The sequence below is a fragment of the Arvicola amphibius genome, chromosome 12, assembly GCF_903992535.2.
Source record: "Arvicola amphibius chromosome 12, mArvAmp1.2, whole genome shotgun sequence".
NCBI lineage: Eukaryota > Metazoa > Chordata > Mammalia > Rodentia > Cricetidae > Arvicola > Arvicola amphibius.
The window spans coordinates 164,393,608-164,644,986 of NC_052058.2; the positions used below are offsets into that span (position 1 = coordinate 164,393,608).

The 251,379-nt window shown below is 49.9% G+C and overlaps 5 protein-coding genes across 10 annotated transcripts; 1 reads left to right on the forward strand and 4 right to left on the reverse strand.

Annotated features, from left to right (window-relative positions):
* The first annotated feature begins 17,816 nt into the window (after positions 1 to 17,816).
* Positions 17,817 to 67,429, forward strand: Gdpd4 (glycerophosphodiester phosphodiesterase domain containing 4). The gene is made up of 16 exons (XM_038313450.2): positions 17,817 to 18,005; positions 23,536 to 23,639; positions 28,628 to 28,721; positions 31,458 to 31,517; positions 36,402 to 36,500; positions 36,575 to 36,668; positions 37,499 to 37,576; positions 38,288 to 38,433; positions 38,758 to 38,840; positions 51,706 to 51,856; positions 53,269 to 53,490; positions 55,008 to 55,162; positions 58,789 to 58,936; positions 60,604 to 60,686; positions 61,571 to 61,728; positions 67,053 to 67,429. The coding sequence occupies exons 1-16, from the start codon at positions 17,817 to 17,819 to the stop codon at positions 67,427 to 67,429; spliced, it is 2,241 nt and encodes a 746-aa protein (XP_038169378.2).
* A 19,028-nt stretch (positions 67,430 to 86,457) lies between these two features.
* On the reverse strand, positions 86,458 to 140,279 carry Myo7a (myosin VIIA). Of its 6 annotated transcripts, XM_038313859.1 has the most exons (48): positions 140,169 to 140,267; positions 135,349 to 135,501; positions 132,323 to 132,340; positions 130,823 to 131,007; positions 130,266 to 130,387; positions 130,042 to 130,184; positions 129,747 to 129,860; positions 128,707 to 128,860; positions 127,933 to 128,009; positions 127,593 to 127,712; positions 126,805 to 126,947; positions 125,880 to 126,090; positions 125,224 to 125,359; positions 123,043 to 123,149; positions 117,379 to 117,516; positions 115,331 to 115,489; positions 114,927 to 115,019; positions 112,812 to 112,906; positions 111,724 to 111,808; positions 111,051 to 111,269; positions 110,648 to 110,755; positions 109,600 to 109,809; positions 109,273 to 109,476; positions 108,882 to 109,058; positions 108,341 to 108,424; positions 107,234 to 107,361; positions 105,724 to 105,850; positions 104,956 to 105,075; positions 104,392 to 104,565; positions 103,452 to 103,679; positions 102,037 to 102,207; positions 101,321 to 101,438; positions 100,612 to 100,738; positions 99,897 to 100,066; positions 99,059 to 99,249; positions 98,474 to 98,598; positions 97,958 to 98,115; positions 96,871 to 97,024; positions 92,983 to 93,138; positions 92,484 to 92,589; positions 91,775 to 91,888; positions 90,942 to 91,029; positions 90,658 to 90,764; positions 89,627 to 89,812; positions 89,145 to 89,261; positions 88,284 to 88,367; positions 87,427 to 87,546; positions 86,458 to 87,042 (listed from the first exon to the last, which is right to left on the reverse strand). In XM_038313859.1, the coding sequence occupies exons 1-48, from the start codon at positions 140,265 to 140,267 to the stop codon at positions 86,953 to 86,955; spliced, it is 6,513 nt and encodes a 2,170-aa protein (XP_038169787.1). In that variant the 3' UTR covers positions 86,458 to 86,952. The 6 variants fall into 6 exon arrangements, with proteins under 6 accessions (XP_038169787.1, XP_038169792.1, XP_038169791.1 ...); XM_038313864.1 differs by lacking the exon at positions 132,323 to 132,340 and having other exon boundaries at positions 89,151 to 89,261; positions 108,341 to 108,431; positions 108,883 to 109,058; positions 140,169 to 140,279; XM_038313863.1 differs by lacking the exon at positions 132,323 to 132,340 and having other exon boundaries at positions 108,341 to 108,431; positions 108,883 to 109,058; positions 140,169 to 140,279.
* A 14,570-nt stretch (positions 140,280 to 154,849) lies between these two features.
* Capn5 (calpain 5) lies at positions 154,850 to 205,196 on the reverse strand. The gene is made up of 13 exons (XM_038313826.1): positions 205,084 to 205,196; positions 191,901 to 192,095; positions 183,429 to 183,560; positions 167,784 to 167,992; positions 164,747 to 164,939; positions 163,712 to 163,905; positions 163,156 to 163,233; positions 162,246 to 162,441; positions 161,560 to 161,682; positions 159,571 to 159,767; positions 158,770 to 158,885; positions 158,164 to 158,300; positions 154,850 to 157,317 (listed from the first exon to the last, which is right to left on the reverse strand). The coding sequence occupies exons 2-13, from the start codon at positions 192,063 to 192,065 to the stop codon at positions 157,135 to 157,137; spliced, it is 1,923 nt and encodes a 640-aa protein (XP_038169754.1). The 5' UTR covers positions 192,066 to 192,095; positions 205,084 to 205,196; the 3' UTR covers positions 154,850 to 157,134.
* LOC119802735 (olfactory marker protein) lies at positions 176,344 to 176,835 on the reverse strand. The gene has a single exon (XM_038313827.1). The coding sequence runs from the start codon at positions 176,833 to 176,835 to the stop codon at positions 176,344 to 176,346; it is 492 nt and encodes a 163-aa protein (XP_038169755.1).
* A 13,845-nt stretch (positions 205,197 to 219,041) lies between the features above and the next one.
* B3gnt6 (UDP-GlcNAc:betaGal beta-1,3-N-acetylglucosaminyltransferase 6) lies at positions 219,042 to 220,205 on the reverse strand. Its single transcript, XM_038313451.1, has one exon. The coding sequence runs from the start codon at positions 220,203 to 220,205 to the stop codon at positions 219,042 to 219,044; it is 1,164 nt and encodes a 387-aa protein (XP_038169379.1).
* Positions 220,206 to 251,379: the final 31,174 nt, after the last annotated feature.

The following is a 251,379-nucleotide window of genomic DNA, read 5'->3' on the forward strand; positions in this document are numbered from 1 at the left end:
GACATGCTTTACTCTGGGTGTTGGGGATATTTGCTACCTCCCGCTTCCTTTGTGGATTTGGTTCTCCCACTGTGGTAGGATGCTTGGCCAGCATTGTGGCTTGTCGTGTCAGCCCCGCTGACGAGTTTGTCCTGCTCGGAGGTGCGCCTGCCTCAGCAGCACACGTTTCTGTTTCCTTCAATAAAAGGAAATGAAAATAAGATACGTGGAGTGTTTCTTTTTCCCCTTCTTATGTTTCTGCTTCCCCCCCCCCCCCACTTCTCATGAAATAATACTGATTCCTCACGAACCCTTTGGAAGTCAGTTGCAGATAGGATACCCCTTTGCGATCATAGACTTCCATTTGTCTTTTCTTTCCAAAAACATTTTAGTTTAGATATATACCAAAGAACTTGGCCAGAATGAAACAAACAGTCGCGACAAAATGTGCATTATTTAAAGAATTATTGTAAACACGCACGTCTTCGGTGCCCATGTAAGAAACAGCACACCTAGGACCCTAGGACTGTCTCCATCTTGCTGTTCCCTCATTCCAGCCTCCTCTCTGGGTGGTAGCCACGACATGCTTGGGTGAAATCATATGTTCCACAGCAGCTCATCCTGCCAGGTTGGTTTTCCTCCCTCCCGCTCAAGACTGTTTTTAAGAGCTTTGTAGTTATATATAGGTCTAGCCTAAGAACTGGGGGTGCTGAGTTCAATATTCCAGCTTAGTTAAGAAGATCACAGACTCAGCCTGAATTTGAAAGAGATAACCAGATACAGCAGCAGTTGGCCGGCTAAAGTCTAGGCATACCCTGGCTTGATTTTCCTGCTCCGGCTATCTGGCCTCAGGGCACAGTCAAGGTGTCTGGGGCTGTGTTTCACGCAATGCTTGGAGCCCTCTTACAGGCTCACTGGTAGTTGATAGAAATTCACTTCCACCCTAGTGAGCAAAATCTAGAGCAACGATTCTCAACTTCCCTAAGTTGCTATCCTTTAATGCAGTTCCTCATGGTGTGGTGACCCCCAGCCTTAAAACTGTTTTCATTGCTCCGCTAACTGTAATGTTGCTACTGTTAGGAGTTGTAACTTAGACTCAGGTTGAGAACCCCTGCTCTAGAGGAAACAAGTAGCATAATGTAACAAATTAATTGAGTATGTTTCATCCTGGCTCACCCACAATATATATGCCCTTGGATATACTACTTAAATCACCTAAACTTCAACTTCTGGATCTGTAAAGCAGGTATAATAACAGTATCTACCCCTGAGTTTCTGAAGAACTAAAAGAATTTTTGCATAGCATTGGGTACAATCCCTGGAACATGGCAATTGCAGTCCTATGTTGTAATGCTCGAAGTGACCTGGTTTGTCAGAAGACTGTGCTAATTCTGACTCACTGGCACTAAAATAGGAGCCTTACATAAGAATCTATATCTGGGAGTCTAAGTTATACTTTAACATTTTGGTCAATGCTGGTTTCTTATCATAAAATCAACAATCACTTAAACACTGGCCAAAACTTGTTTGACTAGGTGTGGCATTAAAGGCCTGTAATCCCAGCCCTTGAGAGACATGCAGGAGAACAGCTTGAGCTACGTTTTAATATTGTCTCAAAAATGAAACCGAAATAATAAATTGTGTCTAGTCACGGCTGCTCGACAAGACTGTTAAAGCAGAAGAAGAAAACGGAAACTCTTTTCCTGGCTAAGTTGCTAAGTGGTAACACCTAGCCTTTGTATCTCATGCCTCTTAGACTTGGAGTTCTAGTTTCTTTATTACAGTTGTGTTAAAAGCAAAGAATGGCAGGGTATTTGTGGTGCACACCCTTTTAATCCCAGCCGTCAGGAGGTAGAAGCAGGTGGATCTCTGTGACTTCAAGGCCAACTTAGTCTACAAAGCGAGTTCCAGGACACACAGCCAGGAGCAAAGCAAAATCAAAAGAATTGATTTTAATGTTCTTGCAGGTAAAAGGAAATTGTGGGAGCTGGGGAGATGGCTCAGCAGTTAAGAGTTCTTGCAGAGAACCTAACTTTGCTCCAGCAACAGAATCCGACTCTGTCTTTTGGCCTCCGTAGCCACACACACATGTGGCGTGCACACATACGTGGCGTACACTCACACAGACATACACATACACGTAAGAAAATAAAAGGAGACTCAGGTCAGTAATCTGCTCCCCGGGTAAAGACATTTATGCAGCCTACTGACATGCGTTCCAAATCACACACAATAAAGGAAATTAAGAAAGGAATAAAAGATTTTCTTTTCATAAAAGCAGGTGACTTGTCAAACAGGAACACTGTGCATACCTAACAAAAGCTTTGCCCAAGATTGGGGCTTGATGCATTGCTGCTGGATGGTTGGGTAGGGCCTGGCACCAGGTCTCGGCCGGCAGGCTGCCAAGAAAAAGAAATCAGAAGCTGGCACAAGACAGGTGGCATATGTACTCATAAGCATATCCTTTTCTTCATGCCACCTTTCTCGAGTTGATTTAGACAAATGCCACTTAAGACAGCCTTGACTGTTTATTTGTCCTTAGTCCAAGAGCTAAGGAGCGGAACGGCTCTTCGAACAATGAAGTTATGGCTGGTTTGGAGAATTACTGCACTCAGCTTCAAACCACAAGGAACTTGGGGAAGCGGCAGCAGTTTAAAAATGACCAACATATTTGGCTGAGGGGTCTCTAAGCCAAGGGGAGCATGTACCACTGCAGAAGTTTAAATGTGTGCTGCTGTTTTCATGTTTGTAACTGTGTCCCCCGACTGTTTGAAGTAGATAGACTTTAATGTCGACATGAAACTAAAAACTCTTGTATTTTCTTTAGCAGAATTTGTCAAAAGAGGATAGTGTGCAGGCTGGCACTAGGCTCGGCAGTAAATTCCTTTCTTCTCATGGGCAAGGCACCTTGAGTTAAAAGCCTCAGCTTTGTCAAAATAAAAATAAATAAATGAGCAAAAGATGAAAAGATAATGGAGCAACGATGAGCAGAAAAGGTTTCATCTGGGGTTTTGCTATAAGACCGTTGAATTAAGATGATAAAGAAGATGGAGTTTTAAGGGAACTGATGACAGACTTTCAATTTTTAATTTTTAGAGAATTAAACAGTTTCTCCATTGAGGTGGCCCAGTTAGTAGACATGCCTGTCCCCAAGCTTGAGAACTTGAGTTCAGTTCTTGAAATTCCAAACGTTGTCCTCTGACTTCCACATGTGCATGTGCACACACTAAATGTAAAAACAACCATATAAATAAAAGCAATACACACACACACACATTTTGTTCTTGTATATTCCAGATATCAGTGGGACCACACACACACACACACACACACACACACACACACAATTTTGTTCTTGTGTATTCCAGATATCAGTGGGACCATACACACACACACACACACACATTTTGTTCTTGTATATTCCAGATATCAGTGGGACCACACACACACACACTTTTTGTTCTTGTGTATTCCAGATATCAGTGGGACCATACACACACACACACACACACACACACTTTTTGTTCTTGTGTATTCAGGAGACCTCATGTCCTCCGACAGCTTTCATTGACTTTTAATAGCCCAATGTTAATCCACGGAAACTTGTTAAATCCAATCATTATTTGAAAACAAAATATTGTAACTTGATTAATTTGATCGGTTCTTTGATTTTCTTTTTAATCTGTTCTGAGTGTTTTAATTTTGCTTGTCTTGTTCAGCCATAGATCCTTAAGATCAGGACCAGTAGGATCAGGGTGTCCTTGTTCACCCGAGACACCAACAGCTATGGCCCAGTGTCTCCTGAAGAGAGAGGAGGGAAAGCCTCCCAAGAAGCAGTCAGAATGAAATCCTAAAAAGGTATGCACATCACAAAAGACCGTTTAACCCTTTGACAGCTACCTAGTGTTGGGGTGCCAACAACTTAGACCTGCTATGTCAAGGGTTAAATGGGGGGGGGGTTACAGAATCAAGTGGAAAAAAGGGTAAATATTTCAAGGCTTGAATTTCCTTGTCTACACAATCATCCCTCCATCCACCTGACACCTTATAACTAGGAGGTAAACTCAGCGGAGTTGGGGCAGTCAGAAAAGATGCTGCCCCTGCATGCAGTTTAAGGGTTGGAGGGTCTGTAGCTCCCAGGTATTTATTTAAATGATCGTTGACTGACACTAGCCAAGAATTTCAGTTGGCACTGGTAATAAAAAGATGACTAGATGTCTTAGTTAACTTCTATCACCATGACAAAACACTGTGACCAAAGCAATTTATAGAAGGAATGGGACTCTTCAGAGGGTGAGTCCCTGACTGTCACAGCATACTGGGGACGGTGGCAGCAGGCATGGCGCTGGAGCAATAGCTGAGAGCTTACAGTTTGTCTCAGAGATAGCTAACTCAGAGTGGGTGGACTTTTAAAACCTCAAAGCCTACTCCTAGTGACATGGCCTCTGCCAAGGCCACACCTCTTAATCCTTCCCAAACAGTTCTACCAACTGGGAACCAAGGAGTTAAACCTATGAGCCTTTAAGAGCCATTCTCATTCAAACTATCACAGTGGTCTAGCAGTAGCAAGTAGATTACAAAACCTCACCAGACAAAATAAGCAATTACCACCAATGTGGTAAATATAGTGATACAAGGTTTATCGGGAAGGAGATGGTATTTAAGATGAAGTGTATAACATAGCAATAAAGAAGGTTTTCCTGAGCTGAGCCTCACATTAAGACTTACCCAGAGGGGCTAGAGAGATGGTTCACTGGTTAAGAGCACTGGTTGCTCTTTAGAGCAACCAATTCAATTCCTAGCTCTCACATGGTAGCTCACAACCATCAGTAACTCCAGTCCCAGGCAAACTGACATCCTCTTCTGGTCTTCAGGGGCATTGCATGCACATGGTACAATTACATGCATGCAGGAATATACATATATACATACATATATACATATGTGGGTGTATATACCCACATGCGTGTGTGCATCTGTAGAAAATAAAAATAGGAAAAAATTAGAGCTGGATAAAAGTTAGGAGCTGGAAGAAAGTCTGTCCATAGGTACGCCATGAGTAAAGACACATGCCAGCAAAAGAGAAGAGGTCAGATCAAGACTTTGCAGATGCCACCGTCCCCTGTTGAAGCTTGCTACAGCCATGGTCAGTCCCATTGTGTTCTTCAATATCACTGCTGCTTTAAGTTGTTTGCAGAGAAAGTTCCAAAGGCAGCAGAAAACTTTTGTGCTCTGAGCACTGGACAGAAACTGGATATAAGGTTCCTCTTTGCACAGAATTATTCCAGAATTCATGTGCCAAGCTGGTGACTTCAAACACCGTAATGGCACTGGTGGCAGGTCCATCTACAGGGAGAATTTTGAGGCTGAGAACTTCATTGTGAAACACACAGGTCCTGGCAATAGCGAACACTGGACCAAACACAAATGGTTCCAGGTTTTCATCTGCACTGCAGGGACTTGGTGTAGGAAGTCCTTCTGTCTATGTGTTGCTTTTATTGGTTAATGAATAAATCTGTTTTGACCAGTGGCTTAGCAGAATAGGGCAAGGCAGGAGTTCCAAGCCAATAGAGGAGGAGAGAGTATGCGGAGTCAGAAGAAGCCTTGTAGCCTCCGCTAGAGACAGATGCCTGCACTGGAGCCCACCAAAATTTTGCCCGTAGGCCACGACCTCATGGTGATGCACAGATCAATGGAGATGGGTTAGTTTAGGATATAAGAGTTAGCCAGAAATACGCTTAAGTTATTGGCCAAACAGTATTGCAAATGATATAATTTCTGTGTATTTATTACGGGATCGGGTGGGACAGGAACCTCCACCAACAAGGACTAGAGGGCAAACGTGGACTTTGGGGAGGTGAACGAAGGCATAAATAATACAGAACTCATGGACATTTTGGGTCCTGGATCAAGACCAGCAGGAAGGTCACCATTGTCAACTGTGGACAACTCTAATTTCTGACTTGAAGGCATCTTATCCACCAGACTGTACTTTCTGTAGCTCATGACAATGCCCCCATTCCATCTGCTCGAAATGCTCTGCAATCTTTGCTTTCATCAAAGTTCTTCGGGTTCCACAGTTTCCTCATTCCCCTCCCAGTCTAGCTGGATTGTAGAGTTAAGTTCATGGTTATGAATATAAACTAAATGAGAAAGATAAAAAGGATCACTTCAAGACGCCTGGTGTTGCTGGGAGTCAGCGGAAGTGGAATGGAGGAAGAGGGAAAATAGGGATGGGGAAAGGGACAGAAACCACGTTAAGAAGTCTCAACTTTAACTTTAGGGGTGCGTTCTAAGCCTAGTCATTGCTGTTAGAAGATCGGCATGGCCTGCTCTTTGGGAGGCTTTAGGGAGTGTGAGTAATATGATCTCTTAACTGGTCAATGCACACTGAGAAATTCGGGGGACTAGTGGAGTTCGAAATACAAGAAATGGAAAGAGGCAGACTAAAGTATTACCGCAAGCTAAGCAAAATTTCCTCCCTGTGCCAGACTACGAAGGAAAGGGGGTACCAAGGATGTGACACTGGGTTCAGACCTCGTCTAGAGCCACGGGAGATGGAAGTAATCTGAAAGGAAAGAGAATGGATTTAATCTGCAGCTTACAGAGTTTGAAGTCTATACAGCAACACACCATTGAGGAGAGCCAAGTTCAGTCAGTGTTTCTAATGCAGTGAGAGACCTTATCTTAAAGGAATACAGCCAGAGTAACAGAGGAAAACACCAGAGATCCGTTTTTAGCCTCTGTATGTGCAAGTGTTTCTGAGCATTCCGGTGCATGTAAACACACACACACACACACACACACACACACACACACACATGCAAACAGGAACGCACACATGCACAACGTAATACTTAAATAAATAAGCCCAAAGGTAAAATGCCCATTGTCATGTACAGGTTTGCTTCTTTTCCTTTAAGGGGCCAATAAGAATTAAGGGGAGAGCTGAATAATTTCGCTACCATGAATTAAGCAATAAGAACTAAACTTATTATTATACACATCATAACATATCAGAGAGCTTTCCCTTAGAAAGCACAATTAAAACATCCTGCCCGGAGGAAATAAATTCTAACCCCAAGCATCACCCAACAACCACCAACCACCCACAGGGCCTGGTCCTAAGGTTTTCCCAGTCAGCAGCCCTGTGCGAGCATGACCACGCCCTCATGGCGAGTGTCCCCGCCCCCATGGCGGGAGGGGGGTGGCCGGGGGCAGGGGGAAGGCCGCGCCTGCGCCCTGAGGTCAGCCGCTCGCCCTGCAGGTCCTCCATCTTGAGAGCCACTTGCTTATCTTCCTAGGTGTGAAGTCCAGATTAGCGTGAGGGGCTGGAAAGTCACCGTAAGTAGCGTGCCCCTTTCTGTGGAGCTCCCAAACATCCCCGACACAGGAAGTTACCGTAGGTTTACAGCCCTCAGCCAAACCCACATGGCCCAGCAAGTGGGATCAGCCTACCGGCCACTTTCCAAGGGAGGAGTCAGGGGACAGGGCCGAGCTCTGCAGCCCAGGGCTGTCCAGGCAGCCAGGGCTGTCCAGGCAGCCAGGGCTGTCCAGGCAGCCAGGGCTGTCCAGGCAGCCAGGGCTGTCCAGGCAGCCAGGGCTGTCCAGGCAGCCAGGGCTGTCCAGGCAGCCAGGGCTGTCCAGGCAGCCAGGGCTGTCCAGGCAGCCAGGGCTGTCCAGGCAGCCAGGGCTGTCCAGGCTGACCACTCAGGATGCCACCTCGCCACTCAGGATGCCACCTCGAAGTCCTCGCAGGGTTGTGTCCCATCTGAGGCTCCCAGCCCGGAGCCGCCTGTCCACGCCTCCTTCATCCCTCCGGTTGTGGCAAGAGGCATGCCCACGCTCAGTGCAACTGTCCCTTAGACGGAGACCCGACCGGCTTCAGGAGGAACAGATTTGCGAGGGTGATTCACGGTTGAGCCTGACACAGGTTCATCTTGATGTACCTGTAAGGAATCTTTGTGGAGCGTTCTTCAGGCTGTTAGCATGAATGAGCAAAGAGGCCTAGAGGGGGAAACAGATTCACCGATCCCCTGCTTAGTATTGATGCTTGGTGTGAACTCAGCTACCCTGACTCGTGCATACACTCAAGGCTCCGTGGGCACGTTGAAATGCTAGGGGTCAGGATTCTGAGTAAAAAAGCTGTCTTATTCAGTGTTCAGTTTACCTTTCTGTCATCACAAAGCCATTGCGCACATCTGCCATTAGATTTTCCAGCATTTGCAACTAGCCACGCCGAGATATAAACACACACACACGATTTCCTCAACTTATTTTTTTCTCATTTCCATTGTGATTATTTTGTGTTGACTCGTGATTTTTTTTATAAGTGTCTTTAATTCCCAAATGTAAAATATACTAGTTGTCTGTTTCTTACAGATTCACGGATACATTTCTCTGTTGTTAAAAAACCAAAACCAAAAACATTTTAGTTTCTGAAAGCAATCTGGGGGCACAGGCCATTTGGAAATAAGATTTTTTAAAGATAAAATCTTTTCTTGATGCATGTGGTGAAGAGATGAGCAAAGAGTGGAGCTGCACAGACAAATCCAAGGACGAGGAGCATCAAATGGCTCGTCCATTGTGCACACCCTTTGCAAAGGCCTTGATAAAGGGATCCTTTTATCCACTGAAAGGCTCAGCCTTCACCTGCGGCCTCTGTATGTTCTCACTGACTCCTCCCTGGGGTTGTGTATAGCATTGGGGTTAGCATGGAGTGTTTGCCTTTGTTTTTTTATAGTTGCAAAATATACTAAATCTGGCCTCTAGAAAAAAATACGTTCTTAAGACATTAATTCCTTAAAGGTGTTTGAAGCCACTTACATGACTTAATAGATGATAACTTCATTTTTTTTTCTGTCCTGGGGACTGAACCCAGGACTTCACAAATATTATACAAATATTCTATTGCTGAGCTATCCTCACATCTAGTCCCTTTGCATGTGATCACTGAAATTGTTAAAAACAAAATTCTTATGAATTGTGTTCTTAGTTGAATGTATTGTTCTATAAATGTTATTAAGACTAGTTTGTCATAATCTTGTCTATACAAGTCTGGAGAAATTCTTCCTTCTGTGTATGTGTGTATACACGCATGATTGTGTGATTACAGGTGTGTATGTGCTATGGCTCACGTGTAGAGGTCAGAGGACAACTTTTGAGAGTTTCCCCCTTCCACCATGCGTTCTGAGGAGGGAACTCAGGTCATCCACTTGCATGGCAAGAACTTTTGCCCTCTGAACCATCTGGCTGGCCCACATACAATTTTGTTTTGCTTTGTTTTTGTCTGTTCATTTTGTCCTTTTTAGGTTTGTTAAGCCTCCTACACAGCGAAACTGTAGCTATGTTTATTTCTCCTTTGGAGACTATGTGATTAAGCGCATGTAAATTGAGAACGATTTTTGAAATTCTTTTTCATCATCATGTTCTTTTTTTGTATCCAATAATGCTTTTTTTTTTTGGTCTTATATTTATTGGGTCGGTCCTTTAGTAGAGTCGACTGCATCACTTGGCCCAAATTCCTCACCAGTCCAGTCCACCTCTTCTAAAGCTCTGTTTCTGTTTGTTCTGTGTCTGTGTGTTGCACATGCTGAGGAAGGGCTCTACCCCGAATCACGTTCCCAGCCCTTTTTTTTTTCCTTTCTGTTTCAACAAAGGAGACACCGGGGCTTGGCTGTCTTCTGTGTCTGTGTGTTGCACATGCTGAGGAAGGGCTCTACCCCGAATCACGTTCCCAGCCCCTTTTTTTTTTCCTTTCTGTTTCAACAAAGGAGACACCGGGGCTTGGCTGTCTTAATTGTACTTTTCCTCTTAGCAGTTTCAGAGTTTGGGTCTTACGCTAAGATTTAGAGTTCGTTTTTCTGCAGAGTGAGAGAATAGTTTTAGTTCTGTCCTTCTACACCTAGATACCCAGCTTTGCCGTCACCATTTATGAAGAGGCTCTTTTTCTTTCAGCGTACGTTTTTTGGCATCTTTGTCAGAAACCAGTTGGCTGGAGCTGTGTGGGCTTATCACTGGGTCCTTGTCCTATTCTGTAGATCAATGTGGCTGTTTCTGTGTCTGCACTATGCTATTTTTATTACTATGGCTGACCTGTACTCTGACTCGAAATCAGAGAGATCCCCGCAAGACAAGGATGTCCACTCCACTCTACTCTTATTCGGTATAGGACCCTACTAGAAGAATAAGTCAAGAGGAAGGTTCTTATTTCTCAAGGTTGCTTTATTTACACGGGGTCTTCTGTGCTCCCATGAGTCTGAAGATTGTTGTCTGAGTCTCTGTGAAGAAGCGTGTTGGAATTTCGAGGGGGTGTGGATTGCTTTCGGAAGGACGACAGTTTGCACGCTGTCAGTCCTCCCAGTGTAGGAGCATGGCAAGTCTTTCCATCTGCTAGTGTCTCCCACAGTTCCCTCCTCTCGTGTTTCAGAGCATTCACCGCAGCAGCCTCTCACTTACCAGCGTTTTCCAGGCCATTAGGACTAGAGTTGTTTCCTCTTCTCAGCAGGCTTCTCCCTGGCTTCCTTTGGTTTCCGGTTGCATCCTGCAGCCTTGCTGGCAGTGTCAGCTTTAGCATCTTCACAGTGTCCTGCATAGAGTCATCCTCTGAGAATAAGGATATTTGAACTCTTTTTCCTACTTGTATCCATTTATTCCTTTTCTTGTTTTATAACTGATCTTGGTAGAAATGTCTTGAGTTTTTCTCAATTTTCTATTATGTTGGCTGTGGGTTTGTTATAGAAAGCCTTTATGATGCTAATATATACCCTCTATTCCTAGTCAGGAAGGGATGTTAGACTTTGTCAAAGGCCGTTTCTTCATCTCTTGAGATAATCATGTGATTTCTGTCTGAGTCCATTTGTGTGTTCATTTGTGTGGTTAAACTATTCCTCCTTCCTTGAATGAAGCCAAGTCCGTCATAGTTAATAAACTGTCTCATGTATTCGTGAATTAGTCCATCATATTTAATAAACTGTCCGATGTATTTGTGAATTCAGTTTGCACGTAATTTGTTGATGATTATTTTCATCTTTCTTCATGAAGGAGATTGACCTATGATATTCTTTTTATGTTGTATACTTAATAAACAGTTTGTCAGTGCAGTGATCCTTTTCTTCTTTATGAATAGTTTGAGGACCATTGGTTTTTAGTTCTTTTTTAAAGACCTGATAGATTTCAGCAATGAATTCATCTGGGTGTGGAATATTTTTAGTTGGGAGAATTTTTATTTTATTGATGCTGCAATTTTGTTGACTTTTATAGATAGATTTTTGTCATGGTTTGAAAGAAAATGGCCTCCTATTAGGAGGTGTGGCCTTGTTGAAGTAGGTGTGGCTTTGTTGAAGTGGGTGTGGCTTTGTTGGAGGAAGTGCGGCACTGTGGGGGTGGGCTTTGAGGTCTCTTTTGCTCAAACTTGGGTCAATGTGGCAGCTGGTCCACTTTCTGTTGCCTGCATGACGTAGGACTCTTAGATCCTCTCCAACATTATGTCACCTGCATGCCTTCCTGCTTTCTGCCATGATGAAAATGGACTGAACCTCTGAACTGTAGGTGGGACATCAATCACAGTTAAATGTTTTTCTTTATAAGACTTGCCCTGGTCATGGTGTCTCTTTACAGCAATAAAAACCCTAACTAAGAGATTTAAATTTTTTATATTGTTTAATTTGTGTAGGCCATATGTGTTTGGAAATTGATCTATTTCTTCTAGATTTTCCAGTTTAATGGAATGTAAGTTTTTAAGGTATTACATACCTATATATGATTTTTGAATTATTTTGATATGTTATAATGTCTCCAGTTTTATCTCTCAAATTGTATTAAATTTGAGTTTTCTTTTTGTTAGTTTTGCTAAGGGTTTGTCAGTCTTGCTTTAAAAGCATAAGTGTTTTATTAATTTTGTATATTTAGTTTTTTTTTAATGTGCACTGATGTTTTGCCATGGGTGTCGGGCTCCCTGGAGCTGGAGTTGCAGACAGCTATGAGCTGTCCTGTGGCTGCTGTGAGTTGAACCTGGGCCCTCAGCAGAGTCAGTGCTTCTAACCCCTGAGCCGCCTCTCTACCCTGATCTTAATTAAGCCTTTCTGACTGCTAATTTTGAGCCTGACTTGTTTTTATTTGTTTAATGTCCTACTTAAGGTGCATCATTATTTATTTGAGATCTCCGAATTTTGTATTAGGCACTTTTCACTGAAATTCCCCACTTAGAGCTGCTTTCATCATGTCCTGGATTTTGGTGTGTTGTGCTCTAATTCCATTCAGTTCTGGGACTTTTACATTTTTCTTGACCTTTTTCAATGACCCATTCATTATTCAATAGTATATTTGTCAATCTCCATGACTTTGTATATGTTCTGTGGTTTTTCTTCATGTTGATTTCTAGTTTTGTTTCATAGAATTCTTCTATTACATAAACTATAATAAATCATTTCAGCTTTCCTATATTTGTTATGGTTTGATTTGTATCTATTATATTGCCTATTTTAGAGAATGGGCTGCTAAGAAGAATGTTCATCCTGAAGTGTTTGGATAGAACGGTCTGCAGTTTAGCTAGAGTGTTAGGTCCATGATGTTACTTAATTCAGATGTTTCTCTATTTTTTTGTCAGCATTATCTGTATCGGTAAGAGTAAGCTAATAAAGTCACTGTCTATTACTGAGTTTGAGAGATGAATGTGTCTTTTCAACTTGTAGTATGTGTTCTCTAAAATTGGGTGCACCTGTGTTTGGTGACCATCTGTTTAAAATTGCAATGCCCTCTTAATGGATTGTTCTATTAATAATTACACAGTGAAAATTTTAACCTCTTCTGAGTAATTTTCGTTTCAAATCTGTTTTGTCAAATATGAGGATGTGACAGCTGCTTGTTTCCCAGGAATGTGCTTTTCTGTTCTGTCACCCCATGAGTCCCTTGTTTTTAATGACAGGGTGTGTTTCTTGAGTTCAACGAATAGATGGATCCAACCCACTAGTCCATCTTCTGAGTAGGGAACTGAGACATAACACTCAGAGTTTACTGTTGGGATGTGTGTATTAATTGTTACTTTATTGACTGTAGTCTTGTAGTGTTTGATGTCTTCCTGTTCCTCATTTGCTTAACTATACTAATGTTATTTCTTGTGTCCTCGTGGGTGTTTCTTGTAGGTTTGAAGGGTTCCTCCAAGTATCTTTTTTTTTTTTTTTTTTTTTTTTTGGTTTTTCGAGACAGGGTTTCCCTGTAGTTTCTAGAGCCTGTCCTGGAGCTAGCTCTTGTAGACCAGGCTGGCCTCGAACTCAGAGATCTGCCTGCCTCTGCCTCCCGAGTGCTGGGATTAAAGGCGTGCGCCACCACCGCCCGGCTCCAAGTATCTTTTGCAGAGCTCACTTAATGGCCATGACTTGCTTTAGCTTGTTTTTTTTTTCCCCCCAATCATGAAAAGTTTTATTTTCCTTTCAGACCTTACAGTTTGGGTGCTATAGAGATCTGAATCGCAGTTGGTGTGTTCTGCCGGCATGTGTGTATGCCTACAGGCCAGGAGAGGGCGCCAGATAAAAGTCACTGATGACAAGTTTGCTGTTTTGGTGAATACACCTCAGATGCAGCTTTGTGTTTCTCTGTCACAGCTTCCAGATGCGATCTTTGTCCTGTTTATGTAGTATTTTAACTGTAATTTGAGGAGGTTGGTCTCTGGTCTTGTCTGTTTGGTATTCCAAATTCTTCTTGTACCCAGATGGATGTCTCTTCCCCTAGATTTGGGATATTTTCTGCCATGATTTTGATGAAAATGCTTCATCTGCTTTGAGCAGGAACGTGTCCTTCTTTATGTCCACGTTCACAGGTTTGATTTTCTCATAGTGTCCCATGAATGTTCTGTGCAGTGTCTCTGTCTTTGTCTCTGTCTGGACGTCCCAGTTGCGCTCCGTTGGCTTCAAGCTCTGATGTTCTACTTTCTGCTTTACTACTATGGGGGCGGGCAGCCTCCAGCAGCACAAGGCTTTGAAAGGAATCCATGGCTAAGGCTTTTTCTATTTGAGGGGTTAGGGAAAAAGGCAACCATCACACACTCTCTTGATGGATACCTTCTTTTTTCTTGTGTATTCTTTTAGGCCTGTATGAGAGCAAAAGGCCCAGCTTCTTCTGACAGACTAAACTGGACTGGCCTAGGCTTGCCAGAACAGCTGTACAAAAGTGTATTTATTGATTGTTACACAAAGCGTTTCCTCATTCCAAGATTCCTAACCTTAATTTACATGCCTTACTGAAGGGGACCATCACATGCCTCCATGACCCTGGTCCTTCATTATGTATTGTGTGCAATGCACAATCATAACAGTGCACACACATGGGCCAGAGTGAGACCCCAGATACCTTCTACCCCTTTACTGCTATAGAACAGGGTCTCTTACTGAGCTCGAAGCTCACTGTTTTTGGTACCCACCAATGCTGTCGTTACAAGCAGGCGCAGCCATGCCCAGCTTTTTACACGATGCTGAAGCTTCCCACTCGGGTTCCCAGGCCCTGCTTGCCGAGCCTGCTCTTCCTCACTGTGCCAAACCTTAGGCCCATATGGAGCTGTTGTTCAGCGTGTGGATTTCTCACTTGCATTATTGCAGCTTGTCTTCTCGTTCCTGTATCTCTGCTGGGTTCCATTTCTATGTCCTATGCTGAATCTCTCACTTCATTCACTTGTTCGTGTTCTTTAGGAATTCACTCAGAAATCTGTGTCTTCTTTGTTTTCTTTAGATATACTTACAACCATTCTTTTGAATTATCTGGATTTTGTCTAATTCACGCTCACTGGAGGCCATTGCTTTGTGAATTGTTCATTTTGGAGGAGTTGCACTTGTAGGGCGAAAAGTGCCCAGGAAAAACACCCTGCCCCGACTTGACCCCAGGAGCAGGGTTTGAAAATCCACCAATCCCCGAGTTTACTCCAGAGTCAGACCACAAAAGGCCATCCTAGAAAGCTCCACTCCCAAGAAACCCTGTATGGGCTCTGTACCCTGTTCAGTTTGCTGCTGCTCCTCACCCTCCTGGATTCTTCCTTCCCAAAAAATCCCTTGAGTAAGGTGTGTAGTGCAGTGTGATATTATTGCCAGAGAGGAGCCCCGCTGAACAGTTTCCCTGGAGCCCAGCCAAGCAGAACTGTAAAAGACTTTGGCTGGGGAAGTTTCCGCCAGCAGAGGGAGCTGTAACAACTTGTCTGGGAAACCCTCCCCGTCTGGACGGAGTTGTTACCTTGGGGAACCTTTCCCTGCTAAGCCTGCAGTGACTTTGTGGCATTCCTTGTCTCCCGACTGCCAGGATACCTTTGCATCTGAGCTGCAATGTTCACAGCATTGTTGTTGGGGTTTTGTATTTCTTTGTTTTTGCGTTGGGACTGATGCATCTAGGGTCAGGTGGTTGGTTGGGTTTCTTTTAATCATCCTCATTCTTTCAGGGAAGTTATCAGCTGTAGACTGGGGAGTTGAACACGTTCTTCTCCCTAAATGCTTTTTGTCTGCGTAATTTTGGAAGGCTACCTAAATTCTCTTTCTTGGTGCTTTGACCTCATAACTCTCTACATATTATAAAGGAGTTATTAATAATACTTCCTTTGTTTTCCCTCTCTTGGGTATTCTTTATTATCACTGAGTATTTCCAATGTTTGAAAACTGTTATTTTAATTTTCCTTAGCTTTTAGTCAGTTAAGCTGGAAGGATTACTGTAATTTTTGCTACTCCGTTTTGATCAAATTAAAAGCTCAGACTAGGGATTTTGCTTGTTTGTCTGTTTTGTTTATAAAGGTTTATTTGTGTGTGTGTGTTCCAGCACACATGCATGTGTGTAGGTACCCACAGAAACCGGAAGAGAATGTCAGGTCTCCTGGAGTTGTAGGCGTAGGTAGTTGTGAGCCTTCCCTGTGTGGGTTCTTCCTCTGGGAGAGCTGCAAGCAGCCTTAATCACCAAGACATTGCCAGACCCCTAGATATTCTTCAGTACAGGCACAGAGCGAGATTCATAAAAACAAATGGAACATGGCTGGAACTTTTCAGGAGTTGAGGGTGTTGCCTAGCAGCAGATATTTTATGACTTTATAACATTTCTAATATTATTATATCATATTGTTTGTTTTTCTCATGATTATTCTTGTTCATTTTTAAATATTTGTGTTGTTTTCCCCCACCCCACTTGAATTTGGTGTTTCTTGAAAGTTCTTAGGTATGAGAACAACATTCCTTAACTTTTTAAAATACGTTTTATTTGTATTGTGTGTGTATGCAGTGTGGAAGTTGGCGTTCTCCTACCATGTGGACACAGGGGGTCAAACTCAGGCCATTAGGCTTGGTGGCAGGTGCCTTTACCTGCTGAGCCACGATGCAGCCCAGGGACAGCATTCTAAATCTTACTACCCTGAGAAAATTTGGTAACTCTTTCCTCAGTATCTGCCTGCTCCCCTTTTTACTGTCTCTAAGAATCTTTAAAGGAAGGCTGCATTCTCTCCTTTGTTCTTCTGTTTTCTGCTAGTTGGAATTTGAGGTGGTAACTATAGCTTGAGTAGCCATTTTAGACAGAGAAGGCAGCTCTGTGCTGAGAAAGGTGGACAGCAAAGTGGAAGGAGCCTAGCTTCTCAGTGCCATTGTGAAGCCACAGTCCCTCCCTCCCTCCTTCCTCCTCCCTCCCTCCCTTCCTCCCCCCCTCCCTCCCTCCCTTCCTCCCTCCCTCCCTCCCTCCTTCCCTCCATCCTTCATTTCCTCATTCTCTCCCAATTTCTCTCTCTTCAAATTATTTTTGTGGCATGGTCTGAATATGCCGTCCACATCAACTTCAAACTTGCAACCAACCCTTCTTTCTCCTCAACCTAAAAGATGCTGGGTTATAGGTGTGCATCACCATGGTGTATAATCTGTTGTTGTTGGCAAAAAGGAAAAAAAATGTGTATTTTTCAGCTGGGTAGTGGTAGCATACGCCTTTAGTCCCAGCACTCGGGAGGCAGAGGCAGGTAAATCTCTGAGTTTGAGGCCAGCCTGGTGTACAGAATGAGTTCCAGAACAGCCACGGTTGCACAGAGAAACCGTGTCTCAATAAAACAAGACAGAAAACAAAGGTGCATTTTTCAACTGTTGCTGATTTTCTACCATGCATAGCTAACTGTGACTGATCCCAAGTAGAGAGTATGCTGTATAGTTTTATGTCAAGTTAACACAAGCTAAAGTCATCTGAGAGGAGAGAAACTCAATTAAGGAAATACCTCCATAAGATAGGGCTATAGGCAAACCTGTAGGGCATTTTCTTAATTAGTGATTGATGTGGGAGGGCTCAGCCCATTGTGAGTGGTGCCATCCCTGGGCTGGTGGTCCTGAGTTCTATAAGAAAGCAGACTGAGCAAGCCATGTAAGCAGAGCTTCTCCATGGCCTCTGCATCAGCTCCTGCCTCAGTCTCCTACCTCACTGCGGGAACTACCCCTTCCTCCCCGAGCTGCTTTTGGTTGTGGTGTCTGTCACAGCCCTAGTGACTCCACCTAAGACAGAGTAAGGAAAGAAGGGGGCAGGGGGCTGGGGCTGGATCACACATTGGTCGAGGATGGCATTTTTCATATATTCACCCATGCCTTTAGCATCTGGGTTATTTCGGAGAATATTGCACCTTTGAGAAGCGAGAGAACTGTGTCTAGGAAGGCACAATGGCGGGAAGCAGGCCAGTCAGAGAGCTTGGCTGCAGCTTCTGTTCCTCGGCCCCAACCCACACTCCCCTGGTTGTAAATGGATTCTCTTCTCTGTTGCTTACAGACTGTCTGTAGATGGCAGGCTAGAGTAAATGCGCCGGAGCTGCACTAGGTTCTGATTGTTTCATTTGTCCTTCCAGCAAAGGGTGAATCATGAGTAACGACACCCTAACTGAGTCTAGGAGCAAGACGACAGGAAAGTCAGATGAGCACCCCAATCTGTGGATAGAGCGCTTCTTCAGCCGGAGATGCTGCATCACCTTCCTGACTGGCTGCTACAGCTGCCACTGGCAATACAGAGAGTGGGAGAAAACTGAACTTGGATCCTGTTGCTGCTCCTGGGTATAGAGATGGAAAGGAGCTGGATTCACTCCCTTAGCTGTGGGTGTGGGGGGTCTCTAACCACTGGAGTGCTCACTGGGATTTCCAAGGTCTTCCTGTCAAAGTACTGTGGCAAGACTAGAGCCTGAGTTAAACATACATGCTGTCTTCCTTTTCCTCCCTTCCTCTTCCTCTTCCTCTTCCTCCTCCCTTTTCCTTCTTCCTTCAAACTTAGGATCTCCTGCATGCCAAGCAAGAGCTGTCCTGCTGAGCTTCACCCCAAAGCCCCTTCGTTTGTTTGTTTCTTGTTGCTTTCTTCCCTGCTCCCCAGTGTTTAAAGCAGGATCTCTTATCGCCCAGACTGACCTTGAACTCCTGATCCTTCTGTCTTGACCTCTGAGTTCTGGGATTACAGCCATGTGTCATTCATTCGTTCATTTTTCATCCACTTTTATATTTATTCATTGAATTTTGAAGACTTGGATGCAATTAGATGTTCATAGGAGATTACAAGAATGCTCAAATCTTTTTTTCATGTATGTATCATATATATGCTTTTTTTTAAACATACCAATCCCAGTTCCCCCTCCCTCCTCTCCTCTTGCTCCTCCTTCCCCCATCCCACCTCCCATTCGCTCCTCAGAAAGGGTAAGGCCTCCCTGGTAATTCAGCTAAGTCTGTCCCATCACCTTGTTGAGGCAGGACCAAGGCCTTCCCCACCCCCACCCCCACCCCCCAGTCCTGTGCCGAGGCCGAGCAAGGTATCTCTCCATAGAGAATGGGCTCCACAAAGTCGGTTCACGCATTAGAGTTAGATCCTGGTCCCACTGCCAGTGGCCCCATATACTGCCCAAGCCCACCATTGTCACCTGTACTCAGGGGGCCTAGTTTGGTCCTATGCAGGGTCCCCGGTATTTAGTCCAGAGTCAGTAATCCCTGACTAGTTTGGGTCAGCTGATCCTGTGGGTTTCCCCATTATGGTCATGACCCCTTCGTCATATTATTGCCCCTCCCTCACTTCGGTTGTACTCTGGGAGCCCGGACCAGCGTTTAGCTGTGGATCTCTGCATCTGCCTCCATCTGTTTCTGGGGGAGCGTTCTAGCCTCTCTAGGGTTGTGGGCTGTAGGCTGGTTATCTTTTGCTTTATGTCTGGTATCCACTTAGGAGTGAGTACACACTACATTTGTCTTTCTGGGTCTGGGTTACCTCACTCAGGATGGTTTTTTTCTAGTTCTGTCCATTTGCATGCAAATTTAAAGATGTCTTTTTTTTTTACTGCTGAGTAGTTTTCCATTGTGTAAATGTACACAGATTTTCTTTTTTTATATTTATTTATTTATTATGTATACAATATTCTGTCTGTGTGGATGCCTGCAGGCCAGAAGAGGGCACCAGACCTCATTATAGATGGTTGTGAGCCACCATGCAGTTGTTGGGAATTGAACTAGGACCTTTGGAAGAGCAGGCAATGCTCTTAACTGCTGAGCCATCTCTCCAGCCCCCACAGATTTTCTTTATCCATTTTTCTGTTGAGGGTCATCTAGGTTGTTTCCAGGTTCTGGCTATAACAAATAATGTTGCTTTGAACATAGTTGAGCAAATATCCTTGTGGTGTGAGTGTGCCTCCTTTGTGTATATGCCCAAGAGTGGTATTGCTGGGTCCTAAGGTAGACTGATTCCCAATTTTCTTAGGAATCTCCATACTGATTTCCACAGTGACTGTATAAGTTTGCACTCCCAGCAACAATGGAGGAGTGTTTCCCTTACTCCACATACTCTCTAGCATAAGTTGTCATTAGTGTTTTTGATCTTGGCTATTCTTACAGGTATAAGATGGTATCTCAGAGTTGTTTTGATTTGAATTTCCCTGATGACTGAGGATGTTGAGCATTTAAGTGTCTTTCGGCCATTCCTCTGTTGAGAGTTCTCTGTTTAAGTCTCTACCCCATTTTTTTATTGGGTTATGTGTTCTTTTGGTGACCAATTTCTTGAGTTATTTGTATATTTTGGAGATCAGTCCTCTGTCCAGTGTGGGGTTGGAGAAGATCTTTTCCCATTCTGTAGGCTGTCGTTTTGTCTTGTTGACCGTGTCCTTTGCTTTACAGAAGCTTTTCAGTTTCAGGAGGTCCCATTTATTAATTGTTTCTCACAGTGTCTGTGCTGCTGGGGTTATATTTAGAAATTATTCTCAAGGTATTTCCCACTTTCTCTTCTTAGGTCATCAGACACCCTTACCCACTAAGTCATCTCACCAGCTTCCTAAATCTTTATTTTTTTATTCTCTGTCAGTTTCCAAGGAGAAAGCATGTTCCGTGGTGGTGGCAGCGAGGAAGATAGGAAACCTGATAAGTAGAAAACACCATGTTCTTTACTCCTGGCTAAGCAAGTGCTTGATTTTCACTAACGTAGACCTCTAGTGAATCCGAGTGGCAGCATGAAGCATAACCTAACGAAGGCCTCTTTTTCTCTGAGCAGTCATAGGGAGCCCTCTGGTGCACTATGCAGTGTGATAGGACACATGATGAACACACGTCCATGGGAAGAGGAACGGATCGTGCACCCTCACTTGACTGAGGCCTATGCATCTCGCTAATTAGCTCTCTAACTTCCTGTTCTTGTATCTTATTTTATATGTCTGTATCTATCTGCCTAACTGTCTGTCTTTGGGATTTTGATGATTGTGAGTCTAAGGCCTTGCACACACTTGGCATTAGCCTACCTTCAAGCTCCATACATTTCCAGCCCTGGATCTCTCATTTCTTCTGTCTGGTTTGAGTAGCTATTCAGGAAAAAAAAAATATAGGTAACGAGTGGCTTCCCTGGAGCAATCAAGAATGCCCTTCTGTCCCTGTACTTTTCATGCCCAGACGTTTAGCTTTCCTGCAGTCGCAAATGTGCTGCTCTAAAAGAACTCTGTTGTGCTGGGGGAAAGCTGCACACCTCGCAGCCTAGCACAGCAGCAAGTGTGTGGTCCACACACGCACTGTTTAGGAGGGTGGGAGGCAGTTAGAACTACATGTGGTGTGAGAAATGGTATTAGAGGAGTCAGCGCACAGGGAGTGGGGGTTGCTGGGGTAGGTGGAGCAGAAGGGAATAGAGGAGTAGCTGAGAAGTGAAGGCGAGGGAAACGGGTCAGGGAGCGCGGTTTTAAGGCTTATCCGGTATACAGGAGGTAAAAAATACCTGAAGAGGGTTGGGCTCCGACTCAGTGGTGGAGCATACGCTTAGCACGTGTGCAGCCCTGGATTTGATCTCCTTCACCAGAGGGGGAATACTTCGATGCTATGACCTGGGCTGTGTTTTGGAATGGTTATTTGAGTGGTGGAAGACGTATCAGAAGGGCCAGTGCAGGAAACCCCTGCTTTCAAAGGGAAGACAGTGCCAGTGCTCCAAATAGGAGATGTGGGTAGCAGGGACTGGAGCAGTAAAGGCAGATATGGGGAGAGACGGGCAGGTTTGACAGATTCATTGCTGCTTGGGGATGAGATATGCATTACGTGAGATCTATGAAGGATCTGGAGTAAAATATAAAGAGAAGCTGTGTTGAAAAGGGTGGCGTTTAGGGCAGTCTAGTACAATGGTAAAAACACTGGACCAGAACTTCGGAGTATGTATGGGCTGAAATTATAGCTATAACTTGGTCTGGTTATGTGATATACCAGTGTCTCTCTGTAGATAGAGAATCGAGTTAGATAAAGGGCCTGGATAATTTTCACGTGTCCTTTCTACTCAGATGGAGTAAAGCATAAAGGGGAGACCACCAGATTCAGTTAACGGCTTTGCTACTGACCAGCCCTGAGTTAGTGACCCATTGTTGTAAGGGTTTAGGCAAGGCTCTTAGCATCTCTGTGAGTCAGCGTCCTTGTTAGAATAAGCAGACATTAACAACAGGAGCTGCTGTGGGAAAGAAGAGATCTCTGTAGGAAGCACTTTGCGCAGACCATAATAAAATTGATGTTATTACTGCAGGGCTCTTAGGGTCGCTGCTTTGGGAGGTGCTGAAGGGAAATGCATAGAGGAGGGTTCGGAGTGTGCGTGTGTGAGTGTGAGTGTGTGTGTGAGTGTGTGTGTGAGAGTGAGTGTATGTGTGTGTGAGTGTGTGTGTGAGAGTGAGTGTATGTGTGCGTGAGTGTGTGTGTGAGTGTGTGTGTGTATGAGTGTGAGTGTGTGTGTGAGTGTGTGAGTGTGTGTGTGTGTGAGTGTGAGTGTGTGTGTGAGTGTGTGTGTGAGAGTGAGTGTATGTGTGTGTGTGAGTGTGTGTGTGAGTGTGAGTGTATGTGTGCGTGAGTGTGTGAATGAGTGTGAGTGTGTGCGAGTGTGTGCATGTGTGTGTGTGTGTGTGTGTGTGTGAAATTAACAAAAAAAATCCAAAGATAGAAAAGTGCAATGCTGTGTTTAAGGAAAGTTTGAATTTAGGGACATTTGAATTTGAATTTGCCAAATTTAGGGACATTTGAAGGAATAAATAATAACTAGGCTTAGAAAACAAAGTTTAGATGAAATTATAACATCTTTATGTTAGGCTAAAAAAATTGAGCTTTATCCTATCAACAGAGAGGAACCCTTGAAAATTTCAAGCGATTAAGAAATAGAAACAATTTTTTTTTTTGGAGAAAGTTATTAAGCTTATCAGATATGTATGCCACAGTAGCCAAGACAGCGGAATCCTCCCTCTGCTCCCAGCAGTGTAAGTTCCAGTGGAAAAAGTTATGTAATAAATAATAAAAGGAAGAGTGCTTTCAAATAGTAATAAGATCTTTGAAGATTTGGGGAGGGGGAGGGGTTAGAGACCTGTGGAAACTCCTTTGGGCCATCTGCAAATGAAGAGATGGACTCAGCCTTGAGCTGGGGCAAATGCGTTCCAGACAAACGTACTGAGCACCTGGCTTCTGAGTAGGGATGGCATTTGATGTGTTACGGAAGTAGTTAGTGTGGCTAACCTCTGGAAAGGGAGTCAGTGGGGATGGGGGAGGCTAACCCTAGCCAACCGTGTGGGCTTGAAAGGCTCTTCCGATGGTGATGGTGTCGTAGCACAGGGAGCTCTGGGAGGGTTTGAGCGACATTATTTGGTAACATGCTTATTATTTGTTATTTTTTAAATTTTTATTTATATTTTATGAATGAGTGCTCTGCATGCACACCTGCTCGCCAGAAGAGGGCATCATTACAGATGCTTGTGAGCAACCACGTGGGTGCTGGGAATTGAACTGGGGACCTCTGGAAGAGTAGCCAGTGCTCTTAACCTGGTAATATGCTTTTTAAAGGTGTGTGTAAGACTGAGCCAGCGCCTGTGCCCATCACCCAGCTGGTAGTGATGGGCACACTACGCTGTAGTGTTTTGCTGGTAGTGGTTTGCTGCCCCAGTGCCCATTAGGTCTCCTCAGCTAGTCAGGATACCCTTTCTGTGTATGTCTGCAATCTTTTAAACCTCTGATTATTCTAACCTAGGGAGGGTCATGGCCAACACCAGAACGATCCTGACCTTTGTGCACAAGAATCACTGAACTAACATAGACAATGGCGCTAAGTTAGGCTTCTTTCTCCTTTCAGAGAGAACAGTTTTTTTATGTGTGCCTGGTGGTAGCATTCGTCCTGTCTGCAATTTTCCTGTTTGTGTGGGTTGAAACCTCTAACGAGTACAACGGCTTTGACTGGTGAGTTCATTTCTGTACTTTTCTTGGTATACGGGCTCCTTCGCTGGACAGCCACTTGGGTTCTCCCAGGCTGAAAGATCTGGTGGTTTAGCAAGTGGACAAACGTGGGTTTTGCACAGCTGGGGTAAGAGGCAAAACTGTAGGGCACTGAGCAAATGTTCAGCACCTGAATTTACACCTCCCTTCCACCTGTGCTTAGTCACACTGCAGACCAAACGGTGCTCCCAGCTTCCTCTGTTCTCCGACACCCCAGCCCTCAGGTGAGGACTCTGTCCTCATTACTCTGATGCCCACACTTCTTGTTCCTCACGGTTTATGTCCCACCGTCCTGCCTTCTCTGCTTCTCCTGCAGCCTTTGCATCCTTCCTTTGTCTTTAGGGTCCCTCGGAACTCTGGGCAGAGGGACACATGTTCCTTCTCAGCTCCCTTTCATGGCTAAGCGACTCCCTGACCACTCTCAGACATCTCAGCTTTTCTGGCCTGATGCCTCAAGCATCGCCTTAAACCTTAGTGTACGGGAGAAGGCGTGTGTAGGTGTGAGGCTTCTTTCTTCTCCTTAATGAAATGCAGTTTATTTTTCTCTGTATAAGAGTTAAATCTAGTTGGTTATCTTAAATGTAGAAAAAGCTGGAGCGATAGTGGGCAAAGGAGATGCTGGAGCCGTGCTCAGAGGGTAAAGGAGAAGCTGGAGCCATGCTCAGCTGGTAAAGGAGAAGCTGGAGCCATGCTCAGAGGGTAAAGGAGATGCCGGAGCCATGCTCAGCTGGTAAAGGAGATGCTGGAGCCATGCTCAGAGGTTAAAGGAGAAGCTGGAGCTGTGCTCAGAGGGTAAAGGAGATGCTGGAGCCGTGCTCAGAGGGTAAAGTAGATTCTGGAGCCATGCTCAGAGGGTAAAGGAGATGCCGGAGCCATGCTCAGAGGGTAAAGGAGATGCCGGAGCCATGCTCAGAGGGTAAAGGAGATGCCGGAGCCATGCTCAGAGGGTAAAGGAGATGCCGGAGCCATGCTCAGAGGGTAAAGGAGATGCCGGAGCCGCGCTCAGAGGGTAAAGGAGATGCCGGAGCCATGCTCAGAGGGTAAAGGAGATGCTGGAGCCGTGCCCAGAGGGTAAAGGAGATGCCGGAGCCATGCTCAGAGGGTAAAGGAGATGCTGGAGCCGTGCTCAGAGGGTAGAGGCATTTCTCACGGAGCCTGACGATCTGAGTGCAATCCCTGGGACTCACGTGATGGAGACAGAGGACTGACTCCAGCAAGCTGCCCCCTGACCTCACCCGTGGGTATGTATTTGCACAGTGCATAGACTGAAATTTTTATTTATTTATTTATTTATTTATTTATTCATTATGTATACAATATTCTGTCTGTGTGGATGCCTGCAGGCCAGAAGAGGACACCAGACCTCATTACAGATGGTTGTGAGCCACCATGTGGTTGCTGGGAATTGAACTCAGGACCTTTGGAAGAGCAGGCAATGCTCTTAACCACTGAGCCATCTCTCCAGCTCCCTGAAATAATTTTTTAAATGCAGAAAATTGGAAAATATCTGGTCACAAGAGATAGTCACAACCCAGCTTTCTGCTGTGCTTGTTTTATATTATTATGTTTATACTATTTTTATTTTTATTTTTTGGTTTTTCAAGACAGGGTTTCTCTATAGCTTTGGAGCCTGTCCTGGAACTAGCTCTGTAGACCAGACTGGCCTTGAACTCTCAGAGATCTGCCTGCCTCTGCTTCCCGAGCGCTGGGATTAAAGACGTGCGCCACCACTGCCCGGCTAAAATGGCTGTATTTCATCTTTATCCTTGAAGGGGATCTTAGACAGGCTTAGAACTCTAATTTGCAGTTTTTCTTTGAACCCCGTGATTCACTTGCTCTGCTGTCTCCTCACTTGGTTATGTTGAGAAGTGTGCCGACTGCCCATGACCTTCTGAACCTAATCTGCCCTTGAAAAATCTGCCTACTTTTAGGAGTTTCCTCTTTCTTTGGTTCCATAGTTTTCCGATGGCGTGCATGTGTGGGTTTTCCTGCTTTAAGCTTGTCTTGCTTCTTTCCTTTGCAGTTGGATATTGGTAGAGACTTTCTTTTGTCAACTTGCTTAAGCCGAACCTCAGTTTCTTCACTGTGCAGTTTCGGTTTCACGAGAAACTGATACACGGTTTGGAAGGCAGAGGTGAGGCAACACCTGTTTCTCTGCTTTGAAGGTTGGGGTCGCTAACATGCACTGACCTGCGTACCTTGTTGACGTGTGCAAGGCTGAGATCTGCAACTCCCTTACCTCTGCCCACACTTCTTTCTGCAGCTGGTCTGAGTAGTGTATGAGCTTTTCTACAACTGGTTTCTCATGCTATCGAAACTCGAGGTTATGAGTCAGCCATGGCTTTGAGTTTGTTCTTATGGGTTCCAGTACATCCGTGGAAGTTCTAGTTTGTTCCTGACTGCCCATCTGACTAACATTGACTTAAGTGAGGCCTGACACCAAACAGAGGGGCAAAGACCTCTCGTGCAGATCCTCCGTGTTCCCGGAAGTATGAAGTATGACCCTATGATAAAGTTTACTCAGACCACTGTTTCTTTAAAGGAACCTTTACACAGAACATATCCACAGCAGTTCTAGAAGATGCAATCTTTTACTTAAAAAAGATGTATTTTTTAAAACTATATTTATGCTTGTTTGTGTATGTATGTCGGGTGTGTGCTCTTGAGGACAAGGCTTTAGATGAAAGGCTGGCATTCAGTGAGGCTGCATATAAAATGCTGTTCAGGTTAATTAACAAGACTCGTACTGGGGCAGGCAAGATGGCTCAACAGGTAAAGGTACTTGTCACCAGGGCTGACAACATAGATTTGATTCCTGAATCCTATACAAAGTAAGGAGAGGACCGACTCACACGGTTACCTTCTGACTGCCACACGCATGCTGTGCCCCCAACTCTCACAAAATGAAGAAAGACAAAGAATATTTTAGAAAGACTAGGACCTCTGCGGGACCAGGACCGAGCCAACGACCTCCCCTGGAGCAGGTAGACTGAGCAACTTCTGAGAGAGCAGACCCAAGTGAGCAACCTCCTTGGGAGCATGCCCGAATGACCTCTGGGATTACAAGGCAACTTCCGGGAGCACCAAACTACCTCCAGGAATGCAGAGGATGCAGAGGATGCAGAGCGACCTCCTGGGTGATTGGAACCCTTGCCCTGACTCCACTAGGAGAACAACCATCTGAGCCTTGGATTCACTGGCACCAGAGACACGGCCCCAGCTGCACCAGTCAGAGGAAAAGGCAGGTGGACAACACATAAGAGCACACTCAGCACCATGAAGGGCAGCACATCACCACCAAAAACTAGTGGCTCTATGACAGCAACACTTGAACACCCTAATACAGACGAAGCAGAAGAAAATGATCTAAAAAATAACTTTAGGAGAATGTTTGAAGCCGTTAAAGAGGAAATGAAAAGTTCCCTCAAAGAAATGGAGGAAAAGACAAACAAAAAATTGGAAGAAATCAACAAATCCCTTAAAGAAAACCAAGAAAAAACAAACAGGTGAAAGAAACGGTTCAAGACTGAAAACTGAAATAGATACATTTAAAAAACTCTTTCCTGATTGTTCTACTAATTGTGTTTTGTTGGGCACAATTTCATCTATTTTGAAAGCTTCATTGGGTCCCCCCTTGACTTCCACCCAAGCTCTGAGGGCATCTATCAGACCTGGGCTCATATGCTAGAAGTGTTAGCACTGGGCTCCACCCCATCCCACCCTCCTCCAGGGCTCCCTTTCCCAGAGTCCCCTTCCCTCTCAGGCTCTTCACTGAGGACTGCCTGCCTGGTTCTTCGTGGTGTCATATAAACCCTACAAAAGTGGCATTTGCTTTATTATTTTTAAGTCCTCTTTTAAGATTTATGTATTTTATTCATCTTATCCCACTATAGATGGTTGCTTGGAGTTGAACTCGGGACCTATAGAAAGAACAATTAGTACTCTTAGCCCAATAAGCCATCTCTCCAGCCCCTCCTTTATTAATTTTAATGTGGTTATAGTCTCACTCTATGTATTTTATATCTTTAAAGTTTCTCATTGACATAGAAAACCTAGACAAATACAACATTGTCTCCCCTCACAAGTCTTTAGTAGTTTTCCCACAGATGGTACTTTCGGAGCCGAATGATTGGGACGTAGCTCTCATACAGGTGAGAGCAATTTATATGGTGGTTATGAGAGCAGTTATGTAAGAATGTATATGTAGTGGCATTTCATTCATATTTTAATAAATAGAGCTTGCCTGAAGATCAGAGAGTAAAACAGCCGCACTGGCCAGCCTCACAGGCCAGGCAGTGGTGGCACACACCAGCCTCACAGGCCAGGCAGTGGTGGCCCACACCTTTAAAACCCCATGCTAGTTTGCCTTAGACACCAGGTGGTGCGCGCCTTTCATCCCCGTCCTCGAGAGGAAGATAAAACGGGAGGAGACGGCTCTCAGGCAGCACCACCTTTTTCAGGCTGAGGCTGAGGTAAGAGCCAGTGGCTGGCTGCCTTGCTCTTCTGGTCTTCGGGTTGAGCCCCAGTGCCTGTCTCTTGCATTTCTATTACTCATGCTACGGTTACACGTGTGCCTGGACAGGGAGCTGGAAGGGAGAAATGGCTGGTCATGTCGATGTAATGAATTCAGGGATGATTCTCTTTCTTTAGATCGTGCAGAATTTCTACATCACGTTGTTTATTGAAGGTGATATAAATTTGGATATATGTTACATATAACTTTTAACATCTCTCCACTTATAGAGGCTACATTAACATTGCTGGTTGCCTATTATTGTAGAAAATTAAAACAAAAACCCTATCCCCAAAGCACTCATAAGATCTGCTCACAGAGTGCTCCTCTCGTCCCCTCCATTTTTAATGCCCCATTTAGTCTACTCTTGTCTCTACCCTTCATGTAGATGCTATTACTGATCCCTGCTATATTTTAAGGATTGAAACGTATTTTTCAGGGTTGTTTATCTAGGGGCAAAACGCTGGTTCTTGTGGTCCATTTTTATGTTGAGTACAGCCGGGATCCTGACTGCCTACACGTCCTTGCTTTTGGTGAGTGATGCTTTTCAATTTTCACTTTTGAGCAGCCTCGTAGGTTGCTCCTTCCTGTGCTAATGTATCTATCTGGAGTCTTTAATATTAGTAGAGCCGGGAGTTTACATCGGCTGCTTCAGTTTTATGCACAAGGAAGGATGGCTGAAAGATTTATGCTGTTTAGAGGATTTGTCTAATCAGTTGGTCCTTTGAGAGGGCGACAGAGCACCTCTTTTTGTTCCCCCATTCCGTACTCTATCCGTGAGCGCACTAAACACTATCATTTAAACACCTAGCGCATTCCTCCACAGTCTGGGCCTTATACTCTCAAATGCTAGTCCCCTAGCTCAGCTGCAGGTTATTTGCATATGGCCCTGTCGCTGTCGCGTGACATGCTGGAGTCACGGTGCCTGAGGACAGACACCACGCAGAGAAGGATCCATGGAAATGGAGACTAACAGACAGACAGCTCTAACTGGACACTGGCTGCTTACCTTGATTTCGTAACCCCATGTTCACACTGACCTCTCTGGCACACAAGAGTCCAACCCTTGAACATGTTGTCAATTGCAATATTTTTCTCATAAAAATGTGATCATTATTGTGAAAATATTGTAATGAGAGTACTGATTATGTAGAAAGCAATAAAATGAAAGCGTGTAGTTTCTGTCTTGGTGTAGAGCTCTCGGTGGAGATAACGTGCTCGTTCTGTTTCTCATCACTGGGACGGATGCAACCTGAGAGGATGCAGTCTTCTGTGGTAGAGGAGGAACGGGGGGGGGGGGGAGGTGGAGAGGTGGGTGTTCGAGCCTCTGGTCACATCCAATCACAGTCAGGAGCCCAAGAGAGATGGCTTACCCTCCGCTCATCTTGTCCTTTTTATTCAGTCTAGGGCCTCATGGGATGCTGTTGGCCACATTCAGAGAGTCTTCCCTCCTAAGTTAGACCTTTCTGTAGAAATTCTTATAGACACATGTAGAAGTGTTTCCATGGAGATCATAAATAAAATCAAAATGACCATGAAAAGTAGTCAGCGCAGACTGGTGTGAGGTAGAGCTGTGATGGTTTCTTCATCCAGTGTTTAGAATCACAGACAAAGTCACTGCTGTACATGGAACTTGGTAATTATCATTATAGATGCCCGAATGCAGCTTGCCAGGGCCTCTGAGAGGGAAGAGCTCCCTGCCAGCAAAGATCATCAAATAAAACTTCTTAGAAGGAGCAGCGCTGGAGGGCTTGGGGGACAGCTTAGTCAGGACAGTGTCTGCTGTGTAAGCATGAGTTCAGATCTCCAGAATCAGACCAGTGCTGCAGAGGTTCAGCACAGAGACGGGTACGCCCCTGAAGCTCCAGACCAGGTAGCTTAGCTGAAGCAGTAAGCTTCCGGTTCAGTGAGAGACCTTTTATCCCAAGATAAAAGTGGTCCATGAACATGTGTGTGTACTTGGTGCGGATGTGTGCACATGTGGTCATTTGTGCTCATGCGTATGCACATACCCACACCAGCAAGCACACACACACACACACACACACACACACACACACACACACCAGCAGCACTGGAGTGGGGTCTCGAATAGACAGTGGATTTGGACGTGGGGACTGAAGTGTGAGGCACATTGTGGGCTGAGAGAACCCACTGTGAGAGAGGAGTGAGAGAGAAGCATATTTGATACTTTGTTAGGAAGGGAGCAATGTAGCAATGGGAGGCTCACCCTGTGACAGCCTTTGAAAGTAAAGTAAGACAACGTGGTAAACATTAGTTTCCATTTTAGGAAAAATCACCCCAGAAGCTGTTATGTGAAGGTAGAGAGACCAGCTGAGAATCTTTCCTTTCAGTGAGGAGGATGCAGGCATAGTGTGTGCTCAGGGCTAAATTCTGGGCTACTGATTTGTACGGCATTTGTGCACAATCAGTGAGAAACGGGGTTGTTAGCTTCCAGTGTGAAGGTGTCAGTGTCCAGCGGAGTCATGGCTTTAGCAGACTTTCTAGCCTTCCTCTTTTGGACACCAGTGGAGACGGAGCGAGGCCTGGCATCAGTTTTGGAGTGCTTACACGGTAATCTTGGTCAAGTCACGTAGCTCTTCCAAGCCTTGGCTGCTTTTTAATTTCCAAATGATAATGATAGTATTTAATAAAATGTACTTTTATAAGGCTAAATAAAAATATACACAAAATTATTGTAGTAAAAGGTAAGTGCTTTGTACATTAATATGTTAGCAGTTGAGGACGTGAGCCTTCGGTGTCTGTGCTCATTCTGACTTGATGACTGTCTGGGTTTAGCCTTAGATTTGAAATGTGTTGAGCACATACAATGTTAATGACAATCACAACATCAGCACCAGTTCTGGAAAGAGCTTTTAAGTGACCCTTGGGAAAGTTGACTCTTAAACTCTGTTCTCTTATAAGTGACTCTAAGTAATGCCAGGCATGAAGTCTGTCACAGGGAAGGATATATGTGCCGGAGGAAGCATCAGTGGTAATGGCTGTGCGCTCTCAGGGGAGAGATAATGAGTCCCTCCTAGGGCGCTGGTGGACGCTACAGATCGGAAATGACATTTAAACTGCCTTCAGGGGTCAGTAGCATGGGGGAAAAAGCCTTAAAGAGATGAGAAATAGCATGGCAAGAGAAAATAAAAAGTAGCCTCAGCAGTGCAGGGGTGCCCATCGTGAAGGCCCTGAGCTACGCACTGCTGGGGTAGGACTTAGTCGGTTAAAGATAACATAACCGCCTTACCCTCTTTGCTTTGCAGTTACTCAGCTTTCTTTTACTCTGGGAAAGGATTGAACTATATCTGCATACGTGTCATAAGGTAAGCATTCAGTCCTCACGGGAGGCTGTACACAGAATGGCAGGGGTTCCCACTGCTCAGTGCTATACATGTAGCTGGCCTTCGTTCACTGCTCCCTGACAGACCTGCTTGTGCAGTTTTAACTGAGATAAGTAAATTCCTGCCTTCTCCCCTCCCCCGCCATTCTCCCTGTCCCCATGACATCATCTCCGTTCTCCCTGTCCCTATGACATCATCTCCGTTCTCCCTGTCCCTATGACATCTCCGTTCTCCCTGTCCCTATGACATCATCTCCATTCTCCCTGTCCCTATGACATCTCTGTTCTCCCTGTCCCTATGACATCTCTGTTCTCCCTGTCTCTATGACATCATCTCCGTTCTCCCCGTCCCTATGACATCATCTCTGTTCTCCCCGTCCCTATGACATCATCTCTGTTCTCCCCATCCCTATGACATCTCCGTTCTCCCTGTCCCTATGACATCTCCGTTCTCCCTGTCCCTATGACATCTCCGTTCTCCCTGTCCCTATGGCATCATCTCTGTTCTCCCTGTCCCTATGACATCTCCGTTCTCCCTGTCCCTATGGCATCATCTCTGTTCTCCCTGTCCCTATGGCATCATCTCCCTTCTCCCTGTCCCTATGACATCATCTCCCTTCTCCCTGTCCCTATGACAACATCTCCCTTCTCCCTGTCCCTATGACATCTCCGTTCTCCCTGTCCCTATGACATCTCCGGCAGATGTCTTCCTCCGCCTTCCCTTCTCATCACAGCAGCGTTCCGGTTCAGCCTTTAAGCTGTTGGTTTCCGCTCTTGTAACCCAGCCTCCAACCTCACAGATCCAAGCATTCTACTTCATCTGTTTGGGCCTCGCTTGCCTATGCCTGTCATGGTGGAGAGGGTAGTGACTCTTTCCTGATGACATTTTTCTTGGGTCAGTGCCTACTTTCTAATGATCCTGTGAAACTTGTCCTTTAAGATCTGATTGACCTTTCCTTGGTTTGAATCCATTTTCAAATGATACTACCATGGCTTCTCTCAGATCACTGGTTCCCTCATTCCACTCTGTGGACCAATAGCATCCTTGCACCACGGAGTCTCTGACTTTGTCCTGCCGTGGGCTGGACCAGCTCCAGTGGCACACTCCTCTTTATAGACTTCCTCGAGTACAGTGCCGACACCGTGCTAGTTTTCTCCAGGACTGGGACCATGTCAAGTCTTTCCAGTGGCCTCCTTAAGTCTCCTCTTACTCAAATGAGAAACTCAAATTGGAAGTGTAAACTTTAGTATTATTAAAATAAATGGGGAATTAAAAATCTTGAGCTCGTTCATGGAAAAAATGTATATAAAAAAGGGGGGAAAGGCCTGTTGCCAATGCCGTCCATTTTAGATGCTGGACACTCTTATAAATCAACAGAAGATGGAAATAACTTCTTATTCCATCAGCCCCTTCTCACTGAATCTTTGACAAAGAAATTGTTGGCACCCACTTTCATTAAGGACAGCTAAGATCTTTAGTCAGAAACAGAGGAGGCTCAAACTCTCGTCTAAATCCTGGCCACAGATTTACCCTAGCTGCCTTTCCATACGCAGTCAGCAGGATGTCATTTTGTCAGCCTCTAAGTAAGGCTGCTCATGTCCAGTTAAGTCTTAGGTTTCAGTGAGCTTTTTATTCTACCTACCTCTTTTGGATACATATAGTGACTGTTGAACCAGTTTCAGACAACAAAACTTTGTTAAATATTAGATTCTGGAATTCTGAAATGAAAATCTCTGATGTATGTTTCATATCACTGGAGTAAGACTGGGCTTTTTGTTTGTTTCTGCTTTTTGTTGTTGTTGTTGTTGTTGTTTTCGAGAGAGGTTTCTCTGTAGCTTTGGAGCCTGTCCTGGAACTCACTCTTATGGGGTTGAGGGGATGGGGAAGGTATTATATGGACTCAGGGGTGTTTATTGATTAAAAAAAAGGGGGGAATTAGATGGTTTGATGGGATAATTGGTATTTATGAGTTACTGTTTTAAAAAAATTGAATTGGTGTTGATTCTTGTATATTGATATATCATATATCATATATCATATATCATATATCATATATTATATATTATATGTGAGTATGCTTCTACCTCTGTTTAAAACATTTATTATATATATTTACCATATTGCAGTGTACATTTCTACCTCTTGTATTATTTATATAATGACATTGTTTACTTTTGGAGGTCATTGTCCTCATTTATTGCACAGTTGTTTATTCTCTTAGTCTTCAAGTTAGATAGGTATCGAGAATTATAAATCAATAGTCAAATATGTTTGTTATATTTATATTTAGGATAATCAGGTTCTTTAGATACATAGAGATTATATTTAGTATAGATAGTATAATCTTCGACCTCTTCGAAGAGCTGTAGAAAATGGCCTTTAATCTAACGTAGCGTTTTGTGCTAATGAGACACAATCACTCCTGGCAACACTGCTCTACTCCCGAGAGAATGTTGAGCACCAAAGACACTCCACTGGGAGCTTGTCTTCTTCTTGGCAGAAGTGGCCTTTGGGCAAAGAAAAAGCCCATACCTCGACCACTGACAGAGTTTCAGAGTATCCGTAAATGGATAAAAACAGGATTGTCTTATCTTGCCAAGACAGGGTAGGACAGTTCTACAAAAAGTTCCTTGCCTTTGAAAAATGGTATGTCAATTGTGTTAGGCCTTAGCCAAAGTTGGTTGCCTCAACATTGCAAAACGAGACTTCGGGTGATTGCCCAGATAGTTGTCTCTGTCATTTGTTGCACATTTTGGAAGTTTCTTGTTTGTACATCCTGATTGCTTAAATAATATTACTTCCCTTCTCAGATCTTTGATGGAGTTGAAGATTAGATAATTGTAGTTACCCTCTACATTATTTAGACTCCTTGAAATAGAATGTTTAGTAAAACTTTTGTTATATGTCTCTTGCTTAATATTTGTTGTTTGTAATTTTATATTTGGTATCTGTTCCTACTGTATGTAGTTGTATTGGGTTTAGTTCAATCTTGTTTAGAGAAAGGGGGAGATGATGGGGGAATTTAGCCAATCGCGTGCTGTATAAGGTATGTCACTCCCCCCCCCCCGGGGGGCCCCAAATAGCCTATAAAACACCCATGTGCCTTTGTTTCCTGTGCTCCTGAATCACTGGAACCCTGGTTTTGTAAGTTCCCCCTCTTCCCCTTTATTAAAGTTGAATATTCTTTATTAAAGCTAGTCTGGTTAATTTTAACTGCCGATCGATCTTGCCCCATCAGGCTGGCCTCAAACTCACAGAGATCTGCCTGCCTCTGCCTCTGCCTCCTGATGCTGGGGTTAGAGGCGTGCACCACCGCCGCCCTGCTAAATTAGATTGGTTTGAAATTATGCTTCCTTCTTGTCTAGCATCCTCCTTAGACTTAATTCTTAGACATCTTCAGTGGGACTTTTTTTGTTCATTCAAATAATAAACTCTTGCCATTTTCCTCAACTTTCTTGTCCTGGACTATTTTGGTATCTAATTGCAGTATGAATCTGTGAACAATGAGAAGAGATGAAGGGGATTATGACAGGAGGTGATCTTCCTAGTAGGTAGTTACTTTGGTTAGACCTTCAAATCAGCACAAACAAGGCTTATGGAGTCTGTTTCTATTGGCAAGGAAGATCCTTGGGGGCTTGGACGTTTACTCTTATCCTTTTTCAGAATAAGCCAGAAGGGGTAGGATTGGCCGCGGGTCTAGAATCTCTTAGTCACCCAGGGATACCCAGGGATCACTTTGGATTGCAGTGATCAGTTACAACTCCTTTGTAAATGCTTGTAACTTGACTTCCTTATTTAAAAAAACAAGCCCTAAGGTAACAGTAAGCTAGCACTAATGGGATGTCTCTGAAATTTTCTAGCAAGCTAGACAACGTACCTTGGGTGCTTTTACTTTAAATTGGCCTGGAACGCACAGGTCTCACGGCAACAGCAGGACTCACCGGAGTTGTGCAGTGGTGGAGTGACGGAGAAGGACACGCCACGCACAACAGGGCTCCTTCTGTGAGGTGGCACTTTTATACACTTGGTTCAGGACACGCCACGCACAACAGGGCTCCTTCTGTGAAGGGCACGTCTATACACTTGGCTTAAAACACACCTCCCAGCCTAAGCTCAAAATCAGAGTGCCTGGCTGATGCAGGAGAAGAAAGACCTTTCATGAGTAGCTGTGTTTACGTGACTAGATTTTCCCAAGGGAATTTTTTTTTTTTGTTTTTTGAGACAGGGTTTTTTTTGCAGCTTTAGAGCCTGTCCTGGAGCTAGCTCTTATAGACCAGGCTGGTCTCGAACTCACAGAGATCCGCCTGCCTCTGCCTCCCGAGTGCTGGGATTAAAGGCATGCGCCACCACCGCCCGGCTCAAGGGAAATAATTTATTTGTACCTTATGATTGCTTGTGCCCTTTTAAATCATTTGTAAAGTTTGGGTTTGGATAAGAGGTAAACTCAACAGTCCAATTGTTGCGAGGCATTTGGCTTTCTGATAGACCAGTAATTTTGCATTCATGTATTTGAGATCTTGGCTTGTACTTCCTTTTTTTTTTAAAAAAAAAAAAAAGTCAAAGAGGAGGTAAAGGTTCGTAATGACTGCTGCTGAAGATGGGTGGCCGGCTGAGGGTGGAATAACTGAAAAGGCAGAGGGTGGGGAGCCAGATTGGTGGCTGCGTCATCCACACAGTCGTGTGGTTCCTTCCAGCCATGCTACACGCAAATACCTGGGAACAATAAAGGCGACTTATTGGAGCCACCCTCGCTGAGGACTCACAGGGAGTCAGATAGACAAGACAGGGTCCATGTGGCCTAAATAATCTTGTATGCAATGCCCAGGACAGTTGTGATCCACATCTGGCGCCTTTCTGTTTTCCCAGGTCTTCATTTTCCTGGTGATCCTACTGTGCTCCTTCTTACTGTGTGTTCTGAACCGATACTGGAGGGACAAGTGGCTGATAGCTGGGCTGTCTCTGCAGGTAAGCACCAGCCTGGACTGCTTGCTCATCACGGTGTCCAGATGTGTCGAGTCTGACTCTTGGCTTTTCCCCAGATCTTTGCTCCCTTTCTGCACCTGAGCCTCATAACTGTGATGATTCTCCTTTCCTGGCCCCTAGCCATCGGTGTGGCCCACTTGGAATCAGAAGGTATGTCGTGTGAAGTGGAACCTTGCCTGATCTCCCCAGCTTGTATTCTCCAATCAGAGAGACAGAGCTGTGCCTCTTTGAAAGCTCTTTAGTGTGCTATGTAGGCAGGCTCTTCATGGTCTCACTTTCTGACTCCTGTGGCCTACCATAGTGTTTCTAGGACTAAGCCATCCTTCTTCTAAGAAAGATTCTCTTAGGAAAGCGTCATTTCCCCTTGGTTAGTGCACAGCATTTATCTGGGACAGAGGGAACAGCAGAGGGCATCTTGATTTTGCTTTGACCTGAGAGCTTCTGTAAGATTTAGCCTGTTCATACACAGACATCACGGATTTCAGTTAATACTATGCCCAGTGATCTTTGGTTACATCAGGTAACTTAGAGAAATCCCACATGACCCCTGCCACACCTAGGAATTTAAGGAAGAAGGAATGACTGCCTCTGAAGCTGGTTTGCTCTCTGTTCTTTTGCAGTGTTGTGGAAACAAGACAGTGAGCTCCATGTGCTGACATGCTTTATGAATGAAAGCTGTACAGTGAGCTCCATGTGCTGACGTGCTTTGTGAATGAAAGCTGTACAGTGAGCTCCGTATGCTGACGTGCTTTATGAATGAAAGCTGTAGGGTCTTCTCTCTACATCTCTCTTTCACCATTGGTCAAATGAAAGGCACTTGCTTCCTGGCTTGTATGCAGGCTAGTGAAGGGCTGGTTTAATAGTGGTGCTGGTGTGTGTGGCGTGTGTGTGTGCATGCATGTGTATGTAGTAAATTTTAGAATATATTCCTCAGATAGGAGCTTAAAGGGAACATTAATAAACTACTTTCTTTGTTTTAGTTAGAATAAGAAGATACAGAATGGCAGGTTACGAGCATGAAGTCCTGGAGACATGTAATATATTCACAAGGTTAAAAGGTTAGACCTGGAGGTCCCTATTTGAAAGTCTCTGAAGCACATAGGTAGTACAAGTGGGCGGGATCCCCAGGGGTCTAAAGCAGAAGGTGTTGGGAAGGAATCAAGGACGGGCTGTGGTGTGGGAGATGGTTGTGGGTGAGGTCTGTAGGTGAAGACGAGAAAGAAGGGGTAAAAACAAAGCTAGTGTTTGTCAGCGTGTATGAGTGAGCACTGTTGTAACAGCTCTGCGAGGTTAACTCGGCTGCCAGACAGACCCAATTTACAGAGAGAGGCTGAAGACTCGGGGAGATTACGCCGCATGTCCTCGGTTGCAGTCGGAAGTGGTGGAGCTCAGCCTTGAACTCACGAATCTGTCAGCACCTTTTCCCCTGCTGCTCAGCCCCGCGCTAGAGGGTCTCAGAGCCAGCCTTCCCTCCCTTCCTCCACCCACCTTCTGTTCAGTTTTTCCGTTTTTACTTCCAAGTTCCAGCAATATTGCCCTAATAATGTCTTTTTCTGAAATGTAGGTTAGTGGTAGAGCACTTGTACACACAGGGCCTGAGTTCAATACCCAGCACTGAAAAAAAGGCGTGTATCTGAACAATCCTGGGAATTTATATCTGAGCCCCGAAAGGGAGGGTGCGACAGACACAAAGAGCCCGCTGCTGTCTGGAACGGGGCTCCACCCTTCCTTCTGTTCTCACCCGTTCTTCTACCCCTCAACCTTTTCAGCTCTACAGGTAGCTGCTGGACTCCCCTTCCTTATCATTCTTTTGTGTCTGTACTTGATGCCGCTGGGGATTTACTCTCCCTGCATTCTGAAGAAGGAGAATTTAGGGCCTAAGCCTACCTTCTTTGGACACAGAGGCGCACCTATGGTAGGTCTGAGCAAAGTGAGCACGGGTAGATGCAGGTGTGGGGGGCATGGGATGGAGAAGGGAGCCTCGGAAGCATCAGAGACCCTGGGGAGGAAGGAGGGTCTTGACATGACGAGAACGCGGGGTTAACTGTGTCCATTTAGCTCCTGTCACCTTCCCTTCGCTGCGCCAAGTGTGTGACCAGGTATAGGGCAACGGTCAGCCTCTTTGAAGAGACAGCTCCAGGAACCAGTCTGCTTCCGTCCCCAAGCTCTATGTCTGCCATAGAGAAATGTTGGGAGGAGAGACTCTTAGAAAAAGGCTTGATGCTCCTTTCTTCCATAGCTGGCGCCAGAGAATACCATGATGTCCTTTGAGAAGGCCGTGGAACATGGTGCCTCCGGCCTGGAGACTGATGTATACTTAAGGTAGGAGAATAGGGACTAGTAAGGGGGGGGGGGGGAAGAAGGGGCCTGTCCAGTGTTCACGGGAAGGACCAGCTAGGCCCAAGGGGTAAAGAGAACAAGCCTTGAAGACTTTCTTCCATGTCTGCCACATACATGAGCCCCGTCTCCCTTTACATCCCTGTTCTTCACCACAGGCTCACAAAGCACATGCGTCACATCGGTCTCCATTGCAAACTGTGCTTGTCCCCTGACCCCGTGCACTAGCTTAGGAACTTGCTTACTAGTGATCCCCAGACATCTGCCTAGATACCTGGGATATTCTAGGCCACCTTCTGCGTATTCAGCAGATGCCACCAGGTGAGATACATTTGTGCTTCCTTCCCAGCCAGTATAGGAGATGTGGCACAGACACAGGTGACAGCATAGGGCCAGGAGACTCAGTGCAGGGGAAGGATGCCTCCTATTCTGTGACAGACATAATCTGTATGTACTCAACGTTATGTTTGGGCCAACCTTAAAGGAAACTATTTTGCTGACCAGAGATGGGGGCCCTCCAGACGAAGGCACGTTAATGAGCAAACATAAACCACAGAGCTCCCTGAACGTGTCATGGTGGCCAGGGTAGGCGTCAGAGGCTGGAGGGCTGTGGATTCGTCGTTGTTGATTTGTTTCTTTGCATTTGTTTTCTAATTTTATTATAGTATTGTTTGCTTGCTTGTACATGGGTGCCATACTGTGTGTATAGAGATCAGAGGATGGAGTTGGTTCTTTCCTCCCATCACGTGGGTCCCAGACAGCAGACTCAGGCTGTCACATTTGGTGACAGGTCCCACTGGCTACTGAGCCATCTCACCAGCTCAGTACTTGGTTTTTACTTTGTTTTGTTTGCTTTTGTTTTGAGAAGCCAGATCTTCTGTAGATGGCTTTGAACTCACTATGTAGCTGAGGATGATGTAAACTTCTGACCCTTCTGCCTCTACCTCCTTAGTGCTGCGACTACAGGTGTGTATCACTATGTCCGGCTTGGTTTGTAAAAAAGAAAAATAATTTATTCAACTTTATTTTATGTGTATTGGTATGGACGGTATCAGGTCCCTTGGAACTGAAGTAACAAAGTTGTGAGCTGGGAATTGAACCGGGCTTCTCTGGAAGAGCAGCCAGGGCTCTTAACTGCTGAGCCCTCTCTCCAGCCCCAGCTTGGTTTTTTTTTTTTTTTTTTTTTTTTTTTTATAATGATGGGGATCAAACTCAGGGCCTCATGCATGCCAGGAAAGCACTTTGCCACTGAGCCACATCCCAGTCCACTGTTGCTTTTTTTTTAAATATGCTTTGGAAAGAATTATTAAGGTGTTGGGTAGCAGGGTGTAGTGACGGTACAAAGAAAAACAAAGGGATGCTTGGAGCATCCTGCTTGGAGCAGGTCCAGGAACAGAGAGGTGGGGGGGCATCACTGTGGAATTTATGTATCTAGGCAACTTAGGAAGTAGAAAGGCTTCATTGTTACTGTGAATGTACTCAGTGAGGCAAACAGAAAATCGAGCATTCAATTTAACAGAGGAGTAGCCTGGGCTCAAAGAAGGGAAATGTAGCTCTGGTCGTGAGGCTTGGAATGTATGGTAAGGTAGATATTAACACTGGCTTGCAAGACCCCAAACTGGGATTTTTGTCATAATTCACTGAAACTGAATGTTGTAATGGAGCTCTCTGTGTCATCTCTGGAAGCAACCAATGGCCATGGGCTTCATGTCAAAGGCTGTGGTCCAGCGAACCCTTCAAATTCGGTCTTTATTCTCTGCTGTGATTTTAACTCTGATCTAGGTCATCCTTCCAGCCTCTTGCCTCTCTGCTTGCCGACATCTCTTCCCAAAGATCATCTCTTCCAAATGCCTCCCCCACGTTAGCGTCACACCAAGCTTCATTACTGCCCCAGACTGCACGTCATCTGGGACCCACGTAGGACTCGACCCCCAAAGCTTCATTACTGCCCCAGACTGCACGTCATCTGGGACCCACGTAGGACACGACCCCCAAAGCTTCATTACTGCCCTTGATTGCATGTGATCTGGGGCCTGTGTAGGACATGAACCTGTCAGGAATTTTAACAGGGAAAATGCAATGTAAAGAGCTGCTAGACACTAAAGAAGAGGATTCTGAGGAGCATAAGAACAGAATGCTTTACAGCATAATTTTAGGGTTTATATAAAAAAAGCATAAAAATAGGTTTTACAGAAAAACCTAATGTTTCCTTATTAATATCTAATTTGAATAATTGTGACTCCTCTTTCTTTTGGTTACTTTGTCTAAGGGTCTGTCAGTCACATATATTTTTATCCAGTCACATATATTTTATCACATATATTTTTACCCAGCTCTTAAATTAATTGTTTTTCTTCTACTTTATTCCTTTCTTCCCTGGTTTTTATTATTTCTTCCTGTCTACTGGATTTGGGTTTGGTTTACTCTTGCTTTGCCAAACTCTTGAATTGCATCAGTGAGTGGTTTGTTTGTGCTCCTTTTGATTTTTTTTTAAATGTAGGCCCAGGAAAGATAATTTTCCCTCATAGGAAATTTTGGTGTGTTGTGTTTTCATTTTCATTTGTTTCAAGAAAACTTATTTTCACCTTGAATTTTTTTACCCATTCATCATTCAGTAGTGTGTTAATTTCTATGAGTTATATAATTCTAGAGATTCTTTTGCTGTTGATTTCAAGCTTTATTACACTGTGGTCAGATAGGATACATGTAGTTATTTCAAGTTTTTTATATTTGCTGAGATTTTTTTGTGTTCCCGCATGTAGCCTGTTTTAGAGAAAGTTCTGTGGCTCCTGAGTAGATGGTCTGGTCTTCGGTGGACTGCACTGCAGACATCTGTGAGGCCCGTTTGCTGTGTGATGTCACTCGGTTCCTGTGCTTCTCTGTTTGTCTCTTGTCCTGACGGCCAGGATGCTGGAGGAAGCAGTGTACTGAAATCACCTACTGTTACTGACTTAGGGTTAATCTGTATCTTGAAGTCCAATAGTATGCTTTTAAAGAAATGGGGTGTGCGAGGGTTTGGCACATACGTGTTTAGGATTATAATATCTTCTTGGCTAATTGGTCCCCTGACCAGAATGAAGTATTCTTCTTTAGTTCTTTGAACTTGTTTTGACTAAAAGTCTATTTTGTCACATATTAGGCTAACGATGCTCATTCCCTGGGTCCCCCGACCCCAGCCTTTCACTCTAATGTGATACCTGTCCTTACAGGCAAAAGAGTCCTATAGACAACAGAGATGCGGATTTTGTTTCTCATTCCATTTATCTAACCTTTATCTTTTGATTAGAGGATTAAGCCATTAATATTCAAAAGTTATTATTGAAAAGTGTGTGCTGATAACTATTATTTTGTTGCCTTTTGCTGTTTGTGTTGTTTGTCTTGTTTCATATTTCAATAATTATAACTTCATTTGTTTTCTTTCTATAGTCTTTTGGTCCCACCCCTAGATGAAGCTCTACAGGAAATTAATGGTTACTGAGAGCAGGAGAATCAGTTTTCTCCAGGGACGAGCCTTTTGATAGGTTATCCTATCCCAAGTAGTCCTTAAACACATGTACATATGAGCAATACCACATAGACTCAGCATATTTATGTATCTAAATATCAATAATAATTATGAAAGACGATACCATGAGTCCAAGAAGAAGGGCGTATAAAGAGAGTTGGAGCAGGGAGAGAAGTAGTGGAACTTATGTGAACATGGCACTCGTGTGAAATCCTAAAGAAAATTAAATAAGAGTAAAAAGAAAAAACATTTCAAGAGTGCCAGGTATTATTAAAAAAAACAAAAGAACCAGGGGCTGGAGAGATGGCTCAGAGGTTAAGAGCATTGCCTGCTCTTCCAAAGGTCCTGAGTTCAATTCCCAGCAACCACATGGTGGCTCACAACCATCTGTAATGAGGTCTGGTGCCCTCTTCTGGCCTGCAGGAGTACACACAGACAGATTATTGTATACATAATAAATAAATATTTAAACAAATAAAAGAACCAGTTAGAAAATGAGCAAAAGGCATTCATAGGTATTTCATACAAGAAAATATACAGGTAAAAATTCATATGTGGAAAGATTTTCAACTTCATTAGACATTTGGAACACACAGATGGTACTAACATTGGTCCTCTATCTGAATGTCATAGGAGCTAGAGCAAGATGGCAGCTCAGTCAAATCCTCTAATGATGATATTACCATAGACACACCCCCTTCAAATAGCTATTCACTTACAGGAGCTAAGAAGGCCAGGTAAGAGACCATACTACCTGGCTTTAGTAGCATAATAAGGAAGGATGTAGTGAAGAAGCAGGAAGAAAAGAGTTGCCGTCCTTCAACTCCAAGGAGCATGGAGAGAGTAAGGACTTAGACTTCAAATCTATTACCAAGTCTGCCAGGGGGAATCCAATGCCAAGCAGAGTCCCATCAGCCCTGTCCCCAGGCCAGCATTCATGACTGAGCCACTGGAACTATGTTAACTGGCTGAAGGATTTCCTCTGCCATCGCTCTCCCAATGTTGGGTAGCAGAGAAGAAAGCAAGATTCTCCTGTCTGGGACAGAGCACAAAAGCTGCCACAGGGCGTTTGCTCCTCTGGAGAAGACCGTGTCAGGTAGAAACGAGCATCAGGAAGGAGACCCGAGAGTCGGTAGCACGGACTCAAGTTTCGGCTTAGACCATCAGCAGCCTGGGGTTGGGCTTGTCCCTGTGGCTCTGAGACCCAAGTACATCAGCCTTGGCAACCAAGAGATTTTCTGTAATACCTATTCCCAAACCTTGGGCAGCACAAGTGTACCTGGCTAGTGCTCGCAGATGGAGCCTTTAGAATTTCCCTACATCTGTACCCCAATGGGACAGATTTGTCTTTTAGCTCCATTCCCCAGCAGCTGTAATGCAGGCCTAGGATACACCCCTGAAGCTTTGCAGGTCCTTATGGAAGACTCAGCTGTGACTTAGATAGCATCGCTGGTGGCAGGGCGATGTAGAGGGTCCATCTGCGAGTACTGGGACAGAGATAGCTGTACTGCCAGAGTGAGCCACCAAGGCTGGGTCACAGCTGGGAATGAGTACATTAGCACTACCCCAGCCTTGGGTAGCAGGAGTATGCTGGGGAAGAGGATGGGGGATAAGCATAGGACTTTGCCTTGGAGGTCAGTCCTGGGTGTATGAACCTAACTCTGGGCAGAACCTAACAGCTCCTGTCCTCTGGCCTGCCTGAACAGCCCTGGTTTATGGTCTTCTGCCCAGTGTCACCTGGATGGCTGCAGCAGTCTCCAGCCGTGAGCTGGCAGTGACAGTCGACAACAATGTGGCCTCAGTTCTTGGCGTCTGCCAGAGGCCAAGTGTGACAGTGTCACAGCTTTGATGACTCTACATAGGGACAGCATAGAAGCTGGGGGCTGGCCCATCTACAGTGCTTCTAGCCAGAGTGGGCAGAGCCCTGCAGTGTCTAAATATCTGCTGGTGACCGTGGGTGAGGTCTGGGGACTGGTAGAGCTCGAGGCGAGGTTTGGGAGGACGGATGAGCCTTTATAGCTACTTCTCTAGTTCATGCTTTGAACAGAGGACCGTCTGGGGATTTGAGGTGAGTAAGCCTGGGAGTGGATCGCCCTCTAGTGCTGGAGTAGTGGCAGTACTCTAGCATGATCCCAGCATGCATGGTTGCAGGAATTAGTGTAGACTCAGATAAAATGCACAACCTCCTTAGAATTCCTAGAAGAGCAAGCACAAAGCCAACGGCAGAAACCGAGGCAAATATGTCACATGCTCGTAGGCATCAAGAACATTCAAGAACATTCACTGAACTGGACCCTCACCTGGAAGCTGAAACAAGGTACAGGAGATGAACACGTTAACTAGCGTGGTCTTTGATTTAAGACATTTTAAAGAAACTCAGTGAGCTTCAAAAGAAAACAGAATGATTTAGTACTCAGAGAAACTTGACAGAGATGAAAACATTTTTTTTTTAAATAAAATAAAGCTTAGTTGAGCTGGAAAAAAACCCAATGCAGTGAGTCATCATAGTAAAATAGAGAGGGCAGAGGAGACGCAATACAGGAGAGAAGTGGTGAACTCAGAAACAGTCTATTGAAAGTCTATAGTTAGGAGGCCAGGCTAGACCCCGGGGGGGAGCATGAGCAGCAGCCTGCGGACCGTGACAACAGTGGCCTCCAGAACTCCGGACCACCGGAGCCTCAGCCTCAGGTCCGCCAACACCAGGAAGAATGGCCATCTGAGCCTTGGGCCTGTAGGCACCAGGAGGAATGGTCATCGAAGGCTCTTCTCTGCCTACACATGAAGGAGCGATCAACAGAGCCACAGCCCCCATCTACACCAATTGGAGGAAAGGGCCCCCCCCCCGAAACGCAGGCTCCATCTGTTCAGATTGGAGGAAGAGCTGGGTAGACAACAGAGTAAGAATACACTCAACAACATAAAGAACAAGACAGCACCAACCAGGAACTAGTGGTTCTACAATACCAAAGCCTGAACATCCCAGCGCAGATGAAGCAGAAGAAAATGATCTTAAAATGACCTTTATGAAGATGATTGAGGTCCTTAAAGAGAAAATGAAAAATTTCCTTAAAGAAATGGAAAAAAAGACAATCAAAAAATTGGAAGGAATCAGCAAATCCCTTAAAGAAAATCAAGAAAAAGCCATCAAACAGGTGAAAGAAATGGTTCAAGTCTTGAAAAGGGAAATAGAGGCGATAAAAACCACAAACCAAGAGAAACCTGGAAACAGAACGTCTGGGTAACGGTCAGGAACTACAGGTGCAAGCATAAACAACACAAGAGACAGAAGAGAGAATCTGAGGCATTGAAGATACAATAGAGGGAATAGATTCATCAATCAAAGAAAATGTTAAATCCAACAAATTCTTGACACAAAATATCCAGGATATTTCCTGGTCAGGGACTATGAAGACACTAAGAGACCACGATGCCAGCCCGGACTACTATATCTAGCAAAGCTTTCAATCAACATAGACAGAGAAAACAAGATATTCCATGACAAAACCAGATTTAAACAATACCTATCCACAAAGCCATCCCTACAGAAAGTATTGGAAGGAAAACTCCAACCCAAGGAAGTCAGAGATACATCCACAAAAACACAGGCAATCCATAGTTTTCATACCAGAAAATCCCAAAGAAGAGAAATGCATAGACACAGCACCACCAACCACAACAAAAACAAAAATAACAGGAACTACCAAACACTGGTCATTAATATTCCTTAATATCAATGGCTTCAATTCGCCTATAAAAAGACAGAGACTAACAGATTGAATACAAAAACAGAATTCATCCTTCTGCTGCATACAAGAAATACAACTTGACTACAAAGACAGACATTACTTCAGAGTAAAGGGTTGGGAAAAGATTTTCCAATCAAATGGACTTAAGAAACAGCTGGTATAACTATCCTAATATCTAAAAAAAAATAGACTTCAAACTAAAATTAGTCAAAAGAGATGAAGAAGGTCATTTCATATTTATCACAGGAAAAATTCATCAAGATGAAGTCTCAATATTGAATATCATTGCCCCAAATACAAGGGCACCCTCGTTTGTAAAAGAAACATTATTAAAGCTTAGATCACCTATAAAGCCCCACTCTCAACTCTAGGCAGGTCTTGCAGACACACAAGAAATAACAGAGAAATAAAGGAACTAACAGATGTTATGACTCAAATGGACTTACAGACATCTACAGAACATTTCATCCAAACACAAAAGAATATACATTCTTATCAGCACCTCATGGTTCCTTCTTCAAAATCAAATACATACTCAATAACAAAGCAAATCTCCAAAGATGCAAAAGAATTGGAATAACTCCGTGTCTTTTCGGACCATCATGACTTAAAGTTAGAATTCAACAGCAGCACTAGTTGTAGAAAGCCCAAAAACTTATGGAAACTGAGCAATGCTCAACTGAATCACCACTGGATCAAGAAAGAAATAAAGAAATTAGTAACTTTCTAAAATTCAATGAAAATGACCGCACAACATACCCAAACTTATGGGACACAATGAAAGCAGTGCTAAGAGGAAAGAAGCTGGAAAAACTCCACACTAACAAATTAACAAAACACCTGAGAGCCATAGAACAAAAAGAAGCACACTCACCCGGAAGGACTAGATGACAAGAAATAATCAAACTGAGAGTTGAAATTAACAAAATAGAAACAAAGAAAACAATACAAAGAATCAGTGAGACAAATAGTTGTTTCTTTGAGAAAATTAACAAAATATACAAACCTTTATCCAAACTAACCAAAAGACAGAGAGAGAATAAGCAAATTAACAAAATCAGAAATGAAAAGAGGGGCATAACAAAACACATAGAGAAAATCCAGAGAATCATCAGGTCATAGGTCAAAAACCTGTTCTCCACAAAACTTGAAAACTTAAAGGACATAGACAATTTTCTGGATAAGTATCACAAACTAAAATCAAGACCAGATAAGCAAATTAAATAGACCTATAACCACCAAGGAAATAGAAACAGTCATCCAAAGTCTCCCAACCAACCAACCAACCAAACAAACAAACAAAACCCAGGACCAGACGGTTTCATCACAGAATTCTACCAGATTTGCAAAGAACTAATACCAACACTTCTCAGATTGTTCCACACGATAGAAACAGAAGGAACATTGCCAAACTCTTTTTACGAGGCTACAGTTGCCCTGACACCCAAACTTCACAAAGAGAATTACAGATCAATCTCCCTCATGAACATTGATGCAAAAATACTCAGTAAAATACTGACAAACCGAATCCAAGAACACATCAGAAAAATTATCCACCATGACCAAGTAAGCTTCATCCCAGAGATGCGGGGATGGTTCAACATACAAATATCTGTCAATGTGATCCACCATATACACAAGCTGAAAAAAATAACCACATGATCATCCCATTAGATGCCGAAAAAGCCTTTGACAAAATCCAACACCCCTTTATGATAAAGGTCTTGGAAATAGCAGGGATATAAGGAACATACCTAAACATAATAAAGGCAATATACAGCAAGCCAACAGCCAACATCAAATTAAATGGAGAGAAACTCAAAGTGATCCCACTGAAATCAGGAACAAGCTATGATTGTCCGTTCTCTCTGTATCTGTTCAGTATAGTACTTGGAGTTCAAGCTAGAGCAATAAGACACCAAAAGATCAAGGGGATACAAACCAGAAAAGAAGTCAAACTTCCAGTATTTGCTGATGATATAATAGTATATATAAGTAACCCCAAAAAATTCCATCAGGGAACTCCTATAACTCATAAACACCTTTAGTAATATAGCAGGATACAAGATTAACTCAAAAAATCAGTATCCCTCCTATACAGATGATAAGCAGATTGAAAAATAAATCAGAGAAATATCACCCTTACAATAGCCACAAATATCATAAACTATCTTGGGGTAACTCTAACCAAACAAGTGAAAGACCTGTATGACAAAAACTTTAAATCTTTGAAGAAAGAAATTGAAGAAGATGTCAGAAAATGGGAAGATCTTCCATGCTCTTGGATAGGTAGGATTAACATAGTAAAAATGGCAATCTTATCAAAAGCAGTCTTTTGGTACCGAGCAAAATTATTCACAGACCTTGAAAGAACAATACTCAACTTCATATGGAAAAATAAAAACCCCAAGATAGCCAAAACAATTCTGTACAATAAAGAAACTTCTGAAGACATCCTCATTCCCGACTTCAAACTCTACTATAAAACTACAGTAATGAAAACAGCTTGATACTGAGATACAGACAGACAGGAAGACCAGTGGAATTGAATCAAAGACCAAGATATCAACCCACATACCTATGAACACCTAATTCTTGACAAAGAAGCTAAAATTATAAAATGGAAAAAAGAAAGCACCTTCAACAAATGGTGCTGGCATAACAGGATTTCAACAACATGTAGAAGAATGAAAATAGATCTATATCTATCACCATGCACAAAACTCAAGTCCAAATGAATCAAAGACCTCAGCATAAAACCAACCACACTGAACCTCATAGAAGAGAGAGTGGTAAGTACCCTTGAACTTATTGGCACAGGAGACCACTTCCTAAATGTAACACCAGTAGCACAGACACTGAGAGCAACAAATAATAAATGGGACCTTCTGAAACTGAGAAGCAAAGGACATGGTCAAAAAGACAAAATGGGTACCTACAGAAAGGGAAAAGATCATCACCAACCTCACATCTGTTTTTGCAAACTTGACATAAACCTAGACATATCTGGGAAGATGGAATCTTAATTGAGAAAATGCTTCCATAGGGTTGGCCTGGAGGCAAGTCTGTAGGGCATTTTCTTAACTAATGATTGATGTGGGAGGGCCCAGCCCAGCCCATTGTGAGTGTTTCCTTTCCTGGCCAGGTGGTCCTCATTGCATAAAAACCCACACTGAACAAACTGCGAGAAGCAAATCAGTAGACATCGCTCCGCCATGGTCATAGATGTACGTGGATCAGCTGTCCAGCTAGAAGGCATAGAATAACTGTGCTAAAAGCACCCCCAACCCCAAGTTGCTTATATGAAGAGCTCACTTTGCCTCTGAGGACACACATAGACTGAAAATTCGGTGAAGAAATGGGATAAGATATTCTATGCAAAGAGAATCCAGAAGAAATCATAAGTACCCATACTTAGATCAAACACTATGGACCTTTAAATCAGAATCAGTAAAAAAGAGGCAAGAAGGTCACTATACAATTATAGAACAGTCAATTCAGCAAGGAGCAGTCATTTAAAATATATACGACCTGATATCTCAGTACTCTAGTGACAAGACAAATGTTAGTAGCCCTAAAGGTAGAGACAGACTCCACACCAGGACAGCAAGAGGTCCAGCTTGTATTATCAGCAGTGGACAATCACCCAGAGAGAATCGATAGAGAAATGGCAGAGTCAAGTTGTGCATAGTGCCAAATGTCACTAAGAGACATCTATAGAACATGCCACCAAACAGCTTCAGAACATAAATTCTTCTCAACAACACATTCTCTGGGATAAATCATATGATAAGCCATAAAATAAGTCTCAACACACTTTTTTTAAAATTGAAATTATATCAGGTACCTTCCTTCCTTCCCTCCTTTCTTCCACAAAAATTGCAAAATATAAAATAAGCATAGAGAGGTCTGTAAGACTGGGCTGGAAGCGGAGCGTGTGTTTTGCATGTGTGAGGTCCTAGGTTCGATTCACAACACCGCACCCAAGCAGTAGCTTTGTTTCCTCCGGTGGCTGGTTCGTTATAATGGATTCAAGAGGCAGGGCCCGGATGGGTGAAGTGTTTGTTGTGTAAACATGAAGACCAAAGTTCTAATCTCCAGCACCCACATAAAAACTAGACATGGTAGCTCACCCCTGTCACCCTAGTAATGCGAAGCAGAGATAGGAAGATCCCTAAGGGTAGTCAGGCTAGTCAATTGGTGAGCTCCAGGGTTTATGAGAGACCCTATTTCAAAGAGAAAGGTGGGAAGAGACAGAGGAAGATACCTGATGTCAACCTCTGCTGGGCATGGTAATACATACTTATTATAATCACAGCCTGAAAGGCAGAGATTCAAGCCCACCTTGCAGTACACAGTAAGACCCTCTCTCAAACAAACAGTATCAAGAAAACATTACCATTCATACCAGCTGCAAAACCATAAAACACTTGGGAAAAGTTTAAAGAGGTAAAAGATCTCCACCCCCAAATCTTATAAAACATAGATGAAAAATGGAGAAAGACCCACAAAACAAACACATCCTAGATTTGTGGAATGAGTGACTCAGTGTTTTTTAAAATGTCCATTGCACTCAAAGGATTCTAGGGATTTATGGAATCCTCAGTCCACCATGACATTTTCATAGACCTAGAAAAAGGAGTTTTAATATTTATATGGGACTATAAAAATACTTAACAGTTTTGAGCAAAGCAAAGAAAAAAACCAAAGTAGAAGGAATTATACTGTCTGAATTCAAAATCATTACTAAGCTATGGTAATTAAAATAACATGGCTAGCAAGTGGTACATGGATGTGGTGGTACATGTCTTTAATCCCAAAGCTCTTGTGGCAGAGGCAGAAGGATCTCTGAGTTTGAGACCTTCCTAGTCTACATAGCAAGCTCCAAGCCAGCAGAACTACAGAGAGAGACCTTGTCTCAAAAACAACAGAAAACAAACAAAAACCCTAACAAAACAAAAACACAATACCGGCCTAACGACATATATAGAACAATAGATATATCTATACCCATGTATCTATATATCTGGTTCTCAGCAAAGGTTCTAGGAACACAGAGTGAAGGAAGGAAACCTTTCTAATAAATAGTGCTGAGAAAATTCAATGGCTACCTGCAGAAGAATAAAATAATGCCTGTATCTCACCAGTAATGAAAACCAACTCAAAATACATTAAAGCCCTAACTGTATGTAGAGTGTCTAGAGAAGCAGGTGCCATCCTGGAAAAACGTCCAGAGAAACCCAGGAAGCCCATGTGGAGACGTGTTTCATGGCCCTGAGGACCCTGCCTTACCCCCACTCCCGTTCACCTTATTCTGAGGCTGTTACTGTACCTTCTGCTTTCCTGGTATCAGGGATCTTCTGAGTAAGGAAGCTGCTCATTCAGCACCATCAATATGAACACATACACATGACAGAGCCATTCGGGGCGGGGAAATGCCGACATCTGCATAGATGCTGGCACTTAGACACCTGCTGAGACCTGAGAGAGCATAGAAGGTCTCGAAAGGCTTGAAGCCCTGAAGGGCTTTAGGGAACCATTCGTGCCTTGGTGTAGGGTTATCTTCTGCACCTCCTCTCCTCTCCCCTTCTGTCCACAGCTATGACGACGTGCCTTTCCTCATGCACGACTATGACCTGAGCAGAACAACCAACATCAGAGAGGTCCTGCCCTCGGCCGCCTTCAACCACACTGCCACCTTCAACTGGACTTTCCTGTCGACTCTAAATGCTGGCAAGTGGTTTATAAAGGTAGGACTCGTATCCTCTGGCTCTGTGGACTTGTGTGCAAGCCTCCCCTGTTCAGGTTCATCTGCTGCTCTTGGAGCATCCACTTTCCCTGCTAGTCTAGGGGCAGGGCTCACATTCTCTGGGGATGCAGTGGGTCGGACCATGATGTCGGCCTTTACTAGGAAGGCTGATGATAAACTTGTAAACTCAACCTTTACTGTTTAATCTACCCGGGCATTTCATAGTCTTTGATAGTGTGTTTGCAATGCACATTTCCTAGCTATCTTGAATATTTAACAGTCTTCATGAAGCAGACTAGGAAATATTTACTCCTCAATTCTTGCTATTTAACAAATATGTGCTAAGTATCTACTGGGTACATCTCCACTTTATCCGAGACAAAGTTTCTAATGAGAAACCTGGAAGCCACAGGGAGCCTCCCCCCGCCCCCCCCCCTCCCCCCCCCCCCCCCCCCCCCCCGCCGTCAGCACCTCCCAGGCACTAGGATTAAAGGCATGCATTGCTGTTCCCAGCTTCTGCAGAGGTCTGGGATCGGAACTCCGATCCTCAGGCTTGTGCAGCAAGCTCTTCATTGGCAAAGCCGCCCCCCCCCCCCGGTTCCTGTGATGAAAACCTGCTAATGAACTAGGGGTAGAAGATAAAGAACTAAAGAAAACCTTCAGCCAACACCACTTCCCCATCGTGAGCATGAATGATGGCCTCCGAATGGGAACAAACAACAGTACCCTCCTCCCCACTCCCAGCACCCGCACCCTGGGAAGTCTGGGCAGTGCATTTGATAAATGAAGCAAACTGTCTATTTACTACAACCCCATTCCCTGTGTCGGGGTTCAAAATAATACATTCTAGAAAGTTCCCAGAACTAATCAGTTTACTAAGGCCATGGGATATCGCACAGTAACGGGCCATCGGAACTTCCTGCTCTCAACGTCCCCTTAGTTCGGGAATATTTTAGAACAGCTTCATGAAGGAGGGAGCTTTTGGACGGGCAGAGAGCAGGATTTTAGCAGGTTGACATGATAAACAAATGAGGGGCGTAGCTAGGATTAAACCGCATGAACTCTGAAACCATAGCACATGTTGTTTCCGTCACACACAGCTGTGACAGCGGGGTAAGGCGGTATGGTCAAAAGGAGTGGATACCGAGAGTTACGGAAGACTAGGAAGGAGAGCTAAGAACATGGAGAATATCGGTACCTGTGTAAGAAGTCTAGAGTATCAAAGAAATCATTCCAAACCCTACAATCGCCAATGAAGATGTCCTTCCATTTCCCTTATAGCTCAGAGTTTGTGTGTCAGAGGGCACAGTGGGTGAGGTGGTAGTGGAGCAATATGGGGCAGAACCACAGACCAGAAAACTTGGGGGTGTTTTTGACCAAAGTCAATGGGTTTTTTTGATATTTTACTTTTAGTATAAGCCATTTTTTGGCATGAAACCTTTATCAGAGGCTGATAAAAGAAGAGCAAGCAACCAATCAATTCCATCGTTGGCTGAGTTATTGGAACTTGCAAAAAATGAAAAAAAGTTTGTAATATTTGATCTTTTCGGCCCTCCACCGAAGCATCCTTTCAGAAACACGTTTGTTCGAAGAGTGGTCAAGGTCATCCTTGACTCCAACATCGAACAGCGTCTGGTACGTCTTTCTCCCCATCCGTGGTCGGGCTTGGGCGGTGGGCAGCCTGTCTAGGAGCATAGCAGTTGAATTTAACCTACCATGCATTTCTTCTCTGCGATCTACAAGGGATTTTGCATCCGTTGGAAATAGAGATAATTGTCCGTACAGCTACAGGTGGCAAGCGGAGAGTGGCCAGGTGGGGGAAACATCGAGGCGTAGTGCACTGTTAAAGAACAGTGCAGGAGTTAGGAGCTGGCTCAGTGCACGACAAGCGTGGAGGCGGAAGTTCGGGTCTTCAGGACCCAGGTAAAAGCTGTCCAGTCCTGGCAGCCACCAGTAATTCCAGCCCTCAGGAGGCAGAGACAGGGCAGGGAAAGCTTGTTATCTGGACCAGCTGGGACTGGTGAGCACCAGGTCCAGGGAGAGCCTGTCTTACAACATCAAGTGGAAAACAGTGGGAGAAGACACCTAGTGTCAACTCTTGGCCCCTACGTGTATGCACACATATGTGCATTGCACACATGGACATCCACATACTTGTGAACTTTTGCACATGCATGCTACACATGCATACATGTGCAGGAAAAAAGAATAATGTGTATAAACCAGGCCCAGTCATACATCACTATAATTACAGCTACTCAGAATACTGAGGCAGGAGGATTGCAAGTTTAAAGCTTGCATGGACTATAGAATAAATTCAAAACCAACCATACAACTTAGCAAGCCCTTGCCTCAAAACTGAAAATTTAAAAAGAGGGCTGGGATTATAACTTAGAGCCCTTGCCTGGCATGCTCGAGACCTTGTGCTCAGTCCCTCGCTCCACACAAACAATATCGTGTATATAGTAATTCTGATGTGACTGCCCCGTGGTCACGTCAGACCTATGAGGCTTCATGACAATACAACTCTGAGGACTTTGGCTTTAAAGAATGGTCTAGAAAGACCAGTGGTTCTTAGTTGAGTAGAGATTTGCTCCTTGTTTGTTTTTTTTTTTTCTTTTAGAATCAGTCTTTTTATTTGCAAAGTTATTTTTTTTTAATCCCTTAACTTCTCAGAATACAGCAGTGCTCCGAGTTTAACAACCATGTGTCTGCAGATGAGCCGCAGCTGCCCTGGTCCAGGAAACCTAAGGAGCTCCTCTCGAGGATGGCTTTGACATCAGCAGCTGGGGAGGGCTCTTCAGTGTTCATCTCTACCAACATTATTTCTCTGTAAAGGATCTAAGCCATGGTCTCACGCATGCTGTGAAGGCGCCCTACCACTGAGCTTCATTCCTAGCCCTCCATGTTTTTGTGTGAATCTCTCTGTATGCTTGGGGCCTTGACCTTCACTGGAGGATGGGAAGGTCCTGGGAAAACTCAACTCCACAGCAGCCTTTCCCCCTTTTAAGAGTTCATTAGACGATATAACTAATTCGATTGCTTTACCAAGGGCTAGAATCCTTCTCTGCTCCCCATGCTGGAGTGGAGCTTCGCCCATTCTCCCTGGGCCGTTTGTGCCGGGACAGTTGACTGGCTGTTTCTCCTTGCAGATACTTTGGTTGCCAGGTTACGACAGAGACTATGTCAGGGTCAAGGCTCCTGGTTTCCAGCACGTGGGCCGTTTAAGAACCCTTGAGGAGCTTGCTAAAGAGAATATGACGATAATAAATGTTGACTATAAGAGGCTGTTCTACCGGGGGATGAGGTAAGTGTTTGACCGCCCCTCCCTGGCGTGCATCGTTGCTGACATTTACAAAATATTGCTTCTACCCAAGTTACTTGTAGTAGTAATAGTAGATGTTTTTTCTATTTCAACTCTTTAGGGGAGCCCACCATCTAGCTCCCAAATGGATCACCCAGAGGCTTGCTTATTCTTACTTACAAATACCCAGCCTTAGCCTGGTTTGTTGCTTGCCAGCTTTTGCTTAACTTCAATTATCCCATCTACCCTTTGCCTCTGGGATTTTCCTGTTCTCTTACTTCTGCAAATCTTAGGCTTACTCCATGGATTGCTGTGTAGCTGGATGGCTGGCCCCTGATGTCCTCCTCCTTCTCGGGCTGCTTCTTTCTCCTCCCAGATTTCTCCTACTATATATTCTCTCTGCCTGCCATCCACACCTATCCTCTCTCCTGCTTTACTACTGGTCGTTCGATCTTCATTAGACCCTCTGGTGTTCTAGACAGGCAAATTATCAGAACCTCACAGAGTTAAACCAATGCAACATAAACAGAAACAACACACCTTAACACAATCATCCGAACAGTTACTTAAAGTCCTCTTTTTGCCGTAGGATTCCTTTCTTTGGTTATCATCTTTGGATCTTCTGCTCTCTCATTTTTGCTCTCCCTCCCTTCTTTTGCCAGCAAACATTTACCACACACTCCTTCTTTGTACTCTCATTTCTCAGCCCTTAATACATATTTTAAAGATCTGTTTTATTTTATGTGTGTGTCCCTGTGTATATGTATTTGTATCACATGTGTGTAGTACCCACAGAGGCCAGAAGAGGGCATTAGATCCTCTCAAACCAGGGTTGCAGGTGTTGTGATCCTCCATGTGGGTCCTGGGATTTGAACCAGGGTCCTGTGGAAGAGCAGGCAGTGTTCTTAACAGCTGAGCCATCTTTCCAGCCTCTCCACATGTATTCTTATACATTTCACTCTGCCCTTTTGTAAGGTTAAGATTCCATATTTAAGTGAGATCATACAATATTTGTCTTTCTACCCCTGGCAGTATAGTGTTTTCCAGGTTCATCTATATTGGGGCAGATAAAAGAATTTCTCTTTTTCAGAAGTTGAGTAGTATTCCATTGTAGGTCAGCACATTCACCTGTTGGTGGCCACGTTCCCTATTATGCTGGGGTGGAGACGGGAATGTCAGCACAAGGCTCCTCTGCTACTGTCCTCCAACAGCCACTCTCTGTCCTTCCACCCTTCCCTCCCTTCCCCAAAGTCCTAACCCAGCAAGCTGCCTGTAGTGCTGTTCCTTCAGGAATGAACAGACTCATATCGTATGTGACCTCGGGGATGGCTTTCATTTTCACCAATCATAATTCTCTTGTGTCTCATTTGTCCATGATTTGATTGTTGTTGTTGTTGCTGAATAGTGTTCATGGTGTGTGTGCCTAAGTTTGTCTAGTCAGTTACCACCAGAAGACACCTGGTTATCTCTGCCTGTTTGCATTTGGGCTTTTATGCAAATATACGTCTTTATTTCTCAGGGATAAGTACCCAAGATTTCAAATTCTGGGGTATAATGATTGAATGTTGTATTAAGAAGCAGCCACACTTTTGCAGGAAGACTGTGCCATTTTACATTTTTGCTAACGACACGACCCAGAGTGTCTACATCCTTTTTTAAATCTTATCTGCTCTGACGGGCATGTAGGCAAATGAGTCTGTTTAAAAGCATATTCTCTGAAGGCTAATAATACTGCGTTTATTTGCTTATGGGTCTCTTCATTTAAATTCTTGCTCTTTATTATTGAATCTTGAGGATTCTTCTCAGCCTTCGTTGCACAGGGTTGGTTTGAAAGCGTTTTCCTGGGACTGGAGAGAGGCTCGTGGGTGAGCATGGGTGTGCACTGCTGTCCTCCCAGAAGGCCCAGGGCTTCCGGCACCTATGCTGGGGGCTCAGAACCACCCAGAAGAGGAGCTCCCAGAGATTTGACACCCTTTCTAGGACTCCGTGAGCCCCTGCACACAAATATCAGGCACACACATACACAAACGATTAGATAAAAACAAGTCTTTATAGAAGGGAGCACATTCTCCTAGTCTGTGACTTATCTGTGGCGTCTTCTTAACAGGGCACAAGGTCTCCACAAGACAAGAACAGTGGCTTCTGAGTTTTCCCATTGAGGAAGTGAGCATTTAGCTCTGTTCCCACTCTTTGCTCAGCTCGAGACCTGACCGAATTTTTTTCTTCTATGTTTTCCATAAGGTTTATATTTTTACATTATATGCACAAGCTTGCAGATCATCCTGAGTTAACTTTTATACGTAGTCTGAGGTTTGGTTGAGAATTTAGTGTCCTCTGGGGCACTGGCTGGAAATCCACTCACTGTCTGACGGCTTTGGCACAGGTTATTTGAGCAAATTTCTGTAGGTCTGTTTCTGGGTTTCTGTTTAGGACACTGACTTACATGTCTGTTCTTACTCTGGCACATGCTGTCTTGACTGCATGGTCACGTAGCTTCGTTGTCGGGTGAAGCCTGTCCTTTTCCTTACTCCCTTCCAGACTGGAGTGTGTCTTCTTTAGCATATGGGAGCCTGAGAACTGGCAGGGCCCACCTGGACTACACAGTGAGTTCGAGACCATCCTTCACCGTAGCGTGAGACTGTCACACCTCCTACACCGCCCCAAAGACTTAACTTTCCTAGAGAGTTGTGTCTTTGCATACTCGTTAGGATCAGCTGACCTAATGGCGCAGACAAACCTTTGCTGGCCTGCTCCAGGCCTCAGGCTGACATTACAGATGAGCTGGGAACCGCTGGCGGCTCTGCTCCAGTGAGTCCTCACCTGTGTGTGTGACCGTCACCCTGTGCTCGTCCTCCTCACTTCCATCCGCGTTTCGTGGCTGTCAGGATTACACCCTTAGTGCTTCTTACATTCATCCCCAATAGCTCGTTTTCCTCGAAGTAATTGTTAAGGGTGTTATGTTTTAAACTATAGTTTCTACATCTCTTGTTCATATTTAGAAGCACTGAATTTCAAGTCTCAGTTTCAGATAGTACAGAGAAGTAACTTCCTACTGTTTCCTCCATTAGTTTCTTTCTAAAGTTCTAGGCGGCCTGTGGAACTTTCTCAGAGGCAGTTCTCATCTGCGTGTAGGAACCTGGCCGCACCTCCTGCTCCGAAGCACAAAGCTTGCCACACTAGTGTATGGCAGACTTGTACTTTCCAACGTGACTTCTGGATCAGGGCCTAAAAGGACCTGGGGATGCGCTTACACTTGATCTTAGTAGCACCAGGGAAGGCACGTGGTGTGTTTTCTGAGAACTCGAATCCTAAGGATACAGCTGGCCTTCCTTTGCTAATCTGTCGCTAATCTGTCCTTCACGCACTCGATTCCTTCTCCCTGGGTCAGGCAGAAGGTCCATCTGCAGCTCGGCTGTAGTGTGGTGTTTGCAGATTTGTAACGCTGAGAAGGGTTTCCTGTGCTACAGGAGCAGGAGGCCAGCCCACCCCTGAGCCATTCTGTCACAGTAAATTCTAGGGTATCCTTGGACCAGCTGTTGTCCGGTGATCTTCCACGAACATGGTTGTTCCCCTTTGGTTATTGAGAGCACAACTGAGCTGAAATCTTCTGTGTGATGTTTTCGTTCTAGACAGTATCAGGCAGCTAAAATCCACATCAATATGTACATTGTCAACGAGCCTTGGCTCTTCTCATTGGCCTGGTGCTACCGCATCAACTCTGTGACCACAGACAACATCCAGGTCCTGAACCAGCTCAGTCACCCTCTCTTCTTCATGGTGAGCTGCATGTCTGGATCCCTCTAAATCAGGTGTGACTGTGATGTGATTCCCTCACGCCTTGTAGCCTCGTGGGCAGTTCCCTGTGGAGCTACTTCAGAATACAGATGTCTCAGAAGGACGGAGATGTGCCTCTCCCTTCTTCACCCAAAGTCTCCTGGGTTCTTTGTTAATTGAATCTTCACAATGCACTTTGCATGCAATTTAAGCTCTTGAATTTAACACTATTATTATTAGACCCATGAGGGCACTGAAGCTCAAAGGTGTCTTGGCTCATGTTCTCATGATGTGAGAGTCCTGGTGAGGTGCAGGCACATTCACACACACACACACACACACACACACACACACGAGGCAAAAACAACAGTCACAGGGATATTATGAGAAGAAGGCAGGACCCCTTTGACTGCAAAGGGAAATCTGTTTCTCAAATACAACGTTAAATAGGTACGCCAGCCAGCATCCAGCTGCCCCACCCTGGCACCCTGGTGGCGCTTGGTGGCTCTGAAGACCTGGTTTGCAGCCACAGCTGAATCCAACCACTTAGTGCCTGTGTGGGGAGCTGTGGCTAGCCCATTACTGCAACAGAGTCTGGGTTTCTTGTCTTCATGGAATCATTTGACTGCATGGGACAGCAGCATGCGACAGAAAACAGGCTGTTGTAAGGGAGTCTCAGTGTGCCACTCATGCTATCCTCAAGCCAGTCTCCTGCCTCAGTTTCCCCAGTAACTGGGACTATGGAGACACTCTATCATTGTCCACTGGAAAACAGTCTAGGATCTGGAGAGATGGGTCAGCGTTAAGAGTGCTTGCTGCTCTTCTAAAGGACCTAAATTTAGTTCCCAGCACCAATGTCAGGCAGCTCACAACTGCCCTGAAGTCCAGTTCCAGGGGATTCAATGTCCCCTCTGGATTCTGCAAATTCCTGTATGTACACACATGCATGTGTATGAATAAAATAAATCTTTTTTAAAAAAAAGTTTGATTTTGCTCCTTTGAAAGTTAAGCCTTAGGTTTAAGAAAGGCTAAAAAGCACCAGCTTCTGTAGCATCAGGTACAGGAGCAATGAGGAGAGGAAGCACCATACCAGGGAGTAAGAAATTCGTGTGAATCAGTGTGGGAGACAGAGCCCCTAGAGTGCAGGGGCAAAGAGTCTGGAGAAGCAGGCATGTGCGTCAGAGGGAGCTACATATAATCAGCATTCTGTGAAGGATGCCGAGGCAGAACAGCAATGCCCAGATGCTGGCTCATAGACTAGTTGCTTACCTATCACCTGGGGTGCAGAACCTGGTGCTTCTGATCCCATAGGTCTGTTGGTAGCTTTAGAAAACTGCATTACTGAAGGCTTCCCAAACAATATGGATGTGAGCTAGATTCTGGAGACCATGTTACAGAAACCGAACCCAGGATGTCAGATAACATGGACCAGAGTCCTGGGTCCAGACCAGACTTGGTGTGTGACTTCTCTGTGACTCTGTGATGAGAGTCAGGGAAGATGAAGGGCATGGCACATCCTAGTCCCTGCATGTGTGCACCCGGGTGGCTGTTGGAATAGCTGGAGGTCGTCTCCTCTGTCCCCACTTGCCCTCCACCTGAGCAGATGAGCAAGGGACTTAAAACCTTTCAACCATCAAGTTCTTGAGCTTGGTTTTGTCCATGTTTTGCAGACTCCAGGATACTATACGTTCATATGGCTTTTCATGGTCATTGCCTCTGCAGTTATCATTGGTGTTGTATTTTATTATCACTGGTAAGTACATCTTTCATAATTCTAAATGAGAAATCCCTCTAAATAGAAGTAGCAAATGGGTTCTACAGAAAACTGAGAAAAGGTTATTTTCTTCTGACACCTTCCGTGGCAAGGAGGGTTTATAAGCCGAGCCTCTCCTTTCACCCTGCCTGCGGCCCCCTCCCTCCATCCCTGGGCCTCAGTCAGCTTTCACTATGAATTAAGTGTGATGTGTTGAGAAAGAACAGAGATTAAAACTGTCCAGAACAAGGACCTCCACCGCACACAGACCAGGAGCACTGGGCTGTAGCCCTGGCTTCACATCTTAGTTGTGGGAAGACCTTGAAAAAAATTGCTTTTTCTTTCTGGATCATTCTCCTTTTTATGTCTGTCCTGAAAATGACATTTAAGAATCCTTGCAGGACAAATAATACAGGGTTTGGTTTAGTTTGTTTTTAATAGTTTACTGTTTGTGTGGGGGAGGGGAGGTTGTTTGGGCTGCGTGTGTGCCTCATACCCACAGAAGCCAGAAGATGGCGTCAGGTTCCCTGGAACTGTAGTTACAGATGGGTTGCAAGCCACCAGGTAGGCGCTGATAATCAGACTGGGTCCTCTGGAAAAGCAGGCAGTGCTAAGAGCTGAGCATGGAGCCACCTCTGCAGCCCAGGGTTGTGGTTTTAAGATGGGTGAGAGAATTAACAGCCCCGAAGAAAGATGTAAGTTCCGGTAGACCATGGCTCTTTAGATCCATCATTCTGATTGGCAGCTCACCTTTTAAAGGGGAAGAAGCACAGGCACTGGATCAAGAGTGAGTCTAGAGGGGTAAAGTGTCTCTTCTGGGTACTGCCTCGATGATGCTCTCTGAAAGAGGCCTGTGAGCTGACGCGTGGTCTGCTTCCTTCTAGGGTGAAAGAGCTTAAGAAAGAGAGGTGGCTCAAAGACGCTACCAGCGCATCTGCAGGTAAAGTCAGAAGCCTTGTTCGCTCCTTCCTTTGTCCCCAACCGGCCTCAGCAAGACAGGTCCTGCTCTTCATCTCTGCCCTGATGAGAGCAGAGGGCGGGGGTGAGGGGGACTGAGGGTTGGGGACCAGGGAAAAGCAGGGAAATGTAGTCAGGCCCCTTGCCCTTGAGTTCCCGTCTGCAGACTCAGCCAAGCACCAGTGGGAACAAAGTGAAGTTGTTGCCGGTGTGAATGATGTCGTCGGCTGTAGGGTGTGCCGGTGTGAATGATGTCGTCGGCTGTAGGGTGTGCCGGTGTGAATGATGTCGTCGGCTGTAGGGTGTGCCGGTGTGAATGATGTCGTCGGCTGTAGGGTGTGCCGGTGTGAATGATGTCGTCGGCTGTAGGGTGTGCCGGTGTGAATGATGTCGTCGGCTGTAGGGTGTGCCGGTGTGAATGATGTCGTCGGCTGTAGGGTGTGATGAATGAAACAGCGTGATATTAAATAAATCACATGAAAATGATGTGGGTTGTCTAGAGACTTGACAACATGAGATTTAGCTGCCTGGTTTAAGTAGCATGTGAAAATCACAATAAAATATGTAAACATAACAATGCAGTCACATGTTATCATGGCCACAAATTTCCAACTGTACCTGCTATATAGCTGGCATCCCCATAAACGTGTGCTGGCTGCATGATGCTCTAACTCAAGACGGCATCAGCGTCACTAAACGAGAACCTTCAGTTCTGTTGTGACTTTGTGTGTTCACTTCATGGTGACTGAAACATCCTTATAGGGCATATGACTGCACCTCCTCAACACACAGCGTAGCTCTTCACACAGCATTTACCTCGTCTGGGCACTTGAGATGATCTAGAGATGACGTAAAGTATACGGGAAGGTGTGTGCGGGTTTATATGCGTCTTACGGAAGAGATGTGGGTATCTACAGACTTTGTTTCCCTAAGGAATCCGGTGCTAGTCCCCTATAGACCTCAGGGCAGCACCATATAGACCGGAATAGGTCCTGGAGGGCTCTTCACTACCCCGGGCATTTCATGTCTTTGTACATTCGTGAGTTACATTACCGGGTACATACTTTGTGCCAGGAAAACCACAAGCAGTTGAAGAGACCTTGATGGGTCATTGTTCTTGCCAATTGGACTGGATTTTAGGATCACTCAGGAAGCACACCTGGTGTCTGCTCATGAGAACATTTCCAGACAGGTTTAAGTGAGGAGGGGAAACCCACCCTAAGCATGGGCGAAGTGGCCAGCTGGAATAGGAGGAAGGAAAGGATCAGGAAGGTCAGGTGGCTGTCAGCAACCATCCTGCTCCTCTTCCTCCGTGTGGTCTTGGTGTGCCTCACTCTCTTCTCTCCTCCCAGCAATGATGGGCTGTCTCGCGCACACCATGAGCCAAAACAAGCCTTTCCTTCCTTGCCTTCCTCTGACCAGATATTTGTACTATTACAAACAACAACTATCTTAGATTTATTTTCCACTCACTTTATTTTCTTACCAGCTTTTCAATGTTAAACTTGGTAATTTTTCTAAGGCATTATTACAGCCTCTGCCATCCAGATCTACACAGTTCTTAGAATAGTTCATAGCTGCCTTATACAGAAACTAATTTTCCTGATCTAAATAGAAAGTAGATGGAATAAAAGGCCATTTTGGAACCCAAGACATATCCAGAGGATATAGGACCAAGTTTAAAGTCAGAGAAGGAACAAAGACTGAGCACAGTCAGGACTGAGTGTCACACTTAGACAGGGCTCACTCTGTAGCCCAGGATAGCCTCCAAGTCCTGATATTCCCGACTCCGCCTTCTGAACGCTGCAATCCCTAATGTGAGTCACCAGCCAGGGGGCCACACCTTATAGACAGATGCCCCCGCCCCGCCCTTAGAGAGCATCTGCTCCCTCTGTCTTCAATCCCATGACATCTCTTAAGAAGACTTAAGAATAGTTCATAGCTGCCTTATACAGAAACTAATTTTCTTGATCTAAATAGAAAGTAAATGGAATAAAAGGCCATTTTGGAACCCAAGACATATCCAGAGGATATAGGACCAAGTTTAAAGTCAGAGAAGGAACAAAGACTGAGGGTTTTGGTCCTCTGTGACATGCCTATTTTTTTTGTCTAACTGTTTTTTTTTGTTTTTTTTTTTTGGTTTTTCGAGACAGGGTTTCCCTGTAGTTTCTAGAGCCTGTCCTGGAACTAGCTCTTGTAGACCAGGCTGGCCTCGAACTCATAGAGATCCGCCTGCCTCTGCCTCCCGAGTGCTGGGATTAAAGGCGTGCGCCACCACCGCCCGGCTTAACTGGTTTTTTTTAATTGTTCTTCTTGTGATTAGTTTTGAAAATTAGACTATAGTTAATCTCTATGTGGAAGACACACATGCAAATACAGATTTGTATCCTGCTTAGGGTTTGCTGAAAATTTTATAACTATCAGTACAGTTTTTTTTTTTTTTTATCAAATTGGGCAGATTTTCAGTCTTTATATTTTCTTCAAAAACCTGTTTCCCTTCCTCTTCACAGGTTCTGATTCCAGTTACATAGATTTTTAGAGACTGTTAATTTTTATTTTTAACCTATTTAAATTTGTTTTATTCAGGATAAATTCTATGCTATATGCATTAATTTCTTTTTCTTTTATTTTTTTTCTCTTGATCTTTTGAGACAGGGTTTCTCTGTGTAGCCTTATTCTTGGTTGCCCTGGACCTTGCTCTGCAGACCAGGCTGGCCTCAAATTCCTCCTGCCTCTGCCTCCTGAGTGCTTGGATTAAAGGTGTGCGCCACCGCTGCCCCGGCACGTAAAAAAGTTACCTCAAATCTTAAAACAGTGTACATATTTAGTTCCTCGCAGTTACAGGACTCCAGTCATCTTGTGTCTGATCTCCTGGAGGCCACACTCAGGTTCTGGCTACATGACCCATGAGCTCACTTCCTTACAGATGAGAGAATTCTCCTCAGTCTGTGTGAGTCTCACACATTGTAAAGTTGTAAGAGAAATCCCCTACGTCCTTCACACACACAGAATCAGGGGTGTCCTGTGGTGCGGTTACAGGCCTCGTGACCCTGAATGTTCACACACACAGAATCAGGGGTGTCCTGTGGTGCGGTTACAGGCCTCGTGACCCTGAATGTTGGGATCTCAAGCCACACCGGAGCTCTGCCCTGACACTCTTGTTACTTGTAATCTCTTACTAGGGAATCTTAACCACTGGAGCTTCCAAATGTGTGTTTGATATCTACACGTTCTATTTTGGTGGTGGCATGCCATGGCACATAGGAGACGCTCACTAGACTCGCGTTTCTCCTTCCCCATGTGTGTCCCTAGACTCACACTGAGGTCATCAGGATTGACAGCAGATGGCTTTGCCTCCTGAGCCCTCTTGGTGGCATGTGTGTGTATGCATATGCATGCATATGTGTATATGTGCATGTATTCCCCTTTCCTCCCTTCTTCATGTAGTTTCATTTATATCTGAACACAGCCATCAGTGGTGGTGAACACCTGCAATCCCAGCACTTGGGAGGAGGAGGCAGAATCGGGCCTTTAAGGTCACCCTCAGCTACCTAGTGAACCCAGGGTCAGCTTGGGTGTGTGAGACACCGTCTCAAAACAACAACAACAACGAAATATGAGCACAATTTATTCTCTTTTTTGCTGGCTTTCTCACTTGTGAACTCTGCATCCTTTTCTATTACCCGATGCTTCCGGAATCCAATCATGTTTTCCCGTTTCCTAGTGTATCTACTGTTACTTACCATATTGTAAATGTAAAGTGTTTACAGATTCATTTCAAAATAATTTGGAAGGTTTTTGTAGTGTATCAGCTTTTGAAAAAAACGTGTGGAGAGGAATGTAGCGGTCTTCTACATTTCTAAAATCTCAGCATCTAGAAAATGACAAAAATTCTCACGTCTGTTTCCAAATTCTCTGTCTCTTGCCTCCCCTGTGGGTGTGGCCTCTGGACGCGAGGCAGACGTAGAAAGATGACAGACAGCAGTGGTGTTATTATGAAAGATGGTTTAAGAGCCCCTCCCCCCTTATAAAAGTCCCCAGGGCTTCCAAAATCCCCTAGATGACAATTTGAGAACTGCTGGCCAAATGTCTCACACTTCCTGGCCTTCCTTATTCTGGGTTAGTGCGGGGTCTCTTCTCCCTAGTATTTTCACATTGCGCTTCCACTGGTAAACTCTTGGTGAGTTTCTCTTTTAAAGTATAATGTTATTAGCATTTTCTGAAATTCGTGAATGTAAATATCTCAGAGGCTCAAAAGCAGCACCCACATGTGCCGCTGTTCTCTCCAGACTGAATATGGGCAGGCGGAAATCCCGTCCAAGCCCTGGGCTTCCTGTCTTGCAAACTCATCACTCCCACAGGGTAAACGCCTTGATCGGGACGCGGTCTCCTGCTCTCACAGATGGTCTGGACTCCCTGTTTCTCCTCGGTGGCCTTAGTCTCTGTCTCCTCGCTCCTTTATTATAAGTCTCTACTGCCTGGGTTATTTTTCTGGCACTTTACACTTTGGTGACATACACTTTGGTGACGCACACTTTGGTGACGTACACTTTGGTGACATACACTTTGAAGCACGGCACAGGTAATGGCAAGCCAGACCTCTGTTGTTGAAAAGCTTCTCTTATATGTGTGTCCTCAGAATTTTTTGGATTTATGTATATGTTTTCCATGCATGTATTTTCAATACAGCATGTGGGTCAGAAGAGGGTGTTGAATCTCCGGGAACTACAGTCATGGACAGTTGTGATCTGCTCTGTGGGGGATAGCAATCCAACCCAGGTCCTCTATAAGCAAAACTAGTGCTCATAAACGCCAAACCGTGTCTCCAGCTCTTACTGTTTATGTTTTTAATACTATGTCACATACAATACAGAAAATTGTATCATGAGATAAATTTTCACATAATATGCCAAATTTTAGCCAAAAAAGAATCACCAAATAATTTTTTAAAAAAGCTTCTCTTATAGCCAGCATGATGGCTCACACCTGTAACCCCCGTACTTGAGCAGTGAGGAGGAGGATTGCTGTCAATTCAAGACCAGCCTAGGCTACATAAAGAATTTCAAGCCTGCCTGAGTAGTGAGACTTGGTCTTAAAAACAAACAAACGAGTTGTGATTCTAATGGAGGATGTATTTATTTTTAATTTAAATAGATTTATAACTAAAGGTTATGAGACACAAACCCTGAGCAAAAGCTGGTCCTCCCGTTCTGTGGCCTTCCATGGTAAGCTAGAGACTTACAAAGCCCTGCTGCCCCACACTAAGCTGTAGGATCATAACGAACTCCGTACAGTCCAGAGGGAGAGGAGCTAGCACCGAGCCATGGCTCGGATGCCATATAGTTGTGGTAGGGATTTGAGAGAAGTGACCTTTGAGGAATCTGTATTTGTGTCTTTTCTATCCCACAGATGTTGAGAGCAAAAACCTCCCAAAAGGAGAATCTGAGATTCAAGGAGCTTCACAGTTACCTAAAAAGCCTCCTGCCCGAGCAGTGAGAAGCCCGTGGACCTCAGAAGTCCACTATGAAAGCTCCGCCAGCCGTGGGAAGAACCCCCCAGGCACTTCCCATTTTGCCCAAGCCCCCAACGAGAGACCAGTGCCATTCAAGAACACAGTTAAACCACTAATGCTCACTGGGAGCTTTCAACACACCCAAACACCCACCAGGGAGCCTTCCTCAGAAACCACACTGTCTATCCTGAAGGAGGACGAACTGGGAGGAGCCTTCCTAGAGGACTCCCATGCCAAAACTGACCGAAAGACTCCTGTGTCAAGACTCCTCTGAGGGAGCTATGAAACACTAGATGCCACCATCTCCACTATCTCTGATAAGATGTCTTTAAAGCAGCAATAGCTGTGCCCTCTTCCCCCCCTTCCTGTCTGTGTCCGAGTGTGGGGATGGTAGGGTGTGGTCAAGAAGGCTCACACAGGGACACAGAGGTTCTCAGGAGCTGCACTCTGGCCCAGACTCTGCAGGGAGTGCACCTCAGGAGACAGGCCAGGGCAGACAGTCATGCGTGGTCACAGGCCCCGGCGCTGCTCTCTGGGTTCGCAGGACTGTCTCGTCTTATATTTCTGTTGCGTTACCTGCGAGGAGTGCCTGACTGCTCACGTCAGCTTGTAATAAAGGCACCTCTCCTGAAGCCAGTGTGTTGTGTGCCCCCCTGTGTGGTCACCCAGGCTAGTGAAGACTGTGGATCAGGTGCAGAAGTGACATTTTCCTCAGTCGGGGACGGAGAGGTGGCGTGGATATGAGCCAGGGGCAAAGCCCTCATCCCACCCCCATTTTCTGTTGTGTGCGCAAGGGGTGCTTCCTAACGCCTGAGGCTCACTAATTCTCCAGTGGGCATAAGCAGTGGCCCTCGGTCTTGAATGAAATCCAGAACTGGAGCCCGGTCAACATAGAGAGAGGCTGAAACAAGGCAGGCCCAGGATCCGGGAAGCACAAAGATATAAAAACAAACAACTGAAAGATACGTTAATCAGACCTGGGCTTGAGCCCTAGAGCCTGTTCCTCAAAACAGGGTGTGGCGGTCCTCAGATGAGAATCAGTCTATAACAAGACTCCAAATAAATGAGATGCCGGCAGATTCTAGTTGTTTCTCCCACTACTCTCTCCCTCCATCCTCTCCCTACCTCATCCCTCCTGTTCCCATTCCAACCCCATATCCAGACCCTCCCACCCCACCCCCACCCAATGGCGATGTCTGTTCTATTTTCCCTTCACAATGAGATTCATGCACTCCCTGCTTGAGCCCTCCTTATTACTTAGCGTCTCTGGGTCTGGGGACTGTAGCATGGTTATCCTTTGGTTTACCACTAACACCCACTTACGGGTGAGTACAAACCATGTTTTGTCTTTCTGGGTCTAGGTCACCTCACTCAGGATGATCTTTTCTAGTTCCTTCTATTTGTCAGCAAATTTCATGATGTCATTGTTTTCAACAGCTGAGTAATACTTCAGTGTGTAACTGTACCGCTTTCTCTTACCTATTCTTCAGTTGAGAGGCATCTAGGTTGTTTCCAGGTTCTGGCTATGACAAACAAAGCTGCTATGAACAAGGTTGAGTACATGGCCTTGTGGTATGATTGAGCATCTTTGGGTATATGCCCAGGAGTGGTTTAGCTGGATTTTGAGGTACATCAATTCCCAGTTTTCTGAGGAACCACCATATTGATTTCCAAAGTGGCTGTCTTAGTTAGGGTTTTTGTTGCTGTGAAGAGACAACATGACCGTGGCATGTTTTTTTAAAATTGATTTTATTGAGCTATATATATTTTTCCTCTCCTCTCCCTTCCTCTCCCCTCTCCTTCAGCCCTCTCCCCTGGTCCCTACCTTCCCAGTTTACTCCGGAGATCTTGTCTTTTTCTACTTCCCATGTAGATCAGATGCATGTATGTCTCTCTTAGGGTCCTCATTGTTTAGGTTCTCTGGCATTGTGAATTGTAGATTGGTTTTCTTTGTTTTATGTTTTAAAACCACCTATGAGTGAGTACATGTGATAATTGCCTTTCTGTGTCTGGGTTACCTGACTCAATATGATGTTTTCTAGATCCATCCATTTGCCTGCAAATTTGAATTTTTTTTCTGCTTTGTAGTACTCCATTGTGTAAATGTACCACATTTTCCTTATCCATTCTTCTGTCGAGGGGCATTTAGGTTGTTTCCAGGTTCTGGCTATGACAAACAAAGCTGCTATGAACACAGTTGAACACATGTCCTTGTGGCACGATTGGGCATCCTTTGTGTATATACCCAAAAGTGTTATTACTGGGTCTTAAGGAAGGTTGTTTCCTAATTTTCTGAGAAATCCACACTGACATCCAAAGGGGTTGTACCAGCTTGCACTCCCACCAGCAGTGCAGGAGTGTTCCCTTTACCCCACAACCTCTCCAGCATAAATTTTCATCAGTGTTTTTGATGTTGACCATTCTTACAGGTATAAGATGGAATCCCAGAGTCATTTTGATGTTGAACATTTCTTTAAGTGATTCTTAGCTCTTAGCTGCTGAGTGATCTTCCCGCTCCCTGCACCCTCCGTGTGGTCCATGCTCTTCCTCTCTCCTTCTCCTTCTTCTTCATCCTCTTATTCAAATTTTATGTGTCTGGGTGTTTTGAATACATGTGTCTGTGTATGTACCACTTACATGTCCGGTGCCCACAGGAACCAGAAAAAGACATCAGATCCCCTAGAACTAGAGTTACAGATGGCGTGCATTCTGGGAATCGAATCCCGGTCCTCAGGATGAGTAGCCAGTGCTCTTAACCAATGAGCTATTTCTCCAGCCCCCTAGTTCTTAAAACTAAAACATACTGCTGTTGCCTTTAGCCTGGACTTAAGTCTTAAGTCAAGCGTTCTTTGTTTGGCGAGTTTGTAAGAATAGGCTTTATTATTCAGCATTGACTGACACTGAGAAAGGAATTTCAGCTATGCCTGCCTAAAAAGAAAAAGAGAGCCACGTGCTGGTGCGCGCCTTTAATCCCAGCACTAGGGAGGCAGAGGCACGTGGACCTCCTGGGTCTTCCCCCACCAGGTTTTATTGCTATCACCTGTGTCTTTACCGTCCCCCTTACACCCTGGCGCCTCCCTTCCCTCCGCCCACCAAGCTCATTCTCGGCACAGCAGCCACAGGGATCCGACCCAGTTAAAAGTCCAGCTGGGATCACAGCTTCCAGCCTTCCAGGTTGCACGTGATCCTTGCTCCTCCTTTGGCTCCAGCCACTTTCCCTCGTTTCCCCCAGGATCTCCGGCACTCCTTCCCCAGTCGGTCTTCGCTTGCTGTCCTGAGACTGGACTCCTCCGCTCCCTTAAGTTGTTACCTTGGCTTGGATAACATCGGAAAAAGGTCTATTCTGTGAGTCTTAAAACCTCCGCACGCTGAGTTTTACTGTCCTGATCAATCATTTTCGGCAGCCCTTAGCTCACCCTGACCTTCTGTTGCCAGTCTTCTTTATTTTAATTTTTTATTATTGTGTGTTGTGCATGACGAGGGCAAAAGGGAGCATGCACACACCGTGGCGTCTAACTAGAAGTCAGGTAACAGCTTTGTAGAGCCCCTTCTCTCCTTCCCCCTTCACAGGTGTGCTGGTTTGAATGCAAATGGCCCCCATAGTCTCGTATGTTTGAGTACGTGAGCCCCAGTGTGTGGAACTGTTTGGGAATGATTGGGTGGTGCGGCCTCATGGTAGGTCACTGAGGGTGGACTTGAGATTTCAAAAGATTTGTACCATTCCCAGTGTGCCTCTCTGTCTCCGGCTTGCAGTTTGAGATCTGAGATCTGAGCTGTACCTGCCACCATGCCTTTGCTCCACCATCATGGTCACTAGCTAACTTTATTGCTTCCTTCTATAAGTTACCTTGGCTGTGGCGTTTTAAAATTGCAATAGAAACCCGACTAAGACATAAGGGATCTGAGGATCCGACTTGGTGGCAAGTTCCTTACCCGCAGAGCCATCTGGTCAACCCACTGTTGCTAGTCTCCTCCTCCTCCATGACAGAAGAGGTTTTTACTGTTGTTTCCTAGTGTTTCCAGCACCTACAACAATGCCTCGCACATAGATAAAACTAAAAAGGATTTTTGAAATGGTCTTTGTTAGGAACATTTCCTAACACGAGCTCTCTGACGACGCAAAAATTCCCAATCAAGCCAAATCAAAACAAGCCAATATCCAGGTTTAATGGGAGATCTGTGCTCTCATGTGGCCCTGATGGGGAAACCGGGGAGCCACAGGAATGCGACCCCCGGGAGGGAGAAAGAGAGACCACTTGTTTTTCTTTTGAGGGATCACTTAAGTACCCTGGGGAGTGGTCCTGACCTCACCCCCAGGAAGGGGTCAGGACCTGGCCTGCTGGGATTTGAAGTCCAGACCAGGCCAGGGGAGCTGGGATAGATGCGAGGGACTGCTCCCAACCTAACATTCCAGACTCTTTGGCTATAGGGGTGACAGAAAATTGGAATGATAATTATGACAAACACTTAGGCTCTCTTTGGGAACAAAGGGCGTAGACTCAAATCAGGCTACCTCCTGTGGGCACGGGGCGGCGTGGGGAAGGGGAGAGCCAGGTGTTCACATTTAGCGAGGTGTGGCTGGAAAGGCATCCCATGTACTGTCTTCCCGGAGAAGGCAGGCATCTGTTCCTTGGGGGAGATAAGGCAGGTGTCTAGGAAAAAAATTGTTATCGCTAAATATGAGTGTGCCAGGATGAGGGGCAGGTAGGCCCCTTCATTGCGGCATCCTGGAAAACCAGAGGGTGGAAGGTCCTGTCTGCTGGACAGACCAAGTGTCTTGAGTAGGTGCCCGCTTGAGCCTGGAGAGATGGTACCAGCATGGGTGTCCCAAGAGCTTGGCAGCCGAGGGGGTGGTGAGGATTACCGTGTGAGGTCCTGTCTACTGAGGCTCGAGGGACCTAGGAGCTAACTGTTTAAGGAGTACTCTGTCCCCTGGGGAGAGCAGGGCAGGTTTAGGGGCATTAGGGTCCACTGGTGTGGGGGCAGGGAGACAACTGTCAGCGTGTGAATGGAGAAGGGACCTTAAAACAGGAAGGTACCCTGCCAGTGGAGGAGTTTGAACTGGGAGGTGATGGTTAAGGAGAAAGGGCCTGCCATAAAGCAGCTCAAAGGGGCTCAGGCCCATAGGAGAATGCGGGGTGGCCCTGAGGCGAGGGCCAAGATAACCCGAGTTCAGTGGAGAGCTTGGCTAGTTGTTGTTTGATGAGTCCCATTGTCCAGGAGATGTTGAGAGCTTCTGACATGAGTTCCATGACCCTGAGCCACCACATCTGCTGTTTCCCTGGAGACCGGAAACGCTTCTATCCATCCTGTAAAAGTGTCCACAAGTGTTAGGAGATAAAGAAGTTTTTTATGAGTAGGCATATGGGTGAAATTAACCTGTCAATCTTTGTCCGGTTGGTGTCCACGAAGCTGGTGTATGTGGAGAGCTCCTTGTGGGTTGGCCTGGGCACACATGTGGCAGGAAGAGTGAACCTGTAAAATAAAACCCGCCACTGTAGCCTGACCCTAGCCTAGGAGAGGATTATAGGCAGCGTCAATCTTCTGCAAGGCTGGCACAGTTTCACTTGCCGATGGTGATGAGGCCGGACCTCCGTGGCTTGGCATAGAGGACAAGCCCGCACAGGGCCATTGTGATTTCCAGTGTCCAGGTTGCTGGCAGATAGGGCACAACCTCGGAGCAGGTGTAGTGCAATATCGTGCCATATGACCATTTAGGCCACACTTGATAGAGACCTGTGGTTGACTTCCCTTGTCCCCTTTCCTGTGACCTTAGGGCAGCTGGTAAGGCCTGGGCCTGTAGATTGTTGTAACTTTGTCTGTCGGGAAGACTCAGCTGATGTTTTCGGGCGTTAAAAACTTTAAAGGCTATTTTCACCAATTCCTGTATAGGAGTTTGGGGACAATCCTCAACTTTTTTTAAATTATTTATTTATTATGTATACAATATTCTGTCTGTGTGTATGCCTGCAGGCCAGGAGAGGGCACCAGATCTCATTACAGATGGTTGCGAGCCACCATGTGGTTGCTGGGAATTGAACTCAGGACCTTTGGAAGAGCAGGCAATGCTCTTAACCTCTGAGCCATCTCTCCAGCCCCAACTTTTTTTTTAAACTCTTTTCTAATATCTGGTGCTGGCTGAGGTGGCAGAGTGATTAGTAGAAAAGGAAGCTAGGCGCCTTTTTTGTTTTTTAACCTGAGAGAGATTTGGAAGAGAAAAGGGGGCAGGAGAGGGACTAGCCCAGTGCGCAGAGGGAGTCCAGGAGTGGAGCAGTGAGGTGGGGGGGGTGGAAGTTGACCTTGAACCTCCGAATTGGGGAAAGGGAGGGGAAAGAACTTTGCTCCACGGGAGGGGTTGGGAATGTGGGCTTGAGGGAGTGGGGGAGGGGCCAGTGCCTCGGGCAGCGTGGTGCTGTGAGAGGCTGGCTAAGGGGGAAGGGGGCGAGGGCGCAGAGGCCAAAAAACCATGGATATGTGTAAGTTTTCTTTATCTGTATCAGGCGGGCTCAATTTAAAAGATTTTTGTAAGAGGCTTATAGGGGCAACAGTGTACCTGGCTTTTAACTGGAAGTGCCCATTTTAGAGTCTATGCCCATCTATATGACCTAAGACCACCTTAGTGTGTCCACCAAGATGGCTCTTAGGTCCAAAGGGGCGTGGAGATTGAATGCCCAGCGTCCCGGAACACACGTCTCCACCTCAGCCATCCCCAATCCCTTAGGATTGACCGCAACCTGATTCGAATTCCCAGCATGAGCTCACGACTTCAATGGAAATCCGAAAACAACAAAAATAAGTACGAATGGGTCCCCCAAAACCCTATAGCATAGACAAGAATAGGGACTCACCAAGACGCAGCCATTGTGGCACAGAAGCCGGTTTTATGCGTGGCGTAGGGAGCTCGAACTGTAGACTAGGGGCCTTTCAACACGAGGCCTGCTACGTGGAAAGGGCCTTCCCTAGCTCGGTGGGAACCTCCAAATGTTAGGAATATTTCCTAACATGAGCTCTCTGAGGACGCAAAAATTCCCAATCAAGCCAAATCAAAACAAGCCAAATTAAGAAATATCCAGGTTTAATGGGAGATCTGTGCTCTCGGGTGGCCCCAAGGGGGAAACAGGGAAGCAGCGGGAATGCAACCCCAGGGAGGGAGAAAGAGAGATCATCTGTTTTTCTTTTGGGGGGGGGGGATCACTTAACTACCCTGGGGAGTGGTCCTGACCCCACCCCCAGGGAGGGGTCAGGACCTGGCCTGCTGGGATTTGAAGTCCAGACCAGGTCTGGGGGGCTGGGATAGATGTGAGGGACTGCTCCCAACCTAACAGTCTTAATACATGCCACAGGCTGGCCTTGAACTTGCTGTGCAGTCCACGTTGTCGAACTCACTTTTCTCCTGCCTTAGCCTCAGGAGTGCTCAGACTGTAGGGGTATTCTTATTTAGGTGGAAGTTCTGCTCCGGCCCCACCTCTAGCTCTCTCTCCCCAGACCCTACCCCTGAGAAAGACTACCAAGTGATGGCTCCTCCCGCTGAGAGGCACAAGATCATGCTTAGAGGGTATTTAAGACCTGGACCAAAGACTTGCACACGATTTCTTCTCCCCTCCCCCACCCTGCTGAGATCACCTGGGAGTTGCTTTGCTCTGATTAGACCTGGTATCATTAATTCAGCCTGATCTGATTTATTGCATTGGTGGAGAGACTTAATATTGGGATACAGAAACCTTTCAATACCACTATATCCAGGTTCAATAAATATTTTAAACAAATTGTAAGGTATTTGAAAACAAAACAAAAACCCCACTTTCTTGGAGAAGAATAGCCATACAGTAAACTGTAGCTATTTGAGATGTAGCAATGAGTTTTGAGCTAGGTGTACACTTATGAAACCTCTACCACAGCCAGGAAAATTAGTCTGTTGCCGTCATTGTCTTCCTGTGTCTGACGCCTGTCAGTCTAGCATTGGAGCCGAGGTGAGAGAATCGCTGCACATTTGAGGCCAAACTCTCAAAAAACAAACCAGACGAGGTGGCCGTCTCTGTAATCCTGGCCATGGGAAGAAGGGGTGTGGGGACTGGCCACCTTCAGCTGCAAGGCGAGTTCAGCACCAGCCGGAGCTACACTGAGACCCTGTCCCCCCCAAACCAAGAGCAGTCTCCTCATGTGTCTCTGTGATGACCTCTTCCTGCCTTCTGAGCAAGCGTCGCTGGCGCCCAGCACTGGCCCGCTTCCGTCTCACAGCTTACGTTTTTCCAGAAATCCGTAAATAGAGCCCATGTCCCACGGTCGTTCTCATCCAGCTCCTTCCATTCGGCCCGAGCGGTTCAGACTTTCCCTGTTGTCCCTGTTGACCGTGTCAGTGGCTTCTCCTTTCCTGTACCGTGCTGTGGTTTGGATGTAGTTACCATAGTGATTCTCATTCTGTTGGGGTTAGGAGACAGTGGAGCCTTTAAGAAAGGAGCCTGGGAGCAGATGGTTGAATCATTGGGGTGTTCTTTGTTTGTTTGTTTAAATGCAGTACCAGTCGTGTGTGTTATGTTATAACAGCAGAAACCAAAATTTAGTTATCTGGCCACACATTAACAGACATTTGAGTTATTTACAATTTGGGGCTATAAACAAAATGGCCATGAATGTGTATATACAGTGTTTATCATTGCCAGACATAAGCCCGTCTGAAAAGGTCAGAGAACTTACAGGAATAGATTCTTTCTTTCCACCATGTGAGTCTTGGGATTGAATTTTAAGTTGTCAGACTTGGCAGCAAGTAGCTTTACTAAAACACTTTGCCTTCTTGTTGGCCTATCAACTTCTATTATTATTATTATTGTACATGCACACACATATACACAATAATATACATGTATGTATATAAATGTATGTGTGTGTGTTGTTTTGTTTTTGAGACAGAGTTTCTCTGTAGCTTTGGAGCCTGTCCTGGAACTCACTCTGTAGACCAGGCTGGCCTCAAACTCACAGAGATTCTCCTGCCTCTGCCTCCCGAGTGCTGGGATTAAAGGAGCGCACTACCACCACCCAGCTAATAAATATATTTTTAAAGGCATTCTTGGATTTTATCTGTAATTGTGTCAAGATCTACATCAATCTAGAGAAACCTGGTAACTTGATTCTGTTTATTCTCACAGTGCATGAATATAGTACAGTTGTGGTATCTGTAGGTAAATGAAAAAAATACTAAAATCCATGGGCGCTCCAGTCTCATGGACAATGTCTCAGTGTCTCCAGTAGCCGCCTACACCTCTCATGCTCCTTATATCATCTCTGCTTACCTGTAACACCAAAGGGAAGGGTGCAGGCAGGATAAATAGCTGATGTGCTGTGTTGTTTACGCACAAAGGGAGAGAAACCTGTATGTGTTCAGTACAGGCACAATGTTTCTAATGCAGGTGTCTAGTCTTGTGGATGTCGCCACGTGGGTGCAGGTTCATGTGAGTCCTTGAAAGAAGGCTCAGAGACACTTTAAGAATGGACTTAGGCTTTTGTGGCTGCAGGAGCTCCGTCTCAACGGACTGAAACACTTTCTCTTCACCCAGGGCATCTCTATTTTTTTTCATATTTACAATTAAGCCATTTGATTCCCATTTGCTCAAAATAACCTAAATGAAGCTTCTAAAAAAGTGCAATGCCAAGTGCAAATTCTCCACTCATCGGGCAACCACAGTTTGCCAGGTTTTAGGCTTTGTGTCCTTGGGAACTCAGACAAGATTCACACTGCTAAACAAAAGATGGATAGGAGCTGGGTGCTCACTTCAGAGCAAAACCAGGTGGGAATGCAGCCACAGTCTGGTAGTCTAGCGAGTGCAGTTGTCGAGTTGAAATTGCAACTGTCCAGTGTAAAGATGATGAAGCTGAACATGCATCTCTTCCTGTGCTTAGACTTTTGGAAATCCTTTCAGCAAGACTTTGTGATGTACCTTCTTACATAACTATAGGATTTAGCTCTAAAAGATTACATTTTATGCTACTAAAGATGGTATTTTAAAATTGTAATTGCCAATTTATTGTTGAATATCTAGAAGTGCATTTGATTCGCATATATTGGCCTCATCCTGAAATCTTATGACGTTAACTTACAAGTTCTAGTGAGTTTATTTTAGGGTCCAGTTTCCAACACATGTGGCCATGCCTTCTGTAAAATTTTCCTTGATGGAGGACTCCCATTGGCTAATGAAGAAACTGCCTGGCCCATTTGATTGGCGAGCCCTTAGGTGGGCAGAGTAGACAGAACAGGAAGAAGGAAGTGAGGTAGATGGCTCAGTCAGATGCCACGCCTCTCTTAAGTTAGGCAGACCGCTGTGCCTCTCCCAAGAGAGAGATGCCAGACGCGATGAAGCTCCAGCCCAAGATGGACGTACGCTAGAATCTTTCCGGTAGGACACCACTTCATGGTGCTACACAGATTATTCAATATGGGTTAAAGCAAGAGATGTGAGAATTAGAAAATAAGAGGCTGAAAATAATGGGCCAGGCAGTGTTTAAAAGAATAGTTTGTGTGTTGTTATTTCGTGTAAAGCTAGTCGGGTGCCATGGGAGCAGGGCAGGAATGCAGCCCGCTGCTCCCATCACTACATTTCCTTCTTCCTCTCTGGGCACCTTTGATTTCTTTTTCTTGTCTTATCACATTGGCTAGCCTTGCAAGTAATGTGTGAGTGGCGAGACTGGATGTCCATGCCAGCAGAAAGACATTTGTCATGATATTACCTGAAGTTCTCCCGTAAATACCCCTTATTGGGCTGCAAAAACTTCTTTCCTGTGACTGATGTCTTGAAAAAACATTTAAGAACATACTTTGTATTCTTCACTGCTTCTTTTGAAGCTACTGCTACGATTGTGAGGGTTTCCTTTTTAGATGCTTTCTCTTTTAGTGGCTTGCATTGATTTTCCAATGTTGAAATGGCCTGTGTCTTTGGAACAGACTTCACCTGGTGTCTGTGGATTCATTTGATAGAATTTCTCTAAGGTTTTGTGTCTGTTTTCATGAGCAGTATCCTTTTGTGTGTTTCCTGTAGTTTCCTGCAGTGTCAGCTGCTTAGAATGTCCTCTCCTCTCCTGTGAAGTCGTCCATACCTAGTGTTTCCTTCATAGGAAGTAGTGGGATTATCTCTTTCAAGGACATTTTAAAAATTTACTCCAAAAACTCAGATTTATTAGCATAGTATGTTTTAGTCTCCTTTTTTATGTTTACATTTTCTGAGTTTTTATTTTTAAATTTAGTTTAATTTTTGACACAGGGCCTCACTATGTAGCCCAAGATGGGCTCAAACTCACTGTCCTCCTGCCTTTGCTTCCTGAGTGCTGGGGTTACAGGAATTTGCCACTGTCCTCAGTTCTTATTTGTTGAAATAACCAGGCTAGCTAAGGATAAAACAATTATATTTTATTTATTATAAGGGGAAAACTCACAAAACAGTAAATGAGAAATCCAAGAACAGCAATGTCCCACGGGAAAAGGCAGGGGTGAGAGAGAGAGAGAGAGAGAGAGAGAGAGAGAGAGAGAGAGAGAGAGAGGGAGGAGGTGCACAGGTTTTACCCTGGGCCCCACCTCTTAAAGGTGATTGGCTAACAAGGTCCCCATCACTTACTCTCTTTTAATATCTGTCCTATTTATTCTGATTTCCACCAACTTATTCCCAATATGGTATGTTATGCCTTTTTGTTTTTGTTTTTGTTTTTGTTTATTCTTATCAGCCTAGTTAGTGTTTTTTGGGTCCTGTCAAAGGCTCAGCTTTGGGTTTTGGGTTTTGGTTTTTCTCTTATCCTCACAATTTCCTTTCTCCTGCTTTCAGTTTGATTGGCTCTTCCTTTTCTAACTTTGTAAGGTGGTGGCTGGGTTGTCGACTGGAGACTTCTTTTCCTACAGTCTTTTAAATACTGCTTCCATGGTTCCCACAGCCCTGTCCTGTGGCTGCTAGAGTTTGAGTGTGAACAGCCCTGTAAAACTGGTTTTGAGTGTGAGCAACCCTGTGAAACTGGTGTGTCGGGACCTACACCCGCGTCAGAGTGAGCGCTTGGGGAAGAGGTTAAGCGTGAGCCCTTCACCTTCATGGGAGGCTTTGATGCTCTTAGAAAGGAAGCCGAATGCCCTCATGCTTTTTTTTTTTTTTTGTTCTTTCTGTTCCCCCCACCCCTGAAAATACAGATTTATTTCATCTGGAGGACGTAACAGAAGGTACCAGCTTTGAAACACAGGTCTCTCGCAAGAAGCCAGATGTGCCGCTCACTCCTGCCAGTGTAGCCCCTGAAGCTAAGAAAGGTAAGGCTTGGTTGTGTGTGAACTTCCCAGCTAGCAATGTTCTTTCATAAGAGACGGAGACCATTGAGGGTTCATTTTCATCCATTGCGATATCTTTTCTAATTTTCCTTTCTTAAAAAAAGTCTAAAAATACATTGCATTTTACCTTATTTATTATATGTGTTGGCTGTGAGCATGTATGCCCCCAAAACATGCAAAAGACAGCCCACAGGAGTGGTTCTTGTTTTCCATCATGTGTGTACTAGTGCTGAAATAAGGCCGTTGAGTTGGCTAATGTAATCAGGTGGCCCATACAAGCTCTCATTCATGCTCCAGACACCGAAAGTACTCAGTTCTGGAGAACCCTGCAGCCTCATCAGGTCTTGTGCCCACTTTGAGGAGCTACAAGGGGTTCACAGACAAAGAGCCGAGACTGCACCATGCTTTCCTCCCACTCCAGTTGTTGCTGCACAGGACCCACCCTGAGACCTTGACCCTGCAGACCCATGCAGCACCCACGCAGCTGCAGCACAGCTCCACCGGCTCCACCCGCAGCCACAGCAGGCGTTTCCCTCCCCCCATAAAAACCCTCCGCAGATAGTCACCTGGTACCCTCTGCTGTCCTGAAAGCAACCAGACAACCCAGGCTGGGAAGGGTTTGTCCTCCAAGACCTGAAAGCACCCAAATGGCCCTTTTCACCAGAGACCCCAGAAGATAACCAAGAAGACCTTCCTGAATGGCATGTCTAACACCCCATCCCTTGCAGTTTTTAAGAAGCAGTTGAACATCCAGTTCTCAATTTAGCCTCCTTTTGCCTGAGCAGGTTAGCACGGAAGAACCTTTAAGTCAACTTGTGTAGCCCTTGGATTCCAGTATTCCTGCCTAAAGGAGCCGCATCTAGCTCGGGTTCCAATCCCAGGCAGAGATGGCAGATGTCTTTGCAAATGTAGATTACAGGCAATGAAGCTACAAGGCACTCCGCCAAGGCATCCACAGTGGGTCAGTCAACAAAGCTGCCCTTCTGAAGCAAGACTACTAAAACCCACAGGCGTTCATCCTTACTAGACTAGCCTTACAAGAAATGCTAAAGGGGCTTACAGCAGAAGCAAAAGAATAGCAACCATCACAGGTGAGTACAGAAGTCAGCAGTGGGAGTAAATGCACACGAGTGAAGGGAATCCAAACCCCACGAATACAGGATCCTACTGGAGCACAAAGATAGACAAGAAAGGAACAACAGATATACAAAAAAAACAAAAAAACAACAACAACAAAAAAACAAAACCCAGAAAATACCAGAGCAGCAGAACTGTGTTTGTCAGTGACGGCCTTGAGTGAAAATGGATCAATATCCCCAATTAAAAATGACAGACTGGCTAAATAGATTGTTTTTAATTTTTATTTTTTGAGTACAGATGCTTTGCTTGCATGTAGGTAGGTGTACCACATGCGTGCCTGTTGCCTGTGGGAGCCAGAGAGGACCTGAGATCCCTGGAACTGGAGTTAGCGATGGTTGTGAATCCATGGTGTGAACCACACCATTGGGGTGCTGGGACTCAAACAAGGCGCTCTGGAAAACCAGCTGGTACTCTTAGCCACAGAGCAGTCTCTCCAGCCCCTGGAAAAACAGATTTTTTTAAACCATACCAACACTGCCTATGAGAATTCTCTTTACTGAAGAGATACATAGGCTGAAGGTGAAGGGATGGAAAAAGACTTACCATGAAAATGGAACCAAAAGGCCAGCGAGCGATTATGTTACATAACACAGACTACTTTAACTAACTGACTGAAAAGAAAATCACTATTTAACAACAAATGAATCATCTTAAGAAAAGGGGGTGTAATCATAAATGTATATGTACCCAGTGCTGGAGCAATGGATTACGAAAAGCAGACCTTAGTTGTAAAAGAGGACAGACAGCAATACAACACTCACGTTCATCTGTGAGCAGGCAGACCATCCAGACACACAGTCCACAGACGCCACAATAAACCCTGTAATAATAGACATCACACCCGACAGCTACTGACTGTACCTTCACATCCACACAGGACATTTACATATATGCATATACATATACGTATACATACACATCCACACACAGAGCATTTATATACATATGCATATACATAGATGCATTCATATACATATACATCCACACATAGAACATTTACATATATGCATATACATCCATACACAGGATATTCACACACACACACACACACATATACGTATGCGTCCACACACAGAACATTTTCCAGGATGGCTGGCTCATAAAAGTTAGGTCAAAACAAGTCTTAACAAAATTTTAAAATTGAATCCATAATACACATATTCCTTGACATCAATAGACTAAGGCCAGTAATTAGCAAGAGGAATTTTAGAAAGTGTACAAATACAAATCATGGAAACTAAGCAGCATTGCCACTGAATGATGAGTCATTGAAGAAACCAGAGGAGGAAAGTTAAGAAGTAAAAATAAAAACAAAACCCACAAGTGTAGCAAAAGCAGTACTAAGAGAGAATTTAATAGAAAGAATAAAAAAAAAAATAAAAACCTACTAGTTGAAACTTAACACATTAGAAAAGCATTAGCAAAGCAAACATAAAATTAGTAGAAGAAATAAAAAGATCAGCAGAACTGAGACTAAAATACACAAATAATCAGTAAGCTCAAATTAGCTTCTTGAAAAGATAAAAGACCCAATTTCAGCAATGAACATTGAGACATCTAAGAATGGCCAAGATCAAAAACACTGATGACCACTTATGCTGGAGAGGTTGTGGGGAAAAGGGAACACTCCTGCACTGCTGGTGGAAGTGCAAGCTGGTACAACCCCTTTGGATGTCAGTGTGGATTTCTCAGAAAATTAGGAAACAACCTTCCTCAAGACCCAGCAATACCACTTTTGGGTATATATCCAAAAGATGCTCAATCGTGCCACAAGGACATGTGCTCAAATATGTTCATAGCAGCTTTGTTTGTCATAGCCAGAACCTGGAAACAACCTAAATGCCCCTTGACTGAAGAGTGGATAAGGAAAATGTGGTACATTTATACAATGGAGTACTTCACAGCAGAAAAAAAAAAAAAAAAACATCTTGAATTTTGCAGACAAATGGATAGAACTAGAAAACATTTTGAGTGAGGTAACCCAGACTCAGAAAGACAGTTATCACATGTACTCATAAGTGGTTTTTAAACATAAAGCAAAAAAAACCCACAAATCACAGTCCCAGAGAACCTAGACAACAATGAGGACCCTGAGAGAGACTTACATCGATGTAATCTACATGGTAGTAGAAAAAGAGAAGATCTCCTGAGTAAATTGGGAGCATGGGGACCTTGGGAGAGGGTTGAAGGGGAGGGGAGAGGCAGGAAGGGGGGAGCAGAGAAAAATGTAGAACTCAACAAAAATCAATTTAAAAAAAGAAAATTGAGGCATCATAACTTAGCACCACAGAGTGAAAGGGATCACTGGGGCAATAATGAGCAATTTTAGGCTACAAATTGGAGAGCCTAGAAGAAATGGCTGGACTTCTGGACACAGGCAGCCACCAAAACTGAACCACAAAGACATGGAAACTCTAAACCAAGAGTGAGTAATGGGACTGAATTTGAAATGTAAGTCTCTCGTGTTAATTCTCTAGCTGCTGTGACCAAGCAAAAACATCTGATGCAGGAAGGGCTTGTTTTGCTTTTGGCTCAGGTGACACGGTCCACGTGCGCAGGGAAGGTATGGCGGAATTTACGGCAGCTGATACCATTGCCTTCCCAATCAGGAAGCAGATAGTGATGAATTCCAGTGTTCAGCTGGCTTTCTCTTGGATGCAGTCTGAGCCCTCAGCCTGGGGCAGAGAAGTTCCTGTATCCGGAGGGCAACAGTTGATGCAAAGAAGCAGAACTGGCCGAAATGCTGACGGTGGTGGCCATTGGGTGATCGTCCCTAAAGAGGACATTTATCTCCACCCCTCAAGACCCAGAAACATGAGCAAAGAGGATGAGAAGGGGAGGGAGGAGCACCGTGAAGTGCTGTCTGCTGGACCACTGTAGTCAAGAACTCACAGTAGCCATGGTTACCTTGTACAAGACCTACCAAGATCAGGCCAGTCAGTAGACATTCCAGTATAACAGAGGAGGGACTTATGGGGCCCCATCACAGCTGGGGAGCTGTTGACAGCTGATGGCTAATAGGGAAGGATGCCATGCTCTAGGGAATGCCCCACACCCTGGCACATCCAGGCGAGACTAGTTGGACTCAATGGGCTATTTAAAGAAGAAAAGGACATTAAGTTGAGAGTAAGTAGTATTGGGGAGGGTCTGGGAGAGTCTCAGGGGGAATTTGGGTTGCATATGATTAAGATACTTTATATATGTGAATGAAATTGTCAAAGAATAGATAAAAATATCTTCATAAAGAGGATATCTGAGGTACTGGATAGGTAGTTCCTATGACCTGGTCATTACACACTACATACATGTATTGAAATGCTACTCTATACCCCATATATACTATTTTGATGTGTTCCAAACATTAGGGGTCTTTCCAGCTGTATTTGGGGGAGTTCTTGGTGGAGGCTGGGGCTGGAGCTCATGTTGTTTTCCTGCTAAGCCCACATTCTAGCCCTGAGCTATACCCTCAGCTCCAACTTCTCCAGACATGTTGCTATTGTTTTCTAATTTAATTTTATATTTCCAGAGAATATACTTGGGATGATTTTAGTCCCTTTCTATTTATTATGACATTTTTAAACCCCGAATATAGCCTATCTTGTTAGATTTTTTTCTGCCTACATGAAAGTAATGCATTCTGTTAATTGAACAGGTACTTTGAACACTGATTAGGTCAATAATAAAACAGCCTTCATTATTTTGGATAACAGTATTATTCTGAAATCTACTTGGTATGATATTAATAGAAACCCCGAGTTTTCATTAGTGTCAGTATGACCTATCTTTTAGACACATTTGTCTTTGTTTTTAATATCTAGAATGAGTGTCTTTCAGGACACATGCAGTCAGAAATAAGCTTCCCTCTTTGAGTTATTACGTTCTTCTTTACTTAGGTTCCACAATTCCTCACTTTATTGTTAACTATTAAATAACTTTAACAAGTATTTTTATATTTACCCCACTTTTAATGCTTATTTTCTGCATAAAGGTAGATCTGAATTTTAGGTCCCCACCACTAGTTTTTCCATCAACAAAGTTGTAGAATATATTTAGCCTCTAGTATATGACATTTTTCTGGGTATAGGGAACATGATGGCAAGCAAGTCAGAGTTCCTCCAAGAAACTCCCATTCTGGTGGGGGGAGCGTGTTCATAGGCTGAAACAGGGCTTTACTCTGTAGCCCAGGCTGGCCTCAAACTTGTAATCCTCCTATGTTAGCCTCTTCAGTGCTGGGAGTTTAGGGGTGTGACATCACAGCTGGCCACAGGAAGCCAATGTCAGCCCTGCCTTCTGAGCACTTCCTCCAATCCCACAATCACTTTTCTGTGTCTGGATGAACCACAGGGAGGGTGCAGGCACTGGCAGTTTAGGATGAGTCCGCGTAGGCTGGGAGCGGTTCTAGCACACAAGTAATGGTGCACTCACATATAGCAAACCGAACCTGGAGCATGACAGTTGAGAAGTCTCTTTGCCTTTGCTCTTGCCCACAGGCCATAAGGAAGCAAGGCAAGCACCAGTGAAGTCTTAGGAAAACTCTGGCTCCTTCCAACCATCATGGACCAAAACACAAAGCTGAGATGTTCGAACAACCTACTTCACAGCAGTCTGCAAAGACCAGACCTCTTCCTCCAACGTGAGCACTGACCCCTTAGGACTTGCCAAGAAGATGTTAGGGTCACACCACCAGTAACCCCTAAGGGAATACCGTACTTCTAGGGCCCCCCAAAGAGGACACTGCTCTATCAGGGCTCCCCAAAAGAACCTTGAACCACAAAGTCCCCTAAAAGGGATGTGAAATCACTAATGCTCCCCCCAAAAGGACTGAGGAGAATATCAAACAACCAGTGTCCGTAGAGGGCTTTAAAACCCCCAAGCTCCCATTGGGGGGATCACTACAGACTGCACTGAACCACACGGTGGCCTCTGTCTAGCTAATGCCTCTCTCAGGAGTCTGTTTATATGGTGTTTTCTCCTCTGTCATGTCTTCTTTCTCCACCGAGCCTTCTTCTTCCCCCCTTCCTGTCTGTGTCCGAGTGTGGGGATGGTAGGGTGTGGTCAAGAAGGCTCACACAGGGGCACTGAGGTTCTCAGGAGCCGCACTCTGGCCCAGACTCTGCAGGGAGTGCACCTCAGGAGACAGGTCAGGGCAGACAGTCATGCGTGGTCACAGGCCCCGGCGCTGCTCTCTGGGTTCGCAGGACTGTCTCGTCTTATATTTCTGTTGCGTTACCTGCGAGGAGTGCCTGACTGCTCATGTCAGCTTGTAATAAAGGCACCTCTCCTGAAGCCAGTGTGTTGTGTGCCCCCGTGTGGTCACCCAGGCTAGTGAAGACTGTGGATCAGGTGCAGAAGTGACATTTTCCTCAGTCGGGGACGGAGAGGTGGCGTGGACATGAGCCAGGGGCAAAGCCCTCATCCCACCCCCATTTTCTGTTGTGTGCGCAAGGGGTGCTTCCTAACGCCTGAGGCTCACAATTGATGGCCCCATGCTCACTCAATAAACACCTTTGGCCTTATCAGGAAAATAGCTCAGTACAATCATCTGAAGTCCCTTCTGCCTAGGAGCCCAGGGGTAGCAATAATGAGATGTGACCTTCACCAGGGGTAGCAATAGTGAGCTGAGTTCCGTGATGCAACCTTCACCAGGGTTAGCAATAGTGAGATGTGACCTTCACCAGGGGTAGCAACACACACACACACACTGCCTTCTACACATACACAAGCACACATACACGCATGCGTGTGCGTGCACACACACAGCAGCAGCTTGGCCATGCAGGTGGGAGAAGTAGCTCTTGCGGTCTCTCCCCTACAGGTCTGTATCCTGACCCCACATTTACTCCCACAGCAAAGACCAACACAAGACCAGAGGCTAAGACACATATGCTTTATGCCCTGAGGTGGTCAGGGAGATTTTCGCAGGGACCCAGCATACAGCTGTCACACAGAGAAGTGACCCCAGTAGAACCAGGAGCCTTTGTCCAGACCCAGGAGGTAGTCTAGGAGGGCTTCCTGGAGCAGGTAACACTGAAGGAGTCTTCCAGGCAGGCCCCAGTGGTAGTGCTCACGGCAGGGGCCAGGGTCTCAAAGCATCAGTTCAGTGCACACAGGGTTAGGTTGTTCCCAGCACCAAGAGAGCTGAGTTATCCTTGGTTCCTCTGTCCCATCAGTACATAGAAAGTCAGAGGCCGCCTGGTGGAGCGGTGTCCAGGGAACAGAGGGTCGTACACCAGGAGGCACAGCAGAGCAGGGTGAAGCGAGCCCAGGCACCAGAGGCGGGAGGGTGCGGGGAGGTTCTGACCTCATGGCAGAGGGGCCAGAGCCCAGCAGATGCGGTCAGACGGCCAGGCTGGCGCCTCCAGTGCTGTTCACCTTCCGCTCCTGGAGCTCCTCTGTTTGCTCATGGCTGTGAGCATCTGGCTGATGTAGGAAGTCAGAAGATCGTCCATTTTGTAGCCCTGGAACCAGGGGTGAGAAAGTGAGTGGGGCCCACAGAGGAACACGCCAGCCCCTCACACGCGCGACTCTCAGGACTCTCTGCAGTGGATACGGGGCAGAAACAAAGCAAGTCCCGACCCCATCTACATGCTCGAGGGCCTGGGTTCATCTTTCCATCTTGAGCCCCAGACCTGTGGTCCCTGCAGTTCTGGATGCCTCCCTCCGGGGTGGCTGCGGACACCCCCAGCCAATCAGCATCTTGGAAACCTGGGCTCATCGAGGCCGGTCTCATCGCTAATGGCTCTTCTGTTTATACCTGGGCTGAAGGCCCACAGCCACCAGCTGAAGGAGGGATCTGTACCTCTACCCCAAACTGTGAACACTTTCTCCCCAAGTGCTCTCACCAGAGACGTCTCACAGAGCAGTTTGCTCCCACGGACCAGGTTCCCAATGGTGATGTGGAAGTAGGTGTTGCCGCTGCTCCAGTTGGAGATCTTGGTGAAGGGGTGAGTAGTCAGAATGTCCTGGGAGAGAGGGAGACACGCAGATGCACAATCAGTGACCCCAGCTCCAGCCGGCACATCCCTCCTCGCAGAAGCCCTGAGCCCTCATAGGAAAGGAACAAGAGGGAGGAGCCAGCTCTGTGTGGGGCTGCCGGGGAGCTTCCTCTCCCTGCCTTGCCTTGAACACCCAAGGAATCCCTGGAGGCTGTTGGGTGCTTAGAGCCAAATATAGAAACTTAAGTAGCCTGGGAGCATTGGCAGCTGTTGGTTTGAATGAGGTAGCATGGGTGAATTTAGGGGGAAAGCAGAAAAGAGTCTGGGAAGGACACAGTGTACTTGGGCTGTGTAGAGCAGAGGCCCAAGAATGTCCGCAAAGGAATGATGAAGACAGAGCGCCCCTGCAGCAAGGGGAAGGTGACGGTCATTAGTGATTTCACCAACTATTCAGGAGCACAGCGTCTGGGGACGTAGTGGGACTGGCCTTCCTGGTGCACAAGTGTAGGGTGCTACCAGTTACCAACCTGACCAGATGGGCAGAGAGCATTTTGGAAAGGGGCGGCAAGTCTGTGGCATGCAGTGACATTGGGAAGCTGAGCATTAAACAGACTTTGCGGGATTGGGCAGCAAGGGTCTGACGGTAAAGTCAAAGGTTACAGTTCTGGTGGTGCAAATGAGTAAGCCAACAGAGCAGACACAGGCAGCCGTTCAAGATGGACGCACAGGGGCTCTGCTGTGGGGACCACGCTGGCCCTGCTCACCTTGGTTCTGGGATCGATGAGGCTGACCCCGTACTTGTTGATGGCAATTAAGAGAATCTCAGGGAAGTTTGGTTCTGTAGTTTGCTGGCAGAGAAAACAGAGACACCATCAGATGGGGGTTCAGAGCAAGACCGGGGTTCGGAGACAGGTGTGAAGCCAGCCTAGCCAGGACAAAATCAACCTGATCTGCTGCCTGCATGGAGCCAGAGATACAGAAGCCCAGCCGTGGCCTCCTGGTTTCCCCCTCTGCCCACAGCCTCGTGAGTCCCCAGCAGAGGTTCCATCCTTTTCCTCTTGTTTCCCTAGGTGGTTTGCTATGTCTTCTCTCAATCCAAAGGTTTCCCAGTGGCCAGAGCTGACAGAAGCCCCTCCAGGGCTTCATTATCCCCTGAGGAGACCCTGATGCTCACCTGTTTGCCATCCTGCTTCTCACTATCAGTCACACCTGACTTTTACTTCCCACCCAGACCCGAGCTCTCAGGCTTGTGGGCTCTGTCAACACAGAATCCTTGACAGAGGATTTCCTGGAAAGCCCAACATCACCTGCTTCCAGGAAGCCACCCTAGACTACCTCCTCACCTCGGGCACGGCCTCCTCCTCACCCCGGCCAAGGCCTCCTGATCTGCTGCCTCACGAGGGCCCACTATTACAGGACAAGCCTCCCTCCCTCTGGCCTACGTGTGTCACCATCTCCCTCAGCAGGCCAAGCTTCTGGTCCCTCCAGTGTGTCGAAGTTAAGGCAGCTCCTCCTTTGTCTCCAGCCTATGTTCAAGGCCATCACTGCCACCTTCATGCCCGTCTCTGCCGTCTCACCCCACCCTGTGCCCCTGCCTGCCCTCTGAAGATCTCCTGAAGGCACACCTTCACCTCGAAGAAGGCCGAGCCAAAGGTGGGCCACTTGAAGATGAGCTTCAGGAAAGCCAGCTTGGCCTCCTCCTTGGACTTCCCTGCGTGCTTGTTGAAGTAGGCGACGATGGACTGTGGGGACAGAGGTCAGGACGAGAATCACCACTCTCCGCTCTACTCCTGCCTGTCCACACTGACAGACCCACAGTCCCCACTTACCCCAGCCAACTGCCTTCCGACCACCCCAACCCATGCAGATAAGCCGGAGGTATCAAGTAAATTCAGGTCATCCTAGACAACCAGGATGGGACAAACTAATGTCATAGGGTCACTAAATCCTTTGGGTGGGGATTAGAGAGTGAAGCAGATAGAGGTAGAATAACGGGTGGCCCTCGCCACACAGGAGAGGCATTCCCCTTAGCTGCTGGCCAGTATCTGCTGCCCCAACTCCTGGGACAGAGGCCCCATTCCCACCGCGCCTCCGCCTCCGTGTTTACCCGCTTCCAGTCATCTGGTGAGACCTGCCGGATGAGGTCCTGGGGCACCAGCTCCCTTAGCAACTTGGGGATACTAGGGAAGTAGGACTTGTCCTCCTCAAACTTGACCCTGTAGATGAGGGCACCCAGCTGCAGCACCTCCTCCCGAGTGCACTTGTGGTAGCCTCGGAGATACTTGGGCAACTCCTGCCAGAAACAGCAGATGGTAGGCACAAGCGGCTCCCGTAGTCCCCCTACATTTGGGCCCAGCACTTCCTCAGCCGGTCCTGCTTCCTCAGTGGAGATGATGCACGGGACCGGAAAGGCGCAGTACGGTCCTAGGACCTGGTAGAGCCAGACTGGAGCATCGTCCACTGCCCTTCTGCAGCCTGTGAGGTGGTCCTAGTGGATGAACCCGAGGCAATTCCACATCCCTCCTCTCCTGAACTAGGTTCCCCAGGCTTGAATGAGGGCAGGCCCTGCTCCCAGGCACCAAAGCAGCCACCATCCCCTTCTCTGCCTCCCGGGAATCCTGGTTTGTTCCTCACTCAAGGCTAAGCAGGCTGCAGCCCAGGGTAGAGCACAGAGCAGCAGTCAGGAAGCCTGGGAGCCCAGTCCCCCCATCTGTGTGACCTGAATCACTTGAACTCTCTGCGTCTGTTTGCCCCTCCAACATAGGAAGATGCCGAATGCAAGGGGTTAAATGGAGGGTCAGAGGGAATCAAAAGCAGACACGGCAGGCTCTGCCTGTGAGCTTCCCCAGGTTTCCTGTCTAACAGTGCCTACAGAACCAGAGGGCTTGGATGGACTCAGCCACACCAGCGAACACCTGTGTCCAGAGAACTCGGAGCAGCCTGAGCTAGCAAGGACAAGGACCTCAGAAGAATCAGTCCAGCCTCCAGGACCAGGAGGTGGCGAGACAAGGGTCTGAGTTGCTACAACTGTCTGGAGACTCAGCGGTCTCCACAGGAGGTCACCAGCCGTGTTGGGTGTTGGTCACGGGCGGCACTCTCTGGCCTCGCCGCCCGCGAAGGGGCCGCGGCGCAGCTCACCTGGTAATAATGGAAGATGGAGTCGGCCATGGGGTCTTTGCCCGGCACTGTGGTGGTCCACAGCTTCTTCATGAAGAACACCTGGTAGGTGAGCGAGGGCACCATTCCTGTGGCATGGGACAGCTGGTCACGCGGAGTCTCCGCAGAGACGGTTCCCTGACTGCCAGCCTGGACCAGCCCCGGAGGAGCCCCTCGCTTGGCTAGCCAGTGGGCTTTGCAGCCTGGCCCGGAGCCAGCGTGTCCCTGTCTTCATGCCTCTAGCAAGCCAGAGCCTGGCCCCTTACCATCCTTGATGGGTCGTGCTTTCTTTATCCAGTCTGTCAGGTGTCGGACGAAGTCAAAGAAGAAGTCGTTGTCAGGGACACTGATGACCTGGGGAGGTAACCATGGCAGCCCGTGTGCCTCAGTTCTGATTGGCCCATCATTCCTGTCACCTGCTTCTATGGAAAGACTCCACCCCCGGCCAGAGGGGTTCCCTGTGCCAGCCCCGCCCACACCACCTGGATGCCTCCTGCTTGGAATGGCATCATCCCACCCAGTGCCTGGCACTGTGCAGGCCCAAGGCAACATGACCGAGAACGAGATCTAGTCTCAGCCTCAAGTGTGTCTGCCATCTGTGTCCAGCTCCTCCCACAGGCTCTGACCATCACAAAGTGAGACAGTGTACACAGCTGTCAGTGGTCAGTAGGAGGGACCATCCAGTTCTCCCCTAGGATGCTCCAGGAAGCCTTCCTTTGAGCGGGCATGACAGCTGAACTGGGAGACCTTTAGGGAGGGCACACCAGAATGTGGGTCCTGCTGTGCAGTCTTCGATAAGTTACCTAACCTCTCTGATGAAGCAGTAATAAGCATTCTACCCTCTGAGGGTTATTTCAAGGGTGAATTTGCTGAGGGTATCAAGTCAGCCCTGTGAATCCAGAGCATAGGGCCCCTGGGCACATGACTCTCAGAAGAGTTTTGCAGCCATGTGCAGTGCCTCAGAGGGCGGGGCCTGAGGGGCAGCTGGGCCAGAAGGAGGTGGGCAGCCGGCTACTCCACGCAGGTGTCTCCCTTTTCTCCTCCATGCCCTGTAGGTTCCCAGGGCCCCTGCAAGTCTCCCGAAGTCGGGCGGACCCACCTTGTCTGCGATCTTGACAAACAGGCTGAATCCCTCGGAAGACTTGAGGAGCAGCCGGCTGGCGATGTTCTGGCAAAAGTCCTTGGCCTTGGTGCTGGACTCCACCTCAAAAGCCTAGGGGTAGCACTCACTTGACTTCTGCAGGGCCCTCCCCATCTCTGGTCTCCTCCTACCCAAGTTCCTCCAAGACCCCTGCCCTATCCTGCTGTCCTGTTGGATCCAGAGCTGCCTTTGGAGACAGTAAAAAAAAAAAAAAACACTCCCACCTGGGCCTTCCCAAATCTCTGGCCAGACCAGACCAGGCCTGGATAGTGAGAACAGAGGCGGGGTCTCACAGGCAATTTTTGGCGGGGGGCGGGAGGGGAGCAACCAAGGGAGTGGACAGGGAAAAGCACCCAGACTGAGCGGGGGTGGAGTTAGGGAGAGAGGAGAGAAGGGTGGAGTACAGGGGGGCAGGATGCCGGGAAAGTTCTGAGTTTGCTACAGAACCCTGTGGTGGTAGCATCAGCTGTGAGTCTCCAGGATCCCAAAGCCTGACTGCGGGGGCAGAGGGGTGTCTGTCTGTCTGTACTCTTCTGATCAAGTCTGGCTCTACCCAAGGGCGAGAGAATGAGGCGTCAGGGTGCTGGGTGGTGGTAGAGGCACCTGTGCAGCCTGAGGGAGCTTGGCCCTGTTCGGGAGGGTCGGACCCACGCGCGGAGCCCCTCACCTCGTCAGTGTCATCGGGGAAGTAGACCTTGTGGAAAATCTGGGTCGTCTTGTGCTGGATGGCCTCCACCTCCACCAGATGCGGAGGGTACTTCCGGGACCCATTCCTGAAACGCGGAGAGAGGGTAAGCGTGTCCTTCTAGGGAGCAGAGGAAACAAGAGACTGGCCCCAGCCTGATCCCCATCTTTAGGCCCAGCGGTGGGCTCAGTTATATGACCTCCCGAGCCCCGAGTTCCCATCCCAGTAGGTGGGACGCTGGCTGAAGGAGGGGGTGGAGCCAGGGCAAAGGGTGTGAGTGAGCCAAGTCCTCAGGGGCTCCAGGGGCCGCCTTCCCTGTCTCCCAGGAGATTTATCTCTCCAGGAGCAGCCAGACTCCCCAGCTGTGGCCGGCATGGGCTGCGGCTCCTGCCGCTGTAAGGCCTCACACTGGGTGCTCTTGCCCTCGCCCAAGGGTTTGTCCTACAGCTGGGTGCGGCCCCCGCCCCCGAGGCTCCCCTACCTCAGCGCTTTCTGCAGGCGCTGCAGGCAGTCGATGGCAAGTGGGCAGTGCTTGCGGGACTGCAGGAAACGCTGCACGTGGGGCAGGAGGATGTTGCTGGGTGGGAAGAGGCCCGTGCACAGCCATAGCAGCTCCCAGCCCCGCTCTTCACTGTACCTGTGGGAGGAGGACCAGAGGGAATCGCAGGAACCCTGCACCCCGAAGCTACACCTCTGTCCAAGGACCGAACAGACACACATGCATGACAGCCAGAACCAAGCAGTGCTACTCCTTGCGGCCATGCATCCAGGTCAGGCCAGGCCATGCAGTCACGGGTCTATGGGAAACAAGAATGGATGCCCGTAGCTGCTCAGCACTCTTGTCTGGGTCAGCTGAGATTTTATCCTCAAAGTCACACATTCCCAGGGTCATGGAATTTAGCACACATGGAATATATACGCTAGCTAACTCGTCTACACCGTTAAGCCAGATCCCCTACATCCTCAGGCGCCCCTTGGTTCTCTGGCCTGATGGAGCAAGAAGGCTTAGAGGAAGGGGTACAAAGTGGTGTTAACGTAGGCTTTGAAGAACAAGACCAATCCAGACACGGAGAGATGAGAGGTGACCCTGCGCAGGGCATGGCCTGGCGGTGTGAAGAGATCTGATGGGTTTGCTTCCAGGGTATAGCTTACAAACAAGGCAGAGCGCAAAGACGGGAGAGAGTATACACCGTTCTGATGGATATGCCAGGCGAGTCTAGTCCCAGAACTAGGCTGTCACGATCTTGGGGCAGGCTAGACATAGGTCAAGGACTCTGCTGCCTCCGAGGGGGAGCAAGGCAATCTCTCAGAAAGTAGATCACACCAAGCCCCAGCTGTGATCTGTCTCTGTGTGTCCTAGCCCCATTGCAGAAGATTTAACGTGCAGGCCAGATCATCTAGAAACAGACCCCTAGTGACACATGGCGTTTTACACGGACAGCAAGGCCCATAAAGAAACAGCGTACAGGGGGCTGGAGAGGTGGCTCAGTGGTTAAGAGCATTGCCTGCTTTTTTCAAGGTCCTGAGTTCAATTCCCGGCAACCACATGGTCGCTCACAACTATCTGATGCCCTCTTCTGGCCTTCATGCAAACACACAGACAGAATATTGTATACATAATAAAGAAATATTTAAAAAAAAAAAAAGAAACAGCATAAACTACAGAACTCAGCTCTCAACAAAATGACGAGGTGCCCAGCTGACTGTCCAATGGGAGCCAGACACAGGTGTCTCACAGGGCAAGGCCATGACTTTTAACTACCCTAAAAAGTTTCCCCTGTCTCCCAGCTGAGAGTCCTTTGTGAACTCAGCCACCATCACCTAGAAGTTTGTTTCTGTAAACCTTCCCTTTGCTTATTCTGTCTTGGTAAATTCTTTTATCCACCTGCATCACTGGCTTCCAGATGCCACCTTACACGGCATTTTGGTGGCCTATACGGGGGCGGGAGGGAGGGGGAGAAGGCTCTGCCCCTCTCACCCCAACTCCCCCCAGATGCATTTTCTCCCTCACCATCATTCAGCAACTCCATACACAGAGCTCACAGAGCAACTAAAGCCACCTCCTCTGCCTCAGCAACTTTTTCCTTCACAGGGTGGCTAACAGGGACCTCCACATCACCTGGGCAAACATCCCCGCTGTCCCAATTACCATCTAACCTGGGGCCATTGACTCAAAGTCCTTTACCTTCCTTACGGAAACTGAAGGGTCCACTGTGGCTCTGACCTAACCTGGCAAACATTTATCACCTTAACCACCACTTGCTGTGAGTTACCTGCCTCAGCATTGCCTGGCTGGGCTAAGGTGCTTAACTCAGTCACAACCAGCTCAGCTTCTACTGTGGCACCTGATACAGAATTGAACGGGTCAAATCAGGCCATCACTATAAAAGCACAAGAGGAAGGACCTGCTGGGAATGTATATTCACGGTGACAGAGTTCAGATATCTTAACCTTGACAAGATGCAGGCGGTAACAGGGATCACCCTGGACCCTCACCACCATTCAGCTTAGTCTAGCAGAGACCATGAGCGAGTATCCCAGTCCGGACCCCACGGACGGCAACCATCTATTGAGACCCAAGACTCCTCTTCCCTACTTCACCAGATACACCCTTCGACTATTTCATGAACGAAGAGGGACCTCGAGAGCCAGAAAGGCCAAACTGGATCATGAAAGGTACAAATGACAGACTCAAAATGCAGCTTCAGCAATTGCTAATGCCCACCTCAGAAAACTTTGAGAGCTCCATTTAGAAGCCACGCCTACCTGTTGTCAGTGTATGGGGACTTAATAGCAAGCCCCAGTCTTCCTTGATGCCCCATTTCCTTCCTAGCTAGGGGTTTCGTGTTTAAACTCTACGCCCATCTAAGACTTTTTGAGACCCTTATCCTGAAAGTCCCTTGTCCGGTCCCTAAAGACTGTCCCTATAATCTCTATGACAGTCTCATAGCCCAACAAGCTCCCCACACAGTCTGGGATGTCTCCACTCCAGGGCACTGACGACCACCTCTATCACAATAGCACTTATGGACTCTTAATGACGTTCACTAAAGGAAAATCCCAGTATCCTTAAAACCCTGATGTGCGGTGGGGGGGGGGGCAGTGGGGAGAAGAAGCTGTAGGCTCTCATTGATGCAACGCTCCTCTCTTGGCATTTAAAAAGTCAGGTGGATCCTACAAAATGGTCCCCAGTCTTACTTAGGAATGGAGCCAAATATGAGGCTGTGGTCCCCATCCTTACACTCCTATGAGACACTCCCTCCTGAGTGGCAGTGCCAGGCCCTATGGATCATTCCTTTCGCATCCCATTTGCCCAGACCCTCCATTCCAATTTGCTTTCAAATGGCAGGACCCCCTGCCCCCAAGTTGTTCAGTATTTGCCAGGACTGCCTTACCTCGGAGGTCTGAGATAGTCACAGCCTTTTCGGACAAGCTTTAACCGAAAGACCTGCTGTCCATTCCTTAAATCCATCCCTGGGGAGCAGCCGCCTTACACTGACGGTTTATTAGACAGTAGCTCGTGCAAACTCGCGCAGATCAAAACACTGTCCTGACTCTTCAAAAGCTAGGTTTGTGTGGCTGTGAGGCTTCTTCAAAGACCAAATCTCCTTACAACAGGGCCACCTCCTGAGCCTTACCAGAACCGCAGGCTCAGGACCTTTCCCATCAGCTAGGATCTCATTTGGACAGAACTCTGACCACAACACAGTAACTAAGGACCTTCCTATGGGATCTATAGAAAACAGCGTTGTAAGCTAACCTCACTGAGGACTTGAGGGGACCAGAGAGGGGACTGCTCAATTGGATTCTTGAAGACCGGGGTCTTCCCAGTGCTGTTGTTCATCTTTCCAAAGTCATTAGACCTGGCGGCAGGAGGCTGGCCTCCTCGCCGTAAGACACTGACAATTGTGACTATCGTGGTTGAAAGGCCTCTGTATCAACCCTGGGACAGAGTGTGGTGGCTTTTCACGGGACGTGATCCCTCTGGGAAGTCTCCCCCACCTTCTATACTGTGCCACAGGCTCCTCCACACTGTCTCACGCAGTAGGAGGTGGGCTGAGAAGCCAGGCAGAGCTCACCATAGTCTTTGAGGTGAGCTTGGGTTTGACTTCCCACTCTTGCCTCAGCCTGACCCAGCAAGGACATGAAGGAGGGATATCCTGTAGGCCCAATGCTCCCAGCCCAGGAGCCTCTCCAGATGGACCATGGGCCGAAAGCCACCTCAGCCCGAGTTAAGACAGATGTCGGGAATGGCCACTGGCAGGGCTGGGCTGCAGATTAGCGCACTGCCCCTTCTTGGCTCTTGACAGACTGACCCTGGGCCCCAGGCCAGGCTGATGAGGACAGCCTACCGCAAACGTCTGCTCACCTGATGTGGTTGTCAGTCAGCTGCTTCAGGATCTGCACGTAGGCCTCATCTTTGAGAGGTTCAGCCTTCAGTGCCCCCTCAAAGATCTGGTCAGTGAGCTCATTGACAGAGCGCATCCTCTTGGATGGGTAGTCACCCATGTACTTGAGTACAGGTGGGAGGCCGTTAAGGAAGTTCTTGCTGCTGAAGGGGATACGCTGGCCTAGGAAGTAGGGGACCTGGAACTCAAGTCTCTGAGTTACATAGTGGATGTGGCCTGCTCACCACCCCCCTTCCCTTCCCCTTCATAGCCATCCTTCCTCAAGCCCTGACCCTACATCCAAGTGTTCAAGGCACCAGAAAATGTGGTCCAGTCACCAATCTAGCTGTACCTCCCCCTGCCCAGAAGCTCCCCTGTTCATGGGACACAGACTAATCTTGTGTGTCTCTCTCTGTGTGTGTGAGTGTGTCTCCATGGGTATGAATGTGTGTCTGTGTGTCTTTGTGCGTGTCTGTGTGAGTATGTGTGTGTGTGTCTCTGTGAGTATGTGTATCTGTGTGTCTATGTGTGAGTGTGTGTGTTGCTGGGGATTGACCCCGAGCCTTGGCCCGCTAGGCGAGCCTACACCACCCAGTTATACCTCCAGCAGCCATAGCTTTAACAGGGCCTGGGAGCCTTTCCTCAGAAGGCATCCACCCTCCAGATGTGCTGAATTATTTTGTACCCTTGAAACAGCCCTGCTAATTTGCCTTGGAACCTTGGTGTATGCCACCCGCCTCAGGAAAACCTCCCTATAGATTGGGTCACTTCCTGGGCCAGTACCATGACCGTGGATTCTGGCCAGCATGGCATCCTTATGAGGCAGGGGGCTAGCTCTGGCCACAGCTTTGTCTCTGTGCCCAGTCTAGGACAAAATGCTTATATTTTAACAGAATGGCAAGACCAGAGGAGGTGACGGATGAGGCCATCCCTTGCATAGTGTGAGGTGCCAGGGACTCAGTCTTCCATCTGTCCCCAGGACCCAGCCCGCTACGTGGAGAAAAGTCTTGCCATGGTTTGTCCTAGGCACCCTCCCCGTGGTCCCCTACCCCTTGTGGTGGCGGATATCTATGAAGGCCATGCAGGCTTCCTGGGATAGCTCCTCGCTGCCCAGGATCTTCTTGAGCAGGGCCTGCTTGAGCGGCTCTCGTGTGTGACTCCACAGCCGGTCCTTACCGCGGGCCTTGGACACCATGACCCGGCTCAGCGTGTGCTTGGGTGGGGGTCTGTCAGGTGCATAGATGGTCAGACCCACCCCACCACGGGAAGCTGGATAGAGAGCCCCGGTTGGTGAGCGCCCCCTTCCCACGCCACCTCCCTGGGAGCCTCTGCACTGCTCCCAGACACCCCTGGTCAGAGCCGAGCACCCAAACCCACCACATCCATCTTCCTGCCCAGCCCCCTCTCCAGGGCAGGGGACCTGCTCGGGTGGCACAGGCACCACCTAGAGGAAGGATGAGACCACCCGAGGGGGTTCATTCTGGACAACAGAAGCTGTCTATGCTGCCCCGACCTGGCCCTGCTCTCAGGTGGGGGCATCTCGAAGTGGGCCGTTCTTGTCCTAGACCTGTCACCCAGAATCACCTGAAGTAATCGTAGGAGAACTCCTCCAGGGTGTAGGGCTTGGTGCGCACCTCTGGCTCTGCGGAACGCAGCTGCAAGAGCCGGACCACATCCTGCCTCTGGTCTGGGGTCATGGTGACCAGGGCCTAGGAGCCAAGGAACACGGAGTGCCTGTCAGTCGGTCTGCAAGGGCCACTGGGATGCCTTCCAGGATGGGGCGGAGGGACTTGGTCTCCATGGTGGTTGACACCAAGCCTTCCTCCCCATGCCTACAGCTCTTGTGCCTCAAGCAGGCTGCACTCAGAACAGCCCAGTCTCCCGGACTTGCACAGAGCTGCCCGGAGAGCCGTGCTGAATCCCTGAGCTGCGGTCCAGGAAAAGGACCCTCACCCAGCTGTGGCCCCATTTCCCTTCAGACATTGTGACAATGATCCCCCCATCCCTACCCCTAGGGCCCTCCTCAACTGACAAAAGTTTGGAAGAGACCCATACGTTAAGTCTGTGGTCCATCTACACAGAAGATGCAGATTGTTACATTCCAAACACCAGGGGTGAGAAGGAGAGAAAGGGAGGGGCCAGGGGAGGCTCCCAGTGCAGGCCACATACCACGATCTCCCGTGGCGGCAGGGTGACAGTGGGCATGACGTATACACAGTCAGTGGGGAAGTCCCCACGCTGCTTGGTCCTCTCGTTGATGCCGTTGGCCCAGCCCGAGTTCATGACCTGCTCTCCGGTGTCATGGTCGAGGATGATGAGGTCTCCCTTGGCAAAGCCGAGGAAGCCAGACTCCTCGCCGGCTTGGAAGCAAGGTGAGCGGGTCCACACATAGGGGCAGAAAATGGGGCTCGGTTGGAACATCTTCATTTGGGCTGGTGATATAACCGGCCACTCCTCACAGAAGCACCGAGGCTCTATCCTTTCCACACTCAGCAAACCCCATAGCCAGATTAAGCCACGAGCGTGGGTCACCCTCCTCCTCAAAGCCCGTCTCCTTCCTCCTCACTCCTGGCCTTCCTCCCTCCCTTCCCCTTTGCAATCAGGCCAATGCAATTGCAGTTTTGGATACACAGGCTTTCCCCTGCCTCTCCTCTGCCCCTCTGCCTCACTTATGACCAGGCTGAGTGGAGAATCTGACCTCCAAGTTCCCACAATCCTCTGGGCTTCCATTATCATTGTGATAGCATCATATCCCACTTCCCTCCGTACTGCCCAGAAGGGGTGCCATTGTCTCAGTAGGTAGGGAGGACCCCATACAACTTGGATCCAGTAGTAGGAGGCAAGTTATAGTCCCAGAAGGAGGGGCATTCCACGGACTGTGTGCACAGATAGTTCTGCCCTGGGCGCGTGTCTAGACAAGGTAATAATACTAAGGCGCCAGCCACCCTGCTGGATGGTTCTCCGGTCTGCCTGCCACCTCTGAGCACCCATGGCAGCAGTCACTCACCAGGGTTGGGGTTGTCCTGCAGTGCCACCACATACTTGGACCTCTTCCGCAGCCCCTCCAGAAAGGTGACCACCAGGTCACGGATGTCCTCGGCATTGCTAGACGTGAAGGTGTACTCGTCCCCTTTGATGGTGGCCAGCGTAAAGCTGGGGGCCATCATTTTTGCTCCCCTACAGGACCAACACGAAGAACAGGGTCCAGCCGGGGTCAGCCCTGCCCAGCCTGGGTGACAAGTAGCACAGCCCAGGTCAGAGCAGCCCAGTGAGAGCAAGATGCGGCACTCCCTGAAGGGGACCAAGGCCAGCCTGTCAGAGTGGCCCAGACACCCACAGGGAGGTAAGGGTCATCTCAGACATGTCCCCTTTGAGGCAGACATAGCATGGCTACAGCCAGGTCTGGCTCGAATGTAGCCCACTCTGACCCAGTGCCTTCCTCATTGCCCATCTATGTCCTTACTCCCCCATTCAAGGCTTAGCCTGGATGCCTCTTCCATCAGGAAGCCCCCACCCCCCATCCTCATCATATCTGAGCTGCGTTCCTCCTGGCCCGAGACAGATGCCCTGGGCTGCGTTGCACTGCACTGTAGAAAGTGGCTACCCACTCCGGGTGCTTCTCAGCTGACAAAGAGCTCCCCCTGGATAACACCTATTGTGTCCCCAGTCCCAGGTGCTGCACCTGCTCTCCCATCCCTCTGTGCCCTGGCGGCCATCCCTACCTACTGCTGGACACAGCCATGATCTCTGGGAAGGACAGCTCCAGGAGCACCTGCTCCTGCTCGTCCACGAAGTAGACACCCGTCCAGTTGACAGCCACGATGACGTCACTCTTGGGGAGGGGAGGGCCTGGGACAGTGACAGAGGCTCTGGAAGGGGGGCCTCCCTGATCTGGGGCCCCCGCTCCTCCCTAATCCTTATAACTACGAGGAGGCATCTTCGGCAGGAGGGTACTGATTCCCGGCTTATAAATAGGGGGAGTGAGGCTAGCCTCTGGTCCCTGTCCTGCACCAAGAGCAGACAACTAGATCTCAGGGTTGCCTGTGGCTCTGACACCTGGCAATTCTGGGAAGCCAAGAATCAGCTCAGGGCTGACCCGGAGCACATGCCCAGCGATGACCACAAAGGCAAGTGGAGGTGATGGACCATGTGGGCCGGCACCAGCCAGTGGCTTCCCCTCCGCCACAACCACCCACCCTCTGTGGTAAACAGCCCAACAGAACAGCCCATCTATAACCTGGCTACCCTCTTCTATGCAGAGTGGGGGCTTCAACCCTATGGGCCATGAGCCCCACCTGCTGGTCATCGTTGACTGCTTGTCCCCATAGCCCCTTAGCAGTAGGACCTGAGAAGACCATGCACCTACAGACAGATAACCACCCTCCCTCTGCATGGCTGGGGTCACATCCAGGGCTGATGATGGGCAGATACCTGAGAATTTGTAGGCTTCATAAAACCTGGAGAAGAGCAAAGGCCACTTGAAGCGGGCATAATTGACCACATCCTCTTTGACCTTCTGGGCATCCGTTCTCCTCTGGGTATAAATTCCCTGTGGAAGACAGGGTGGGATAAAGACCACAGGCAATGGTCAGGCCCTAGAAACCAGCTAACCTTGTCAGGGGCTTCTGTTCCCATCAGCCCACGGACAGCCCCGCTGCACTGCTTCCTCCTATCCAACCAGCACCGGGGCTCTGGAAAGTCTGTTTCTGTGCAGGTCTCAGGCAAAAAGGGGACACATAGCTTCCACCCTCAGGGAGATGGCCAAGGCGACAGGGTGTTTCCCCCTAGGAGATGGAGGGATGCAGGAGGAAGACACTCTCGACAAGGGAGGGCCAGGCCTGGAGGAAACCCTTGGATGGGCATTCAGGACCTGGTGGGCCTACAGGGAGCTGAGCAGACAAAGTGAGAGGATGGGTGGCCTCTCAAGAGGCCGCAGGACCAACTTTGAGCCTCCTGTGTCCCAGGTACCCATCCCAGAGGAAGTGACAGAGGACACTTATGGATGATGATGTCAGTGGTGGTAGTGGTAGTGGTGAGGGTAAGAGGTCCTAGCCCCTAGCAACCTCCCAGGCAGAAGGCGTTAGATAACACCTGTGATGGCTTGGATGCCAGTGATACCCCTCCTCCGAGCCCCTCCCTCTTCCTACCTTCTTGTGGGCAGCAATGGCCAGCTGTGCCCACTTCTCGAGAGTCTTCAGAGACGTGATCTCACGGTCAGGGATATAAGTGGGTACCAGGCTCAGCAGACGCTCCAGAATCATCTCAGAACCGTAGTCCACAAAGTACTGCTGGGAGGCCAGCTCAGCCAGGTCATCCTCCTGAGGAGGGGGCCTCCGTCAGACCCTAGGGATGCCCTTCCCAGCCATGCCCCCTGTAGCTTGGGACCCCTAGCCCTCAGGACCCTGTGTTCTCCCTGTCTCGATGTCATGTTTCTTCTGCAAAGGGCAACTATGGGATCCCTAAAAACCCACAGCCATACTCTTGCCCCATCCTGGTCCCCTAGGCACCGGCACAGAGCTGGCTGGCTTCTGTCTAGGGGCTCATAACCGAGCAAAAGAGAGCAGACAGCCTGTTGGTAGGATGGTCAGATGCTACAGCTCAGCCCCGCAAAGACACTCGGGCTGAAAGTCTAGAAGAAAAGAGATGCCCGTCTTGGGGAGGAGGACACAGAGATGGTCTGATGGGGGCACACCACTGTCACCATCTCCCTGGGAAGACTCAGCGTGGTAACAACATGGCTCGACTTCAGAGAGCAAGGTGAGAATCTGCATGGGTGGGGCCCTTCTCTGCCTAGGTTGGTGCCCAGCAGCTGGGTAGTACTTCCTTGTGGCTCCTGGGGTTTCTGTATAGGAGCAGGGGTGATAGAGGATGTTCTCAGGGGTCTTGTAGGCAACTTCTATTTCCCAGCGAGTGGAAGGTTTAGCATCCAGTGAGGTGACTTTAAGAATACTCTGAATATTAGCTCATCCGCATGCACACCATCACCACCCCTGCCACTGTTATTGCCAATGTCCCCTTTGCCACCAACACCAATAAACACCATCACCAGCGCCAGCACTACCGTCATCACCAATTACGAGCCCTCTCAATATCAACACTATATATCCATCTTCATCCTGCCGTCACCAACAGAGCCAAGGTACCGGCAGCGCCACCATTAGCTTCAAAACCAAGACTCCATTCTGTCCCAAGAAGGGGATAGACTGGTGCGCACCTGCAAACCTCGGTCTACAGGACTGGATCTGGTCCCTCAGAGCAGCTCCTGGACTAAGGACCACATGGCTAGTTAGTCCATCGGCAAGTGCAAGTATCATGACATGCACTGCGGACTGCACGGACCCCGTCCACGGGGAATCAGGACAGCCTTCTAGGTACCCACTCCACAAAGCTCACGTGAGATCAAGTAGCATTGAATCCCAAAGGAACCTGGGAAATGCCCAGCTGCCATCAGACCATTCTCAGCACTGTGGATAGCGCACAGGGGGCCGTGGTTTCCTGCAGCTCATGCACGCGTGCATGCACACACACACACATACACACACACACACACACACCCGCTCACCTTCTCACACCGGTACTCCCCAAACTTGACTCCTCGCACCACCTGCTGGTAGATGAGGTTGGTGGCCACGTTGTCCTCCGAGGGGTTGTGCCAGGGTGTGAAGACCTCTTTCCTAAAGAAGAGCCTCCACGGCGCGTTACGCTCCTGCGCGCCCTGCTCCTTGGCATACTGCTCACACTGGGAGATCGCATCCATGACGTGGTCACTGCCGCTGCCCAGGGAGGACACCTGAAAGCCAGGAGAGAAGGCACGGGGCGGGGGGAGGATAGGCAACAGGCAGGCACGGGATCAGAGCCTTCAAAGGTCCATCCTCCGCGAGAACTGCATGAGGAGGCAGGGATGTGTCCTAGGTCCCCTGGGAGGCTGACCCCAGGTACAGGTTCTCAGCTGGCATGTGGCATACACAGTGACTGCCGTTCAAGGCTCAGTATCAAGCCTGTGTGTGTAGGAGTTTTTTTTTTTTTTTTTCTCAGAGCAAAGGATGCTGTCAAGCAAACCATCACTGGGGGAGCTTATTGGTGAGGGAAAACTCCAGGCAAACTAAGCCCAAGCACAAGGTCCTGTCCCTGGGTCTGCCCGGTGACAGAGGAAACTCCAAAGGCCCAGGCTTAGCTCAGTAGAAAAGACTGCACACCCAAGCTAGAGGAACTCACACAGCTGGGAAAAAGTGGAGAGAAAGGACCAGTGGCTGAGAAGACCCTGCACACATCTCACCAGTGGAAGCAACCCCGGGGAGCGCAGTGACTGCTCTCCAACCTCTCTTTCTCCTCCCCCTGGGCACCTGTGGTTGGAGTGAGCCCTGGACCTATGGCCACGGGGTACCCAGATGCCCAAGAGCTTTATGCCCATAAATCCCCACAAATCCGGCAATGCCCGTTCCTGTGAACACCTCAGCCAGCAGGTGGCAGCACCGCACCACTCTGGGCTTGGTCCGCCATACCTTGTCAAACAGGGCGATGTAGAGGGAGAACCCAAAGCGGTCCTTGAGTGAGATCTTGTCAGCCAGAGCGTTGCACAGCTCCTTGGCGGTGGTTGCGGAATCCGTCAGCAGAGTCTTAGTGGTCCCGTCCATGAAGGTCACAGGCAACATGATGGGCTTCTTGGACTTGGTGGCCTGAGGATGACCAAGGTAATCATGTGGCCCCGTCACTCTCTCTATACTCTGGCCGCCTATGGGGCTGGAGCTGACCCCCACACTCTCTGCATCCAACTGGGACACCTCCTAGATCTGTCACAGGTATCTACCCTGAGGGGACATTTGGATGTCTTGGGCCAGGGACCCAAGACCAGGAGGAAAGAAATGCAGGAGCATGGCCTTGACTGAGTTCCATGGGCATAAGACAGACAGAGAGGGTCAGTGACCTTTCGGGGATTCTGGGGATTCGTATTCTGGGGATCCTTGTATCCTCAAGGAACCCCGGAATTCCACATGAAGGGTGTTTCTGGGGCACCGGAGGACATGTGCCCACATGCACGCCATGTTGACATGCTGGGTCTCGCCGACCTGCAGCTCCAGCCAGCTGGGTGGCTGTGTCCGAGTTCCATTGACAAAGGTCCTCCTCAGGCGCTCCTCACAGTACGGGGCGTAGCCAGGTGGGCCCCCGTGGATGAAGTTCCGTAGGTACTGCAGACAGGGGACTCAATGAGGCAGTCTCCACCCAAGCTGCCATGGCAGCCTGCAGTCCATCCAGGCACACCTGGGACCCGCTGCTCCGGCAGGGTCACCTACAGCCCTCTTTACGAGGCTGCTCCTGTCACCCTTGGAACCCAGTACATGCCCGATAGCTTGGTGGCAAGGCTATGCGGTCGATCTTCTCTCCTGCCTCACCCCCTCATTCTCTGTACCCTCTATTGCCACTGCTGACCTCCTCCGGGGCTCCTCCTCCACCTCCCTCCACCCTCATGGCACCCAACTAGCACCCAGAGCCTGGCACAGAGTGATATTGAAGTGCTTGTCTCTAGATACATGTTCGGGGTACTCAGGACACATCCCTGTCATTCTTGACCTCTAGAGAGTGGGACCGGCAGAACCAAGTGCTCATCACCTGGCAGAGGGGAACTGAAAGGAAGGGACTGGGCAGGGGGTGCGGGACCTTCAAGGACCCAGGAGGGTCTCTGTCCCCACAGTGGGGATTTCCTAGTCTGAGAGGTATGGAATTTCAGAACTGGACAAGTCCCGGAATCCCACGTGAGGGATATTTGTGGGGTACTAGGTAGCTCTGTCCCAGCATAGAGCAGCCCTGCACCCTTCCCGCCCCAGACCACCCCCTACCTTAACAAACTTCTCGGAGGGGGCGAAACAGCCCACGCAGAGAGACACAAGGATCCAGCCCCTGGCGTAGCTGCTCTTGGATGGGTTGTGTGTGAGCTGCTTGCTGATCTGGCAGTAAATCTCATCCCTGGGAGGAGACAAGGCCTCAGAGTGACACCCAGTCACAACCCCCCCCCCCCAGCCAGTCCAAGGCTTGCCAGGAGACAGCGATGGGCCAGGTGAGGAGGATGAGCACAGGTTCTTTAGATTTGTGGGTCATAAGGCACGGCCCAGATTTAGCAAAATCTCCGGATGGGGTCCACCATCCACAAAAGTGGCCTGTATCCTATACAGGTTCAAGGGTCACAGCCCCTAATGTTCACAAATAGGAATAATCAACCTGGTGCTGCCTAGACCCCACCACTGAGGTTGCCTGAGCAAGGGACCCCACAGGCTGACACAGCAGAAACAAGCCGGGCACTGGGGAGCATCTCAGGGCCTCAAGCAGAGTCGGATTCTCTGCACCCATCTCTCCAGCACGTGAGTGCCAGCATACCAGGGATCGCACTTGTTCTGAGCTGAAAACGTGTGCTCTTAGCATATCTTCTGTCCTGACACATCCACACATCCACATGCACACATATATACACACACACAGTGCACAATGCACACACATACACACACACACACGCACATGCACTTTTTCTGTCCTGGGAGCTCGGAGCTGCAAAAGGGCTTACTCAGGGCACACACACACACACATGCACACAGACACACACATGTATACACATATAAACACACACTCACATGTCCACATGCACACACACACACTGATGTGGTGACCCCCAGGGCATTCATTGCGGGTAGTGCGGGTAGGAAGCAGGATTGTCTAACTCAGTAGCTTCCTAATTTCGAGAGTTCAAGAACCAACAAGATTCCAAGTTGCCATCTCTTTATCATGACAACATAACACACACATGTGCACACATTCTGCCCAAATCATTTCCTAAAACAAGGACCACTTAAAACATCTAAAGTAGACAGGCAGCCGTCAGGCCAACGATCAGAACTGTAAGTGAAGCTGGCTTGGCTCATCGAGGTCCCATCCTGCCACAGACCAGTGTGGAGTCTCCGGCCTGACCCCACTCAACCAACAGACCAGAAACGGGCTTCCCACAGTAACCTTGACCTCGGTCTGGGCCAGCGGCATGAAGGTGAGCTGGCAGCAATGGGGTTAAAGCAGAAAACTCAGGGCGGGGGGTGCACAATAATCATAGCTACCAGTACCGGACTGCTATTCCCTTCGCTACCTTCCCTCAGGTCCCTTATTCCACCTTTACAGATAAGGCACAGAAAGACGGTGGAGACAGGTTAGGGTCGCATGGCTAGCCGGTAACAGAGCTAGATGCAAGCCTTTCTGCTTCGTCAGTGGCTAAAGTGATGGAGCCACTACCAGCTCCGACCGCCCCCTGCCCCCAGGCCCTGCCTAGAGGTGCCTAGCCACAGCCGCCATTGCCCCGCGGGCACTGACCGCAGTGCAGGCCGCAGGATGCCGTTGCCGATGATGAAATGCAGCTTCTCCAGGTTTGAGGTGGGCCGGTCCTCTAGCATGCTGTTGCCCTGCACTGTGGATTCCCCGTCATGCAGCCTCTTGGTCACCTGGGCCGCGGAGACAGGCTTGAGTAGAAGAGGTGAGGCTGGGGTGTTACCCACCCCACAGGAAGCAGGCAGACACAGGTAAGGTACTGCCCCTGCCAACCACTGCACAGGGAGCAAGCGGATGGGAGGATGGCCACTGAGTTTGTCCTTACGCCATCCTTAGGACTAAGAACTAGACCCCATGCTGGGAGTGCCAGGTTGATGGCACCTGCTACAAGGGTAAATTCTCCTCTGTGGTCTCCACTGCCCCCAGCACCTCAGTTCCCATCCTAGAGAAACCATTCTCAGACAGGATACATCCCATCCCTGACACCGAGAGGAACCATCATCCAACAACATTGGCATCAAGTACACCCTGGCTTACAACCACCTGGTTATCAAGGCCCCGGGCTTGACATGGCCAGTTCTCAGTAGATGTGTGTCTCTCCTGGCCTCACACAGTCCCAGGAGCTGCCCCACTCAGACGCCATGAGAGAACCTCCATCATAGACAGAGGGCCATGCCAGGTCCTCATCTACTGAGCCCATGTCTGTCTGTCCTAATCGGCCCCCTGCCCAGCCTAGACAACCCTGGGGGGAAGGCCTTGGTGGCCTCAGGAGGAGAGGGGCTGACTGATGGGTCGCAGTACAGATACCAACAGACCACCACAGGAGTCTGCTCCCAGGCTGACAGGTCCTGGGAAGGACTCGATGGTGTGTGTGTGGTGTGTGTTAGTGAGCAGCAGCCTCCTGTTCATGTGTGTTCATGTGTGTGCATGGGTGTGCACAGCCCCTCCTCACTCTTTCCCCTGCCCTGGGAAGCCCCCACCCCAGTGTGTTCCCATGCATTCCTGTCCAGTGATTGCTGCAATGCTGTACTGTGCAGAAGGGAGGCATCAACCGCCCCTGCTCCTCCCAATCCCACGCCCAGTCTAGTTATGCTGCAGTCCAGCCACCCAAGGAACCCCGAAGCGATGCCAGGCCCTGAGGTCTCTTCTTACCTCTTCTGTGAGTTTGGACTTCTTCTTCAGGGTCAAGTGTACCAACTTGTGTCTCACGCTGGTCTTCTTCTGCCCCTCAGGGAGCTGGGCCATGTAACAGAAAGGATGTGATATCCAGACAGTGGGGCTATGGGAAGTGTGTGTGCGTGTGCGCACACGCACGTGCGTGTGTCTGAGTATGTGTGAGTGTGTGTGCACGTGTGTGTCATTTCCACACAGATGCTCACCAGGTGCAGGCCATGAGGCCACTCTCTACCCTCACCCCCTGCTGAGACTTGGGCACTGTCTGCCTCCCAATAAGTTGTCACTAACACAGCAAAGCTTGTCCGCTCTGCAGTGTGGCTGCTCAGCGAGGATAAGCACTTTACAGTTGGCAAATGATCACACATTATTCTCACGAGTAGACAGAGGAGGGCCGGGCACTGGGTCAGGCAGAGACAGCTAGATCCTAGGACGTTTTCTGCTGATTCCCCGAGGCTGCCATGATGACATCATCCCCACTCGCCCAAACTGTTGTCAGCTGGGGGCACCTTGGCCTCACCTCGCCCTCACCCTGCAGGGCCTGTAGCTCCCTCTTGTACGTCTTCTTGCCCAAGGTCTCGTAGATCTTAGTCATCACCGGGATCTTCTCGCTGCCGTTGCTCATGGCTGTGTGGTATTTGGGCTCTGGCAGGTCCCCCATGAACCGGAGGACGGTGATCCAGACAGCCAGTGCCGCCTGAGGATGGAGTACAGGCGTCAGAAAGCCAGGGAGGGCAGCAGGGCCCTGGGCCTGGAGAAGAAGCTGGAGACAGCCAGCCACCTGCAGTGTGCACTGACCCTAGGCTGGGTGCTGGGACAAGGGCTGTCAGACCTTGGCACCGCCAAGGGTAGCGTCTACCCCCGCACCAGCCCAGCCCCATCGGCAGTGACCCAGCTGCAGGCAGCCTCACCAGCTGGTCACCCTCATCATCATGGAAGAGCAGTGGCTGCTTGAGGGGCCTCCGGGTGTAGGAGTGTGTGGTCGTGCCCTGGAAGTAGGTGGCAGCAAATTTGGCGAATTTGTACTCAGAGAGGTCCTCCTCATCCTCGTCAGGCAGGGGTAGGGCTACATCCACGTCCTCCTCCACCATCTCCCTCCTCCCTCGCTCCAGGTCCTGGGGGGGTTGTGTCCCAACCATTAGCCAGCAGGGCCGGAGCAAAGGCAGCTAGGCTGCTGTCCCCACTCCTCTTCAGACCAGCATTGGATATCAGGAAATCCTGCCCCGAAGTCCTAGTACCTCAAAGCCACTAGGTGCTTGGCCCTCCTGGCCTGGCAGGCCACTTGAAGTCCCCAGGAAGCCAAACATCTTGTCCACCATATCTGAGTGGCTGATGGGCTCATGGCGGGCCTTCTCCATCTGTTCCAGCAGCTCCTTCTTCCTCCGGGCCTCCTCCTTCTCCTTCAGCTCCCGCTCCGCATCCTCACGGGCTAGCTGGGCCAGACGCTCCTGAAGGCGGGGTGATGCAGAGGAAGTAAGTCAGCACCCAGCAACATGGCCTCAGAGAACAGCTGTCCTCAGGGAGCCCAAGAGACCAGCAGGAGCAACCCTGACTCCACCAGGATCCTGACACGGGGTGGCTGACTGTGCTCACAGCTCCCATCTGGGCCAGAGAGATGTCCAGCACCCCTGGACCACAGAGGACACCTCCTCTAGCATTCCCCTTTCCATGCCCTCCCCCACTTCTACACTCTCCCCTGCCTCCATGCCCACCCCTGCCTCTGTGCCCTCCCTGCCTCCATGCCAGACGTCCTGGGCCATGGGGCTGGGAACACTGTACTAGAACTGACTGAAAGGTTAATATAAGCCATGTTTAAAAAGCAAAATAATAATGATGATGATGTTTTAAAAACTAATATTAATAATGTTTTCATGATTTGGGTCATATTTCCCAAATATCAACTTCGCATATAATCAAATATAAAAATCACATGGGTACCTTACATCCTCCCCCCTCTTCAGCTAAGTCTTCATAATTGTGTGCACCTCCCAATTTTAGCCATGGCCTTTAGACAAGCCACACTTCAGTGTTCGGTGGCACTTGTGACTGGCAGCCTGAGTCGGGCTACATGACACTGGTCACTCTCCTGGCAGGCTTTTGCTCTGGGTGCCACCCCTAACCAGGAAGGTGCTGTGGGCACAGCCCTCTGATTCCAGCTCCATCCCACACCCCACGTGAGAGTTCAGCCGCTGTGGGCTGACGGAACCAGGAAGTATCTCCCAGGCGGGAGGAAGACGGCAAGGACAAGCTGGAGTCAGACTTGGATGGCTCCCTGGTCCGGCTCACCTGATGCTTGCGCTCCGCCTCCTCCTTGGCTTTCTTGGCGCTCATCTCCTTCCGGAGCTTCTCCTCCTCTGCCAGCCGCATCTTTTCTGCCTCCAGGCGCCGCCGGTACTGAGGAAAGGAGCAGCCGCGTGGACATAGAAACATGTGCAGCCCTTGTCACAGCCCGGCCTCACCCCACTCCAGTCGCCCCTAGGCTGAGTTGGTCCCCAGGTCGCACATGCGTGGGGGCTCTGTGGATCCCAGAGCCAGGTCTCTGGTCCGTCCTGATATCAGGCAGAGTGGAAAGTCTCCCTTCTGTCTCTGGCACCCTCCGCCAGCACCAGAGCAGGGGTGGGGAGACACCTGCGTGGGGCGGCACACACCAACAAGCCGCCCGCTCTTGGGTCTCAGGGAAACCCCTCACCTCGGCCCGAAGGCGCCTGTGTAGCCGGCGGGCGATCATGCCTCGGGCATAAGCCTGCACGGTGAGCACGGCCCAGAGGCGGTGCCGGAAGGCCTTGCGCACCAGGTAGGCACGGCAGCGGGCCTGGAACTTGATGATGCGCTGTCTGGCCAAGCAGTACTGCTGGTGCAGCTTCCGGGAGTGGTGCAGGGCCTGCAGCCGCAGGAAGCCAAGCCGCATCTGCAAGGACAGCCAGCCATGCTCAGACCTGAACTCCAGCTCAGACGGACGAGGCCAGCAGCAACATTCAAAGCACAAGCCTCCATCAGACTGGACCCACCAGGCTACCTGGGTCCCACAGTGAGGCCTGCCTCCTTCCAGGAACTCCAGCCTTAACTAACCCATGTTCTTTTTGTCCACCTCCCTACACCAAGTGCAGGCTACAGCCAGATATTCCAGAGTTGCATGTGACCAGGCCTCTCCTGGACCTTCCCAAGGTCTCAGTCTCACTATGCTTTAACCTACCAAAACATTCCAAAATCCCACGGGGAGAGCCACTAGAGCTAGAGCAGAGATTTGACTGAAGAAAAGGTAGGGCTGGCTGGGGCATCCCTGGATTCAGGTTAAGTCCCGTAACCAAGGCAACACAGCCGGTCCATGGTCAGGCCAGTAGAATCCTGGAAGCAAGGCTTACCAGCTCATAGTTCCTTCTACAGTAGTGACCCCGCCAGTGCCTCTGGATCACTGTGGCGGCACCCTTCAGTTTCAGGAAGTTGGACCTGAAAGGGGGGGCAGTGATGGGTGACTCCAGAGCAGACAGCTGGTGGCCAGAGTCAGCCAGGGCCCAGCTGTGCCGGGACAGCACAGTAACACCCCCCCCCCCCCCCGGTCCTGTGATCTTGGGCAAGGTATGGAACCTCTGTACCACAGCGCTGCCTCCTGGAAGAGATGAGGCATAACGCTTATCCTTCCTGCCTGGCCTTTAAAGCAGAAATTAGGAAGATGCCTGCTGAGAGAATGGATGTGTGGCCAAGTCAATATTGAAATACCGTGAAAGAGAGAGCTTTGAAGTTGTCCAACTCCTCACTTTGTAGGTGTAGGTGAGGGAGTCAAGACCTAGGAGGCTGGAACCAGAGCCCCACCGCTGCCTGCCTCTGAAGAGCCTGGTACCAGTCTCCAGCAGACAGTAGGCTGCTCAGACACCACAGTCACCTCTGATGGGGACAGAGGCCACAAAGCAACTGCAAGCATTTGCTGGGAAACACAGGAGGGAAGGGTGGACAGACACGGATGGCACCCGCCAGCGCTCCAGGGCCAGAATGCTCAGCGAGGCGAATGGTGGCGAGAACTGGAGGAAAGGCAGGGGAAGGGGAAGAGGCTGGTAGAGAGGGAGGAAGGGAGGCAGATTGTGGGTTTCTGTGACACCTGCATCACACTCTAGAATTGGTCTTGTCCATGTGTGGACCATCACAGGTATATGCATGTTCTGAATGTAGAATATGAGCTAGCGACATCTTGTAACTTCTAAAATATCGGTGAATATACCTCTCACCTCCACACATGCAGGAGGAACCAGCTAGTGTGTGCTCTGGTTTACGTGACATGGTAGAGCTTTGCAATTCTTGGATGACCTTGCGATCGTGTGCGTGTGCTGGGCACGTGTGTGATGGCTTCCGTGTGTGCACCACGGGCGTGCATGTCCCTGTGTCCGTGTGGGAGCAGAGGTGAGCCGAGCACACTCCCAGCGGGGATGGTAAGGGAGCAGAAGCTGTTGACACAGACCTGTCCTTGAAGCCCCGGATGACCTTCTGAAGGAGGATGACTCTGTCTGTGATGGCCTTGTCCCTCTCAACCTCCAGCAGCATGTCATGGTGGTCCTGAAAGGCAGAGCTCCTGAGTACTGTCCCCCAAGACTGCCCGCTCAGTCTAGGTAGGACCCGTCTCCTCCTGCTGTAACTCCGGCTTAGGTCTCTGTGTACCTCAGGCTCCTAACCCAGCTAGGGCCTGTGCAGTGACCTCCTTTGCTACCAGAGATTATGGCTGTTCCCCAGAGGCCTGGGGAGGGGACCAGAGGAGCCAGAGGCACCTCATTTCAGTAGACTGAGGTCACATCCTGGCTTCCCCCGTCACCGTTTCACCCCTGGACCCTGCTACCTTTTCTCTCCAGGATCTTGGCAGCACACTCCTTTCCCAGGACTCTCCTGGTGTCTACCATTCCCCCTCTGAGCCTCTCCTTCATACGAGTCAGACAACCTTCCTCAGGTCTTCCAAACAAACCCCACAGCACGTACCTCTTCCCGGCAATCAAGACCACGCCAGGCCCCACCGACACCTCCAGCCCTTCCCCAGCTCTCTCCCATGCCCAGTGCCCCTGCCTGTTGGATGAAATTGGAAGCTTCACTGGTTCATCAAATACACAGATGAATGGAATGGTCCGTGGGTAGACACAGTACTGGGTGGTGTGGCAGAGCCACAGAAGACCAGGCAGTTGTGCCCTTGATTGAAAGCCTGGCCTTTGAGTCTCACAAGGGGACGGTAAACATCTGTCTAATAATCACTAGACACGGGGTGAGACTCAGCCACCATGGCCTTCTCACTGGGTGGACAGATGGGTGGACGGGTGGACGGACGGCTGGGGCTGGGACATGTAGGCTCTTGAAGGATTCCTAAAGAACACAGGTGGGTGAGCATGGGGACAGTGGTGTCCCTCTGATTTTTCTGATGTTAGATACCCATCATGATTCTGTGGGTTCTCTCTGCCAACCCATGCCTGGCACTTGACCATTCCCTGCATCCCCCAGCCTGGCTTCAGTCATTCGCTTCTCTCTGAACTGGGCACAAGAGCTCCTATCCCATCCAGGAGGACAGTGCCTAGCACACAGAACTCACTCTCCAGCCGGCAATCAAGGAACAGAAGGGACGCAAACATATTTCCCAATGCAGAAACAAAGACATGGGAGGTGTGGGGTTGACTCAAAGCCCCCAGCAAGAGGAGTTAGATAGATCCCCCCAACCCCGACAAGACCCCACTAAAGGCAGCTTCCTTCCTCCCCTTCCTTCTCCCAGCCGTCCTGCATTCAAGCCCCGCCCCCACAGAGGAAGAGCCCTGCTGTCACCAGAACAGAGGAAATGGAAATAGGGAAGCCCACGCTGTCCCTAAGCAGTTGCTCTCCAGGGCCATGGCTGCGCAGGCCCAGGTCTTGCTCTCTCCCACCATGGCCTAGGAGGCTATGGGAGCCAGAAACTGTAGCTGCTGTCCCTGGTGCTAAGACAGAGCAGGGGAAAGACAGTGCACAGCTTACCCTCCTGAACCCTGCCTGACAAAAAAACACAAGAAGGGACCTGGTCCACTCTAGGCCACCCCAGGCCCAGCCTGTCACAGACCCGAGAGTGGACAGAAATGCTGAGCGGCTTGACCTCAGTCCCCAGGCTGAGAGCCACAGGCCAGGGCTTGAGTCCCCGCTATGGGTCTGACAAAGTAACCCACATCTGGTCATCTGACTCTAACCTGGGTCATCACCTGGCTCCATTAATTATCATAATTATTAATAATGAATCATTATTTATTAATTATGTTATTAATAATCAATAATGATTAAGCATTTTATGAATAAATACTTTTTCCTTTTTTTTTTTTTTTTTTTTAGTTTTTCGAGACAGGGTTTCTCTATAGCTTTGGAGCCTGTCCTGGAACTAGCTCTTGTAGACCAGGCTGGCCTCGAACTCACAGAGATTCTCCTGCCTCTGCCTCCCCAGTGCTGGGATTAAAGGCGTGTGCCGCCACCACCACCCAGCTATAAATTATTTCTAATGCTCACACAGCCATCAGGATACACCCCATGTGTGCAGGGCTCCAGACATGGCAGAGCCACGGCCGTCAGGACAGACTGCGCTCACCTTTAGAAAGATCTTGGTTTTGCCAATCTGCCAGTCATCATGTGTGCCCAACACCGCCTCAGCCATGCGCTGACATGTTCCTCGGAGGTCACCCTGGGTGGAAGACAAGGGTACGGACAGTATATCCAACAGAAAGGCCCCAGAGTGTCCTTCTCAAGACTGGGGTCAAGTCTGTCCCTGTCTGGCTGTGTGACGGATCCAGTCTAACCACCCTGCCTTCCATGAACATCTGTTTTCTCCTCAAGCCAACTGGATGACAACCATCAATGACAGCAGAGGTCTTCAAACATGCCCTTCTATCTGCCCCCTCTTCGCAGCAGTACCTGATGTGACCAAGTAGATGCCAAGCTCCAGTCGCACGTAAAACTGGAGCCCTCTCCCTGTGGCTGTGCCCAGCCTTGTACCTGCTTGTATGCGGGCTTCACTCCAGGCAGCAGCACACGGTAGCGCTCCACAAACTCCACAAAGCTGTAGCGGATGGGGTAGCCAGCGCGCCGGATGCGGATCGTCTCCATCATGCCTGAATATCGCAGCTGCCGTACACACAGGTGCCGGTCAAAGAGCTGCCGGGAGCAGAACCAAAGGCATCAGAGCAGAGGCCACTGCTGGGAAGCAAGGCCTACCCTGCCGTTGACCAGTGCAGACAGAAACATACAGAGGCCAAGGCTTCTGGGATCGTGGGGAGCAAAGCCAGGCAGGAGCCCAGGACTGTTGGTCAAACCCAAGTGGCAGCATGAAGACCTAGGACTGGACAACCATGTGCTTTAGGCTCAGATCACAGAAAAGGTCCTGATGCACAATTCATAAAAACTCAGAGGTATAAATTGGGGTTCAACCTGAAAGTCAGAAAAGCAAAGCACCCAGCCCCTGGCTCTTACCTCTACCTCAATCCAAAAATAGCAATCCTGCCTCCAGGAATCTACGACTGAGAACTGTCTCCTCCCACCTTATATTCCTCTCTAGTTCTGGGATTAAAGTCATGCACCACTGGGATTAAAGGCATGCATCACCCGGTTTCTATGGCAATTAGTGTGGCTACTGGGATTTAAAGGTGTGTGTCACCACTCCCTGGTCTGTAAGTATGACCAGTGGGGCTGTTTTACTCTCTGATCTTCAGGCAAGCTTTATTTATTAAAATACAAATGAAATGTCACTACAGTGTCCCTTGGGAGACACAAGAGGCTTCATAGATGCTGAGGGAAGGATCTTCCAAGACTGGAGGCGGGTGAGCTTGTGGGAAGGGACAGAATCTTGAAAGTCCAAGGCCTGCTGTGGGGAGCGTGGAAGGGGCAGTAGAGCCTGGGCCAGGGCACAGTGCAAGCTGCCAGGAGGTGGTACTCCACACAGCCCCAGGCCACCCTTCATGTGGCCCCCATTACAGACCCACGGTTATTTAAACAGCTCTCCAGGGTCTGGCTGTAGTGCCTTAGGAAGAGCGTGCTCTTTGAATTGTCATACAGTAGTCAATGGGCAGAACTATATCCCAAGTTCAGATGGAAAGAAAATGGGGAAAGTGGACCCAGGGGCTTTCTGGGATCAGGCTAGAGCAGGTAGGACTACACACATGATGTCATTATGGGCGTAGTGGCAGGAGGCAGAGGGAAGCAGCAGACAGAGAGACAGGTAAGGAGGCCACTAAAAACGTGGAGACCACAGACCCCAAAAGGCCTGGGCTGGGAAAAGTCCCAGGCAGCCAGCCCAGCCCTGTCACCCTGCATGTCCTGCTCCAGAGGGGGACCTGAAGTCCTAAGAGGACAGGACTCACCCACTCTGGGACATGATTTCCTGCGGGGACAGGGTGTACGGAAGGCCGGCTTCCGCGGTCATTTCCTCTCCCTCTGGGCCACTTTCCCCAGCCTTCCCTCCCTCCCTGCCTAAGCCCCACACCCAGCTTCCCCTGGCCCTCTCTCCCTCTCTGGATAAACAACCCCTCAGGGCCTGCAGTGGCCAGGAGCTAGTGGTTAGGCAGCCCTCGGGGATCTAAGCCCCTCAAAAATCCCTGAGCCCTGATGTGACAACGGTTACTTCCTCATAGGCAGCTTGCTGAAGGGGGCTACTCCCGGCCTATGGAAGGGCTAACAAATGCTGTCACTCAAACAGAAGGACCTCTGCACAGGCGAGTCCAGAGGGCCTTCCTGAAGGGGGTTAACACTGAACCTTTAAAACGAGGGACCACAGCAATGAGCCACACTACTATTTACTAAGCACTCAATAGCACCCTGCAAACTTCAGGCAATGAGCTCAGGGAAGAGGTGGCTGCTATGGCTCCTGTTTTCTCTCTCAAGGAAACTGAGGCACGGGGCAGCAGCGTATGACATATGTATAGTCACTCAGCTGGGAGGTTGCCTTTTACAAGTCCTCTGGTCTCCAGAGAGGACAAGACCTTTCACTGCCCACCTCCCCCGAGCATCTTGCCCCACCTCCCCCACCACCTCCCCCTCCCAAGGCTCACCATGGGCTTCTTGAACTCATTGGGTTTGATGCACCGCACGAAAAAGGGCTGGCAGGCGCTCAGCGTGCGCATAAGCAGCTCCAGCGACCGCTTGAACTGGCTGCTGAGTGTGGGCGAGCGCTTCCTGGTCTCTGCACCCTGTGGCAGGGGACAGACAGACAGTGGTGGGAGGGGCCACGGCTTCCCCCTCCCAGCCTCCAGCAGCTGTTCAGGAGGGAGAAAAGGACCAGGCAAGGCTACCAAGGTCAGAGCCTGGGTATGTGGGTAGCTGGGGATTTCCTGGTCTGAGATGGAGCATGGACCTCAGACACCCACTCCAGGGAGCTCCCTAGGACCCCCAATACTGTCCCTCTGTGCCCCCCCTCCCACCAGCTGGGACACTCTGAGCCAGCAGCCGCCCATCTCTGAGCCCTTTTCCCTCCCTGTATAAATGAGGCATTCAGACTTGATATCCTCAGGATGCTGGAGTCATCTTAAATACAGGAGTCAGACAAACCTAAATTCAAACTCTATATCTGGCCAAGGCCAACCACTAAAGGGTGCTGAGTCTCCACTGTTTCCTAAGTGAAGCAACATTGCCATCTACCCCACTGACAGGATCGGGGAGGGAGTTCAAGTGCAGGTCACCGCCCTCCGGCTGGGAGCCTGGGAGGAGCCAGCACTGCCCATGCCCTCTGCTGCTCTGCTGGTGGGATTAGCAGGCAGGCTGGAGGCAGTGGGAGTGACCTGGATAATCCTCCTGCAAAGGCAGGTTGTTCTCCCAGCGTTTGTACTGAACATTGCAAAATAACAGGGAGAAGGGGGACTAGGGAAGACCCACGGTCAAGCGAGCAGGAAACCAAGCTTCTGGACCATGGCCAGACTCAGACGAGAGAGCATGGGACTACCACACGCTGTTCTGGCCATCTGCGGGTGAGAACTCATTAGCAGACTTGATTTTATGTAAGATTTTATAGTCTTAGAGTTATAAGTCAATCATATCCTTCAGTATCAGAACTCTGGGGTGCAGGTGGAGAGATGGCTCAGTAGATAAAAGCACTCACTGCTCTTGCCAAGGTCCCAGGGTCCCAGTACCCACGTGCTAGCTCACAGCAACCTTCAACACCAGCTCCAGGGACCTGACATCCTCTGCTGACTCCGAGGGCTTCTGCATACATGTAGAACATACACTCACGCACGCACACACATACATATAAAATAAATACTTTAAAATTTGGGGTGCAGAAGCACATGAATGAGGAATTTGGGGGTAAAGGCACTTAGCCAGTACTAAATCCAGGCGATATACCATAGCTTCTAATGAAGCCTGCAGGAAAGCAAATGTTTTGAGGTCTAAAACATCAAGTATTTTTCATCTTAAGTTTCATTGCGAAACATTCAAAATTTTGTTCAGGGGATTTAGGAGTAGGGTGATGTCTGCTCTGGACCAACAGAGTTCTTGATTCGGCACCAGCACATACATACAGAGCTCGTGGCTCATAAGACAGGGCACACACAATGCACACTATATGCAGATAGTACACACACCAAGTACACACATCCCACAGTGCACACACATCCACATAAACCATACACACGTACCATATACACGTGTACATCATATAGCATTATACACATAGGCAACATCTGAGCATGCAGACCACACATGATGTATATAGCACAAACACCCACATGCACACATACAACATGCATACAGCATGCACACCATATAGCAAATGTGACTTGCTCACACCAAGCATGTATATACAACACAAATCACTCACAAATGCATACCCTACAGGACAGTGCATTTAATTTACACACAGCATGCATAACCATCCATCATAAATGCATACACATGACACAAACATGCTAAGACCACAGCGCTCAGCACACTTGCTGAACATATGCCATAAAGCACACGTGGCAACATGTGGCATGCATACTCTGAGCACACGTGCCTCTACCCATCCCCCACAGCACCTGCACACAGCAAGCACACTACAGCACTCGTGCATATATACGACATGCATCCACTAAGAACACACGCCACACTTTCCTCACAGCACACGCCCTGCATGCACATGCATGACATGCACATGGCATGCTCACTCTGTAGCACATATACACACAGGACATACATGCTGAGAACACATATAATACTAAATGGGGCACACATGCCCTTCATGATCCTGTCATCCTGAAGCTGTTTCCTTCTGTTTGTCCTCCTTGTTGGGACCCCATGACCACAGGCTGGGTCTGCCTTGCTCATTAGTATGTCACCAGGACCTGGGCACACTCACTGCTGTGTGTGCACCGGGACACACGTCAACCCCTTGGTCACCTGTCCTCCACGGTGCATAGACTGTCACCTTTCAAAGCTGTACAACCAAACCCTTAGGAACCCCCTCCTGCCCCTTCTCTCATATGGGACAAACGTGCTGGCCCTTCTTAGGGTCAGATGTCACTCACATTTCCCATCAGCCGGGTCCAGCCTCAGCCTAGCTGGCTCGTTTCCCACTTCAGCCTCCTTCCCTATCACCATGCCCAGCACTAACCACTCTACTCACAAAGCAGCGGAGTGGGGGCAGGGCTGGAAAACCAGCCACGTAGCCCCTCCTCACTCCAAGGATACCCAACAGCCCTACAAGGATTCATGATAGCTCCAGGATCTGCTCCAGTAGCCTCTGGTCCCCACCATCTGTTGGCACTCTTTCTGGCACACTGGCCTCCTGGTTCTGCCCGGGGTACACTTGGGACTTTTGCGCATGTACGCCCCTCTTCCTGCAAAGTCCCCCTGGGGGAGGGCAGTGCCTTCATTTCCCAGTACGGCCTGTCCTGAGCCTCATGAGCGATCCCAGGGCCTGCCACCACCCCTGTCCTTATCCATACCCCCCACAGCATACTTTAATCATTTACCGATCCTCTCACTTCTCCCCCTCTACTAGAGCCCAAGACTGAGAACAGGGTTTAGTTCTGTGTCTCTGCATTTACCGCTATGCCCTGGGACCTAGGGCAATGTGTGGCCTACGGAGGACACTCGGGAAGCATTTGTAGGTTGAACAAGTGTGTGCGTGCACGTGGGTGAATGGGGAGCGAGGGAGTGTGTGCACGTGGGTGAACGGGTGATTGAGGGTGTGGAGTCTGCTCTCCCAGCCTCGGCCACGGGGTTCTCATCTGGTTCTGTTTTATTCAGGGATAGCCTCCTTCCTGGTGATTACCGGATCTTGGGTTACCTGTGAGAGCTTGGGGGTGTGGTAAAAGACTGAAGCCAAGAGTCCAAAGGCTGACATGAAATGGGGACAAAATGGGTCTGAGGGAAGATGAAGCCATCGTGGTGTCTGGTGTCTGCAGTGAGCAGCTGCCCTGCGGATATGTCTGGGATGGGACATTCATCTGGTTACACCCCGTATGTGGGAAGGTGGCCTTCCTCCCCAGGTCAATAGGTCAGGGCAGGTTGTGAAGCCCTGAATTGCCCTGGGGTAGCAGACACAAGAATCAAAGGGTGAGAACTCAGGGGCTGGGGACTTGCTCAAGCTTGCGGGATTAGGTTCCTGGAAGCAGGCGCTACGGGCGTCCACCCTGACAGAAGAGCTACAGCTAAGATGCTCTCCCGGGCCAGTTCCCACAAGGCAGCAGCCAAGCTTTGAGCGCTTGCAGGATCTCTCTTGGCCGGGGACGTAGCTCACTTGGCACAGTTCCTGCCTTGCAAGCATGGAGACATGAGTTCAATCCCCCTCCCCCAAACCCACACACGAAAAGGTAAATTAGGCAGAGCACCCTTGTAATTCCAGTGCTGGGGAAGACAAGACAGGCAAAATGGAACCGGGACTCACTGGTCTGCCTGCCTAACCTACTTGGTGAGTTCCAGGCCAGTGAGAAACCATTCTCAAAAAGCAAAATGTATGGCTTCTGAGGAACAATATCTGGGGTGGCCCTCTGGCTTAGACACACACACACACACACGCACGCACATACACATGCAATACACACACACACACGCGCACACACACGCATGCACATACACACACACGTGCACACACACGTACACGCACGCACATACACACACACGCACACGCACGCACATACACATTCACAGACTCTTGACTGATGCCTCAGGGCAGCCCAGGGCCACCTGATTCTAGATGACATAATTGTGTCACTTTGGCAGTGGAACCCCTCTCACAGCACAGGGAAAGGACTTGTCCTATGTCAGGACTTGTCCTAGGTCACATTCAATCACTGCTGGAGTGTCTATTTGCATTCATAGCCAGGATAAAATATGCTCTGTGTGTGTGTGTGTGTGTGTGTGTGTGTGTGTGTGTGATGGGTGCAGGGACCGGTGTCACCCACAGGAAGGAAGATAATCCCTATAAGACAGACTTGGTACAACCCTCCCCTTATTGCCTCAGGTGTTGGATCTATCCTAGGCTCTGGGAGGGCCCAGGAGCAGACCAAATAAGTGGTCATCCCTGGCAGAGAGGAGAGAGGGACCTGGGAAGAGAGAAGCAAAGAAGAGGAGGGACAGTGTGGTAGCTGAGGGCCTCGAAGCAGCATGGCAGCCAAGTCCTGAGGGGGCAGAGACCAAGGCAGCTATCCTAGCTGAACCCCCTCAAGATGTGTCATTAAGGTGAAGGAAGCCCCCCTCCCCTCCTTGACTTCAGTCCTGAATCTGCAGAACAGAAGACCACCTGTGTCTACAATTAAGTATGTCATCAGAGTCCCAGAGTCCCTAAGGCCCACAGACACAGGATATATAGTAACAGACGTGGGGCAGAAAAGGCTTAGGGAACCTTCTCCTACCTTCTTGTGGACCTCAGTTTCCCCCTTAAGAAACCGAGATTACTGCAGCACACACAACTCAAAACCAAAGCCACTCCAGAAAAAAAAACACTCCACACACACAAAAACCACACCCCACAAAAGACAAAAAATCCAGTCCTCTCTCCCTTGGAGTCAGCCCCATCACGGTCATCCTGGGCCCCAGGCTGGGGCTTTTACCTTCACGGAAGCCGCTGCCTGGCCGACCGTGCCGGGTGAATAACCACAGAGAAACTATAAGGGGAACCACAGGCAGGTGAGAGGCAGAAGGGGTGTGGGTGAGAGAACCAAACAGCCACTGAGCCAGGATGGGGTGAGCCTGGGATAGAGGTCAAGGTTCTGGCCACCTCCCAATCAGCTCAGACTCTGCACAGGCACCTGAGAAAGGTGGCTCTGCCCTCCCTGCCAACCCCACCCCAACCTCGGACCCTGGGAAGGAATGAAAGAAAAGCAGCCCAGCAAGAAACTCCAAGTGACCTTTGCTGGACTTCACATGGGGGCAGAGTGGACCGTCCTCTGTATCAGCTCGGTCTGGGTGGCCAGCATGCCACACCTGTCCTGTGTCTCCCCTTACATCTAGCACAGGGACCTCCAGGGGAAAGCCAGACCCGAGTCCCAAGTGACCTCCCACACAGCCCTTCCTTCTCTGAGCCTCATACCCCAGTCATATCCCGGGTCAGTAAAGCAGGACTAGACAGAAGCATTTTGCAGACCTTCCCTTCTGGATGCCCAGCTAAGCCCTGTCTGCTGTCTTTACTCTGAAGTTCAAGGGGCTCCATGGATGGACAAGACTCAGGGTGGGGCCTGGATTCGAACCTGGCTTCCAAGGCCCCTCCTGCCCAAAGGCACACCCAACAGCCTTACCATGGCAACGTCAGCCTGGAAAATCTGCTTTATGAACTTGTTCCGGGAAGAGTGGACCAACTGAATGATGTCCCCATGCAGGGTGTCCCGGTTCTTCTCCAGGAAGCCTGGAAGTGACAAAAGGTCATCATGGCTCCTCCAGCAAGGGCTCCCCAAACCTACGACATCTGAGCCAGAAGGACCCTATAGAATTCACTAAGCTTACCCACATTCATTCCCCAATGGTGGGGGGCACTGGGTCTGGAGGGGACATGGGCTTCCCCGAGATCACAGAGAAAATGAGGTACAATCAATCCCCCAAACACATAGCCCCGCCTGTAGGTCTCTGTCTCTAGGAGAGAGCAAGGCTACCTTCTGGGTCATCCCTAAGTCACTATGAGCTTTTAAAACTAAGATGCCAGAGTCCATGATCCCCTGAAAGAGACCACATGTTGATGCTATAAGTCACTTGCAGGACAACTAAACACCACCACCTCCCGATTAGACAGGGCCGTGTATTTTACAGTGTCATCCCTGCCTGTGTTCTGGAACAGGCACTTACTATCTCCTCCATGTGACAAGGGAGGAAATTGATTTCAGTGAAGCCAGAGCAACAAGCCATGCAGAGTTAACACTCGAACCCAGGACCCTGGTGCCAACCCAGGGAGGCTCTCTGTAGGAAAGCTTCAAAGCTGCAGAAATTGCAGGACTGCAGACAGGGTGGGCTGGGTTTTCACCCTTACCTAATTTCCAGCCCCCCCCTTCCTTTTTCATTTTTTAAAGACAGGGTTTCTCTGTGTAGCCCTGCCTGTCCTAGAACTCACTCTGTAGACCAGGCTGGCCTCGAACTCACAGAGATCCGCCTGCCTCTGCCTCCCGAGTGCTGGGATTAAAGGCGTGCACCACCTCTAATGCTCACGTCAGCATTTTTTAAAGATTTGATTTTAAGACGGACTGTGAATCTGGCTAGTCCAGAACTCACAGAGATCCCCCTGTCTCTACTACTTTCTACTCTACTCCCTTCTGAGTTTACCACCATACCCAGCAAGATTTATCCTTCTGTGTGTCTATGACATGTGTGGGTGGGTGCCACAGAGGGCATTTGGTCCCTTAGAGCTGGGGGCACAGGCAGTTGTGAACCACCTAACTTGCGTGATGGGAACTGAGCTCAGGTTCTCTGGAAGAGCACTTAACTACCCAGTCATCTCTCTATCCCCGACTGTCAGCTTTAAATGAGCCAGCTGCATGCCCTTGGGAGTGCTGTTAGTCTGTATCAGGTCATAGAAGAACAGCTTAGTTCTCTTCTGAGCCTGAGTTTCCCCACTGCACAAAAGAGCATGGAGTCCTTCCCGTGAGCAGGAACTCAGACAGACTCCATGCCCACAGCACCACCCATGTTCCCATCGGCACATGAAGAACAACACAGTATGTTATTACCACGTGGCAGAATAGTAGTCAGCCATGAAAACAAGGAACTTGACCATGCCACAACGTGGATGAACCCGGGCAGAACTGTGATCAGCCATGTAAGCCAGACTCTAAGAGACAGATCGTGTGACTCCACTTACACGAGGTACCTAGGTGGCGAGGTCATAGCAACAGAAGGGAGAATGGCGGTGTTGAGCCAGGTAGTGAAAGATGGGGTTACTGATGGTGGACTGACCTCTGTGTGGAGTCGTGGGAAGCTCTGGAAAGGGCGGTGGTGAAGACTCTCAGTGTTGTAAATGAATTAGAGTATTATGTGGTTATGGGGTAAACTTTGCATTGTGGATGCTTTTGCCACAATTAAATGTGTTTTTTTTTTTAAAATTAATATCTGAAGGACTGGGGACGTAGCTCAGGGGTGGAGTACTTGATTAGCGTAGCTTTGACCCCCAGTATCATAAGAAAACAAAAACAAGTCCAGAATTCAGGAGGCAGGGGCAAGTAATCTCTGTGCTCCACATCAGCCTGGTCTAATAGTGAGTTCCAGGACAGCTGGGGCTCCATAGTGAGATCTTGTCTTTTTTTTTTTCCCCAAAAGAAAGCAAAAAGCAAAGCCCTGGATGGCGTGCTTCCTGTGGCCCCTTCTGTCCCCTCTGACCTCTGCACCACGTGGTCTCACTCCTAGCCTAGGGAGAGGGAAGGTTGGGGCACAGGCAGAAAGACGGGGACACACACACACACACACACACACACACACACACACACACACATACACACCTTGAGTCTCGTAATAGACAATGCCCGCAAAGTGATTGATTCCAAACTGGGTCTCGTGGCTGTTCTTGGGTGGCACGTAGTTGGCGTTGAGCCTGTGTTGCGAATTCAGCTTATGCAGCATGGTGGCATCCGTGCCCTGGGGGAGCAGAGTAGCCGCTGCCAAGACGCTGCCGTCCGGTGGTTCCTATCTACATCCTCCCTGTCTTTCTCAGCAGCTGCCCCTGCCACCACCACCACCCCCCCCACACACACAGGCTCTATGAGCCTCGATGCCCATCTGTGAAGTGGGTGAACTGGAACTGCTCATCACTGAATGCACATCCCAGTCTATGCCAGCTAGTTCCCATGATGCAAATCCTTGGACGGCTAAGGCTGGAGGATATCCTGAACCCAGGAGTTCAAGGCCAGCATGGCCAATAGCAAGACTCTAATCTCAATGTCTTTCCCCGAGGGCAATCCTATGTTCCCATCATCATGAGCATCTATCCTGAGCCAGCTGTGAACTTAGATCTCCACGGTTTGGCCCAGGGCCCAGTAGAATGCAGGCAACCCCTGTTCACCACGTCAACACCCTGGAACCAGCCCAAGGCACCTGAGCAAGCTCACGTTGCTTGTCCCGGGTTGCAGGTGGGGAAACTGAGGGTTGGCGCGCCCACCTTGGGGAACTTGCTCTCCTCGTCGATGAGGGAGATGACATTCATCGGCCGGTTGGCGATCATGTCGAGCGCATCCTGGTTGTCGGTGAACTCAATGTGTAGCCAGTCGATGCTCTCCAGGTCATACTCCTCCTGCTCCAGCTTGAACACGTGCCGTACGAAGAACTGCTGCAGGTGCTCATTGGCAAAGTTAATGCAGAGCTGCTCAAAGCTACGAAGGGCAGAGGGCCGTGGACATGTGGTCGCCCCCGTCACCCAGACCCGGCCCCATCACCCAGACCCGGCCCCGTCACCCAGACCCGGCCCCGTCAGTCTCTACCGCGTGACCTCAGGCACAAAGCTCCCATCGGGTGGGCTGGGGTGGGCATGTCACGTTCAACCCCCTATGCAGAAGACTCTGGGGACTGGCAAGGGCAAAGGACATGCCCAAGGTCACCGAGCATCAGAGGAGAGGTTGGCTAGAGCTAGGCTCAGGGCTCTTTCCTTGAGTGTTCAGGCCCCACCTAGGGCCCACCAATAAGGGGAAAGAGTCAGAACACTGGGAACATGGACCATAGGGAGATAACAGAATCAATGAGAGGCCAAGACTGACAAGCCCTGATGTTAGCACAACTGAGTGGCAGCCTCGACTCTCTTATTCAGTACTGTAGGCTGGGTGACACTGTGACATCTGCATTGCAGGAATTGAAGTGACTGTGGCCATAAGCTCAGAGACCAGAGACCACCTCCCAAGTACCCAGGACAGCATAAGCTGCTTCAGTATCCAGCTGGGCTAGCCTTAGCTGAGCTGGGGCTGGCCATGAAAGGGATCTCCAGGATGATGAAAGGGCAACTTTCTCAAGCCTCGGGGTGCTCTTGGAGGCGGGCGAGTGAGCCTAAACGAAGAGGCATGGCATTTCCCAGATGTGGGGTCCTCCCACACTACCTGTTCACAGCGAAGTTCTCAAACCCGAAGATGTCCAGGAGGCCGATGGACCGGCGAGAGTTCTTCACTTCCTGGGAGGGAGGTTTGTAGATGGCGGCATTGATCTTGTCCACAATCCACACGAAGAGCCGCCCGTAGATGCCCTGAAAGATGCCCATCAACCGTGGGATAAGGCAGACCCTTCTGGGAGGCAGTCCCCATTTCTAGACCCTTTGGATCCTGGTTCCAGCCTTATCTATGCTATTAGTGCCCCCAAGTCTTCACTGGGCCGTCCCTGCTACCCCACATACTCTCATGCCTCAGTAACTCATTTGCTCCCTTAAAGCTTCCCCAACCCTGAAGGGGGTCACTTTGGGGTCCAGTGACTTCACTTGTGTGTCACTTTGGGGTCCAGTGACTTCACTTGTGTGTATCCCCATCCTCTGAATACCTTGAAGGTCCAGAGTCTGGCACAGGGCTGGCACAGTCTGGGGACTTTGTGATTGGCAAGTATAGGGGTATATCAATATGAGGGCTGGAATCTTCTACCCAGCCAGACCTCACGAGACCTAAGAGGTCTGGTCCTAGCTGAGGACAGCTGATCAAAGCGAGCCTGGGGGGGTCCCTGGGGAGTGCAGAGCCAACTTCTGTGGAATGCCTGGCCTTTGGGCTCAGAAGTCGACAGAGGGAACTTGGGCACTAGAGAGTCAGAGACTCCAGCTGCCCAGGGGCTGCCGATGCAAGGGCCAGCTTGGAAACACCTCAAACTCCCGAGGGGAAGAGAGAACAGAGACACTCCTCTCACCCACCTTGACAAAGGCGTCCCGCACATCCAGCGCCTGCTCCCTGCTGAGGGGGGTGGACACTGTCTCCCCACGTGTGATTAGGGTGCGGCTGGTGAGGCAGCTCATCAGGTCCGGGGGATTCACCTAGAGCAAGCGCCCAGGTGTTGGCCCAGCCCCACCCTGACTGTCTTTCATCCCAGTTGGCTCCCTTCCCCATCTCTTCCCAGGTATTACAGGGCCCCAGCCCAGGCCACCCACTGTAGAGACAGAGGCCCAGGACCACAGACAGATGTCCCCTGACTGAACAGAACTTTCCTGTCCAAGAGCACCACAGAGAGACCGAGTGGGAAAGGCTAGCACTGACCTCGAGCAGAGAAGCAGCCGTGGCTAGTGACGGGGAGAAGAGGACCTCACAGGCATCCAAGTTTTCAAATGTCCGGGCTGCCAGCAGAAAGGGACACAGTGTCAGGAAGAGAGGCCGAGGGGCAGGGAGACTCTGAGGAGGAGCAGGCGTCCATGTCTATTCTCAGGGACCTGCCCTGTCTGTCCACAGAGAGCAGCCGATATACATCTGATTAATATTTTCATGAGATGTTCTCATGGTGGGCACCCTGAGAGTAGTATTAGCCTGGGATTGTCTTAGCTCTGGGGACATTCATTCACTGCACCAACTTCCCAGAGCGTCTCCTCTGCCAGGACCCATGCTGGGCATCAGTGAGAAGGCAGAATGGAACCCGTGCCTTCTTCCAAATGATCACCTCCCACTCTAAGAAACAGGTGTGCCAAATAAGTGTGCATGCTCTGCTTTGTCTCACACTTACAGACTGCTGTTTGGTCATTTGCACCACAGCATGAACCCAAAGATTTACCCTCTCTTGGGGACACTTCACCTTAAGGAAGAAACCAAATGGGGAAAGGATCTTAAAAGGGTCCCAGTCAGCTCCAAACACCTCACCTCTGTGGTCGGACTGCCACACAGTGTACCACCCCTGAGGCTGAAGTCAGGTTGGCATCCCTCCCAGCCTGCATCTCGGATGATACCCGCCGTGGCAGACAGCGCTGCCAGCACCCAGAAGCCAGGTGCCAGGCTACCTGAGTGGGGTGTGTCACTGTGGCGTAGGGCGCCGTGGGGCCTCACCCTCATACTGCAGGTTGCCCATGTGTAGGATGGCAGCCAGAAGCTTCGAGATCTCCCAGTTCTCCGTGTCCGTGAACATGAGGACCTTCATGGCTGAACGGATGTTGGCGTACTCCTGACTGTCTACCCGGCCCTCACAGGTGATGCAGTTACCCTGGGGGTGGGGCATAAAAGAGGAGGACAGGAGGGTGTAGGGGAGGCCAGGCATGCAATGCTGCCAGGATATCTAGACCACTCCTGTGGGCTGCTCCAGGGCACACTGCCGTGAGTAAGAACTGGGCACTGACACCAGGCCCCTACATCAGTTACTTCCATCACAGCTCTCAGTACCAATGCCTCACCAGGCTCCACACAGCCCCAGGGTGCCTGCTCTTCAGGGAACTCTCATTAACTGTAACCACATGTGACTCATAGAGAACTATAGACACAGCCTGCTCACTGGTGTGTGTGTGTGTGTGTGAGAGAGAGAGAGAGAGAGAGAGAGAGCCATTCAGCTAGTTACTGAAGTATTCTGAAAGCCTGTCTCACCCACAGCACCTCAGCACCTTTAAATCCTGGGCAGACTCTCTCTAGGGAGGTCACGTACAATATTCAACCTCGCTGCTGTGTGCCCAGCCCCTAGAGTTCTCAACCTTCTTAATGCTGCAACACTTTAATACAGTTCCTTATGTTGTAATGACCCCCCCGACGATAAAATTATTTACATAACTTTCCTTCATAGATGTAATTGTGCTACTGGAGGCCCATGCCTCGGCAACCAGCTCCCACAATCCTAGAAGGCCCAGCCTACAAGTGTGAGCAGATCCATGCACTTAGATCTGCGGCTCCTGAGTGCTGTGTCCCCGTGTCCCATGTTAACCACGAGAAAAGTGTCTATGGTAAGAAGTCACTAGGGAAATGTACACAACTGAGTTGGGCACTTTAAAGCACAAACAAACCTTTAAGTGTCCAAAAAGGCTGAGACAGAGTCACACTGGTGAGTCTGGTCTTGTCTACATGACAGACAAGTGTTTAGCGCCCAGGTGTCACCTGGGACTCACCATGGCCAAGTAGTTGTAGTCAGCAGCCTGGCCTAGGCCCAGCTTCTTCTTCTGCTCCTCATTCATACCCTCCAGCATACAGTAGAACACGTGGTAGTTCCTCTCATCAGGGGCCTGGAGATGGACATGCATATTGGGACCAGAGAACATACAAGGGCAGGGATTCCACAGGGGACCTTAGACACTTCGGGAAGCAGATGGAAGGGCAGCATGGTAAAGGCTGGCTCAGACCATGTGGACAGGGGTACCCACCTACCCAAGGCAGGGACTACCCACCCTAGAAGCCAGGGCTCACCTGGCGGCAGACTCGTGATTTCTCCAGCAGGTACTGCTCGATTTTGGCGCCCTCGATGGCACCACGCTTGTTAAAGTGGATGTCAACGTACTTGCCAAAGCGGCTAGAGTTGTCGTTGCGGATGGTCTTAGCATTCCCAAACGCTGCAGAGCAATAGAAAGAATAGGTGGGACTGAAGGGACCCCAGTGCCAGAGCTGGACTCACCCTCAAAACCTGGCCCTACCTTCCAGGATGGGAGTGGCCTCCAGCACCTGCTGCTCAATCCATGAGTGCTGTCCGCTGATGGCTGCCAGGAACTGCAGGATCAGCTTTGTGCTCTCCGTCTTGCCTGCTCCTGACTCCCCGCTGCAGAGGGTGGGGGCAGCAGGGACAGGCCTCAGTCCTGGCTGTCCCATTAGCTGCCGCGTCTCACTACAGGCTGATGGTCTGGGGAGCACAGAGCTCCGCCCCACCCCACTCCTACTGGTCCTAAACATGACCCATGGGAACTGCTCAACTGATACTTTGGCCTCTTGTTTCGCCCAAGAGAAAACAGGAGACCGATTTCAACTGACTGTAGCTTTAACAGGAACCTTAGGAAACAATGTTGCCCTCAAAAGCTAACATCAGCCCAGGTCATGTTAAAAAAAAATGTAAGGGCGACTCTATACACTGTGACACAGAAGGCACAGCCAGCTCCTGAGGAGCATCATGGCATTCCAACCACGGAACAGTCTTTAGTATATTCACAGGAGGGCAGAGAGCTGGGGCTTGCACCGGGAGTGGGGCTGTGCCGCCCACCTGATGATACAGCACTGGTCCCGGCTGTTGCGTTTCATGTTGAAGTAACAGTTGTCAGCAATGGCGAAGATGTGGGGGGGCATCTCCCCTATCTTCTTGTTGGTGTATTGGCGGATGTGTTCTGGCGAGTAGATCGAGAGCAGCTGGTAGGGGTTCACAGCTACCAAGATGGAACCCGTGTATGTCTGCAAGCAGCAAGGGACAGGAGTTTACACTGTCATGGGGCAGGGGTGGGAGAGGGGGTCTCTACCCTGTGTGACTCTGGAGTCCACAGACATGCAGGAATCAAAAGGGCCTCAGACAGGCTTTGGGTCTGGCTCAGAGACATTTGATGAAGGGAGGAGGGGCCAGCAGGAAGTCCCTAAGTGTGGGTTGTATCATCCAATCTTTACAAAGGATGAAACATAACTGTCCGTGTGACAATGCATTAGATAGTGTATTTTCAGATTCAAAGCACCGAGCAGGGACAGCTCAAATACTGGCTCCATCCTTTGGCCCCAGTCTCTGCACCTAAGACTTTTTTTTTTTTTTTTCGAGACAGGGCTTCCCTGTAGTTTCTAGAGCCTGTCCTGGAACTAGCTCTTGTAGACCAGGCTGGCCTCGAACTCAGAGATCCGCCTGCCTCTGCCTCCCGAGTGCTGGGATTAAAGGCGTGCGCCACCACCGCCCGGCTTGCACCTAAGACTTTTAAAGCAAAATTCAAAAGCTGGACCGTGTTCGGAGGGGAGACTGGGACGGTAAAGAGACCACGAGCGGGGCCAAGGCAGAAAGAGCAGAAGGACCTGGGTCGGAACGTGATACAGAAGGGGCTGGTTTGGGGCTAGGACGAGGACTTTTTCTTGAGTGCCCCCAGGGCAGAGGTAGCTGCGGCGCCCATAGATGGAGCTTGGGGACCTGAGGCTGTTTCCATTCTGTTGTATGACACAGCATGGGCACAATTTCCTGCTGTGTCCTGGGGTCCTGTCACACAGGGCAGGGTGGGGCAATGGGAGTTACTCCTCCCACCTCCCACCCCACCCCAAGCTAGAAAAGGCCAAGCCCTGCCTATTGTTGCTGTGTATGTTTTGATGTCTGGAGCCTAGACAGGCAGGCTGAAGACAGATGTGTCTACACAGTGGAGGTGACAGCCACGCCCCTCTCTCCAACCTCCACCACCTTTCCAGGACTCAGTGCATGACACAAGAGCAGCCACCATTCCCCCAGCAGCTCTGTCCAGCGAGACAGGCAGGGGAAGCGGCTGTGGTACCCAGCTCAGGCCAGGGGGGCTGTGCAGAGAAGCGCTGACCAAGCCGAGAGACCCCAGTTTCAGAAACTCCCCTCCCCTTAAGCCACCTCCTCCCAGCACCACAGCCAGGAGCACCCAAGATTCACTTTCACAGCTCAGCTCAGCGCCAGGAGCCCAAGTAGGCAAACAAAGGAAGCCAGGAGGCCAAGAGGAACGGTCCAGCCCAGCCAGCAAGCCTCACAGCCTTCCAGGGGTTGCTGCTGCACCACACTCACCCGCCCTCCACAGTTGGTCTGTTACAAAGTAACAAACAGAGACAATCAGTCAATGCGGAAGAAGCCACAGAGACGTCTCCAGGAGCCCAGGCAGGACCCCATGGCAGTCATCCCACAGCTCCATCCCACACAGCTGTGCAATGTAGCTGACTCCTATCTCCAGATGGGGAACCCATCCACGCCTGAGAATCAGCCTCAAGGAACATCGCTGTGGCCAGCCTCAGGATGCTCGTCTGTGAAAGGGGATGGCTTGCTACCCCCTTCCAGGGTTGCTGCAGAGACTAAAGAACTAAGGCACCGTTCTTGCTGGGTACCAGGGTCATCGTGCCACCTTAATCTCTTAATACTTGCACAAGGGTGTGACACCTGTCACCAACACACAGCAAGAGGCTGGCCCCACAAAGTCACTCCACATCCTCACCATCAGAGCTCTGAGGAGCCCTGGGATCTTCAGTGAGAGGCGGGAGCTGGCCAGAAGCAGAGATGGAGCCTAAAGGCTATAACATTTAGGAGGATCTGATGGAGAAAAGTTGTTCTGGAAACCACAGATGACAGATAGCATTTACTATTTCAGACCCAATGACCCAGACTATAGAGTCACCCCGAGAGGTTCGTTAGCAAGGGAAGTGACAGAAAGGAATGTGGAGATGTCACCATGTCCCCAGACTCCTGCAGCTGCAGACGGAGCCTGTTCTCCCACCACCGCTCCAGGTCCTTTTCGTTCTGTTTGCAACCCAAGGGCCTCATGGGCTCAAGAGTCTTCAGTGTCCCTCCTCCTGGAGATCACCATGTGATGGGCTCCCAAGCCAGCACCCCTCCAACCTTGCTCTCGGCTGGCCCAACTCCGCCTCCACTGCCATCACTCCCTTCACCCAGGCATCACCAGCCCACAGTCCCTGCTGCGCTCCCTGGCCCAGGCTACCAGATCCTTACTGGTCCCCTCTGGCATTCCCCCACCTGGCTGCTGTCCCCACACTGCTCCTTCTCCACTTGCAGGCTACACTGGGCTCCACCAGGTTGGAAGCAGGTCGTTCTCTGCTGGGACCTATCCCTGCTTCCTACGAGCTCAGGACGCGGTACGTACCTCTCTGATACTCTTCACCTTGCAGATGAGGAAGCCCTCCACTGAACCTGCGACCCAAAGTCCCTCATTGTCCTGCTGAGCCAGACTGGAACACTCGGCCCCATGCCTTTGATCATTGTCAACCCCACATGTTCCCTACAACACATTTTACTGAATGTTTGGTGGCTCTGGTTCAAGGTCTTTATCTCCTTACTGCCTAACAGAACATAGGACACACTCAGCAGTGTCTGTTAAGTGATGATGTGATCAGTTTGAATGGGCGGAGTGGTCAGCATCAGTGATTTTCTCTGGGGACTAGTCCGGAAAGGAGCTAGGGACCACGAGAGCCACGTTACCAAAAATAAGACCTGGGATAAAAACGGTGGGAAAGACAGACTATGTGAATAGACACACTACTGTCTGTGGAGAAGAGAACAAAAGCTCACACACAGGTGTGCACACACGTGAAGGTATATGCACATATGTGCACATATATATATATATATATATATATATGCTTGCCCCACGTGTAATGAATACATAAGTACTTATGGTCAAACATATGTGTGTGCTTGTGTGTACACATACATACGTGGACACACACGTACCCCATTTGAGTACATACAGGCACACACAGTCTTTCTGCTGTGGGAACAGTGAGATACGTAGCACTATAGCCAGAAGGAACACTCTGATTTATAGCACACACATATGCTTTACCATAGGGGCCGGTGAGATTGTTCAGGAGCTAAAAGTGCTCCCTGTGCAAGCCTGCTGACCCGAGTTTGAGCCGCAGAACCCGTGTGAAAAGTTGAAAGCAACAACACGCATCTGTAATCCCCGCACTCCCACAGGAGGATGGGCTGGACACTCACAAGCCAGCTAGCCTGCTGTATGCAGCCCAACAGAGCAACATGAGAACCCCTGCCTCAAAACAAAGAGGAAGGAGAGAACCAGCCCCCCAAAGTCGTTCCACACTCCCGCATGTGGCGGCTGTGGTACATGTGCATCTGCACACTTACAATAAAAGTTCATGTTAAAATACTCGAAACCAGACCCCTTTCTTCAGTGAGGAGGGTGTTCCCAGAAGGAAGGCAATGCCAGGAAGATCCCTGGGGGATACAAGTCTTCGCAGCTCCAGATGTGAGGGATGGCCACTTTGCTTTCTAGATAGTCCCAGCTTGTCATCTGTTTGTTTGTTTTGAGACAGGGTTTCTCTGTTGCTTTGGCGCCTATCCTGGAGCTAGCTCTTATAAACCAGGCTTGCCTCAAACTCACAGAGATCTGCCTGTCTCTGCCTCCCAAGTGCTGGGATTAAAGATGTGCCCACCACTGCCTGGTTAGCTTGTCATTTTTAATGAACAAATACCTTAAACTTTCTGTTTTAATTTCTAACACCATAAATATCATTATATGACTTGAATAAACAAAAGTCTTTGGCTCCCTCAACAATTTCAAAAGACTTTGGGTTCTGATGAAACCATGGGAGTTTCTATTCACCAAGTGTCTCCAGGGCAAGTGTCCTGCCTGTGAAAACTGCCTTTGGGACCCCAGATTTCTTCCTTTCTCTGTGGAATCACTTCTCTGCATTCCACTAAGAACTAGTAATGTTTCCACCTGGAGGGGTGAACTGGACGGTTCTAACTAGGGTCTCTGGTCCTTCTTTTCCCTTCCCAAGGACACATGCTACTTAGGCTGCCCCACCCCCATCTTGAGAAATCAGGGCCAGCCCCCATCTAACCCCAAAACACAGCAGGCAGCAACCCCTGGCTCCCCAACTGGCAAGATGCTAAGCCTGTCCCTGAGCAACCCCGGCCTCTAGCATCCAAGCCCACAAGGTTTATAAACCTGCAGTATATAACAGCTCCTGCCCCAACCCCAGTCCTAGAGCCCCCAGACCTGTGCCCAGGAAGAGGAGCCTGGGCCTCTGGATCTCAGCACAGCAGCTACGGGTGGTACTCACATAGATGAGGTGCTCCCTGTAGCGGATGAGCAGGTTGCGCAGAATGCCTGCCTCGTTGAGATCCCCCAGGCGGATCATGTCTTCCACTCCATGCACCGAGGTGGGGTGCATCGGCTTGATGTGCGTGGCATTTTGAGGGGAAATCCAATGCTCCTGCAGGCAACAGAGTCTTTCATATCAGCTGCTGCTCCCTGGCCCTGGGCTATGCAGAGGGATGGGAGCCCCGGGTCTGGCTAGCCCTGCTCGCCTCTGACTGACTTGAATCTGGGGACTTTCCTGGTCTCTACCCACCAAGGCAGCTCTCCTCCTCTTAAAGAATCTAGCTACAGGCATATAAGGAGGGCAAGGCAGAGACTGCATTGCCCCCACTGGTGGTTATCATTAAGGGGATCAGGTCCCCAGTTAACATTGAAGACCGGAGTAAAAGCATAGGAACTGGATTTAAGGGGCTTGACTTCAAAGCCAGGCTCCGGCCAACAAATACATAAAAATAAGCTTAGAGATCTCAGCAGGGCTATTGCAGGCACGGCGCTGAGGATCACCTCTCCAGAAAGGTAGCGTTCAAGCCGAGGCCTGAATGAAGAGAACTTGTCTGTAAGAAATGAGAGGGTCTGACAGCAGGGCCAGCCAAACCAGCCCTTCCCAGGCCTTGTGGGTGTGGCCTGCAGGATGTGCACACGGGAAATGGTTCCACCAGGGTGTCTTTCACAGGTCTGGCTTTATGGAGCTGCGGGAGTAGAGATTTTCTGGACCTTAAGAGCTGAGTTTCTCTCTTCCTACCCCAGCCTTCTTTTGCCTGCACTATTCCCTGCAGCCACCAGATGGCAGATGAGGGCATTCTAGGAGACTCGGATTCTTTGCTCTGGTCAATAGAGCCTTGGTTTCTTGGGGTTGCTGGATTCAGAACCTACTCACAACCCGGTGAGGGGGTGCACACCTTTAATCCTAGCACCCGGGAGGCAGAGACAGGTAGATTTCTGAGTTTGAGATCAGTCTGGTCTACAGAGCGAGTTCCAGGACAGATAGGGTTATATAGAAGCACACACACACACACACACACACACACACACACACACCCCAAAACCAACCAACCGAACAACAAACCTCACATCCCCAGACTCTGACCTGAGCTTGACCTGAGCACTCTCCATCACCTTGAGCCGGGAAGAAACACGGTTTCTGGGGTGGGAGGAACATCTCTGCTACCGGCCCCCAGAGCCTGTAGGTGTGCTAACAGATGTAACACCCCTTCAGGACCCAGCTCACGTGCCCCTCCTCCAGCCGTTCTTAAATATCATCAGCCCCACGGGAGACCCGAGCACGAATCTAGCTTCAGTCCTCAGCTGCCCCTGACAGAGTTTGGTCACGTGATCTCGCCTATCAGGCGCTCCAGTGGCTGCCGTGGTAGCAGAGTTTGGTCACGTGATCTCGCCTATCATCAGGCGCTCCAGTGGCTGCCGTGGTAGCAGAGTTTGGTCACGTGATCTCGCCTATCAGGCGCTCCAGTGGCTGCCGTAGTGGCAGCCACACCCTGGTCCTCGTGTTTTGTGTTTTCTCTCCTCTGGCAGCTCAGGCCCTGCCTCTAGGAGTGAAGAGGTAGCTAGCTCCCTGGGCTGCTCAGAGGGGTCAGGGCAGGGCCAGCCAGAGACCTACTCCAGCTTCCCTGACATTCCGTGGCACTCTAGCCGGAATCTCCCACAGCCGTTCCCAACGCACACGGGGCCCAGCGGTGACGTCATGGACCTGTCTACACTTTCAGCACCGCGTGGAACACTCCTCTCTCTTCCAAACACTCTGAGAAAAGCTGATCCATTCGGAAATTTCCCTTTGTCTGTCCCTGGCCCCTGAGCCTCCGGGCAACTCACTGTCTGTGTCCTTCACCCCACTCTTTGGTCCACAACGCCTTCCAAAATAAGGTCAGTTAGACAGTTCAACATGGCTACTGTCTGGGCAAGGTGCTGAGGCCCACTTTATCAGGGAGGTAGCATTCAAGCTGAGGCCTGAAGGAAAAGAAAGAGTTTCTGGGAGAAGTGAGCAGGGAAGGCCAAGGGACCTGCCAAACCAGCTCTTCCCAGGCCGTGTGGGCCTAGCACATGAGGAGCCACCAGGGTGTCTTTCACAGGCCTGGTTGGTGAACTAGATGGAGTCGGAACAACCTTAGGGTAAGGTTCCTCACATGACCTTCTTGGGCCTCCAGGACCTCACCCACAAACAGAAAGCCAAGACAATAGTGCTCCCGTCCTGGAGTGTGGGAGGGGAAAGCTATCCTGCCTGGAGAGTTCTGTCAGGTGTGCAAGTCACTGGGGTCTGGGATAGACTCAGCCAGATATGGGTCAGACACCCTGAGCCACCAGGTGTCCTTGTCACAACCCCCAACAGAGACGTGGGGTCTGGGACCCAGCGACAGAATCAAAGTAAAAGGGCTGGCCAGGTGAAGAAGTTGAACAATTCCACCTCCTGTGTGGGAGAATGCCCTGCTGAGAGCAGTAGCTTTCTGGTCAAGGTCCACAGCCCACAGCAGGGGCCAAAGTGTAAGAAGGTTAGCGGTGGAGACCTGGCTCTGAAGGGGGTAGCAACAGAGACGGAGGAAAAGACAGTGTCTGAGGACTGTCAGGGACAGAAAGAGACACAGAAAAAAGACAGAAGGGAGGGAGGAGGGAGGGAGAGACAGTTAGGGGTGGGCTCAGAGAAACACTGTGGGCAATTTTGAACATGAGACACACCTGGGAAAGAGACTAAGCTAAGAAGACAGGTGTTCTCCTGTGTGAGGTGGGCGCCCCCACAGGCACAGGAGAGGATTTCACAGAGACGGGGAGGCCAGAGCTTCCATGTTGTGCAAGTGTTCTCCAGAGAGCCTGCTCTGAACACCTTGCTGAGCTCTGTACAAGTCATGTGACTAGCCTGGTCCCTACTCCCAGCTTCTGGGTCCGTGAGAGGACAGAGTTGGAGGAGGGCCTAGCGTGTCAAGGGAAGGAAATAGGAAAGAGGGTCCCAAGGCTTCAGTGTCCCTAACCTGTCTCCACCTTATGTTCCTAGCCAGTCAACACCCCCACCCCCCAGCCCCCCCACCTTCGTCCAGCAGTCCCTACCCTTAGGGCCATGGCGGGTGTGGTGGGGGTGTGCAGGATGGGAGGGGACCTTCAGGATCCAGTGACACAGAGTTACAGGATACCATCTGACATGCAACCTGACCCAGGTGAAACTCTACCCTCGGGTAGAGTCCCTGTCTCCATCCTCAGAGCTGGAGGGTATCGCCAGCCTGTCTACTGCGCGTCCACCCCACACACATCTCCCCGGACTCAGCCTCATAGTGGGTTTACGGAGCCTCAGAAGGAAGGAAGGGCACTCTGGCCTCAAGGCTGGGGCGTAGCCTCTCTCCCACAATCCGAGTCCTGTAACGCGGTCGAGATGCTGGTGGCGGGCACACATGCAGAAGTAGAGATCCTTCATTCTAACCCAGAGCCGCTGGTTATGAACCTGGTGACTCATGGCCACCTGATGAGGTCACAGTTATTGTCTGTCTGGCCTTTCACGGGTGCCGTGAGAATCCAAGGACAGAACTTAGGCCAGGAACTCTAAGGGGCAGCCCTACGGGGTCCCGGGGACATCAATGGTTCCTTGCCCTCGGCTCACAGCTCCTCTTGTCCCAGCAGGACCTTCTTCAAGTCACTATTCCCTCTTGGCTCTCCCCAGACTAGGACACTAAGACAGGAGTCCAGGCTAGGCTATCCCCAGAGCCAGTCTCAGCACTGGACACAGTTCTGATTAGGGCAAGTGGAAGTTTCTCAGGTCCTTAATGTCTCCACTACACCACATTCTTGGGATCTGTCCTGCGTCTACATGTCCCCAACACACACACACACACGTGAGCACACATAGACACACATGTGCATACATGCACACACATGTGCACACTCATGCACACGCACTCACATGCAAAGATACATACACATATTCCGGACTTACTCTCCACGACCCCACGGCTGCCCTCTGGGCCCTTACATGAACCACCTCCCTTCCTTGCAGCCCTTTCCTTTGACCTTTGCCTCCTTCCTCAAGCCTGAATCATTACCCAGTCTGCACTTCCGAGGCTCTTTCCAGGAGTCGTGAAGGGCTGATAGGTTAGGCTTACTTCCTAAGGGCAATGTGGGTGGTGAATCCCACAAGCCAACGGAGCAAAGCCCGGTGTTTCTAGTTAGATGCCAACTGTACTGAGGTGCTTGCACGTGGAGGCCCACACGTGGGTCTCATCTCATTAAAGAGGGAGAAAGAAGAAACAGGCATGAAAGGGAGGACCTTGACCCAAAGGACCACGGAGCCGTGACAAGGAGCTCCGCCAACACAGCACATACATGCAGCCTTCGCTCCGTGTCCCAACACAGCACATACAGCCTTCGCCCCACATTCCAACACAGCACATACAGCCTTCGCCCCACGTCCCAACACAGCACATACAGCCTTCTCCCTGTGTCCCAACACAGCACATACAGCCTTCACCCCACGTCCCAACACAGCACATACAGCCTTCGCCCCGTGTCCTAACGCAGAACATACAGCCTTCATCCCGTGTCCCAATACAGCACATACAGCCTTCGCCCCACATCCCAACACAGCACATACAGCCTTCACCCCATGTCCCAGAGGGGCTGGAAGGCTTCAGAAACGTGCAAACAGGAAGCAAAAGATACTCTCTCGCGCTGGAGCAGAGGAGGAAGGGTTGTGTGGGGGGAGGGTGGTGGAAATTTCCCGGCCACTTCCTATCCGGGGCGTCTGTCACTGTAGCCTTCCCAGGTAGGGCTGGGGGAAGGAGGGTCACTCACGTTGCCTTCATCATCCACCACCTGGATCTGCCCAGAGTCGCAGAGTTTCACCACTGCCCCGATGGGCACGTCAAACTCCTGGCCTGACTTCAGGTCCATCCACACGTAGTCTCCCTGTAGGCAGAAGACCCTGCTGCTGAGCCCGGAGAGCCAGCAGCCACAAGCTCAGTGACCCTCTTGTCCACCGCCACTGAGCCAGAGGAGAGGGAGGGGGAGCCCTGGCTTTCTGGGAACCTCGGGTGGTGGCCTTAGGGCTCACAGTGTCCTCGGTGCCTCTTCTGTAAGCCAGGGTCCCCTCAGGTGGACGGACTGAGACCCGGGAAGAGGAGAAGCAGCCTCCTGAGGGCAACCTCAGCCCAAGCCTATCTAAGGCTGTGCTGCCCATGACTTCTGGACTTACAGACACCTGACAGACTAGAGACAGAGGCAGGAACACCAAGTCGTGGCCATTCCACCCTAAAAGGGTCAGGACACGGGAATCACCCGGCTGTGACAAGCATTGCAGGCTCCATCAAATCATCCTAGCGATGGCGTCTACCATTCCTGCTGAGCCTGGGGCAAGAGGCCACGTTGATCCCTGGCTTGTGAGGAGAGCCCAGACCTTGAAGGTGGTGGGGGAGGGGTTCTATTTCCATTCTCGGCAGCATCCGGTCCAAAGCCTGGCTCTTAACTCAGGTAGCTGAATCAAAACCCAGATTCAGAGATCTGAACTGAGACCAACTATATTCCAAGCTGGTATATCCAACAATCACCTACTAAGGACACCTACGGAGGACAAAGTCCTGGTTGATTTAGAAGGGGCCACGACCAGTATAGAGTTTCTATTCTAGTTGAAGAAATTGGAATGGCAACAGCTGAGCAAGGCTCTTCCCAGGTTCCCTATGGACGCTGGTAAGTGCAGTAGAAGGAAGAAACTTGAAGTAATGGAGAATGACAAGCAACAGCAGGAGAGTGGCCATGCCAACTTGGCAGCCAATGAACTATGCCGTGGAGAAGACCACTACACTAGGATCTGAAGGGAAAAATGCAGCCGTGCGGAGAGAACAGCAGAAATGCATAGCAAAGGCCCTGGGGCAGGAGGGGATGTGAAGAGAGAAGTGGGTGGGGTCCAGGACAGAAAGGCCCTTGGAGGATCTGGAGGTGACACACACATGCTTGTGCTCTAGTCTAATAAAATGTGCTCCCTTGGGGAAGGGTTCCCAAGCTCTGCTGGAGGGAGGGAGAATTTAGTATCTCTACCAGCAAATAATCTCACAGCAAGTGTGGTTGGAAATGCAATGGCCTGGTAATCTGGCTCACTGCAGACCCATGGGCCTGGCCTGCTGGAGTCAGGATCCTTCTCACTGACCCCTGGACCTCAGTTTCCTTGCCCCTCAGAAAGGGGGAGGGCTTGGATGTATAGTTATTTCTGCTTTCCTCTCCCGTCAGAGCTACAGTGGCCCTGTCTTGCTCATGTGAGTGGACTTAGCACATGCCAGACACAAGCCAGTCAGTCCCAGGCCCTGCTTGATGCCAGGAAAATGATCAGGTCCAGAAGTCAGGAGAGTCCATGTGCACTGAGCATCTGTAGGGAACCTGGGACTCCCCACTGCTTCCCAGTGCTTGTCTTTTCAACACTCACAACTGCCGGACACCTCACCTCCAGCCCTGGGTCCCCTGTGCCTGTCCACACCTGGCCCAGGCTTCCCCAGCCCTGCTGGGCCACACTGATTCTGCACGCTATCATAGGATGGTCTCAAATGTGATACATGACCAAGGATGACCTCTCTACCATTAGAGTGCTGTCACACAATGCCTGGTTTATGCACTGGACTCGAACCCAGGGCATTGTGCATTCCAGACAAGCTCTTACGCCCTGAGCTATCCCCCTCCAGTTCCCGGGGTTTCATTTTGACTGCTCCCTTTAGCAGCTGTGTGGATAATGAAGTCACCTGCTAACCTCACAGCCCAGCACCGCACTGTCTGAAGCAGGGTTGGGCCAGCCTCTCACCCATGGCTCCCCAGAGCCTGGCTCAGAAAAAGCCTCCATGAGAGAGAAGCCAGGGGAGTGTGAGGGGATGTGGGCACGTGTGCGGTGTGAGTGTAAGCGAGGGCACAGGACTGTGTGTGAGGGTGCGGGGGAGGGGAAGAGAGAGTGAGCACAGAACAGAACCTCGAAGCACTGGTGTGGTTCAGAGGAGAGCGCTGGCCCAGGATGCACAGGCTGCAGGCTCTGTCCCCACACTACGAAGGTAAAAGACAGGCAGAAGGAAGGAACAAGGGAAGGAAGGAAAGGAGGAAGAAAAGGAGGAAGTGAAGAAAGAGGGAGGAAAGATTCATGCCTGCTGGCCCAACTGCCAGATGACCACTCTATGGAAGTCCCAGAACTTTCCAGAAAGTTAAATGTTCCTGTGAAATTAACTGTTCCTTCTGCCTTCATGGTACCCTCTTTTTTTAAAAAAAAAAAAAAAGATTTATTTATTTATTTACTTATTATGTATACATTATTCTCAGTACTCTGTCTGCAGGCCAGAAGAGGGCACCAGATCTCATTACAGATGGTCGTGAGCCACCATGTGGTTGCTGGGAATTGAACTCAGGACCTTTGGAAGAGCAGGCGGTGCTCTTAACCAGTGAGCCATCTCTCCAGCCCCTCATGGTACCCTCTTGTGAAGAGTTCCATAGCTCCGTTTCCTCAAAAGAAGTTAAAATGCCCCTGTTCTCACCCAGCCAGAACCTTAGGAACTCCAAGTCCAGGGCTCTTCCCCCACGTATAGCCCCGAGCAACACAGGCTAGGGCCTCTGGCTGAGTGACCCCCGGCTCTGAAGACAAACGGGAAACCTAGACCGAGGACAGCCGAGAGCCAGGTCTGACTCACGGTGTCTCCTGGCTTTAGCACAGCGCCTGGCATACAAAATAGTTTTCCCACTGAAAGAACACAGAATCATCAAATTAAGATACCTTGTGTGTGCCAGAAATAGAGGCTCAGAGAGGGAAACTGAGGCACTCAGGACACACAGAAAGCAGGAATGACTAGACTCTTCTAACTTCAGGCTGTCTCCAGGAGGGCAGTGACAACCATCTCTGCCCCAGGCCATAACACCAAATGCCAAGTTGGAGGCTTCAGGGAGAATTCTGAGGCCAGATGGTCTCTAAGGTCTGGCCAGAAAAAGGCCTAAGGCAGCTAGGACACAGGGATATGTATTTTACAGGTGAAGACACTAAGGCCCAAGAAGAAAACGGACTTGGGTGCACTCCCTCATCAGATCTCTCATTGGCAAGGCTGACAGAGAGAAGAGAAGGAAGCCACGAATAACACCTGCCTCCAAGTCCCAACCCACTAAGCCTACTTCCTGTGGCCAGACTCCATACCACCAGACTGCCCAAAAACACTCCATGAAAGGGACCCCTCTAGGGACCTCACCTTACAGTGAGGATCCCATTTGTAACATGGCAAATGCTTCAGTGGGGGGTGCCTAACTTGGGTCAAGTCTCAGATTTTCTGCGGTGAAGTGCCTAGCTCGGCGGATCCAGGCTCAGGCCCCCACCTGCTACACAGACCCCACAATGGAGACTTTCCATGTCTCCAGCACACTCCCTCTCCCCGATTCCTCTCAGGAAACTGGCATTTAACTGCAGCGAACACAGCAGTCAAGAGAGGTGGTTTTCAATTTCAGCTCTGCCACCGGTGCCATGTGGCTTGGCGGTAGCGCTCAGCTGTGCCAGGCTTCGCTTTTAGAAGTCTTGGGGTGGGAGGGTACAGTGTCTCTGAAGACCAGAAGCCCACAAAAAGATGCCACCTGTGCCTGCTGCCTGCCCTGCTTCTAGGCTTGGGGTCAGAATCACATCAATGCCCATCTACAGGTTCTCAGCCCCCTCTCCTGCCTCTTTCCCTCCTCTTGGGGCAGGTCTTAGGTCTCTATGGAATGATAGGGGCCTGAATTAGAACATGGCCCCTCACTCACTTTCCTAATCTCCCTGGGCCATTTCATAGGAGGTGGGGTGTGTGTGTGGGGAGAACCAATACATTTCCACAGGCATGTAGAAGTGGTAACTGAAACAGTTACTAGCTTGTGGTGGTGGTGGGGGCTCTAGGATGCCCCTCTGTGTGTCTGGGGTTGCTGCATGTGCTGGACACCAGTAAAAGTTGGGAATTCTATTCTTCACTTGGTCCAGCTAGCTGCCCCTTCCCCATGATATCCCTGGTTTTCCACGGGGGGGGGGGGGGGGGGGACTCCAGACCCTGAGAGGTGTGGCTTCGGCCAAGTTGACTCCAGAGTCCCTAATCCCATGCAGCATCCTAGGGATGCAGTCCCATGTGCTCCTCTAGCTCCTGCAAACCTCTTGGCTTCTGATCGACCCCAAAATTGAGGCCCACGCCAGTGAGCCTTCCCCTCCCGGTCCCGGGCTCACCGGCATAACCGCGAAGGTCTTGAGCGCTTGGTTCAAGCTTCGCACCAGAGCCCATTTGCCTTGGGCCTGGGCGGGAGCCTCGCCCGGGTCAGCAGGGTTGCCGGGGGACTCCATGGTGCTGGTGCGCAGAGTCTGGTGGCCTGGCCGTAGGACGCAATGCGGGCTCCTAATTCACCTAATCCCGAGCGACACCGGCCCGGGAACCCTAAACCCGGCCATCTGCCACGGACCCATAGCAACGGCGGCTTAGGTGACGCCCGTGGGCCTGGTGGGGAGGGGGCACCACGCTGCTGCGACCCCTCCCATGGAGGTACCTTGACATCCCCCAGAATCCCGGGAGCTTCTCTGGGACCGTAGCCAGGAAAAGTGGCCCCAGGAATCTCATCTTGGCTGCAGTTTTGGAGAAAACTGGTCTGTTTTCTACAGAAGGAAAAGCCAGGCAGCTATCGGGGAGCACGCGCAAGCTTCAAGACATTTTAGGATTACAGGGAGGGTCCGTCCAGGATGGACCAGCTTCCTGCCCCACTCTCGTATGCTTCTCTGCCCTCTTCTCTTTTCTCTTCAAGTCCACCTGTCTCCATTGCAGACAAACCTCCTGGTCTGGAATCCTAGAAGCCCAGCTGCTGCTCCCTTAGCAAACACCAGCAGGGAGCAGAGTCAGGGAGAGCCGGGAGGAGAGTCAGAAGCCACAGGCAGAGCTGCCATGCCTCCATTTACCCACAGGTCTCAGGCTCAGGGACCCAGGATTCCGTTTTCCTGTTCCGGGCTAACACGTGCCTGCAGCCACTAACCCTTTCTACCCTTAGGAACCCTGATCAGAAGAGCCCTTCTCCATCAAGCCCAGCCAGAGTAACTCTCCCTGCCTGCCTGCCCACCGGGAGCCTCAGATTGCGTGGAGGAGCTGATGTGGGCTCTGGGCATTTCCCATCTTTCCATACAGAAGCCTTTTCTGAGCACAAGCCCAGAGCAGGGCATGGAGGGCCCTGCTAACACAGCGTATCCTTGAGTTCCCTTCCTGGTGGGGTACACACAGATAAGGAAGCACCGCCAGATAAGAGGTCAGTGCTGAGTCACCACAGCTCCGTGGACTCTGGAGTCAGACAGCTTAGGTCCAATCCCACCTGGCCACAGGCTGTGCTCTTTGGGCTCCTTTACCGGGGTACCTATGTTTCCTCCTCTGCCTGTCACAGGGTGGCAGCTCCACAGGGGTCTTGTGGACTTATGGACTGAGCCGGGGCCAGCACTTGGACTGGTGCTGCTAGCAATCACTGTGTTATTAAGTGAGGGCATCACTAGAGCAGAGACTGCTAAGGACACCATCTCATGGACGTCCACGAGGGGAAGAGTGTCCCAGACAGAGGGATAGCACAAAGGGCTGCAAGGGACCGGACCGGACTGGACCGGACCGGAAAGAGGAGAGGGCAGACAGTGGGTCTGGTGGATTGAGAAAGGCCCGGCAGGGGGCTGGGCGGTCGACTCAGCGGGTGGCACTGGGAAAACAGGTCCTCTCCAGAGCAACAGAGACTGAGAGTGTTCAGCAGCGAGAGGTGACTCCTTGTGTGCTAAGAATCTTTACTACGTGTGCAGCCAGGTTCTCTTCAGAAATCATGGAGGGTGTTCGTCAAATGTCAAAAAAAATCCAACTGAAGCCGGGCGGTGGTGGCACACGCCTTTAATCCCAGCACTCGGGATGCAGAGGCAGGCGGATCTCTGAGTTCGAGGCCAGCCTGGTCTACAAGAGCTAGTTCCAGGACAGGCTCTAGAAACTACAGGGAAACCCTGTCTCGAAAAACAAAAACAAAAACAAAAAAAAAAATCCAACTGTGGTAGCTCACACCTGCAATTCCACAGATGCGAGGCAAGGGGAGTGGACTTTGAGATCAGCCTACTCTGCATAGTGAGTTCAAGGCTGGCTTGAGCAACATAGCTTGACTCTATGTTTAAAAGAAAAAAAATCGCTGGGCAGTGGTGGCACACACCTTAAATCCGAGCGCTTGGGGGGCAGAGGCAGGCCGATCTCTGTGAGCTCGAGGTCCTCTGGTCTATAGAGTGAGTTCCAGGACAGCCAGAGCTGTTACACAGAGAAAGCCTGTCTCGAAAAACCAGCTAGCTAGCTAGATGATAGATAGATCAATCGATGATAGATAGATAGATGATAAATGATAGATAGATAGATAGATAGATAGATAGATAGATAGATAGATAGACGGTACAGCTGAGAATCTTATGCCTGGCATCATGCAAAGGGGACACCAAGGGCTGGAGAAGTAGTTTAGTGTTTAGGAGAAGATACTGTTCTTCCAGAGGAGCTGAGTTCAATTCCCAGCACCCATAAAGTGATTCCCAACCACTTGTATCTGCAGCTTCAGAGGTTCAACCCCAGGCATGCATATGGCATATATATATAATGCTGGCAAAGCACTCACAACATAAAACACAATAAATGAATCTGAAAAAAAATTTTTGGGTTTTTTGAGACAGGGTTTCTCTGTAGCTTTGGTGCCTGTCCTAGAACTAGCTCTGTAGATCAGGCTGGCCCCGAACTCACAGAGATCCACCTGCCTCTGCCTCCAGAGTGCTGGGATTAAAGGCGTATGCCACCACCGGCTGGCTAAATCCGAAAAAAAAATTTAAAAACATAACTAATGATAATAGCCAGCATTGTACTTAGGGTCTATAATTCTCCCTTTCCTCCTCCATGATCAGAAATGCACAAAGTCGTGATAAATCTACGATAACATGTTTGACACACAGTATGTATAGATGTACGCTGTGGAAACAGAACAGAGGCGGGGCTGTAGGGGCTCAGGTCTCATATACTGTCAAGGTTAATTTGGTCTCTGTATTGTTTTCTATTTAAGATATTAGCTCAAAGCCTAAGAGAAAACATAAAGGAAAATGAACCTTTAAAAGCTTTTTTTAAAAAAACAATGTCTGTTTCTAAGAATTTATTTTTACTTATATGTACGTGTGTCTGTGTGAATGTATGCCGAGTGTGTGGGTGCCCAGGTTGGACTCCTGAGGCTAGAGTTGCAAGTTCATGTGAGTTAGCTGCCTGACATGGCGCTAGGGCCTGAATTCCAGTGCTGCAAGCATTCCTAATTGCTGAGCCATCTCTCCAGCCCAGAGAGTTTTTTTTTTTTTTAAAAAAAAACAAAACAAAAACAAAAGACACAAAGAAGAAGGGGAAAAAATCATAAAGAGGAGGTGAGAAGGGAATCAAAATAGTAGATTGGAAAAGATCCCATCAATTAAACAGAAGGGTAGCAGTGATGAAGGAACGGGGAGAAGAAGCTGAGTTACAGAGAAGAAAAGCAGATCACAAAGGGCCTATGCAGGGGGCTGGGGATGGAGCTCAATCGGCCCAGGGCTTGCCTAGCACACATGAAGCCCAGCACTGCACAAAAGCAGTCATAGTGCCTGCCTGTAACCACAGCCCTGGGGAGGCAGGGACAGGAGGAGTGACAGGCAAGTCCCAGGTCATTCTTGGCTATCGGACAAGTTGGAGGCCGACCTGGGATCAAGGGGACTAGTCCTCAGCAGTAATTACTTTAGATATAAGTGGATTAAATGCACCAATTGAAAGGAAGAGCCTGACAGACTGGATAAGAACACGGGGTTCTACCAAGGGCTGGCCACACGAGACTCACTTTGGATCCAAGGACTTCATGCAGATAGCATTCCAGACACAAAGTAACCAAGAGAGAGCTGGGTGTTCCTGTCAGTATCAGGCCCAACAGATTTGAAGGCACACATGGTAACAAGGGACAAAGAAGTCATTATGTTGTATTAAATCTCAATCCAGCCATCAGCAGCCCAAAATTACCTTCAAATCTCCCTCTGCCTGCAAATCTGGGTCAAGTTCTAATGGTTCCCACCCTGGCCTACCACAGAGCAGAGAGGAAAGTCATGTATGATTGAAGCAAACAAACCAAGCCAAACCAAAACAAAAAACAACAACAAAACAAAAAACCTCCTCAAGGTCTTCACAGAAGTAGCACCTGCACCAAAGGGGCCTGGGTTCTTGTTTGCATCCTGTCACCGAGGGCCTGGCCACTCTGGGGACGTCTTGGTTAGGGGGGACTCTTGTTATAGCTACACAGCTTTCCTATACTGACTACACCGGCTCCCAGGCTTCCTCCCGCCCTCTGTCCCCCTGGGATCTGGCTGTCACACTTTTGCTTCCTGTGACACTCAATGGGCTGGAAACTGCTCCGGGAGTCAGGGGATGATGCTCATCCCTGCTGCTCAGTCTGGCATGGAGCTAGGCTTCAGTGGGGCTCTAGGGGGGGGGGGCAAGTGGGTGAGAACTGGCTGGGAGAGGGAGCCTCAGACACCCTAGGACTCCTTAGGGACCCTGGCTAATCCATAAGGCCATAAAAACAAGGGGTGTGTCCAGACTGGCACAGGTTCCCAGAGAAAGGGCCCTACCCTGCAAATGCCACCCAGGCAGTCTGGCCTCTCTTCCCCTAGGCCCCGTACATGCTCTTATCTTACCCTGCGCCCTTCCCCAGGCCTCCCCTTCTTGACAACTGTCTCCTGTTGGGGCCATTCCTGATCATGACCAGGCCTACCCAGCTTATGTTTCAATGACCCTGTGTGAGCCTCAGTTTCTTCATACGTGAAATGAGCTCAGAGCTTCCCCATCCCATAGCTTCACTGATCACTGAGAATGGTGGCCACACGGACCAATCTTGGACAGCTGGAAGCCTTCATAAAGCAGAAGGTTTTCCAGGAGTGGCAGGCTTTGAACAACTAGTCCACTGTCGTGCAAGGGTCCTTCGTGCCTGGCTCCCTGTCACGGCTAGGTGTGAACGGAGGACACGTGAGTCGAGTGTGTGATTCAGGAAGGCTGAAGCATACAGGGGAGGAGAGGGGAGCAATGGATGATCCGCCGTTATTTGTCCCACATGGGGGCAAACCTACACGGGGAAATACAACCATCGGATCCTTTGAGGTCTCCCGAGATCTCCTCATCCCAGATGAAGTAAGAGCACAATGCAGGGGACACATCAGAACACCATTTTCAGCAGGTGTGCGGCAGCTGACGGCCCTGAAGTCTCTGTCAAGCCCTGGTTGGACATTTTATCGGCATGACGTTATACTCTCAGACCTCCAGTGGGCAGAAGCTACCATCAGACCTTTGTCACAGAAGTGCAAAATGAGAACAGCAATTAGCCTACAGTTCCATAACTGCAGAGTCAAGGAGCCAGGAATCCAACTCAGCCCCTGCATCCAAATGGTACACTTTCAGCTCCGCACCAAACCCTACCTCACAGTGGTCTGGTGCCCAGCTGGGAACCCAAGGAGCAGGAGGTGGCTGCCCTTGTTTCGAAGGCTCTCTGGAGGCCCTGGAAGTCAGAAGACACATGGACTCCAGGCTGACAGAAGCAAAGAGGCTCCCACGGGAAATGAAGTCGGTACGGGGGCCTGAGAGGATGTAGTTAGCCAGCAATGTAGCCAAGGTCAGGGTGAGGCAGGCAGGGGAGGGCAGGGGAGGGAACAGAACCGGCAGCTCAGAGTTTACAGCCAAGGTCCTGGCACAGAAGGGGCCTGCATGCTCAGCCCAAGGGCTTCACAGTGTCATCAAAGACCAAGATGGAGTCCTCAGAGCTGGGGCATTTTGGGGGACGAAAGAAGTAAAGGAAGGATAAAAAGTGGGTAGAGCCCGCCCTTCACCCACAGATTGCTCCCGACAGGGTCCTGCAGGATGAGGTAGCCAGAGGCACACAGCCCAGGGGGAGGGGCATCTGGTCAGGTAGAGGCCTGCTTCAGAGGTCCCTGGAGGACACTCCTGAGGGCACAGGGACTCCAGACCCTCCTGGGGGGTCTGAGTGAATCCCCACTCACCAGCCCTCATTAGGCTGGCTTTGGCGTTCTCCAATGGGCCTGTGAACAAGCTCCCAGCCCCTGAAGATCTTCCCAATCTACACCAGCAGCCTGCCTTTAACACACGGGCCCCGTGTGGCCTTGGGGCTTCCAGCCAAGCTGCTCCATTGGCCTCATAGCCTGGGACAAGGGGGAACTGGTGGATGAGCCCTCATAACCCCCAGCTTCACAGCCCTAAGGCCCTGTGCCAGTCCCACCTGGCCAACTGCCTACATTCCAGGCTCCCGCTTCAGAGACCAAGGGCTCATTAGAGTCTCAGGCTGGTCACGGGGAAGGGCTGAGGGTCAAGGGATCAGAGTGGCCCTGGGGAGGAGCAGTGGAAGACTCAGCTGACAGACAACAGCACTTTGCCTCTTAGGGAGCTGCAGCTTGGTCTCTGTCATCTCACTCCAGCCAAGAGACCTAAGCAAACTTGCTAACTGCCTCCCCAAAGCCTTTCCACACTGGGACCTTCGCACAGGTTGTTCCTGTGCCTGGAATGGACTCAGGGGGATGCGTCATCCCTCCGGCCCAGAGACACAGTGTGAAAAGGAAGCCGCTGTGGTGTGCCAGAGGGGCAGACTGAGACTGGGCCTGGGGAAGGAGGGGAATCATTTACAGCGGTTCTGAAGGCTAAGTAGGAGTTTTCCAAGAGGAAGACCCAGGGACAATTTCCACAGCTAGGAGAGAAGAGAGCGTGGAGGGTGGGGGGAGACCCTCCCCAGCTCAGAGAGAGGAGATGAGGCGCACGCACTCACCTGCTGAAGAATAACCATGGTTCGACTTCAGCGCACCTTCCAGAGTGACCAGATTCTGTGGGAAGAGAACCACACTGAGACCTGAGCCCAGGCAGCTCTGATCCGGCAAGGCCACCTGGGCTCCTCCCCAGCCCGCCCCCTCTCATGGAAAACCTCCCTGATTTCCATCCCTCCCAGCACAGGGCAGACTCAGGTGCTGTGATCACCTCTACTACCCACAGCTGCTAAGCCTCTGCCACCCAGACCCCCAAGCGACTCCTAGAAAGTCACGTATTTAGCCCCACACCAGACGTGTGGGCAAAGCTCAGAGAAGGATCGTCACTTGCCCAAGGACACACAGCAGGGCAGGAAAGATTCAGGACTAAGACTTGGGCTCTGGCACCCCAGTTCCGATCTCCTCCAGGAGTTTGAGGTCACGTGGCAGAGTAGTTTATCACCTGTCCACGGCCCTCATCCCCTACCTCATTGAGCACAGGGCTAGGCCCAGAACCCAATCTGAGTAGAATTGGCTGCCCTGGGCATGGTCACTGGAAGCAGCTGCAGCCCCTAGGTCCTGGCGTCAGGTCCCTTCGTCCCTGTCTGGCCTGCTCCCCAGAGTGAGCATTAAGTTTTCACAAGGGCCCATTCAGAGGCACTGGGACAACTGATCCTTTGCCCACAACACTACCTGACACCTGAGCCCTGACCCCCAGGCCCTGGGTCTCCATGGGCACATGGTCCTTCCGGAGACCTACACCAGCCCGGGTAACTGACAAGGAAATCACACGGGCAGCGGGCAGGAGAGCTACCCTCTGAAGAGGCCGCCTGGCTCCTGCCCGGTTCATGTTAGCACAAGACTGTCAAGACAGACCTGAACCCTGGACGGTGGCTCAGGACAAAGCAGAAGCCCCAAGCATCAGGGAAAGCCATGGGGCTCTTTTATCCCTGCGAACGAGGCTCAGGACACCCTTATTTCCAAAACTAAGAACTAGCCCATGTATGAGTTTTTCAGACTGAGAACACAGAGCCATTTCTTTGTCCAACTAAATCTGATTTTACCTCGTCTCCTCAGCAACACTGGCTGGTGGCCTTTATATTCCCAAGTCACAGATGGGAAATGTAAGGCATTAGGCCACCGAGGGGAAGCAACTTGTGTAAGAAAAGAAAGATGATCAGAGAGAGATGACCAAAAAGACCAGAAGAGAGAGAAAAGCACCCATATCCCACCCTCTCTCTTCCTCTCCTCTCCCCTCCCCTCCTCTCTATTATTCTCCCCTCCCCTCCTCTTCCATTCCCTCCCCTCTCCTCCTTCCCTCCCCTCCTCTCTATTGTTCTCCCCTCCTCTCCCCTCCCCTCCCCTCCCCTCCTCCCTCTCCCATAGCCCTGGATGCCCCCATCCCACCCCAGCCCAGAGACAACTCCACAACCCCCTCTCTTCAGCTCTTCCCTTCCCCAGAACACAAGCCTCCATGTACCCTGCTCGGCACATTTTCTTCCCATGGCTATGGTGGCAAGTCCCCTGTAGGTTCAGGGAAGTCCAGTCCCAGGAACATGAGGCTGTGGGCAGGGGCTCCAGAAGAGGCCCCAGTCTACGGCTCCTCCCAGTCCAAAAGTCCCAGGGCAACACATCCTTACCTGGATCTTATCCGCACCCTCTGAGCTGCCACCTCCCAGCCTGGGGTCAGGGGCCGCTGGGGTTGGAGCCTGCAAACACTGCCCCAGCCTGAGTCTTCCCCTGAGGTTGCTCTGGGGTCTCCTGGGCTTTTCTGTTTTTATGTGGTCTCCCTGGGTCACTTTGTTTCTTTCTGTTCAGGGCAGCTGTCCAGCCAGCACTGACAACCTGCCCTCCCACTCCAAAGCCTTCTCCCAGGAGGCGGAGCCCGGGGGGGGGGGGCTCCAAGGTCTGGATACGGTGACATCAGCATGAGGGGCAGGCTGTGCTGGGGCTGAGAGGACTGTCCAGAGGCCGTCCAAGGCGCTGTGGGAAGCACTGGCTAGCCAGCAGGGATGCAAGGTATGGAGGCCCCAGGAGGCCCGGCTGGTCAGGGACTCTGGCCTGGGGTCACCTGTCTGGGCTTCAGGGGACTCTTATTGTTATGTGTGTCACTGCCTGCCATCTCTGCATGGTTGGGACCCCTGATCTGGTCTCACCTTGGTCGTGATTTTGCTGGGTCTCAGTTCCCAGTGGCCTACTTGCAGCTCCTCTTCTCCATAACACTACAAGAGACCCTATCGAGATGGGCAGGCTTGGCAACACCTGGGCTCTCAGGGGACACAACATCCAGAAGAGGACTTCCCAAGATGTGCCCCCACGAGGCTCTTCAACCCACTTCCACGACTTGTTCTAAGGGTCTTGTGTGTGCCATTTCCTGATTGCCCAGACATTTTGCCAAGTCGCCTGACCAGGAGCAACATCAGACAGGCGGAGATTCATCCAATGTGAATCAAAGAGGGTGGGAATGAACAGGATACAAAACACTCCTAGTAGGTGAGGAAGGTGGACCGACTGGAGGACTCCCTCCTGAGACCTGGCCCTTTCTCCCGCCCACCCACTCTTGGCTAGTAAAGAAGCTGCCTGTGTGGAATCTGGGGCGGGGGAGGCTCGATGGCGCGATGGCGCCACCTGCTGGACACAGTCAACTGCTACAAGACCAAGGTTGCAGCAATTAGGGAAAGCAGCCTCTGTAGGTCCCAGGGTGCCGCAGTGCAAGGTAGCGCACAGGCCAACGCTAGAGGGCACCCAATGCAGTTTTCACCCATGGTGCTGCTGTTTAGGGGCCAGGCAAGTAGTGTGGGCCTACACAGAGCCGGAGAGACACAGGTAGCAGCACCCAGAGTTTCCTCGGGGTGCAGGTGCATGGTATGGGAAGACAGGGTAAGACAGTGGTCTAGGAATCCATTTGGGTCTGTTTTGTCACCTGAGATCAGGTGGTCTGTCAAAGATGCTCACCTTGACTGGGGACAGAAACCTAAGACTCAGCATGGCGGTCCCTGTCATAGCAACCCTGGCTCTCGAGAAAGCATTAATCCCTTCCCCGCCAAGCTCACACTCTACCCTACCTCTCCAGGTTCGGCTTGCTTTCTGCGCCATCTAGAAGGGACATGGATTTCCAGTGCCTGAGCTTTTTTAGGGCACCACGTCAGAACCATTGCAGACCTGGCCTTACTTCACACCTCCCTCAGACACCTCCCGCCTCTTCACAGCCCGTGGACCAGTGCGGTCCAGCCTTTTCACCAGCGCCTGCGTCAGTCCTAACCCGGCTTCCGCCCGTGGCCCCGCCCATGAATTCCGAGCTCTAGCTACCTGTACCTCCCCAGCATTTTTGCTCAGGCTACCTGTGTCCACGACCCGTGCAGTCTCCTCTCCCCCGGGCCAGGACACAGGCCTTGAACCGACGGGCTGAGAGTTAATCAGAGGATTTGTGCATCTTCCCAAATTGCTGGAAGGGTTCCCCAGGGCCTGGGATGGGCAGGGCTCAGCAAAACCAGTCCCACGGATTTACAGGAGGGAACCTGAAGGACGCCACAGAGCTCAACAGGCAGACAGCAAGGCCAGCCTCACCTGGGACCCCCAAGTCCTTCCTTGCTTATCCCTCTGACCCGAGGTCAGCTACTCAACGTCCCTTCCCTCCTTCCCGGGTATGGGGCTGTGGATAGATGAAGCAGACAGACACAGGAAGGTCTTTCAAGAGTGGCAGTCAATATTTATTCTGAGAAGATAACATGCCCTTGACCCCAGGGGGGCGGTGACCTGGAGGAGGGAAGGCCAGGTCCTGGTGGTCCCTGTAGTGTGGGCTGCAGGGTGGAGCACCTGCAACAGGCACACTGGAGCCTTCCGGTTGCACAGGGTGACAGAGCCACTGCTCTCCCTCCTCCACCCTGTCCTCACGGCTTCCTGGGGACCAGAGGTCCCTGCACAGCCAGGAGCCAGCCTGGCCTAGCTTGAGAGGGAGAAAGCGAGAGCAGGGCTGCTGGCCCTGTTCTGCTGCAGGCGGCAGGCAGTGGCTCATTACCAGGAGAAGCTCATACAAGTTCGCTTCTTGGTTCTGGTTTGCCCTGTGCCTCAGAGGGATATGGCTGAGCTAAGTAAGACCCACATGCCAGGCCCTGAGACCCAAGACGGCATAGCGGGTGCTTACTCCTCCATTCCCGACGGCAGTCTTTGTCTGCAATAGCCATTGAGAAGTGGTTATGTGAACGTGTGGAGCGTACGATACAGAGACACGCAGTAGTACGGAAGTGGTGTGACCTGCTCTTATTCTTGTAAGAGTCCCCACAAACAGGAGTCACCGGCCTCACGCTGCAGAGGGAGGAACTGAGGCACAGGTTTAAGTGCTTGCTCGTGGTGGCATGCACAATCCAGGCTCAGGTCTTTGAAGGGAAGCCCCAGCTGTGCAGGAGGAATTCTGTGACCTTTATTTCGCTGCCTAGCCCTTCCCATGGCCGGCGTCTCAGGCTAAGAACAGAGCTATCAAGGAACAAGATGGCAGTCAGAATCCAGCCCTTCCAGCCGGGAAGAGGATCACATACTAGGGACCAGAGACTGCTGTTGTCCTAATCGTCTAAGCCTGGTCTGGAAGCCCAAGGGGGGCACACGAGGGACCCTGTGAGCCACAGCACCAGTACTGAACAAGGCCCCCTCAGGAAGGCAGTCTGGACCAGCCTGAGGATGCCCAGGAGCCAAACAGGCTCTTCTTCATCTTCCTCCGGGACTCCTCTGCACAGGTCCCACTTCACCTGTGACTTTTCACGCTCAATGCCAAAATAAAAGCCGAGGACCAACAAAATGAGTTTTAGAAAGAACAGCGGGCAGGGGCAGACTTCCCTTTTTTTAAGTGCTAAGACTATCAAATGTTGAAGACTGAAAGGGATATTGGTGGTTTGCACAGCAAAAGCATGGTGGTCTCCTTGACTCTCCGGGGGATGCTGGTAGAGTGGTCTCTGGCTAGGAGAGGCAAGTCCCTGCCTGTGACACCGAACAGATGACATCACCCCAAAGGCCTGGCACCATCCACCCTGGACCCTGGAGTCCTTTCCTCTGAGAAAACCCCCAGGTCCTTCAACAGAGGCAGTGTGTGTCCCCCTAGGGTCTCCCAGAGTCCTCCATCCACCTGCCTGACCCAGGCCACTCCTCCCAACATCACAGGCAGAGGCTGGGGAATAACACTTTCTCAGGGGTATGGCCACAACTCTTTAAGAGATGGGGGTGAAGTCGGGGGGTGTCTACCTCCAAGAAGACCTGAAGATAGGGAAGCCTAGGGCGGCTCTTTGGGCTAATTGGGCAAATCTATGTTGTGTAGCTAAATGGATGGGAGAAGGGCATCAGACAAGGAGCAAATGCCTCCTGCATACGTCCCGGCTGATGCCCACTAAGGGCTCCTTCAAGACAGCCCAAAAAACAAGGTGTAATGGGACTGGAGCTGTAGCTCAGTTGATAGAGTGCCTGCCTAGCATACACCAAGCCCTAGGTTCGAGACCCAGCACCATATAAACTGGTGTAGTGGTGTGGTGGTACATGCCTATAATCTCACCACTGTGAAAGTTGGCAGGAAGATAAGAAGATTAAGGTTTCTCTATAGAGCAAAGACCTGGAAGGGGAGCTAGGAGGGGAGGGGAGGAGGGGAAGGGAGGGGCTCGAGACATGGCAGTTTGTGTGTAAACAGAGACATCTTGGCACTCCTTGGCAGACAGGGCCTGGGGAAATATTTTCGACAGATGGCCCCTTAGCAGCAGAGCCCACTGGGTAGAGAGCTACTTGAAATCTTAGGCAAGAAGACGTCCTCCAAACACTGAGGCTCGGAGAGGGGCAGGGCTCTCCTCAGGTCACGCAGTGCTCAGGTCACGCAGTGGGTCAGTGGAGGAGTGGGAAAGGGCCCCCCCCCCCCGTGTCTGGTTCCCGGGGTTGGTCCCAGGCCAGGTACGGACATGCAAGGACTGGTGAGAACATGGCTGGGCAAGTGGGCCGGTGTCACACGGCCGTGAGGGAGGCGCTGCTGAGGACCTGCACAGCCACGGTGCCCGGCAAGTCGCTGGGCTGCCGGCGGCTGCGGTCCTGTAGGTGGAGGGTGTGGAGGGCCTGCAGGTCTTCTGGGTCCGTCTTCAGGCACACCTGGCCCAGGAATTCGTCCTTCAGAACTCGGTGGTTCCAGATCTGAGGGGAGACGGCGGGTGGGGGAGGGGTGTGTCCAAGACCAGGGGGCGTAGCCTGTGGCCGGCAGGGTGTGAGCGCAGGGCACTCCTTCCCCAACCGTCCTGGACCGAGGGGTGCCCTCTTCTAGAGCCTCATCTCCGGTCAAAGCTCTCTACCATGTAGAAAGCCTAAACACTCACCACTAGCTTGAACTGAGGGGGTAAACTCGGAACTGACCTAGTTCTGTCCCCTTTGTTTGTTTGAGACACGGTTTCACTGTGTGGTCCTGGCTAGCCTGGAACTTGCTATGTAGATCAGGCTAGCCCCAAACTCATCGAGTTCTGTCTGCCTCTGTCTCCTGAGTGCTGGGATTAAAGATGTACACAACCACACTCAACACCTCATTTTTAAGATTCAGGTTGAATCACCTGCCCCTCAGGGTCCTTTCCAGCCTTGGTATCTACAAGGCTATGATTTGCCCCATTGGGATCCACCGTTAAGAACACTTGGAAAATCTAGCAGCTCCCCTGGGATGCTACACATTTGTTTACAGATGGTTTCTCGCCCAGAGAGAGGCTGCTCTGGGCTTGGGGGACCGAAGGCGTCCTGAGAGAAAGGAGCTGTGCCCAAGGACACTGGCATTCGGATTCCCTCCTCAGGCCTCTTAAGAAACAGCCACAAGTCACATGTGATTTCAGAGTCACTTTCCCAAGTGACACTTGGTGGGAGCTCTGAGGAATAGTGGCCAAGGCTTGGACCACTGACCCCAGCTGGGAGACCAGCCTTGAAGCTTCTCAGACCAGGACTGGCTGGGGGTGGAGATTGGGAGAGGGTGGGACAAGACCGCAGGAGGAAACAGGACCTTACCTGCACAGTGATGGGCTGAGCCAGCTTCTTGCGATAGAAGATGCCTTTCACATTGTATTCCGGGGTCGAGGTCCCTCTCTGCACGGCCGAGCGAACCTTTTCACCCTCACACTTAATGATCACGTATGAGTTTGCCCCTGGAGAAAAGATGAGGAGCTGGGCTGAGGACGGAGCTGGTGCAGAGCCCAACAGGACGGGTGTCTGGGAGGGGACCGGCTAATCTGGTCTTAGTCACAACAGGAAGGGAGACAGGAGCCTGATCCACCTTCCAGACAGGAGTCCTCTACCTTCTACAACCAGGCGGAGGAAGGCGTGGAGGTGGCCTCTGGCCTGCAGTCCTTGCCTACTCTTTCTTACATACAGATTTCACACCTTGGTCTAGAGAAAGGTCTGCTCCCCGGGAAGCCTTCCTGAACCCCCAGTGGCCATCTGATATCCCCACCCTATGGGGGCTCTAGGGAAGGAGGAGGTGGGCCTCTCTGGAAGCTCACATCACCTCCTGGATGGCTGGGCCTGCAGAGTGAGTTCTGTAGGTACTGGGGTCTCAGGAGGCTGGGGTCTGTGTGGAAGGAGGAAGGGCCTGAGGTAATCTCCGGATGAGCTCACCTGTCGGGGAGTCCTTGAGGCCAGCAGCCCCTAGGACATGGACCTGGGTCACTTGCTGAGGGTAGCCACACAGGGAGCTCCAACAGGTACGAGGGGGCTCATCCAGGCGCAGCTCCCTGATACAGGGTGAGGCAGGGGGAACAGATGGCAGGAGGATAAGAAGATGGGTTCAAAGTCAGGAGCGGTACTTACTGCAGACATTCACTTAATCCTAAGCCAAACCTCATGGCAGACCCAACCATCCACTGCCACAGGCTTCCAGCCTCTCTGTCCCCCCCCCAGTACCCCACCCCCGCAGGGTCCCATCCTCCTCATGGACCACAGTGCACTGAGCACTTCCTGCATGCCACATCCTCTGTTGGGCATTATAGGTAGTATTCTGCATCCTCAAAATGGGTTTAGCAGCCCCCACTGCCTCCCAAAGTCAGTCTCCATGGGACAGGGGACAGGGGTGACAATCCAGCTGGGTGGGTGACTCCACCCCATACGACCACGGACAGATAGGGTCCTAGAGTTGGTCCCTATTTTCATCTGTATGATGGAGTGGTTAGGCCCCCTATTTGGGGTGGGAGAAGATAAACAAAATAGGCGAAAGCCACTTTATAAATTGAGTCGCTGCTCCTAGTCAAGACCAAGAGAAGCTGGGCAGGCAAGCAGGGGAGGAGAGAGGCAAGGGATGCCTATCTCTGAGGATGCCCATGCCTGGGTGCCAAGCCTTGAGCGGACATAGACAGGCTAGAGCTGCAGATTCCACCAGGCCCAGCGTGGGCTATGGGGTCACCAGCTCTCGTCCCCACGCACCGGCAGTTGGAGGGGACGTCTGTGAAGACACGGAGCAGGAACTCGCCAGTGTGGCCCGGCTCGAAGGTGGTGGGGATGATGACGTAGCGTCCCTCGGGCTGCTCCGTCCGCAAAAAGACGCTACGGGAGTTGATGTAGATGGAGCTGGCGGCCTTATGCTGCAGGCTGTGCATACGGTACTGCCGGTTCTCTTCCACCTGTGTGGAGACAAGAGGAGATGGGCCACATGCAGCCACACGTGGCCACATGCGGCCACACGCAAGTCTATCCCACCTCCCGCTGGCCACCACCAAAGGATCACTAGGATACATGGACTGGGAATGTCCAGAACTAGAGAATCTACGAAGACAAAATCAGTCAGTGTTTGGCTAGGGCAGAGGAGAAGGGTGAAGAAGCACAGAGGTCCTTGTGTTCACAGATAAACACCAGGGAAACCAGCAATGTCACGCATGCAGGGGCTGCCTCTTCAAAGGGAGGAATGAATAACCTGTCCTCTACCCAGGAGGCTGGGAGTGGAGATAGTTACAGCCTGCTGACCTCTGTACTACCCGTATGACTGAGACCACACCAAGCCCTCCCACAGACTTCAGATGTCACATGTAGCCAATTCTATAGAGCCTGTCTTTATGGAAGATGTCACATGCAGTCACGCCTTAACCTTTATTGGGCACACAGGATTGAGTTAATTGCCATCAGGAAACTTTTCCCCAGATTGCGCTGTGCTTACATACGCCTGAAATCAAGCACCCGCTGTCAGACTCTCAGAGTTTGAAGCAGCACCCGCTACTGAGTTGTGCTGAACTGGAATTTCTTCTTGCTTCACACAGACTGACGCTCTGCTGGCTCCCACGGAAGGGTGACTGGATTGGGTGGCGGTGACCACTGGAGTGGACCCTTCTCCTCACAGCAAGAATAATCTAGTGACGGTGTCACCAGGTTGCATGCTTTAGACTACTCTTCTCTTGTTTTGTTTTGTTTATGCTTTTGAGACAAAGTCTCTTGAATTCACTTTGTCGTTAAGATTGTCCTGGGGCTCCTGATCCTCCTGCCTCCACCTGCTGGGATTACAGGCATGTGCCACCATACCCATCCTGACCCTGGAGTTCTGTCACAAAAGAATCAAGTGCTGTGGTCCCTGATCCCCACCCCTGCTTATCCACAGTTCCACGATTTCAGTTACCTACAGTCAACCATGCTCTGAAAACAGCAAAAGGAAAACGCAGAGATAATTTATACAGTTTCGGTTTCAGAAGTGCTGAAATCCCGCAGCCTTTCACGTTGTCAATCCAGGACATGAGCCCGTTGTCTGGCCAGCACATCTGTACTGTGTTCTGGACCTACACATTAGCCGCTCTCGAGCTGTCTTCACTGTGGCCGTGGTGTGGTGCTATCTGCAGACTGGCACACCCACTGGGAGTCTCAGAACTTATCTTTGTAGTTTGGGAGGCCTACTTACCAAGATATGCCTAACCCCTAGCCCAAATCCATGAAATGACACCACCAGCTGTCAGCACATCCTAGACAATCGTGGATCCCATACAGTCTTGTATGCTACAGTCAAATCGGAGCAAGCCGTGACATGACACCAAGTGTCACAGCATGTCGACACGCTATGCATAAGCCAGCACAAGGGGTGGGTAAACAGTCTTGTTATCACCACTAAAGGCTGGGGACCACACATGCACCAGTATCTCACACCCGTGTGCGTTCAGTAGGTTCTCAAGAGCTGGCACATGTGTGGGGACCTGTCATGCCAATTGTCCCCCCATACTAAGAATCCCATGTGAAGAACAATAAGCCAAGGGGAGGAGTGGCCAGACCTGGAGGTTGCAAAACTTTCAACATAAGAGGTTGCAGGAGAGGAAAAGCTCAGCCCTAAGCGGGGCAGCAGGGCCAGCAGGGCCAGCAGGGCCAGCAGGGCCAGCAGGGCCGGCAGGCACACAGCAGCCAGCATCCCTCACCACAAGTCCCACGGGCTGCAGGTCTCACCTTATAGATGTCAAAGCCGATGGCCAGGTTCTCGCCTTTGCCTTCTCGGCGAGTTGACCGCTTGGGCCGCTGCTGAATGCAGATCAGCACTTCATCTTCTGGCTTCTTGACTTCAAATATGTACTGCAGGTATGGCCATGAAAAGAGACCCAGGTCAACCTCCCGTGTTCCCAAGAGCCTGGACTCTGGGGCTAAGCCTAAGCCATGTTGGCGGCATGAGCTTGGGCCAGCCCATCAGCTCTCCAAATCAGTGCCCCTCTGGGAGAGGAACCTATTAACTCCTACAGTGACTACCCCGCCTGAAGACTGGGAGACCTCGATGGTGCTAAGTGTCACCTCAGAGCCTAGCACACTCTTGGCGTTCAATAAGGACACCCTGAGTCTAAGGACTAAGCACATGGGCTATGACTGGCCGAAGAAGCTGCTGAGGAGACCTCCCACGGTACGCACAACCTGGCGACATTTCCTGGAAGTAGCCAAGTCCCCGAGAGCCAGTGTCCTCACTGTGACCACGCACAGTGCAGACAGTAAGATTGGGACGTCATGACCCCAGATGCACAGACAGTCACAACGAGGATCAGAGACAGTCAGGGCCATTCCTGAGGGATGCAAGGGCCCCTGGCAGGGCAGGGGTGAGGTCTCACAGCACTGCAGGGTGGGACGGGGTGGTCCTTGCACATGCCCACCTGTGGGTTCTGGAAGAAAGTGTCCTTATGGTTGATGCAGCCTCCGCTGCGGTTCTGCTGTGGGTCCTCATGCCTTGTCCAGGCGCCACGCAGCCGGGCCTCCTCCCATGTCTTATGGATGCTCAGGTAGGATGTGTTAAGTAGGCGGCACTTAATGATGTCGGTAAAGTACCGGCACACGTCCTCAAAGGTCATCCTGTGTGCAGGAAGGCACGGAGCTGGGTGAACCCCACAATGCCCTTAACCACAGCTCCACAGAAGCAAGTTAGACAAAATACTACCAAGACCCCAAATCTCTCTCGGGCCTCAATTTCCTCATTTGTAAAATGGGGATGAGCCTAGCAAGAGTTGCCTGCCTCACAGGGCCGGCAGGGGATTGAGCAAGATGAAAGGGTGCACAACACTGTCACCAACACAAAGAGCAGCTGGCACGCGGGCTGTGACGGCAGTTTATGGTGTTGACAACAGCGTGCGCATCTTAATATCCTACTGCTGTTTTAAGCTCTGATCCTTGGGAGGCGGGTACAGGTGTGCATGGTATGTAATGGAGGACCAGACGACTGGATGTGGGGGATGGACCTGGGATGGATGCAGGGTAGACACAGGGAGACCAATGCTAGGGACAGAGGCAGGAGGTCGGACGAAGGAGATGTCCGTCTGCTGACCCTGTGGCTTGCTTGCTAGGACTAGCCTGGGAGTCTGAAGGGTTCCAGTGTCCCTCAGGTGTGCAGAGAGGACACGGGGTACAAGGACCCATCTTACAGAGGAGGGAACAGGTTGGAGAGGTGGCCACAGAGCAAACTGATGATGATGACGACAGAGCCCCGGCTTCTGACTGCCTGTCACACGTTCCCCACCCGGTCCCAGGAAGCTCCCCGTCAGCCCAAACTCGGGATGAGAGAACACTCACCAAAACTCTCCGTCGTCTTGTACAGTCACGCCCATCTTCTCTCGTTCACCCTTGCTCACTTTCTTCCACTCCTCCGAGCTGGGATGTGAGCATCAGGGAACAGGTTAAGAGGCGTGGCCTGCCGGGGCCACCTCCCCAGGACACAGCACCAAAGGGCCAAGCAACGTGGTTAGGGAAGCTGAAAGTCATGCCCGACCCAGTTCCAACAAGCCTCCATTCCCTCCCACTGGAGACTGTGATCTGTCTTCCTGCCAGGGCTACCAAGCCAAGGAGTAAAGCTGGGAGGAGGGACTCCAACCCCTCGGGACCACTGGCCAAACACAGAGCATTTGGGGAGCTAATGGCCTCCCTCCCGACTCTCGTCTGCGTCACACTGGTCTCTGCGTCCCCACAGGTCAAGGTCAGCTGACCTGTGGGGACCACAGCTGACCAGGCCACTGTCCTTGATGACCCCACCCCCAGACACCACACACACACACACACACACACACACACACACACACACACATTTCGTCCTGGCCTCTGTGCCTGTACCCACCCCAACCCCGGGCCTCACGTGTCGCTCCAGGGACCATTCCACTCCCGCTCGCCCCAGGGGTTCCTCAGGCGGATCATGTCCAGCTTCTCTGACTTGAAGAAGGCCAGCAGGCCATGGCCCAGGCGCACCTTGCGTACATCGGTGATGGCATACGCGTGGCCCTTCACCAGGCCACATGCCAGGCGGGCCTCCATGTCAGCTGCTGTCACAGCCTGCAGGAGGACCAAGGATCTCAGACAGGAGGGTCACACTGGAATCCAAGCTAAGGAGCCGCAACGCCCCCTTCAGGTAGGGGTGGGAACTGCAGCTGCACAGACACAGAACTGACTTTGCTAAGGGTCAGAACCCCAGGGGACCAACCACGGGCAGATGCCATCCCAGAGTATGTTGGTGCCAACTTGCCCCAGTGAAGTCAACTGCTATATATTTAGAATTTTTCAAGTCTCAATGCATAGTCCTGAGTGGCCTAGAATTCTCTTTTTGGATTCAGCTGACTTTGAACTTGGAGCCACCCTCCTGCCTCTGCCTCCCAGGTCCCAAGTACTGGGATTACAGATGTGCAGGACCATGCCTGGTGGTAACACTCAGAAATTTTAGAGCTGCTTGTGAAAACACGGGCAATAGGAAACTGACCTTGATAGCAGTATTTACTCCACGGGACTCAGCAGATACCTCAAACCAAGACTCCATGTTTCTAGGGAGCCAGCGGGTCAGGCTCACAGTCAGCTACCTTACCACAGTTTCAAACCCTGATTCCAATGCACCCACCTATCTCCCAGAAGTGACCGAGCACAGGACCCTTGAAGACCGGCTTCAGGCTATCGGCCCTAGAGATTTGCTGCCCCCTTCCAGCTGCCCTTAGCTTTGACACCGTTTGCACACAAGCACCCAGAGAAGTCTGAGGGAGTCTAAACGGTGTTGGGGCATTGCGTGGTGCAGGGGGTTAAGGCTGGACTTGTATTGCTGCTCGGCACCAAGGAAGGGGAGCTGTGCTCTCCAAGTATGTCAGTCACAGGGTCCAGGCTTGGCCCCACTCCCTCTCTGCGCTCCTACCTTGATGGAGGCACTGATGAGGCCGCCTCTGCTGTGCACCTTCAACACCCGTTCAAAGAGCTGATTCCTCTTGGCCTCGTCGTTGGCAAAGTCCCCCTCGGTCAGGTCGATGGGTTCGGAAACACCGCCCGTGAAATCTACTAGTGCGTCTGCTGTGTTGCCACCATCCAGGGCCTGGTAACAGCCTGCCAGCCTGGGGAACGACAGGCAGGGGGTTCCCAGTTCAGACTCCCAGGCGGGTCTAACTCTTTCACCTCCTACAGGAGCTGTTGAAGCTCAAAAATCGGGCCAACGCTACGGTGTCGTGTCGCAGCAAGCCACAGCACGGTCAACGATAGAGCGCAGGTCTTAACTCCAGTCTTGTGCTGTCCGGCTGAGCCAGCCACCACTGTAGGACTCGGATTCCCAGCAAGTCTGCATAAGTTATGTAATTCATCATGATAAAATGTACAGCTATAAGGAATTGTTTTTTTTAATATTTATTTATTTATTATGTATACAATATTCTGTCTGTGTGTATGTCTGCAGGCCAGAAGAGGGCACCAGACCTCATTATAGATGGTTGTGAGCCACCATGTGGTTGCTGGGAATTGAACTCAGGACCTTTGGAAGAGCAGGCAATGCTCTTAACCGCTGAGCCATCTCTCCAGCCCCAAGGAATTGGTTTTAAAAACAAATGCTGTATCTATGCTCTGGAACATTCTAGAAAGTGTTGGAAAAGAACCTTTGGGGTAGAGAGAAATGGTAGTGTTTGCTTGTTATGCCTGAAAATGCAGGACCACTGAATTCCAGTTATGTTTTGAGGGGTAATCAATAATCCCATAAAGCAGCTTCTGGCCTGGAGAGATTAAATAACTGTGTGTAGAACTGGGAGATCTGTAACCAGTTTCCCTGAGGGAACTTTAAAAAGATATTAAGAATCTACTATGCAATGACACAGTGACTCTGAGCATGAGTAGCAGAGAGATAACACAGCACGGTAAAGACAGACACACGAAACAGTGCCACGCTTTGTAAGGATTCCCGTGAACAAAAACGCATCAGAGATGTTAAAAGAAGCTGGCCTGGTAGCACCGGCCTGTAACCTCAGCACAGGGGCTAGGAGTTCAAAGCCAGCTTCTGCTACACAGTGAGTCTGGGAAAAGCCTGCATGAGAGCCTGTCTCACACCCAGAGAAACAAATATAGTAGGATTTCCTGTATATGAGGTGCCCAAGATTGATAGATTCATAGGCAAAAAAAAAAAAAAAGAAAAGAAAAAAGAAAAGAAAAGAAAAAAGAACAGAGTTCTGCAGGCTTCAGGGAGAAGAAAATGAAGTTACTGACTGATGGGGAAGAATTTCTGCTGGGGTGTGCTTGGGAAGATTTGGATGTAGGCAATGTTGACAGCACTGTGGGCAGTAGTTATTGGACAATTAATTGGTGGCTTAGCAAGAAGTAATGTGTATGTGTGTATATGTGTGTGTATGTACATATATAATCAATAAAACTTTATTTAATAACAAAACAAAACCAAGAGCTGGAACTGTAGCTCAGAGGTGGAGCACTTGCCTAGCCAGCACGAGGTCTTCCACCACAGACCAACCAAGGGCAGTGAAAACACACTGGCCACCAAGGGACTGGCTCTGCTTTCTTAGGGTTAAATTCTCAGGGATTTTTTCTTTTGGATTTGTTTTTCCTTTCCCTTTTTCTCTTCCATGTAGGCTCTTGAATGCAAACTCTTGTGATTCCTCTCACACTTTCTGTTATACGCCCCCCCCCACACACACACACACATCCTCCAAAGGCCTGGGAAGAGAACCCAGGGAGAGACCCCTTCCATGCTGGCTGGAACCAGCTGGCATTCCTACCCCCAAATGTCTCACTCCTCAGCACACTCTTGCTCATTCTGTGCCAGCTCCCACAAGAGGAAGACGGGCATCTGACCCACGGTCTGCCATCCAGACCAGGAAAGGTCCCCAGGGGAGTTCGGCAATACATACTCGAGGGTAAGATCTACTGCTAACCCTGTCAACCCTGCACCCATCTTCTCCCAGTTCCTCTCCTCATAGTCTTGGTCTCCACTCCACCCCAACAGACCTAGCAGGTAGGGTCCTCTGGCCGAGGCTCTGACCATGCTGTAGACACCAGTCCCTCACCTCTCTGTGACAGAGCCTTTCCTAACGGCCCAGGACACCCAGCAACAGTCCACACTGGCTTGGTAACTCAGTCTGGTCATCCTGCCCAGACAGCTCCACCTGATCAACCCACGTGGTCAACCTACCTGGTCAACCCACCTGGTCAACCCACCCAGACAGTTCCACCTGGTCAACCCCACCTGGTCATCCTGCCCAGACAGCTCCACCTGGTCAACCCATCTGGTCAACCCACCCAGACAGCTCCACCTGGTGAACCCACCTGGTCAACCCATCTAGTCATTCTACCCAAATAGCCCCACCTGTTAAATCTACCTGGTCAACCCACCCAGACAGCTCCACCTGGTCAACCCACTTGGTCATCCCACCCAGACATCCCTGCCTGGTCAACTCACCCAGACAGCTCCACCTGGTCAACCCACCTGGTCAACCCGCCCAGACAGCTCTACCTGGTCAACCCACCTGGTCAACCCGCCCAGACAGCTCCACCTGGTCAACCCACCTGGTCAATCTACCTAGTCATTCTACCCAGATAGCACCACCTGTTCAATCTACCTGGTCAACCCACCCAGACAGCTCCACCTGGTCAACCCTCTTGGTCATCCCACCCAGATAGCCCTGCCTGGTCAACTCACCCAGATGGCTCCACCTGGTCAACTCACCCAGATGGCTCCACCTGGTCAACTCACCCAGATGGCACCACCTGGTCAACCCACCTGATTCACCCACCCAGACAGCCCCACCTGGCCAACCCACCTGGTCATCCCACCCAGACAGCCCCACCTGGTCAACCCACCTGGTCAACTCACCCAGACAGCCCCACCTGGCTAACCCATCTGGTCAACCCACCCAGACAGCTCCGCCTGGTCAACCCACCTGGCCACCCCGCCTGGCCACACCTACTTGGCATAGGCCTTCTCCACCAGGGCACACCAGAACTCGTTTCTGGAGTTGGAGTGGCAGTAAATAAGCTGGTTGTTGACTGTGGGCAGCCTGTCATCGATGACCACGTCCACCCACTCCCCGAAGCGCCAGAAGTGGAAATGGAAGATGCCGGCATAGGCATCAGGCTTCTCGGGGTCCCATTCCTGCTCCTTCCAGTCTGGGATGACCTAGGAGACAAGATGAGGGTAATGAGAGGCATCTGGCTCCTGAGATAAAGGGAGTGCATGTCTCCCTCTCCACCTAAGCAGGTCCTCTCAGCTCCTGCCTTCCCACCAGTGCCACCCTGCCCCCTCACTATCTCTGACTCCCAGACATTGGAACAGCATTAACACCCACAATCACCCAGCAAACGGACAAATGATGTCACTCTCTTAAGGGGTCTCCCACCCAGCCTCACGTCTCTACCTGCTGTGGGCTCCCAGTAGCTCCTCGCCCTCAATTCTTACATTTCTCCTTCACTGGCCATTTTGTTGTCTAGGAAGCCCTCCTTAACTCTAGACCAGACAAGGACCCCATTGGGCCAAGCACGTCCCTAAAATCCATACTTTCACTGGGTTATTACATCAAGTGCCCAGTAGCGCTTGTTCAAGGTCCGATATTATCTGAAGTGTCAGCACCCGTGGGCGGAGCTCCCTGTGGGCGGAGCTTCTTCGTGGGCGGAGCTCCCATGGGCGGGGCTCCACGTGGGCAGAGCTCCCGTGGGAGGAGCTTATTCGTGGGCGGAGCTCCCCGTGGTCGGAGCTTCCCTGTGGGCAGAGCTCCCATGGGCGAAGCTTCTTCATGGGCGTGGCTCCACGTGTGTGGAGCTCCAGTGGGAGGAGCTTTTTCGTGAGCAGGGCTCCACGTGGGTGGAACTCCCGTGGGAGGAGCTTATTCGTGGGCGGAGTTCCCCATGGGCGGAGCTTCCCTAGGGGCAGAGCTTCCTATTTTCTTGCTTTACATCCACCTGGCCCAGGTGCATGTGTGTTACACATATGTTGACTGCATGCACAAACGCACAAACACCCCTTAGGACTCTAGTATATAGTATTTATAGAGCGTCTTGCAAACAGCAGGGCTTGGGCCTGACACAGACTAGGTCAGTGTAATTTTCACAGTGGCTCCATCTCGGCTTGACAGGTGAGAAAATTAATGCTCGGAGGAGGCAAGTCGTTGATCCAGAGTCGTAGGGTCAGGAAAACAACTATAAAAGCACATGATCTTTGGAGGCAGGTAGAGCTGGGGTTGAGGCTGGGATTCAAACCCAGGCCTGTGTACTGACAGATGAGCTATTTAGCTGTATGAACTCCCGGGTGGGCCCTGGACTGTGCTAGACACTGAGGACCAAGATGACCCAGACATGGTACATTCCCACAAGAAGCTTTGAGTCTGGCAGGAGAGGAAGGGACAAAAGCGGCCATGGTGTGGAGGGGAGGGAGAATCGGGAGTACCCTGGTGCTGGCCACAGCTCTGAGATGTCCTAGGAGCTGGCAGAGGTGTCTCCAAGGTCAAGAGGACAAACAGAGGTCCTCTGACAGCAGGCGGCAGGCAGGAAGGGGGACGACTCAGCCCTCCACGTCAGGACAACTCTGCCGTGTGTGAACAAAGTACGGCTGAGCCCCACCCGGAGCACAGGCAGTTCCTTCTAGAAGAAAGCCACTCTGGTTCAGACAGCAGCGCCCAGACACACAGGCTGGGCTGCACACAGCTGCAGCTTCACCGAGATGCTGTGCTGGTCGGAGCCCCCGCCCCCACACTCATTTGGGATGTGTTGTTTACACAACTTACACTATCAAAGGGGACACACACAAAGGAGAGCTGTCTCTAGGGAGATGAAGATGCCAACTCCAGGAGCAGCACTACCACCCCTCTTCTGGAAGGAGCCCCTTGAGGTACCAGGCACACAGCTGTCTACTGTGGTACCCCCACCTCAAAGCTATGCAGGATGATGCCCTGGGGAGTCGCTGGCCAAGGCTTCCAACACGGGCTTAGCAACCTGGGCCCAGGTGTGTAACCAGGCATGGTCCAGTATCGCCTGTTGCTTCCTTTCCTCTCCTTACCTCTGCCTTCACCCAACTCTGTGAGCTTTCACCTCTGTCCTAACCCCTTGCTTTCTCTGAAGACAGAACACTGAATTAAAAAAATGGGGCCTATACAAGGTGGGGTCATCCCACTGCACAGATGGGTAAGCTGAGGTCCAGAGAAACTGCCCAAGGATACAGGATCATACCCAATGGTAGAGAGCCGTGCCCAAGGGCCTGCCTCCTCCGCTGAGACTCTGCACTGGATGTTCTAGACAGCAATGGAAGGAGGAGGAGCCCTTAAAGGGCATGGGAGATAAGCCGGGACCTGGGAGGATCATTAGTCAACTGCAGGGTTTGGCCCTGAGCCCACAGTCATCCAAGAAGTGGCTAATGAGGCTCCAGGGCCGGAGATCCAGAGTCAGGATCCCTGGTGGCCTCAGTTTCCCCTCCTGCATCATAGCCATTAGAATTGGCATGGGGTGGGTTCACAGTAGCTTTTGCTGCTTGGTCTCTGTGCTGCCTGCTGGGCAGTGAGGGTGGGAGGGGACAGTCCAAGCACATCTACCCACATGCTGCAGAGGCTACATCACCAGTCAGGGATGTCCCCAGCCTCCCTTTTGAGGCCAGAAGACTCAGGGAGCTGCCACAGATAGATGCGCCTGAGCTTTAGGAAGGGACTGCCATGCACTGAGCAGTGAACGTGTTCAAGCTCATGAGGTCATAGACTCAGAACAGCCACTACGGGAGGAGGGCAGCAAAGCGACCAACTTCTCGAGATGGGAAATACAGAGAGAGAGAATGAAGCATTACCCCACCTTTCTCTGCACAGCAAGGGAAGGGGGTCTCTGTCTGAAGACATAACCCAGGCAATAGTGTAGAAGAAAGGATGAAATTCAGTCCCTTTTATTCTGAAGCCATTGATGAATTAATGGATGCACTGGGCTGTAGGGCAGAGATTGGGGAGTTTGAGACAGGAAGACGAATTCTAGGCCTGCCTGGGCTAGACCCTCTTTCAAGGGACTAATAAGGGCTAGGAATGCGGCTCACTGGTGGAGTGCATGCCTAACATGTAGGAAGCCTGGGTTGGATCCCCAGCACCAAATAATCCCGATGTGGTTTCTCATGCCTGGCATCCCAGAATTTGCCAGGTGGAGGAAAGATGGCCAGAAATTTCCACATGGCTGCATGCCAAGTTCTAGGCGGGCTTCATATATGAGATGAGACCCTGTCTGAAAACCATTATACAATGGTCCCTTAACAGAGAGAGAGAGAAAGAGAGAGAGACAGAGAGACAGAGACAGAGACACAGAGACGACAGAGAGAGACAGAGACAGAAACAGAGAGAGAGGCAAGAGGACAAGATGTGTCTTCTGCATGAATCTCACCAAGCCACTGGGACAAATCCCGGCTTATAGAAGCGCAGGAGCCAGAGAACATGCCAAATGTCCCCATGAGGACACAGCCAACAAAATCCACCCAGTGAGAAGTCCACATAACAAATGACCTAGTTTCTTCAACAAATAAATTGCAGAAGAAAATGAAAAGCAGCAAGGGCAATTGAGCCACAGTTATGAAGGACTTTTCTCTTTAAGCAAATGGATGTCTATCTTTGAAACTGCACTATGTATTTAATGAATCAAGGTAGGTGGCCCTAACCTGAAAAGTGAGACTCCCAAGTCTGAAATGTTTTGAGCACATACATGATGTTCAGAAAATTTGAGAATTTGGATCTCTGGGTTTGGGGTTTTCAGATTAAAAATGCTCAATGAGTAAAGCAAATATATAAATACCAACCCCCCCCATCAAATCTAGAATTTTGGATTCTAAACATTTTTGGATTACTTTAAAACATTTTGGCTGCATATTAGTACTATAGTAAATATATTTACTATACATATTTAAAAGTTAACATGTATGGGTATGTTGCCTGTATGTATGTCTCTGTGTACTTGCATGCCTGGTGCCTGCAGAGGCCAGTGGGTACAGATAGTTGTGAGCCACCACGTGGGTGCTAGGAACTGAACTCAGGTCCTCTGGAAGAGCAACAAGCTCTCTTAACCATCTCTCCAGCCCTTTAACTCCATATCTTTCAAACGATTCCTTCTCCTTTAGGACTGTACCCATCAGCATCTGCAGATGAACTCATGTGGGGAGCTGAGCGGCATAAGATGCGGTAAAAGACTGAGAGCGGCTGCCCCGAAGGATGCTCTGTGATCCCTATGTGTCACCGGGGACGCCAGGGCACGACCTGGGAATCTGCTGACCTCCTCACCTCCTGCCCCAACATCTCCTCTCTGCAGGCTCCACCCAAATCCGCTACAACTGCACAACACCTCATGATGCCCCAAGGCACATCCTGTGTGCCTGGCTCGACCTGAACCCTCCTTCCTTTATCCCTGAGAGGCTAACCCTTGGCAGCTGGGCAGCCCCCCCTGGCTCCCCAGCACTAGGGATTTCCTTAATGGGGCTACGGCCAAATGTGGTTCCTCCTCGGATTCCTAGCACCCAGTACAGGGCCTGGCCCAGCACCAAAGCTGACTGGAAAATGTGGATGCTGCTCACAGCGAGGCCTCCAAGTTCCCTTCCCTCACCTCCAGGGCTGTTATGATAACAGATGACCATCAGGAACTTCACACACTGTAGAGGGCTGTGGTATCTGCAGACACATCAGTCCGAGAATTTAGGGACAGGGAGGCAGACAGCCCTTGGGGAAAGCTCCCTCCCAGAATCATCAATAACCTCCAACATATTTGGCAGTGGTGGCGCACGCCTTTAATCCCAGCACTCAAGAGACGGGCAGGCGGATCTCTGTGAGTCTGCGGCCAGCCTGGTCTATGGCTAGCATGAGTTCCAGGACAGCCAGCACTACACAGAGAAACCTTGTCTTGAAAACAAAAACAAAACCAAACAAGACCCTCCAACACTACCCACCTCAAGTGCGTGTGTGTCTGTGTGTCTATGTATCTGTGTGTGTCTGTGTGTGTGAGCCACACCGTGCAGAGAGGGTGCCCTACAGTGCCCTCTGGTGTTGAGTTTCCTAAACACGTCTCAGACTAAAGAGCCTGACCAGAATTCCCCTTGGGTGGCACCTGTCTACGCTGGGCTTAGGGGTCAAGAGCCCAGAAAGGGTGACACTGCCCAGGACCTGTGTGTAGTGTGAACAAGTGTGAAAATGAGTGAGAAGAATGGGAGACAGGCAGGAGCTGCTCAGATGTCTACCTTAGATCCCAAGGGCTACCTTAGGGCACTTCTGAGCAACCCTGGTGGAATGCCAGGGTGGGGGTCACCAGGGGGATTCCCTGTGTCTCCACTAGCAGCCCCCCCCCCCCGCCGCTGTGGTATTCCTTGAGTCTCAGCTTCTGGTTTCACTGGTCTCAGACACAGAGACTGGAGAGGTCAGGCAGTCACGTACCATCCAAACAGTGGTGCACCAGGATGGGCACCACTGTTTGGGCCAGGGCAAGAGAACTTTGGTCCCCCACTCTCTAGGCACAGTGCGATGGTCAGATATCCCTTTCGCTGGGATATCTGAGCCTAATTGTAATGAGAGAAAACTCGGTCCATTACTACTCTCTGGGGCCACAGAGCCTGGCCTGGCACCTGCCGATCCCACCCCAACACCTACTGCCATCAGCATTGGCTGGCTGTGCAGTCACAGGCAATGCCGTTTACCTCTCTGAACCTTTAAGTTCTTGTTCCGTGAATAACTTCTCCCAACCCTTCTCCCAAGATAATCTACAGCGTCTGTAGGGAGCTATTGACATACAAGTGGCTTACGGGGTCTTAACTCTGCTGACATTCTCCATGTGACCTTCTCAGCACCTGTAAGGGAGGCACTGCTGACTACCAGGTAGAAAACAACCCAGAGAGGCTGCCTGGGGCCACAGAGCGAGTCACTGGCAGGCAGAACATGGCTCTGGAGCTACAGACACTGGCTCTCTGCCAGGCAGAGGCTCCAGAACACCAGGACTCATGGTTCCACGATTCTCAGTGGTTTCTGTGGTGAATGGGTCATATCCACGTGTGTGTACACTCTGGGGACAGGGCCAGACCACTACAATTCATAGGGGCTGGAAGCTGGACTTTGCCTTTCTCAGAGGCCAGCTTCAAGGCTGGCTGGATAAAATGGAAGGAGGTAGTTTGGGAGAGGCACGTGGGAACACAGGCTCCTGAACCAGGGGGAGACAGCATAGGGAAACATCTCTGGATGCTATGAGACTTGGGAGCAAGGTGACAGAAGCTGAGGGGAGAATTCCAGAGTGCTCTGAAGCTAGGAACATCTGCAAGCCAACCCACGGAGCCCTCTGACACCTCTCTCTGTAGGAAGCCACCCTAATACACTTGGGTCCTCAAAAAAGGTGGGAGAATGTATTTTCCAAGCCCTTCACAGGAGGTCACAGCTGCGGGATCAAAGGTCCAGGGGCTCAGAACCCGATTTCCAGGTCACCCCTCCATGTCTCAGGATGGAGGCCTCCTCCTATGAGCCTCAATTGTCCCTATCCACTGAGTGAGTGTGGGAGGAGATGAGGGCTGAGCCATGAGGTGGGGCTCTAAGATGACAGTCTCCCCAGCTACCCCAGTGCCAGGGTCAGAGGACACAGTTCTGAAGAGGTGACGTAAAACCAGGGACTAACTTGGAAGGTCAAGCCCAGGAGAGGATCAGGGACTCCTAGAGGCCACACCCAAGCAGTGACCAAGACCAGTCTAAACCGGTGTCAGCCCTGCCCACTCCACTCCCCATGCACAGCCTCAGTTGGCTCTTTCATACCCCAGAGGCTGGGTTGGTCCCTGCAGGGCAGCCAGGAGACCTAAGACAGATGAAACCTGGTCCTGACGTGGGACCTCACTGGTCATTCATCCTGAAGGTTGGCAGGATGGAGTTCCTCAGAACTGCAAGGTCCCACAGGGAGGGAATGCTTCTGATGTGGGCTTGCAGCAAGAGATACAAACCACAGCACAGAGGCACACCACACTGCAGAAGTAAGGGCATGCAATCTTTATTGGGGACATGTGACAAGGCACAGCAGAGACACTCAAGCCCCCACAGGGAATACGGGGTGAGACAGAATTGGGGGATAGGCAGCGTGAACCAAGGGGTTCTTGAGAGCTGTAGGGAGAGGTCAGAAAGGTGGGGCCCCTGTCTAGGTATGGCTCCCTAGAGTCAGCAGCATCTAGAAGGCACTAGCAGGTGCTTCTGCAAGCAATAGCCACCAGAGCCAGCGACACAGCCTATCTCCTGCCTCCAGAGTCCTGACCCTGAGCTGGGGCTTGCGCTCCTGGCAGCCCACCCACTGGACAGATCCTACCTTCAGTTCTTGATGCATTGGCATCTCAGACGAGGCAGCCTTGAGAGAGAGTGAGTGGCACCACTGAGGTGCCCCGGACTGATGCTAGGTGGCAGGTGAGGCTTCTCCTTAAAAGGAGGCTCTCAGCATGCACGGTGTGGAGGAAATGAGGCTTGGGGCAGGACGGAATCTGCCGATACCCATGCCTCTGTTTCCCTGTTGGTTTGGTGAGTGGGTTTCCCCGGATAGCCTCTGAAGCCATCACACCTGCAGACATTCACCGCACTTCAGACATCAGACATCATAACTGCCCCAAAGCCTTACCCATTTGCCTCCAGCCCTGGACCCCCCGTAACTCCTGCTTCCCCATTTGAGCCTTGGTCTCCCAGTTCAGGAAGCCCTGCACCAAGGAGGACACAGTCAGGGTCACCTCTACCAAGCCCAGGCCTTAGCACTAACTGCTCAACAACTACACTAAAGTCAGCCTTATTCCTGACTAGTGTTAGCCCTCGGGCATGCATCCGTGCAAGTATAGCATGCCGTCTCTCATCATATATGTAGTGCGGGTAGTTAGAGCTGGGTCAGTTTCCACATGCTCTTTCCCTTCTCCACAGCAACACGGGTGAGACCTGCAAAGCCAGCCACCCTCTGCCAGACAGACCAAGCCCTGCTGTCATCCTGCCCAGTGTCTGGAAGGCCCTAAGGTCACAGCAGGCTGGTTTTGACACTGGGAAAAGCACCTTCCTGCTGCCAGAGTGCCACTGGGCATCCATCTCCTGATGCCAGCTTTAGCCAGCAGACAAATGCCTTCTTGCCAGGTTCCCCAGAAGGCAGTTCCTGTTAAGTCTCAGTCTTTCGTCCCTGTAGGAAATCCAGTGGTTGGTTATTTGGATCTCTTGGTTAGCCTCTTGGTCTCTCAGTCCCTCTCTCTCTACCACAATGAAGCAGAGATGGCAGATGTCCAAAACGTCCATCCCTCTGGCCACACGAACCCCAAAGGCCTCTACTGTCTACAGTAGCGGTGTCCGGCTTCTAGACTACAGAGCCATGGGTCATCTCTGTGAGCTGCAGCACTGGCACCAGGAAAGGGGGCCATGAGGACTCGGGGGGGCCTCTAGCCAAGTCAAGCACAGAAGGAGCAGTTAGAAGAATGTCCCCAAAATATACATGTGGCAGGAGGTTCAGGCAAGGGGGAATTGTGGGCCAGAGGCAGGGTAGCCAGGGCTGTCGTCAGAGCTGGTTGAATACCACAGAGGCTTTGAGGTTGGCGGGCTCCACGCCCTCGCCAAAGGTAATAAGGAAATACATGACCTTGCGGATTTTGGCCAGGTCAGACAGGCGCTCCCCAAATTCCAGGGCATCGGCCTCATTCCAATCCATGACGTCGGAGTCTTCCTTACGCCAGAAGATGGCAGCAGGGTCCAGCAGCTGGCGCGTCATGAGGTTGGTGAGGTCGGGCGTCCAGTTCTGCGAGGTGCCAGTGATGGTGACCTTGCCCGGCTTATCCAGGACCACATCCCAGCGATCAAACTGCAGCTTCTGTTGCTGGATGAAGTCAAGACGGTACACAGACTCGGCCGGCCGGAGTAGCTTCTCGCCATCCTGCCGCTTCTCCCCACGCTGTTTCAGGCTCTCAACTCGGAGCCGCATCTGCTTGGTCAGGTCCTGGTCTAGAACCAGAGGCATGTCCAGCTGCTGCTTCGGTGGCCCGTCCTCTGCCATGGCCCAGGTGTGATAGCTGCTGCCACTGCCACCACTCCCGCCGATGTCAGGGAACCAAGTGGGTTGGAGCCTCAGGTGCCAAGAGAGGAGGCCCCCTGAAGGCCCGCCTCCTTTTCCAGCCTCTCCTTTTTGGCCACCGGCCCTTTCTGGCCCCACCCAGTTCTCAGAATGGGGACACGGATGGGAGTGTGTGTCCAGATGCCTCCTCTGCTCCTTGCAGAGGTAGCAATGCCGTGCTGTAGGCAGGCTGGAGGGTGACAGGCTCCTTCGGGACCGGAGCGCTGATGTCAACTGCTGTGGCAATCACCTTGACTACAGTAGGAGCAACAAGCCGGAGGCTTGCTTGTTTGTGAAGGAGGGAGCGCTTCGTGGGGCTGTTGGGAGAGAAGTGAGGGGTACAGACACAGGGAGGTAACTCGGGAAAGGGGACAGGGCAGCAGCAAGATGCACCCATCCGTCACTGGTTTCCTGGCCAGCTTGGGGCCACCGGTGCCTCATCCTCTCTTCATTCTCCCTGAGCCACCTGCCAAGTCCTGTCAATTCTGCTTCCCAAATGCCCTGGGCATCCTCCTCTCCTTTAGCATCAGTAGGACCCAACCCGGCTGAACCTGCAACTCTCAAATCCCAAATCACCTGCCAGACAGTTGCCTGGCTCTGCTCCTGGAAGCCTTGGTTCGATCCATCTTTCCACACACTACGCCACATTGCCACAGGCCCGGCTCTCACTTCCACCCGAATCCCACCAGGCCTTCTGCCTACACTGATCTTCCACCTCCCCTAGGAGACACCTTCCCCAGGCCAGTGAGCAATCAGAAGACCCACATCCTGGCGAGTATTGGCGGGAGGCAGAGCCCAGCCAGTGTATGCGGACAGACGGTGGGACTGGAGACGGAAGTGTGTCTGGGCAGTGGCGACAGAGAGATGTGGCTGTCACAGGATGTCACACACAGGAAGGAGGCAGGGGGCGAGGTGTCGCAATTGGAAACGATCGGAAGGGTTTGGGGGCAGAAGCACATTGCTTTGCTAGATGGAGCCCAAGTGAACCAGTGGGTTGATAATTAGTTCAGTGGCACCATGATGGACAGCTTGCTTGTTATGCTTGTTTGTCTTTGAGACAAGGTCTCACCGTGTAGCTATCCAGGCTGCCCTCAAACTCCCAGCAATCCTCCTGCTTGGTTCTCCCAAGTGCTGGGTTCACAGGTGTGAGCCATCACGGCAAGCTGCTTTTCATTTGGGTCATTTTGTTTTTTTTTTTTTTTCCCGGCAATACAGGGAACTGATTGATCCCAAAGCCTCTTTCACCAAACTACAGCCCCTAGATCTGATCCTTTTACTTGAAGACAGGATCTCAGTGGGTCACCTAGACTAATGTCAACCTCACAATCCTCCTGCCTCAGCCTCACCGTTGGGGATGGGGCATGAAGGATGAAGGAGGAGGCGTCCAGTGGTATCCTTGACAGAGCCCTTGCTTAGCACGGACAGATCCTGGATTCAGTTCCCAGCAATGGGAAAAACAAACCAACCTCAAGCCTTGGGTGAGTTCTTGGGGCCACCAGCAGCAATCCCAGAAACCAGTATGGTAAGAGCTGAACCAAGCTGCCTTCTTGCTTGCCGGCCTTCAGGACAACATGGCTGAGGGCTCATGAGTGAGGGGCGTGTGTGTGTGTGCGTGTGTGTGTGTGTAAATACCATAGGTCATATATGGAGGTCGGGGACAATTTGAAGGAGCCGGTTCTCTCCACCCACCATATGGGTTCCAGGATTGAACCCCGATTGTTAGTTGGCAAGCACCTTTACCCACCAAACCACACGGCAAGCCCAATTCATATTTGTGTTTGCTGAAGTGCTTGAAAGAGTGTGTGTGCATGCGTGTGAACAAGAGAAAGTGTGTGTGCGGTGTGAGAGCCGACGTGCGTGAGTGGGGAAGCAAATGCGAGCTTTGCACGGGGCTGGCTGATGCCTGCCCACTGAACTGGATCCCAGCCCTTATTTTGGTTATTTTGTGTCTCCTCTGGACAGGACACCCTGGCAGGGCGGGTGTGTGTCTGTCTTGTTCATCCCTGTAAGGGAGAAGAACATGGCTTCCGTGTTCAGGGGATGTTCAGAAAGCTAAGTGAACAGCAGAAATGCTGAACGCTGAATGAATGAATGAAGAATGAATGCCAAGACAAAAGGTGACCTAGAAGGCCTAGAAGGTGAGGTGGAAACCGGTCTCAGCACACCAGGGACAGGGTCCTGCTGTGGGTACGGTAACAAGTGGTTGAAGGTGAGGACAGATAGAGCTGATGCCAGAGTAACGGGGCCAAGGGCTGAGGGCAGGTGTTAACCTCAGAGACCTAAGGATGTCCAGAAAGGCTGAGAAATCAGAGGTGCCGAGTGCTCTGTGCCAGGCAGCCAGCCAGCACAGCAGGCTGGCGAGGACAGCATGCCAGAGGCTGAGGCTAAGGAAGCTGGCATCTGTCCAGACACAGGCAGGAGAGAGAAATCAGGCTTCTACATCCCGGGGGGAAGGCGGGACGGGAGTGGGGTGTCAGCCTCTCTAATCCCTAAGGGGACCCAGGGTCACAGAACCGCTAGAGAGGGCTGGTCCGCTGCCGGGGAAGGGGGGTGCACCTTGCAGGCAGTCGGGGGTGAAGGATGCTGTGACAGCTGTAATTGGGGACCCACAGGCGGGCAGGTGGGAGGAGCCAGCAAAGAACTGTGTGATATGTTTGTGACCAGAGAGGGAAGGAGGTGGACGCAGCAACTCTGCCAGCCACTGGACAGACAGACCCTGTGAGGAGCCATCCGAGGCTGGACGGAGGAGGGAACACAGGAGAGAAAGGCCCCTCTGAAGAGGCCCCCTGTGGCTGCAGACGTGTTCAGGAAAACAAAGCGAGCGCCCCTGACAACCTCCTCAGCCCCAGCAGAGAAGAGGATAAGGAGACCCTAAAACAGCTGCCTCTGGGTGGAGAAAGTCATGTGGGCATTTCACATGTTCAGTCCCCAGAACATACTGTGTACACGGGACACGGTTAAGTTCTCCTGTGCATTTCATATGTTCAGTCCCCAGAATACACTGTGTACACGGGACATGGCTAAGTCCTCCTGTGCATTTCACATGTTCAGTCCCCAGAACATACTGTGTACATGGGACACGGCTAAATCCTCCTGTGCATTTCACATGTTCAGTCCCCAGAACATACTGTGTACACGGGACACGGCTAAGTCCTCCTGTGTATTTCACATGTTCAGTCCCCAAAACATACTGTGTACATGGGACACGGCTAAGTCATCCTGTGTGTTTCACATGTTCAGTCCCCAAACATACTCTGTACATGGGACACGGCTAAGTCCTCCTGTGCATTTCACATATTCAGTCCCCAGAACATACTGTGTACCCGGGACACGGCTAAGTCCTCCATTTATTACTTTTTTTTTTCAAATTTTTTAAAGTATTTATTTATTTATTATATATACAATATTCTGTCTACAGAAGAGGGCACCAGACCCCATTACAGATGGTTGTGAGCCACCATGTGGTTGCTGGGAATTGAACTCAGGACCTTTGGAAGAGCAGGCAGGGCTCCTAACCACTGAGCCATGTCTCCAACCCCCATGCATCACTTCTTAATGAACCAGTTCATAACTGAGGCATGGGCTGGGACAGAGTGGGAGACATTCGATTTATCATCGTCGTTGTTACATTGTTACTGAGACAGGGCTTAATGAATAGCCCAAGTGGGCCTTGAATGCAAGGTCTCCCCGCTGCAATCAGGGGAAACTGGGAAACATTTAAACTGGCAACAAAGACTGCCTGGTCCCAGCACCCTCTACTCTGCCCAGCACTGCCCTGGACTGACAACCCCTGCCTCGCTCGCTGCCTCAACACGCTTGCTTTGCACGATGGCCACTTCTGTCTTTACTGCCAGCCGGGACTCTGACTGGCTACCCCTGGGTCCTGGGCAGCGACGAGCAAGCAGCAGGCCCATGCGAGGCCACCTCCCAAAGAACCTTGGGTCTGGCCTAAGCTGAGCCCCGTGACAAGTATTTAACCTAACCATATCCTACTTGTGGGTTCACGGGGCCTGGTCACCTCAGACCCACCGTCTGACTTAGGGAACAAACTACTGAGCTGGAGGAGACCATACTGACCCACACGAGAGGGAGCCCTGAGCCCTGCGGAGCAGATGATTGGGCGGGATGCATGAGGGAAGGGTGGGAGAGAAGCTGTGTAAGGAAGGGCACTCCTAAATGCCAGCATTTGTCTACGGGGCCTGGAAAGCCAGGTTGACACCGAAGCCAACGTCAGTGACTAGCAGGCAGAACAGACTCAGCCTGGCAGGCTTGGGATCCTGTGCCCATCAGCCCCAGACTACCCTGAGATCTTGAAAGAAAGGGGCAGCTTCCTAGAGAAGGGTATGAGTGCCCAGGCAAGATATATCTGCATCTGGTACTCAGCACTGGGGGAGTAGAGGTGGGCGGGGTTCGGGGCACAACTCCCCCTACTGGCTTTTCCAGGGGAAAAAACAGACGAAGGTCAGGGAGGCTCTGCGGGGCAACAGGACAGAACAAGAGGGTGACAACAAACAGGGACCAGTCAGTGGGGACCGCAGGGGATGTAAGGCACCCTAATGAGCTCCCCAGGGCCTCACTGTCAACACAGCAGCTCCCAGAGGTGGAATGCAATTAGCCTAGCGCATCCAACCCCCCTCTCAGTCTCTCCTACCGCTAAACTCCTGGAGGTCAGCCTGGGAGACCACCAGGGTTGGAGTCTCAGTTCTGCAGAAGGTGGAGGTTCCACACTGATGAGAAGCAGGCCAGCTTCTCCATCAGCTAGACGGGGAGCAGAGCCCGTGACGCCAAGTCAGTGAGACAGCAAGGTGAGTATCTTCCTTGCCAATGCATTACCAGACCTGGTTAGGCTTCAATCCGTCAAGAGAACCACAGGAAACGGGCAGCAAGGTCAGCTTTGGAGTCACAGGGCTGTACTGGGTTCAAGGTGGGGCAGCCTTCTGTTCCCCAGCCTTTGCTCACCACACCAGTCTCAGCAAGAAGGGGCAGACTGGGCCAGCTCTGCCCCTGGGGAGCTCACCTCTAGAGGGGAGACTCGGATAAACAGGCAATTACAGGGCAGGGTAGAGCAACACACAGGGCCCACATGCCCCTGCAAGCCAAGGCCACACAGCCCTTGTCAGAGTCGGTGCTGGAGGTTGCCGTGTTGAGGTCCAGTCCTCCACCCAGACTATGGATGGTTCTGGGCTGAGTTCTCTCCAGCCCTCAACCCCCACAACAGACACATCCTTCTTCGCCCTCCAGTCTGAGGCTGTCCAGCATAGACTCCCACCCCTGTAAGCCACAGCAGTGGGCTCTGAGTCCCAAAGGCCCACAGTGTGCAGGGGCCGGGACCCTGACAGGAACACCTACTGGGTGGCTAGGGGCCCATACTCTCCAGGAGACAGGAGAGGAGGATAGAGGCCCTGCAAAGGCCTGGGTGTTGGCTACGGACACAGCTCCCTCTGACGGCTGATGGATTCCCGGGAAAGCAAGAAAAAAACGTATCCTATTCCTGCGTCCTGTTTCAATTACTTGTTTGTTTGTTTATTTATATGGAGGTAGGAAGATAACTTGTGGGAGTCCATTCTCTTATTCCACCATGGGGGTCATAGGGATCAAACTCAGGCTTGAAGGCTTTGCCTACCGAGCCATCTCCCCTGCCTGGAACACTCTTATGTTTAGGGATAATAATTATTCTAAAAGAAGTCAGTGTGGCCACAACTGACTGAGAGTCACCCCGCCAGGGGTCCTATAAGAACAGTTTCTCTTCCTCCTCCTTCTCCGCCTCCTATCCCTCCTCTCCTCCTCCTCTTCCTCCTCTTCCTCATCCTTCTCCGCCTCCTATCCCTCCTTTCCTCCTCCTCTTCCTTATCCTCCTCTCCCTCCTCCTCCTTCTCCTATCCCTCCTTCTCCTTCTCCTCTCTCCTCTCTCCTCCTCCTCCTTCTTCATGGCTTTCACACAGGGTCTCACACATCCCGACTAGTCCTGAACTCACTATGTAACTGAAAATGGCCTCCCCTCCTTGGGAAAGTAGTTCCAAGTGTTATATTTAAAGTCTCCTGCTGAGTGTTGCCAAGAAGGTTCAAGAGGCAGGCCCGGGACCCATTCCATCATTCCCAAACCTTTGCCCTTGGCCCAGAACATCAACAGCATGAATCCGGAAATCATGAAACGTGGAGCCACACTCTGCTGAACAACTGAGAAAACTGAGGCCCAGAGAAAGCCAGCAACTGTCCCATGTCACACAGCAGTTACTGAGTGGTATCCCTACATGGAGGGTAACACAGGCAGTGTGCACAGTTCACAGGGGTATCCTGTGCCCTACAGTTCCTTGTCTCTCCGCAGTTGGAGAGGGGACACATCAGAATCACCTTGGGAATTACCCTGAGGATCTAAACAGGCAAGGGAAGGCCAGTCTGCTAACTGAGGCCCAGCCCAACACAGCAGCAGGCTTTCAGGAAGCCCCACAAGCCACAAGCCTCCCCGATGCCACGCTTTCCTGGCAGCGAGCGCCACAGGCTGATAGCCCCTGCAGCTGCCGCTCCCCAGGCCTTACCTTTTGCCAGAGGGACTCTCGGGAGGCCAGTGACGAGCAGGCAGCCACAAACCAGCAGTTGCCCACCTGGCCCTGGTGCAGGTCATGGGAGCTGATGCCATCTACGAAGAGGCGGGGGTCATCGCAGATATCCTGCAGGACGGGGGAGAAGAACATGAGAACCTGGGGGCATAGGAGCTTCTCGGCCCTCTCTCCCACATGACCAACCATATCCCAAAGTCCTGCCTGGACTGTCTCCACTACGGTGAGCTAACGGATAACAGCTGAAGAAAGATCTCAGCGTGCTGGACCCTGGGCCACCACCTTCTTCTTGTCTTGAGTGGATCTCCCCGTGCAGCCGGCCCTCAAGGCCAGTCACGAAGCAATCAAATGACAAGCCGCTGAGTACAAAATGAGGACGTTCAGGCATTGACGGGGTTGCTACTCCATTATAAGGATGAGGAACAGAAGCTCAAAGACAGGACTTGTCGGAACGCAGGACATACATACAAATGCCAGCGTGAGGCAGAAATTCTGTCGATTCTCCACGGAGATACACAGACATGGCCATGGGACACGGGAGACGCTAGGAACCAGGCGGGGGCAGCTGACGGGCAGAGTCATGTCTGGCAGGACTCAGGCCCTACCCGTCCTAGTTCCTGGATCTTGGTCTAGTTTTCCAATCTCTCCACTCTTCACGATTGCCCTTAAAGACCCAAGGCAGGGCTGTAGAGTGGGAAAAGTGCAGCTTTGGCTTCTGCACCAAGAGACACACGCTGAAAGCATAGCTTCCTGTCTCCTACAGACCAGACACCCTGCCCAGGCTGGAGTCAGATGCTGGGTGGATCTCTGAGGGAGCAGATAGCACCATAGTATACCCAGCTCAGGAAAAGCAGCTAGGAACACCATCATAGCCTCCTTAGAGACTAATGAGGGGTGAACTGAGAAGACCTAAGCTGAGGGGGCAAGAAGGCAGGGCGGGGAAGCTTCACACTGAGACACAGCCTTTTAACTCAGACAACCCCCACTGGCCCCGAGAACCCAGCACTGTGCCCACTTCACAGATGGGAGGTTGAGGACGATGCCTGTGGTACAGCTGTTTCCTGGGCTTGAGAAGATCGTCTCCATCTTGAAGCTGAGCAGCTGGGATGACCCATGAGCTAACTCAAGCCTATGAGCATCCTCTTGGGAGGCCGGCAGGGGAGACCCCGAGAAGTCATCACGTGACCCTCATGAGGCTCCCCACCCCTGAGACTGTAATTGCTATGCCCTAAGGTAACAGTCCACTGGGTGTGGGATTTCCTGGGGGTGTAGCCACCTATGACCTGCCCCATAACTCCATTAAGGTCACTGGTTCACAGGGTTTGGCTTGGACAAAACCCTCCTTTGATCTGTTCATGCCCTGTCTATCGTGGGTGAATAGAAGTTTCTTCACGTCTCCCAGAGAAAGTCACACACCCAGTGGTACCTATAGAGAACAGACTGAACCAAAAATGAGCCGGGGTGGAGCATGGCTGGTTTGGGGAGTGACACGCCTCCTAACGGATGTGACGGTCTCATGGGCCCTCAGACTTAACAACCAAGGCTGAGCTTTCTGTGCCCAGGGAAAATCAGGCCGAGGCAAACCCTGGGGGGAGATTCCAGTGTAACCAACCTTTGTGTGGCAAAAAGTTAAAAATGTTTAATTTAAAATTTTTTTTTGGTTTTGGTTTTCTAGACAGGGTTTCTCTGTGTTGCCCTGGCTGTCCTGGAATTCACTCTGTAGACCAGGCTGTCCTCAAACTCAGAGACCCCCTCTGCCTCTGCCTCCTGAGTGCTGGGATTAAAAGTGTGTGCCACCACCACTTGGCTAATTTTTAATTCTTAATTCTATTTTAGATTTTAAGAAGGCTGTGGTGGCAGCCACTGGGCTCTGGCTAAGACAAGTCAAGCAAATGAGGCTGAGCCCAGAGGAAAATGGCCAGCCTAAAGGATGAGAAAGTCAGATTTGTGTTTGGGAGCTCCCAGAAGTCTTCAAACCCAAACAATTGTTCCCCAAAGGGGTGAAGGATGGGGGATCACTGATGCACCCAGAGCTGCAGGGGAAAGGGATTACTTGGCGTGGGAATTCCCTGCAGGTAAGGGCTAGGCAGAGGGACCTGAGGTCCCACAATGAGCTGTGAGTCTTTTGCTCCCCTGCTGAGATGCAGAACACCTGAGCTTTGATGGAGTCACACAGACCTTGATTCATGGCAACCTCTGAAAACACGGGGGTGGGAGTAATGGATGAATCAGGAAATGGAGCTATGTAGGTGAAAAATATTGAGATTAATCTTGTCCTGAGTGGGTTGTAATTAACATCCACTCCAGATTCAACGCATACATTTCTCCCCTGTAAGGAGGCAGGGCTGGGTGTATTGCTGGGATACACCCTGAAATGAGGATCATATACAGTGGAGAGATCATTCAGTTAATTAACCTAAAGCTGTTTCAGTAGCCAGGCGGGGCAGGTAAAAACAAAACAAAACAAGGCAGATAGAGCACCCATTCCAATATTTTTCCTTTTAAAAATAACCCATTAGTTTAGTATCCTTCCTGTATGTGCATGTGTAATGCACATGTGTGATGAAGCACATGTGTGCATGGGTACACGTTTGGAGGCCAGAAGACAAGTTCCATAGAGCCAGTTTTCTCCTTCTACCTTTAAACAGCACTGGGATCAACCCAGGCCCTGTCTCAAATAACAGTCTCTTTATCAGCTGAACCACCCTGCTGGCCCCCTGGCCCCACTGGCCCCTGGCCCCGCTGGCCCCCGCCCCGTGTCCTCCCCATCCTCGTCCTTTTGAAGGAACCATCATCATACACTTCGTGGCACCTCTTCACACTGAAGGCCCTTCACACTTAGGCTCTTCACACTGAAGGCCCTTCACACTTAGGCTCTTCACACTGAAGGCCCTTCACACTTAGGCTCTTCACACTGATGGCCCAGGAGGCTTCTGTTAATTTGTTTGGCTCTGATCTTTAACATTCCTGTAGCTGATGAGCCCCAGGGCAATTGCCATTTACTTGGAATGGACGCAGTAGACTTTCGAGAGGACCTGCCAACCTCATAAAAGATCCCATTATATTACAATTACCTCTAAATTTGTCACAGACTTAGAGACATCCGATAGCTGGTCATGTTCCTCGGCAGGACAGAGAGGGCGGGAAATCGGATGCCCAGGGGCCCAGGCTCCGCTTTGGAGCCCCTCTCTCCCCCACCCTGAGATCTTCATCACTACTACAAAACAGTTAACTGGGGTGGGACTTCTTGGTGTCCCCATAAACTCAAACTCATTGGTTCCCCAGGGTGGCTTAAGGCAGACCCCTTTCTTTGGTAGTCAGTGCCCTCTCTGTCTTTCCAGGGAAAGTCACATTTCAATGTCCCAGGCATATCATGGGGGCTAGAGCGGACAGTCGTCTCTGCCTGTTTCGAGTCTCCAGGTCTGTTCCTAGGCTCAAGCTGTCACTACACAGCAGCAGAAGCCCTTCCACAGACGGCCAGCAGGGGGCAGGAAAGCCTGGAAGGCAGACCTCAATTCCTGCACGCCTGCTGCTGGAGATGCAAGCAGAAGCCAATGCTCATCCTCTCTGTTCCTCCACGTCCTCAAATGCTGGCCCTAAAGGGCTAGGTGTGGCCTCCACAGATGGTGGCGGCGGAGCATTCTGCAGGGGAAAATGGGATAATGGGACAGTATTTGGGACCCAACTGCTCAGAAAAAGAAAAAAGCCAGGAAAAGAAAGGGTAATTCCTCTGAGGGCACTAACTGAATCGGACTCCTGGACCACTTCTAGCTGTGGGGAGCCAGGGGCAAGCTGCACTGTGGCTTCTCCAAGGCACAGGTGTGTATCCTACCGTCTCTGATCAGAGGAAACCCAGTCAGGAGGCCTGTTTCTTGTCCCCAAGACCACTCTCAGGAAGCTCTGGGTGCCACCCTGCCTCCTCCTCATCTCATCTTCCAGCCAACTGTACCCATCCAGCTTCCCAGACAGAGACAGAGTGATGTTTCCTCATGGAGGGAGGCTCCGAAAGGGGGCAGGGGCGGGGCCTCGCATCTAGCCGACTCTATAGCATGAGTCCACAAGGAGAGAGCCGCCACCAGTGCCACCAGAGCTGCAGCGGGGGATGGCAGCAAGGTGCTCATCTCGCCCTGTGACAGACAGGACACCCACTCCAAATGAGGCAGGGGTGCTCCAGGTGAAGCACAACTGACTGAGCAGACAGGGCAGTGCAGGATGGTTGGGCACACAAACGGGCTCTCCCTGCCACTACGCCTGTACCAGTCTGGCTCTGGACCTCAGAGCGCCCTCCCGCCATGCCCACCCCAGACTGGGAGAGATGGAATTCCAGAGAGCCGCTTCCATCCCACCCTTGAGCATGCCGCCTGCACCTGAAGGCTCAGGTTTGCCAGCTCTGATCTAGTACACCTGAGACCGCTGGTACCCGGGATGCAGATGCTACCTTGAAAAAACATCACAAAAATAGCTCTGCGGACTGGTCCTGCGGAGGCCAGGAGTAAAGAGCAGGGTGCTCTCAGAGATAAGGACGCCGAGGTGGAGAGAGCCACGGTCACTGGTCCAGGGCCTTGCAGCACAATGAACTAAGATTCAAACTTGGACAGTGCTTCCCAGCCTCTCTCTAGGTGTGCTGCGTCATCTAAGGGACAAAGCTACCCTTCCTTGTGCATCAACAAGACCCAGGAGGAAGAGATGTCCAGGCCTGTCCACCACTGTAGGCCAGAATGTCTCACTTTCTGAGTCACTAGCTGACCACGAGTTGGAGACAGCCCCTACTACAGCCAGGCCCGAGTCTCCGGATGAATGGAGTTAACGACAACCTGATATGGGCTGAGGTTGCCGGGAATGTGGTCCCTTCAGAGTAGATGCGGGGAAGACGGGGTTTGGTGTGGGGGAGGAGCAGGGAGTTGGAGAGAACAAGGACCCCAAAATGCCCTGAAGATGAAGTCAGTCTAGCCACAGTAGTTGGGGGAATACTGCCCTTGCCCTCACTCTCCCTCCCTCCCTCCCTCCCTCCCTCCCTCCCTCTCTCTCTCTCCCCCCCCCACACACACGCACACGCACACACACATGCGCACACACGGACACATGCGCACACACGCGCGCGCGCACACACACACACACACACACACACACACACACACACACCCTACCTTGGTGCCAGACCACCCATGCACCTTCCAGTCCTGTCACATCATCTTACTAATGGTGGCTCTAAAAGAACGTTGAATTATTCCAGGAATTATTCCAGGAGATCCCTTCAGCTGCAGAAGAGAAAGTCCCCTAGGGATAAGCCAGCTCCTAGGACAGATGTGTCTCACTACCAATCAGAGGTGCATCCGCGTATGCAGATTTCCTGGCTTTGGCTTCCTTTTTCCTATGGATTTTAACACTGCAACAGGCGAGGCCAAATCTGTAAATGCATCTATTTCCTTTGTTGGGTTCCTAATTCCTGGTTGTTTGTTTGGGAAACCATGAGCTGGACCTGGGATACGGGGCATCACCTTGCATGACAGTCCCTCTATCTGCCAGTGAGCTCAGACAAGGGATGTGTTTGGCACGGGGAGGCAAGTTGGGGACAGAGACTACTGATTGGGTGTGGAGGGATAACCAAGTGCCCTAGACTGGACTGCACGGGATCTGCTGTGAGCCCTGGACTGAACCACCCCCAGGCCAGGGTGCCACACCACAGCCAACAAGCCTCCAGGGCCCTGGCTTCTGAACCTGTGGTAACCTCAGCTGGTCGGACCAGTTGGCCCAGGTCTGACCAGGTTGGAGCCACGCCCCTCCTGGCTGAGCAGGAAATTCAGGTTTCCAGCTAGCGTAGATCAGGAACCCAGCCAGGAGCAGGATGGACAGCAGAGCTGGGCAGTCATGCACACAACTGCACCCTCAGGGGACACTGCCAGTCCTTTTCCTTCCTCCTGTCCACTCCTGAATCTAAGGTCACAGAAAGTGGCTGCTGCAGGAACTTTGCCTGGACACAACAGCAAAGTCACAGGACAAGGTGCCCCCTCTGCAATTGCCCCTTCTCCCTCCCCCATCTCCTTCTTCAGCAATCCAGTCAGGGGCCTTCCCTGGTGCTCTGAGAAGACTAGCAGAAGGTAACCAAGGGACTCAGTCTCAGGCAGAGCAGAGGTCTTCCTAAGGCAGGCAAAGTGGTCAGCGCTCCGAGAAGATCACCCTTCCCAAAACGAGGTGAGACCTAGAGAGTGGGCACACCAGGCTGCCTCAAGGAATGCTAGGATCTCAAAACTAGAAAATGTTCCCAGGGCTCCTACCAACCCCCATACATTCCATCTAGAACCCCCAAGATAATGCCCCGACATAAGGAAGGCAGAGAGCTGGGTGGAGGCCAGACAGTTGTAGCCCTCAGCCTGAGAACCAGAAGTGGCTTCTGCCCACATCCTGACTCCCCAGAACCCCCTATCGCCTCCCCCTCCTCTTTCCAGCAGTAAGGAAGGCGGAAGAGGCTCCCTCAGTGGCAAAGAACACAGGAGGTTGGGAAGTTCCAGGCTGGGAGGGTAAGGGATGGGGACACTGAGTGGCTCGGCCTCAGAGACTGTCTAAGGAGAATCTCTACCAACAGAGAAGTCACCCTAATGACCAACTGAGAGAGAGGTAGTAGAATCAGAATGGGCTGTAGGGAAAATAGCTGATTGCTCTGCTTACAAACAATGCATCAGGCCCAGGACCCAGGAAATAGGACCACTCAGAAGCACAGCTGCCTCAGGCCAGAGGCCAAGTGGCTGGGCATTAACGGTCAGGAGCTGGCAACCCATCCCAAGCCAGGCTGCTCCACTTCCCCTCCACTGTCGACCTTGCCCTCCCTCCCCAGTTAAGTCCAGGTCTTAACTGTGGCATCATGCCCATGGGAACACACTCTGTCCAGTGGGCTCAGGCCTGACCAAGAATGGAGCCCGGCGACTGCCTTGTGGCTCCTGCTCTGCCGCCAACCATTTGGCCGTGACCCTGCCAGGGTAGGCAATGTGTTCTTCGTCTTCAGCGGGAGCTGGAAAGGCAGCTGGATAGGTGCCAAGGAAGGAGGAGATAGGATTCCTGAACCCAGGGGAAAGGGCCTTGAGAGGGCAGTGACTCCATCGGGTCACACCTAGTCACCAGCCTTCCTAGCCGCCAGCCTGCCCTGTGCAGCCTTGGGCCTCTTGAAGCCCGTTCCAGACTGCGGTCCACGGTCTTAGGAAGAGGGTCAGGGCAAGGACAGTGTGCCTTGGGGGTGGTGGCAGGAGACTCAGGTGTCCACCCTTTCTCCTGGGAACCAGGATCTCACAAAGGCCCTTTAGAACCAGCTCCTACCCTACGCCTTGCCGAAGCAGACATGGGATAATAGAGCCAAAATCCTGTCACTAGGTCAGAGAAGGAAGCCAGCGTCAGAAACTCCCCCCAAGTCCCAAGGTCTGAGGCCAAAGAACCCAGGGTCCATCTTGTGTCAGGGAAGGGCCAGAGCGAGACTCCTGAATGTGTGGTCCCTTCTCCTCTCAGCCTCAATTCCCTTGCCTGACAAGAGCCCCATTTCACAGAGATGCCCCAGGCTGGTTGTTGGGAGGGACATGAATGTGAAATTTTATTTTTCTCCAAATGTCCAAGGACCAGAGAGACCAGATGGTACAAATCTGACTGCCGTTTGCTTCTGAGCGTAGAGACATGCTTGGATCCACCTGCCCTCAGAACCAACACGCCAGGCCCAGGAGGTGGGGGTGCTCCCCTCCTGTGCCCCAGGTCCCACCTGCTTTGTCATTGCCAGAGGGGGCCTGATACCCCAACATAATAGTCTCTGTGTGACTGCACTTCCCCCCAGCCTGACCCTGCAGCTGAGGTGCCTTCTCTGAGAACAGGCATGGAGGAAGCTGTGACGACCTGCCCAAGGGACCTGGAAAAGCCTGGTTTCCCACACTCAAGTCCCTTTTCAGTGACTGTCTCTTTGTCCCAGGTGAAGCCTGGATTGGGTCCTCCAGCACCCTCCCCTTCACGGAGACCCTAGGAGCCCCTCTCGGCAGAACTCCTATGCCCACCTCCCACATAAGACCCAGAACCAAAAGTCATGGCCCAGGGCCAACTATTTCTGCTAAGCATGCAACTCATGGGCCCTAGACCAGGCTGGGATCTGGCAAGGCCACCAACACTCAGGGTACGGGCGGTACATTGGCCACCTGCTGCCCATCCTTACAGCTTCATGAGAGTACATTGCTTCTACTTGTACGGGAAGCGACGTGAAAATCAGCAAAGCAAACCTGCCCTCCAATCTTACTGCACACGGGGCCCATCCACGGCACATCGCATACACCCCACATGGCCATGGGAAGGGAGGCCGAGACCAGCAGTCCTTGGTCCCTGAGTGCACTATGCCTCAGAGGGCCAGACCAGGCAGGAGGCTGCCGGTGGGATCGGGGATCCATTCTCCCTGGGTGGGGGGCGGGAGGGCGGGGGGCAGAAACTAACCTTAGGCCGCTTCCACCTGACCGCGGGCCCTGGGGTACCCTTATAGTAGAGCGAGTCATCAGTGGCTGGGAAGTGGGGGTCCTCAAAGAGCACCTTCCTGCGCAGACAGGCCCGCTTCAGCGCCGAGTAGTTCTGGTCCTCATAGGATTTTACACAGGAGAACATGGTGACCACGACCCCAAGAGGAGGCGGCACCTAGAAGACAGGGGGGCAAGAAGACCATCAAACACGGGCAGCCCCCACTGAGCTCCGACCACTGTTGTACCCCCCTCCCAGAAGCATCCCAATAGCACAGGCAGGAAAGGTGGTAGGGAGAGAGGCAAAGGTCTGCCCAAGCTCACACAGCCAGTACCTGCTATCGGGCAAAGAGGCAACAGGTACGGACTACCTGCCCCAGCTATTAAGAGTCTCTCCTTCCTGGTGTCTGGACGGTGATACCAAGCCCTCAGGCCACCAGTGCCCAGTGTCCAGGGCTGGCCAGGCCACACCCACCTCACACTCCCAGTCCTGTTTAGCCAGCCCTAAATGAACAATGACCAAGGGACACACCCTGCATCAGTATGGCCAGAGAAGGCCCCGGAGAGCAGGGGTTGTGCCCAGAACCAGTAGGGCTTGACCCATCAGGAGTGTTGACGGAGGTCTGGTCTCTCACACTCCTTCTTCAACCTCTCCAAATCTACATATTCTGGGGCGCACGTAGACCAACACTGTGGTCTTTATTGAGGTTCAGGCTGACCACGAGGGGAAACTGAGGCAGAGTTCTTAGAATGGTTTTAGAGCAAAGTTTGATAGCAGGAGGGATGTAGGCACTTCTCATCTGTTGGGTGATAACTGTGGAAAAGTGGCTCAGCCTCTCCGAGCCCCTATCCTTCATCGCCAAGGTAGGAACGAGGTTCCTGTTCTCTGGAACCCACCATGGGCAAAGCCACTAAGTGAGAGGCTTTGCTGTGTCCAGCATTGAGAGCGATGGTGGGGACACTTGCTGCCATTTTCAGAATGAGGGCTGAGGCTCTGTGAGGTAAGGGACCTTATTCATGTCCCCATGGAGACAGTGGATTGGAACCCAGGTCCTCAGGCTGAGGTGGCCACCTTGGCCTCAGGAGAGAGTACTAGGCAATGGCTCCCCATACAATCCCCAACTGAGCTGTAGCCCAAAGGAAGGGAAGGTGGAGGATTCTCCAGGGATGGGAAGAGACCGGAAAGAAAAGATGACCGGCTTGCAAAACCTTGTTCTTTGTCTGCATCATCCACCTAGGGTTGCCAGTGGCCTCAAGCCAACCATTTAATTTCCCTGGCCTTTCCTCAGCCCAGGGAGGTCAATCTCCTCTGGCCCTAGGCCTCCCTCTGCCCCGGAGGCCTGGGAAAAGAGAAAGGAGAGACTAGAAAACCTCAGGGCCCTTAGGCACGAAGCAGGTTCATCAGCCCTGCAGGCTTCAGCAGCTGGGGCTCAGGAAGCAATTTAAGTCACAAGAATTAGATCAGGGAGCCGAGAAATCAGCTATTGGATTCCAGTATTTCGGAGCCTAGAGGGCTGGGAGAGCGGGAGCAAGCAGGCTGAGATCACACAGCCAGGATGGCAAATGAAACTTCTGGCCACTCGCCAGGCTCACGGAGAGGATCTGCTCTCTCAGGAAGAAAAGATGGGGTAGCCAGAAGAAACTGGGTGAGGAGGAGTTGGGTGGGTAGGGAAGGAGGGCATGGATGGACAGGAGTGAGTCTCCACCATGCATACCCCAGTCATTCCTCTCATCCCTGACAGGCAGGGTGACCCTGGCCTACTTCTGGAGTTGTTCCGGGGACCTGGCCTCTAACCCTTCAGCCCCTGTGTGCCAACCAAGAGGTTGCTGCCACATAGTACCCCATGGGGCCAGAGTCTCAAGGGGTCACAGACCATAGCCTCTCCCATCTCCAGGCACCATCTCGGAAAGCAAAGCATAAACAGGAAGACAGGAAACCCAGACTGAACCGCCAGCCTCTCTCCCCAGGGCTGTGCTCCAGGCGTGACCACTTCTGGCTGAGTCTGAGCTGACAAGACCCTGTGTCACATTAAGGACAGGCTGGGTTTCCCAGCCATCTGATTCCACCCACGTCCCTTTCCCTGACAATCTCACCCTTGTATCCTCTACCCTGGAGCCCAGCATTCCGCTGTCAGGCGTTTCTCACAGGTCCCTCAAGCAGTGGGCTAAGGCTTTCCCCTCTCCAACACAATCCAGCCCTTTCCTTGGCTATCCAGAGCCCACCTCCCCCCCCCAGCCCAGCACCAGTTGCATTGTGTCTGTTTGGATACTCATGGCTCATTTTCCCACTTCCCCCTCTGAGGACAGGTGCTACACCAAGTACCTCTGCATCCCCACTACCCACGGTGAGACGCTGGGATTCAGTAACACAGAAGCATTGCAACAAACGTTGAGGGTGGCAGGAACTCCATCCCAGCTACAAAGAGTAAGCTCAGGAGACCCAGGACCTGGGTCGCAGAGGTGGCTCAGTGGTTAAGAGCACTGACTGCTCTTGCAGAGGATGGAGTTTCAATTTCCAGCGCCCACATGGCAGCTCACAACTGTAACAGGGGATTCAGACTTCTCGTGTTGCCTCCATGGGCACCAGGCACGCCCGTGATACCCAAACATACGTGCAGTCAGCATTCAGGCCAGCTGGAACCACCCACCTCTGCCTGCTGGACCAAGCGTCCGCTTGCTTCTTGACCTTCCTGATGGCTGTGTGCCAGCGAGGGCCCACACCCCACTGGCCAGGCTGAGCTGACTGCGGCCCTGCCCTTCAGCCACTGTGACTAAGCCCAGACTAGAGGGCCCCAGGGATGGACTAGGCTGGAGGCCGGCAGAGGCCACACAGCTTACAGGGTCTTTGTCGGGAGTGGGAGCCTCTGGAAGGAGAAATAACGGAGCCAGGACAATCAGAGAACAGGCTGAGTCTAAGCGCAACAGCACACTAAAGGCCAAGAACAACCAAGGCCATCAACAGAGGCCCAGTTAGGGGAGCCACACCCAGGTCAGGCAGCCAACCCTAAAGTCCTGGTCACCGAGACACTGCCAGGGTAGACAAACAGATCGGTGGAATGGAACAGGTTAGAAGCATCTACTCAACCCATGGGTACAATGACACCTGCTTTATGACTCGGAACCACTGTTCCAGTGAATGGTTTCCCTTGCTCTCCACATGGGAAGAAGAGGATCTTGACCCCACCTCACACTACACACAGAATCAATCCCCAGAAAACAGCAGAGGAACTCCGCAACCAGCAACACCTGTAGCCAGAGAATTGGCTCAGCGGTTAGGAGCCCTTGGTGCTCTCCCAGAGGACCCAGATTCGGTTCCCAGCACCCACCAGGTGGCTCACAACCATCTGTAACTCCGGTTCCGGGGGATCCAATTCCTTCTTTTAGCCTCCACAGGCAGCAGGCACATGTGTGTGTGTGGTACACAAACATACACGCAGACAAAACACCCATACACATAAAATAAAATAACAATAAAACTAAAATCGGCAATAACAAAACAAAACAAGCAAAAAACAGCACACTATTAAAAAAAAGAGCAACTCCAAACACCTAGCAAATAGAAGGAAAAGTGCTGGACTCCACCCATCGGCAAGGAGGCACAAACTCAAATCATAGCGAGACACCGTCCCATCCTACATGCAGGGCTAGAGAGAGGAGGCACCATGACACGATAGCTCACATGCGACCCGACAGTTCACACACGACCCGACAGCTCACACATGACCCGACAGCTCACACACGACCCGACAGTTCACACGCGACCCGACAGCTCACACACGACCCGACAGCTCACACATGACCCGACAGTTCACACGCGACCCGACAGCTCACACGCGACCCGACAGCTCACACACGACCCTACAGTTCACACACAACCCGACAGCTCACACACGACCCAAGAGCTCACACGTGACCTAAGCACAGGCTGGGTGCGAGGCTCAGCAGCACTGTGATGGGCTAGCACAAGTGAAGCCCTGGGTTCCATCCTCAGAAACCAAACAAGGAAAGCACAAGAGGAGCTCTGACACCCAGCAGGTGTGGACAAGCACACAGTGACTCTGCAGAGCTGCTTTGTCCCCCTGAGTACGAGCAACACAGATTCCATCGTCTAGTTCACTACACGGAGACATGGCAGCTGTCCCACAGATTCAGTGAAATACAAGAATGTTTGCACAGATTTCTGTTGAAAGCTTGTTTTTTAAAGGCCTTCAATTCCTGACCCTCTTCCTTCTACTGCCCAAGTGCGGGAATCCCAGACATGTCAAACCCCAGTAAAATCTGGTATGTGGAATATTAGAAACTACTCATGGACCATCCAAAAGGACTGCATGAGAGGGTTTTGTTGTTGTCTGTTAGAATAATAGAAAACAAACTCCTGGTTGTACACAGCCCCACAGATGGAGCTCACAGGAATAGCATTAAACAACAGGGCTTACTACATGACTTCATTAGATCAATTTAAAAAGCAGGGCCAGATCACCCTGATACCAAAGTCAGCATGGAAAGTTACAGGGGAGCTGGAGAGGAGGTACAGAGGCCAGGGCACCTTCCGCTCCCTCAGGGACCTGAGTTCTGTTCCCAACACCCACATGGGAGTTCACGTCACCTACAACTTCAGCTCCAGGGATCTGATGCCCTCTTCTGGTCCCTTCATGCATTGCACTAGGGTGCACACACCCACAGACATACACATACATAAAAAAGAAAAAGTTACAGACCAGAGGGTCCTAAGGAACACAAACACAGAGAACCTGGAGTTCTGCCGGGTGGGGGTGCAGCCTTTAATCCCAGTGGGCAGTGGGGGTGCAGCCGTTAATCCCAGCAATGGGGGCAGAAGGGGGGGAGAGGCAGGGCGCCCACAGAACCAAAGCCCACTTCAGATAAGAGACTAATTTTCTAGCACAATAAGGAACTTGGGCAGCCCTGTGGCCACAGAGCAGAAGCTCGGTTGGAAAACAGGCAAAAGACCTGAAGAGGTGTTTCTCAGAAAAAGAAACATGAACAGGCATCGGGGACGCAAACAGCAGTTCAGCATCAGTAGCCACGAGGAAATAGAAAATCAAAACAAAAAGACGTGCTCTCTCACACCTGGGAGAGTCCTCGAAAAATGAGACAAAGCCGGTGAGACGTGCAACCTCCGCGGACAGCAGCAAACACGCATGCACCTATAGTCCTAGCATGGGGTGGTCGTGGCAGGAAGACCGAGGGTTCTGGGCGAACCTCAGCTATATACTAAAACCCTGTCACATTCACAAAACAATCTAAAATAGAACTAGCCTTGGCCAGCAATACCACTCCTGGGTCCATATCCTGAGGAAATGAAATCAGCATGCTGAAGAGATATCCGCATGCCATGGTCATTACAGTTGAATTCACCAAAGATATGGGAGCAACCTAAATGTCAGTCACAGACGAAAGGAACTGTGGAGTAGGGACTGGGAGTGTTGCTCTGTTGGCACGGTGCCCACTTAGTGTGGCTCCCAGGGGTGTCAAAAGTGGGCATGGTGCTGTGTAGCCTGCAATCTCAACACTAGGAAATTAGAGGCAGGAGGATCAGGAGTTTAAGGCCAGACTCTACTACATAGGAAATTCAAGACTAGCCTGGGCTACATAAGGTCTTGTCTGATAAAGCCCAAACATGGGCCAGTGAGATAGCTCAGGATGAAGAGCCTTGCTGTACAGCCTGACACTGGTTGGAACCCACATAAAGGAAGAGAGGGAGGGAGGGAGGGAGGGAGGGAAGGAGGGAGGGAGGGAGGGAGGGAGGGAGGGAGGGAGGGAGGGAGGGAGGGAGGAAGAAAGAACTGACTTCACAGTAGTCCTCTGGCCTCCACATGCCTGCTGGGACATGACCCCCCACACACTCCCATACACTAATAATAACAAAACAATATTAATGAATTTTTTTAAAAGCATCTGTAACTCACCTCTAATGACGACTGTGTCAATCAGCTTTCAGTGACTGTGATAAACACCAGAGATAACCGACTCCCAGAGAGACAGGGCTGACAGTGACTCAGCTTGTGGTTCCAACAAACGATGGGCGAACCCATTACATTCCGGGCCTCCAGTGCGGGGCTGGAGGCAACGCTGGGGACCTCGAGGTGAGTCAGAACCTCACAACCCATAGCGGCTGGGAGTGAAAGCAGAAGGAAGAAATAGGGGCTCCACAGGGCTCCTCAGTGGTCAACAGCACTTTGCTGGGGGTTTGGAGGTACAGTCCAGACCTAAACTATGGCACTATTTTTTGCTTTCCAGTCGGGTATACTCAGAACTGCTAACCCTCCAGGCAGTACAGGTAAAGAGAAGCCCAGGGTGGCAGAAAGGCTGTAACCAGTACTCTGGGCACACGCAGGGTGAGGGGCGGGCACCAGCACACACTGTGATCAGTGCTCCCAGGAGCAGGGAAGGGAGAATGCTGGTTACTCTTTCAGATAAAGCATGGTGGGTATGCGTCTCCATGTTAGAGTGTGAGGATTCCATCCCTAGCAGCATGAGTGGAGGCTTTAATTATATTCTATGTCCCTCCAAAGCTGTAGTCTACCCCCCTCCAGGCCTCCAGCTCTCTCCCTGTCTCTCTCTCTCTCCCTGTCTCTCTCTCTCTGTCTCTCTGTCTCTGTCTCTGTCTCTGTCTCTCTCTCTGCAGATGAAGGAAGGCGGATGGATGGAGAAAGCTGGGCTCGGGCCACCCAGGGTTCCAGGCTCCCAGCTTCTTCTGGCTGTGCAGCTGAGGCGGCCAGGCCCAAATGAGTCACCCGGCCAACGCCAGGCAGGCTGGCACCCACACTGGGAAATCCTGTCTTTCTCCTTCCCTTCCCTTTATCGTTTCTGTTAGTGTCCGATCCCCCCTCCACAGTGAGCTTCTGACGCACCAAAGCCAGGAGGTATCCCTGTTCCCCTGCCACCAAGGCCGCACAGGGCAGGGGCAGGCGCATGGATCACAGAGTCTGAGCTGGCCCTACGGGACGGAGGTCGGGGAACTTGGACACCTCCACATACATGCAGAGCAAGAAACCAGTTCTCTCTTGGCTCTGTCTGTGTGGCCTGAGTCATAGGCCTGACCCCACAGCTGTTCCTCATTTGGGACTTAGGTCCTGCTGAAGGTGGCATAAACAGGCAGGAGCTGGGAGGCCTCTGGAACCAGAAGGCTGTTGGGATGGGGTGGGGTTGAGGGAAGAGTCCTTCAGTCCCTGGGTTCCTGCGGGCCGATGGCAGTGACAGGAAGAAGCTGAAAATGTGGCCAAGAACCCGAGGAGAGGCTTCCTGCACGGGCTCTGCTTTGGCGACACACTTTCCCAGGAAAGCCCTCAGCCTGGGCAGCAAAGGGCAGGGGGTCCCTCCACACCTCACGGCCCAGCACCACGTGCTGTAGAGCTGACACTGAAAGAGGAGTGGGGCGGGGGTGCGGCAGATGCAGCCTGTATTCCCAGCAGCAGAGTGTATCCTACCAAGGTGAGTGGGGACGAGATTTTCAGGCCCAGGACACAGGTGCCACTCACTCCCCAACAGGATAGAGAATCTAATAAAAAGAAGGACTGATCTCGTCATGCGACCCCAGGCAAGCTTCTGCCCTCCCTGGATTACAGGTTCTTACCATGGATGGTGGGGCAGAGACTGCTTTGATTTCCAACCTGATAGATCTGTCACCAGGACAGTCATCTCCCCTGCTCCTCCCCCACCCTTGTTTTTTGCATGGGCAGGCTATGACCCTAACGCCACCTCCTTATAAAACTGAGGGTTTAAAACCCAATGAGTAATGGTACCCATTTCTCAGGTGGAGAAATTGAGGTACCCTTTCTCAACTCAAGTTCCACTTTAGAAACAGACTGGACTGTTTCCCCTGCCCAGAGGGCAGAGGCAGGAGCCTGTCCTATGTCAGAGCTGGGTTCTGCCCATTACCTCTTCCCCAGGGTCCCACCCCTACCCCTGTCCTATGTCTGGCCAAGAGGGGCAGCAAGAGTCAGAGAAAGTTGTGTTCCAGAGGTCAGATGGTGGTGGGGGGAAGGAGGACCTCAGGAGTGCCAACCAGCCTGCTCTGGGAAGGAGGAGGGCTTCAGAGAGGTGGGAGGGCAAAGGAGGAAGATGGAGAAACCAGTTAGGGCAGGCTGGAAGACTGGGTGTAGGGGAAAGGGAAGAAGGAGGAAGTAGGAGCAAGCAAACCCTGAGAGCCAGACTTACAGAGCAACTTACAAGGGGGCAGAAGGGACAAGGAGGTACACACAAGACTCAGGCTGGGAGATCCGGCCGCACTGGAGAGAAGCAACTATCAGGGCATGGTGCTGGCTGTGGGGACGGAAAGCCGGCCACGCGTGGCTCACAGGACACAATGCTCTGGGCTCCTTCCTCGGAGACACTGCCTCCTAGGATGGCAGACTTGGGGACATGTCGGTGACATGTCCAGACCCTGTGCACAGCTCTCACTGAGTGGAGTTCTTGTCCATAGCAGCCTTGGATGCCAGTGGCCCCTCCCATGCCCAGGTAGAGACAAACTGAGCCTCCGGATAGCAAGCTGGGCCTGAAACGCCCCGGGCCAGGAAGGGCCAAGCAGTTCACCTCTGGGAACCAAAGCCCAATCTGACCCCTCACCCTCAGACCTATTCCCACCCAGCAGTATCTCACCGGCCTCTGTATTTTCTTATTTATTTATTTTCCAGAGTCTCGCTATGTAGTTTTAACTATATAGCCTAGGATGGAACTGATTATATAGAGCACAGAGATCGGCCTGCCTCTGCCCTCCACTGCCCAGCCCCCACTGCCCACCCCAATGGCTAAAGCGAGCCCAGCTCACTTGTCTCTTAAAAGGTGCCCATGAGGGTCCAGTGACCTGCAATGCACAGCTCACATGAGCTAAACCATAGCACATCCCAGAGAATGGGATCCAGTCACTGGGGTGACGGCAGGGACCTGGGGACACAGACCTCTCTCCTAATGTCACGAAGTCCTAGCTTCTGTGGACTCAGGCTGGGCACCCTGGCCAGAGATAAAGTAGCCCAGGGCCTGCCTGAAAGGAAGGAAGCAGACAGAGGACACACTCAGTCACTGAGGGTGATCGTGTGAGCTATCCAGGACCTTGACTAGAGGAACCAGCTGTTTAGGTACCAGAGAGCTGGGTATGAGGATGGTAGGGGGCGGTGTCTGCAAAGACAAAGCAATCAGTTTCTTCCTTGGGATGGTAATGGCTCCCAAATCCTTAAACCCGTGGGCCTCATGTAGCACTAAAGGTTTTCAGATGGACAGGGAGAGAATCCTGGATGCGTCCTAACGGTGATAGCAAGTAAGCGTCCTTTATAAGAGAGACGCAGGGCTGGGCATGTGGCTCAGTGGCAGAGTTCCTGCCAAGTATGTACAAGGCTCTGGGGTCCTCCTTCACCACTGCCCACAATGAATGAATGAATGAATGAATGAATGAATGAAGAATGAATGAACGAATGAATGAAGCCACATGTGGTAGCACATGCTGGTGTCCCTAACACTCTGGAGGCAGGAGGGTGAGGATGAGGAGTCCAAGGTCTAGGTTTTTCTGAGCTACAGGAGACTTTGGCTCAAAAAACCAGGGAGGGGGGCGGCCAACAAGTCGTTCACCAGGCAAAGGCACTTGCTGCCCACCTCCGACTTCGAGAGCTCATCTCCGCCACACACCTAAAGACAGACGGTGTAAAACAACCACACACACTGTCCCTCTGACGGCCTCTCGACACACACCTCATGGGCACACAGAGATAAACAACGTAAGACTTAAATAAGAGCAGGAGCATAGGGAGGCCGGGGGGAGGTTCGAGGACAGAAGAGGAAAATGAAAACAGAGCAGACACTGGGGTGACTCAGTCACAAGGAATGCCAGCAGCTGGAGGAGGCAAGGCCCAGACTCTCCCCTGGAGCCCCCCCACCCCAAGGCGCTAGGCTGGGTGTTCGTTCCACACGGCTCACCTCTGACATCCGAGGACAGTGGAAATAAATCCACACTGTTTTAAGCCACTGACTTTCTGACATTTTGGGGTTCAGCGAAGATGAGGAAGAACATTTCTGAGGCCCAGGGGACAGGGTGAGTGAGTGATGGAGCCCAACTGTTCCCTCCTGCTCGGAGGACGGTGACATTACAGCTCCAACTGCCCCACCTCCACGTACCATGAAGTTCCCTGTTACCATTACTAGTGAGAAGTCATGGAGTCCCTTCCTCAGGCTGACTGGCAGGTCACCCAGCAGGGGTCAGAGAGTACCAGAGCGGACATGAGCAGACTCTCCCACACCTGAGTATGGCTGACCACACCTGCGTACGCCTGACTGAGATGAGTAACCCGGTGCCCATGAACAGGCCTGGTCTCTTCTGGCCACCGGCACCTTCTGTACCTGACCACACGCTCCACAGCGACATAGGACCACAGAGTCTGTGGCCACCTTCATCTCACAACAACCAGCTCTGGGAAGCCTGGGGCCCCAAGGACAATGGTCCCAGCAAATGACAACAGGACGTGGTAACTCAACCCTTACTGGGCAGCAAACATTCTACAAACTCACACCTGAGTTCAAATAGGGGCTTCATGAAGTTCAGGTTGGTACCCCAAAGGCGTGCGGCACATTTTACCTTTAGTGAGCAAGGAAAGACAGGGACTAAGGCCTAAAGGAAGCTAGCAGTTCCGCCAGCTCTGAGGCAACCCCAGGGTGGCACCACAACCCAGAGACCACGCTACAGAGGTGGGGGCCTTGAAGGCCAAGCCTGGGGACCTTTGGGAACTGTAAGAAAGCAAGAAACGATAGGACAGAGAGGCCATCTGGAGGACTTGGGTAGTTGGAAGGGGCCCTACAGGCACTGAGAGATAAGGTAGAAGAAGGCTCAATGGACAGGACTAGCTACAGATAGCCTGCCGGTGGCTGCCCAGCCTACAGGGCTACTGTAGGTTGTCCCCTGTCTGTAACTGGGGACAGCCATGACTTACACCCTTGAGCCCTTTGCAAGACATATGTAGGGTGCCCCTCAGCTGCTCTACCCCTGCTTCTCCCCAGGGATAAAGGGGATGTGGAGAGGCCAAAGGACTTGGGCAGTCTGACAGAAAACAGTAAGCAGGGGCCTTACAGTGATCAGCAGGTCCTCTCATTCACTAAAGTCAAGAGAGGCTCCCACTTCAGGGGGAAAAAAACCCCACTGCTGTCCACCTCTTGCTGCAAAATGAGTCTCTCTTTCCTCAGTGAAGGGGATTCACTGACAATGGTTGCTGACCGGCTACCAAACACCTCACAGTAAAGTGCAGAGTGGCCAGAGCTAGCGTCAGCAGCATCATCCCTAAGTCTCTGTGACAAGGTAGCCTCTAGCCTCACCAGGGAAAACTGAGTCACAGGCAAAGACAGCTCTCTGCTTTAAGGGCACGGGCGAGCAGGAAGACAAGAAGCCAGTCTCGAGGACGAAGAAGACAGGTCCTTCAAGCCAGAGGGTGGTGGGGAGCAGCCTCCCATCACTGTCTGGGGCGCCAAGGAAGATCTCCTTTTGCGGGACGGGATCTCAGTGTCATCCCCAAGAGCTATCGGGGAAAGTAGGGTAGATGAACATGGCAGAGGCCTCTGAAACGCCCACAGATGTGCCACCGAAAGCCACAGGTTTCCCGCCAGCAGCACCCAAGCCCCACCTCCCTGGGCCACATTCCAGAGGCAGCCACCTGCTTCTACACGGCAATGGGGTCTGTAAGGATCCCCCGGACCTACCACTCCTGCTCCAAACAGATCCCCTCCTCTCCTGTCACATCTAGCCCGGGTGAAGAGAAGAGAGAGGAGGTGGGGCCCCTCCCTGCTGGAACCTCGCCAGCAGCCTCTCCCCCAGAGTAGCAGAGCAGGCCCTTGTCAGACACACCCCCCTTCCAGACTGGCATGCAGCCTCTCATCTCCGTGTGCTTTCACGGTTTCAATTCTAAGGCCCTTTCTTCACCTTGCTGAACTTTCCCCAGTCCCTGTGTGGATAAACCTATTGGTTCCCAGGCAAGGATGGCCCCTCCTGGTATTGATTGCCTTATTCTCGGAACTCAACAAGTTGGGGTTATCTGCTGGCCCACCAGCCTCTCAATGGGAAGAGAAGCCTCTCAGGGCGGACTCCACCCAGGCTTCAGTTCTGACCCAGCCTGGGGCAGTGGCAGCAACTGATGGGCCTACCATACCCCACGCCTGGTCTTCTTCAATTCCACCCTGGACACTAAGCCTGTAGCGAGAACCAGAAGGGATCATGGGAGGTCTCAATCCCCCCTCCCTTGCCAAGGCAGAGCTTCCCAGGAAAGTCTCCCTGGCTCCCTGAACACTGGCTGATTGCTCCACCCTCTGGCACAGAGAGATCATAGCTTGTGCCTTAGGGATCTGGGTGCCAGTTCTGGCTGGGTCACCTTAGCCTCTAAGGTTTGGAAGGGGGCTGGCTTCCCTACCATGGCTGGGGCTCATCTGTGTGAAGTCTGGGGTTGAATCTTATCACAGGGCAGGCAGAGCAGGACATTCAGCACCTGTTAATGATCTATACTGATATATGTTCCACCTCTGAGCTCCCTAGGAAGGCCTTTCCTACACCCCTAATCCTGAGGGCTGGGGGTGGGGAGCCAGTCTCTGCCAGACCCGTCCTGCTCTCAGTACCACACACCCAGCCCTAAAGTCAGGGAGAAGGACCCCATTCAACCTGCGGACCATGACCAAGAAGGGGTGGATGGGTCTTTGGCCTCATGCCCTTCTCCAAGCTGTGGGATGGAGGCACTTGGAAAGGTTGGAAGGTGACTGGGTGAGGGGGACCGAGGTGGGGACAGGAAAGGGGACTTGTAAGGAAGATTAGAAAGAGTCGAGCCCCGATGTTAAGCACATACCAGCGCCTCTGCACTAGAAGCACAGCATCGGAATATCCAGGTGGAGGCAAGGGAGGCCCCTCACCCAGGGCTGCTGCGGGTGGAGGTGGGGCCGAGTCCGGGCGGATCTTCGGGGTGGGGAGGTGTGTGTGTAGGGGTGCTCCGCCTCCTAGGCCTGCAGGCCAGCGCTCACCTCCCAGCCCTGAATCCTCGGGATGTGCAGCCCCTATTCCGATTCGTGCTGTCTAGGCACGCACGGGCCCTCGCTGCACCTGCACACACACACATACACACACACACCACATCCAAACGCACACTAACACACGCGCTCGCACACGCCTCCCTCCGCGCAGCGCCTCCTACCTGCCGCGTCGCCTCAGCTGGAGCCGGACTCCCGGGATGCAGGTCACTGCACGGGCACCGGTGCGGAGGCTGGACCAGCCCGCGCTGCAGCCTGGGACTAGGCGGGGAGTTGCTGTCCCGGAGGCGGGCGGGCGAGCTGGGGCTGGAGCTTGGGCGCTTGAGCTTGAACCCCGGGGCTTCGTTCTGTCCCGCCCAGCCTCTAAGCCTCCGCCCATTAGAAGCAGAGGCGTGGTCCCGGGGTGGGATGGGGGGGGGGGGGGGGGGGGGAGGCAGGACGAGCAGCTGAATGCGCATGCGAACCGGTGAGGCCGCGTCTCCAGAGGCTAGGAAGTGAGAGGGTGGCCCTGGCCCCAGCAATCCCTCCTCCCAACCCTAGTGCTGTCCGCGATAGGAGAGCATCGCGGGGCGCTGGCTGCCCAGTGTGGCTTTGGCCCTGGCGGATCTGCACGCCCTACCAAGTGCTGGCAGAAGATGGTGACTGTCTTGGAGTATGCAATTCATACAGACTACATCAGGGCCTAGGCAGGACAGCTGGGAATGGGAGGACCCATGAGACGAACACCCCTCCCTGTATCTCCACACCCATTCCCAAGATTTTGACTGGAGAAGAGGAATATAGGCCCTCGTGGGGTACCCAGGGGGTCCCAGTCAGTTAAGGAAAGCTGGCCCTATCCCGCCCCGGGCGCTTATCTGCGCTGGATGTAACCTGATGTAGCAGGACCCAGTCTGCATGGCCTTTTGCATGGAACACACCGAGCCTGGGTTTCTTACTCTAAAATGGGACGTGTAATGTCCATTCACACCGCGTTGTTGGGGAATGCCATAGGGATTTATGGATGATCAAAGCCACCAACAGCAGGCTGGGAGTGGCGTTCTGCTGTAGGGTTTGGGAACTGTGCGAATATTGAGGACCAGGCCACCAAAGTTAGATGAGCAGAGGCAACTTCCTTCCATTACCGCAGGGTCCCAGAACTTCTAACTAGTTAGGGCCACGGGTAGATCAGGACCCTGAACAGAGGGAGTAGGGACTCTTTTAAAGCAGAAACCAAGTGGGGGTGGGATCAGGGGTAAAACAAGGACTTTTTGCAAGTCGAGGTTATGTCTTGGGTGACAGTCCATTCCAGGAACTTACAACGTGTGGTACAATTTGTGATAGCAAGGTGTTTGTATGAGCTTAACCCAAGTCTTGTTTACCCAAGTCTTGTTTACCCAAGTCTGTGGATATCTTAACATGGCTCTTGACACAGCTGGGGTCATGTCTTCATTTTTAGCCAACTGTTCTTCTGTAACTGCAGAGACTATGGGTCAGGGTCACCCCACAGAAGTAGCAGGGTAGGTGGCTAATGGTTTTGAGTTACTGTGGACTCCAGTAGCACTAGGGAGGCCGCCGAGATCCTGGTTGCTGCTGGCCCACCTTGTAGGGAAGACACTCTGGGCGCACTCATCCCTCGGTTTCCTCAACGTCCCAGTCATCCTGCCTTCAGCCTCAACCCTGTCCCTGGCCACCTAAGTGGTTCCCTGACTCACAGTTTTCAAGCTTGTTGCTGTCACTCACCGCTCGAGCACAGTGTCCCAAGACTACAGCAGGACTTATTCTCCCGTTCCCCCAGCCCTGGTCTACGGCTGGTACTGGGCTGAAAGCCCATCAGGGTTTATGTTCTTTCTGCTCTCACAGAAAAGCTCTTCCACCAATTCCACACAGCCTCGGCATCTCTGCTTCCTGGGTGATAGTTAAACTCCAGGATGGGCCACAGAAGCCCTTGGACCACAAAGCAGATCTGGACCCAGGCCTTCTCCCACCAGCCGCTGGGCAAGTTCTTCATCCTTTGATGTGGTCCCATTTCCTTGTCTAGAAAGTGGGCTTTCTAGGAGAAGCTGGTGGCCACTGGGGGCAGAGAAGTTAAAGGGTTTAGCCAAGATCTTCAAGCAGGGAAACAGGCAGTATTGCCTCTGGCAGAGCAACTCCCAGATCTTCTGAGACAGAGCAGGGGTCATGTCTGGAAGAACGTGTCTTCTTCACAAAACCACGGCATCCAGAGAATGCTCAGGCTCCCTTCTACATCTCAGGGTGTGGAGCCAGAAGAGGGGTGTCGTGCACTGGTCACGTTCATGGGCTCTGTCTTGTCTCCTTAGCTGTGTGACCTTGGGCAAGAGAGCCTGCATAGCAGCCGTGGAGGTTGACTAGCTTGATGGATGAAGAGTCCTTCTGGTGGTCCCTGGGTTACTGTCATATTGCTCAGCCTCCTCATTTTGTAAAGCATACTCTGTAAGGTGTCTGATTAACATCCCAGAACCCTTAGAGTGTGTCTTAGATGGGGAAGCTTGTCTCAGAGCCTACCTCCGGCAGCTTCCACTTCCTGAGAGGTGAGACAAGAAACCTAGAGAGGCAGTGGTGTGTTGAGGGTACCTAGCCTGATGGAGGGAGCTGTGGCTCTGGTCTCTGGGGAGCAGGAGATCAAGACATGCCAGGAAAAGCCTGGCCGCCCAACAAGATTTCTGAGGGGTGGATGATGCCTCTTTGCCCATGTGTTGGCCCCAGGACCCCTGCCAGTTGGTTTTTTTTATAAGCTTAGTCATCTAATGGTGCCATTAAAGAGCCTGAAGGGTAGGTGTTTTCCCATTAAATTCTCACAGTTATTATCCCCACTTAGCCAATGACAGACTAAACCCCAGGGAGGTGCCCCAGGTCACAAAATTAGTAAACAGCAGAATTGGGATCCAGACCTCCAGAACCATGCTGATTCTTTCATTCTTGTCCTGGATCTCTCTCTCTCTCTCTCTCTCTCTCTCTCCTCCTCCTCCTCCTCCTCCTCCTCCTCCTCCTCCTTCTCCTCCTCCTCTTCCTCCTCCTCTTTCTCCTCCTCTTCCTCCTCTTCCTCCTTTTGGCCATCTCTGTAGGTCCCTTGACCTGCTGGCCAACCTCTGCTTGAATCCCCTTGCTACTGGGGACTCATTCCTTCCCGGGATAGCCCTGTCCCTTCTGTTTGTCAGAATCTTTAGAACCCAGCCCATTCTACCTAGCTCTGCAGAGATCCACACCCTTCACCAATGCCTGGGAACAGAATGGTCTCTGCAAGGGTCAGGAACCCCATCATTAGTATTCCTCTGTGTAATAGTGTTATAGTGTTTCCTAGGTGAGACTCATAATGATCCTTTTTTCTCCCTCCCTTCCTCCTTCCCTCCCTCCCTCCCTCCCTTCTTCCCCCCTTCTCTCCCTCCCTCCCTTTCTCACTTTCTCCCTCCCTTTCTTTCCTAGTCAGTTTGGCTGGCCTTGAATTCGCTCCCTGCTCAGTCTACCGAGTGCTGGGACTGCAGGTGTTGTGTTTGAATGTGAAGTGTCGCGCCCCCCCCCCCCACAGGCTCATGTGTTTGAACACTTGGTCTCCAGATGTTTGGGAAAGCTGTAGAAATTTCACAAGGTGAAACCTCATAGGAGAAAGTAAGTCCCTCAGAGAAGGCCTTGAGATGATACAGCCCAGCCCCACTTCCTGCTCACTCTGTGCTTCCTAACTCTGAACTCAGGGTGACTAGCTACCTGGTGACCCTGCCACCATCCCTTCTCTCCTTGGCGAACAGTGTCCTTTCTCAAACCGTAAGTTAAAACAAACCTTTTCTAAACAACAGCTTGCTGTAGTGACAATAAAAGTCACTAATACATAAAATTGATATCACGAGTAGGGGTTTTATTATAATAAACCTGATTCAGGGAGGGTCTTAGGTCATTGGAATTGGTTTGCAGGAGGAATGTGGAAGAACTTGGGGGCTATGCATTAGAGAATCTCCTAGAAAGTTGTAAACAGAGTTCAAACGGACATCCTGACGGAGTGGGGAGGACAAGAACTCCAAGGCAAGGAAGTGTGTATAATTGAGGCCCAGCTCATGAGGTTTCAGAGCAGAACAAAGACTCCATTGGGAGCTGGGCTAGAAGTCATTTGTATTACATTCCAACGAAGACTCTGGTGCATTCTGCCCGTGTTCTACAAGCCAAACTAAAAGAAGAGTGGACTAATTTGTTTGGTAGAAGAACTTCTAAGATGAGACACAAGTGGCCGGGCCCCATCATGGCTGCTGCTCACTGCTCTTACCTACAGCGAGAGGAGGAACAAGAGAGGCAGAAAGATATGACAGTTGCAGGCCAGACAGATGCAAGAGCAGCTGTTGAAAGGATTACCCCCATTAAAGAGAAAACCCAGTGCTGTGCCCTGGGATGGGGGGGGGGTACCCTGAGGGCAAGACCTCAGCCACTGGAAGCTTCATCTTAAGAAAACACAAATTCGTTTTAAAAGAGGGACCCTGAACTAAGAATGCTGAAGGAGGATGTATTAGTTTGCTTCCTTGCTTGGAGTGGGAAGGGTTTATTTTATTTTATACTTCTAGGCTGCATCCATTACTAACGGAAATCAGGGCAGGAACTTAAGGCAGGAACCTAGAGGCAGGAACCTAGAGGCAGGGACTGAAGCCAAGACCATGGATGAATATCGCTTACTGTGTTCCCTGTTTCCTGCTCACCAACTTTCTATTTATTTGTTTGTTTGGTTTTTGTTTTTTTGTTTTTTTTTTTTTGAAACAGGGTTTCTGCTGTCCTGGAACCTGCTCTGTAAACCAGGCTGGCTTCAAACTCAGAAAATCACCTGCCTCTGCCTCCCAAGTGCTGGGATTAAAGGTGTGTGCACCACCATGCCCTCAGCTTACTTTCTTACACAATGCAGGACCACATGACTAGGGACCACACATAGTTGGGCAGGCTGATACCCAGAGATTAATCTGATGGAATCAATTCCTTAGTTGCTGTTTCCTCTTCCCGGGTATGTTAAGGTGATGAGATTAGCCGTCAAGGGGCTCTCGACGAAAAATAAATGGGCAAAGCAACAAAAACTGAACCGTCTGAGAAAGTATTTTCTAAGATTCAGTCACCAAGACGTTCAGAGGCTCCCACAGGTTTGGTCTAAGGGGATAAAGCTACACCCGGAGCTGAAAGCAGAGCTTGGTGCTGTTGTCCACATGGTACCAGATTTTCAGGTATAAGAAGAATGAGGAGCACCAGGGCTCCAGAAGGTCACTGGGACCAGACAATGCGTCGCAGTTTCTCTGCTCGGAGGTCCTAAGAATGTCTGGCTGGGAACGTGATGTTTAAGCTGCAAGGAAGACCTAGGATAGGGGAGCTGCCAGGACCATGGGACATCTGCCAAGGAAAGCTGCAGGCCTAACATGAACAAGCCAATCCAAGAGAGAGGCTATGTGTGGTGTAGCAGAGCTAGAGAGGCAGCCCACCCAAGCCCAGACGGCCCCATCACAAGCCCCAGAAACCAGACATGGAGCTGGAGCTGTAGGTTTTGGTATTTGCCCTGCTGGGTTTTGGTTTTGCTTTTTTTTTTTTTTTTTTCGATCCTCCATTCCTCCCTTTTGGAATGGAAATTATACCCTGTGCCTTTGTATGTTAGAAACACTTGACTTTTATTGTTGTTGTTGTTGTTGCACAGAGCCTAGCAGTTAAGTGACAACCTCAAACCTCAGAAGAGATCGTAGACTGCTGGACACCGTTGGGACTGTTGAAGACTATGGGGACTTTTGAAACTGGAATAAATACATTTTTTTTTTGCAGAAGTTGTAGTTGGGCTGGGTGAGATGGTGCACCCCTGTGATTTCAGCCCTTGGGAGATCAGGCAGGAAGATCGAAAGATCAGTCAGGGGTTGGAGAGATGGCGCTGTCAGTAATGTGTTTGCTGTGCAGAATGAGAACCTCTGTTCCATTCCCAGCAAGAAAGAAAACAAGCCATGTGTGATGGCTTGAGCCTGTAGTCCCTTCCCTAGGGAAGCAGAGACTGGCAAATCACTGGCCAGCACAACTGAAGAGGGGAGCGCCAGGTTCCGTGAGAAACCCTGCTCAGAAAGTAAAGGGGGAGCGGTTGATGAGAACCCCAGCTCTGACCTCTACCCTCCACGTGCGTATTCACACACAGAGTTCCCAGTCAGCCACACTGGATCACACAGGGAGACTCTGTTTCAGAAACAATCGGCTTCTATTTGGAAATCGCTGCTAGCGGCACTCCACAGAAGAGGAAAACTCAGCTTGCACTCCATGGAGTCAGATGCCATGCAAAAGCCAGTGCGGAGGACAAAATGGCCTTTGGGTGGCCCTTAATTCTTTCCTTTTCTGAAATACTGTTCATATTGTGTATGAATATCATCTGGATATTGGAAGTCAGCTGAGACCAGAGATGTGGCTCAGTGGTACAGAACTTACTTAGCACGCGCAGTCCTTGGCTTCTAGTGCTAGAAAAAAAAAAGGCTGAAAATAAGATGTCTAAGACGGGTGTCTTAGTTACGTTTCTATCGCCGTGAAGAGACTCTATGACTAAGGCAACTTAGAGAGCTTATTGGAGGCTTACAGTTCCAGAGGGTTAGGGCCCCTGACCATCATGGCGGGGAGCGTGGGAGGGAGCGGTAGCTGAAAACGTACGTGCTTATGCACAAGTAGGAGGGAGGAAGAGAGAGAGAGAGAGACAGAAAGAGGAAGAGAGAGAGAAAGAGCGCCTTTGCGAGCTACTGAGAAGGGTGTGGACTTTGGAAACCTCACCCCCCCCCCCCCGTGACCTACCTCCTGCAACAAAGCCACGCCTCCTGCAGCAAAGCCACGCCTCCTAATTCTCCCAAACAGCTCTGCAGCCAAGGACCAGGTATTCAAATCCGTGAATCTATGAGGTCTGTCCTCATTCCAAACATCACAGTGATATGGTGGTGCTTTCCCTATCGTCCCAGCTGAGGCAGGAGAATCACCTCAAGTTTAAGGCCAGCTTGAGCTATGCCGTGAAACTCTGGCTCAAAAAAGTCAATAAATAAGAAGCCCTGCCTTTTATGCCTAAGAACAACGTGGCTCACCTGTGCCGAGGAAGTCAGGACAGACAGCTGCAAACAAAGATTGATTGATTCCCTGCCGGCAGGTGGAGAAGTGTGGGGAGACCCGAGGAACTGAGTGGGGGAGCAGGGAAGAGGAAGAAGTGACGTTTCTCTAACTAAATCTTGAAAATATTTAATTATTGAGATACAATTTTGCTATCATCAAAATCACCCTTTAGAGACAGGGGGCTGTGGATCAGTGGTAGAGAACATTAGCTTAGCGAGCACATGGCCCAACACTAAATAGTTATTCTGTTTTGCTGTTGTTTTGTTTTTGACAAAGACAGGGTTTTTTCCGAGACAGGGTTTCTCTGTGTAGCCCTGGCTGCCCTGGAACTTGTTTTTGTAGATCAGACTGGTCTTAAACTCAGGGATCCACCTGCCTCTGTCTCCTGAGCTCTGGGATTAAAGGCTTGCGCCACAACCACCCAGAAATAATTCCTTAAAGTATAAAATCTAGTAGTTTAATATCTTTAACTCGGCAGCTGACACTGCTAGTGAACCTCAGGACATGTTCATCAGCCCAAGAGAACCTTAGTGCTCACCCTCAGCCATACCCCATCCCTCCTGGAGTTGCCCTGGGCAACAGCTAATCCACTCTGTCTCTTTGGGCTTGATAGATGTTTCCTATAATGGAATCATGCGTGTGGCCTTTTGTTTCTACAGTCTTTCACCAAGCCTACTGTTGTCATGTTGCAGCGTGAATCAGGGCTTTCTTCCTGTTTATGGCTGGATAATAGTTCATTGTACAGATATGCAGATTTAGTTCATTGTACAGATATGCAGATTTAGTTCATTGTATAGATACGCAGATTTAGGTTTATCCTTTCATCCGTCAGTGGGCATCTGGGCCCTGCACAGATTTTGGCTGCTGTGAGGAACGATGCACGTTTTCGGCTCTCACAGACACGTCTAGGCAGGATTGTGATTCTGGAGTAACTCCTGTGGGTTTGCCTGTCCATGTTTGTTTGGTGTTTGAAGTGGGACTTGGAATCTCTAGCCTGGCCAGAACATGCTCTCACACAGATTGCACATGCTCTCACACGGACTGCACATGCTCTCACACAGATCGCACATGCTCTCACACGGACTGCACAGGCTCTCACATGAACTGCACATGCTCTCACACGGACTACACATGCTCTCCCATGGATTTCACATGCTCTCATATGGACTGCACATGCTCTCACACGGATTGCACATGCTCTCACATGGGCTGTACATGCTCTCACTCGGATTGCACATGCTCTCACATGGATTACACATGCTCTCACACGGATTGCACATGCTCTCACATGGACTGCACATGCTCTCACACGGACTGCACATGCTCTCACATGGACTGCAGCCCCACTGTCACGTGTTTGACATTCATTTTTATTCATCTGTTTTTATTATTATCTTATGCGCATGGGTGTTTGGCCCACATGTATGTCTGCAGCACAGGCATGCCTTGTGCCTTTGGAGGCCAGGAGAGGGCGCTGGAGCCCCTGGAACTGGGTTACAGATGGCTCTGAGTCACCAAGTGGGTGCTGATAATGGAACCCATGTCTCTGGAAGAGCGGACAGTGGTCTTGACTGCTGAGCCAGGGTTTCGCGTTAGTCCAGTCTAGCCTTAAATTTTCAAAGTAGCTGAGGGTGACCTTGAATTCCAGATCCCTGGGATTTCAGGCTTGCCCTGCCACACCTGCTACCGATTTTATTTGTTGTTTTAAGGGTAGGCGTGGCACAGTCTGACGACCTTGAACTCTGTCTCCTGCCTCATCCTCGCGTGTGGGCACAGCAGGTGTGGGCACAGCAGGTGTGTACCTGGTCTGTACCACCACACCCTAGCAACAACGCTAACTTCTGAAGGACTGCCATACTGCTTTTCAAAGCACTGGACGCTACACTAGGGTGGGGACACCCGTCCGTGCCCCCCCCCCCCATCTTTGGCAGGTCCACAGTCCTCTCTCCAGCCTGGGTTCTGACTCTGCTCTGTGTGAGCGGCTCAGTAATGGGGAGGTAAGTGGCTGTGTGGGGTGTCGAGGGGGTCTGAGTGGGTCACAAGGGGTACGGGAGGAGAGGCGGATCTGGTGTCCCTTGAGACTTGGAGATAACAAGCCTCATTTAGAGGACACCTCTGAGTCCCACGGAAGCGTCCATGCTTAGCACCCGAAAGCCAAAGGCACAGGATAAAGTACCAGTGCACAGCACCACTTGTGGGACACGCAGTGAGTTGGGATCAGGGGGCCTGCCACCTGCAGTCTCAGCACCCAGGCAGCATGAGTGTCAGGGACCTCTGTGTCCCTCGGGAGCTTCCAGAGTGTCCCGGGCCCCCTCACTGTCCAGCACAGGCGCTCGGCATTCTCTAAGCTTTAACTCATGGGCCCTGCCTGCTGGGTCCCACATCCTTAGTCATACCCCCAAAGCCTAGCCAGCCAGCCTTTGTTTCTGGCCTGTCAACACTTGCTCACTGTACCCCCACCCCACCCTGCCCCACATACCACACCCACCTTCTAGGAATCAACCTCATCTATTTTGAAACCCAAGGACCCTTCTGCCCCATTTATCCTGACAAGGTCCCAGGTCCCTTCCAATTCTGTCATGTTCTTCCTCCCTCAGGTGGGGCTCCCTGGTTACCTCTTCCTACTACCATCCCCTGTGCTTCTACTGCTCAGTCTGCTCAGCCCCCTGCCCCAGCAGCCGAGACCCACACAGGCCGTGCATGAATCTCAACTTAGTCTTTACCCTGTGTCAAACTGTTGAGGAGGAGAATAAAGAATAAGAGTGGCATTTTAAAAATGTGTCTGTGTTGTTGGGAGCGGTAGGGTTAATCTGCCCTCGTGCTGAGGGAACACTGATGGAGGTTCTCAGGCAGGTGCAGGCTGGAAGTGGGGGTGGGGAGGAGCTTCCGGCGCCAACCAGGATTAGTCTGAAGTGACCATCCCAGGGTGGAGAGGACCTTTCTCTCAGAAGGCATTGTTAGGATGTTGATTTAATGCTGAGAGATTGGCAGTTCTCCCAGCAATATAAGGCAAAGGCAGGGCCAGGCCAGTAGCAGTTCAGACCCTATAAAGACAACAGATAACCAAATTGCTGTCTGCTTCCTCTCTGAAGCTCCCGGCTGGACTCTGCCCTCTGCAGCAACTCTCAGCTCAGGGGGTGACTGACAGACAGCAAGTGTGGGAACTGGGGGGTTGGTTATAGCCCAGGAACAGGCAGGGAGGCGGGTACTTAGTCCCTAATGCCCTGTAGACCCTTGTGATCTTAAGAAGTCTCCTCCCTACCTGGGTGTTGGTCCTCACCTCTGCCGAAGGGAGACCATAATAGTCCCTGTCTCTGGTGATGAGAATCCAGTGAGTCAGAGGTTTAGCTATAACTTGATGACATGGATATTAATTTACATATTTAAAAACATCTTAAAACATATTGTTGTTTTTGTAGAAGTCTTTTCATGGTCAGTCCCAAGTGCCTTTTGGTTTTTATTATTTTGATATTTTAACAGTTTTTTGTTTTGTTTTGTTTCTGGAGACTTGCTCTGTAGCTTAGGCTAGGCTAGAACTCAGGCAATCCTCCTGCCTCAGCATGAGAGTGCTGGGCTTACAAAGAGTTTGAGACCAGCGTGGGCAACAGCACAAGTCCCTGCCTCAAAACACCAAAACAAACAAATGAAACCAAAACAAAACACATCAACAAAATGCTAGCAACTGCTTGCTGTAAAAACTACACTGACTGTGCATCTGGCAAAGGGTATATTTTCTTACTAATTTAATCAGATATCTATCTTGAGGGTTTTCCTGTGTGAGGCCTAACCTAACTGTTCTCAAGAAGGCATTCTGTCCCTCACAGGAATATTTGGAAATATGTAGAGAAGATTTTCATTATGCCTAAGCTAAACTTATTTTAATGGGTTTTTATGTTTAAATTTTATATGAAATTAAGCAATGTATTGATCTTTTTGAAAATATGTGTGATTACATCATTCTTTCAGCATAGAGAGGGTGGGTGATATCCTTATAGAAAGAAGAAATTCAGACTGGCTGGTGGTATTTGGAAAGTCCGAGGCAGGAGATCAGGAACTCAGGGCCATCCTCAGCTATACAGCCAGATGTGGGCAAATCCGGACTTCATGAAACCGTGTGTTAAATAAATAAATACTTTTAAAGAGGAAGTTAATTTGGAGTTTGATTTAGCTATAAACACCAGAGGCTTTATAAAATGTGTAAGTACCTAGGTGTTTCATGAGCATCACGAACACGGGTGACTCTGCCTCCAAGTGCTGGGATTCAAGGTGGTGCATTCCCACCACCCGGACCCAAATTATTTTTTAAAGCCTCAGAAACTGGTGCTGGAAAGATGGCTCAGCGGGTAAAAACCCTTGCTGCCAAGCTTGAGGACATGAGACCAGTCATCCAGATGGCTTAAACACAAAGTAAAGGTACGGGGGTTTTGTTTGTTTTGTTTTAGTCTCAGAAGGGACATGAGTGGTTAAGAGGTCTCACTGCAGCCAGGCGGTGGTGGCCCACGCCTTTAATCCCAGCATTCAGGAGGCAGAGGCAGGCGGATCTCTGTGAGTTTGAGGCCAGCCTGGTCTACAGAGCGAGTTCCAGGACAGTCAGTGCTACACAGAGAAACCCTGTCTTGAAAAACCAAATAATAAAGAATAATAATTAATAATAGTAATAACAACAGTAATAATAATTACTGTTAATGGGGGACTGATTATCTGATTATGGTGAAGCTGGTTTGTATAACACCTTCTATCAAGAAGGACTGCTTGCCCGTCCCCCCGTCCCCCCTTTTTCTTCTCCTTTTGAGACAACAGGGTCTTTTGCCCTATCCCAGAACTCGGGGTCCTGCGCCTTATTCTCTGAAGAGCTGGGGGTTTTAACATGTATTCCTACGCTCCCCTGGTAACTACCATATTTACTTTGGATTTTTGGACCTATTGTCGTGAGTCAGGAACATCTTTCTTTTCCCAACTCCTGGGGTCCTTGGGAGGACAGAGTATGCTAGGATTTTCAAAGGAATCGGGACACCCGAGGGAGGCCCCTCACCGAGGTATCTGGGTGTAGAGTGAGTGAGGGAGACAGGAGCCCAGAGCTCCTTGCCTCTCCGGAACTGGAAGCCGAGATGCACCGTGTGGCAGGCGCGCCCTCTGGCGGCACACTGGCCTGGAGGACACACCCGGCTCGCCAGATCCTCCAGGTGACTTGGGTGGTGCCCGGGGCGAGCAGAGGCCTTTCCTGTTCTTGGATAGCAGAGCAAGCAAACCTCAGCGATGTGTAGTCAGGCCCCAGAGTCACACAGTGGATCCAAATCTGCAGCTTCCCCACCTTTCTAAGCTACAAAATGCCAGAATCTTTAAAAAAAAAAAAACTATTTTTTAAAATTTTAAGTTATTTTGTGCATTTGTTTTAATAATTTATTTTACGTGCATTGGTGTTTTGCCTGCATGTATGTCTGTGTGAGAGTGTCAGAGTTTGGAGTTACAGACAGTTGTTAGCTGCCGCGTGGATGCTGGGAATCGAACTCGGTGGTTTTCGAGACAGGTAGGTTTTTGGGTTTTTTTTTTTTTTTTTTTTTTTTGAGCCTGTCCTGGAACTAGCTCTTGTAGACCAGTCTGGACTTGAACTCACAGCGATCCACCTGCCTCTGCCTCTGCCTTTGCCTCTGCCTCTGCCTCCCGAGTGCTGGAATTAAAGGCATGAGCCACCACTGCCCAGCGAACTCAGTGCTCTTAACAGCTGAGCTATTTCTCTAGTCCTGTAATACCAGAATCTTAATAATCTTACCCCAAAAATGGAGACAACTTTCTTCCAGGGAACTCAGAACAAGGCTCCAAAGCAGGAACTTTTGGATTGGTGATGTGCCGTTGTCCACCATGAGAGTGGGCATCAGGACCGTTTGTTGAGAAGAAAGTGCATCTGTCACGCGTTCCTTTCCTTCGTTTATTATTAACTGGCATAGTGGTAGACAGAGCCGATGGTCCTCCGAGGATGTCCACACCTAGTCCCTGGAATCTGTGACTAAAATAGTTTACATGTGAACAAGATGAACTATGGAATTGCTGGTGAGCTGGCTTTAAAACACGAAGATATTACTTGGGTGTGGAGACAAACCTGTAATCCACCCTTTGGGAGAAGGGTGGCAGAAGGTTCCGGAATTCAAGCTCATGCTTGACCTACCTCGTGGCAAGTTTCAGGGCAGCCTGGGCTACATGGGAGTTTGTCTTAAACAAACAGACGCAAGCTAAGCCTGGGTTAGCCAGGTGAACCCAGGTTTTAGCTCCAGGGAAGGAGAGCAGAGAAAGAATAGTCAGAGAGAAGTCTGGCTGTAGAGAACTGTAACATGGTTGGTTTTGAAGGTGAAGGAGGCCTCTTCTAGAAGCGAGGGAATAAAGTGGGGTGTGTGGATACCCAGGAAGGAAGGTGGCTTTCCCAACACCTTGGCTTTAGCCTAATGAGAAGGGTCTGTGTTGTCTGAGAACTGCAGGATAACTGGGCTTGTTCCTAGGCTTCGAGCCTTGGTGAGAATTTGTTAGAGCAGCAATAGAAAACCAATACCGGGTTCTCACAGATAACGCTCCACGCCACTGGGACAGATAGCATTTCCAAAAGCGTTGGAGAAGCAAATCCGTAGCTACTAGGAGTTCACAGTCAGGGCTGCAGAAAGGTGGCTGCGACGCTGACTCCTCCGGCTGCTGCCCTCCAGGAGCTTCGCTTTGACCTCCAAGATTCCTGGAGCGTCGCGGAAGCAAGGCTGCCAGACAAGGCTTCTTTCCGAGTGTAAACTGCCTCCTGGGAGCTCCCCTCCGCTAACATTGATCTTGGCAGTCATGCCTCTCTTGCTGCCCACAATGAATGGATACAGGTTCCCCGGGAAGGCTGGTATGTGAGGATAAACAGATATTCCCAGCCCAGCTTAAAATAAGAAAAACACACCTACGCGTCTGAAGACCAATAGGGCCAGAACCCCTTTCGTGGAGGCCAGGAACACACACTAGGATATGGTGCTTTCCAGATCTACCCTCAGGGTGACATCAGTGTGCATCGGGGTTCAGATCGGAAGACGCACTCTCAGCTCCCCAGCTTTCTGGTCTCGGGAGGCCCTGCCTGGTGTCGGCGGCTGCAGTGCAACTGCGGGTTGTGCAGCGCCTTCCACATGAGCAACATCTCATAGGGCGCAAAGCGGTGCACTAGCAACAGCTCGCGGTACACGCAGGGGTCGAAGGACGAGCGCTCCGCGCCCGGCATCCGCACGCCGAAGGGCCGGATGCCCTCATGGGGGCTGGGCGCCAGGCCGGCCTGCTTCAGACACATGCCCATGTAGGCGTCGTCGATGGGAAAAAGCGGGACCTGGCGCGCCGCGCTGCGCAGGTCGCGGGCTGTGCGGCTCGACAGGAGGAAGCCGCCGCCGCTGCAGTACACTGGGTAGGCCTTGCCCGGGAAGAGCTGCGGGGGCACGAAGTACTTGCTCCAGCTGTTGCGGATGGGCACAGAACCGTCCATGAGCTGCCCGGTAAAGAGGTGGCTCTCGGGCGACTGCACCTCCAGGAAATGCACCACGTTGGCCGTGTGCACGAAGACGTCGTCGTCGCAGCTGAGCAGGAAGCTCGCACCCGGGCAGCGCTCAGCTGTCCACTCCAGCAGGTGTACGTGCTTGAGCGAGAGGTTGAGGAAGGTGTCCGCGAAGTCCCACTGCAGCACGTCGCCGTGCTCGCGCGCCTCCAGGTCCAGCAGGCTGGCCAGCTGAGGCTCGCGCGCCGCCTCGTCGGGAGGGGAGGTCCCCAGCAGGAAGAGGCGACGCACCTGCCGCCCGCTGTAGCTGCGCTCCTGGCCCCACGTGCGCCGGATCAGTTCCCGCCGCTCGTAATGCGCGGGCGAAGACTTCACGGCCAGCAGCAGGAAGACGCCGCGATGGCCCGCGCACTTGTGGGGCGCGTCCCACAGCTGCGGGAAGCGGCGGCAGTGGCGGTAGCGTAGGAAGTCTTGGATCCGGGCGGGCAGCTCCTGGAAGCCGGCCGTGAGGTTCACAGAGGCGTTGGCCACGCAAAGGGGCGCCTGGAGGTGTGGCGACAGCTGCACCGCTGCCGCAGAAGACAGGGGAGCTGCGGTGGGGACCTCAGTGTTCTTCTGCGTGGGCTCCTGGAGAATCCACTGGTGCAGCACCACGAAAGTCACACCCACTAGAAGGAAAGCCAGTGTCTTGGGATTCTTGGACCTGCGGCCGGGCAAAGCCATCTGGGGAAGGGGGAGGGGCAAGTCACAGATAAGGCAGGGATTTTTGATACCAGTGGGATGCCTCTCTATCCACAGCGGATCTCTCCCAGAATTCGGCTCAGCCCTTTCTCAACTTTGCTAAGAGGTTAAATGAAGCCGAGACCGTCATGGTGCACGCCTTTAGTCTCTCAGTATAGAGAAGGAGGAGCAGGAAGATCCAGAGATGGGGTCATCCTCAGCTACATAATGAGTTCAAGGCCAAACTGGGCTACGTGAGACCTTGTTCCAAAAAACAAAACAACCATCTAACCAACCCAAACAAACAAACACTAAAAGGGCCCCATGCAGTTGGTATAGCGTTGTCTACCATGAAGGAGGTCCTGGTTTGGGTAGCCAACTCTACATAAACCGGGTATGGTGTCTCACACCTGTAATCCTGGCATTCAGAGAGGCTGAGGCAGGAGAATCACTGAATTGAGACCAAACAAGGCGTGCAGGTAGGGTGAGCCCCAAGTTCCTGCACTGTAGGTCTCCTGTAGTCGAGAGTGAGCTCATCTTCACAGCTGTGCTTGTCATGATTGGTGCACACTCTCCTGGATGCCACCCAGGATGGCAGACACCTGTTCAAAGTCAGTCTCCGTCTTGCTGTGAGCTGCCATCCAGCCCTTTCTCTGCCAGTGGTACCCCCATCCACCCATTTGCTCAACCAGAGGCCCTGCATCTCTCCGCTGCCCTCCTCAGGGTGTGTCTCCTCTCCATGCTCCTCTGATTCTGCATTTCTCTCAGGTTGATCCCTTCCTCTCCATCTCTGCCCAGCTGGATCCCGTGTTGGCTAGAACAATATAGTGGAGTAAATACTGCTTGCTTGGACTTAGCTTCAGCTTCCAGCAAGTAAACTCAGGGCAGCTGATCAAGGGGGCACGAGGCCAGGGCACGGACGTTTGTGGGTCACTGCTAGGAACTGCACCTCAAGCAAGCCAGTCAGAGAGAACTCTGTAACATTGGATTATATTACATTCGCCACGAGCGTGGTGAGAATTAAGGATCCTGTGGCCACTGAATGCTAACCGATTATGACTTTGGCATCCTCCATGCTTCTGTGTCTGCCTGTTGGTATTTGTTATCAAGATTAGGCCTTTTCTTGGGCTGGAGAGATGGCTCAGAGGTTAAGAGCACTGGCTGTTCTTCCAGAGGACCTGAGTTCAATTCCCAGCAACCACATGGTGGCTCACAACCATCTATGAGATCTGATGCCCTCTTCTGGTGGGCAGGCATACATGCAGACTGAACATTGTATACATAATAATAATAATAAAAGATTAGGCCCTTTCTTGCATGGAGCCTGTTCACATATATGTCCTTCAGCACTGCAAGAAAAGTTCCACATCTTTAACCTTTCCCCTGCTTAGTTGTGCACGCTGGCATCGGCACGCAGCACTCCTCTCTCTCTCTCTCTCTCTCTCTCTCTCTCTCTCTCTGTGTGTGTGTGTGTGTGTGTCTGTGTGTGTGTGTGTGTGTGTGTGTGTGTTTCTTTTGTATACAAGGATCTTATATAGACCGTGGTAGCTTCAAACTCCATATGCAGTCAAGGATGACGACCTTTAATTTCTGATTCTCTTCTGCCCTGGCTAGTTTTATGTCTCAATTTGACATAAGCTAGAGTCATCTGAGAAGAGGGAGCCTCAGCTGAGAAAAATGCCTTCATAAGATCAGCTGTAAGGCTTTCTCTTAGTTAGTGATCAATGGGGAGGGCCCAGCCTGTTGAGGGGTTCCATCCCGGTTCTGGTGGTCCTGAGCTCTATAAGAAAGCAGGCTGAGCATCCACGAGGAACAAGCCAGTATAAGCAGCACCCTCCATGGCTTCTGCATCAGCCCCTGCCTCCAGGATCTCACCCTTGGAGTTCCTGCCTTGGCTTTCCTCAGAAAGCCATGAAGGATGTGGAAATCAAACAAACCCTTTCCTCCCCAAGTTGCTTCGGTTATGGTGTTTAATCAAAGCAACAATAACGCCAGCTACGACACCTTCCTTCACCTTTTACAGGAATGGCCTGCTGCCCCTCCCTGTTTGAGGTATCCGGAGTAAACTTTAAACAGCGAGCGTACACACATAATCCCACTCTCTCTCACCAGCCACCTGGCCTGGACATCTGCGATGCCTCTTTCTGCCCTGAAATTTTGTCCTGTGCCATTTGCTAACCGCACAGATCTGGCCTGCCTTAGTCATCCGTCCTGTGGTACACTTGAAGCTGTAGAACCGTGAGGAAGCCTCAGTGGAGGCCAAAGGAGAGCAGGCACGCTGTTGGTCACTCCCCTATACCTCCCCTCCTGCTAGCCCATCAGCTCCTCTGGGGCAGGGATGGAATCTGTGTTCCTCACCATTGTAGGCTGAGGGGATGGCGTGCTGTGGCAAATGCTGCTTACCAGGGTTCAAATCCTGTTTCTGCTACTTTCTGGTTGCATGGTTAAGCAAGCAGACATGGGTTTGTCTCACACCTAGCCCTCAAACGTTCGTTTTTTAATTTTTGTTTGAGACATGGTCTGACTCCGTAGTCTACGCTAGTTTCAAACTCTGGAACTTCTTGCCTCAGCCTTCTACGTTTTGAAATTATGGGTATATGCTACCACGCCTGCTCCCCTGAAGTGTTCTCTTTTTACTTTTCTTTTTTGGGGTGTCCGGTGTTGGGGAGCCAACGTGAAGGCCTTGTGAGCAAGTGCAGTGCCACTGAGTTACAGACCTGGCCCTCTCAGTGACAAGGAAGGAGCTCTGTGTATAAAGAATTCAGTACAGAAGCCAGGGAAGGGAGTTCACACCTATCACCCCAGACTCGGGGAGCTAACAGGGTGATCACAAGCTCAGAGGCAGCATGGGCTATGGAGAGAGGCTCCCTGGAATCCGCATGATGGAAAGAGAGAAATGACTCCCAGAGATTGCCCACTGAACTCAACACCCATGCATGTACATCACAAATAACCTTACACAATAATGATGGGAATAAATGGCTTTTGAAAGCCAAAGGGAAAACAATAAATTGGTTCAGTACTTATATTTACAAACGGTAAGTGTTTGGTAAATGTTAGCTGGTATGATTGCCAAGTGCAAAAGGCTGCTTTAGAACACACGCTCACTGTGTGTTTTCAGGCAGTAGCTCGCCGTGCGAGGTGCTTGTTGTGGAACATTCCTTTTGTACACTGTGAAGATGTGTCGCTCGGATTGGCTTCATAAAAACCTGAATGGCCGATAGCTAGCTAGGCAGGATTTTCCGGGCCCAGAGGATTCTAGGAAGAAGAAGGGCAGAGCAGCTAGCCAGATGGAGAGGAAACATGGCGTGTAGGAGATGAGGTAACAAGCCATGAGCCGTGTGGAAGCACATACATTAGTAGAAATGGGTTCATGCAAGCTATGAGAACTAGAGACACACCCAAGCTATCAGCTGAACCTGTCATAATTGATAATAAGTCTCCGTGTGGTGATTTGGGAGGAAGACTCGCGACAGGTGTCACTGTCTAGCTCGGAGTGAGCACAGGGCAGGTGCTCAGGGCAGGTGCTCAGGGCAGGTGAGGGGTGCGGTCAGCTAGGTGCAAGCGCAGGACGGTGCACACACACAAGCGGCACTGCTGAGAACGGTTAGGAAGGCCAGCTGTAGATTTCCACTGTTTTGCTCACAGCCCTGCCTCGTTGCGGGCACACCCGAGGAGGGATGGCGACAAGCTGTGCCCATGTGACTGTCAGTGCATACTCTATGTCTGGAGAATGTGAGCCAGTGATTTTCTCTTTCTCCCTTTCTCTCCCCACCCTCCTTTTCTTCTGACAAGGTCTTATGTACTCCAGCCCCACCTTTAAACCCATTATGTATCTGAGGATAATTGAACTTCTGATCCCTCTTGCCTCTTATCTTACCTTCAAAGGCTGGAATTACAGGCATGTGCCACAATGCCCAGAGAATGTGGTACCGGGAATGGAACCCACAGCTTCATACACCAGCTGAACTACACCGGCAGCTGACCTACACTCTACTGAGTGTAAGGACTTTCCATGAACAAAGGAATGAGATATGAACACAGGCTTTGGAGTCTAAATGACTGGGCTTGAGTCTCAGCCCTTTCTATGGGTTAGTTAACCTTCAAGGTTTGAGTTTCCTCACTGAAAAAATAATCATATCTCTCAGTGAAATAAAATAATTATATTCATGCTAAAATGCCTTACAAATGCTAAACTAATGGGTGGTGGTGGCGCACGCCTTTAATCCCAGCACTCGGGAGGCAGAGGCAGGTGGATCTCTGTGAGCTCGAGGCCAGCCTGGTCTACAGAGCGACTTTCAGGACAGGCAAGGCTATTACACAGAGAAGCCCTGTCTTGAAAAACCAACCCCCTCCCCCCAAAAAAGTTAAACTGTTATATTTTACGTTTACTTTTATTTTTTGAGATTTGCTGGCCTAAAACTCACTATGTAGATGAAGCTGGCTTTAAACTCACAAAGATTGGGAATTTAAGGCATGCACTGGCAGGCTCAGGCTGGTATTTTTGAGACAAGGTTTCACATGGCTTAGGCTAGCTTTGAACTTCTCCTTTTCTTCATCTCCCTGGTACTGGGGTTATAGGCATTTACTACCATTCTCTCCTTAAAACATAATTTAAAAACATCTCATGCCTATAACCCAGCACCCAGAAGGCTGGGACAGCCTGGACTATACATAGCAAGGCTGGTTCTTGGGTGGGATTTTTTTTCATGTTTTCACCTCTTTGTGTTGAGTCATTTCTAGAAAGAAAAAAATTCTCAGTCTTAAATGCATCAGTGAATCTGGTTACAAAAAAGAGTGCAATTTCCTCTGTTAAGTCCGAAGAGCTTGGAGCATAGCCAGCTTTCACGGTGGAGGGACAGCGGTGTGCCTGGAAGGGCAGGTCCTTTCTGAGGGTGGAGCTGGCTCTCTCTGTGCTGGGATATACAATCTCTGACTTGGCTCTGACTTGACATCAAGTATCCTCTCTTTAGGTCCTTTTAGCTGGACCTCCCTTTTCTCAAGCTGCTCCTCCAGGTGCTGGGAGCCTCTCCACCTAAAGCTCCGCTGGTCCCCACCCGCCCTGCTCCCTGCCTCAGCTTGGATTCAGCTCCAGTACCAGCTCCTCGAGGTCACTTTCTGGTAAACCCAGGTCAGCAGATCTGTCTCCTTGGTGCCGTGGCTACTGAGCTTGCCTGAAAGAGGAAGGTCTCTCTCTTAAGCCGTATCTGTGGGGTTGGGCAGATAGTCTCGGTAGCCCATGCTGTGGGTTGATGCCACGGTAAACCTTAGCATCGCTAGGGGTACCCTCATGGAGCCAGGCTAGCCACCCTGGCATTTTGTTCCTCTGGCCACAGCTCACTGCTTTCTGTTCTACACTTGTAATAAGGTCCTCTCTGCTAGGAATTCACCCTTTTCTTTCCTAAGAACTATTTAGGCTATTTCCTCTCCAGATGTCAGGGTCACCTTCCAGTCCCCCAGAGGCACTCCAGAGTGTTCCTGGAGGGGGGACTTCTGCTATCTCTGGCCCTCCCCAGCATCCATGAAGACCTAACCCCATGGGACTGCATGAGCTGTACAGTTTTCTTATCTAAGAAGGAAAAAAGGAAGGTGTAGTAAATTCCCAAAAATAATCTCCAGCGTTGGGCAAGATGGGTCAGGAGATGGCCCTGCTGCCAAGCTTGACAACCAAAGTTTGATCCCCAGGACATACATGGTAGGAGAGAACAAACTCTTCAAGTTGTCCTCTGACTCCATGTGTATGCTCTCTCTCTCTTCCTCCTCCTCTCCCCCTCGCTCTCTCTCCCCCTCCCTTTCTCTCTTTCTCTTCCTCACACACATGCAAATAATAAATAAATACATACATACACTCCTTCTCAAATGAGAGGATCCCACCCACCCCATCTTACCTTGTGTGTTGGAGACAGGAGAATCAGTCCGGTGCCACCCCAGACTGAGACAACCTTTGCTGCATACCGGGTTCCACCCCTCATCCCCACCCCATGACAATGGCTTAGTTTAGTCTTCTTGCATTCAACCAATCCAGGCCCTCACTCCTCCTACTCAGGGGTAGGGTGAAGGTAGCCACAAGGTTCTTTAGGCCCTGCAGCTGTCTGCTTACTCTTTCAGATCAAGCTTGGACGCAGCCTCCTTTGGGAGACTCTTCTTTGAGTCCTCTACCCAACCTTTTCTGTATGTTCTTTGAGGGATTACAGATAAGCCGAACAACCATCTTAACGCTGACTCTCGCAATCCAGGTTTCCTGCTAGATTAGAACCTCTCCAGGTATGGGACCTGCTGTTAACAGAATATTCTTTAAAGTCTTTATTGGAGAAGAGTTTCTTGGGGCTTGGGAGATAGGTAAAGTGCTTGCCAATGTCTTCCTGTACATTCACACATGCATATACACACACCCGCATGCGCACACACACGTGTGCATATACATCTGCACATGTATACATGCATACACACACATAAACTGTTCATATATATGCTTTTAAACACACAAAGGACATTAGAGTATACTGATTTTGAGAGTACGAGCACCGGAACCTAGGGCCTCTGCATACCAAAACTGTGGTAAGCCACTGAGCCACCACCTTCTCCCCCCCCCCAACCGAGTTTTAACTTAATCTTTGAAAAGTTTCACCCAGCCCCCAAGTACTCTGAACTTGCCAGGTGGTCAAGAGTCCATCTCATGACTTCTGAGAGCGCTCAGAAGTTTGTAGACATACCCTCAGCCCTTAAGGAACTCATCATGTCTTACGAGACAGAAACCATCTGGAAAAGGAAAAATTATAAGACATGAGCAGAAAGGCAGAGAAAGCTTGGGGGAGGGCACCGGAGTGAGCCCGGCAGGCGTCACATTCGAGCTGCTTGCTTTCTGGCAGGTGGAGTGCTTAACGCAGACTCTGTGAAGAACCTGATGCAGACAGCCACAGCAAGCACGCCTCAATGCTCTGGCGTCCGTTTGACTCAAGTTTCTTACACGCGTGCAGCCCACCAGTCTCTTCCTGCGGCCATCTGCAGTCAGTGAGTGGTAAGCCAAGGGTGGCTCAGCTGGGACTGCTGAATTTCACAATACGGTGGCCTCGGGGCTGTGGAACTTGCATAAAGTCGTTCCAAATAGCTTATTGATCAGAGTCATAAGAGCGCCCCAGATGAATGGGGTTGAGAGTTCCAGAAACTGATGGTGGTATTTAACCAGTCCCATTGAGGTCTGAAGATGGTCAGGGGTTCCCACAGCAGAGAAGGAGAGGTGTGGAAGGGGAGCACGCCTGTGAGGCACTCAAGATATACTGTGGAGGGAGGAATGTTAGGCCTGAAGACACAAAGAAAGTTGAGAGGGCTGGGGAGAAGGGCCTTGAATATCATCTTTCTCCCGATTATTGGAAAATTTTCACAAGTTGTTATTCACGCCCATGAGTCTACTATATCAGCCTACTCTGGAGGCAAAGTTAGCAGAGGAAGATAATCCCGGAGGAGGGGTAGTGCCTAGTGCTGAGGCCTACATAGGTAGGGGCTCTCAGGGTAGAGGGTTGATGATCGTCATGGCTTGGGGACTTACCTGAGGGTCTGCATGAGACAAGTGAGGGGCGGGAGCTGGGGGAGTGGAGGGAGGTAGTCTAGGGTGGGAGAGAGCAAAGGTTTCTAACGGGCTGTGTCTAGAAGAGCAGGGCAGTCTACAGAGTCACAGGAAACTTCACGGAAGGGCGGGTTCTGAAGGAGCAGGAGAGCCAGCAGGAAGGGATTCTACCACATTCCTCTCCAGGCCTGGGGCCCACCATTTTTGAGGTGATTACTGGTTGGCTGACTGGATTTAAACCTGTTTTCTTTCTTTCTTTCTTTCTTTCTTTCTTTCTTTCTTTCTTTCTTTTTTTTTTTTTTTTTTTTTTTTGGTTTTCGAGACAGGGTTTCCCTGTAGTTTCTAGAGCCTGTCCTGGAACTAGCTCTTGTAGACCAGGCTGGCCTTGAACTCAGAGATCCGCCTGCCTCTGCCTCCCAAGTGCTGGGATTAAAGACGTGCGCCACCACTGCCCGGCATAAACCTGTTTTCTTTAAGCCCCCTAAAAACTCTCCTTCACAGAAATGTCTTCTGTAAAATTTGAGAGTAAGTTGAGGTGGAGAGAAAGATTCCTGGGGGTAAGGTCATTAGAATAAAATAAAGACTTGAAGACAAACATTTATGGCCTCTGTAGGAAGTCCCTGGAGTGGCCAAAACTGATGTGGGCAAGGATGTGGGGGAAATGGCTTTGAAAACATATGCTCAATTCAGAGGGGAATTAAAGCAAGCCTAACCCAGTTCTTTCTTTATCTTCTCCCTTATAGCAGGTGGTGTAAAAAGTCTTGGTCTGCTGACTATTCTGCCACACCTTTAGCATGAAAGACAGGTGTGTAATAAGAGCCTTGCTTCTTACCACTTCCAACACAAACAGGTGTTGTGGGCACAGGCCAGCCCCTGATGTTTGTTCTAGGCAACGCGGATCAGTGAGAGGGATCTGGGACAGGAGTTGACTCTGTCTGCCCAGAAGTTATGAGGTCCTCAACAGTCTTGGGCCAGGTAATCTATGACAGGGACACACGGAAGTCACTCAACAGTCCCAGGCCAGGTAATCTATGACAAGTTCACACGGAAGCCACCCGTTGGATTTAGGCTACGAAGTGCCAATCCTACATTTCACAAATACAGAATCTAAATATTAGTTAAGTAACTTGGTCACAGTTACACAGCTCATCAGTTACACAGCTCGTTGGTGGAGGTTCAGGATCCTAGCCCAGGTTTTCACACGTACAGCAGGGGAATGATGTATCTAAAGAGGATAACTCAAAAGGATTAACGCCTGTGGGCTCCAGCAGTGTGCTGAGCCCTTCTTTATGTCAACCCTGTCAGCTCTGCTGACAGCCATACCCTGCTCGGCCGCTGGGCCTCTCCAGGTTTTCCTGTAAGTGGCTGATGTCTCTTAAAACTGAGGGTGTGTTAACCTTCACAGACTTAGGCAGGACCTGAAAGAATAGGCCGACTACAGTCTAATTAATGCTGTAAATAGGCTCACTTAAGCGTTTTGTTTTGTTTTTATACAGGAAGGTAACAAAGAAAGCAATGATCCAAGAAAGGTTGTTTGAATTCATAAATACGTGATCAGAAAAACATGTAAATAAATACCAGCAAGCACATGCTAAATATTAACCAACAGAGCAACTCTTTCCCAGAACTTTCTCACTATACACTACATCTGGGAAAGCACCAAGGCAAGGCAGAAGGCCATACGCAGATCCAGAGGACAGGGAAGACGGCCTTCAGCACATCTTTTCACATTTCGGGTCGGATTCTATAGCTATGCTTTGATATCCAACAAGAATAAACGTATCTAATAAGTTTGTTGTAGGGAAGCTGCTAGTTTGTTTCCCGGCTGCCCAGCAGCTCAGACCAGGAAATCACACAGAAACCGTATTATTTAAATCACTGCTGGGCCCATTAGCTCTAGCTTCTTATTGGCTAACTTTTACATCTTAATTTAACCAATTTCTAGTAATCTGTGTATCGCCATGTGGCAGTGGCTTACCTGGTAAAGTTCCCAGTGTCTGTCTCTGGTGGGGCTTCATGGCTTCTCTCTAACTCTTCCTCCTCCTTCCTCCCAGCATTCAGTTTAGTTTTCCCCATCTACTTCTATTCCCTGCACAGGCCCAAGACAGTTTCTTTATTAACCAATGGTATTCACAGCATACAGAGGAAAATCCCACATCACCTCCCCTTTTCTGTTTAAAAAGGAAGGTTTTAACTTTAACATACTAAAATTACATATAATAAAACTGGTATCAAGCAAGAATTACAGTTACAATATTTATATTTACTTCATCTTTTTTCATAACTAAGGAAAACTATATTATTACTGTCTATTCTTCAACTCCATCAAAGACTCCAGAAGGATATAAAATTACCTAAGTCAACAGGAAGTGTATTGTAAGCAACTTCCAAAACTGTAGAAATGACAAAAACACCTCACTGCCTGGACAGTCACCCAAAGTTACCGTTGGAGCATCCATCTTCAGCCTACTGGTCCATAGTATCCAGCAGACTTTTCCATAAAGCAGGAAATCTCAAAGACAGTTCGATCACTTTCTTCTGTATCCTGCAGAATGTCTGGCAGACTGTTTCATGAAGCAGGAACCCTGAAGGATCATCTTACATTTAGGCAAGTTCAGCAGTCATTTCTCTGTGGGCCCTGCATGTCCAGTTCATCAAGCAGTCCAGGCAAGAGCAGTTTTTTGCCCAAATGGCTAACCAACTCTATAAAGAACCTCTTTGATGCCCATTATCCTCTTCAAGTAATTGGTGCGTCCAGGAGCAGATATGTCTCATTGTCATGAAAAGTCCTAAGTTCTTAAACATTTTAAATGTCATATTCTGTAGTCTTTAAAAGGTCTGAAGAATGCCTATCCATCTGAAATACATCTCTGTACATCTAGAAAACCTAACTAACATGGCTACAAGCTTGACTATTATAGATGACTATCTATTAACCTATATTTCTTAATTATACATTACATTTTTAAATAAACTTGATAAACATAATACCTTAATCAAGATCAGAAATACATATACATAATATAACAACACTGATCTTAAATTTGTATCAATAAACCAAGATCCATACCAATGCAAATCTCTATAGCATATCCCTTGTCAGATGTAAACAAACATTTACAAACAATATTTGGGAATTTGGGCATAGTTCTCTCCAAACTACTTCCTGCTGTTTATTGGGTGAAGTAATTTTTTGAGGGATGTTCAAGGCAACATTTCAGGGGATCTTGGTCCATCAAACCACATTAGTCCGGAAGGATTCCATCCTCTGTGGAAACAAAAGAAGAACCTCTTTTCCAAAGTAGCATATCCTTAGACCCCCAATTTTGAAGACAAGATATCTTTAAAGTATATAGGTTGGTTACTTAGCTCCTTCACAGTCAAAAAATTCAAAGAAAACACAATAATATACATAATCCAGACACTCAGTATATAGTCCATCTTTACGTGGTTTATTTGTTTATATGCTATTACTTTTTAATATTTATTTTATTATCTTTACTTTTTTAATCTATGACTATACTCTGTCTCTTTTTTCTTTTTTTCTTTTTTTTTTTTTTTTTGGTTTTTCGAGACAGGGTTTCTCTGTAGCTTTGGAGCCTGTCCTGGAACTAGCTCTTGTAGACCAGGCTGGTCTCGAACTCACAGAGATCCGCCTGCCTCTGCCTCCCGAGTGCTGGGATTAAAGGCGTGCGCCACCGCCGCCCGGCACTGACTTGCTTTCTTAAACAACCCAGGGTCACCTGCCCAAGGTGCTACTGGGCCCTCCCACGTCATTAATCAAGACAATTCTCCACAGAGTTGCCTACAGGCTAATTGGATGGAGGCACTTTCTCAATTAAGAGCTCCTCTTCCAGCCAGGTGATGGTGGCGCCTGCTTTAATCCCAGCACTTGGGAGGCAGAGGCAGGCAGGTCTCTGAGTTTGAGGCCAGCTTGGTCTACAGAGCGAGTTCTAGGATAGCAAGGGCTACATTAAAAACAAAACAAAGAAAGACAGAAAAAGATTTCCTCTTCCCAGACATGTCTAGGTTTGTGTCAAGTTGACAAGAACAACCAGTACAACTGAACCCTTGTCCACCTGACACACAGACTCGTTACTGTTCTGTATTAGTTCCTTTCCTATTGGGTGGTAAAACATCCCAACCAAGGCAACGTACAGAAGGAAGAGTTCGATTGGGCTTACAGTTCCAAAGGATACGTCACAGTAAAGCGAGAGACCAAAGGCTTCCGCAACCAGCACTCAGATGGGGTGGCCATCCATGTAGCTTTTACGGTAGACATCTGGGCATCCTGTAACGCTTTTTTTTTTTTTTTTTTTTTTTTTTTTTTTCCGGGAGCCTGCAGTTTTCACATCCGTCCTCGATGGTGTCAAGATTTCGAAGCAAAGGCTCATGACCCCCAGCTAGAGCTGCACCTTTGATTTGAACTTCAACAGAAGGGTCTCGTTACAAACCTGGGACAAGCGGATGAGGCGCCGTTTTAACACGTATCACAGTGGACCTGACCACCAGGTTCTCCCTGCATCCCTCAGCCCCTGTCTGCCACAGGGCCCTCTTGGCTGGCACACCCTACTCCCTCCCTGAAGTCTCGAGCCCAGGAACCAGGCTGCCTGTCCCCCAGAGGCTCTTCTCTATATAACCCACATTTTGGTTACTCAGTACTTTGGGGCCTCCTGGCTGTTGCATTTGGTTCCTTTCTCTTCCCTTTCCCTCCCCTCAGAGTCTGCACGTGACCTTGCTCAGCCTGGTCCTGTCCATGCTGGACTCTCCCAGATGTGTCTGACTCTGGCTGTGCTCTTCCTTGTGTCTACCATAAACCTTTTCCTTCACCACACCTTGGAGCAGTCAGGACCTTTTCCTTTTAATCCTTTCCTCCCTCCCTCCCTCCCTCCCTCCCTCCCTCCCTCCCTCCCTCCCTCCCTCCCTCCCTCCCTCCCTCCCTCCCTCCTTTCCTTCCTTCCTTTCATTATTCTGGTGCTCAAAACCCTGGAGGGGCATAAATGCGCTTCCCTTCCAAGGGGCTCGGCCTCTCTTAGCTGAACCAAACTGCCAGTTTTGCCTGGTGGGTGCAGATCACTTGCCGGAGCTGGCTTCTGCTCCCTGACATATTTGGCTCCAAATTCTATAGTCTGGCTCCTCGCCTACTCAGTAAGTATTTTCTCTCTGCTCTTGGAGCCTGCATTGCCCTTTTGGGGTGGCCACCATATGAGCCTCTCCCTACTATGCCCTTTTGGGGGCACCCACATGTGGGCATCTCCTTTCTACACCCTTCTGGAGCCGCCGCCATGCGGACACGCCCTTCTGGGCCCCACCGCATGGATAACTCTGCTTGCTAAGACACATGCATCTCTCCAGCTGTTTTCCCCTCGACCTGTTCTAACCACTTGCCTCTCCCCCTTTCCCGCCTAAGCGTCATTACCACGGAGCTTCCTTCCTTGTCTTCTTTTACTATGAAAGGCTACACAGGTATTCCAGGACCCACCACGTGAAAAGGGATGCCTCGCCTCTGTGATTTGGGACAGTTCTCTCTCACAAGCCTCTCAGTCCGCTCGAGGATGCCCCGGATTGAAATTCTTGTTACCGTGACACTTACTCTCCTCTGTTCCTTCATGGCTCCTCTCAGCTCCTTTTTGGGACTGCCTCACCTCCCCTAGGAGCTGCCTACACTCTCCTGGGTCCTTTCCTTGCGCCCTTTCCACTGGAGCTAGCTGCTCCATCTCTCCTTGAGCCTTCCGAAGCAAGACGTTGTGAGTTTTCTTGCCTCCCCCTAGGAGCTGTCTACAAAGTCCCGTAGCATTTCTCGGCCCTCGTGGCTTCTGGGATACTGGAACTCTCCCTAGGGTGGAGTTCCTGCTTATTTGTCCTTATCTCTTATAGCTAAACTGTTCCCGGTCTATTAGGTGCCTAACCCTCCCCATGGCGGTGGGTTTTTTTGTGACCTATCTCCCCTTTTTTCAATGAATTTAATTTCTTGATTATAGATAGATAGATGATAGATAGATAGATAGATGATAGATAGATAGATAGATAGATGATAGATAGATAGATAGATAGATAGATAGATAGATAGATAGATAGATAGATAGATAGATAGATCTACTAAGAAAACAGATGTTTTTAAATAGCAACCATGTGTACCTTGGCTGATGACCTTGTCACGATGAAGTAGCCACATGGTTAGCGGCCCTCTTTACTAAGGTTAAAGGGTACATGCCATGGGACTTAACCATCTAAAGTTGACCACATGGCATAAAGCAGCAATTATAAAACATATTTATCATGGTATCTTCTTCTAGACCAAGAAAGCAACAAAACATCTCCAAAATATTTTAGATTAGTATGGATTTTTGTAAGATGATATAGACTTAAAAGTGCTTCTCATTGTGCTAAAAACATCTGTCTAATCTATATACACCCAATTTTCTGGATAGAAGAAAAGGTAATCACAATTTTAACCCCAAATCATTTTCCATCCCCACGCTTCTATTATTACTCAAAAGTGTGAGTCCACAGCCTTTTCTACAATGTGGATTTCAGTACAGATCAAAGTCCATGGTAATACTAGCATATCTGAAACTTATCTCTTTTTGTAATAAAAAATTCTTGTAAGTGTCAGGGAATCAACTTGAATCCAGCTCTCGGGTCAAATGGACTTCAGAGAAGTACAATCAATAGGCTGCCTCCTCACCTGCCTTTTCTGTTGATTCCTGAGGGTGGGATCCCCCTCCCCCAGCTACCAGGACCCTGGGCCTAAAAGTTTCAAATGTGCATCCTGGATAAAAATTTTCCTCTAAACTCCTAAACTTGCTTCAATGTGGCTAGCCCCAGGTGGTCCAGCCTCAGGTGCGGCCTGTACCTCCCTAGCCCCAGATGGTCTTCCAGGACTGCAGCCAGCATCCCAGTTTCCTTGGGTCTCCCAGACCACAGGAAGCAGCCTCCAGAGCATGGCACCCCATTCCTGCCTCGCCATCACCCCTTCCTACTTGCTCACCTTTTATAATAAACAAAAGGGAGGAATGTTAGAAACCAGTCGTTCTTCCTGCCTGCCTTCAGCGACTCAGTGCTAGCAGCCAAATGCAACATGTGTACCCTTTAAAAAGGTGCACCCTTTAAAAAGTTCCCTGCCAGCACAGCCTGCTCTTTCTGTCTGTCTGTCTGTCTCTTTTCCCCACTCCAAGATGGCCTCTCATCTCACACACCCCCGCCCCCATAAATCTCTTGTATGAGATCTGTTGCATGGTGTGATTTCTGCAGAATTCCCTGGCTGTCATCTGGCGAGGTACTCTGTCATGTGGTAACCGTAACAATGTAACAATGCCTCTTTCACTTCTTCACAGGGTATTGGTGTTTACCCTGGTAAGACAGACAAAATGCTGTTTGCTCAGTAGGTATTTAACACTCTAGTTAAGAGGAAGTCAAAGGAAGGGGAGGGAAGGTAATAATTTCAAATCCTTGCAAGGTCCATGCAGAATCCACAAAGGAAGAACAAACAAAGGCATTGGGATGAAGGTGAATTGGCCATAGCCTGTCAGTCAGCAGAGATCTCCACACGAGAGGAACAAAAACCTCTCCTGTGTGAGGCCTGACTGGGGAACTGAAAGCACCTGGCTTGGGCTTTGTCTTCAAAGTTTTTGAAGAAAGTGATTGCAGTCTTGCCCCTTAGGGATGTGGATACCCCTCCTATGAGATACTGGGCAATTTATCCCTGAAATGAACATTTAAAAACCTGCCCTAAAAGCCTACAGCCTCGGGGCATGTCGCTTCCTTCTTAATCTGACTTGGATGCTACAGAATCTGAGTCATACATGTAATAACCTTGTCCCAAGGGATGTGACTATGTTTTTATACATACTTTATGCAGAATAACAGTCAGCTGAACAGTACACAAATGAAGGTGTGTGAAAGAAAGGCACTCTTTTGAAGTGGCCTCTCGTGTCAGGTGCACATAAATAGTGTCCAAAATCAGAATGTTAAAGCAAAATACAGTTTCACAGACCGCTTTGGAACTCTTTATTCCCTTCTAAGCTTGGAAGGAGGATAAGGCATAGACAGACATTTGATAAAACCAAGGGCACTGGAAGACAGGGAACCCTTCCAACTATATGCTACACATGACAAATAGCACACACAATAAAAGTCTGGTGACTTCCTATTGCCAGAGAAAGTAGTGGCTTTGTAAATGTCCCACCAAGGACTGGACTTTGGACCTTCCCCAGTCCTTGGGGAGAAGCACGCTCCTATTCTGAGAAGTTATTTTTCTTTTGATAAAATATCTCTATTTCTATCTCTAGCCATGTGTTCCTGGTGTAATTCTTTGTTCAGGACAGAGAACCTGGAAATCCCACGGGTGCCCTCTGGACTCTGATCTATACTTACAACACATTTGGTAAGTGTCAGCCAGGAATACAAATACACACACACACACACACACACACACACACACACACACGTATCCTCTTAAGAACCTTAACTCGGGCTGGAGAGATGGCTCAGCAGGGAGGAGTACTTGTTGCTCTTACAAAGGACCAACGCGGGGCCACTCTCTGTTACATGGAGCCAGGGCCCTTTGGTCTGTCCCGGCTGCCCGCTAGCTTACACCCGAAATAATCACACAGAAACTGTACTCATTTAAACACTGCCTGGCCCATTAGCTCTAGCTTCTTATTGGCTAACTCTCATGTCTTAATTTAACCAATTTCTATTAAATTTGTGTATTGCCACGTGACTGTGGCTTACCGGCAAGATTTTAACCAGCGTCCGTCTCAGGCAGGAGCTCCGTGGCGTCTCTCACTCGGCCCTTCTTCCCAGCATTCGGACCTTTTTTGGCTGCATAATTTTGATATATAGAATATATGTTGGGACATGTTTTATAATTGGATCTATTTGTCCCATAAGGACAGTGGACACTTAAAAGTCTGTTTTGTTCTTTTATTAGATGACTTTTTCCCCACTCTGTGGGACCCCCCAGTGAGAGAATTTAGTCAGGCAGTCAAAAACCTTGGTTTCCACAGTCAATTCTCTGCTCTATTTCCTAAGATAAAACTTAGAAGCCAGTTTTCTATAATTGTATTTTATTTGGCAGGACATTTTGGTCAGAAGAGGACTCTTTCAAATAAATCACATTTAGGACCTTTAAAGATAGGGGTGCGGCACATCTGAGCTGGTTTGAGTCATAGTCCTTGATGATAAGGAGTCTGGATGTCCCAAAGTCTCCCACAGTGGACTCGGGAACGTGTCCACCTCAGCTGACCCCCCCAGCTCTAACCCTAAGACCAACAACAACAACAACAACAGCAACAACAGCAACAACTAAGCTCCCTATACCGATTCTTACCTTGGTTTATCAATACAGGGTTTTAACCTAGGAATGTAGCATCAAACACAAACTCCCCTTCTCCCTTAAAATTTAAAGCCTCCTATGTAACCCCCGCTTGGCGGGTCAGCTATTCAGGGTCCTCTGAAGGGGCGCTAACCTGCAAGACATGGGCTGAAGAAGAGGAAGGAAATCAAGCAAGATTCTATTGTCAAGGTCTCCGTTTATTGGGGTGAAAGTTACAGCTTATATACTCCTTGAATGGGGTGGAGGTAGGTAGGCAGGAACTCTGCAGGGGTATATGAAGGTCATTAGCCAGCACCTGGAGTAAGCCGAAGCATGTGATCCATTAGCATTGGAGTAAGGGGCGGTTCTGTTAACAGATAGCTCTCAAGATAGTTGGGATGAGGGGTGGGATCTCTGTAAACATCCTTAGGGCAATGACCTCTGCTATCCCGTAAGGACGACGGTCCCTGACAAATCTATCCTTAGGAAAATGGTCCCTGACACTCCTAAATTAGCTTTATCTGAGCGCTGCCTGGGTGTCCTTCTAAAAATGCCTCTCCAGGGGCATAAAGATGCGGGCAGTAGTTTCATTTGGGACAGCTCTTATCTGCTTTTCGACCCTAAAAATTCAAGCCCTGTTATTTGCCATTGCGGGAGAATTGCCTTTGTATGTATATGTGTGTATAAACTGGAAACCGTACAACACGGGCGAAAGAATAAGAAACATGATCTAAACAGTACGTGCATAAACTCATCCCGTGCTTCTCAGACAAGGAAAGTCCTTTCACTACGCTGAGGCAGCTAACCCTTGGTAGGGAATCAGTTAAGAGCTGGACTCCATTGGCCCCTGCTAATGAAGACTCTCTGATGACAATCGGGGCAGGCACCAATCTATGCGTATAGCAGAATATCGTTAGGCCGTCATTGGGTTGACTTTTTTCCTTCCTCTAACCATGTTTGGTTCTAGTCTAGGTCTTTGGGCCGTCTGTCCTCTGGGTCCTGCAGGCAGCATCAAGGGTGGCTCACTCTCGTGGCAAGGGTCACAGGCTGGGTCAGTCCTTGTTTGGCCCCTCCCACAATCTCCGCGCCCACCCCCACCGCAGGGTCACAGGCTGGGTCAGTCCTTGTTTGGCCCCTCCCACAATCTCTGCGCCCCCATCCCCACCCCAGCACCTCTCATAGGCAGGACAGGCTGTAGGTCGAAGGTTATGTGGCTGGGTTGGTGCCCCGATCCTTCCACTGGGAAGTCTTGCCTGGCCACAGGAGATAGCCAGTTCAGGCTGAGAATCTGCTCTTGCTAGGAGTCTTGGCTGGGGTCATCCTTGTGGACTCCTGGGAGTTTCCCTTGCACCAGGTTTCTGCCTGATGTGGAAATGGCCTCCCCACTTCCATTCATCTTCCCCTCCGTCCAAGTCCAACCTGATCCCTCAAGTTCCTATCCACCACCACCCCAGCCCAGTCCATCTACGAAATCTCTTCTGTTTCCCCTTCCTGGGGAGACATGAGCTTGAACCCTCCTTGTGACCCAGACTCTCTGTATCTGTGGCTTATAGCATAGTTATCCTTTGTTTTACAGCTGATATCCATTTATAAGTAAGTAAAAAACATGTTTGTCTTTCTGGGTCTAGGTTACCTCCTCAGGAGGATTGGTTTTGTGTTTTTGTGTGTGTGTTCCCATCCATTTGCCTTCAAATTTCATGATGCCATTGTTTTTAACAGCTGAGTAAGCCGGGTGGTGGTGGCGCACGCCTTTAATTCCAGCACTTGGGAGGCAGAGGCAGGCGGATCTCTGTGAGTTCGAGACCAGCCTGGTCTACAAGAGCTAGCTCCAGGACAGGCTCTAAAGCTGCAGAGAAACCCTGTCTCGAAAAAAACCAAAAAAAAAAAAAAAAAAACAGCTGAGTAATACTCCACTGTGTAAATGTACCACATTTTCTTTATCCATTCTTCACTCGAAGGACATCTAGGTTGTTTCAGGTTCTGGATATTATGAATAAAGCTGCTATGAACATTGGTGATCAAGTGTCCTTGTGGTAAAAATCAGTATCCCTTTTATATACAAATGATAAACAGGCTGCTGAAAAAGAAATCAGGGAAATAACACCCCTCACAACAGCCAGAAAAAAAAAAAACAAACCATAAAATATCTTAGGGTAACTCTAACCAAGCAAAGGGAAAACCTGTGCGACAAGTCTTTGAAGAGGTAAAGTGGAGAAGACGTCAGAAGATGGAACGATGTCTTAGTGCTCTGTTGCTGTGAAGAGACACCATGACCGTAGCCACTCTTATAGAGGAAAATATTTAATTGTGGTGGCTTACGTTTCGGAGGTTCAGTCCATTGTCATCATGGTGTGGCATGGTGGCGTGCAGGCAGACACGGTGCTGGAGAGGTATCCTACATCTTGACCTGCGGGCAACAGGAAATAGTCTAAGACACTGGGCATATGTGAGCATATGAGACCTATAAGCCCGCCTCCACAGTGACACACTTACTCCAACAAGGCCACACCTCCTAACAGTGCCACTTCCTTTGGGGGGCCATTTTCTTTCAAACCACCACATTCTACTCCCTGCCCCCCAAAGGCTTGTAGCCATATCATAATGCAAAAATGCATTCAGTCCAACCTCAGAAGTCCCCATAGTCTATCACAGTCTCAAATTTATTTCAAAGTCTAAAAATTCAAAGTCTCTCCTATCATGCAATCTCTTAACCATAAACCCCTATAAAATCAAAATCAAAAAGCAGACCACATACTTCCAACATATAACGCACAGAATGTACATTAACTTTCTAAAACGTAGGGAAGAAAACATAGTGAGGAAATACCGGACCAAAACAAAGCCAAAAACCAGCTGGACAAACTCCAAACTCTGCACCTGCAGGCCTGATGTCCATATACCCTTCAGATCTCCAACTCCTTTCAGCTCTGTTGACTGCAACACATTTCTTTCTCGTGGGCTGGTTCCACTCCCGGTGAGCAGCTTTCCTCAGCAGGTTTCCCGCGGCGCTGGCATCTCCAACATCTTGGGATCTCTAAGGTAATTCAAGCTTCCACTTCCCAGTGTCATTGTGCCCTCTCCAGCTCTCTACTCATGCCTGGCCTCAGCAGCTTTTCTTAGATGTGGGGACAAAGTCTGTAGCCCCTTTCTTCTATTCTTAACCCTAGGACCATGCGGCCGAAGCTTCCAAGCTCTGCTGCCTACTGCAGCTGGAACACAGCCCCCTTACCAATTCTCTGCTTTCTATGGTTTCTTTCACTAAGCCTGGCTGTCCTGAAACTGGATCTGCAGACCAGGCTGGCCTTGAACTCAGAGATCTTTCACTTACATCTTCACCAGCTTTCTGTGTTTTATTATTTTCTTCACTGCCTAAGCTTGGCTGTTCTGGAACTTGCTCTGTAGAGCACGCTGGCCTCTGAGTTTGAGATCCATCAGGGTCTGCCTTCTGAGTGCTGGGATTAAAGGTCTGCACCCCCACACCCAGATCCAAGCTTTTCTTTAATTTCTTTCCACAAGCTGGAAATTCAGCTGGGTGGTGGCCACCACTCTACTCCATTTCTTCATCTGTTTATCTCCTTGAACACAAAACTTAGCTCCATTCCATTTCCTGGTACTCTTTTTTTTCTCCTCAAATATTTTTCCCTTGCTCAGCTTGCTCCTTTGCATTATGTAGCTTCATTAGAGTTAACACTAGTAACCACACAACAGAGTATACAGTAGGCTGTCTTGAGATTTCCTCTGGCAAAGGAATTAATCCAAACCACTTAGCCTCAGGCAGACTCTTCCCACAGGGGCAAAAAGCAGCCACATTTTCCATCAAAATATCACGAGAATAATGATCTCCAGGGCACATATTAATGCGCTCTTCTGAAGCCTCCCGAGCCAGGACTCCTCAGCTCGACAGCTCACACTCAGCTGTCTTCCATGCTCCTACTGTGATGGCCCATTAGGCAGTAATTGAAGCATCCCACTGCTTTCCTAACCCAAAGCACTGAAGTCCAAATCCCAGCAATACCCCAGTCCCCGGTAGGGCTTAGGGTTTCCATTGCCTTGAGGAGACACTACCACCACAGCAACTCTTATAAAGGAAAACATGTAACTAGGGGGGCTTACATTTTCACAGATTTGGCCCATTATCTTCATAGTGCAACATGGGGGTGCACAGACAGACATGATGTTGGAGAAGTAGCTGAGTGTCCCACATCTTGACTATGGGTAGAAGTAAGTGGTTTAAGACACTGGGTACTGTCTTGAGCATATATGAGACTTCAAAACCCGCCTCCACAGTGACATACTCCCTTCAATAAGACCACACCTACTCCAACAAGGCCACACCTCCTAGCTGCCACTCTCTTTGGGGGCCATTTTCTTTCCACCCACCACAAAAGATCTTTCATGTTCATGGTTCAGTAGGATTACGTAGTAAAAATGGCCATCTTACCAAGCAACCTACAGATTTAATGCAATCCCCATTAAAATCCCAACACAAATCTTTACAGACCTTGAAAGAACAATACACAACTTCATATGGAAAAAGAAAAAAACTCAGGATAGCTAAAACAACCCTATACAATGAAAGAACTTCTAGAGGCATCACCATCCCTGATTTCAAGCTCTACCATAGAGCTACAGTAATGAAAACAGTTTGGTGCTGGCATAAAAACAGACAGGTGGATCAATGGAATCGAATTGAAGACCCAGACATAAAGCCACAAACTGAAAGACACCTAATTTTTGACAGAGAAGTCAAAATTATACAATGGAAAAAAGAAAGCACCTTTAACAATGGTGCTGGCTTAACGGGATGAAGGCATATAGAAAAACACCATTAGATCCTTATCTATCACCCTGCACAAAACTCAGGTCCAAGTGGATAAAAGACCTCAACATAAATACAGACACACTGAACCTGACTGAAGAGAAAGTGGGAACTATCCTTGAATTGTGGGAGCCAGCCATGATAAGCTAAGTATGGGCAGGTCACCCAAAGGAAGTTCTTTACTTCCAACCATTATCACCTGGCAGAGTAGAATTCGGCCATTGATAATTAAAATGGAGGCCTGGGTCTCAGTAGTTTACCCTGAAGCAATACCTGGTTGCAGGAAGGACCACAAACTGAGATTACCTGAGCACCACCCAAGAACGGACCATCCAAAGGAAATGCCTAACATTCCAACCACTATAGATAGGATCACCTGCCAGCACACATTCACCAGGACACCCTAGACAAATGTCAGCCAATCAGAGGTCCTAAACCTCAGAAACCCCTCACTCCCACCTTTACTACTATAAAACCCTATTCTAATTGAGTTTGGGGCTCTCCATTTATTCCAATATGTTGGACATGCGGAGAGACCCAGTTTGCAAACTTGATTAAAATAAAGGCTCTTTGCTGATTTTTGCAGGGACTTTGGGATTTGGGCATAACATTTGGGGGCTCGTCCCGGGTCACCCCAAGCCACTGGGACTACCACCCATAGAGTCCTCAATGGCCGGTAAGTTTTCTGTGTTTTGTTTCATGTCTCATGTCTGTGTCTCATGTCTTTCTGTGAGCGGGCCTGTGAACGATCTGTGGATGTGTGGAAAGGTCACAGACAGGGCTCCTGGAGAAGATGTTCCCAGGGCCCTTCTGCAGAGTCTGGTTCCCTCTGGTAAGATACACGGGTAGCGGTCTCTCAGTTCTGTGACACACGGGTAAGACACACGGGTAGCATTGTGAGCTCTTTGATGAGACACATGGGTCATGGGTAGCGTGTAGAGACATGCAGGTAGTGGTCTCATTTCGATAGATGGGTAGGTCACACCCACAAAACAGCTTGAAGCTGTCTTTGGTCTGGTTTGGTGCCATCGTCCTGCTCATTGTCCTGTGTGTTGTGTGTTGTGCTTTTGTCCTGACTTTGACGCTGACGATATGGGACAGACTCAAATCATGACTTCTTTGACTTTGAAATTGTGATCACTTACAGGACTTTAAAGATAGGGCCATAAGCACAGGGGTATATTTTCCTCGCCACCTTAAACATTTCATGAAAAGGAGTCAGCCTTGGCTCCAAGCACGAGGCTGTGGGGCAGCGTGCTTGTGTGGATGGGTGGTTGGGCATGCAGCCTTGTTACAATGTAGCAAGGCTGCCAGCCATAGCTGTAGGGGGTGGATGCGCCCCAATAGGGTTTCAAACACTGGACAGAGAATCTGGGGTTAATTGCTCTGGCTTGGAGAGGTTAACAATCTCCCCCCCTCCCATCCTGCATGCCACCCTGACTCCTCCCATGCTGGTGGATGAGTTCCCTGGGGGCTCAATATGGTCAAACCTGACTAAGGTTTTCTGGCTATAGGTGATGTGGCAATGGCCATGCTGTGACATTCTAGCCAGACTTCCCTCCACCAGAGCTGCTTTGACCATTCAAATCCAGTGGGTCATAAACATCTGTCATCATTTATAGGGGCTGGTTACAAATTACTATTGGTTAATATATAGAAAAATACTGTTGGTCTCAAATGTTTCATACTGGTACAGGATTTTATGTGATGTAAGTTTAAAGGTTTTTTCTGTTATAGTATATGCATGTTTCTGTTCTTGTTTAAAATATTGTAGCCATACAATATATCATACACCACTGAGGAAAAACATAAGAAAAACATAAGAGATTTTACATTGTCTAAAAAGGGAGAGAGATTTTGGTATGTTGTCTAAAAAGCGAGGGAGAAAGCAGGAGGCTAAAGAAATAAAGAGAAAAAATGGATTAAAGGTATATAAAAAGTTATAAAAGGTCAAAGGAGGATGTAAACTATGTTTGCTATGGTTTTTCATACATGCAAATACTAAATATGCTTGTTTTGTTTAAAAGTGTGTCTATGTAAAATTTTTTGCAAGCATGGAGCTGAGACAGAAATGGTCTATTTGTGCTGTTACGGGCCTGACTTCAAAAATTTATCACTGAGCTCTGATTACTAAATTTGGGTTAGCAGAAATTCAGGTGACTTTTTGGTACAGATAATGTTAAAACTGCTATACGTTGTTTTTAAAAATTGTATTATGGATCTTCCTTTAGACCCAAGTTTTACTTACTTAAAAATCTATGCATGGGTAATTTTTTAAAAATCATAAGGCATAATTCCATTTTAAATTGCCATTTTGCTAGAGTTAAAAAAATGGATGCCACATGATTTCACTGTCATCTTGAATAAAGGTGACCACACGGAGTGGGCCTAATAAATCTCCAAGATAGTTTGGATTAAAGCAGATTAAAGCTACACCTCAATCTTTTTATACTCAAAATGTACCTTGTTCTGCCTGCTAGACTTTGTTAAGAGTCACCCAGGTGATAATGGCTATAAAGACATAAAGAGATCATAAAAAAACAGCTAAGGTTTACAAATGTATAACAGGACTGGAGTCCCAAAGAATATACAGTTGCAACAGTGGACCTTAATAGTTTAAAAAATGCCAGTGCCAGGTGATCGTCACCAGAAGCACCAGCTCCAGTGAAATGGAGCGGCTGAGATCTAAAGAACAGGCTGTGTGTGTGCTGTCGAGGGTGGGACCAAGGAAGTACTTCATTTTTGATACTGCATAAAAACATTTAAGAGATTTTAGGTTTTTATATAAATTTATAAGGCTGTGAGACATCTGTGCTATAAAATGTATTATTATATTTTATATCGTTAGGGTTTAAGCTATTTGGATAAACTGAGTCATAAATTTTTATATTAATACTAAGAGGTTTAGACCTCCTCTTCAGGGAAAAGATGCTGTTTCTCTGTCAATCACTCCAGGGTAATTAGAGACAATCACTCTGGGGTAATTAAGAGAATCAATGGCCTTGCTAATGATAGAAAACAGAATGCTCACACTGAACATAAAAACTTGTTCAACTGGTCTCCTTGATTAACAACCCAGCTTCCAGCTCTAACAGGCCCCTAATTAGCTTGCTTCTTCTTATCAACAGACCAATGGCTTTTGTTCGAGACAGGTCAATACTGCTCAACTGATGGTATTAAGGTTCCAGTATCAGCCCCTTGAGCCCCTGGACAGACAGGACCCATGGTTGAGTCCTGTCACTGGTACTTGTGAAGGGGGAAAATGTTGGGTCCAGGGCAGCTTTCTGAGGTCAACTTGGTACACACCTGCTAAGATGGGTTCTATAGATCAGCAGGAAGGTAGACCTGAGTCTCAAGTTTGCCCTAGGGCAATGCCAGCTCTTAGACTCCCTCCTGTTCCCTTTTCACCCTGGGACCCGTTCCTTGCCTTTGCAGGAGACAGCATTAACAGCTAGATATAAACTTGTTCTGTGTTTACCCTCTGAATGACTAATTCGGTTTCTTTATTAGCTGTAATTCAAAATCATTGCAGAGTGTGGAGTTCTTCTAGTCTTGTAAAAGCTGCTAACTTATTATAGACTGTTAGAAAATACAAGTTAGCCAGGCGGTGGTGGCGCACGCCTTTGATCCCAGCAGAGGCAGGCGGATCTCTGAGTTCGAGGCCAGCCTGGTCTACAAGAGCTAGTTCCAGGACAGGCTCTAGAAACTACAGGGAAACCCTGTCTCGAAAAAACAAAACAAAACAAAACAAAAAAAAAAAAAAGAAAATACAAGTTCGTCAGTCATCTTTAAAGTACTGATATAATTAGTTACAGAAATAAACCTTATTTAGTTCCCTGTATATGTTTTCAAAATCAAACTTAAAACAAAAACAAAGTTTGTCTAATTAGCATACCTAGGAAGCCCTCATACTTCAGAGATCTACAGAATATGGCATTTAAAATAATAATTAAAAAGCCTATTATATTAGACAGAGACTCTGAGATCCTAGCAGTAACCCAAGGTCTCCAAAGAAGATTATGGGACACCATGATGTCTCCACCTGGATTACAATGGCGCTGACCGCTGGGCGAGAAGTCCCAGTGCAACACCTGCTGCCAGGACCCGGCCCAGACTGTGGACAAACAGCAGGACCTTGGAGAACTGATTGCACCACTTTTGCATAGACAAAACAAGGTCAGTCTTTTCCGTGTCCCTCTTCCACAGGAAAGGAAAAATTACCTTATGGGCCTGGCTGAGACAGCGAGACTGCTGTTCTGGGTATTTCTGCCTCCACTGCTATGGAGACCTGGGCATGACTAACCATATATGGACTCTGGTTCTTGTCATTTTCAATAGATTTAAAAACTATTATTTGGTCTGTACTCAGATATACTTTATTTATCCTTCTGAGATCTCTGATAGTATTAACGGCTAGGGCAGTTATAATGCCAGTTTAGCAGCAAAAGGTATCCAGATTCTTCCACAAATCTATAGCCAACTTGTAAGCTCATTAAAAAATGTTTTAAGGCCTGAGGATATAAAGGTTCATAAGCTTTGAGGGTCTAAAAGAAATGACTTAAGATATGAAAAATGTTTCTAATCTCCCCCATGGTAGTTCAAATAAACTAACAGAGCAATGACTTCTGTGTGGGTCACAAGCGCAAGATTTTAGACCTATTCTCGTTGCCATTTAAATGTGAACTTAAAGGTGTTTCTCATTGGGCCAAAGACACCTCTGTCAAACCATACATGGTTCTCTGAACAGCAGAAAAATATACATGCTTCTAACCAAAATCTGTAGCTTTTGCTAGGACTCAAAGGTATGAGTCTATTCCTTCCGTTTACAGATACCCGTTATCTGCTCTTTTTCTACAATATGGGTTTTTTCTTTTAACGCTGTGCCCAGTTTAAACTTATCTCAATCCACTTGGCTGGCAGATGCGTCTGAGCATCGGTTGCTGACTACAACCTGCTCTGAATGGTGGCGAGCCCTGGACTTCCCGAAAGCTGATGTGGACCAGTCCAGCTGATATGAACACTCCCTGTTCCTTCAACAGTCTAATGAGTGCCTAAATGCCACCGCCCCCACCTTTGGCTAGCCTTTCACCTGCTTGGGCCTGGGTAACAACGCCCAATGTCAGCTTGGAGTAGTTGTGGAAAGGAACACATCGTCCCACACCCCCTGACCAAGATAGGTCGGAAGGGTGAGACAAGGAGAAACTTCCTGGCATGGGGAACAAGATACCTAACTTAACTAGTTCCATGCCTCCTTAAAACCAGGGGCAAGCAGGACCCAAGACTGGGTCCTGTCATTTGTGCTTGTGAAGGGGGAAATGTGGGAGCCAGCCATGATAAGCTAAGTATGGACAGGTCACCCAAAGGAAGTTCTTTACTTCCAACCATTATCACCTGCCAGGGTAGAATTCCGGCCATTGGTAAATTTAAATGGAGACCTGGGTCTCAGTAGCTTACCCTGAAGCAATACCTGGTTGCTGGAAGGACCACAAACTGAGATTACCTGAGCAGCATCCAAGAACAGACCATTCGACTCCATCTTCGCGGCAGCAGCCTCGGCGTCCTCGGGTTAGCCACCAACATGCAGCTCTTCGTACGCGCCCAGGAACTACACACCCTCGAGGTGACAGCCAAGAAACGGTTGCCCAGATCAAGGCTCATGTGACCTCACTGGAAGGCATTGCCCCGAGGATCAAGTCCTGCTTCTGGCTGGCTCGCCGCTGGAAGATGAGGCCACCCTAGGCCAGTGTGGCATGGAAGCTCTGACCACTTTGGAAGTAGCTGGCCGCATGCTGGGAGGTAAAGTTCATGGTTCCCTGGCTCGTGCTGGAAAAGTGAGAGGTCAAACTCCCAAGGTGGCCAAACAGCAGGAGGTGGAGGAGGAGGAAGAAGAGGAGAAGGAGGAAGAAGAGGAGGAGGAGGAGGAAGAGGAGGAGGAGGAAGAGAAGGAGGAGAGGAGGAGGAGGAAGAGGAGGAGGAAGAGGAGGAAGAAGAAGAGGAGAAGGAAGAGGAGGAGAAGGAGGAGGAGGAGGAAGAGGAAGAGGAGGAGGAGGAGGAGGAAGAGGAGGAGGAAGAGGAGGAGGAGGAGAAGGAAGAGGAGGAGAAGACAGGCCGGACCTTGCCACTATTCTAGTGTCTAATTCATTGAAGAACATTTGGTACCCTAGATATAAATATTTAAAAATTGGATAAATATAACTAAAGATAATTTGATTTTATGCTTCCCAAAATAGGGAATATTTGATTCCCCCCACCAAACTGGAAGATCTGGATAACAACAATTAAAAATGACAAATGGATAGCTTACTTTAATTGAAATTTTACTTTTGGTTTTTCGAAACAGGGTTTCTCTGTGTGGCCCTGACTGTCCTGGAACTTACTCTGCTTCCAGGCTGGCCTCAGACTCACAGAGATCTGCCTGGCTCTGCCTCCTGAGAGCTGGGATTAAAGACATGCACCACTGCCACCAGGCCTAATTGAACATTTAAAACATCTAAAGAAAAAACTGAAATTTTAATTTACAGTTAATAAGAGTTTTAAATCTACATCTAAGATAAAGAAATGTTAAAAAATGGGTAAGAAATTAACAAAAAGTTGAAAGATTGTATAAGAACTAAAGATAAATTCTAAAAAAAAAAAAAAGAATTTAGGCATTCTTCGGCTGTGTTTTCTGCTGACTTTTCCTTCTTTACCTTCAAACAGAACAAAATTTTCTATGAAAAAAATTGTGCAGTCTATTTAAGGATAAACCTAAAGAGAGAAGAGATCCCATTCTAAAAATTCCCCATCGTGAAGGTGACCTCTCTTGATTATTAACTCTTAAACAAGAAAGAAAAATAAACTAACCCTACCTTACAGCTTTACTTTGGAACTATCTCCTCTCACTAAACCTTTCTTATACGTCCAAGAGGTGGAGTTTAATTCTCCGATGTGGGTCCTTCTGCTGGGTGTGACTGTTCTGTGTCATGGCGACCATCTTTCTCACTTTCCATTCTGAGGAAGAACTTAAGCCCGTGAGCATCTCATTTGTCATTTAAAAACCTTTATTGTGTGCTTCTCTTAGTATGACTAATTTTGTTTTTAAGATTTATGTTATGTGTATAAGTGTTTGGCCTGCATGTACGTATGTGCACACATGGATGGTTGTCACCCTCAGAAGAGGCATTGGAGCTATGAATGTCATGAGCGCCCGTGGGTGCTGGGAATTGAACCCAGGTCCTCTGCAAGGGCAACAAGTGCTCTCAGCCGTTGAAACTATCTATCACTCCAGCCTCAATGCCAGGCAGGATTTAAATGTGGGTAAACATGAATGTATGAGAGGCATATTAAAAGGCCTGATAAATACATACTGCCTTATGATAAATACAGGCACTCCTAACTCCCTGAAACATATTAAAATTGTAATTTTTGCCTATCAAATGTTTCATGAGCCCTTGAAGTGCTATTTGTGTATATGAAATGAACACCATTCACACATCACAGCATGAAAGCCCTATTAAGTCATCACACGGGACGCACCGATTTTAATAAGGACTGTCTTCCAAACTGGTTCTGGAAAAAATTAAAACTTTATTTTTTAAAAAAGTTAAGGGTAACAAAAATAAAACAGCATCAAAATGCTTTATTTTGACCCAATTCTTTGGACACTGTTGAGAACTCCTCTGATGGACTGGCTCCTCCTATGAGAGTGTGCTCTTACTGTACAGTGATGGATGTCAGACTTCCAGTGAGGCTGAGATACATCTAGAATGACGCATACATTTGCCAAAGAGCTTTAACTCGAACTCCTTTCCATAATGAAAATTAAAGGAGTTACAATATCACCAAGCAGTAACATCAGACTGGGTATACTTACTCTGTGTAATAAAAAGGACATATTATTAAGTCTTAACAAAACAGGGAAGTCTCCCTTTTTGTGGTTAGAACTCAGTGCACTGCTACAGTCTTACTTCTCTGGCGATCCTGGGCAGAGACAACAGACTGCATCTGACAGGGCATTAAAGCTGTTAAAGATGGGCGCTAGACGTCTGGAGACAGGACACAGCCTGTGGAGGTCATTCTAAGGAAGTGGCACCAGTGTCCACAAGACCCAAGTCTCCACAGACTCAAGAACACCTTGAAGACAAGGCCACCTGCTCCTAACCTATGAAAAGGCTGAAGGGCTTAAAGGATCTCTTCAGATAACAAACGGGATGCTTAACTTCTTAAGGGCTAAGATAAACTCTATTACAAATCTATCAGTAATTACAACCGTATGTTTTGCTTTTCTTCATTATTTTTCTTTTGGCACTGTTGGTACTCAGTGGTTACATACCCATAGTATCTTTCCTTTAATCTATTCTACTACTGGATTTTTTCCTAAAAATTGGTGGTTTTTTTTTTTTTTTTTTTTTTTTTTTTTTGTATTTTACCATGATCTCAATATATAACCATCAGTTGGGATTTTTTTTTTGTTTGTGTGTGTATGTGGTTTTGTTTGGCTTTGTTTTTTTTAGCAGTCTAAAGGACCATATCCAGAACAATTTACACAAACATAGCTTTGGTTTTCCTGACTCAGGTCCTTCCTGGGGCCACTTGTGGTATAGTCATACTGTTCTTGCACTGACAACTTTTTAGAGATCTATTTACTTTAGGTGTATGGATGTTCTGCTTGTATGTGTACCATGTGTGTGTCTGGGGCTTGCAGATGCCAGAAGAGGTCGCTAGAGCCGTAGGAACTGCAGCGATGGAAGGTTGTGAGCTACCATGTGGGTGCTGAGAATTGGACCTAGGTTCCCTGCAAGAGCAATTAGTACTCTCAACTGCTACACCATCTCTTCAGCTCAAATTCTTGCATTTTTAATCCTGTACAATTTGTGTCTTCTAGGACATGACAGCTGGGACCCCAGCTCTAAGGATGGGGCAAAGTGAAGTAGGCGGTCAGGAAGTTCTAGAGGCAAACAGACAAAAGGCAACCTCAGGGAAGACTGGAAGCCTTTCCAGCTCCGGCTTTAAAATAGCCTACCTCTCTCACTGCCAAGAAAGACGGAGGCTCTGCTGGCCGAGGACCTTTGCCAGTCCCATTCCTAGTGAGAGACCTCTATTTCCATCACTGCCCTTGTTCCAGGACACAGGACCTGGGCATCTCAGCAGGTGCACTCTGGACTCCGACCCACTCCCACAGTGACAGAACAACTGGAGTTCTCTCAGATTATGTTTGGCATGTCCTGCTTCCATAAAAGGTGTGTTTGTTTAATGGCCATCTGGGAAACATTTTTGGTTTTAAAAAAGTACCGAAACTACCTAAAGAACCAAATGCTTTTTGTTAGTTTGTTTTTTATTGTTGCCTTTTTTTTTTTTTTTTGAGACACAAGTCTCCATAGCCTCAAGAACACCTTGAAGACAAGGCCACCTATACCTATAAGCTATTTTATGTTTTGGCATGTCTTGCTTTTATAAAAGGTGTGTTTGTTTAATGTTGGTCTTTAAAATGTACCAA

Coding starts and splice junctions, on each gene's coding strand:
- B3gnt6 (XM_038313451.1), bottom strand. CDS start 220,205: ATGGCTTTGCCCGGCCGCAGGTCCAAGAATCCCAAGACACTGGCTTTC.
- LOC119802735 (XM_038313827.1), bottom strand. CDS start 176,835: ATGGCAGAGGACGGGCCACCGAAGCAGCAGCTGGACATGCCTCTGGTT.
- Gdpd4 (XM_038313450.2), top strand. CDS start 17,817: ATGAGTAACGACACCCTAACTGAGTCTAGGAGCAAGACGACAGGAAAG. Junction 28,722..31,457: donor CCTACACGTCCTTGCTTTTG/GTGAGTGATGCT, acceptor TTTGCTTTGCAG/TTACTCAGCTTTCTTTTACT. Junction 60,687..61,570: donor GTTGTATTTTATTATCACTG/GTAAGTACATCT, acceptor GCTTCCTTCTAG/GGTGAAAGAGCTTAAGAAAG.
- Myo7a (XM_038313861.1), bottom strand. CDS start 140,267: ATGGACCTGAAGTCAGGCCAGGAGTTTGACGTGCCCATCGGGGCAGTG. Junction 130,388..130,822: donor GACCAGTGCTGTATCATCAG/GTGGGCGGCACA, acceptor CACCCTCTGCAG/CGGGGAGTCAGGAGCAGGCA. Junction 105,076..105,723: donor CCTCCGAGAAGTTTGTTAAG/GTAGGGGGTGGT, acceptor CCCTGTCTGCAG/TACCTACGGAACTTCATCCA.
- Capn5 (XM_038313826.1), bottom strand. CDS start 192,065: ATGTTCTCCTGTGTAAAATCCTATGAGGACCAGAACTACTCGGCGCTG. Junction 159,768..161,559: donor TCGGCTTTGACATCTATAAG/GTGAGACCTGCA, acceptor GTCTCCACACAG/GTGGAAGAGAACCGGCAGTA. Junction 158,301..158,769: donor CCTCAAGGACTCCCCGACAG/GTGAGCTCATCC, acceptor TCTTTTCTCCAG/GGGCAAACTCATACGTGATC.